This window comes from Ptiloglossa arizonensis, chromosome 5 (assembly GCF_051014685.1).
Source record: "Ptiloglossa arizonensis isolate GNS036 chromosome 5, iyPtiAriz1_principal, whole genome shotgun sequence".
Lineage (NCBI taxonomy): Eukaryota > Metazoa > Arthropoda > Insecta > Hymenoptera > Colletidae > Ptiloglossa > Ptiloglossa arizonensis.
The window spans coordinates 12,698,810-12,942,602 of record NC_135052.1 but is presented as its reverse complement, the minus strand read 5'-3'; the positions used below and the strand labels follow the sequence as shown (position 1 = coordinate 12,942,602).

General features: G+C 45.4%; 2 protein-coding genes across 3 annotated transcripts; both read right to left on the bottom strand.

Moving 5' to 3' along the window:
• Nucleotides 1–6,521: 6,521 nt before the first annotated feature.
• On the bottom strand, nucleotides 6,522–11,936 carry LOC143147590 (uncharacterized). The gene is made up of 3 exons (XM_076312952.1): nucleotides 11,895–11,936; nucleotides 6,980–7,270; nucleotides 6,522–6,798 (listed from the first exon to the last, which is right to left on the bottom strand). Exons 1-3 carry the CDS (start codon nucleotides 11,910–11,912, stop codon nucleotides 6,676–6,678), a joined length of 432 nt encoding a protein of 143 aa, XP_076169067.1. The 5' UTR covers nucleotides 11,913–11,936; the 3' UTR covers nucleotides 6,522–6,675.
• A 1,915-nt stretch (nucleotides 11,937–13,851) lies between these two features.
• E75 (ecdysone-induced protein 75) lies at nucleotides 13,852–159,395 on the bottom strand. 2 transcript variants are annotated; one of them, XM_076310846.1, is made up of 5 exons: nucleotides 159,206–159,395; nucleotides 34,202–34,290; nucleotides 23,436–23,580; nucleotides 19,426–19,667; nucleotides 13,852–18,952 (listed from the first exon to the last, which is right to left on the bottom strand). In XM_076310846.1, the coding sequence occupies exons 1-5, from the start codon at nucleotides 159,378–159,380 to the stop codon at nucleotides 16,913–16,915; spliced, it is 2,691 nt and encodes an 896-aa protein (XP_076166961.1). In that variant the 5' UTR covers nucleotides 159,381–159,395; the 3' UTR covers nucleotides 13,852–16,912. The 2 variants fall into 2 exon arrangements, with proteins under 2 accessions (XP_076166961.1, XP_076166960.1); XM_076310845.1 differs by lacking the exon at nucleotides 159,206–159,395 and adding an exon at nucleotides 34,743–35,004.
• Nucleotides 159,396–243,793: the final 84,398 nt, after the last annotated feature.

Sequence of the window (243,793 nt, the reverse complement as noted above, 5' to 3'; positions counted from 1 at the left end):
TGCAATTTTAATATTATAATGTATAGGTTGTACAAGAATCGTAGACACAAACTTTAGGGATCGATAGAACTCGTTGAACGAGTCGACAATTTTTAATAAACGTATGTTTGAGAATAGTCCATACTCTGCGTCGAGAATAAATTTTGTTTCCAGTACAGTGTGCTCCAAACAGAAGGAATCCAGACTTCCCCCACTCCAGGGATCACGACCTCCAGTACATTGCAGAGAATTACGACAGGGATCTGTTGCGGACCCGCTGGATCGAATTTTGGTTAACGAGCAACATCCGCAATGTTTACAGAGTAGGCAGAATTAAGGGACACATAGTCCTTTTCATCGACGAAGGTCGAGTTCAATGGCGAAAGCTGTCGAGGGTGTACACCTCCGATGCTGATGAACCTTATTGAAAATATAAAAGAAACCTTTGAAACAAAATGTTCAACGGCCTCGTGCGAAAATCTTTCTAATATAAAATGAAGAAGTGGATAGAAATAATAATAGTATAAAAGCGATACAAACGTCAAAATACACGAATAACTCTTCTGAAATTATTAAAATTTTAGCGAGGAAAAAGAACTGGTGTTCTTTCACTCTAAGTCGTGAAATAATGCAGAGTAATATATTCTTTGTTTAAAAAAAGAAGACAATCAGATTTTAACGAAAATTTGAAAAAAATATATCGAACGAATAATTAATAGAAAAGATTGGTCATAAATTGCGTCATATCGAGATACTTACTTTTTAATGGAGGAAAATTATTTAACGCAAGGTTCGAAGTGGCGAATATTAATAAATGATTCGAATCGTCGAAAAGATGGATGATCGGTCGTAAGAAACCAGTGAGAATTGTAGAATACTAACACGTTGCATGCAAGAGACCTTCTCCGAGAAAAACAACATTGAGAAAGTGCGAGCGCCTCGGCACGAACTGACGTATTAATCTCGTCACAGACCGTATCTCCCTTGTTTGTTGTTACAAATAGCATCAATGCCATACATAATCTTGATTTTCTATCAGGCTTCACGTACTACTATAAACATAGGCTGGGTTTGTGAATGAAGATAAGACACGTAGTCCGAACGATTCAAGAATTCTTCGAAAGATTGTCCGCGTTAATGCATGTAAATATATGATCCCTTGGGTTGTCCTTAAATCGTATTATTTTATAATTTATCGTTGCTTATTTGACAAAATTTACAAAAATTCTACAATGCGCAGAGAACATTGACATTGTACAATATTTAAATGATATCGATCTTCGTATTTGATAACACTCGTATCGATTAATTTTTCGAAATTATCATTTCTGAACGACTTTGCTTCAATTTTCCATCAAAAACCAGAAACATACTCGGAGTCGTCGCGATACGAGAAATCGTTCTCGTTTATAAAATTATCGGAACACAAATTTCGATCTGTATTGTCAAATATTTTTTCAAAAAAAAAAATTTGTTCCCAGTCGTTTTCGTTGAGTTGTAACCGCAAGGGGTTCGATATTTTTTTCGAGACTGCGAACAATTTCCAATCTTCGATTTCTTTTCGTGTGTGTTAATAAAATTATCGAAGTATTGCGCAATAATTTTGTCTCGATTGACGCGAAATGTCCACAACTCTTCCCATCGATCCTCTTGATCCAAGATCTAAGGCTCTCGGTGATATCTTACTCACGTGTACGTAATATAGTATTTTGGTGTCCTCGTCTATAGGTATGCAAATTAATGACCTTGGTCGAGACTTTTTCGTCGAATAAGGCGTCTGGTTTGATGTTTGTTCGCGAGCGTGGTCCCTTTAGTCACCCTTTTCCTTCTGTTCCCTTTTTCTCTGGGTATATTCCTTTTCGTTTCTTGTCAATAACGTTGGCAGGTTTCTAAATGGACTTTTAACAACTTCGTCCTAAACTCCTAACTCGCATTTTTAAATAGAATTTACTTTTTACTTTATAAAGTCCATACTCTTTATCTTTGACCGTATTCAAATTTATATCCGTGTGATTTCTTTCAAAGTGTCGCAGGCTCGAGACTGGACTGTGACACGATGAGAGGGGTGGTACAAAATTTAGACGCTTTTGTCAATTATTTTTCCGTTTCTTTAAGACCGAAAGATCGGTACTTAAATTGAATATAAATTGACCAATCGAGGTTACATTTAATATTTATCCGAGTAACAAGATTAAATAAAATACAATTGTAAATTGTTATTCGAATTATTTAACGTTTCTACGTTTATGATCGACATGAATTTATTTAACGATAGAAGGACCAAAGCTTTTATTTACCCGAAAAAAACCAATCGGATCGTTTCAACGTATACGCTCTGTCTTATTACTTTAAACATTTGTTTCGTCCATCGTGGTGAACTTTCTTCATCCGCGTACAGTCTACAATTTTCAAAGCTCGTTTATTATTGCGAAGTTACAAATGAACTGCCATTATTCGCGCGGTCTCTTTGGAATTACAGCTAAGGGAAACAAGAAGCGTAGGGAGAACCGGATCGTGGCAAAGTTATCTCATTTTAATCCCTGTCGTGGTAATTTGGCATTTGTTTTAAATCCATCGGAGTACAAGGGGACGCGTCATTATCTGGGAATTATTGCGGATTAACGGAGCATCGTGAGGTGTCGGGCTGTCACTGACGTCTGTTCACGCGAACAGATTATTGGATTTTCGAGAAACATCACGAGAGGATGACTTACCTCGACCACTTTTGAAATCGTAGACTTAACCGATTCTAAAGAATAGGGAATGATTTCTTCCGTTTCTCTTTCTAACGGTACAAATGTTACACTTTTATCTTTCTAAAAGTAAAGTGATTCTTAAACCGTTCGGAGATATTCCACGTCTCTCTGTCTCTATATTTTTCTGTGCCTCTACGTGGTATATCTTTGTCTCTATACTCTGTGTTTTTGTATCTTTGTTTCCTTACTCTGTTTCACTATGACTCCATACCGCGTATCTCTAAACCTTTATATTTTGTCTCCACGGCAAATACACGTATACAGAGCGTAACGTAATAAATGAACAATACTTCAAACACTGATTCATCGTCTAAAAACAATGAAAACAGTTCGTGCAAACGTACGTCCTATTTCACCTTGTTTGCGAAATATAACGAGATTTGCGTTGCAAGTAATAATAATCCGACGAGCGTACCTAGCGCTAAGTGTTCCGTGCAACTGTTTACAAACAATGTTTGATGTATTTCGAGTGATTCATATCGTCTCGTAGTATTCTATGATAGAGTTTAGTTTGTCTTTTTGATAAGAGCAATACGTGTCGGACTACTGTGGCGCAAGTTGTTCAAACGTTGCGTCGAGTGCAGAAATCGAGAGTTCTTGGTTTCGAATTGATCGAGATTCTTTTTACGTACGGGTAGAGTAATCGTGTCGACGACAAGACGTCGTTGGACGTGGATCGGAACGCAAAGTATTCATTTTGAGCGTCTACTGCGAAGGTAATCTGTCACGGAATGCAAAATACTTACTTTGAGCGTCTCCTGCGGAGATAATCACGCGTAAATTGGAATGCAAGGTACTTAGTTTGAGCATGCTCCTGTGAAAGTAATCAGTCATGGAATACAAGGTACTTAGTTTGAGCATCTCCTGTGAAAGTAATCAGTTATAGAATGCAAGGTACTTAGTTTGAGCGTCTACTGTGAAAGTAATCAGTCATAGAATACAAGGTACTCATTTTGAGCATCTCCCGAGAAGGTAATCAGTCATGGAATACAAGGTACTCGTTTTGAGCTTCTCCTGTGAAAGTAATCACTCATGGAATGCAAGGTACTCAAAGTTGAGTATCTCCTGCGAAGGTAATCAGTCATGGAATGCAAGGTACTCAAAGTTGAGTATCCCCTGCGAAGGTAATCAGTCATGGAATACAAGGTACTCGTTCTGAGCTTCTCCTGTGAAAGTAATCAGTCATGGAATGCAAGGTACTCGTTTTGAGCTTCTCCTGTGAAAGTTATCAGTCATGGAATGCAAGGTACTCAAAGTTGAGTATCTCCTGCGAAGATAATCAGTCATGGAATACAAGGTATTTAGTTTGAGCTTCTCCTGTGAAAGTAATCAGTCATGGACTGCAAGGTATTTAGTTTGAGCATCTCCTACCAAGGTAATCATGCGTGCATTGGAACGCAAGATACTCACTTTGAGCGTCTCCTTCGATACTAATCAGATATACATAGAAACACGAGATAGTTATTGTGAGCATCTCCTCTAAAGGTAATCAGACATGGAATGCAAGATACTCGTTTTGAACGTCTCTGCGGATAGTAACACGAGGTACTCGCTTTGAGCGTCTTCCGTGAACACAATCGAGACACGAAGGGCAAGGTACTCGTTTCGAGCACCTCTTACAAAACCAATGGAATACCAACGGTACGCAAAACCTTATATCTCGCATGTACTCAAGGTAAACTAGAACGTACGTTCGTACAAACTTTTCTCATTGTTCTTAGGTACTGTACGAGCCTCCGAAGCATTGCCCACTTATTACGTTACACCTTGTATATATCATTTGGGCTTTCTCCGACAAATGTTTGGCGAACCCCCGAAGATAAAAGAGCGTCGATCCCTCCACGTCGTACGGCACGCGAGAACCAACCGAGGGGTTAAACACATATGATAACGTTCCGCTGAAGAGGCAGCGCGAGCCGTCTACCAACGGATCGCGTTGCTTTTCTTTTCATTGGTTCGTCCAGGAACAGAGCGAAGTAGGGGAGTGGGAGCAAGGGGAGGGGGAAAAGGCACGAGGGGACAAAGTGCGAGGCTCCATATCCCGTAGGAGGCGCGGCGCGGCGCGGCGCGGCGCGGCGCTCGGAACGGAAAGAGCGGCCGATGAGAAGTCTCATTGAGGTTTACATCCGCCGCCTCGTTGTCTCGCGCATTGATAAGGGGGGAGGGTTTCTGTTACAAGGGGGGATGCTGCCCGCTCTCGAATGTGTCTGCGACCTCGCTCGGACCTTGAACGCGCTCCTTAGCCGAGGCGTTACGAGCGGCCCGGGAATTTTAAGGCCGATTCACACTTCTACGTGGTACCGATCGGGGAACGAGTCGAAACCGGGGGAAACGGTTTTTCTCCGGATTCGAAAGTTCCCGAGCAACGAATTAAACTCGAACTACATTTCGTCCGTTACTCGTTCCAGCGAATATTAACATTTTTACAAGTATATTGGGACGAACGAATCAAATTTTCTACAATTGAGTGCACGACGTGAATAAATTCCCATACGTGGGATTTATTTGTGATCACAAATAAATAGAGTAGAAAGAATAGAAAGAGTACGAATTAGGGCACGATTTTTATCCGAATTCGAATATTCGCGAGCAACGAATTAAACTCGAACTACATTTCGTTCGTTACTCGTTCGAGCGAATATTAACATTTTTAGAAGTATATTGGAACGAACGAATCAAATTTTCTACAATTGAGTACACGACGTGAATAAATTGTCATACGTGGGATTTATTTGTGATCACAAATAAATAGAGTAGAAAGAATAGAAAGAGTACGAATTAGGGGACGATTTTTATCCGAATTGGAATGTTTGCGAGCAACGAATCAAAGTCGAACAAGGTTTGGTTAGTTTGGTAGAATTAGAAATACTAGGATGAAAATAAAAATTTGTCCAATCGAGTAAACGTCGTGAATAAATTGCTATACGTAGGTTCTATTCGTCATATTTTATTCGGATGAAATTTCGCCCGTATCTGGACGAGGGAACGAGCAAAAATGGGGGACGATTTTTATCTAGATTGAAAGTTTTCAAGCAAGGAACAAAAAGTAAACAAGATTTTATCCGTTACTCGTCCGAGTATAAATTACAATTTGAATTGTAGAATAAAATATATATCACGATGAACGAATATAAATATTAATATTTCTTATTCGAATAACATTTTTCCTTTCTCTGGAAACGAACCATGTGCACCTTTCGGGGTATACCTTCGAGCGCGAAAAAGAAATGGAGCAAAATTTTGATCCGGATAAAAGTTTCGAACACGAATAAAAGATAAACAAGTTATCTATCCGCGACTCGTTGAACAAACATTCCAAGTACGGAATAAAATATTTCACAATGAGTAAATAAGAATTGAACCGCACGATCGAACGAATCTCGCGAATGTATCGTTACACGTTGCCTTTATTCGAATAAAAGTTTCTCCATTTCTGTACGAGTCGACGCGAAACATTATTTCTTTCTTTTTCGGAAAGGCGGTTCTGTTTGCCAAGTAGAAACGAAATTTATTTTTAGCGTTACACCCACTTTTTTATTTCTCGCGATTCTGAGAAATGACTTCGTCGAGGCGACAGAATTTATTCTACGTATTTCGGTATCTCTTTTTATTAATTACGATTCCAAGGGGCCATTTTTTCTTTCGTTTCTTACAATCTCGAGAAACGACTCTCGTAGGGCAACAAAATCAATCGCTCGCAAGTAATGTAGGATTGACAAATTAAACAATACAATTAAATTTCTCAAATTAACAATCATTTCATTCCATTACTCGTACTCTACACTCTCGAAATTTAAGAAACCATTCCCAAATTGAACAATACGCGACACACTCGATCAGTAACAACTCCGATTAAATTCGTCCAATCAACGACCGTGCACTCCCATCGCGTATACTTAGAAATCTCCAAATATGAAAAAAAAGAAAAAGAAAAACATTTTCAAATTAAATAATACCCAACACGGTCGAGCCTAATAAATATAATTAAATTTGTCGTAGCTCGATGGTAATCGAGCCCGGATCCTCCCAGCCTGAATCCTCTCGACGTCCCTTCCACGGTCTCCTTTCATTGAGAACAATCGCGCCAAATAGAGCCGGAGCGTGGTGAAAAAGAAAAATTCCAAAATTCACCGCCAAGTGTAAACGAACAAAGTGCTTTGTCTGGGATCGGGCCGGTTAAGTGTGAACCGAGCTTTACGCGCAGTCTGTGCTTCAAAAGGGGAGGAGAAGGCCTGGATACTCACGGTCGTGGTGTGCGCGTCCATGAGGGCGTCCTGGAGGCTAAATCCCAGTCTGGGAATGTAGTGCGTTTGCCCAGGGACAGCACACACGGCCGAGTGGCAGTCAAGGGTGGCCTCGAGTCGGGCGCGTCCGCTGGAACGATTCCTTTGAGAAGACAATGGCCGACATCGGGCCAGCCGATAATTGAATTCCGAGTATGAACGAGCCTTCGCGTGTCGTTTTATGCCGTCCGCGGCTGTCGATCTTCGCTCGAGACCCAGTTGTTTCGACGCCTCGATCGAACTTGCATCTGTCTAGAAATAAACGTAGAAAGAGGTCGTGGTTCGTTGGGGTGCAACACCGATAAACATCGACGGGGTAAAATTACGACGAATTCTGTTCAAGAGCAAACAAGACAATTCTACGAGGTTCGTGATACAACTTGACGACTGTAGATGTTACATACATCAACATCTGCTCACGATTGGAGATGTTAAACCGATGTATGGACACATCATCGTGCGTGGTTTCAGGGTCGGTGAAAGATGTCTGAATATAGTCTAATGATTCCTTAGATGGTTTAAATTTTATTTCAGGATACATTGTTTACAGTGATTGATTTGTAATATTCGAAGACACGTTTCGTATTTTTTAGAAATTCTATTTTATGGATTTAATGAACTTTCAGGCTTTGGATCGGGTGTCACATTGTAGGGACTTACGGACCGTGTGATTGACACTATCGTTGCGGATAATTAATCTTTTTCTCTGGTCGTTGTTTCGCGCTCGAACGTTTCGACTCGTTCACGATCCACCGACGGTTAGGGCAGTTTTGAGATCGCCGGACAGAGAATCGTATTGGGAGTTCTGAAACTGCGAAACCGTCGATATTAGTCGCGTAAGTTCGCCGATATGTGTCTTTTATAGAGTTGACGTTTGAAAATAACTCGTGTTTACCTTGGTATTATTGAAAAGATCTAGGACAGTAGAAGAATTTTATCGATGGAGAATAAATTGTGTTCGAGGGTTCATGGAAAATTATGATTATTTTTCACATCGATGTTATTGAAAAGAAATAGGAGAGCAGAGGAATTTTATCGATGGAAGGAAACTGGGTTTAAACGGTCAAGGAAAATTATGGTTATTTTTCGTATCGATATTGTTGAAAAGGAACTGAAAAGTGGAAGAATTTTACCGGTGAAAGGGAATCCTGTACAAGCGTTTGAAAACATTGATTGTTTCTCCTATTGGTGTGATTCAAAGAAGAAAGAAAAGTATTTAGATATCGATGGAGAGAAATGGCGTTCAAACGAAAAAGAAAAGTAGAAAAATTCTATCGATGAAAAGGAATCGTGTTTGAACAGCCGAGAAAAGTTTCTAAGAGTTTTTCCTCAATTCGTACTCACCTTAAATTACGTATTTTCCATCATTGGTTATTTCAGTTTCCCACGTGAACGTATGTAGTTCGTAATATATAGCTGCTCCGAAAAGATGGTATAATATTTATCGCCACGGGAATGGATAAAATTTTCGGCACGTTCGGGCTCTGTTCGTGTTCATAAGCGCGAGCTACGAACGCGTTAAACTTTTCGATGCCAAATCCGTTTTTTTTGGTGAATGTGTCGCGCGTGCGCGGAATGCTACGCTACCTGTAGCGCTCGACTCAGCACCAAATACTATTCGACGCGATAAACCCAGTTGTTCCCAAAACTCGAACGATCTCGCAGTTGGGTACACTATGGATTCACGTTCTTGTAATATTTTCGAAGATCGACGCATCTTTTGCGGACGGTTGACAATCATTTCTCTCGGTTGGAGAACATTTCACAGGCATTGTTCAAAAATCAAACGCAGTATGAGAAAACACAATCGTGACGTTTAAAGTACGCCTCCACTGGGCTATATCGTGGAGAGACACCATTGTGGAAGAGCGCTCGAGGCAAATTGTGCATAATTCTTATCGGTAGCTGTTTGGTACAATTATCACCTATAATGGTCTATTCATAAATTTTTATGGTTGCAATCCAATTATTATTTTTTCCAAATTTTAACAGTGCACCATTTTCACCCCTTTCACTGTTAAATAACCTCGACTTATATATTTAATTCGCTTAACAGAGTACACAATTTACTTTCCATTGCAATTGATCTTGAATGACCTTCAGTTATAGGTTATTTCGTACCGGTTTTAAAGCGCTCTGTCAATAAGAAAATAAAATAAAAATTTCATTGATATTTCCCCTACACCTTCGCTTACCAACATCGAATGTACCTCTCTCGAAATCTTTTGTCCATCGTCAAAAGCAAACTAACGATTCGGGTAACTTTCTTCAGATGTTCTAATGTCACGAGACACTAACAATCGACGCCTGGTGAACACGGTCGAGGTAACTAAAAATACAAATTTCAAAAATACACAGTGAAAGTGAAAATGAAGGTATTACATCGTCATGATAGATCCGTAAAAATTGACGAAACAATGATACTAAAAATACAACCGATCGAATTTAAGTACAATAGGTGGGCTGGTCCCCTTTTCGAAGGAAGGATTTCGGTTCCCCTCGTTCGCGAAGCTTACACTCCGTCCCTGTATTCCTAGGTCCCCGGTATAAACACGTTAACATCACCGAAGGGGTTAAACCGAAATGTAATTAGCCTGTCCGCTGCCAAGCTCGTATTCCATGACCGATCTTTCCATCTGTGCCACGTATGGTCGTAACCGGCACTGCTAAGTATAACCATCGTCGACACAAAATCAATTGGCCACTCAAGGCTGCCCCCTTCTCCATCCCCACCCCCTCCACCGTTGTGAATCACGCTCCAGGTAATTCGTACTTTTACGTTCGTGATCGATTCTGCCATCTGCGCCGCGTGGGCAGTCGATAATTGACACCGGGAAGTTTAAAGGAGCCAACGCGAAATCAATCGACCGTTCAAGGCCGCCCACCCACCGTGAATTACGTTGGGCATCGCTCATGCTCGCGATGTTTCCATTTGTACCGCTTTGGGCATCGATAACTGACACCGTGAACTTTAACTATAATCGACGCGAAACAAATTGATCGCTCGAGGCCGCCACCCCCACCATCGATCACTCAACACCGATTTTTAACGTAGCCGCGATTTGCTTCTCGGTTCGAGAAACACGGCTGCGTGGTTGCTCATAAATACGACGGGGATGGCCGTTCGATGACCTTGAGTGGCCAATTAATATCATTGCAACTGAAAAATGTCACCTGTAACGACCCGTCTTCGTACTTGGGGAATATAATCGTTGATTAGAGAGGAGGGGAAAAGGAACGAGATTGCACTAGTAAATAATAAGAACGAGAGGGATAAAAGTTTTTTTTTTCAAATGGAAATCACAGCATTGTGTAATTCTTCTTCCCAATCCATAATACGTAAATATAGTATTTAAATAGACAGATTTAAATAAACTACAATTTTCAAAAATACAATTCTCTAAGTTTCCACCGATAATTACATCGGTTGTCTCCCAAGAACCGTCTTCGCGAATAATAACAAAAACGATCTTACAAAATTGAAACGAGTATTTTACAACTTGGAATGAAAAGAATATACCAAGGATGAATACAAATCCTCGAAAGAATATTCTCGAAATTCCTAAAAGGGATTCACCTACACGTTAACGATCACTCGCTACGAAAATAGAAATAACATTCGTTTACCTTTTCTAAAAACGTCTCGGTCGACTCACGGACCAACGTGCTCCCCTAGGCGAGGTATTGTTGCTCGCAGGACACGGAATTCGTCTTTTTATTTCACCGTTGTCGTCATCGGGGACGATCCGCCGCTCTAGCGGAGTGACGCGAACCGACGAAAAAAAAATAGCGCGCGGAATAAAAAGTGAAAAGAAAGAAAGAAAGAAAAAAAACAAAGAAACGTACCCGCGTTGCGAAAAAAGAGATCACGGTTAACAAACAGAGAGACGGATCGAGATAATTCCGTTGTTCCATCGGGATAATTTTGACGCTCGCTCCGCCTACGGTTCGAACTTCCCACCCCATTTTACGGGGGTGTACGTGGCAGCTTTAATACCGGGTTGCATCGTATAATGCAACGGTAGCAGCGCCCCCGTATCGTGGGCGAGGGGGTTGGGCGCCGACAAAGGGGGAAAAGTTCACGATAGGAAAGGAGAAGGTGAGAGACAGGTTGCCACGCAACCGACGCCCACGAGATGCCACGCGCCACCATCTGCCATGGGAATTTGGTGCCGGTTGGTAGCACTGCTCGGTTGGATTCTTCGAACGCGAGGAAAGGCAACCCCCTCGAGCTCTACGGTCAACCCCACCCGGGGGCCAATTACGTAACGTGGCGCGCGCTCCTGCATCGAGAAATTCTCGTGATTCACCTGTTCTACGCGACGACATTACGAGCCCTTTGTTCCACGTCGCCGAGCGAGCGATTTTTAATCGAGATTCGAAAACTTCCATCTTCTTTTTCCCGGGCTCGGGATATTTTGAAAATGTTACACGGTACGAGATTGGAAAGATTCGAAATAAAAAGCTTCGAAAACTTTTCGAGTAAAAATACCAATTTTGGTACGTTAGAATATTTTTGAAAATATTTCACGGTACGAAATTACGAAAAGAAATTATTTCTGTAGGAGAAAACGATTAACTTGATACATCGAAGAGCGTGGAAATATTTCGAGGCTTTGGAGCGATGATATTCATTTATTTAGAAATTATTTGGAAATATTCCTCCGAATACTTTCGAATGATTGTTTCAACGTTCGGAGACGAATCTCGCGAGTGTAGGAATACAGAATGTCTCGAAGACTCGAAGTACACGGGAGCTTATTAGAGGTCGTGTTAATTAACAAAAAATATCAAGGTACTTAAGAACGGTGTTCATTCATTGTTTGACTTTAATTATACTTTTACAATCCAATTGATAATCGTCGTGTACGTTTACTTGATTTTGTCGTATCATCGTTCGGCCTCTGCTTTCTTCGGATGAAAAATTTTCTTTCTTCTCGTTAAGCGACGCTTAAAGACGCATCGACCGTCGAGCTCGTTAGCGACTATACAAACATCGGATGCAACAGCAGAACTCTTTATACGTCGTTTTTCGATTCTTGAAGGGGAGGGAACGAAAACTCGTTTTCGACAATTAGAAACCACTTCGTTAACGTATCGACTTTAAATCAATTTTAGAAATGCAATCGCATCGACGTGTTCAAGGAGCACGGAAGGACAACCCTGAAGAATTTCCCGACTGCCTACTCCGTTAATCATGAGCAATGGAACTTTACCCAGAACCGATTACTCGTTCTTTCTCACGATCTCCGTTCAATTGTCGCGCATTAATCGCGTAGTTTTTTCCTCGCTAACCTCCCATTTCTAACAAATCGCAAGACATTCGCGAAACTATGAAACAATTAACCGCGACGACTCTGTTTCCGTAAACAAAGGAAACCGTACGTCAATCGCGTCTCGAACAATTTCTTTTCGCTACTATGTTCCTCATTTTATACGAAACCAGTTTCGGTACACTTTCGATCGAACTTTCGATTTTTCTCGTTTTGTCGCTCGGTACCGTTTATTACCTCCTTTGTTTCAACGACAAGTTCCTAACGAAGACTAATTTAGACTCTGTATGGAAAAAGAAGGGAAAAAAAGTATGCGTGTTCTCCAGGAGCGATAAATTGTATCTTCGATTCTTTTTCATCGAAGCCTTGATTTTTTAAATTGTTACACTGCATCGAAATTAATAAACTTTTCATTTTGTCGTTCCTGCTTTCGATTGTACCGATGGAAATTTTCACCTACCGTTATTCGTCCTGTTTAGTGCAATTCGAAGTTCGTAGATCTGTATTTATAACAAACGAATGTAAAAAAAATGTCAATAGTTCGGCATATTTGTCCTCCTTCTCGACCAAAGAATTTGTTTATTTGTCGATACTTTAACCGCAAGTGTACCGTAAGAACTATTTGAAAGTCGAGAGATATTAGTATCCTTCGAGACTGCAAAGCGTTATCTCTAATTTCAATGTTTCGTTTCTTTTTCTCGTTTCGTTTGCATATTTAAATCAATCGTTCTTTTCAGCATCGATTTCACTCTTTTGTTGTCCTCCGAGAGACAATCGAGGGAAAATATCGGTCGGAGCAGGGATACTACTCATCCAAGGGGAGGTTCGGGTTACGCGTAAATAAGAGACAAGTGATTTTTTTTTTTTTCTGTATAATTCACCAGACAATGTTTATTCAGACGACCTCACAACTCCCAAGCGTACAAAATGACGTGCTCACTGGGCAATATGCGGGGCTGCGTGTTGTATTCTTGCAATGTAATAGAGTACACTTTCGATATTTTGTTTTTTTCCTTCAATATTATTACTTTTTTTGTCTGCTTGTTTCTCTTTATTCCACCAGAAACAACAGCTGCTTGTGTCCTCCTTCTTAATGGATAGAGAAATATATCATACTTTATGTATTGTTTACTATAATAATCATTATGTGTAGTTTATGCATAACAAGTATTACGAATATCAACGCTAGTTCGCTTGCGGGGGTCATCGGGGGGGCGGAGGGGGCTAGGAGAGGCTGGATCGAGGACAGGGAACCGGTATGGTGAGCGACTGGAGGAAACTGGATGGAAATACGGAGGGAATTGGACGAATACGGGGACAGGGTTGACAAAAACGACGTTTTCGGTATAGAGCTGATTGTGAAGATCGGGAACTCGGTACGCGCGACAACGTTTGGAAAGTTCGGCTAGTCTCTATCCGGGGTTATTGGTCAATGGCTGATGAGGAGAACAGGAGCGACTTTCGTGGTCCTGGGAGGGCGGGGAGGGGACAACAAGAAGGATTCTACGCGGAGTCGGGAGCGATCAAACGAGTCGAGGGAGAACGGTGATACACAGAGCGTTAAAGGGAATGACTTTTTTTCCTCGAGTACAATAAATACACAGAGTGTTCCACTACAAGCTTGTTCGGGATGTGTTTTTTTTTTTTTTTTCGATGGGGTTTTATGACAGAGCTGCGCTCAAAGTTTAGCGAGACAACGGTATTCTGCGTGCCCATTGAGCAATTCTGTTTTCATCGTTTCGTATCTGTGTGCGTGTGTGTTTGTGTAGGTATACGCGTGTACGTGTACGTTTGCGTTTGCGCGTGTTTTTCTTTCTCAGCTACCTTCGCCCCTACGATTTTTCGGCCTTCGAACGAATTCTCGGCCCGCTGGCTTTCTTTCTTCTCTTTTTCGCAACGCCACGCATGGTCTTTCCTCGTTCGTGTACGTTTGCGTACGTTTGCGTACGCGTGTATGTATGTATGTACGTGTGTCTGTTTTCTCGCGTTCAGGTTCGTTTCTTTAAACTTCACGGATTATTGTTTTTCTGCGTTTCTCTCTCCTGTACCGATATTCTTCTCGGTTGTACTACGGGGAGCGAAAAGGGGGGCGGGGCGGGCGTCTCAACAACACGTCGGCGGCGGCCCGCCGCGTATTACTTCGTTTCCATTTCTTTTTCTCTCTCTCTCTCTCTCTCTCTTTCTCTTTCACTCTCTCGGTTTCTTTCTTTCTTCTCGCGTTGCCTCTTTCTCTCGCCCGAGTGTTTTCGTATTCTTTTCTCGATCAGCAAAAAGAAGAAAAAAGGAAGAAACGAAAAAAAAACAACAACAACTCTCTCTCGTCCACTCTCTCGCGGCTTTTACGACCTAGCCTTACGAATTTACTATTTACATCTCTGCGCCGTACGCCGATTACTACACAACGAAGTTTCACGCGACTTCTTTTCTCCTCGTATCCTTTTTTTCTCCTCGTCGCCATCTCCTATGCTCTCTTGCACTCAGCACGCACACGCTCTCTCTCTCTCTCTCTCTCTCTCTCTTTCTTTCAAACTTTCTCACACACAAGCACACGCGTACAAACACGCGCAAACACGTTGACTACTCTCGTCTCGTACCTTTTTTCTTCGTTTTCTCTCTTATTACGCGCTGCATCGTATCTCCTTCACGTGCGTACGCGCCGACGCGCGACAAACACGCGCAAACGCGTCGCGGTTTGTCGCGCGCGCGTTGCGCTCTCGAAAGAAAAAAAAAAAAAAAAAACACTGAAAAATAAACACAAAGAAAACAACAAAAAAGACACGGGTCTTTCTGTGTGCGCGCGTGTGTACGCGTGTACGTGTACGTATGCGACTTGTCTATACATGCGAGTGTGTGTATGTATGTATGTATGTATGTGTAGGTGTGTTCTATGGTACCTAAGGTTCTCCGCTGCGCGAATCAGAAATCGGACAGACCGTTTTTCTTGATTTTTTTTCTTTTTTTTTCTGTTCTCGGCTCGTATCGCCCTTCGGAGACGAGAGACACGGACACGCGGATTCGCGATAAAATGGTACGGTTAGATTTGCAAACATCTCGGAGGGCCGCGGCGGGCCGGGTCAGTCTGATTCGTTTGAAACGAAAGGAAGAAAAAAAAAAGAAAAAAGGAAAAACATCGTTCCCGTGGAGAACGTTTCGTAAATATCGCGGCCGCGATCCGCTCGCTCGACTAACCGAGACTCGCATCGCTTTTCGGCCAGTGGAGTTGATCGAAAAGCCCGATTTTCTTTCTTCTTCTCTCTCTCTCTCTCTCTCTCTCTCTCTCTCTATCTCTTGTTCAACTCTCCGTCTTTCGTGAAATCTCTTTTTTCTTTTCTTTTTTTTCTTTTCCTTTATTATTTTGCTCGTTTGCTGCGATTTTTTTTTTTGCCCCGACTCACTTGCACAAGCACGCTCACGCGTTTTCCATTCGTTCCTTGTTCCTGGTCGATCGCACGCACACCCACTCGCACTCTCTCACTCGTGTTCGTTTTTTTTTTTTCTTAATCTTTCCCTACGCGCACATACACAAGATGATAACTTTTACGATTATTATACCTTACACATGTTACAATAATATTAATTACTTTTATAATATTCAATAATTATAGTAGAGTAAGATGATCGATGAATGAGGTGGAGACTGTACAGGATGCGCGATTTCCATGATTATCACATGTAGATAGATTATTAATTTCTGTAACATTCAATCTTTCTTGTCTTACTGTTTTCCCTCCTCGTTTACCCTTCGACGCGGGCCACCCACCGGGTCACGGTTGGGCCCTCGATAACCCTAACCCTCGGGGCCCGGATCGGTTTCCGGGACCACGAGGGATAGGCGTCCTTACGGTGCGTTATCGTCGATGGTAGATAGGCAAATAGGTAGGTAGCTTCCTTTGGGTGGACAGGTGAATCCCCTAAACACGGCGCACTCTGTTTTTTTTTTTTTATCATTTTTTGTCTTCCCACGGGAACAGCCACACTTTCTCGTGTCCAAAGCGTCCCGGTAGTTTCCGTCCGTGTCCATCGGTAAATCACCGCACCAGTATTTTTTTTCGTTTTGTTTGTTTTGGAGAACAGAAATATCCTTCGTAAATACGACACGGAGGGGGTTGGCGGTGGCGGTGGTGGCGACGGCGGCGGTGTCGTTGGTGGTGTTGGTTGTGGCGATGGTGCGTCCCCGCGTGGGAGGCCCGTGACGCGGTTTTCGTTTCGGTTTTCGGTCCACCGTCCTCCCACCGACCTCCGGATTCGTGTCTCGCGCAGATTATCGATTAATAGTTTAAATTAATAAATTATTTGGTTTATCACGCGCTCAGAGCGTCCTGGCACTTTCATACTTTTCGTTTATCAATATGTTTTCTCGCAACCGGGAGGGCCCCCAACCCCGACGGGTCGCGACACGGACACACAAAGATCGTCAACGACGACGCCGGACGTTTTCTTTCTTCTTCGTCTTCTTCTTTCTCCTCCTCTTCTTCGTCGTCTTCGTTGTCGTCGTCGTCTTCGTCCTCGTCCTCGTCTTCGCTGCGCCGCGGGTTTCTCACGGGCCCCACCGAGACGCCACGTTCCGTGTCAGAGAGTTTTACCAACGCTCGCGACGAACTCGCGACGAACCGCGAGACCACTACGCCTCGAGGGACAGAGCTTTGCACGGTCCCACTAGGGGCCTGGGCGACGGGGACGGCGACTTCTTCGAGAGATTCAACGGTTGCTGGCTGTCGGCGATGTCCACCTGGAGCTCCATCATGTTGCTCGGGCAACCGGATAGCATCAACGTCGCCGCCGTACTCGAGGTGGGCCTTGGACTCGTGCTCGTACTACTCGTCGCCGCCGCGGACAGGTACCTCGGCGACGAGGCCGGCGAGTTCCCGACCATGAGGTAGTCCGAGGAAGACTGTTGCTGCTGCTGTTGTTGCTGCTGCTGCTGTTGCTGCTGCTGTTGTTGCTGCTGCTGCTGCTGCTGCTGTTGTTGCTGTTGTTGTCTAGCACCGGTCGTCGTCGTGATGACGGACGTGGCCGGCCACCTGGTCGTGGAATAGCTGCTGGTGGCGCACTGTAGGAGACCCTGGGTACCCTGGGGCGAACGGGCGGTGATGGTGGTCGTCGAGGCGCATTGCTCGGCTGGCGATGGCGATACCGCCGGGGATCTGGGGCTGGTCTCGCCCCGCATTATGTAATTGTGGATGATGTCCGTGCGTTTCATCTGCTCGGCGGTCATCCTCGGTCCCTCCATCAGACTCCTGGCAAGCGTCGAGTGGGTGCTGCTCAGTAGGCTCGCGGTCTGGGGACACTGGGGCGGTATCTGATTCGAGGGACTTCGGGCCGGTGGCGAGGTAAGATGCAGATGGAGCTGGGACTGGGTGTGTTGCACGATCACGGCCGGCTCGGCCTCCGCGCTGTCCTTTTGTCGCAACGCGCGGAACTTCTTGTGGGGCTTGTACGCCTCGTCCATCAGGGAATTGGTGTCGTACAGCGGCGGCGCCTGGAGAACGCGTTTCAGTACCGGCATGTCCTCGACTTCCTTGTCCTCCGATCGGGGACTGGAGCAGACCGAGGTGGGAGCGCTGCTCGCGCTGCTGCTCGCCGGTTTGTCGGGTTTCTCGGTGCCCGACTCGATCCCGCTGTCGCTGGGCGAGTCCAGTTTACGGAAACGCGGACACTGGGGCGGCTGAGGTGTCTTGGAGAGCGAGGCCCGATGGAGCTCGTCGTCACCGGAGCTGGTGCTACCGGAGTTGGCTCGTCGACGATGCGGACAGAGACCACCGGCGAGGGTCGCGGCTAGCAACGGCGCGCTGGTCGCGTGGTGACCGCTAGGTGGTGCCACGTGGTGGTACTCGGTCAGGGAAGCTACCTCACCGCTGCAGGTGCTCTCGGTGCTGGACACGCTGCCCAGGGGACTCTTCACGGCTTCGTCCAATGTGACGTCCGACGCGGAGCCCCACGACGCCGGTGGTTCCTCCTCCATCGGCCAGTGTTGCTGTTGGGGTTGTTGCGCGCTTATCACGTGCTGCGTTTGCTGTTGCTGTTGCTGTTGTTGCTGCTGGTGCTGCTGTTGGGCCTGCATCTGCTGTTGTTGCTCGGTCATCTTGAAGGCCAACAGTTTCTCCGAGTGGAGGGTGTTCAGGGTCCTCAGATCGGGTATCTTCTTGAGCAACTCCCTGAGTATGTCCGGGTGTTGGGGATGGTTCTGCGCCAACACCGTTTGCAGAGCGTTTCGCAGCTTGTTGTGCATACGCTCGACCAGATCGGTGTTCCGAAGCCCGGGTCGATCGGCCGCGATCACCACCACGGAACAGAACAGTCCCAGCTCGGCGTCCGACAATCGCAGCGAGTTCACCCTCTCGGCGAAATCGAACATCGAGTCCATCAGGAACCGCGCGTTGCTGCTGTTGTGTATGGACTCCCGTTTCAACACCTGCCCGTTCAGACAGATCATGCTGTTCGTCTGGGCGTCGAACATGCAGGCGAGCCGCACCAGCAACACCTCGAACACGCCGGCCTTGAGCAGCGTGACCTGGTCGTCCTGAGCCAGCAGGCTGAAGCCAGGAATGCGTTTCGCGAACTCGACCACACCGCGGATCGCCGGCGAGAACCTCTTCGAGAAGTCTTGGAGCAGCTCTTGCTGGCCAGTCAACGGTTGAGGGTTAGGGTTCAGCGGGCATGCCTGGAACAGAACGAAGAGGACCGTCGCGATCAGCACCCACACGCACCACGCGGAACGAAACGATGGATATCTCTCTCGCGTTCCTCCCTACCCGTCGATCGAACGTCTATCCTCCGAGTCTCGCGGACGAAACGAACCTATCTCTCGCGAGACTTCCTCGTTTCACGGGCCCGTCGAGGACGACTGGTTTCGATTTCCGCGTTAAAACCGACGACTCTCGCCCAAGGACGAGTTCGCGCCGACGCGAGCCAAGCGTAAAAATGAACTTTCGAAAAAGATCACCGATTCATCGCGACTCGTGCAATCGTCGCGCGACGATATCCCGAAACCGCGCGGACGACGACGCGTGAACGACCGATCGACGGAAAAACACGCGAAAAAAGAAAAAAAAAAGAAGAACAACGAGAGAAGAGAAAAATATAGAACGAAAAGGTGAACCGTGTTAAAGAGAATGGATATCCGTGGATACTCACCAAGGTTGGCGGACACGCGGTGTAGTTTGGCGTCTCTCGAGCTCGCACGAGTATCGGGGCGACTTTGTCCCTGGTGAAGTCGCATGTGTCGAGATGCGCCTGCACAACGGTGGCGAGTAGACGTTGCTCGTCCTCCAGCTCGGCGGCTACCGCCTTCTCCTGGGAACGGCTGTGGGAGCTTTGCTGCATGGCAGCCAGAATCCTGGCCTTCTCGCGCTTGGGCACACGGCCGAATCGCACCGCTACAAGCAGAAACGGATGTCCACCGGTTAGACGGGAAGAGCACAAGTTCGAGTTCGGCGGTAAGCAGACCGAAGGACGCGTCGATGAATAGTTAATGCGATCAATGGATGAATCATGCAACGAACACGGCGGCGGTATCGCGCTCGTGGACGACCTTCGGGAGCATCGGTACTCGCGCGCGCGACGTCGTTTCGATACCGTGCGCGTGCACGCGGAAAAAGACGACGGGCCATCGTCCCGATCGCGTAAGGGGCCTGCAACGATCCAAGTCCGCGAGCTTCGACTGTTCGTGCACCTTGCCGCGGAACGCGACGCGTAGCACCGGATACGGTCGGTTGGTTCGTTGGTTCGTTGGTTGGTCGGTTGGTCGGTTGGTCGGTTGGTTGGTTGGTCGGGGCCGGGGAAAAAAATCGAGAGGGGAAAGCGCACGACTTTCTCGCGCGAGAAATGAAAGTGCGGATCCCGGTGGCCGGCCTCGTGCTACGAATCCACCGCTAGAAAGTCCCGCGGCTCCAGAAACGGTAGGGTGGTAAAGGGAACGCGCGGCAAAGTACGTCGACCCGATGCAACCGAACGCGAAACTCGTAGGGGTTGGTAAGAGCTTCGCGCTCGCGCGCGCACCCGTCACAGATACGCGGACACCTACGTGCATTGTGATAGTTGACAACTCCGTTGAGGATTCCCTTCAGTATAGGTAACTCGTCTCCCATGACGGTACGAGGAAAACCCGGGGTTCTTAACTGCGTCCCCCCTGGCGCGCGCGTAGCTTCGTATACGAACTGCACCGCGCACCGAAAACTATTCTCCCATAGGCACAATCACTACCGGTACGTCGTTGCCCGTAAACACCGTACGGCGCACCGTACGCGACCGTTTCGGTGTAACTCGGCGTGTCGCGGTGTATCACGGTCTGATCGTCCTCGAGGAAGCGTCTCCGCGCGGTGAGCGCGTGTCTCTTTCTCCGTATCACCGTCCGTCCGTCGGTGCGCGCTTTTTCTCTAATTTTCGCTCTCTTTGTCCGCGTAGAGTTTTCACCGGTGACGGATCGGCCGCGGTTCTCGACGGCTGACTTGTGCGCGTTGCGTCCGGCAAGTCACTCCAGATCGTAGTGCGGCGTGTGCACGGCGCGCCGCCAGACACACACGGGCTGGTTCGCGGTGTTCAAGAAAGGAGCGCGACAGTACGACGCGTGCAGACGCGAGACAGCATCACCGCCGACTGAGTGATGTTCCGCGGGTTGCGTTCAACAGCCCCTCCACTTATTCAGCCATCAACGACTCCCACCACCGGCCACGATTGTGGCCTTTGCCGAGCCTTTGGCCTTGAACTTGGTTTCAGCGACAGCCGCACGAGGCGTACCGCCGACCTATATATACTATATAGCGAGCGAATGTACGCGCCGAGCGTGGCGACCAGCGCGCACACGGAAAGAGAGGGTGTGCGTACCTGTGCGAGCCTCGCCGGTGCCCGCGTGTGTACGCCTGCGTGCGCCTCTCTACGTGTCCACGTACGCGTGTGAGTGAGCGAGCGCGCGCGCGCTCGCGCGTCTCGTCACTTTGTGTGTTCGTACTTGAATACGACAGAGAAAAAGGAAAGAGAGAAAGAGAGAAAGAGAGAAAGAGAGAAAGAGAGAGAGAGAGAGAGAGAGAGAGAGAGAGAGAGAGAGAGAGAAAACGAGAGGGACACACAGAGGTCTCGGTTGCCAGAGGTGACTCTTTTGTGCGCAGATGCGAACTTCCTTTGCCGGGGGTAAGTTACCCTCGACGACCTTGAGCAACCCCTCGCTCTGGCTATTTGCCCTGTCACCAGCTGCCGTCGAACGACTTATCTGTTCACGGACGATCGATCTCACTGTCGCCGGATATCGTATCCTCTCACCCGATGGGATTAACTCCCCGTCATCGACTTACTCGGCTTACGATTCTCCGGGACTACGGGAGGGGGGAGTCACCGTCGAGAAGAACGACCCTCGTCGTGACCGCGCCGGGTCATCGCGGTCACGACTCGTAACGCGAGCCGCCCGAGTCACGTACGAACATCGCCGTTAGACGGGGACGCGTCGTCGTGGCCGCGACGACGTATCGTCGAACGATTCCTTTCGCAAAGAGATCGTTCCTCGTCGGTCGTTCATTCGTCGATTCGAAACGATTCGACGGGATCTGGTCGACGTCGAGTTCGACGGTTCGTCGTGGAAGCGACGTAACGGAGAAACGTACGGAGAGAGCGGCGCGCCGCGACGCGTTCTTCGCGGCTGTCCGGCCGCAAATTGCGCGGCGGCTAAGTCAGGCACGTCGGTTTGGCGGGACCGTCGGAGAGGAGCATGCGCCCGAGAGCCAGGTGGCTCGACGCGGGAGTGGGGAGAAGCTCTCGCGCGGCGTAGTGGCTCGCGGGATACGCGGAGTGGGGGAAACGCGATCGCGAAGGGAACGAAGTTCGCGAGGTCTCCGCGCGGAGCGTAGCGCCACGCGACGGCGCGCTGTCGGTCCGCGAGTCGCGGGTGGGGGAAACGCTTCTCCGCGAGGAGATCGAGCACCGCGGAGTGGGGGCAAACGAGGGAGATGATCGCGACGGTGCGCGCGGGCTGGGGTACACGGTGGGGGACGCGTGGAAGGAGGTGGAAGGGTCACCGGGTACGTAGCGGCGAGTAGCGGTACTCTTTCTACGGACGTGGAGCCGCATGCAAGTCGAGCAATGCCCGACTATTGACCCCGGCGGAGTCCACGTTGCCATCGGTGGGACTTGCTTCGCAAACTTTGACTCTCCTCGTCCGAACCGAGGCGTTGCACGATCGAGCGCGCGCTTTCGGGATCACGTCCGCGAACGTTTCGCGAAACGTCGATCGACGGAGTCGCGCGAGGGTATCGACGATCGGCGATCGTCGACTCGCTGGTTTCGCGCCGATTCGAACTCGCGAGTGGACAAGGACGTTTATAGATCCGGAGCGCGGGGTGGTCGCGGTAGTCCACGGGAGCGAACACGGCCAACCGATGCGCCCGGGTCGTTGACCCAGCCGGGAGGTCCGCGCGTCGATCGAATCCACCTCGCGGGTTCCCGCGGCGCGAAAGAGGTCAACGGGAGGGATCGGGCGATGTTTCGAAAAGAAAGCAAGCTCATCGCGGACCCGATCGGGGGATAATCGCGGCTGCTTTCTCAAACGGCGAACTGGCCACTTTCGCCCATTGCGACACTCTTGCCGTGTCGCGGGAAGCGGCGTTACGCAAACGGTCGATGACCCGCCACTCTAGATTTTAGAAACTACTCTTTCGGAGAAATGTGTTACACGACCACCGTCGTCCAGCTCCTCCCCCCCGTCGAGGGGAGGGGAAAGCGCGGGCACCGCGGTGGTGCGGTAATCGGTTTTTCTCTCGTGGTTTTTCCACCGCGTTCGTTGCCTTCTTTACGGGCTTTCGACCACCGTGCGTTCGAAAGAAAAAAGAAAATGGAAAAAGAAACGCGACTCGGAACGACCGTCCGTGAAAGGGAACCGCGACGCGCAGGAATTTCCAACGCGGTGCTGGAAAATTGTGCTTCGCGGTCGGACAAAGTATAGTCCTCCGTACGTGTCCCGAGAAGGTAGCCCGTCGCGTCGGTGCGTTGGTCGCGGCGAGCGCTACTCGACCGCGTCCGACCTTCCAGCCAGGTTCGTTCTCCCGAGCTCTCCTAACTGTACCGCGCGGCGGTTAACGTGCGCGCGCGCGCGCGCTCGTGCTCGCGCTCGCGTTCGCGATACGATAGCGAGGCGTGAAATTGCCGAATCAAAGACTCACCATCACGACTCATGCCGACGGCGATGCACTTCTTGAGGCGGCAATACTGGCAGCGGTTCCTGTTGATTCGCAGAATGCTACACTGCTGGTTCTTGGTGCAGGGCCGATACTGTATCTTCTGCTGAATGCTCCGCCGGAAGAATCCCTGCGAATCACCAACGAAACCCTCGTCAGTCTGACCGTCACTGTCCGATGAGGACCCCGACGAGCAATTGGTCCCCGTGCGCGGGGTGGCCAGGTCACATTCGCACAAGCACCCCATTAATTCACCTGGGCCAAATTGTGCGCGGGCCGCGGTTTCCTTAAATCACGGACGTATCGCGAGAACGAGGATCTCGTGTATCGTATCTCTCGCGTGCGTTACGCACGCCGCACACTACTCGTGGCCCTCTCCTGCGGTCTCCTTCGAGCAAAACCGTCCGTGTCTCGGTCCGGTCCCACGGAGTCAGCGTACGTACGTACGGACGGACGGACGGACGGGCGGACGGACGGACGGGCGGACGGGCGGACGGACGGACGGGCGACGAACTCGAGCCGAACCGAACCGACCCGACGGACCCGTCGACGAACGTACGGTATCCTCGCGGTACGAACTCGCGGTGAATTCGCGAATGGACGAACCGCGCGCGGTCCACGACCAGTGTCAGGGAAAACTCTCGCGTCACAGTACCGGTCCTTCCGTAACGAGAAAAAAACAACTCCACTGATAACGAAAACGTTGTCGTTGTTCACCGGTGGTGGTTCGTTACCGGTGGTAGCGCTGTTTCCGTAGCTGGTGTCGGCGCGCTCTCTCTCTCTCGCCTCGTACCACTAAACTCACCAACGAACCGAGCGTAACTGTTCGGCTCGTACGATCGTGCGAGTCGAAACGCGAGTTTCGGGCAGCGGGGGGGAAGGGGCGTGAAAGAAGCGACCGTTTGTATCGAAGCTTGGCTGTGGACTGGCTCTTTCTAGCACAGAGAGCATAGAGCCTCGGCACATTGCCTCTGGCTCGCCGAGGTGGGGGACACTCTGACCCAATTCCCGGACGTTCACCCGCAGTTCACCGCGTGAAAGTGAGAGTCCCCCTTGCGCGCACCGGCGCTACCCGTCTCGCTCGCTCCCTCGGTCCGTCTCCGTTCCGCCGCCTGACCCGTTCGCGCGCGCTGGCAAACCCTCCGGTATCGCGGTCCTCGTCGAGCGAACGGACCCGCCGCCGCGCGCGACCATAGAGCCTCGCGCGCGCTTCGAGCGCTCTACTAACGGGTTCCTTCCCTCCTCTCCCTCGCCGAACGAGCTGCCTCGCGCTCCGTTCGGCAAGGAACCACCCTCCCGGAGTATACCGCCCCTACCCTCGCGCCTCCTATTCTCGATACCTCCGACCCCTCTGACAGCGCCACGAATAAACGCGGGAAGCGGGAAGGAACCCCCGTTTTTCGCCACTTTCCACCAGCAACGAACACACTTTTTTTTCGGGGAGGTGTTTGCTTTTCCGGAAGGATTACTATTTTTCTCTTTTCTTTTACCGTTTCTCTCTCTCTATATATACATATATGTATACATATATATATATGTGTGTATATATATATCTCTCTCTCGCTCTTTGTTTTATCTTTTTAGGTGAACGACCCTCCCGGTGTTATCGACGATCGTTGGGGGGTGGTTCTCGATTTTCCGCGCGAATAAAATCTCCCGGTTTCGAAGGCTCGAGAAACGAAGGAGGGGGTAGAAGGGAGGCAGAGATACGCGGTCGTTCCGGTGTCCGTTTCTCGCGGTGGCTTTTTCACGCGGGAGCGCCGCGTTAATTGAGAATGGTGAAGGAGGTAGGTCAGGGCGGAGGAACTTCCCGGCCGCGTATCGGTCAACGACCTCGCGGCTACGGTTACGTAACGAACGACGCGTGGAACGTTGTCGTTCGTGTCGTTCGTTCGTTCGTTCGTTCGTTGGTTCGTTCGTTCGTTCGTCGTCGTCGTCGTCGTCGTGGTGCTCGTCGTCGCGTATCTTCAGCCGGCCGATGTCAGCCGAGGCGCAGGCGCGCTCGTGTGTATGCATGCACGTATGCGTACGGAATTGGCGACACTCGTCGTCGTCAAGTGACTCTCTCGTGACGTCAGACACGCGACCTCGCCTACCTCAACTTCGTGCACAGCCCGAGACGAGAGAACGATGTACCGTTGCACCTCCGCGCCCGGCCTGTCAATCGGTGCACGCGTTCGATGCAAGTCAATGAACTGTCAGCGTTGCCAATGTTAAGCCGTCTCTTCTGCCGCGGTTCGAATCACGGGCCCGTTTCCGTTTCGAATTCGTTCGTTTCGAACCGATGGAGGTACGAGCGCAACGAATCCCTCGTTCGCGGTGTTTCTTTTCTCCGGTTCTATCGACCCGCGTGACGCTCGATTTAATAATTTCATCCCCCGGCGTTGTCCAACGATCGGGGATCGTAAATTCCCCGCGGCGGACGTACTCTTTCTCGTTTCGTTCGCGGCGATTATTTTCTTCCCTCCTCTTCTTCTTCTTCTTTTTTTTTTTTTTCTTTTTCCGGTTTCGCGCGAGCGACTATTACCGCGAGGATCACGCGAGCCGCTAAATCACGGGGCGACAAATTGTTATCGGCCGCGAGCTGGTGTCGCGGATGCCCGGACGAGGCCAGCAACCCCTGTTGAACCCCTTGGTTGGCGGGAATCCGGCAGAGGTGGGACTGGCTCGAGGGGGCCGGGGTGGAATTGTGGGAGAATGCGGTGCATCGATCTCTCAAACCGTGCATTCGCCCTGACGGGTCAGGGGGCGACCACCTTCGCGCGCTGCCGAGACTTACGTTCAGAGGCGCACGCGCCTCCATTGTGTCACATCCGCGGAAAGTGCGAACGGATCGCCCCCGTGAGGGCCCGGTGATCCCTTCGATTTTTCGGGAATACGCGATCGCGCGCGGAACAACTGAAACGAGAACTCGATCGGGAGCTAAATCGAAATCTCGCGTCCCGTCGAAGAGAATCGTTTCTTTTTCCCCACGAATCCGGACAATCCCCCCGATTCGAACTTCTCGAGCGTTCCATCGGTGAAGAAATTGAAAAAGTCGGGGGACGCGATTGATCGGAACTTCCCCCTTTCGCTACGTCTCGACGAACGATGGAATTTTTCAAATTTCTCAATTTTCTCGAATTTTTCAAATTTCTCGAATTGCTGAAATTCATCGAATTTCCCGAACTTTGGAAATTTTCAAAATCTGCTCCAAGCTACAAAGCACGAGTCGTAAACTTCTATCGCGATATCTGCTTCTAAAAGGAAACTAGACGAGACGAATTTTTCGATCGGTGATATTTTTACGAAACTTGGCAGGAAAATATTCCACGTGTATTTTATTTCGTTCGCGTTCGTGTTCGAGAAGCGAAAAGTACTTTTAAAATGATAAAGAGGTAACGATTTAGTCAAAGTTCTCGAAAACTAACGGATCGGTATCGACTACGGACAGAATCTGTGCCTTAGTGAAATTTTTAATCGCGTCGCGTTACGTATTCGACACCTTTTCCAATCTCCGTTGCTTTTCGAGAAACTTGACCAAACGGATACTTTATTCGTCGACTGGAGAATAGTTTTCACCTTCCGAACGCGAATATCGTATTGCAAAATTTTTGAAACGTTCGACGAAAAATTGTTCCGTGTTGATCCTACTCTAACGAAGAACGAAAGATCGATTTTAAACGGGATTAGCAACGTGGACGCTTCAATTAATTTTTCGTGAGCCAAAATTACTCGTTCACGAATGCTCGCGGTATTGTTGAGTGAGAGATCGGTCCTGGAAGGAATCGCAAACCGTATTGGGTCAGACGTCTCGATCGGTCCTCGTAAGCTCGGCAACTTATCCAAAATTGCTAGTTCGCGTCCACGTTCTACTTCCCCGATGATACCGTGTTCCCCTCTTTGGGTTCTTTCTCCCAACAATGACCCTATCATCGACGATTCATCCAAGAAACGTAACCTACCGTCTTCCAGAATCCCCTGTTACTTCGTTCGAACGACCGTTCCAAAATTACCAGTCTCCGTCCACATTCTACTTCCCTGATGACATCACATTCCCCTCCATCGTTCTTTCTTCCTACAATATCAACGATGATCTCAGAAAACGTAACCTGCCAGCTCCAAGAGTCTCCTGTTCGCTCCGTTCGCATTCTACTTCCCTGATTTGAAAAATCCCCGGTTCGCTTCGTTCGATCGAAAATTAACGGTCACCGTCCACATTCTACTTCCCTGATGACACACCGTCGTCGACCAGCTCGAAAAATCTAACCTATGCGGAATCTCCTGTTACCTCGTTTCAACGACCGATCGAAAATTATCCATTCTACTTCTCCGACGATACCTCTCCGTCGCTCTTTTCCCCCGTAATAGATATTTCGTCGCCGATTCGGTAAAAAAAAAAAAAAAATACCTAACCTGTAAATTTCCAAAATCCCCCCTGTCCGGTTCGTTCGAGCGTAACCCAGCTCCTGGCACGAAAACGGGTCTCCTCGTAATCGCGGAACACCGATCGGGTGTCATCCCTTCTGACGCGAATTCCGCGCGTACAACAACCCCGGGTCGCGATGCCTGCCGCGAGTCACGTTCACCGGTTCGCTTTTATTTTCCGCGAAAGGAGCGAGTTCGGCGACGACGGTGCGGGTTTCGCGTGCATGTGCATCGGTGCGTACCTACACGCCGGTGCAGCCACACACGGGGCACGTACACGAGCGCATACAGATGTAGGTAAGGAGAGTGTGGGATATACACACGACGTGGCCGCGGGGCCAACGACCGGAGCGCGCGATTGCATCGCTGGAGGGGAAGGGGGGGGGGGGAGTCGAGCGGTCCGTGGTGGAGGGGTAGTAGGGGAAGGTGAGTGTATCTGCTCCCACGGGCGTAGGGCGAGGAGGGGAACGAAGACGGAAAACGAGCGAGCGAGAAGGAGGGCTCGCGGAGCCAACAAAGAAGGACCAAAAGACGCCGAGCGAGAACGAGAGGGCCGCGGTGGGGGAGACCGAACGAGAGAGAGAGAGAGAGAGAGAGGGGGAGTGAGAGGTTGGGAGGGAGACGAGAGGACAGGACACGAAACGAAGTAACGGTGACGTACATAATGCGCGCGCCCGTGCCGGCGCATGCGCCCCCCGCTCGTAACGCCGCGGATACTCTCCGCTCCGCTCCGCTCGGGGGCATTAACCGCTCGCGCGTACTCGCTCGCTCCGACGCGCACCTACGACCCCAAGAATTCGCTGCTCGCTCTGCTCCCCGGACGCCGATGTATCGGTCAAGTCGATCGCCGAGGTCAGAGATGCTGATCGCCCGCGCTCGCGTAATCCGCCCGCCAACCCGCCGGGAAATCGCGCGGAAAATCCGCCCAGACTCTGAACCGAACCGAACAATTTTCTATGACGGTTTTTTCGAATCTCGTTCCTCTTGTTCGAAACGGAGACCCCTACGAGATTCGACCCGATTTTTGTTCATTTTAACGAGAAAGTCCGATTCGAAGTATTCTTTAGCGAGAGATTTCAAAGTGGAGGATTCGACAAATTTTCTCCGATCGATTTTTCGAATCTTCGACGTTCGTTTTTTTTTTAAGGTGAGAGATTGTACAAGATTCGAGCGACTTGTTAATCAGTGGGAAAATTGAATCGGAAGTTTCATTTGGCGAGAGAATTTTGTACACCTTTCGCGAAATAGTGATCGGGATCGATTTCGATCTCGATCTCACGACGTTAACTCCAAGTAACGATACCTCGTGTGTTTCGTTTTGTCGATCCGGTGGTTAAAAATAGAATTTAATATCCGCGGGAATTTAGAAGAGCGCTCGATGAAAATAACGATCGAAGATCGTCGAAACGTTGACGATCTCGAAAAGTGGACACCGATTCGATCCGTAACGAAACGATATTTCGAACGATTCTGGAAACGTCGTACGCGGAGAAATTGTCGGGACTCGGGAACGAATATAAGATTTCCAAGATGGTCGATCGAAGCGATCCGCAATCGGGTAAATTCAATAGAAACGACGAGAAGAAACGGTGCCGTTGGCCGAGCAGCTTTAATACTCTCGTTTGACCTCGAACAGTTCGCTGCTCTATTCCCCGGGCATCGATACCGGGGAAGTCGACCGCCGAGGTCACCACTCGAACTATTTTCTATTTCCACCCACGCTCGGTATCTCTTACGGATCTCTAATTAAATCTATTAACACCGTGAGCGATAAACGGGAGACAACGGTTGTTCGCGGAACGGTCGCGAATAGTCGAAAATCCTGACAACGTGTTTACCGTTTCTTCCGTCAATTACGCCCACGAGAATACACTCTCGAAACGTAATCCCCGATCCTCCTGACTCGCGGTGGCTCCACTTTTGGCGTTCTCGATCGAATATCCGTACGGTGTCCCGCGTATCCGCGATTCGTTTAACGACGTCACCCTCCCCCGTTATCTACGATAACTCGTAGAAATTGGGTTCCGGGATCGACTATCCGTGTCCCCGACGAGGATCGTTTCGCAGGAAGGATCGTGCGCGTCGGTCCCGTTTCCCCGAAGCGGGCAAACTCGTATGAAACCGAAGCGGGCCGAGGGAGCGCGGGGGGCGATCATCCACGGGCGCGGGGTGTCGTATTTCACGGGGTGGGTTTATCGGGGCGGCACAGAAGCGTGACGTTCGATTCCGCGCGGCGTGACGCGGCGGGGAAGCGTTATCTTGAAACGCTGGTGCTCCCGCTCCGGCCGGCCGGCCGGCCGGAGATACCGCGTCGAGCGAACACCTACCACGATAATAAGCGGCTGACCCGATTCTAAAGTAGATGCACCGGGGTCAGTAACCCCAACCGAGCACCGAAATACCCGCGCAATCAAATGAAAATGAGATCACGACTCGTTACGACATCAAAAATGACGGTTAGCCGAGAGGGAGGAAGCGGAGGAGGAGGAGGAGGAGGAGGAGGAGGAGGAGGTGGTGGAGGTGGAGGAGGAGGAGGAGTAGGAAAAGGAGGAGAGGAGGAGAATCCGCGCGCGCTGGCGATAGAGTAGGGGAGGTGAGACGAGGAGGATGCGACGGAGGTGGAGGAAGGAGCTCGAGGGAGCAGAGGGAAGCCGGGGAGGGGGGGCTGCTCTCACCCGCGGCGGAAGGGGGCAGCGAGCAGCCAGGAGGTGGTGGTGTAGAGGGAGGAGGGAACAGTCGTGTGACGTAACTGGCTCGGGGGTCGACGACCGGAGGGTTAATGCACCGGTCGCCTGGTTTCAACCCTCCGGAAAAAGAGTCGACGCGCACACCTCCACCGTTGATTGTCCCGCCGGGGAGGAGATTTACGAAGGAACGTCGACCGGCGAAAAATAAAAAGAAAGAAAATCCAACCATTTTTCGCTCTTTTCCTACGGTGCTCCCCCTCCGTTCCGCGCACGATCCTCGTCGTTGTCGTCGTCGTCGTCCCGTGATACTCCATAGGAATTCCAAGAGGACGGGGGAAAGGGAAGGGGGGGCAGGAGTGTTTCGCGCGCGAATTTCGACCGTATGGAAAGTGGATACACCGCGAACGTTGACCCTGCGCGCGCTCGCGAGAACGAACCGATTCGAGATTCGAGTGTTCCGATGGTACGCGCCACGAACGCTGAAAAATCCCCGGGAACGCGATTACTCGGAGCTCGGTTGGATGGGGGAGGGGAAGGGGGAGAGATCCGCGTACGGGGCGACGTGTACTAGGGTGGAGGAGTAAGATACACGGGGCACACGGATTCGGTGGAGCCCTTTCGTGAATCGAGCCGTTTATTCCGCAACGCGTCGCGGCGCGGGATATACCGTGGCTTTTATCGCGCGTTTATCGCACGGCCACGTGATCGCCGCCAACGAGAATCTCTCGTGCCCGTAAAACTGAGCCCAGGTCAGTGACGCGTGCACGAAAAGTGTCGTGCTCCGGGAGAGGGAGGAGGACGGAGGGACGGAGGAAGGGAGGGAGGGGGCAACGTCCCGACGAAATCTGGGCCAACGCGAGAACTACTCCCTGCGGAATCGCGGGCCCGATCGGTTCCCGCCATTTTCCGACTCTTCCGCGAACCGAATACCGACGATGTTTCATCGTTTTCGAACGTTCCGAAAAATTTCCACGTCCCTCGTGGACTTTCGACAGCTTCTTTGCTCGAGAGAATCGAAAAGTTCACCGTTTTTTATGGAGAGAGAAACTTTACGTATATAAGGAAAGAATATTTATATATATAAAGAGAAAAAATTTATATATATATATATATATATATATATATAGAGAGAGAGAGAGAGAGAGAGAGAGAGAGAGAGAGAGAGAGAGAGAGATTCCTTGAACCTGGACGCAGAGGAACGAAGCGGAGAAGCGACCGAGGAAAAGTAGCTTGCGGCCGCGCGCGAGTCGCTATGGCGAAATAGTGCAACAGCAGTGCGACCGAGCGACCCAGTCTTAAAGATACCCAACACTCTTCCGCGTTCTCTTCCCTTTCCACGGGTGCCTTCTTCCAGCACCATAAGACGGTCTCTACCGCTAGCGGCTAGGTCACTCGGCGACTACTCGTTCGGCGTAGCGCCTGTTACGGCGCTGCGGCCATAAGTTACTGACCCAGTCAACCGGCCCGAGGCTCCCCGATCGGGGGATCCCTCGCCGGGGTGGGGGAACCTAGACGGAAAAAAATCTCCGCGGACAGATATCATCGCGCGCCCGGTCCGTCCGGTTCTCTCTCTCTCTCTCTTTCTTTCTTTCTCGTTTCGGGGGATCGCGAGAGGACCAGTCGCGGTCGGTCGGTCGCTGACAGCGGGGGTTGCACCGCACCGTGGACCGGAAAGAGATCGAGACGCACTTTCCCTTTCCCGCGGTCGGCCGGCGATCATCTCTTTGGCTTTTCGGGATCTCGCCAGTCCACTCTCTCTTTCCTTTCGTCTGGACGGCGACCTCCCCGGGAGTGAAACGATCGCGCCGGGGTGCTTTCCGGTTCTACGGGTGTCTCGGAGCGAGGACGATTCAGGGAAAGTCGTCGTTGTCGTTGTCGTTGTCGTCGTCGTGGTCGTTGTCGCGGTGTCTCGCGACGAGGGCAATGGAAACCCTCGAACCGAAGTGTTCTCGAGGCAACGTTAAAGTTCGCGAACGTCGAACATCGGAGAGAACTGTCAGAGAGAGACGCGAGCGCTCGGTGAGAGGGCACGAAATCATCGGGTCGACGGACGAGGAAGATCTGCGAGCACCGGAGCGCCGATTCACAACACCTGGCAGCGCGCGCTCCCCACCACCGACTCCCACCCGGCCGGTGGAGGGGGTAACGGGGCGAGCGGTGGGGGTCGCCGTTCTGCCACTACCGCGCGCGAATTCGCGGCCTGTGCTCACCGTACCCCCACCCGTGCGCCTCCTTGAAGTCGCACAATGACGATCACGAGGACGTTGGCCTTCGCGGGACGTAATTATCGGTCTCGAGGGAAACGATTTACATTCGGTTTGAGGTTTCACGGGGAACGATTTTTATCGGCGGTCGGCACACCGTCACCGATCGCGAAAAGCGCGCCACGATTCGATCCAGCGACCGGTCGATTGTTTCTAGACGATAGGAATTTCGAACCCTATCGATCGATTCTATTTCCCTTCACCGGGAAGAAATCGACCCGCGGTCGTTTATTTTCGGCGACGGTCGAATACACCCCGAGCGTTCGCCGAGTCGAAGAATAGAAAAACTTCGGTGGGGAAGCTGGACAGGAAGTGGCGCGGACGGATGTGCAGTCTCCGTTACACATACCTGTGCGAACGATTTCCACCACCCCTAAACACGGCCGCACGAAAACCACCCGACACAAAGCGAACGGTCCGAGGCGTCTACCTGTCCTCGACCCTTCTCACGCGCGTTTTCCACCGATGTTCGAAGGTTATCGCTCGTCAAAGAATTTCGCCACATTTTACGCTTCCTTTGCGTAACCGCCCGCGTGGCTATTGTCCGAGATCGTAGCCTCTGTCCGTTTCGATTTTCCTCGAAAACGCGCGAGCTGACCGCGTATCCGGTGGAGATTTTCTTCACAAATTCGAGTCCTTCCCGATGCTTTCACGCGGAAAAATATCCGTTCCGAAAATCGACTCGTTCTCGTATTTGCGACCGATCGTACAAAATTTCTTTTTCGAAGAAAAAAAAAAATTATTCTCCGCGAACACCTTTGACTCACGAACCAGTGTATACTAATATTCGTTAATCGAACGTGTAAACCGCGTTCCCGATATTCTCGAGATCGCGTCAGCGCGGACACTCGATAAGGATCCCCTTGTCTCTGGCAGTCGACGGAAGAAAAGGGACCTTGGCGAGATTTTTCGTCTACCGGGAGAGGCTACCCGGTCGAGGAGGTAACGTCAAGGATCAGTTGAAACGTCTCGCGATTTCCGTGTAGACAAGGTCGAGCCACGGCTCGGTCGATAGCTTCTCCGTAGCCTTGGTCGCATCGTACATTCACATTCAAGCTCCGTTCACTTCCTGGCCACATGGCTGGTGTCGCGGTTCGGCGTTTACGATATTTTTCGTCGTCCCCTTTATTCCTCGAAAATTCCTCCGTCGAGGAACAATTTCATCGTACGGGGACACGAGGAAATATATCGTAAAACGTTCGCGTTGATTCGACTCCCGTTGCAACATTTTCGTCGTCCTCGCGTATCGAAATTCCTCGGCAAGAATGCGGAGACAAAAAGAGAAAAGAAAAAAAAAGAAAGAAAGAAAACGAAACACGGTTATCGAGAAAATGCTGAACGGAGTAGTCGCGCGAGGCAGGGGGGAGTATCGAGTTGCGAAATTTCGACTCACCTTGCAGCCCTCGCAGGAGTGTACCCCATAGTGAAAACCGGACGCCTTGTCCCCGCATACGCGGCACAACACGGTGGTCCCGTCGAATTCTGCAATAGAGGAGAGAAAAAAAAAACGATTACACTCGGGTCCACCAAAACGGAACGAGATACGCGAACCGGGTGTGGTGTGCACACCAAATACGTGCGTGCGTATATGTGTGTGTGTGTGTGTGTGTGTGTGTGCTTCTCTCCACGTGGCGGAGAGCGCGCGTCAGGGAGAAAGGTGGGAGAGAAAGAAGAACACTTTCTCCTCTCTCGCGGCGAGTTACAGCATCGCCGTGTTACAACTTTCTGCTTTCACTCGGCTGTCACGCAGTGCGCGATCGTTTCTCCGGGTTACCCGGCGATTCGACGAAACACGGATATCTCGTGAACACAACCGTCGATTCACCGTCGGAGAGACCCTAGACTCGGTTCCCCGACGATTCGATTCGATTCGAAAAAAAAAAGAAGAAAGAAAAATTCAAAAACGAGACGTCGAGTTCGCCCCGAAACCGTACCTATGTTCAATTCGGGCTCGGGTTTCGCCGAGGAAACGGTGGAGTCCATGGTGGGCATGTTCGGGCTGAGATGATGGGGCAACTGTGCCACGTGATAAGCGGCCGACATGCTCTGTGAGACGCAAGACATGCGCGACACGCCGAACGCGCGCGAACCATGCGACGCGATGCTCGAGATCGGCGATTCCGGTGCCGGTGACGTCGCCGCCGTCGTGGCCTGTGCGCTGCTATCCGGCGTAAGGATCATGTTCAACGTGGTTCAATGGGTCCGCCGGAATCCAGAATACTCTAGGATCTTCGATCTACCATACACTTGGCACGGCACTGCACTGAGCTGGGGACCGACATCGGTCCACTGTGTGTCCCTCGATCACTGACCGTAATCACAAACTCACTGGTCGTACATTGCGCGCGTAAACGTGAAATCCCTCTCCTCTGTTCTCGCTCCGGTATCTCTCTTTCTCGTGGTACGAGTCTCTACGGTACTATCCGTAGCCACGAAAGACCGATCCACCACGTGATAACCGGCAGGAATTCGGTTCGTGGGTATATCACTGAACGGGAAGACGAGATCCTACCGAAGGCAGGGGCAGGTGCGTTCTGTGGCAACCGATGGACACCTCCTCCGTGTTATACCGAGGAAGACAACCGGGTGCACACGAGGCGCGAGAGAGGCAGGAATCGAGACGAAAGAGCGCGGATGGAAGGCAGAAGAGAGAGTGAAAGTAAGTGTTCGCTCGAGGGAGGTTCGCGTTGGTCTGACTGGAGTTCGGCGCTGCCGAGTGTTGGTTACCTGGGGGCCGTGCAGCCCTTACTCGGAGCGACGGCCGGTGGAGGGGAGGGATTGATGTGGCTGCCTGCTTGCCAGGCTGCCTCGACCATCTACAATGTCTACGCCCTGGCTACCTAGTATGTAGTAGAGGACACACAGCGCACCGGTGTGCTCTTACAGAGCCCCCCGAGAGAGTTCATCGTATTTTCAATGCTGGAGGTCACTGACAACCGGCTGCGGGCCCGGGCACCGGCATCACGGGCCCGACCAATCGCGGCGGCGCTCGCTGGGCCGCGTGCCGCCGCGATTGGCCGTCCCGTATCCCCACCGCTGCCGCGGACCTCTACCGGCCGGCTCTCCTTCCTCCCATCGGAGGAAGTTCATCGGCCGAAACCTTGACTGAATTACCCCGCAGCAGCGGCCAAGGCCATGCGCCCTCTCGCTCGAGCCAACCGCGAGACCGTAGCTGTCGTTTCGCCTTCTGCCTTTCGTTCGTCTCCCTCTAACCTTGCCGGCTTCCTCTCGGCCTCTCTTCTGTCTCTCGTTCTTCTGTCTTTGTTCCTTGAGACCGATCCTCCGCGGCGTAACTCTGTCCCGTTCTCGCGGATTCCCCTTATGCTATATTTTCTTTTTTTTTCTTTCTCTCTCTCTCTCTCTCTCTCTTTTTCTCTCTTTTTCTTTCGTTTCGTTCAATTGTCGCCGCGCGTCGAACGCGTTCGATTTAGGGAGCCGAGAGAGCTGTTCGAGAAGCAATTCGCCCAAGTATCCAACTCCAAGTCCCTCGTCGATAGAGGGTGAAAGGTGTTCGGGTATTCCCGTAATCGATACGGTTCAACTCTTTGCTGGTACTTCCCGGTGGAGGTGTTTATTCCAGATTTCGAATCGATATCGTCGGCTCGCCTTTTGTCATCGCGGTGTCGAAAGGACGAAGGTACGGGTTCGATGATGGATTCCTCGTGTCCAACGCGTGTCTAAAAAATATTCCATCGATTGTTGAGCGGTATCTACCCGAGGAAAGGAACCGATTCGATTCTACGGTCGATCTATTCGCCGACGAAACATTTCTCTTACGTTGTCATCAGTTCGACGGTTCCTGATCGCGCGCGGGTTAGGGTCGCCTTAACGAGCACCAATGCTCCGAAACGAAGTGCCGATGATCGCCGAACCGAATGGTCTTCGATTGGAAATAATTACCCTCGCTTTGCTCGAGGGTTCCGACTCGGTTGTGTTTATTTTCTACCGTACAAGTTGCCGATAAATTTCCTATCCGTTCGGCGAAGTAATTAAAATTTTATCAATCTCGTTCCAGAAACCTTCGGGAGCGCGAGAGCTCGACAACGAATCGAGGAAAAGTGACGCAACGAAATCGAAGAAAAGTTTAGATGAAACGATTTCATGAAAGGGGGTCAACGAACAACCATACTCCGCGTCGTTGGATTTAATTCCTTCGGATCTCTTTGTACCAGGTTTTATCGAATTCCCGTGTCTATTGATCAAAGACCGATCCAGAGAAATCGTAAATAAAATAGAAATTTTCCTCGTAAATATACGGAATCCTACCATATTTCAATTATAATTGTCGAAGGTTTCATATTTCATTCGTCACCCATTAAGGGATATAGTATTCTAATATCCCTTAAAACATATTTCGTCGATCCACCGCGACTGTTCTCATCGTCGAAAAAGTTACCATTTCTCCTTTTAAGATGCAAGGACGTCTCGATCCTTCCGTTATCGAAAGATTTCCTCGACGTTTTACGATTTCAAATCACAATATATTCCCCCTACGCATGAAATCTCCCCCGTACCCCAAAAAATCATAAATGCACTCGTTGGTCAAAATGTATCCAATCCCTCCGTACCGCATGAAAATTAACAAATACTTTCCAACGTGACTCTAGAGAGTTTCGTATTTCGTTCGCGAGGCAACGTCTTAATACCGTGTTAAACGTATTCGCGTATTTTCGAGTCTCGTTTCTCGTGTTCGAAGTCAAGGATTTCTCGACAAAGGACTCCTTCGTCGTTAAAGCGTTTCTCGACGTTTCGCGGTTTCGGATCACAGTGTTCCCTCACCCCTTCTCCTCGTTCTTCTCCACGTACCCCCTCTACGCGCGAGAAATTCGCCAGTACCGAGATCGCATCCGCGGCGGGGCCCCAATTCCGATTCGAAGGACGATAGGCACGTGCGTGCTCGTGAGCAAAAAACGTGATGGCGGTTCGATGAACCTGCTTCGATTACACACGTTCGCGCGAAACTGCCTCAGGATTTCGGTATCGTGTTTGCCGTGCGCCTTAGCGTTCTCGCGACTGGGCCATCGAACGAATGGAATTTTACGGCTGCACGGGGATCGGTTTACCGCTGATTCGCTCCGTCACCGAAAACGGGGGCAGAACTACTGTCCGCTCGGGACCGAGATTCGCCTAACGACTCTGCGTCGTTCGTTCGTCACCGCTCGATCGAGTTCGGGTGATCGATATCGTTCTCGGACGAGTTTCGCGCGAAACCGCGTGTCGCGTGCGGGAGATCTTCTCGTACGCGGAGTACGCACGCGCGGCGAACGCCCGTGAGCGTTTACCGCACGCGATCGATCGATAGATTACAGAAGTGATCTCTGTCGAAGGATCGACTTCGAGCAGGCTCGCATTTCAATATATAATATAAAAATGTTCCAAACACTTGCGTCTTCAACTTTATAGTACGAGAGTATCGGGAAACCCAGCGATACCTGTTGCGATCGCTTCAATTGTGGAGAAGGAATGTACTGTAGAGTCACGATGGGTCGAAAATGACCCGAGGAACGCACTCATACCTAAGGTTTAACCTTAACTTTCGTTGTAACTTTAATTAAAAGAGAAACTTTGTATTGAAAGAAGGTGACGGGTCAACAAAGACCCAAGAAACGCACTTAGGTTCAGGTTAGATCCGAACTGTCATCGCAAACGAAACTCGTGTTCGTAACTTGACGATAAAACGAGAAGACTGAGAAAATACCGGAACATTCGGTGTTATCGTATCGGTTTCGATTACAAGAAATGGATGTGTCGCAAGGACGCTCGGTTCGAGAAGTGTACCGAGGAATTCGCTAGAGTAAATTTCTCGTCCGGTGCACCTTCCCGCGATTTATTTCGCTGGTTCGCGCAGGATTTTGTCGCGAGCGCCTCCTACGCGGTCGGTGTATCGCTGCCACCTGTCGGATGACGATCGCCCACGCATTTCGTTGCGCGCTTACCTTTGGAACTTTCCTTTCCCGGCGTTACGACCGGTGACGAGGACGTCGGAACAAAGCGTTACGAAACCTTAGAGCAAGCCGGAGAATATCGCGCGGCAATCGTTCGATTCGCTGACAAACGGACACCCGCGATCGGTCACAATTTCAAGCACGCCGGCGCGGTCTTCTGGCTACCTTCGGAAATGTCAATTGCATTCCTATCGCTCGTCGGATGAAAATAACTACGCGAGGATGCCCCGGTATAATCGTTGAATCACCTCCCGCTCGAAAGATGCGCGATTGCTACGACCAGGTGACATTCGGGCGCAGCTAGGTCCGCGTTACGTTCATTTTGGATTCCTCGAACCCCGATTCACCTTTCGCGAACTCGTTCGAAGAAACAACGAATGAAGAAACAAACGCAAAATGCGTACACACTATACCCCCGTAATCGAGCACGAAAAGACCTCCTCCGAATCACGTTCGTACGCATTCCTATGTGCACGTTTTTTTCTTTTTTTTTTTATAGACGCTTCCAGAAACAACAAGAGGGAGTACAAAATGTGGAATGGTAGTTCCAGGACACAGCTACCGAAGAGAACATTCTCGAAAAGGAGAACCCGCTCGGGAGATTCCTCTTTCTCGATAACCCTCCGAGATACGAGAACCAGAGGGTTAGAGTAGGGACGAGCACGAGTGTTTTCCGCGCTGGAACCGGAAGTATCTCTCATTGTCGAGTCGGATACACCCGTTTCGGCTGGAAAGAGCCGATCCAGGGGTGGAAACTCGATATTTTCCCTCGAAAAACCTCCGAGCGGAGAATTTCCAGGATACGGAGGATCCGTGGGGGCTACAATAAACTGGAAACCCAAACACGAGCCCCTTCAACCCTTGCCCGGTTCGCAACCCTTTGGCTCGGAGGCACTCGCGAGAGGCCTCGTAAACGTCGCCGTTTACGCCTCTCTTTCTCATTTTCTTTCATTGTTTCTCTCTCGGTTTCGCTCGGGGCGACGCTCGTTTATTGCCGGCTTCGTAAACGCATAAACGTAAACTTTCTCCGGTGTGTGTGCACAGGGCCCGGTGGGGTGCGGGGCGGCTTAACGGTCGTCGACGATGGCCGTGGTGTCACGAGACCAGCCTGGAAGTTAACGTCCCGCCATCATCTACGCAATAATTTATTTTCATGATTTTATGGCTGCGCTATTACGAGCACTGACCCTGTCCCTCGCTGTCCCAGCGTTGTCGACCTTCTTCGGCCCCGGTCGATTGCTTTTTTCGCTCTGTCCTCGGCTCGTTTATTCCTTTGTCCTCGTTCGGCGCGGCGTCGGGCCCGGCTTTCAATTAGAATACACGCGCGCGAACGCGCGCGCACATCGCTGCGAGGCTAGCCATCTCCTCGCGATTTTTCCTTTCTGGAGCAAAACGACGCGAAGCCGCCGGTACGCTTCGCGCTACTTTGCCAACGCGCGCGGACACTCGCGAACAAACGCGCGGGAATTTTTTTCAATTTACACTCAAGGTCCTCGTTTGAACGTACGGTTGACAGAAAGGTGCGGTACGTGCGTTATTTGTTACTTCGATGTTTTTCGCGTTGGTATTTCTTGGAAAAATTTGGAAAAGTTGAGAAAAATGTGCGAGTTCGGGATTTCGTTTTCGATAGGAGTTGAATGGGTCGTTTGCGCAAAGATGTGGTCTGTGTATTGTTTGCTGGTTTGATGTTTTTCTTTTAGTTATTTTTTGGACAAATTTGGAAGGTGTGGTCTGTGTATTATTTGCTGGTTCAATGAATTTCGTTTAGGTATTTTTTGGAGTAATTAGGAAAAGTTGAGAAAAAGGATGTAGGACCTCGTTTTTTATGAGAATTGAACAGATCGTTTGCACAAAGATGTGGTCTGTGTATTATTTGCTGGTTCGATGTTTTTCGTTTAGGTATTTTTTTGAGTAATTAGGAAAAGTTGAGAAAAAGGATCAAGGACCTCTTTTGATGTGAATTGAACAGATCGTTTGCACAAAGATGTAGTCTGTGTATTATTTGCTGGTTCGATGTTTTTCGTTTAGTTATATTTTGGAAACATTTGGAAAAGTTGAAAAAAAGGTACGAGTCTAGGTGAGTCTCGTTTTTGATGAGAATTGAATAGATCGTTTGCGCAAAGATGTGGTCCGTGTATTATTTGCCGATACCCGATTAACAACTTTTGTTTTAATAGGATTTCTTTACATAAATTAGGAAATGATGAAAAAAAGATACGAGTCAAGGTCTTCGGTGTGCTCGTGTGTTAATTGTTGGTGTGTGGTCGAGAGTTTCTTTTTTATATAGGATTTTTTTCAGAAGAATTAGAAAACGATGAAAAAAAGATGAGAACGAAGGTCTTCGTTTTCGATGGGAATTGAACGTACGTTGGTACAAAGGTCCATGTGTTAATTGCTGATGCTCGATTAGAAGTTTTTTTATATAGGATTTTTTTAAGAAACGAAAGAAAAAAGACACGAATCAAGGTCTTTGTTTTCGATTAACGCGCGTTAGCACAAATGTTCGCGTGTTAATTGTCGGTGACCAGTTGGAAGTTTTTTTTTTTGTACGTAGGATTCTTTTAGAAGAATTGAAGAACGATAGAAAAAAGACACGAGCCACGGCCCGGTAGAAATATCATCGTTGTTATTAATTTCACGAACGAGGCCACTTGTACCGAATATATATTTTTTTCCAGTAAGAAATATTATGGAGAAAAAAATTTGAAAAAAATACGTAGTAAAAGAATTGTTCTTCCATCGCGTTGGAAATTATAAATCGATAAATCTACAAGTGGTAAACAAAATCAAGAACGCGTAGACCGATTCTGATCCCCGCGAACGATAGTCGACCAATCAAAGAGGTTAAATGCAGTACACCTCGCCGAACAAATGCGGAGATCTGTTATATCGGATACGTGTCACATAACGAGACGTTTCTTGGCACACTGGACTTTGTAGAAAACACTGCGCGACGCTTGACAATAGTCCGTGTCACACTGGCAAAGGGATTTTGTCGTCACCGTAAAAAGAAATAGAAACTCCCAGAAAAAAAAAAAAAAAATAAATTCAACATTCGAAGAGTTTCCGTATTCGTTACCTAACACAAATTACAACACACGTCGAAAGAACGAAACAACAACAGAGAGAAGCTCGTAAACTTTTCGACAACGACCTGAAATCGACGTTCCATTGTACTCGATCATCGTTCTGACTTCGATACCGGAAAATGTCCTTTCTTTTTTCAAATATTTGCAAATTAATGTAGAAAGAAAAAAAAAATAGATTCAACGTTCGAAGAGTTACCGTATTCGTTACCTAACACAAATTACAACACGTCGAAAGAACGAAACAACAACAGAGAGAAGCTCGTAAACTTTTCGACAACGACCTAAAATCGACGTTCCATTGTACTCGATCATCGTTCTGACTTCGATACCCGAAAAATGTCCTTTCTTTTTTCAAATATTTGCAAATTAATGTAGAAAGAAAAAAAAAATAGATTCAACGTTCGAAGAGTTACCGTATTCGTTACCTAACACAAATTACAACACACGTCGAAAGAACGAAACAACAACAGAGAGAAGCTCGTAAACTTTTCGACAACGACCTGAAATCGACGTTCCATTGTACTCGATCATCGTTCTGACTTCGATACCCGAAAAATGTCCTTTCTTTCGTTCAAATATTTGCAAATTAATGTAAAAAGAAAAAAAAAAAATGAAGAACCGTGGCATAAATCGTCAGAGGTAAAAGAGCGACCCGTTGCGAATCCGCGAGCCGTCGTCCGCAAAAGTTGAACAGACCTCGAACATAATGGCCGACGACGACGGAGGTCAGACGGAGTCGTTTCCTTGAAATCGGCTAGCGACCTGCAGCGATACCCCATTTATATGCAACGAATACACCGTGGCCCTCGCGTGGCATCTAATTTTAATCGAGCGGTGTAAAGCGATCGCACGTGTCGGTATTATCGGACTCCGGCGACGAATCGGAGAAAACGTGCCGGAAGAAACGCGAAGGACCTCTGCGGCATCGAACGGCCAACATAACCGATAGACACCGTACGAAGACACCTAACCGTTCTCCGTTCGAATCTTCGACTCGCGAGAATCTTCTCAAATAATCGTCTACCTTCCCGTACAAACCGTGTCCTATCCAACGCGAAGCCCAATTAACCGAACTAATTACCGACAAGTATCGTCGGATTACAGCCGTCATTGTTCGAGCGCGGTGATTAAAGTTAATTGCATCGATCGGGATTTAAATCAGGCTCGAGTGTTTCGGGGAAGTTGGCGGTAGAGTTCGATGATCGAACCGTACATCATAAGTGTTCGTGGAACGGCAGCCGAGCGGACACCGACAACAAGAAGGACATCGCTACGAACGCGACTGCGTGCCGCATCGGCATAATCTATCGCGCCTCCTGAGAAATTTATACAAACGGCTATCCGCCTGATGGTCGACGACCCCTCGCGAGAAACAGTATTAGTGAATTCATCGTCATCGCCTGCGCGTGTCAGTTCTTCCACGAATTTCGAGGTTCGCTGCGTCATATTTTCCTGCACCGGTCGCTGGGTTTATGTTAATGGGGACGTTTGTTTGTTTCGACGAAGGTATGCGTGGCTACTTGTCGACGTTAACGGTATTAATTGAATTTGCAGCGAACACCTGATTCGCACGATAAACGGAGAAGAAAAAAAGAAAGAAAGAAAAACCACAGCGCGGGGAATTTTTTACGGAAATATCGACCGATACGAAGTAACAGCTTCGGTGGTGTACCTCCGATCGAAGTTCGATCGATTGGATCTTGAAGTTTGTATTTCGGGTTTTCAGTCCGTTTCAACGTTTTCAATTGAGACAGTTACGCGCGTTTCCACGTGGTGACGGACCACCGATCGCGTTAACGCATTCGATCGAAAGAAGATTGCAAGTTACCGCTAATGCGCGCGTACCCGACGATTTCCAGAATTCCGGAAAAAAGAAAGTACGCACCATCATTGTATCGTAGCCGAGAAACGCTACGGATCGGCGTCGGTTTATTTCAACTGCATAAAACATTTTCGATCGCGGTATTAAGCACGGTAACGCGGCAAGGAAAATAATTGCAAAAGGAAACTAATTATCCGGGCAGCAACTTGCACATAACTCGCTCAACGTTTTTTTCAAGGAAAATAACTTCATCCGTCAGGCGCGATAAAGAAACTCCGAGCCCGTGTATTCGCGCGAGCGCGAGCGCGAACGAACGTTTGAGAATCGTCGAGAAAGCTAGAACAATTACAATTCTACACCCGCCTAAACCTTTTTCCAACGCGAGGCATCGCAATAGCGGAGCCAGCGACGCGTGCAGAGGCAAAGATAAAAATGTAACGAGCCGGAGCATAATTAGAAGCTATTTTCACGCGGCAATGGAGGCTTCATTGTCTACCTTGCCGCGTCCTTGGCACTGAACGTCCGGTCGCCGACCGACGTTCTGCCTCCGTCAACAGTTCTCCTCGATCGTCGACGCTTGGTAACTGGAGTATCCACGTCGTATCGTTGACCTTGTGGAAAACTTATCGAACTGTTCGAGGGAACGCCGAGTCGCTAACCGCTCGAAACCTTCCTTTTAACTTGCAACAGGATTCGTTGTATTCGCGATCGAAAGCTAGAACAATTACAATTTTACACCCGCCTGAACCATTTTCCTTTTAATCGAACATTTAGGCTTACGAGACTTTACCGATTTTGTCACAAGGACAACGGTTCTCCTGGATCGTCGACCCTTGGTAACTGGAGTATCCACGTCGTATCGTTGACCTTGTGGAAAACTTATCGAACTGTTCGAGGGAACGCTGAGTCCCTAACTGCTTGAAACCTTTCTTTTTAACTTGCAACAGGATTCGTTGCATTCACGGTCGATTGTTACGAATTAATCGGATCTCTAGGCTTCCGAGACTTTACCGATTTTGTCACGTTCGAGGACAACGGTGATGGTTTTATATTCTCAATAATGATGTTTAAACCTCTGGAAATTTTTGGTCCGGGTATAAAGTACAACGAGAGAGTAAATATCTATCTAGGAGGTTCTATCGATCTTGAAACAGAATTCGTCGTACTCGTTAATTGTTACCGATCGATTCTATCTGTAAAAGTCAAAGTCAGTCTTTTTAATCTACGACGAGATTGCTTATATTCGTCGTTAGTCGAGACACAATTGGATCTCTCAGTTTCCGAGATTTTAATCGACCAATCCTATTCTCACAGTTTGTCACGTTTATAGGTGTCTTACCAACGTAATTGGTAAGAATGTTCAAACTTGTAGAGGTTTTCATCCGGAGCGGAGGACACAACCGAGATTAAATCTTGATCCAGTTGCAGGTTGTACCGAGCCCGTGTCGTTTGTAATTGTTCGGTTGGTGATACCCTTAACCGAGTATAACCACTTAAGAAGCCAAGACCCTAACGACCCCGTCGCGAGTCGAAACGAAAGCATCGCGACGTAAAATACTCGAGACATAATTTAATCCCATTGACGTCTCCCGTTCCAGGTTCTTATTACCCATAAAAGCAAGGTTCAACAGGGACACACAAATATACACGGCGCGAGACCGATATCTTTGCCCAGAAGGATGAAGCTGTAACTGGCGGGTACGATAAACTTCTCCCAGCCCTAAATCACTTAGGACGCTCCGGGAATCGACGAAGTGACATCCAGAAGCGGGAACGAGTACAAGTTGTTCACCTCGACGATCTTTCTTGCTCGTGGTAATTGATTCCGTGGACGTTACGTAGAATCGAAATCAAAATTTCAACAACTTCGACCAACCCTTGCAACACCTGGGGTCTATCTGGACCCAGATAGACCTTTGTTCCTTCGAACGTTAAGAAAGATACTCCGTGACGATCTCACGGTCGCCTAAATCGCTCGTATCGCGAGAGTTAAGTAACATCAGAGTCTAAAAAATTCTACGAAGAGAGCAACATCTCGAACGTTTACTTGAAAAAGTATTTTCCGTTAATTATCGATCGTACTTCATTTCTCGGGCTGTGTACAACCGAAACGATCCGTTTTCACAGCCGTGAGCAACCGTAACCAACCAGGAAGACTCGATCGATGTCTCCTCGAACGATTTCGACCCACGCCAAAGGGTGAATTTCCAAGAATTTTTCCAGCCGAACCCAAGGAAGGATTTTAAGGCGGCTCGAACGACGTAGATGCCGTTGCATGTTGCGAGCATTATTATGGATTATTATCGACGCAATTCCGAAGCCGAGCGGTTATTAGAGTTCGAGTCAAACGCGACGACCTGGCTAGGTTTGGTCGTTACGGAGCCCATCGCTGATAACTTCCTGGTGTTTTCTCGGCTATTAGGAGATCGGATTGACGATTATGGCAGCGAGTACGGTAGCTGGTGTAGAATTATTAGGCGCACACCTTCGCGGCGTGTGATTACGTAATATCATAATATTACATAGTAGATACAACGTGTATCGTTCTTAACAGGATAACTGAAACCGAGGATTTGCCGGAGTCTTTCAAGCCATAACCGCGCGGATAATTTTAACCGTGCTCGATCGGCAACGATTGTTTGCTTTTAATCTCGATATCACGAAAGAAACGATCCTCTGTTCAGAATTTTGCAACCTTTCACGATTTTCTGACGGAACATCGTTCCTACTTTTCTGTTTTTTTAAACGGTTTACGCTTCGCGCAATAATTTCATCGGTTTCTTTGCTTCTCTCAATGATTTCGATGCTCTGTTTTCCCCACGACCAGGAACCAGAGAATTCGAACGAAGAAATTTTATGATTTATTTTCTTCGTTTTTTCTCAGAACCTATTACCAATTTCATATCGTTCGTTTATTTTATCGTTTCGATCGCGATATTTTATCGAGATTCGTAAACTAACGGAGTCTCTGCTTCGTTTGAAATAATATCCCCGAATCTATACGGATGGTATCGCAAAATAATTATTTGTTCATAAAGCGCTTCCGCAAAAAGTATCAAAATTACGGATTACGTGTTTAACCATTGAGAGTTTATTTGAAATTTATTACACTCGATATCGTTCGTTGTATTTAATACTTTTTATCTCAAGCTGCACGAGACCGAAGAAAAATAAATAAAAACCTTCGACATTGTACAAAATGGCAAATTTCTCGAAACGTATGAAACACGCTTCGCATCGATATCCTTCGAACCTAATAAAATGAAGTAAAATTCACGAGAGTCGATGACCAAAATTCTTAGAAAACACTCGGTGTCAAAAACAAATTAAAAACCATCGAACTTCCCAATAGAAGAAAAATTCAACGTTCCACGAAACGTCTGAAAACGTAAAGAAACACGTTTCGTAGCGATATCTTTCGCGAATGCGATGCAACGAGGTGAGATTTGCAAGAATCGGTGAGCAAAATTCTTAGAAAACACTCGGTATAAAAAACGATTAAAAACCATCGAACTTCCCAATAGAACAAAAATTCAACGTTCTACAAAACGTCTGAAAACGTAAAGAAACACGTTTCGCATCGATATCCTTCGAACCTAATAAAATGAAGTAAAATTCGCGAGAGTCGGTGACCAAAATTCTTAGAAAACACTCGGTGTCAAAAACGATGAAAAACCATCGAACTTTTCGATAGAAGAAAAATTCAACGTTCCACGAAACGTTTGAAAACGCAAAGAAACACGTTTCGTAGCGATAGCTACCGCGAGCTCGATGTAACGAGGTGAGATTCGCCTCGAGTCAACGACCAGCGTCAAGAATCATCAGGAACCATCGAACTTCCTAATAGAAACGTCGTTCCGAGCGATCCGTTAATGCGACGTATCGTGCGGTGCTTTGGAACGCAATTACAGAGAGACGGGAGGTTGGAGGGTGCGGGGGTCGTGCGAGCCCCTAGCGGGGCCCCATTGTCCCGCGGTCCGTTCTTTCGTGAGAAAGAACGAAGAAAGATTACATATCGCGATAATAAGGTGGTAATCTCGGGAAGGTGCACGAGGCGTGCAGAAAAGAGAACGGTGCCGCGATGTTCTTGCGGTCTGCGAGCGCACCCGCTGCGTCGCTGCTACCACCGCTGCTGTTGCTGTTGCTGGTGCTGGTGCCGGTGGTGCTGCTGCTGCTCTTGCTGGTGCTGGTGCTGCTGCAGGTTCAGTGACATCAACGCACGCATGTGCGTGACGCGACGTGCGCACCGTTATGCCCATAGCCTGCCCTATAGCGCCCACTGCGGAAGTATAACCATATACTTGCTGGCACGCCGTGTGCGCGACGATCGACGACCGATCTACCTGGACGACCGCTCGTTAGGCTCCCAGTTTTCATCGTTTAGGATCGAATACCTGAACCCGCCTGAACCCTACTGACCCCGACGTTCAAATCGTGCGATTGTTTCCGAATCGAAGCCGGAATCGTTGAAATTGATACCGATGTCAATGCTAGACACTGTGATTGTACAATAGGTGACAGAGTGGGTTTCTCGTAATCTGTGTCCAATATCCAATTATTGTAAATTGTATCGTTTAGATTATCCATTGACAACGAAGTATTGTACAAACGATATTTTTTAGATTATACATCGACAACGAAGTATTGTACAAATGGTACGTTTTAGATTCATTGATAACCAGGCGAGGAATTTTCTTCTTTTCGAATATTAAAATTAACGATTTGGACAGAGTCGAGGCTTCTGATGTAAATCTATGGTTATTTCGATAATGTGGAAAAACGACGAAAGAAATTTTGTCTAAATTGACACGTAGCACGATTGACTGTTACTCTTTCGAAGATTCTAAAGACGACGAGGTTCTCTTTAATGGGACAGTATAGCGTTCTTTTTTTTGCGTTCGGCGTCCACGAACTCTACGAAGCGTAGCGACCTTCAAACGACTTTGGACACGAAAATTTGTATTGCTAGAACGTAACGTATCAAACGGATACCGGCGGTTTCCAAAGTGTCTGTTCGGAAAGTTACGTTCGGGCAATACAAATTTTCCTACTCGAGGTTATACAGACGATCGTGTTGGTGTAGGTCACAATGAATAATGTACGCAAAAAAATGTGGTCATTCGTTTGAAAAAAGTATCGATCGTATTTGCATTTCCAAATTCGAACAATTTCTTCTCGATATATTTTCTCGTCGATTTTTAAATATGGCGTTAATTCGTTTTACAAAAAACATTCTCTTGTATCAATTTTGTACTCTTCCACCAGCTCTTTCCTTCTTTTTTCAACAAATAGAAGACTATTCAGAGAATAGATTCAGCACAAGTATTAGAATTTTTTATTTTTATATTAATTTCATCGGATTTAACGGTGCATGGATTATTAATATCTTTGAATACTATTGGATATTTTTTTAATTTAAAACCAAATTCCACACTCGACAGAGCCTCCTTGGTAAGAATCCTCAAGGCACTTTTAGTTATGAATATGCTGTATAAATTCCCATCGCTCTAACAGTTCTTAAGCCGAGTAATAAATACGATAGCGCCATTGAAATACTGCATACTGATACGTATACGTAAAAGCTTGCATAAAATATTTTACATCAACGGATTAATACACGCAATGTCAAATAAATCATTCCAGCGATCTACTAAGAAAGAGCTAAAAGGATAAGAACCATTATCGTATTCTTCGATCACGAACAACTCCTTACGAACATTCGAAGTCCCTCTAGCTTCCAGTAATTGCAAGGAAGTTTACTCTTGTGTCATTTTCTCCGCTAGAGTTCAACGTAATTTCATCAGGGATAAGATTCCAGACTCTGTGTCTGCATTCGAATGGAAAAAAGTTAAAATTTCAAAGACTACAAGATTCACCAAATATTGGAATCATGGAGAACAGGCACAATGACTCTGAAACTCTACTCCACCTCTACTTTACCTCTAAAAGAGGTAAAAAGATCTATACTACAGATCGACTCTTCACTGTCAATTAATTCACAACTGTATAAATCGCTCGAAACTGAAAAATTCCGAAACGAAAGGAAGCGATGAAAGATCTACCAAACATTCGAATCGTAGAAAAACAGGTGTACAAACCATCCTAGAATTCTACTTTCAAGCAATTACAACGAAGTGTGTCTATAGTCTAATGAAAAAAACTAAAACGACTTATTAAACTATACTACAGATCGACTCTTCATTGTAAATTAATCCACAACTGTATAAATCGCTCGAAACTGAAAAATTCCAAAACGAAAGGAAGCGATGAAAGATCTACCAAACATTCGAATCATAGAAAAAGAGGTACAACCATCCTAGAATTCTACTTTCCAACAATTATAACGAAGTGTGCCTATAGTCTAATGAAAAAAACTAAAACGACTTATGAAACTACACCAGAGATCGCTCCTCATTGTAAATTAATCCACAAGTGTATAAATCGCTCGAAACTGAAAAATTCCAAAAGGAAAAGAATTGATGAAATATCTACCAAAGATTCGAGTCATAGAAAAAGAGGTACAAATCATCCCAGAATTCCTATAGTCTAATGAAAAAAACTAAAACTTATGAAACTACACTAGAGATCGCTCCTCGTTGTAAATTAATCGACGACTGCATTAATCGCTCGAAACTGGTGAGTTTCTCCGCGAAACTTGGAGCGTTCCCTCGAAACCAATGAAGCGCAGGGGGTATGGGGGTTAGGGGGGGGGCAAGGGGAGGGCAGCAGTTCGAAAGCGAGGCGAGAGCTCTCGATTTCGGAGCTCTCGATGATTTAATTCCGCGGGCCGAGCGAGCAGCGCGAGCTTACCGAACCCGTTCGGTGCCGTTGACACAGATCCCGGGCCAGTGTGGTTCTCGGGCGAGATATGATCGGGGACACGCGTCGCATGAAAAGAATTACGCCAGCGGAGTGCACCGTGCATCCTAATGCGCGTGCAGCGGGTGCAGCGGGTGCAGCGGGTGCAGCGAGCACGTTGCCCGGCAGCTGCTCCTCCACGCCCACCGAAACCTTCCGTCTTCCTTCCTTCGCTTGCATTTTTTTACACCTTTTTTTCCTCTCCCGCTCCCTCCTCGCTCATGTTGAATTTTTTGTTGTTTCCGCGCCAACCTGACCACCGACTCGTGTCTTCCTTCGTCCTGCAGGACCACAAATTCCGCGAATCGAAGGGATGAAATTTTTTTCCCGAAATTTTTTTACCTCGTACGACATCTTTTGTGTAAATTCACGCGTAGATTTTACCACACGGTGATCTCTGTTTTTGGATTCGACTGTTACGTGTTCACGGATAGAATCGATCGTATTCTATCGAAGATATCCTTATTTTTCGATTCGATCGATGTAGATTCACGAGTAGAATTCGTGGTATTTTCCCGGTGATCTTGATTTTTCGATTCAACCGGCGTAGATTTATGCGTAGAATTTACAACATTCTCGTCGGCGATCTTCGCATTTCGATTCAACCGGTGCGGATTTATGAGTAGCATCGATCGTCTTCTACCAAAGATATCCTTATTTTTGAATTCGACCGGTGTAGATTTATGTCTAACATGAGCTGCATTCCACCGTAGATATCTGCGTTTTTGTATTCGAGCAATGTTGATTTATACGTACGGGTGAATTAAATCGAATGGGTTAGGGTTGTTCGCGTAGACCGAGACGTTTGTCCTATCTTGGAATTAATTGTAGAACGTAGTTACAATTTCGATTACAGTTCTCGGTACGGTCGGTGTGCACTTTTCGAGATTACTCGTTGCAAGAATCGGTGAGTACTTTACCACGGGACTGGTTACTAATTACTCATAGAAATGAAGTTCATATTTCAGATAACAGGACCGACTCCGATGTTGTCATCCTTTACGTGTCTACGTTTTATATTCGACTGGTACAGGTTTCCGAGCAGAGGTAGATCAGGTTGAGCGACTTTGTCGGTCGATTAATTCGTGTAGATCAAGAGATAGATCCGTATGCCCTATCTTTACCTCGAATACAGAACATAGTTGCTATTCCGATCGCTCGTTCTTGTTGCTATGTTGCTCCTATGGATGCTCCAGGTGGTACGAGTTCTTGATCGTGTTCATTAATCGCTACACGAAACTCTCAACCTCCTACGAAACAGTCGTGTTTCGTAAACGTTAAGATTATTCCGCGGTTCGGGGGAATTTACGAGTAATTTTCCAGAAATTTATCGCTAATTTATTGGAAAAGCGGTGGGAGTTAATGTTTCAGGTAAAAGTATTCGCTCCGATGTTGTCGTTCTGTCTCTGTTTTGTACACGGTAAGTTAGCGTAAATTTAGATCTAGAGGCTGATCTATAAATAGGGATCAGGTTCAGCAGTTTCATAAGGCAATCAATTGAACTAGTTCAAGAAAAAATCGGGTACATCGGTCAATTAGCAATTAGCTAATGTAGATCCAGAGATAGATCGGACATCTCTGATCGCACTTCCCTCCGTTAAAAGTCACAGTTGAGCATAGGTGTTATTTCGGTTGTTGTTTCCACGGCTGGGTTGTTTCGTCATCGATCGATGCCTCGTCGTTTACCGAAACTTCCTAAACGTCAAAATTACTCGCTGTCGCGAACATCGACTTCGTCGCCAATTTAATAGTTAAAGCAGTCAGAGTTAATGGCGCGAATAACGGAAGACTAGTCGGACTTGGTCTCTCCTGTAGAAAATATTTCATTTACACGTAACGAGGCTAAATAATTCCGGTAAAATCTATTCGAACGCTCCGGAGAAAAATTAAACACGTCCCATCGTTCGAACAATCCGAGTTGTCCACTTTTCACTTCTCATTAATAATAGATTTCTTTGACTAATTTCTATCCTTAATTGAAAAACACTACAACCGCAAACGTTATCCGAAAAACCAATTTTAACATAGAAATTGTTACTTGTATATACACATTGAAGATATCTACAATGGACAAATAAAAGAAAATCGTCCATCCTTGATTATTGTAATTCAACGAAGATCGAGGAGAAATCAAAAATGAATAGCAAAGATTCGAAAATACAAATAGAGAACTCGTTGCAAGATCTCTGAAAAAATTTCTTTTTCGATCGTTAATTTAAGGTTTCAATGATTTCCAAGTCTTTCTTCGATCGAAAGAAAATATTCTACCTACGATCTACCTACGAAATTCTCAAAACCGTGAAACGTTGATAGACTTGGAACAGAATTCGCAAACGTCGGGACAAGGCGATCGTCGCGATTCGTCGTGAAAATCTTCTTTCGTTTCACGGGTTCGCCGGTGCAGCGATTCCGTCGATGGAAATCGCTGGAGCGACACCGGCCACGGCGAAAGAAAAATGGAAAAAGTAATTTCTCTGCTGGCGCCTCTGGTTGCGGGTCGGTCGATGGACGACTTGCGCCACGACCTGCAAACCGAGGCAAGGAGGCCGTTCGATCACCTTGTTGCACGCGTTGCACATGCATCTCCGACTAGTTTCTCCATTACAGTTTCATTTGGTAATACATAGTCATGCGAACGCCTGTACACCGTGAAACTGAACATAATTGAAATGGAACGGCTACGGTCGTCGCTCCAAAATTTCGCGCTACGGACGAACTCTCCGTAACGATTATTTCCGGGCGGTGGGAATAATTTCAGAACGCGGAAGTAATTTTCTCACGCGAAACTATCGCTTTGTCGTCGCTTCTCGGCCAAAAATTGAATCGTTAAAATATATATATACATACGATGGAAGTTTGAAAATATACATAAATAGTCAAAGGTCCAGGAAAATTCGAAACACTCGATGGTAAAAGAGGGGAATATTTCTTTTTAAATATTTAAAGAACAGTACTCTTTTTTTTAAAGAAATCGTGAGTCGTACGTTTTCGTACAAATTTAAGTATATTGATATCGTCGAAGGAAATTTCTGGGAGCATAAATCGTAAGGTTAACGATCGTGCGTTTCGTTGGATGCATCGAGAACTTGAACTCATGGGCGACGAGCATTCGAAAATAAAAGTTTTCGAACAGAATCACGGAATTAATTCGCCTAAGTAGGTTGTCGCGGTGTGACAAATCACGGTCATCCAGGACCATCGGAGAATCGTGTGCGCTTAATTGGATCGTTAGCGGGGTCCTTAGTTAAATCGCTACAGGTTTTTGAGCTCAGGTTGATACAATGTATCCGTCAATGAGTCGAGATATGGACGTATAATCGAGGAGTATCCACGAAACGTCGACATCGAAGAGCAGTTTTAGAAAGAGAATAATAAATTACGGAACAAATTTATCTAATCGAGGTCTCCGATGAAACCGTTTAGAGATTCGCGAAACTCGCGGACAAATTTAAACGAGATGAAATAATTGAACGATATCCGAAATATGTCGATACGCAGTTGCAGTTTTGCAATGAAAATGTAAATAATATACAGTACGCGATAAGTATCGGAAAAATGTATCTAGTCCGGTCACGAAATCCAGTTCGATCGCCTAGAATTCGTAGCTCTACAATCTTACCATCGAGACGTCATCCGTGCCACAATTACACGTCTTGGAGTCTCCGCTTGGACTATTAAAAGGTACACACCTACTCGACGAATCCCGATATGCAGAAGTGACCGAAATAAAAACGACAAGTGTACTCAAAAAAAAAAAACGTATCTACGTTAGTCACGAAATCCAATTCAATCACCTAGAATTCGTAGCTCTACAATCTTACCATCGAGACGTCATCCGTGCCGCAATTTCTAGGTCTCACAGTCCCCACTCGGACTATCGGAAGACGCGTACCCACTCGACGAATCCCGATACGCAGAAGTAACCGAGATAAAAATGACAAGCATTCGTAGAAACGTAGCTACGCGAGTCACGAGATCCTAATTCAATCAGCCAGGACAGGCCTACGATTGAACCCATCCAGGCAACCGTACCGTATTTACCGAGTCTCGAAATCTCTACTCGAGCCACCATGGGACACGGTCCACTCGTTCCATCGAGGAATCGCGACCCAAAGAAAAATTTGAAAAAAAAAAAAAGAAAAAACGCGGGTCTAGTCGGAGCAACGCGGTTCACGGATTCATCGAGCGGTACGGAAGAAGAGGGCCAATGTTCGTCCTCGATTTTCACTTTCCATCGAGCGTGGCGAACGAAATCTGCTCGGACGTACAGCATCCAGCGACGAAAGACAGAACATATCGGCCGAAAACCTGCTGGTCGGTTTCTCGTGATTCAACAAGTTGCAATACGCGAGCGAGAGAGCGAGCGAGCGAGTACGGCTCGTGGCCGGCCGCCTTCTCGTTTCTCCTTGTTTTTCGCGATTAATCGAGAGAGGAAAAAGCGGTTTACCGCGGACGTCCGTGAGAGGAGGTGGAATGAAGCGTACTCGGTGTAATCGACTCGAAGTGGCGATGCGAAGCAGGCCAGTTCGGGGCCGCGGCTAGTGGCACACGTTCCTTCTCCTTCCTCTTCCACGCCGCTCTTTCTCCTGGTCCCCTTTTCTGCTGGCCGCGCATCCAGCTCTAATCTCTTTTTGCCCCGGGTATCTCGCAGGTATTCCGACAATGACGCTTTCGTTGAAACGCTCGGGAAACGTTTGCCAGGGGATCGAGCACACGTTGTTTATCTTTCGCGATCCGTGCCTAGGGGATCCTGGGTTTTGACCTTGCGATCGAGAGTGTAATGGAGACGCGGGGAAACGATCGCCAGAGCTACCGAGAAACGCTCCCTTTTTCTTTTTTTTTTAACCAATAAAGATTACCGTCACGAACCGGTGTACATTATCGGGTGGGTTTCTTCTCTTTGAAAATTACCGAACGACTTTCCTCCCAATTTGGAAACAACGATGGACGCTTCCTTTTTTTTTAAACAGAGACGATCGGTATCTTCAACGAGCGTGTTTTGCTATATTTTGGTGTTTTACTTTTTTACAAAATTGTGGAATGTTTTTTTTTTTCTAACTTGGGAATCTCGGTGAATGTAACGTGTATTTCTTTTACGAATGATAGAGATCAGCAGTGTCTCGAAAGAGTGTATTTTGTTGCGCTTTGGTTCCCTCCTTTTCAAAAATTATGGAACAACTTTCTCTCGGATGTACACACGAAGGTGAATGCAACGCTTTCTTTTTTATATAATAAAAACTAACGCAGTCTTAGAGCGTATTTTATCACGATTCGGTCTTCTCTTTTTCAAAAGTTACGAAACTTTCTTCTTAGTTTCAGTTTCGACGCACTCGCGTAAGTCGCTTCGAAATATCTTTGAAAGTTGGTGGATTAAAAATATCATCGAATTGTCTCGAGAATTTTGTATTCAACGACAATACCAACGTCGTGAATACTCCAACGAGACGTATCCTATTTCACTAAAAAATAATACACACCGTGTAAATTCAACGTTTAATCGATCCAGTACAATGTCGCAAATGAGTATAACGATGTTCGTGAAAACACAATATCTGCCAGTTGCGTTAAGGTGTTGTTAGTATTTCGTTTTAAACGCAAACAATCGTAAACGTAAACGCAAGAATCACTCATTAAACATTTTCATTGGGTATTTAATTCTCGTAGCAGGACACCTTCGGTGCATCTCGTTGGGAGAGTCGCGAAAAATGCATCGTCCGGTAATTTAATATCCGGTAAAGTGTCTCGAAGGAAAGAAGATGCGCATACAGTGAACCGTGTTGCATCATCGTAATTCCGGGCCCGTGAAACGGGGCACAAGCATCGGGGGCCCTGTACCGTGTCTGCACGCGCTCGAGTACTCGATTTGCATTCGCGTATTTATGCCTGGAAGAGGCGATCGGCGCCGTAGATCCACCGAAAAAGAAACAAGAGGAATGCGTCGCGACGTCGCGATGCATAAGAGCTCTGAACGTTGGGTAGAGTTGCGAGGATCGGTGTCGGTGAACCCAGACGAACCACGTACATAGTTATCGAGATAATCGATCGACCGTGACTTTCCCAATGTTCTTGCTACGATTGTAATTGGTGTGTTGTAGTAACGAATGTTGAATTTACTAAAAATAGTAACGAATGTTGAATTTACTAAAAATAGTAACGAATGTTGAATTTATTAAAAATAGTAACGAATGTTGAATTTAGTATAAATAGTAACGAATGTTGAATTTAGTAAAAATAGTAACGAATGTTGAATTTACTAAAAATAGTAACGAATGTTGAATTTACTAAAAATAGTAACGAATGTTGAATTTACTAAAAATAGTAACGAATGTTGAATTTACTAAAAATAGTAACGAATGTTGAATTTTTAGATCGTGGAACAGTGAAACAACGAATCGTGTATTGTGTACACTCTTGAGGAACGAACGTGTGTAATTGTATCGATGGACGATACTTTTGAAAATATATAATACGAATATAAACGGTAATAGTTATATTTTACGTAAATTTGATCGGAGTATGAATCACTCTTTCGAAAAACGAAGCAAAACAGAGCGAATGAACGAAAGTTCATTAACGAAAGTCACACACACGAAACCGATCGAGATGTGCAAAAGTTGATAAAATTCGAGCAAGGTGTCATCGGTAAGGGAGTAGTTTTTATTCAGATTGAGAATAATATCGTAGACGTAATTTCCTTTTTTTTTCGAGCGGGTAAGTTGTTCGATTTATTTGAAAATTATCTCGAATCTGTGGGGGTGAATTTTCGGACAATGAACACTCTTGTCTCGATGGTAAGAAATCGTTGCTAATAATGTATACGAGATGAATGTAGGTCGGTGACGGTTAATTTACCAACGATGGATAAATATTACCAACGAAAAATCAACGAAGACACGTTCAATTTCTTTTGAAATTCTTTCTAAATTCTCGTACGATCGTTTACTCCGATTGGGAAGTCGTAAACGCGTTCAACAAAAGTAAAAACCAGACTGGATCGCGATTGTACGTTGAATTGGACTGTTTTTCGCAAAAGTGGTCGAAAAATGAACGCGTTGCAACGCTCGTGGCCATTATCGAGCGGATCGCCGAGAATTCCACCCCCGAACGTAGTAACAAAGCCAAACCCCATCTCGGCCGGGTTTGTCCCAGATAATATATTATCGGTCGTATATTAGCGTTAATCCCTGCGTGGTTTTCCACTCGAATTTCACGCCGTTCGTCGGTGAAGATCGATCGCTTAACGGTTTATGGCGAATCGCAAGCCGACCGCGAGCAACGTCCACGAAAGATGTCCCCGCCATTGTCACGGTCATCGGCGAAAGAATCGTGTCCCTGGTCGACACAGAGAGGACCATCTGCAGGTACCTGCACACCGACCGAGCAGTAATGCGATTAGATGTTGTTTGTCAGCGGTCGACGTGATTAGCCGACGTCTGTTTGCCTTCTACCGAAGGATTATCCAAAACAAACGCCTCGACGACAGCTTGGACCGTGACAGTGGTCATCGGCTAGCGAAAATCAGAGTCTCGATATTATCCACGACGAAATCCTCAAAATGCGACCACTATGAAATCCTTCGAACGTAAGTCTGAACGAGTTGCGAATTCGATTCGTACGTGAATTGTTCAAAATATTTAACACGAATGAATCACATAGACGTGGATCAAAGTATCCAATTATCAATGTACGAAATATATTCAATTTATATTTTGGTAATATCTTCTACAGTGTTTTCTCTATTACTCTCACGAGTGGAAATGTAATCTATACGAAAGATCATTTTCATTTGTTTGCTTCTCTTGGCGAATACTCAATCTCTCAGTCGTACGAAACGACACTCGAGGGATGTCAAGTAGCCAAAAGACAAATATTTCGAAAAGCAGACTCGAATGTTCAAAAGAAAAAAAGAAGCTTGGAGAACGATCTACCGAAAGGAGGTTACACGTGTTCCTCGCTACGTGGAACCTTATCGCGCGTGGTTCGCATCCCCCATCGCGCGGTATGAAAAATAACTCCTCTTTCGAGATAACGTGCCTCCTGGTGGAGTCAAAGGTATCTTTCGATCGTCTCGACGAAACGATCAACGAAGAAATAATCTTCAAAGGGGAGTTCAAATCACAAGTGGAGATGAAACTAATTACAACGGCCATTACCGGAGACGTATGCTCGTTTACCGGGGTATACTCGTTTCACGTTCCTTTATATGCGCGATGCGTTACTTTTCCGTGTAGTTAATTACGTTCGTGTCCGGAATAACGAGCAATTGTTTGTTTGTTTGAATTTTGACCAGGTTTCCGGGAATTTGTCCCACTGCGCGTCGAGGTTTGCGAGGGGTGGGGGTTGCGGAGGGGTGGTCAGTCGCGGTCTACGGAGATTTCAACGTAATTGGGAGACAATGGCGGGCTCGTTACATCGCGGGAATCCTCGTGGGCGTGGCGGTTTGCCGGGAAAGGGTTAAGAAGTCAATCGGTCACGGAAGACACGCTCGTAAATTCGTTGCTTACGGGCTGCTTGACATTTCACGCCAGTCCGCCTCGTTTCGCGAGTCCTTCTCGAAACTCGAAGGTCCAACCGGCTGGATCGAGACGGCTACGAACAATTGAGCGTGAATAATTACCAGACGAAACTTGGCTACTGTTTTTCACTCGCTTCGGGAAAAGGTCAGGGTAACGAACGGTCTTGGTATTTTTCCTCCTTCTTCCATGTTTGTATCCGAATTTCCTCCAAGACTCTTCTCACGCCAACGAGACGATTTTGACAACGTGTTTCGAGAAATACCATTGGGTTGTTCGTAAAGTTTCGTTTTCCAAAATGGAGAATATGTAATTCGATAAAATGTTTACAGGCTCTAAAAACATCGTGCTTCGCCAAAAAAAAAAAGAAACGAACGAAATGACTTTTCGAACAACCGAATAGTTCGATAAGTTTCTAGGTTTTTTTCATTGTAAAGAATATTGTGACGCTTCGACTTTGAACAATTGTAAATATACGAACGAGTCGACCGATCTGCACGAAACTTCACACGTGTTCAGAGAAACGTGTAAACGATCGAAAAGACACAATTTCGTAACGATAAGTTCGAAATAAAAAAGCGAAATTTAAATACGAAAGGAAGCAAGACAGAGATCTCTTCGTGATAAGCGATTCGAATGGAACTAGATCAAATTCGACGAAATAAAATTCAGAAACCGTTCATTTTTCTACGAAAACATTTTATTTTATAAAACGTAAAACTATCGAAACTTACCCGATCGAAATCAAAACGTAAGATTCGTTAAAATAAAGATTAATAAAGATTCGTTCTTCTCGATAGAAGAAATAGAATTATTTATGGGGTACCGATAGAAAATTATAACGAACGAATTCGTGTCCTTTCACGGTCATCGATCAAGGAGATTGACGCTAGGAAGTGACTAGAAACGGTTGAGCAATCCATCGAGAGACGATTACACACGGAAGTGGTGAACGACCTTGTATTTTGGCAACGAAGGTCCCTAAGGCCGTTTAGGCGATACGTGATGAATCGTTCGAAGCTACGGTCAATTTCACAGGTTCCTTGTCCTTGGTTTCTGGGATCGTTCGGTCGTTCTTTACATACCTGAGGAACAACGTTACGTTCAAATGGTATGCATCGAAATTACGTTAACGTCGTATCGTTCTAAACATTTAAAACGCAGTATCGCTTACATAAACAATTTTCCGAACAAACGATCCGATACTTTCTTCCAGAGAACGAAAGACGCACCGAATAGTACCGATTACGATTAAAAAGAAAAGTGCAATTGCACTTGGCAACCGCACGCACGCACGCACGCACGCATGCACGCACATAAGTGCATAATAGCAACACAGGGATACAGCGTTTACGACTATTTAATTACGTCTGGCGTTTGTACTTTTTGCATTCTTTTGCACTGATAAAAGTAATTGGGCGATAATCAATTCAAATCGCTTAATAAAGTGGCAACACACTGTTGCGTGCACCGCGTAGATATTCGTAGCCTTTTAATCCGGTCGTTGTATTGCAACAATTTGCTTCCGCTAATTGAATATAAAATTAATCGTAACATTATACGATGTTCACGAATAAAAAATATGCGACAAACCTCGTTAATTACGCTCCTATTGAGTTGCGTTACGCCGTTGTTGCTCATTTTCGTTTTTACGTACTTGCGTTTTTAATTCGCGAGAACTGTTACTGTTATTATCGAACGAGAATACACCTTACAAGTGTCCGTCCCGATGTTTCTTTCCACAAATTGATCTAGAAACTTTCCACGAAATCCCGAGTCAAAAATCGGTTCTCTTCGTTAAATTTCCATCTCGTTTTCGGAGAACGCGCGCAACCCAACGAGCGAGAATTTTCTCCCGTTTTAATTTCTCAATTTTTTTATTTTTTTATTTTTTTTTTTGCCACTCGTGTCACCCCCTCGGTTCCATCTTACGCGGGCGCCCGTGTATCCGCATAATCTGTCGTCCTCGTTAACATAAAAATGTCTAACCGAAGACGGTTCGAAGAGCACCGGGCGCGGAGGAGGCCGATTTCCGCGTTTGCTTTGATCCGATCCCGAGCAGCTCCTTCCGAGGCGGCGTAGAGGGGAAAAAAAGGGGAAGGAAGAAGAGAGGAAGAAGAGAGGCGATCTCCTCTGACGGTCATCGATCCCAGAACCGCGAGAAACCCTGAACGAGGCTCGGTCCTTGAGCCGAAGCCGGAGACAATGAACGCCGACCGAGTCACCGTCCTCGGAGCGTTGACCCAGAGAACGAGTCCGCGAACGATTAACGAGGCCTTTGCATAACCGGCCTCGCTCGATCGATCTTCGATCCGTGGAATCGTAATTCCCCCGTTCGGAAACGTGTCTGAAACGTCATAGGCGACGCTCTCGCGCCCTTCGATCGAACGGGACGCCGACAGAACGAAATTTTTCACCGAGGGAATTTTTCGAAAACTGAGTCATCCTAGAAAAAACGTTACAACTGGGTTAATTCTTACGTAAGAATTTTTGTAAAAGTGAATCGTCCTCTAAAGATCGTTAAGTCTGGGTTAACTTTTGTAGAAGAATTTTTATAATAGAATTTTTTACAAAAGTGACTCATCCTTCAAAGATCTTTAAGTCTGGGTAAATTTTTATAAAAGTGTCATTCTTCAAAGATCGTTAGAACTGGGTTACTTCTTACGTAAGAATTTTTCTAAAAGCGAATCGTTCTCCAAAGATCGTTAAGTGTAGGTTAACTTTTACAGAAGAATTTTTATAAAAGAATTTTTTATAAAAGTGTCATTCTTCAAAGATCGTTAGAACTGGGTTACTTCTTACGTAAGAATTTTCGTAAAAGCGAATCGTTTTCCAAAGATCGTTAGAACTGGGTTAATTCTTACGTAAGAATTTTTCTAAAAGCGAATCGTCCTCCAAAGATCGTTAAGTGTAGGTTAACTTTTGTAGAAGAATTTTTATAAAAGAATTTTTTATAAAAGTGACTCGTCCTTCAAAGATCGTTAGAACTGGGTTAATTCTTACGAAAGAATTTTTGTAAAACCGAATCGTCCTCCAAAGATCGTTAAGTGTAGGTTAACTTTTGTAGAAGAATTTTTATAAAAGAATTTTTTACAAAAGTGACTCCTCCTTCAAAGATCGTTAGAACTAGGTTAATTCTTACGTAAGATTATTTATAAAAGCGAATCGTCCTCCAAAGATCGTTAAGTGTAGGTTAACTTTTATAGAAGAATTTTTATAAAAGAATTTTTTACAAAAGCGAGTCATCCTCCAAAGATCGTTAAGTTTAGGTTAACTTTTATAGAAGAATTTTTATAAAAGAATTTTTTACAAAACCGACTCATCCTTCAAAGATCTTCAAGTCTGGGTAAATTTTTCTAATAGTGAGTAATTCTTCAAAGATCGGTACAAGTATTGATACACTCGATTGGAAATAAATCAATTGTGATTAAACAATTCTAAAAATCGTGTGAAGCGTATTTGTCAGTTTGTATCGCGTTCTGACTTAAAATGGTACGTGTTAATGAAACGAAGTTTGTCGTGGAGGGAATTTCTATGAAAGCGAATCGTCTTCGAAAAAGTTTGGGAATGTAGTAACTCGCGAGAATAGGATCGCTCGTAACTTTTAGAAGCTTCGTTGAAAAAAAAAATGATTTTTTGGATGTACGGTACGTGCAGTCCGCGCGAAGTAAATTCGTCCCTAATGTATTTGCGGGAGAACAGTTAGAAAGAAGGCGTCGTAACGCAAACATCGAGCTTCTTCGCGAACGATGTAATGGCATGGAAATTACTTTGCTCGATAATAAAGAGCGGAAGATTGAGCAACGAATTGCGCTGTTATTGCATCGATAATGACCGAGGCATTGGTTGCTGGTTGTATTTAAGGAGTTATAATTTCTGCAGCGATGGTAAACGTAAAATTTGCGTTCAATAGAGGAGAATACTGTTTCCACGCGCGTAATACACCGCCACGCGTTCAAACGCGGCTTCGAGGTGCATACGTTTTCGCGTCACGACGCACGAAGGCGTTTATTATTATTTCGTTTGCTTTACGGACACTACATCATTTTAACGTACCACTGTCGCGCGCACAGAAGACTAAATTTTAATCACGCAGCTAAGAACGGTGATTCGTAGCCGAGCTTTCCGTCTTGGAAATTTTCATTTCTGAGTTCGCGTCGATCGTATCGGGGCTCTCGTTGAAAATTCGATAAACGTGCGCACCAAACAACCATGAACCCCGATATCGAAGACCTCCGGGCAATGAAATTCATCGTCCAGAATTACGATCCTGTTTTCTGGCAGAGAAAAATTTCGAAAATTGTATCCTTCTCTCTTGGACTATTTTACTAAACTTCGAAACCTTGCTGTGCAAATATTTGCAACAGGAAACGTACTTTCCGATAGGTTAAAGATCTTGAAATTTCCTTAAAATTGAACTAAAATTACCTACTTAAATATTCTCAACGGTGGACATACTATTCGCGCATTTGAAACCTGGATATTTTTTCAAAGTTCAATTTTCCCGCCATATTGTCGACATCCGAGATATCCGCTAATTATTTCCATCGGAAAATTTCTACTATCGTCCATGTTGCGCCTAATTCCACAGTACCTTCCCAGCTAGTACACGGTCCCTCTCCCTCGAAAAGAAACTCTCGAAAAGAAACTCTGAAACGAAAACTCTCAAAACGAGGCTTCGGGAAGCAGCAAAGCCGTACGCGCGTCAAAAATTTCATCTCGCGGTTGGTCCACAGGTCGATGCAATCCCCCCGCGCAGTTCCCCCTGATTTGCGTTCACGAAGCGAGTTACTCGAGACACCGAATCGATAGTGTCGTCGATCGTCCCGAAAATCGTTTTCCCGCGTTGAAAAGCGGCGTCGCGATAAACGTGGCAGACGGTAAGGGAGCTCGAGGTTCTTCTCCCCGTGAGCGATGGAAAACGAGATCCAGGCGGGTCGTAGCGGGCAGACAGGCCTGCGAGAAGAGGGCAGCTGGAGGTATCCGAGCGTACGAGCGAGGAGGGTAAGGTCGGTCACGGGTGTATCGCGGCGGTGCGGTTGCCAAGTCAAAATCGGTCCATGCACAAAGCTGCTCTATGCCACGAAACGAGGGAACGAGTAGAACCTTCCAAGAGGTATACGCGTCCCCGTGGGAGGGGGTGGGCTGGTGGTGGTAGAAATAAAGCGCGCGAGAGAAAGAGAGTGTGCGCGCGCACGACCGAGAACGAGCGAGAAAGGCACACACGAACAGAGAAACAGAGAAAGAGAGAAAGAGAGAGAGAAAAGTAGAAGGGGGAGAGACGGCTTCCGCGAATGTTACGGGACTGCATAGCGACGTGGGAGTGTAGCGACTGCACCGGCGCGCGTCTTGCACCGACATGCACGCACGTGCACACGCGCCGATCTTGGGAGTGCGCCGACCCCTACCAGCATGGAAAACGGTCACTGACCTCCCTCCTGACGCCCCCTCCCCTCTCCCCACCCCGTACGTCCGCCCGACCGCCCGGCCGCCCGGCCGCCCGCAGGAGCTCGACTGCCCGACGGGCACCTGCGAGACGTACCCGCGAGGGGTTGCACCGAGGGGCGGTGGTCGTCGTCGTCGTTGTCGTCGTTGTCGTCCTCGCGAGGCACAGGGGTGACGGGGAGGGGGAACGGGGAGGGAAATCTGCGATTGTACGACCGAACAAGTGGTGGTTGTTACGACCTCGTGCCCACGGGGATCCCCGTGCCCGATTCGATTCTCTCGGTCGTACGGGGCATCGTTAACGTCGAGGGCGGACACTGCGATTCCTCGACGCGGTCGTTACGCGGAGAAAGTTACCATTTGGACATCGTCGTGCGACGATGGAAACGCTCGAACGTTACCGGTTGCATCGAGACGATACGCGACGAGTGGCCACCGCGAACGGAGATGCCCGAGAACGATCGAAGAAAGCGCGCGCAAGCGGGATCGTGGTATCCACGAGTACGCGGGATCTATAGGCGGTAGTTCGGCTCTATAGGCGAATTTAGAGCGCGCCGATACGAAACGGTCTACCTAGGAGTCACGGGAAAAATATGGGATAACTCGTCGCGAACGAAATGTACTGTTATTCGAACGCGTTCCAAGTCTCGAGCCGGTCTATGGGAGAAATCGACGAAATAGCTGGAATCCAGCGAAATGTTGCATTCCGGGCGTGAAATAATCGGGTACGCGAACTCGGTGACACCGAGTGGACCGGTGGATTTCGATTCTAGTGAATCGACTCGCGACGGTTCGATTATTTTTTTTCAGACTTACGCGGTACTCGAGATTGTCTCGTAGAGATTGCCTCAACGATCCGATGAAATTTTTCCCGCGTAATCCTGGTAAGTTTAAATGCGCAACGTTCGCAAAGTATTGCGAAATTAACGTCGTTGGTGCAGTTCTCGAGCGAGCGAAGGAGCCGTATTTTGTATAAATTTCTTTTATATGTTTCTGATTGATTGAAGGGCCTCTGGTCCGTTAACGAAGTGAAATAAAATAAAGTAGATTGAATTGAGCTAAACTGAACTAAACTGAACTAAACCGAACTGTAATAAAATAAAAATCTACTCGCGTTGGAATTCAACGTATCGACGTTGAAACGTTACCCATTTAACGATCCTTTCTTCGCGAAAACACGATCTTCTTCCACGGAAACAAAGAGAAGGAAGTCACGACGATGGATCCCCGTGGTTCGCTCGATCCCGACAACCAATACCACGCGTCGGGACGCGCGAAAGCGCCGTTTCCGCACCGCGCAGTTTATCTCCGTTTCCCTGTGACGCGAGCGAGCGAGCGAGCGAGCGCGCGAACGATTCAGCAAACGGCGATAAAATATTGCGCGGGGTTGTCAACCCGTGAAAGAGCTACGCGGTCCCGCGTTGAAAACGCGGTGGGACGAGCTTATCCAGGCGACGTGGCGAACGATCGACCGTTAGTTGTCAAATAACGCGTGAGAACCGTCCGGTTAATTTGTTATCGAGCGTGGCGAGCGTGCAGCGTCCGGTCACGTCGGTCCGGTGGCAATTTTTCTAAGTCCCAGCCGCGTTCCGGTCGCATCGGTTTGCGGAAAAAAACACGATTCGAACGCGGAGACCACGTTACCTTCGAATATAGGACGTTGCGACAATCCACGCATCGAAGAAGCGGTACTTTTTCGATCATTCAAGGAATTGGGTCCCCGGTCGCATCGGTTTGCAATTTAACCGATATTTAAAATTTTCATCGCGGATAAATCGAGGAAGTGGTATACTTTTGAGAATCGAGAGAAATGTGGATATTTAGCGGTTTAATTGTACGCGAATCGAGGAAACTATATTTTTTGAAAATCAAAGGAATTTGTCCGGTCGCATCGGTTTGCAATTTAACCGATATTTAAAATTTTCATCGCGGATAAATCGAGGAAGTGGTATACTTTTGAAAATCGAGAGAAATGCGGATATTTAGAGGTTTAATTGTACACGAATCGAGGAAACTGTATATCTTTGAAAATCAAAGGAATTCGTCCGGTCGCATCGGTTTGCAATCTAACCGATATTTAAAATTTTCGAGGAAGTAGTATACTTTTGAAAACCAAGAGAATCGGGATATCCAATGTTTCGACTATCCACGACTCGAAGAAGCAATATTTTTTCGGAAATGAAGGGTTATCGTCCGGTCGCGTCGGTCCGCGGACAAAATTGACCCTAATTGCAACGTCGCCGTTATTAGAGAACGCATTTGGCTACGAAGCGCGTTAACACCGTTCGCATCGTTAAGAGCATTGAAAAATGTGTCACCGAATTTTTCTCTTCTTTCGATCGAGATCGAACTATGCAATAAGAATGACACACAAATCGAAGAATCTTCGTCGCGTCGATTTTCGAAAAAATTACGAAAATCCGTCCGATCGTTGTATTCGGATACACGGTGCTCCAAGAATCGCGCACGAGCTCTGAGAAATGAAACAATGCTAAAAATTTCCTCGAAAATTGGAAAAATCGGCCAGTCGTGTCGGTCCGGGAACGGAACTCGCTCGACTCGAGCGAGTACAACGCCCCCCTCTTTACCGGAAAAATTCTAACACCGTCGTGTTCCAGTTTCGTTCGAAATCGAATCGATTCGATCGTCTCGACGCTAACCAAAACCGAAAACAAAGCCGGAGAAACTATCGCGACGTAGAATCGTACGATCCCGAAAGCCGTATCCCGATGGCTAAAAGGGGATCAAAGTAACGAAGGAACCCATTTCCTCCAGACCTAACCCAGAGACCATTGGCCGCGTATTCCGAGGTCAATCGCATTTCGCGCGTATCTTTATGCCGCGGGAATAGAAGACGAAGAAGAAGAAGAAGAAGAAGAAGAAGAAGAGAAGAAGGTGGCCCGTGTACACCCAAGGTTCGCCCTTCCCCCACTCCCCGGGGGCGTCCGCGTTAGCTGTACGCTCTTTTCGCTTCCCGGTGCATACGAACGTTCGAGACGCGTCGTGGAAACGGACGGAGTGGAGAGAATCGCCGCGCGTACTTACTTACGCGCGCGAAACCCGCGAGAGGATCGCGCCGGAGAAGAGAGAAACACGACCACGCGTACAACAAGGGGGGAGTAACTCGTGATCGGCGGAGGAGGAACAGGAGCGCTGAGAAAAGGGGGAGAAGAAAACGAGGAGAGAAGAAGAGGAAGAAGTAGAAGAGGAAGAAGTGGAAGAAGAAGACGACAACGATGACGACGACGACGACGACGACGACGACAACGACGACGACGACGACGACGACGACGATGACGACGGGGGAGAGAAGAAAGAAGGCGAAGGAGAAGAAAAAGAAGTGGAAGAAGACGAAGAAGAAGAAGTAAAAGAGGGGAACGCATCCTCGGGGCCGTCCTAACGGTAGGGCGGGTCACTGCACGCGGCTACGCGAATGCAACTCTTTGCAGTTGCACCGCGAGCGTCGGCCAAAGACTTCGGACTGCAGCGTCGCACCGGTGCAATGCCCTACCTAGGTGTAACGCTCTCGGCTACCCTTGCACATTCTCGCGTCCTGCCTCGTCTGGCTTCTTCCTCGGCCTCCTCTTCCTCTTTTTCGTTTCTCTCTCCCCCCACCTTAACCGGGCTCTCTCTGTAACCGAGTCCTTGAACTCGCTCGCAGGGAGGGTGACGTCTCAGAGGAGGAAGAGACCTCTCTTCCTTCGGGGTTACTCTTTGCACCTGGTTGTCGCCGCGCGGAGAATCCTCCGCAAAGGGCTTTGATCTCTCGCTGCCGTGAGCTGCTCTCCTCCCATTTTTTTTTTCTTTTTTCTTTCTTTTCGCCGTTTTCTTTCACCTTGTTCTTCTCTCGGGGCGCGCGCATCGACGATCGAACCGAATTTTAAATTACGAGTGCGAGGTCCTCCGGGTCGGAAAACACCAGGTTCCCTTTGCTCGCGATTCTCGAGACCTTCTGCCACGGATCCTTCGATCGTAACGATGTTCCACGATATCGCTCACGATTCTCGAAATTTGCACCAGTCGTTTCGACTACGTTCCCTTGGAATTCCTCGAACGATCCTCGAGAGTTTCTTTTCGGGTTGTTCTCTAATTGTAGCGACGTTCCTCGGAATTCCTCGAGATTCACAAGAGTTACACGCGAGTTGTAGCTCGCTCTCTTAATCGTGCATTCCCTTGGAATTATTCGCAATTCTCGAGAATTCTATCCGAATTGTTCCCTTAACCGTCGCATCCTTAAAATTACGATTCTCGAGAGTTCTATTCACGGTTCGTAGTTCGCTCTTACGATCGGGACGATGCTCACCGGAATTTCTAGCGATTTTCAAGAATATTTTTCGAGTTCCTCTAATCGAGAATCGCTCTCACAATTGTAACAATATTCCCTTGGAATTCCTCGCGATTCTCGAGAGTTCTGTACGGGTTGCTCTCGTAACTGTAACCATATTTCCTGGTATTCCGCGAGATTCTTCGAGAGTTCTCTTCGGATCGCCTCTCTTGATCGCGCTCGATTTAAAATCTCGTATCGTTCGCGCTTCTGCTACGATCCCTACGTATGGAAGAATATTTATCAATTTCCTCTGGATTCCGAATCCCATTCCCCTGGAAATCACGAGCGAGCGAACGAGCGAGCGAGCGATCGACCTACAATCCCCCAGGTACGAAATTCGTCGTATTCCGCGACGGTGCACGGTGCGTAACAGTACTCCTACGTCTCTGCGCTTAGAACGCATGCACACGTTCACACGCTTGCGTAGCGAGAGGTTACGTGCGTGCGTAAGAGCATGAATGACATAACGATCGTAGAGTCGTCGGGCGTCGACCCTGGGCCAGTGCACTACCAGCGCACCGCGTTCCCGCCACCAGAGCCTTTCTTACCAAACAGACGATAATGCCATCGTTTTCAACTTACAGCCTATCCTTGCGTTGAAAATATATTTCCAACTCCACGGACGATTAACTGGTTTACCATTTCTTTCATCGACTCTTTGGGATACTCATTTTTCACTATTTCGAGTTACTCGTTTCTATCAATGTCGATCATCGGCCAAAGGCTGTAGCTTTGGATAAGCGTTGAACGATCGAACTTTTCGATTCTAGTTACAATGTAGAATTTTTAATAAATTTAGGTTGGTGTTTCGAATCGTTTGGATCGATATCGACGAGTTTTGAACGATCGAACTTTTCACTTGGAAGTTTAACGTATAATGTAATCACACGTGTTACGAGGTTCGAGCGAATCAGATCTGTAAAAAAAATTGAAGCTAGATCCCGGTTAACGCTGGGAATAATTTCTTAGAATTTAGAGCGCTAAATGAAGCAGCGTTAAGTGGAATAACGTTAGTCGTGGTTCCACTCTATAGACAGATAGGAGATAATTAGGAACACTTAGCTGTCCACAGGCTCACGGCCTAAAAGTACTCGTAGCAACTATCCTCTTTGTGATTCTAATTTTACTTATTAATCGCGCGAGTCGTTAGAATTGACGTTCAGTGTAGCAGAGTGTCGGAGAACGTTCGTGGAGATTTTCCGTGATCGTTCTCAAGATCGATAGTATTTTTACACGATACGATACACCATGGAGATCGTTGGTAACTCATCGGTAAACGATACGGGACTCGGTGCTGCGATTAATCCTATTGATTTACGTTTCCTTGTGGAAAAATAGGCGTATCCGAAGCTAGCGAACTAAATAATTGGCAATGTTCGCGGAAGCTATTCCATCCCGTAATAAACAAAGAAACGAGGAAGGCAGAGATTGGTGAAGTGAAATTAAGGTAAGCCGACAATCTGGTTACGATCGTGATGTCCGCGAGCGGAAATGAGGTCTCCATACTACTGAACTGCTTCGAAAGATACCACTCCGCGAAGAGAACTATAAAATATACTTTCCGTCAGAAAATTGATAACAGTTATTTTCCTGTGTACATACTGCCGGCCCATTAAGATAAAATAAATTTACAAAATGCATAAAATAATTTTTCCATTAATTTTATTACACCGACGACAGCTCCGAAAGCGCCTAACCGATAACTATTCTCAACGCTGCCCTCCTTACGTGTACGTACGAATACTCGAAGGTGTGCGATCGGTTAGATCCCTCTTCAACAATATTTCTTGTTTGTTCGTTAGTAACGCTAATCTCGTCGGTGGATCAAAATTTCCAAGATGTCGTCGAAAGAAATATTTCAATGCGCGTAATCGGTTCGGTTTCTCACCTTCGAGTGTCTTCGCTCGAGACAATATTTTCTCATATTTTTCTCGCGCGACGACAAGTTAAAAACCATCTCATCGAGACCGCTAACATTAATTTAAAATCGCTCCCTTCCAGTGAATCGAATCGTCCAACGCGTCTCCGAAAGAAACATTTCAATGCGCGCAATCGGTTCGGTTTCCTCTCCTTGGAGTCTTTCCTCGAGATTGTATTTTTTAATATTTTTCTCGCCGGATGACAACTCGGAAACCGTCCCGTCTAGCCCGCTGATTTTAATTCTCGAGTAAAAAGAAAACATCTTCCCTCGATATTGTAACCTTTAATATTTTTCTCGCTCGATGACAACTCGAGTAAAAAGAAACTCTGCGCTCGAGATTGTATTTTTAAATATTTTCCCCGCGCGTGGACAACTCGAAAACCATTTGTCGCTACCGCTAACGAGAAAATCGCTCCTTGGATCGAATCGAAGGAAAAAAATATTCCATCGCGGATAAGTGATAAAATATTCGCGAGGATGTCGAAGTTGTGTTTCGCAGGTAGCAGAGAGCCGCTCTTATAAAATTCTGACAGTGAACCGGCATAACAGTACTCTCGCGTTTCTACGCTTACGCACGCTTGCGTAAGAGTATGAATGACAAAGTCGTCGACCCGGGCCACCGCGTCACCGATACGTTCTCCTCTGAAAACGGCTCGTTCGCGATCGTTGTTTTGACTCGGATCTCGGCGGTGGTGTTCCTTGCCTTCCAACCGAGCCGAGAACTTATCACGCGGCTCGTAGAACACTCTCGGCACGCTTCGTTAATTATCTTCTCTCCGAGGCGATTACCAGATACGTGTGTTCTCGATCGGAGGCGCTTTCGTTCGAATCGGCGCTCTTTTTAGTTTCTTTTTTCTCTTCTTCTCTCTCCTTCTCTCCCGCGTAAATGAATTTCACGTTCGGTCGGTAACCGATCCGAGTTCATTTTCAGCGCTCGGTTCCACGGCTAATTGTACGCCGATTCCACCGATGTTTACGATCGGCGACAACTCGTTAATTAATACTTCTGATCCCCCCTCTCGAGCCGGGAGAGAAAAAACTCGTTGGCTCGTTTTCGCTGGTTCGACGCGACACGCCGTTTCCGCAGCGGCCCCGCGAGTCAGCCCGGTGGCTTTTGTTTTTCTGACCCACATCGCCGAAAGTTCGTTGCCCAAGCCCGTGGCCCGTGAGTAGCTGCGCAGTTTCGCTAGGTGAACGATCTTCGGCGTCATTGACCATATCCTGTGTGCACACTGATGTAACCCTCTCGAGGACGCGTCGTCGACACGTGTAGATAACAGACGAGATGAGTTTTTTTTTCTCCTCTTGTTTTTTTTTTTTTTGTTTTCTCCTCGACGAAACTCGTCCCGCGAAACACCCGCGCGAACGATACCAATGAAATTCCGCGGATCGGAAATTAATTCGACGATTTAAAATTCGAGTTCGGTACGGTACCAGCCTCGGTCTATATACTTGCAAATTTGCGCTCCGTAATACGTTTAACGAAACTTTCACTGGGGGAATCGCTTCTCTTTGATGTGTTTCGTAATTTACGACCGTTACTCCGCAGCGTTGATTTTTTTCTTTTTTTTTTTTAGTAAAGAGCGCGAGAGACGATTCTTTATTCGGACAACCGTAATTCGAACGTTCCTTTCGACGAATATGTTCGATCGTTCAACTACGAAGGAATATTTTACTCGCGTCGTTCGTCTCGTTTGACAAATTATACCCTGCAAATTGACGGTTTGGATTTTCACGATTCTTTCTTTATCAATTATTAAACAATTAAATACGTACCGAGAATTTAATTAGGAATTTATTGAATCAAATATAAGAAAAACATTTCCTTGTAAGTTTCTGAAGAATTACATCTCTCGTTTTAGGGAGACTACTCTCGAAAAGTTTAGAAACCACTGTTCAACACCAAGTCGATAATTTTTCATTCTTCGTTTGTAATATTCACCGTTCCAAATACGACAACGCACCATCGAAATATTTCCATTTATACCGATGGAACATACGAAAGTCCGAGCAACGTTTCAAGGGAACCTTGGACTCCTATTCCTTGAACCTAAAGAGTACTTCCAAGGAATCTCGATTTGGAAGCGCCGATCGCAAACAAGTACTCGTGCTATTAATACCTCGAGTAGGTTTAATTCACTGCTACGCTCCGGTTATAAATAAAGGTAGCGACCAAAGCCGCAAGAGAGGCGGAGAAATTCTGCCAACTCTGGTTTCCGCGTCCGCTCTCTCGGCCGGTGGATCCGTTTAGGGAACGCTTTGTCTAAAAAAAAAAATAGGAAAAAAATACAAAAAGCGTCACGAGTAAACGGTCGAAAAAATCGCTGACGATTTTTCGTTATCGTCGTTCCCCCACCTCGCGGAAGAAATACACGGGGCGTCGCGTCGCGTCGCAGAAATAAACCGTGGTACAGAAATAGGCGTCAAAGCGGATCTATCGGCGACGTTGAACAGGTTACTGAACCGCGATCCCAGGAATCCACTTGTTTTCTATTCGATAAATCCGACGGGGAGGTTCACACCTACTCGAACCGAGCTGGCACGCACGTGCGTGCGGATTGCGTGCGCGTAAACGGCCAAGCAGGCAGTCCAGGCAGTCCAGGCAGTCCAGGCAGGCCAGGCAGGCCAGGCAGCCAGGCAACGGGCAGGTAGTGTATCGTCCTGTGCGTCACTCGGCCAATCGGACGAGCTAGATTAGTCAGGCTCTCGTTGCGCAGCTTCTGAGTCATCGGTCATCTTTCAGCGAGCCCCTGACACCGAGGACGAGTCCGGAACGTTTTCGACGAACTCTCGGGAATTCACCAGGGGCCAACGACCCCACGGAGCGACGCGCGACTCGCGTCTTTGGAATTGCTCGGTGCGGGTAGATTTGACGAATTTTGTAACGGAGAACGGGCAAATGGAGGAAGTGGAAGGTCGTGACGTAGGTTTGCTCTGGGTGTTGGATAGATAAGGGTAGAGAAGGATTGTTGAGATAGAGTACTATGGGAAGAAGAGGAATATTATAGAAGAAGTAGAAGGTTGTAACGTAGTTCTGGGTGTTGGATAGGTAAGGGTAGAGAAGGATTGTTGAGATAGAGTACTATGGGAACAAGAGGAATATTATAGAAGAAGTAGAAGGTTGTAACGTAGTTCTGGGTGTTGGATAGGTAAGGGTAGAGAAGGATTGTTGAGATAAAGAGTACTATGGGAAGAAGAGAAATGCTATAGAAGAAGTAGAAGATCGTAATGTAGTTCTGGGTCTTGGATAGGTAAGGGTAGAATAAGTTGATCGCAGAGATAAAGTACTATGGGAAGAAGAGAAATGCTATAGAAGAAGTAGAAGGTCGTAACGTAGTTCTGGGCCTTGGATAGGTAAGGGTAGAGAAGGATTGTTGAGATAAAGTACTATGGGAGGAAGAGAAATGGTATAGAAGAAGTAGAAGGTCGTAACGTAGTTCTGGGTCTTGGATAGGTAAGGGTAGAGAAGGTAGATTGTTGAGATAAAGTACTCTGAGAAGAAGAGAAACATTATAGAAGAAGTAGAAGGTCGTGACATAGTTGTGCTCTAGGTCTTGGATAGCTATTGCTACGAAAGGTAGACTGTCGAGAAAAGGTACTCTAAAAGAGAAGCGCCATTAAGGAAGTAGAAGACCGAGTGTAGTTCTGGTCCAGGTTTTAAATATGTAACTAAGAATTGGGCGGAAAAGGATTCGGTTGAATCTTAGACGAGGTGCGAAAAAAATATTCCAGGAAAGAAGAAAACAGAGTAGAGGAAGTAAAAGCAGGGTGTCGAAACGATCGAATCTGTCGAGATGGTATTCAAAGAAACGCGATCGTTGAGTAGCTCTATCGTTCCAGAATAGAGTGATAGTGGACACCTCGGTCGAGGAGTGGTTCGATTTTTGAATCGGTTATGGGTCTTCCCGGTCGACAATTTTAACAGGCTACCAGCAGATGCGAATCCTCGAAAAACAGAAGCCAATTAGCCGACCGAGTCCTCACCGGGGAAAAACGCACAGTAGCGCTCAAAGGGCCGGTAGTTTCGTAAATTTAAAGGCACCGTAGCTGCTCGAGAGTAATACCGGAACGAAACAACGGAATTAACAGACCCTTGGTCCAGCTGCCGCGCAACCGATAACCAGAGAACAACGCTCGTCCATTACAGAACTGTCTACAACCGTGACAAGTGAACGGTGCAACAATCTCTCCGGCGATACGCGAATCGGTCGAACAATAACACCCGTATTCATAGTCGTTCCGATTACTCCCGAATCTCGTGTAACCCAACCGAGGAGCAACGTCCATCGCCATCGAAAATCCGATCGTTCCAGCGGTGTCCCGTTTCGGACACCCACCGAAGGATGCCAATTAGTCAGAGGAGACGTTGGTTTCTACTCGCGTGTACGCGAGCGAGCGAGCGAACGCGCGCGCTAAGTTCTCATCGCTCGAACGCAACGCGGGAGCGTCGACAGCGGGGAAAACAAGACCAGTAGCGATTCCCTGTTCTCATGCTCGTTAATCTATTAATAAACGTGTCCTTAACTGTTCCACCGGGTGCTTGGCTGAAACGCCGGGGCGCGGAGAGTCACGAAGGGAATTTCTCATTAAAAAGAAGCAAAACGAGCGAGCAGGAAGAAGCGTGGAGGCGCAGGCGGGCGGGCGGGCGGGTGGCCGGGCGGAGGACGGGACGGGTTGCGGAGGAGGGAGGGAGCAGGCGTTCTCCGTTCGTCGCGAGATTAGCCAACCTGGAAGAGGGCCGATGCCAGTGAACTCGGTTGGCCGGTCACTAACCAGGTAACCCACACTAGCAACAACGTCAACGTGCTATGCAGCGCCGGCAGCAGGCACCGGCACCACCACCACCGCCAGCAACGGTTACTATAGGCGGCTATAGAGGCTTTTTCAGCGTTCTCGCGATGGTCCCCCGACCGGCGTGTAGCACCATGGAAGCTAGATGTACCCGCGGGTAATTGCGCGCGAGAGATTCCTACTTGTGCCCTCCTCGCTCCCGCCTTTTGCAAACAGACGTCGCCCTTTTCTTCCGGGAAAGATACCGCGCAACCTATTGCCTCCTAACCCGACGCGGTACTCGCTGAATCGTTGACAGGGCTCCAGCGGGGAATCCGCGGTTCGAGCAGACCCGAAGGGATGCTTCCTTCTTCGCTCGATGTACAAAGACGGTTCGCGTTGCGCCGCGGAACCCGCGATACTCGCTGCTTCGGGATTTTATTCGCGGTTCGAGATACAGCAACCGTGATCGACGATACGGCACTTCGAAGCTGGACGTTTCTACGGAGCTACTGGTACAGGACCCGAGGTCACGGATAAGGCGCTTCGGTGTCGGGATCTTCTTTCGGGTACGGGATCAGAGGTCACGGATTTCAAAGTTCGGATTTTCGACGGTGTTGAACTCTTTCTGGTATCTGTGCACTACTTCCAAGTTGGAAGTTTTTCGGGTTTGGGAATTTTTGTGGGTGCAAATTCAGGCGAAATTCTTTTTGGAATTGGGACACTGAACTTCGAAACTGAGTACGGATATCGGATTTCGGAGTTGGGATTTTTGGCAGTGTTGGATTCTTTTTGATATCTGTGCACTACTTCGAAGTTGGAAATTCAGGTGAAATTCTTTTTGGAATTGGGATATTGAACTTCGAAACTGAATACAAGATCACGGATTACGGATATCGGATTTCGGAGTTGGGATTTTTGACGGTGTTGCATCCTTTTTGGTATCTGAGTGTACACTAGTTCGAAGTTGGAAGTTTCTTCGGGTTTGGGATTTTTGTAGATGCAAATTTTTGTGAAATTCTTTCTGGAATTGGGATACCGAACTTCGAAGCTGCAGTTTCTTCGGTGTTCGGGTACGGGATCGAATGTTACGGAAGTTAAGGTCCGAAGTTAAGGACAAGGGACTTTGTCTTCCGAGTTGGGATTCTCATCGAAGGAAGAATTTTCTTCGAAATTGGGATATAAGATCCGGTAAGGTAATATATATATGGGATTTTGTTCACAGTTGAACAACGTTCTTCGGAACAGGGATTTTCTACGGTGCATCTTCGAAATTGGAATTTTCTTTCGATTTTCTTTCTTCCTCTCACAGGGGTTGTTGGTAAATTCGTGTGGAATACGTTTCTTCGGATGGTTCGCTCTCAGACTAATCGCTAATTGCAGTTTATCGTGGTAACGAACGAACTCTTATTTTGTTTAATAAACATCGCCTATCCGTAAAATAGAATCTTCTGGAAGATTCTAGAAAAACATTATAATACATACATATATATACACATAGATACATATGGTGACCAGAGATGATTTTTGTTACGTCAAATTTATCGTTCGTCTTTCTTCTTACCCGACTCGGTTGCACGAATACAAGGGTACAGGTATCTACACGATATAAAGACAAATACAACAGGAAGTACATAACTACGTGACACGGGCAAGGAATGGCTAAAATGCTGTTAGTATAACCTAACCTCGATCGCGAAGGTGACGACCCGAACGAAACTCGCGATACTACGTTTCTTTCTTTCTTTCTTCTTCGACTAATCGTATACACGACTTTCGAATCCTATTAACCGTCCATTTCATCTCTCGTCGATCAACCTCTTGTCAAAAACGGTACGAACAATTTCCGAACTTCTCCCGCGTTTTCCAATTACACTTCGACTCGCGAAACGAAAAAGAAAAAAAAAGAAAAGAAAAAGGAAAAAAAAACCCCAGTACCGATCTCTCGTCGTAACTATAATCAGCGTTCCTGTCCGATGAAAAACTAAACCTTTCGTAGTACTTATTTCTCATTGGCTCCGTTTGTTCCGCGAGTCCTCCTTTTTCTTTGGTTGAAAAGCCGGCCATTGAGAACGGTCTAGCCGTGCCAATCAAGTTCCCAATATCAATTCCGATGAAACCGGCGAGATAAACCGACGCAACTCGCGCAACGTCAAACGATTCCACGCTGAACGATCCTCGAGCAAAACGAAAACCTCGCCGCGGACACTCTTAACCCTGTTTCCCCCTACATACGCGGGATTCTAGCTCACGAGCGTGGAACGTAATATTAACGGCCTGTTGGTATACGCTGATAACGGTTGCCAGGAAAAACAAGACGACGTCGATCCCCTGCGTATCTTCCACTCGATTATCCGGAACTTTCGATCGTGATTGCGTACCGATGGCCAACCGGTGGCGTTCGTTGGCCCATATTTTCGTGCACCAAGCTTTGGCCTTTTCCCTCGTCGAACGACGCGATCCGAATCAGTGGAGTTTACGCAGGCGAATATGATGGATGGACGCGACAACGAGGAAGCTTCGAGACGTCGTTACAGAACGCAGGAGGAACCGCTATTCCGTACGGGCGTTCACGTACGATCCAACGCGTGACGAGGAAGGTTCGTGAGCCTAAGTAAGAGGAAGAGACCGATCCTATAGTGGGGGCAATGCTCCAACGAGAAGTCACGTTTCGTCACCGAATTACCTAATGCCGCTGCCCGAATCGTGTCGTTGGGTCACCGAAGTCGAACTCTGACGAACCACCACGTGAAACTGCTCCACGGATGAAAATCGTTTCGTCGAGTATTTGTTTCACCCACCACTGGGAACCGATCGTGGAAAATCACGATCGAGTGGAGAATTTTTTTAGAATTTTCGAGTTCGATGGACCGGAAGAAAATATTTCATTCACGGTTACGAAGAATCATCGCGTCGTGACGATTCAACCGGGTGATTGGTCGTTTTGGAGGTTTTTACGATTTTTTATTTTACGTAGAAGGTTCTGATGGGAAATTTGTAATGTTTCGTCGCGGAGAATTTGCGGATAGGAAGATTTAATTTTTAGTTTTGTATTTCGAGTTCGATGGACCGGTAGGAAAAATTTCATTCGTCGTGACGATTTAACCGGGTGATTGTTTTAGAGGTTTTTACGATTTTATATTTTACGTAGAAGGTTCTGATGGGAAATTTGTAATGTTTCGTCGCGGAGAATTTGCGGATAGGAAGATTTAATTTTTGGTTTTGTATTTGAAACTTTTATCGGAAAGAATTCGAGTCGATTGACGAAGTTCCCGTAGAATTATTAGTAATAGGAAATTGGCAATTTTTGCAGAATTATTGAACACGTGGAAGATTCAATTTTTAATTTTGTACTTTGGACTTTGGTCTCCGCCAGTCGAGTCGATTTTGAAAAGGGGAGCACAAAGGTTTACGCGGTGATACGATTACGGGATCCCCGAGATTGGAGATCTCTTTCTTTCGTTCGAAAATTGTGTTTCGTAAAAGTTCGCTAAACTTCGCGCGCTTCTCGCAATGGAGCTGATAAGAATTTCGCTACCGGAATTGCGCAACTTTAACGGCGGAGTTTCATCGGTTTAGCGTGTTCGTTCGAAGTTACAATTTCGAAAAGTTGATTACCAGAGGTCGATATGAACTTTACGGTTCTCCGAAGCGACGGAAATTCTGTAATCTTAAGGAGGACGAAAGTTCACGATTCCCGGGTAACAAAACAGAGCTAACCTAACGCGTTATTTAGCGTATCGATGTTCCATTGTTTCATCACCGTATCGATTTCGCGACGAAATTTTCCAAACCGTTTCGAAACTGCTGGAGAAGCTCGATTGATTTAAAAAAAAAAAAAAATAATAATCGTAGAATCCTCGCGATGAATTCCTCCCTTGTTCGATAAATAATTTTTCGTCGTCACTGAACGTGAAATTAATCCGTCGCGATACCCTCCGAGCAATACCTAATTATTTATTCCCTAACCTATTTCTTGGAGGAATTTCCGTTCGAGAGGGCGCAAAACAAACTTCCGAGGGCCACGGTATATAAAACGAGTTAACCTACATCTCCAACTGACCATGAATAATTAGAGAACTTAAGAACCCTAGCAAAGCGAGGATCAGCAGCTGATATGTTTTATGTAATGGTTTCTCGGTACGCGTTTAATCCTTTTGGAATTGATGAAATTTTAATCGGCGTACGTAGCGTTCGGAAAAATACACGCGTCTTTCGATTCGAGATCTGTATCAACATAGAGCTCTTACGATCCAATTAATCGCGATATCGCTACGGCTACTTGTCCAATTTCGTGGATTCCTTTTTCTAGCTCATTAACGTTCTACAAACCTAATCCACATTCAGCAATAAAGTTCAAACCGAATGATCGACCACTCCGCGTGTTCTCTATCGTCTTCTGTTCTTTATGATCCCGTAATTAAGTTTGAGACAATTTTCCCGTACGTTCTCTGTCACGATTTCATCGAAGATACCAGCTTCTCGAATCTACTCTGCATTCAAAAGCATCGAATATATTTTTCATTGTCAATTTCGACCAATTGCCTACTTTCGTTCCGTTTCGATTCGTAGAGTAACCTCGAGATTCGGTTTAAGAGCTGCTCAACGACCTTACTCTCTCTCTCTTACGATACCGTCGAGATAAAAAGAATCGATCGATACCGATCGACAATCCATTAGAAACGACGACGCCATCTGCCGCTGAAACGATTGAAAACAATTAGAGCATTCTTGCAAGCTAGTCGCAGTCAGAGCGTCGTTGCAATCGGTCGCACGATTCGGTGAGAGTTTATAAATTGAAGTGTGATAGTTTATTCGTAAAATTTTAACTATTTATTCGTGCAAGTTGAACCTTGCTCTATACCGCACCCACAAATTTTCTTTCAATTCTAATTTCGTAAAATTGTTCTTGCGCGCAAAATCGTTCTAAAATGTAACAACGAGGATGAACAGATTAAACGGAATTTATATCGTCCTATCTCGTGCTCGCAGATACATTTGCTTTTAATTTACCCAACAGAGCGACAATAACGATATATTATTTTCGTAAAATTGTTTTACGCGCAAAATGGTCCTAAACGGTACAACGAGAACTGAAAGAATAAACTGAACCTATGTTATTCTACTACCATGAATACACTTCCTTCTGATTCACCAAACAGAGACGCAACAATAACAACATACACCACATTTGTAAAATTGTTTTATACGCAAAATGGTCCCAAACGGTAACAACGAGAACTAAAAGAATAAACCTACGCTGTCCTAATTTACTTCCACGTATATACTCTTGGTTCTAATTCACCAAACAGAGACGCAACAATAACAACATACACCACATTTGTAAAATTGTTTTATACGCAAAATGGTCCCAAACGGTAACAACGAGAACTAAAAGAATAAACCTACGCTGTCCTAATCTACTCCCACGTGTACACTTGCTTCTAATTCACTAAACAGAAACACGACAATAACAATGCACCGCGTTTGTAAAATGGTCCTTACGCGCTTGAAATGGCCCTAAACGGTAACAACGAGAAACCGTCCCCCCCCCCCCCCCCCCCCCCCCGAGTAGCCACGCTGGCTCGAATTTTTCCATCGAGGAATTCGAGAACGTGTTCGGAAGTTCACGGTCACCTTGAAAAGCACCACGAAGGTGTATTACGAAACGGTGGCGTGGCTCGCGTGTGCACGGACCTTCTCCGCGTGCGCGCGCGCTCCAAAGAAGAAAGAAAGAGAAAGAACAAACGATCTCGATGAGAGAGAGAGAGAGAGAGAAAGACGGGTAGAGAGCGCGGTGCGAGTTGGTGGGGTCTGCAGTTTGTTGCCCGGTGACCGAGTTCATCGCCTCCTCGTTGCCGATGCCCCGAAATCGAGAATCTTCGAGAAACGACCGAGCCGCCGCGAACGAGACTCGCTTTTTCATCGAAAGCTGCCCGAGAAGGAAATTGAAAAAAAAAAGAAAAAAAGCAGGAAGAGCGGAAAAAAGAGAGAAAAAATATGAAAAGAAAAGAGAAAGAGAGAGAGAGAGAAAAAGAAACGAGGAATCCAGTCGTCGCGTGGCGGCCAGAACTGCCCCCACCCCTCTCCACCGTGTTGAAGCAAATGCACGATCCAGAGTCGAGCTTGAGCGTTACCATTTCGTAACGGTACACACTGTTGCGCCTCGCACTTGGCGCTTCGTGAACCCCGGAGTGCATTCGGAAAAATTCGAGATCCCCCGCGCGCACGCGCGCGCGTGTGCTCGTGTGCTCGTGTGTGCGTGTATACAATGTACGTGTATGTGTCATTGGCCACGCTAGAACGCTTTCCTGGAAGCATCGTATTTCAGCCAGGGAAGCGTGCGCGCGAACAGCGTGGGCGGCTTTATTTATTTATTCGGTTTAACTGGGTTACTCAAGTAACGTTGGCAATAGCCACCGGTGGTCGCAACACTGCCACTGGTAAGTTCGTTCGAACTAGTTCCGAAAGAGATACGGGGAAAAGGTACTTGGAATTTTTCCACCGGACGAGATTCTCGGAACGTGGAATTCGACAGCTCGGGACCAAACCATGGGAAATTGTTCCAACGTTCTTCCGGGAGGGATTTTGGGAATGTATTTTTAATTTGTGTTTCGTAACTATTGGAAATGTTCGAGTAACTTTGCACTTACACGAGTGTAAATACGAGCGGATAACCGAAGCAGCTGACTCGAGCGATTGTTTTCGTAACTGGTGAAGGAATTGAGTTTCGTCAGCGCGGATGATAAGGTTTCGAAGGAGGTAACGATTGATTTGTTACCTTCGAGGTAACAATCGAGCCTTTTTTATGTCTTCTTTTATCTAGGTATTCGAGGCCAACTTTAACTATTTTACTAACCCCTGTCGTTTATTTTGCTTAGCAACTGGGAGATATTTAAGAAGAAAGAATAGCGTAGGATTACGCGTGGGACTGTTGAAGGTGACTTTGGAAGCTTGTAGAGAATAATTTCGATTCCTCCACTAGTTACAAAAAGAATTGAAGTTGGTCGAGTTAGATGATCCACCCTGCACATTCCAAGAAATTATGCTTACCAAGATTTCAATTCCGCTTTCAAACCTCAGCAGACCAACAAAGATCATAGTATTGCTGTGAAATAAATATCCATTCTACGTGTTGAATGGCGGAAAATCGGTTTAATTATTCATCAGAGTAAGTATATTAATAAAAGTCAAATATATTTTATTTCTATTACCCCACTTATCGACAAATTATCAATATATAATTTTTCCTACAAAGATGTTTCTCCCTCTTCCATTCGAACAAGATAACTGACACCTAAAACGTTTGCTTCGAGTACTCGATTCGAAACAGTACCTCAAGGTACTCGAGCACTGATAATTCTCTGAAAATTTACCGTACAAAAAATCCATCAAGCTGTTCTTCCATCCGATCGTTTCGCGTCTCAGACATCCTCCAGTCTCGTCCCAGAGGAGTCGATCGCAAAATCGACGAATACGTCGTTTTAATCGAGCGCGAAACACTCGGTTTAACGATCCTCCCGCCAGTTCTGCGTCTCGTTCGCGTCGAAGATTAAACGACCAAAGGACAACGACCGTGAACTCTCTTCTTTCACTCGGTCTTTTCAATTTTCGTCTAGCAATTCCTGGACACGTTCGTCTCGTTAGTCAGCGATCGTCTAAGCGGAAGTCCAGCTCTGCCACGCCATTGGAGAAAAAATCGTGCGGCTAAGGACAATCGGACGACCGTGACTGTCCGATTCTACTGTGATCCTATTAGAGCTCAGCGTGTAGTTAATTACGTTCCAAGTTCGAATATCGGTCCTCGTTGCTTTTTCGAGTAGTTTGTAGAATCTTCGAGACCGTTTGTTACGAGTTCATTTTAACGCAACAATTTTTACACCGCCATTCGGTGTGCCGTACATTTTTATACGCGAATATTTACCATGTATATTTTCCGCCGGTTCGCGATTCCGATCCGTCGATCCTATCTTTGCGTTTATTCTGGCGCTATGTGTAAATTTATTCCGTTGATAAACCAGCACTTCCGTACTGGGATTTTTTTCTTTTATTATTCACCTTTCCGTCCTTCGTTGCAAAATTAATTATCTCGGAATGTACACGTCGGAACGACATCGGTACAAATTTGATTACCGATCGCTATCAACAATAACAGGAATCAAATTTACGGGCCGCGTTCCCTCTATCGCCTGTTGGAAAAAGTGGTAAAAAAATTTCTAAAGTCACCTCTAATATCCCCGTTTCCATGCGCGAATAAATTCCTTTTATCGCGTCGCTAGTTCGTAATCGTGAAAGTGTATTATTAACGGCAAAGGTGAGATTTCTATTTATGAAACGAGAAGCGTATAGATGGTAACTATCGGAACAGCTATTTACATTTTTCTACTTTTCCCGGTAGACGCTCCTTGAGAAATGGAAAAAGTTACACGAGCTTCTATACTGCACGTGCACGTTGGAATTTTTACATTTTATTGAGTATCCGATCTGAGATTGTAAATATAATTTACCAAATCTCGAAATGTTACAACGTATGATTTAATGTGAAATTTGTATTTGAATTTGTAACACTGGGAACAAAGTCGTCGTTTAAGAAGGAACGAGACCTGGTCGATGTTGGAAGTAATCGAAATAGAAAATTCTCTAATTGTTTCGCGAGGTGCACAATGGCGTAGATTTTTATACTTTTGCGGACTCTCTCGATAGAGCGAGACAAATCGAGTGTCAGTGTCCTCGATGTCGTCACCGAGTAGGTGGTGAACTTCTTCGTGTCCCACCTTACGTTGCACGTACGCAAGAACACGTCATCCTTTCCACAACCTGCGTGTCGTTTACCGACTCGCTGCACGCTGCACTCTTTGATTGCAACGAGCCACGATTGAATCACTGCTTAACAAAAACAGGCAAGTGCATCGACACCGCGTTCGCTGCGCCATTACGTTGACAGAGCCGACGCGATTGAACGCGCGTTACGTCGATTGTATTTTCTTCCATAAATGCAAGTGTAAACGATAACGATTCGCGAAGAACGAAAATATTGAACACGCTTGCGCTTCGTTTAAGTCGATAATCGGAATTGAAGCTCGACGAAGAAACTTACCTCGGGCTTAACAATTGCGTTCAATAGACCGTGATATCTTGGTTCTCTTCGATTCGTAAAACAGAGATGTGAATAAAATAAAAGTCGAGGAAAAATGTATAAATATCGATTCGCAAAATTGTTCGTTGGATCACGTTAACCGTGTACAATTTTTCCGGATAGAACCATGTTTGGTAGATTACTTTGTAAGTATTTGATTCTACAAAATAAATTGTATTTTTCTTTCAAATATTATTCCAAAATCAAATTTACCCAACCCAGACCCAACTTCGATGATATTAAATTATTCAACGTTGATACTTAAATTATTCCCTCGTCTGCCTTGAATCTCGACGCACCGTCACTTTGAAAAACATCGTTCTCCTTGCTCGATTTTAGATCGATTCCCTTACTCGGAAAGATTACTCTAAAAAAACTATTCGTACCGAAACACCCCCCGAACGATAACCAAAGTTCGAGATCCCCCTTGTCCGCACCGCATCGAAATCGGATTTTCGTCCGGTTCCCAGAGATTAAGTTCCCTTTCGTTAAAAATATTCACCGGTGGATATTCGGGCGTATCGCGGGTCGCCGATCGAACCGAATGCAATATTAACGGCGCGCTCGAAGCTGGACTCTCCGGTTTGGGGTCATTAAGCAAATGGTAATTACCGTCCAGGTGTAACTCGATGCAATTCCGATGAATAACGAGCCCGGCCACGCGCGCTCGCGATCAAATGGTCTTCGAACCGAGTCGCGAACGAAACTGCCTACCATTATCGTGATCGATCGGTGGGGAGAATAAATACTCGACGAGACCAACGACGCGTATTCCACGAGCGTAGAGAAGCTGCTGTACCAAGCTCGGTTAGAAGACGTTGCTCGTTGTCCCGCGAAAACTGTGGAAAACGCGGCACCGTGAGACACGAGAGGTTTACGCGTTATCTGGTTCCAGCGCTAGTTTCACGGGTTCACTGCACCCCGCAATGGGCGAGATAACTGAATCTGCATCCCACTTTTCCACGGGTTACGCACACCACGATACGTTCGAGCGAGTAACCGCATTTGGACGGTCGCTTCGAAGTCACGGCGAACTTTTCAAGCGATACCATTTTAATGCTCGACCAGTCTTACCGGTCAACGGAGAAATATGAACTGTAGTATCGGTGTGTAGTTCAGTGAACCGCGGCCGAACATTACTCCGCGGCGTAGCTGCAGTTTGCTGTAAATCGCGAATCGCGCGGACGATGCAACAACGATGCAACGTTCCTCCCGTTGCTCGCGTACCCCCTCCTCCCTCCCCACTCCCCGCGATTTATGGCGGTGCGTTAACCGAGTCGAATATAATAATCGAATAAGTTACGGCCGTGGCTGCACCCCGTAAACCAAACGCGAACCTAACGCGTTTTCCGCGCGAGTTGTGGCTTCGATCCGAGGTCGGGGAACCAATCGATTCGCGATCGATCGAACGGAATTGAAATACAGTCGCGAGGGTTTGATTTTTGCCCCTTCGGGTCTCCCGCGACCCATTTCTTCGCAAGTGTTCCCGCTTCTTTCGTTTCGTACACCGTGAGATCAGGAGCACGAGTTTTTCTGTAATTATAGTTTCCAGCTAATGACTTTCGACGTAACAGAGACTGTACTAGATCGTTCGACGAATCTTATCGAACGACCCAGTGTGGTCTAAAGAGAGAACACTTCGATGCAAAGTGAAAAACAGGGAACCCTTTATCGAGAATTCCGTACATTCGGGAGATTGTTTAACCGAGAACTTTGAGCGCAACGAACAACGAAAGTTTTATGGGTAAAAAATGTCCCGAATGTATGGAACTCTGTTTTTTTTACTTTATGATGCATTAACGTGCAATTGTTTGATATCGCTGTTACGAAGATACAGGGACGTGTAAGAATTTTGATGTATTTAAACTGCAGATTTTCGACAAGTGAAATTCAATGGATGTAAAGACAAAATAATATATTGTAAAGACGCGACGGATCGAAAAAGAGACTCGTGACGAGCTGTAAAACTCGTGGCACGTTAGAGAGAAATAACGCAAGAGTAGAAGGAAAATAAATAAAAAGTCGTACTCGTAGCTGACGCCTACGCGAGGAGTGGCATTGAGAATCATTTTATCCAACGGCACTCCGGCAGTCAATGTGTTAACGCGTTAAACGCCGAGCCTATTCCTTTTACCTTATTTACGTTGCACGATACCGTCAACTTAAACGACTCGAACGTTACGTCACTCGATCGCGAGGAAAAAGGAGAAGAGTGTCCAAAATGAAAAATGTTACGAAAACGTTGGAGAACAATTTCGAAGAAATAGGAAAGTCACATTTCGCGATGGAAAATCACGTTGTCGAAAATTGTTCTTCCTTCGTAATATTCGAACTTTTATTCTTAACATCGGATCATCGTTTCTTGTAATTGACCTTCACCGGTGACCCGCAACGTCGTTCGTGTCGATTCTAATGATTCCCGAGCTCTGGTAAAAGTTTCATTGTCTCGCGTCTGTACCGGTTCTAAACGTTGAACTTTACTCGACTTTTGCATTTGACAAACGTGAACGATATCCTCACCGATCGTAACAGAAACGAATCGAGAGAGATGGAAAACTCGCGAAGAGAAAAGTTTCGGTAAATAGAGACCGGCTAATCTTTTTCAACTCGACCTCTCATTTTCTAAACTAAGTCACGAGTACTATTACGCGTATCGTAGAGTGACGAGGCTGTTTTAAGTAGACTTTCAAACTAGCGACCATTCATTTCGATACGTGGTTCTCGGTAATACACGTCGAGGTCACCTATAATAAGTCGTTGGTACTATGAACCCTCGAGATATCGGTCGTACGGTATGCGTTATTGTACAAAGAACTTGGCTTCGAAAATACGTGGCTGAATATCAGGAAAACGATTAGTTTTCGATGTTTCGCGAAGCTTGACCTTCGATCGCGTAATTACTTCGTAAAATAATTAGTGTCTTCCACGATGTTACTCGAAATACTTTCCACATCTACCGACACTTCGTTTCGATACGTCCTCGATCTACCTCTTCGATCGTTCTTCTCTCGGATCTCGAAGTTCAGCGCGTAAATAAAGGCTACCTTTCGGATTAAAATAATTCGCGACTCACCAGCTGTACTCGATCGATCGACGTTAGGAATGCTTTCCGTCGAGCTATCGCCGATAACCTCCACATCTGGTGACCGTCAAGGTGACTCGGGACAGAACGATGCAGTTTCGGTCTATTTCGTATTTTTCCCGCCAAGTAATTTCATGCAACGACCGTTCCAACTTTCGTAAGTCTGGAAAATAATCGATTCACTTCTAACGATACTGAGAACTTTTCCACGCCAATGGTGTTTCCTCGAGTCATTTTGGAAAATCCACTCGCGATTTCACGCAAAGGAGTAACGCACCGTAGGAAAGTTTCTCGAAGACTGACTTTCGAACGCGATACTTGGGAATACGTAGGACTCGACAGGTATGTTGTCATTTTGTGACAATGAGTTGAAATCTCGACAGCCATTTTAATCCATTATTCTTACGTCGAAGATTCCAAGTGGACGAAAGTAGATTGCAATGGAAAAGGAACAATCCTCGCTCGAATGAATGCAGAGAGGATCATTGAAACGATTCTAGAGGTAAACGACACCATTGAAACGATTATGGGACCTCCCAATTTCGATCGTAAACCTCGTTTGAAAAATATAACACGAGAACGACACGGTCCGCTGACCGTAGCAGCTGGCCGCCCGAGTTAGTTGCCCGAAACTTCAACAGCTTGTTAAGATGTTAATTATGAAGTAACCACGCTAGAAATTACACATTTCACGGAGAAAGCGTCGAAGAATCGGGTCATATTTTTTTCAAGATTTTTAACGCGACACCCTCCAGCCGAAATTTACAAAACGAGCACTGGTCGCGAACTTGTCGAACATACTTTGGAGACCATTTTTCGATGACGGTAATTTCTTTTTAAATACCTCGCTTCTTCGAAGAGTCCAGTGTCTATATATTTTAAACGAACCTACATTTTTCATTTTTCGATGTATCGTTTCAATTTACCTCGAACTCTTCGTCGTTGAAAGACCAATTCTTCGAACGAACGATACGCGTAATAAAAAGTTCAAGTCGATCGTAAAATGTAATGGTTCGGGCGTGTTTGTACCTCGCATAAAGATCAGACTCGGTTACAAGAGCGTTCAATTCCGATGGTACATTAAAAACTGGAATTTCCCAGCAGCTCGATAATCATCGCCTCGCAATTTCCAACCTACCCCATAATCCACGATTCAGTTGTGTTTGACATGCTCGATACACAGAAAACGCGACGTACCGTGCATAAAAATCGTACTCGGTTACAAGGAATGCTTAATTCCGCAGGTACTTTAAAAACTGGAATTCCAGTTTTCCATTCAACGTGCAACAAAGAAAACACGACGTACCTCGCATAAGGATCGAACTCGGTTACAAGGGACGCTCGATAGCAAAGTTATTTCCGAAATATTTCCAACAACTTGAAAAATCATCGTCCCGCAATTTCCAACTTGCTACGTAGCGGTTCGAGAGTGTTGGACAGGTCTCGTACAAGAAAATCACCACTTACCTCGCGCAAAGACAACTCGGTTACAACGAACTCTTAATTCCGAAAGTACCTCGTCAATTGGAATTCCAATGTTCCATTCGACTCGCATCGAAGAGCACACCTCGCGTAAAGGTCGTGCCCGGTTACAAGATACACCTCGATTCCATGTGTACCCTCGAAACTGAAATTCCATTGGTTGAATTGAACTTTTCCAACGGCTCGATCTATCATAGGCTCGCAATTTCCAACCTACCCCATAGCCCACGGTTCGGGCGTGTTTGACATGCCTGATACAAAGAAAACGCGACGTACCTCGCATAAAGATCGTACCCGGTTACAAGGAACGCTCAATTCCGAACGCGAGGTACTTTCGAAACGGGAATTCCAGTTTTCCGATTCAAGGTGTTCCAGAAATTTTCCACGCGGAGCAACGTTCCCGTGGTCCCGCGATTCCCGATCAACCCCGTGTTCAGTCCCCGACGATCGCGGGAAGACGTTCCTCGACGACGTTCCGCGACCATAAGGCGTCGGTTCGGTATCGCCTGGCTGCGAGGACAATGCACGGGTTGAGTCGGTACAGCGTCGGTCAGTGGCCGTGTGCCTTGGACGGTTACGTATCACGTATTCACAACGCGAACTTCTCTTTGATCGGTCATCGGCACGACCCTCGGCCAACAACGTGCACACACGCTCGTGCACACCTCTAACGTGCACGCACGCACGCGGTATCGCGCTCGCGCGTCCCTGGGTAGTTAGAGGGACCAAGGGAGGGAGGTACAACGCCTGCACACGTTCGCGACGCCACGGTGTGTTCCTCGTGCATTAGACGAGCCTCGTTCCACCGAAGGAGCGAAAAGGTGACCAGGATCGTTGTCCCGAACGCCTAGACCCTCCGTGATCCTCGTTGGATCGATTCCTCGACCAACGATCCCGGACGATCCACTCGAACGAACTCTGGATCTCCCTCACGGGGATTAATTTCCGAAACTATCCGAAAAACGTCCGAGGATTAATTTCGGGTCCGTTGGTGATTACTCGCGACTGAAACTTCCCTCACGACCGAGGGACTCGGTATCCAACGATTCGACGACCCCGGTTCGCGATCCGTGGCCAACGTTAGCACAGTTTCGCTCAGAGGGGAGAGATCGACGTGGACGGTTAATCGGGGAGTGTAACGCGCGAGCTGGACAACCCACGCTTGGTGAAACTTCCCGAAACTTCGTCCCTGGGAGAGTTTCGCTGCCTCCACGATAAGAGCAACCGCGTCGAATAGAGCGCGCCAGAGCCATTCGTGTCGCGATTCGTTGGCGCGAAGCGACGATGACTACCGAAAGTAAGTTTCGGGCCCGAGTAAAAGTGAGATAAACGCAGAGGCCCGTGAACCGTCCGATCGGGCCCCCGCGAGGGCGAGGGGTAAACCGGGGAGCTGGATAACGCGTCGACGCTGTTCACGACGCGAAGAACGGAAACGGTAAACGGCTCCCCCGTTGGCATTCTTCCGCGAGCGTAATTGTTCGTCCCATTACGTTTAACTGTGAAACGCTAGACCCCAATTGGGCCAATCGTACGGACCACCGAACACTAGGAACAACGGAGCCGGCCCTGATAACATCGAACCGCTGACCACTCCCCGGCCACGGTTCCTCGTATCGCCGCTCGAAAGTGGTTCTACCGGGGACTACTTTCGTTCTTAGGAAAACAGATGAAAGAGATTTCGACGACGTAGAACCTCCTTGGCACCTGGCGCGCGCCAACCTGTCGAATCGTTCACGTTGCTCGGACACTGACGACAATTCGGTGCATTTTCCAGGAGAGTTTCGCGAAACGCTGTGAAAAAGGTTCTGCGCGGTTAGAAGCAGCCTGACACCTAGCAGGAGCGTCGAAATGGGTAATTTTTATCTCGAGATCTATAGAGACGAGGAATATGGATTACCCTACTGGTGGAATCGTGAACAAAGTACAACTATCGAAGGAGACGATACACCTCGACGTCGTTAACTCGTAGCTTATCGTGATCTATCGTGTCTAGGACTAGAAGGATTTACAGAGGATTCTATATGGTGGCGAGAAGGGTGACGTCTAGGATGAAGAGGATCTGCAGAGGATTCGATGGTGGTCACTAGGAGTGTGACACCTAGAAGAAGCGCAAAGATGGGAAATTTTTAATTTATTGGCAGAGATCTGTAGAGACAAGTCGAGAAACAAAGGTTACTCCAGAACCTACACGAACAAAGTGTAACGAAACTCTCAGGGACGTTAGAATAATCTACGAGGATTTAATAACGGTCACGAATGGTGCGATACCCAGAAGGAAAAATATCCATAGAAGATTGGACAGTGTTGATCGCGAGAAGCACGACACCTAGGACGAGCGTCAAAATAGTCAACTTTCACTTCGCTGACAGTGATCCGTAGAAACGCTCAAAGAACCATCGTTACCCTACTCGTTGTACCCGAGACAAGGTACAACTCCCTCGAGAACGATGTACACTCCGATCCTAAACGCGCGCCCACCGTGATCCGCCTCAGAAATCGGTCTCCGGGGAGCCGAGACGCGAAGTGTGGCAAAATAAGAAAAAAAAAAGAAGAAAAAAAAACTGATCCCTTTCCGAAAAATCGTGGGGGACCGAAGTAACGAATTACGCGGCTCACCCGTTACGGATCGGTCTCACGGGACGTTTATCGAGGCGTCGGTGCACCGGCGACGTGCTAAGCGCCAGAAGCAACACAAAGTCTAAGCGGCGGGAGAGCGGCTAGGTGAATCGCAACGCGGCGAACCTCGGTCGCTCCAGATCCGTCGCTCTAAATTCATAAGTACCGACAGTGCAATCGAGTCCAATCCGTGGATCGAATGGCCGCCGGTTCGCGTGCCTGGAGTTCTACAACGAGCGTGAAAGGGGAAGAAGGCGCGGCGCGGCGCGGCTGGTGGAACAGGGACGAGAAGTGTGCTTCGCCCCGAGGGGAATACGCGCGCGTGTGTACCGTAGGGGAGAGGGGTACGGGTAGGGGTAGAGGGGAGGGAGGGGGACCACGATGCGAGATACCCCGCCGTTGGAAGGGGAGGGAGGTTAGTGAACGCAACTGGACGTCGGTCACTCACCTCCAACCATATTGCTCCACATCCACGGAAGATAAAGGAGCGGAGGGGTGGGCCGGAGAGGGTTCTCGCACGGAGGGAGGACCGCAGAGTAGTTATGCATCGGTCGCGAGTGACCCGACTTATGTAATTGCTCGAAATTTCACTCGTCCTCTTGCTCCTCCCCTCCGAAACCACTCCCGATTCGCCGCGTTACCGGCAATTAGAAGCCTCGCGCACCCGGCCCGAGTTAATTAATCACGCGACGAGGATCGACGACGCGACGAGACCAGATATCAATCTTTCCCCGGTGTTGGTTTCGGGGTTGAGGCGTTGATACCCGAGTGACTCGTATTCGTACGATCGTCGAACGTAATCACCGCGAGCATCTACGACGGATACGTATCGATGCGAATCTGGGTGAGATTCCAGATAGACGGATTTATGGACGCGAGATTTTATCCTCGGAGAGAGGACGAATGAAAAAAAAAAAAGAAAAGAAAAGAACTTCCTACGCTCGCTATCGTTATCGTAATCTCTCCTTTCTCTTGAAATACGCGTTCGTTTCGCGTTCCGTGTTTTAACACGCGCCTATCGGATCCTTTTTATCCATCGACGATTCCTACGACTTTTCTCGCGGTTTCAAAGATAGCCTTCCGACACGGTACCTTCGTGCGATTCGCCGATTCGTCTCCCAAGGGGTTACTTAGCGCGATTTTCCCGCGATTTACGCCGCGGAAGGTGTCGCGACTGGTGAAAATAATAAAATAACATTGCCGCGTTAATATGATAATGATAATGGTGAAGTAATACCAACAATGATACCGATACCGATAATAACAATTTACGATAATATTTGTCGCGCAATTAAGATCGCTAGTTCGAGAAACCGTTAGTCGGTACGCGGACGTCGAACGATCGAGATCGAATCCTTCGAGGTACAACTGGAACGTTTGGCAAAAAAATGCTTCGCTCTGGACGATCCCGCTCGATAGGAATATTCGCGATTACGCGCGTATACGTACGTAATCCGGCGCTCCGAGATCGAGACGAAGATCTGGATCGGGATTGGTCCCGGTCGCGACACTTGCACCGCAATTTACCGCGTCTCTCTCTCTCTCTCTGGAAGTGGATCTAGGTCGGGACGATACTCGTCGAAATTTCGTCCGGCGATCGAGTTTCCGCGGATACGGTTGTTTACCCGGTTATTGTTGCATACCACGGGCCCAACAACGAAGCGACCGGTGAGAGTGTCGCGAAACAATACACAATGCCCTGGTGCCGGAGAAAGTATCCACGGGTGCGTGTATCTGGAAAAGTCACTCGTCGTTGCGTGACGAATACGCCTGTCATCGGGTACCCCGTGACTATTTTTTCATTCTTTTTTTTTTCGAGAAACCAACCACTGTGGCAACCTCGTAACGGATCCTTTGTTCACCGAGACGGTTTTATAGGACGCCGTTCTGAAAATACGTCGGTCGTTCGATCGCGATACGAGCCATAACCCACTTTCGTCGCGTACTCGGAGGACCACACGGCCCACCAATTTTCCTTCCCGGAACGACCAATCGATTTTTCTTACGGTCGAAATCGTCGAAGCCATCGTCTTACGTAAATTGCCCCCGAACTTTCTTCGTGCCACTTTTGGTATTCGCCGATTCGCGACGCAACGCATTTCGTAACCACCGTAACAGAAGTTCACGCGACTTTCCATCGCAACAACCTAGGAACGAAGAACGACAACGATGAGGACGAGGACAACACGGAGGAGAATAATGGCGCGCGGAGGCCCGTTCAAAGTGGGTCCCCGGGGCACACAGTCGGCACGAAACAACGTTTCGTTACATAACGACGAAAGTAGGCAAGCATGAATTTGGTTATTCGGTCAGCGGCGCAACCCGAGGACCGATCGGCGCTGCCTCGGGGCCACGATACGTCTACCCGGTGTGTATCGCGAAACTTGATAAAAAGGAACAAGAACGAAAAAGAAAGAGAGGGAAGTACGAGATAACGTCTCTGTGCGTGACGCGGATAATTTTTGTTCCCTTTTTTCTTTTCTTTTTACATCCGATAAAACTTCGTTAACGTTGAGAAAGGTGTCCCGACGACGTTTCTCTTTTACGACCCACTTTCCTCGATCGCCAGATGCAAATATCTCACAGGGGACGTGGAACCTCGACTCGTCTCCTCTTAGAGTTCTTAACAATTAAGAACGAGACGGCGATCAAAATCTTTGAAAGAGAGTTCAACGTTCATTTCTCCGAGTACTGATTTACGAATAAGTTCGAGGTACATTCTTACGGTGCGAACGAAGTTACTCACTATTCGCGAATAGTATCAGAAATCTCGCTTTTCGCGAACATTAGCGAACATCCAAATTGAATCCACTCGCGTAACAAATTCGAATCGAAAGTTAGAGACACTGGCACGAAACTAGCTATCGACGAATCAGGCCTTTTCAGGATCGGTATCTCGAGTCGCGTTTAATCGCCCTCTCGTTTCTCAGCGTCAGGATTAGACCTCGCCACCCACGATTTTCCAACATCGGACTCAAACCTACCGCAACAAATTCAAATCCCATACCAGAAGCACCGGTTAACTCTATTAATCGCAAACTCAACCGAAACAGGATTTCCTACGACTCGGCATCTCGAGTCTGGTCCAATCGTCTTCTCTCTCATCGCCCAGGCCTAAACTTCATCGAGATCCATACAAGAAACTCGAATCCCATATCGGAAACACCGTCTGAACTCTACCGATCCCAAAACTCGACTACCGAAACCTCCAAACTCCCAGAGTCCTACATCAGCATCTCGACTCGCATCTAATTATCCTCTCCCTCGTCACCGAGCCTGAACCTCGCCCAGACTTACCCTCCCGCAAACTCAAATTACCACAAACACCGGTTAACTCCACCAAACTCGACAAACTCAACCATACCAAGATCATCGCCCGGTTAACCAATTCCCTGGTGCCTCGCCATTCGCGATTTTCCACCATCCGATTCAAAGCTATCCAACCGTGACAAATTCGAATCCCTTACCAGAAACCACTGGCTCGTTTCACCGATCCCGATCCCACTCGAACCAACGCGACACCATCTTCCGCGAGATCTCGAAATACCTGTCTCGTTTCTTTGGTCGTGTATTTTCGTCTCGATGTTGGATCGTCTCGAGGTTAAAAATCGCGGGAAAATTGTGAAAGCTCGGTTCCGAACGAGTCGAAAGCCTCGGCGCTCCCAGAGGTCGGCCGGTATCGTCGTAAACGACTATCGAGGCGTTCTAACGCCCCGGCTGGAGCCACTTTTCATTCTTCGCTCGTTCCTCGCGATGCACCGGCGCACCGCGCGATGCATCGGGGTTCGTTGAACCCGACCTGACCCTCGCTATATCGATGCTAATGCGGGACCACGCCAACGCAGCACGGGGACCAACGGTGGACGGCCTATTGGCCGGCACGGTTGCTCGTTACCGCAACCGGGCCGCACGCGGTGCCACCATCGGCCACGGTGGTGTTCCAGGCCTAACTGCCCGGAAGGGACCCCGGTGAGACCCGACGCGTACACCGACTCTCTTTCCTCGAGAACGGGAACGAGCTACGTTGGAAATTCGCTTTACCGAGGCGACTGGAAACGAAGGACTCGTCTAGTCCGCTCGTGGATACCGCACCACTTCCGGACCCGGTTACGAATTTTAGACGACACCTCGAACGCCATCGTTTGACAGTTCGATTGCCGCTCGGACGCCTCGTGAGAAACTCGCCTCGGCTGACCCACGCGCGCGAGCTCTACGGATCGATTCCTCTTCGGGGCGTGTACGGGTGTTCCATCGAGCTAACGGAATCCAACGTCGGTGAAATATTTCGTTTCTGTGTGTTATTAAACCGGGGAGGTCGTTGGTCAACGTTGCAACGATCCCGGAGGAACACTGTCTCGAGGAGTAAATTGATTCCATTGTTAATTTCTTATCGCTCGTCAATGGGCGTAGAACGCACCGGTTGACCCAACACGTTGATCACGAGTACACGGTCGTTTGTTTATCGCGACAGAGAAAACTATTGCTCGATCGTTCATCGGGGAAAATTTCTATAACGCCTTTTCGATGAGAATGTTCTTCGGACAGTGGGAGACCGGGTTATCGGTACTGTCGCTAGGTACGCTGGTGTCTTCGATGGTTACTCGCGTAGGAGATTACGGATGGTTCGGAACCAGCTTAAAATAGCCACTAAGTGGACTTAGGAAAATGGTAATTCGAGGAATTTTTAATCGGATATTCGGTGCAGCCGGGCCCCGGATCCGTGCATTTGCATTTAGATTGGAGTGTGTTCCAGTGGTTCGGACGATGTCTCTGTTACAAGAGTAGATTAGGGAGAGCGTGTTGTTCAATTTTTAAGTGCCACGAGCCTCGGAGACACAACAGCTATTTATGTGGCTTCCGTGGGAGGGACGGAGATACGTCTATACGCGATTGGAAAGGTTCGAGGAGAACGGGGAACGAGTTATCGAACGTTTATCGGAATAATTGGCGTAGGTCCATTCTCTGTCGAAAATGTGGCCAGTACTTTGAGAAATACCTCGAATGTTTCGATGACTAGTTGTGATTTTATTTACGATCTTCGTCCCGCGATTCGAAAAGTTTCGAAATGTATATTTAAGGAAACTCGGTAAAGAATCGTTTTTCGAGCGGTCGAGTTTAATTTCAATTTCTGTCTCGAGGTTCGAGAACGTCCGAAACGAACATTTCAAGGAACATTTAAGGAAACTTTCGTTACACGGGAGTCGTTCGGATCGTAATTCTCATCGACGATTGCAATTCACGGTTCACGTGCTCACGATGGAATATGCAACGACGAAACACCGGAAAGCTCTAAAGACAACCTAGATCGCAACGCTTAAAAATAAATACCTCCCGAGTTATCCTCAGCGTCTTTATTTATTCAAACACCCTCGTATTTTACACATTTCGTATTCTTACGGCGGGATCAACGCCCCCGCGCCCGGTACACCGAACGTTTCGGGGCTAAATTCGGAATTATTAAATCGAGAATTTTAGAGCACGCAATACGCTCGTTTAGGATCGTGTACACATCGGGACGATAAATCTGTGACGGATCGCAGAAATATTTACCGAGAACGTTTCTACAAGGTAAGATACTACCGGACGATATCGCGTTACTCGTAAACCGATAACTCCGTGAAAAAAAAATTTCGATCGAAAATTACGCTTCCACGATTCTCTGAATAAAACAATTCACATTTTACCTCGAATTTCGAAACAATCCTCGAACACAAAAATTCTCGAGTATAAACAACATTACAATATTCTATCCAAAAGAAGAAATAATTACTAAACTATAATTTCGTACAATGTTTATCCACCATCGTGAAACTGTAGAAAGTATCGAGTTTATAATCGAGTAAAATTGATTATAAATGATAATCGTGACTGCAACGTAACGGAAACGTAATTATTGAGTAACAATTAACAATTTCGTTAATCGAGATACATACTTTTATCATTATTATCGTCGTCATCGCGATCGATTTCTATCCACCTTTACGATCGATCAAGTTTCCGATCGGCATTGAACGAACGAATGAAAAAAATTACCATAATTATATCCCCGGTGAGGATCGCGCTATCCGACGTATTTCTTCGCGGAACAATTACCAGCAGTGATTGAATGGGAGGTTAGGCGAGTCGGTTCGTGTATCGATATTTTCGAAAGAATAGAGGAATGTGTATCGCGAAGCGCAACGGTCCTGCAGTTCTCCCAGCAGCGTAGCGCTCGGCTCTAACGATGCATCGACCTCTCTCCGGTCGTGGCATGTGCATCGGCTAGTGCACCGACGGATCTACAGTTAGGCGAACCGAATTCGCGACAATGAACGAGGAAGTCAGCCGCGGCTCACCGTCCGACCTATTTTTAGGACCGCGAGCGTGCAGGCCCGCGTAAATTTAAATGGCCCACCTTCTCGTTCCTTCCGCGCTCCGAGCCGTGATTCATCGACTTTTTGGAGAACGGAAATCGATCCCCTATTTTCGCCCGCACCGGGTGAACGCCCTCCTTAAAATCACGCGCCAGCCACGTAGGCATTCCGACCGCGTGCACTTTACTCCTATTCGAATTCCAGCTACATTTTTAATAAGAGCGTCGCTAGACGGATGGATTTTTCAAAATCGCGTCTCTCGAACGACTCGAACGAGAAAAAGAACCTTGAGAAAAAGAACCGAGAAAAAGAACCTTGAGATAAAGAACCGAGAAAAAGAATGTTTTCGAGATACACGTGGAGTTAAGAGTTTTGATATATTGGATATTAATATCGAACGAAACGAAATGTCATTGCGTTCGCGGTTAAATTCGATGTAGTTATTTTTCTGCGATTTATATTTATACGATTTATATTTATGCGATTTTTGACAAATTGTTATTGCAGCACACCACTTTTCCTTCTCGCGTAAAATTTACAATCGTCACCATTTCGACACTTTCAAAGTATCTTTTCTTTTAGTTCTCTCTCGCTTTTCGGTGGTAAATTGTTTCGTGTATACCACGAATTTAAACGATCGTATAAATCATTGTTACGATTTTCCTTGGGAGGAATTCTCTTCGAAATGTTTCGCAAGGAAGATTTCAATTACCGAGAGAAATATTCCGAGTTTGTATTTACGCTCGATTGGTTAAATATATACTTGTGTCACAATATGACTTTGGTTTTAGAGCCAGAGATTACCAATACACACGATTTGTTCAATTCCTCGTCAATTATCGATTCTCGCGAAAAACATTATTCAAAATCTTTTAAGCTTAGTATTTTCTACCGAAATGTAACATAATACAAGCTAATTCAAAATTTTCCAAATTTCCAACTCGCTTTGTAAACTTCCACGATGGTAAGCCAAAAGCTGTACAAAATTGTAGTCACCTGTTTTCAAAAATTTCGCTGATCGATCACGACACAAAGATCAAATTCTCACGACGGAAGTACTTTCGACAGTCGTTCGCTAATTTCTCGTGGACAAAAAAATGACGAATAGAAACGCGTGGAATAAAAATTTGTTTGGAAACGGACGCGTAATGGTTTCCCCCGTGTTCTCACGTTTCTAATTCGGTTTCGCCTCGTTCTCGTCAATTCAGCCCAGGCCAAGTAGCCGCGAGGGTTTTCGATCGGCTTCGTTACGTGTCCGCTCCGCTCCGCCGCGGCGCGGCGTGCTCTCGATTCCGATTAACCCGCTTCAATCGATCCAGCACGACCGGCGTTCGATCTCGCCGATCCCGCCCACGCGATCTGCTCGACTTCTCCTTTAAAGGGCACCTGCCGCTGCGATGAAAGCGAGTTTACGTAGATAACGCGAACAATATCGAGCAACCGGAGATCATTGTATGCAAATCGCGAATTTTTTTCCTACCCGGACGGGAATTTCGCAATGCCATTTCCAGGTACACGAACGCGTCTTAATTGGACAGCGATACATCGATCACGTTTCGAGAATGTACTGTTTGTTTCGCGCTTACCAGAACTTCAATTTCGCGGTACAATTCGATCGCTAACCTCCACGGGGATACACGTAAATTTAATTTTTCGTTCAATTCGAGTGTCTCGCGCGTGGAAACGAAATTTTTTAATAAATATTCCGAATTTAATTTCCCGGTGACGCAACCACGGAAATATTGTACCAAGATCGATGGACGCTATCGGTTAATATCGAAGTTTTCGTCGAATTCGGTGATTATGATATAGAAATATTATCGTAAGCTCGATAGATGCGTTAGCTTTGAATTTTTCTTTACAGATATTTTTCTTTCTTTAAATTTCTCTTTCTTTAAGTTTCTTTCGATAAATTTCCTACTTGGTATAAATGTTTCTCTCGCGTCTGAATCCGAGTCTACGGAAAAATTTTTACAGTAATTTGATTTTTGTTATTCGGATCGATTGCATCATCGATTTAACCGCTGACTCGTCGAAGAACTTTGCACGAGGCTTTCTCGCCACGGCGGACAATGGCCGATTCAGTCGATCGTGCAAAATCAAAGGCGCTCGCTTTCGAGCATTCCAGACGCCGAAAGAAACCCGAACGTGGCTATTACGTTCGACGACGATTGCCGTAACGTCGTTAACTGAGGCCAACAACGATTCAAAGTACAGGGGCACCATATTCGTCGACCTTCTTCGGTCATCGGCACGATGGAACTTTCGGCGGCCCGTTCCCTCGAAATTTTATGGTGCCAGGCGGAAGCTGTTACAATGTTTCTCGGCCCATTTGGTGTGACACTCATGTACTGAATAATCTATGAGACGAAATGTTTGGAACGTGAAGTCCTAGAACAGTTCGATCGTACAACGTTTCTCACAATTATTCCAAATATTTCCCGTTAGACTGCACGTTCACTTTAATCCACCAAACGTATCAAATTGTGCAACTGTACAACAAAATTCGTGTAAACGTTTATTCGTACAAATGGACGAGAACAATTTTCTCGATAGTTTACGTGTTTTCGTTTAATAACGTTAACACGAAGTACTCGAGAAAACCAAGTATAGACTTTTATATCGAATCCTGAGTTACGAAAGCTTCCAAATGTGCTTCGCGGAATCTTTTTAAACATTTCTGAAAATGTTGCAAAAATTTGGGAAATTGACAGTAGAGAAATTAACTCGAGAGTTCGAAGATTTATTCCCGAGGAAGGACCGTGCACGTTGAACGAAGATTTCGCGCCAAAATCCAAATTAGTACACTCGTTTTACCCAAGAATTCGCTTTGGAATACTTCTGTAGTCCAATTCTTAAATGGACAAAATCTTCACCTCTTCTACAAAGACTTTGAACACCGGTACGCTTAGATAACGACCGTAAAATTAGAAAACTAGTTTCACCCAAGAATTCGCTTTAGAATACTTCTACAGTCCTATTCTTAAATGAACAAAATCTCTACCTTCTCTACAGAGACATTGAACACCGGTACCCCTAGATAACGACCGTAAAATTAGAAAACTAGTTTCAGCCAACAAGAATTCGCTTTAGAATACTTCTACAGTCCTATTCTTAAATGAACAAAATCTCTACCTTCTCTACAGAGACATTGAACACCGGTACCCTTAGATAACGAGCGTAAAATTAGAAAACTAGTTTCAGCCAACAAGAATTCGCTTTAGAATACTTCTACAGTCCTATTCTTAAATGGGCAAAATCTCCACCGTCTCCACAGAGACTGGATACCACTACACCCAGATAAATACCATAAAAATGCAAGATGGAATACACACGGTTCATCTAGTCCCAATTGCAGTCTCCTAGACGCGGAGCAGACGTTCCGATGTCCGCGTTTGAATATTCATTGCGTGGTCGATGAAGCGTCGCGCGGGCTGCAGTTTGGTGTCACGCCAGTTCTTATGACAATCGACGGTTCATAGACCGGTGAGTCGTTAAGCTGGTTTCCGGATGCCAGCTACGATCACGCTACACGGTGAACGCTCGTTTCCCATACGAATCGTAAAGAAACCATTCGACGGTCCTTCCTGTTCGCGGAGACCTTGACCAGCGTCGTTCACAGACGCCTGGCCCGGTATTTTCGACGCGATACTCCGTTCCCTGGTACGAAGAACAACAACCGGGGCCATTGAACCCAGCACGTCGAACCGCTCATGGCGTCGCGAAGTCGCGCAAAATAATTTGCGAGGGATTCTGCGAAGCGGACAGCGACTCCGACTCGGTGGCACCGTTTCGGGGAATTTCTGATACGACCGATGGAAAAGAGGTCGACGACCATCGCGTTCCGTTCAGGGACTCTTATCGAAGATCTTCCGTTGTGGGTCTCCGCTCTCGAAGGCTACCGACAATTTGGGCCTTCGCGAACAACCTTTCCAGCTGGCCAGTTATCAACCCTTTCAGGACGAACGCAAGGATCTACCAAGGTCGACGAACATTTATTTCCACTATTTACAAAGTAAAGTCTCCTAGTCGAATCATCAATGTTTCGAAAATGGATGCATCGAGATACCATGTAACATACCTTTACCAGTGTTTAAACGATCGTTATTGCTACGAGTCGACAAAATTCGATCTCGACGATTTACAGAAACTCGACAGACACTCGGATAAGACTCCTTGATCATTGACCGGTGATCCTTATTGCAGCGAGTCTATAAAAATTTATTTCGATAGTTTACGAAGCGTTGATAAACTCTTGGTAGGTGTATTAATGCTTCGAAGATGAATGCTTGAGATACCGTGCAACATACTTCACTACCGTCTAATTGATCGTCATTGCTAGTCGATAAAAATTCATTTCGATAGTTCACGAAATCACGATAACTTCCCGATAGAGCTATTAATACTTCGAGGATGGATACATCGAGATACCAAGCAACATACTTACACCATCGACTAATCGATCGTCATTGCTACGAACGAACGCAAATTGATTTCGATAGTTTACAAAATCTTGATAAACTCCCGATAGAATTATTAATGCCTCGAGGATGGATACATCGAGATATCGAGCAACGTGCTCTTACCGATACTTAATTAATCGCCACAGGAGTAAATAAATGAAAATTGATTTCGATCGTGTACATTTTTTTTTACCGCGTACAAGTTTCGTTTATTCAACCTTTCGACCTACATCGTGTGCCCTTTCTGTATTTAATTTCAAAAATTCATATTCCTCGATCCTTTACGCAGACACAACGAATAATCCGAAACAATTGCCGGTGTATTTCCTGGATATCTCGAAAACGAAATTAATTTCGTAGAACTTGGAGAAACTCAATCCAACAGAATTTTACATCGACAAGCGAAACGATAAGCCTCCTTACGGTTTCCAAAAACATTTTAAAAAAATTTCAAAATGTTCACATCTGTACAGGGTTGACCCCGCGTCGATCCTCGGTGAAGAAATCGTAAACGATAGCAAGGGTGGGTTATTTCTACGCTGCGTTGGATCGATCGTAACGAGTATCGACGTCCCCGCGTTGACTCGAACTATTTGGAAGGTAATTTTAACTTTCGATCGAATCGCGGTCAGGTAACATCGACGAAGGGTATTCCACCAGCTCGGCTTTGAATCGAGCGGATTACCTTCGCCTCTCGAACTCGAACGTAAATTATTCCACCTCATCTGTATCGTCGCGTTTTCACGATCGCTGTAAATTAATTCGGAGGGGACGATCGACGATCGTAAATTACCCACGCGGTTCACGCGTCGCTTGGAGTCGCTCCAATCGCGAGACTCTTCTTCGTTTCTTTCTTTCTTTTTTTTTTTTCGATCCGCGAACTCGATTTCCGATTCACGTGTCTGTAAATTTTCCAAACCGTCCCGACGCGGACTCGTAGGAACCATCGGCCGAGTCACGTGGCGCGAACTCCGCGGCCAATGTCGCTTCTAATCTCGGTGCAATTTCCGGTTATAAGGTAGACATACCTGCGTGTTCAGTTTGTACGATTAGAGCTGTCAGGAATCAGCATTCTAATCAGGGATAAGTGTGGGAAGTGTCTTCTATACAAATCGTGCGTTCGCGTGTCAGATGCGTATACTGGAAAGACTAATCGAATATCAAGAAGATTCTCTCGCTTGTCGGAAGGGTTACGTTTACCTCGTACTCGTAATAGTCCCCGATGCGTCAACTCCGTACCATCTAACGAGAGAAGAAACCATCTCCCGACGATATAATTGACCCTCGATGAAACATCTGCCGTGTAACGAGATTACTCGGGAATGAACTTTCCAACCGTGGCGGTTCGAACGATCGCGGTGTGAAACCGTACCCTGGGTCAAAACCGACCCGTAACTTGACCCCGTGCAGAGATTTCGAACGTTCGTTTCGTCGTTTACGATCGTTTCCAAGAAACGTTGCAACAGGTTGTTCGATGACTCTTGTCGTTCGATAAAACTTATCGAACAGTATTGTTCAATTTAGTACCGTACAATAAGTACGACTGACAAAACTATCGAACAACCTAGTAAAGTGTAATTGAACGAGTCTCCAAGTTCGAGAAGACTTGGTATAGTTAGAGTATTTGGTGAAATTGAAACACGATTTTTTTCGAGTGTATGAACATTTTATTGAATTATATATTTTCCATTTTGGAAAACTGTACTACCGACAAAACTTATAATATATAACAACTTAGTAAAGTGTAATTGAACGAGTCTCCAAGTCCGAGAAGACTTGGTACAGCTAGGATTCTTGGTGAAATTGAAACACGATTTTTTTCGAGTGTATGAACATTTTATTGAATTATACATTTTCCATTTTGCCAAACGAAACGATTTTCGGAACAACCGAATAATAATAACAATAATTCCCCTGAAAGCACGAAAGTCAAGAATTCAGCTAAAACTTAACCCAGACCTGACCCAAACCTGACTCTAGAAAACATTGATAACAGTGATTCCCCTGAGAGTAGCGTATCCAAGAATTGGAAGGATATTGAATCGACCGACTTGGAGAAGCACTGGTAAAATCGATCAAACCAGAAGTGAACGCGAGTTTTACACAGCGGGCGATAACCACGATGTTTAGCTTGGTTCGCGGAATACACGGAACCTAGGATGACGCAGGGTTCAGAGGACACGAATGACACAGAGTGTACGGGAACGGATGACGCGTTTCCCTCGTTGCCGGTCCGGCGTGGATCGGAACGATTACATCGCGACTTCCTTCCCCCGAAAAAGAAACACTGACCTTGCGGTGTTCCGCCTCCGCGTGACATAAAAACTAGCGTTGAGGCCACGATAGACGAACTCCGGGTGTCAATGTCAACGTCTCGTATACTGTTGAACCGTTCCGGGTTCGGTTCCGACATTGGCGAGGTTTCGGCTCTAACGACGACAAGAGGAAAGAAGGTATCGATGGAAGGGAGAGAGAGAGAGAAAAAAAAAAGCGTCCTCGCCCGAAGGTGTCACTGACTCCCGTACGTAGGTGATCGACCTCCATAGTCCCCACCTTGCCACGCTCCGCTGAGAACCTCCGTCCCTTACCTTCTTCTCGTTCTTCCTCTTTCTCTGGTTGGCACTGTTGCCCCTCTTTCCTCCAGGCGTCTGCGAACGCGTGCGGCGGCAGTGACGTAACGCCGGTTATTCAACCTGGTTGGCTGGCCAGTGACGAAATGCCAATGCCCACGCTCCGCTCCGCGAAAGTTCCTTTTTTGCACGGATCGCGCCCGCCATTGTCCGCGCCGCCTGGCGGTGTCTTTCGTCTCCACGAAACACGGGCCCACACGATCGCGATAACGTTTCCTCATCGATGCCGGACACCTGGCCGCGCGAGAAACATCCGACGGAATCTCGACGCGGTCCAAGACCCGGAGTAGATGTTCCAGGCCCGGATAGAAGGGTCCAGTTACAGTGGTCGCATCGAGGAACACCGAAACGCGTCGCTTCGATCCGACTTCCATCTTTCGACCCTCGTCAAACAGTGGCCAGGTTAGGACAAACGTGTCCGATCTTCTTGGAACGTTCGAAATCGCGTTCGGAGCGATGATTTTCCGTATGCAAATTCGTAGAGAGTCTCCTCCGGGTGTGACGCAACGAGAGGACAGCTGGGTTTCAGCAACGGTGGAGAGAAAGTCGCGTCGAGCGGCCGGACGCCCGTCTAATCCGAATCTAACGCGACAGAGGGGGTCAGGAGGTAAGGGGGTCAGCCTAAATCCAACGGTGGGACTTAGTCCGAGCAACCAACGAAAGTGTTTACTGTTTACAGACGTTACTTTCGGGCTTTGCCACCGCGTCACCGCGGCCTCGTTAGCAGCCGTTAGAAACGAACGCTTTCGGTTCGCCGAGTTCGAGCTCGACTTTTACGCGTTTACCGATTAGATTATTTTTTGTTTCTTTTTTTTTCAGTCACCAGCTTCCACTTCGTCGAGATCCACGAACGAGCGATCAACGGATAGACGTTGATCGTCCCTTGGAGAGTTCACTTATGGATCGCGCCAAGTTCAAACGATCGAAACTACGACCTCGGTTGCGGTGAAAACTATGTGAAAATATCCGTTCAATGCATCGATTTCAAAGCTTCGCCTTTCTCGATCTTATTTTTCTCCGTTCTTCCACTTACCAAGATTGATTCTTAATTAATATTCATCTATCTCAAATCGTATCGTAAAAGAGTCTTCCCGATCTGTCTTTCCAAAGGTCGATTTATCGTCTAGGTGAGAAATTCGATGAACCAAATTGTTCGAGTTTCTCCGAATTTGAGAGAAGATTTTTTCAAAGACTCGATTTTTGATTCGAATCAAGTCGAGGACCAGTTATCGTTGAACGCGTCGAGTTTCATTAGTCGGTTTCCAAGGGGTCCCTAGAGATCGCTAGGCACTGGTAATTAATTATCGGAGTTCATAAACGTTCAATATCCGCTCTCTCCGTTTTCAATGACTCGGGGAACGGGTTCGAGAGCATCGGGCGCATTATCGCCAAGCGCGTTAATAACATCGCGAATCTAGTACCGGCAATCATTTTCCAAGGCTTGACGGTAGCCTTCCGCGATCTCGCTTAAGGATTCACCGTTACGCTAATCAACGGCAAAAAGTACCATCGCGAGAGGTCTAGCAGGGGAACACCACTCACACGGTCTCCCCTCCCCGCGCGTTTACTTCCACCTCCCCTCGCGCCCCTCCCCTCGTTTCTCGTTTCACCGTGGGGGCCCGCGAGATCGTAAACAATTTTCGTCCATCCGCGTGGAGCCGTGGAATCCAAGACGTTTACGTCACGAGTTTACCACGCGTCGAGACGCGAGCGGAATACGACCATCGGCCAGCCACATCCGCCAAGTGTTCCCGCTTCGATTTTCGAGAAACGTTACGGGTACTTCGAAAACGAGGACATTTTTTCTTTTTTTTTTTCCTCTTTCTTGTTTCTTCTTTTTCGCACCGGTAACTCAAGTTCGAGGGTCCGATGTTTCACCCTTGAACAGCGTCTCGAGTACCATGAGAAATCCCGTGTCGGTGATCGATTTTTGAAATTTCTGAAAAAGTGGTATCGCAAAGAGCGTCTCGAAACGATCTTTCTATTTTTGCGTTGATTGGTCTTTTACACGCTGGTAATGAAAACGGTGAAAATTTAAATCGAAGGTTTTTTTTCTTCTAATTTGTGTGTACGATAGAATTGTTTCGAGGACGGTATCGAAAGATTGAAATTTTTCAGGGTGGGTTCACCCCTTACGGACTGTATTATTTATCTTTAATTTGAGAAACAAGAAAAATACATAGTTACAAATACGAGTTCCTTTCCTCTAAACTCGAGTTACCATAGACGCACTATTTACCGGCCATGTTATTGGGTCGTTCGGAAAGTCAATATTTATTCAGTGAATATTTATCTCTAATATGAAAAAAAGAAACAGAGTTACGAATACAAACTTCCATTCTACAAATTGGAGTTGTCACAACTAGACAGATTACTTACCAGCCATTCTATTTATCATTAATTAAAAAGAAACAAAACAAAGAAAAAAATACGAGCTCTCTTCCTACAAACTCGAATCACCATAGATACATTATTATTTACCTCTAATTAAAACAAAAAAAAACACAGAGTTACAAATACGAGGTCCCCTCCTACAGACTCGAATCACCATTGATACACTATTATTTACCTCTAATTAAAAAAAAAAAAAAAACAGAGTTACAAATACGAGGTCCCCTCCTACAATAGAACACTATTTACGATCCACGCTATTTGTCTCTAATGTAAAAAAAAAGGAAACAAAGTTACAAAAAACGAACTCCCCTTCTACGAGCAGGAACTACCGTATCCAGAGGGAAAGAAAAAAAAAAACCCCCGTACCTTTCTCTTATTTTCGACGGTTCTACGACCCTCGGTAGTCTCGTCGAAAATCCTCGGGGGAGATGGGGTTTCCGTGGGAGCTCGATTCTCGCATTGAACCCGTTTTCGAGGATTTTCGAAGAGGGCGCGAGGGGCGCGTACCGGCGCTCGAAAACCGGTCCCATTTTCGCGAGGACGTTGCTCGTGCACGTGCGCGAGCACGAGGACACCGCCGCTCGGCAAACCCAAGTGCGTTGACACGGAATGTCCTCCGCAGGGAGGGCAGGGATGAGAGGAGCCATAGGTCACTCACCGCGGCGTGTGCAGCGTGTCGCGTTCTTCTGCCCTCTCGTCTGCTCGTGCTCGAACGCGCGAGCACGAGCGAGCGAGCGAACGAGCGAACGATACGCGCACGCATACACAGTGTTCGCGGCGCGAATGGTCTCTCCTCATCCTTGACGCGTACACCGCGCCAGGATCCTCTACTGGCTAACGGAATCGTGGGTTCGGGACACACGTGGCCAGGACCTTCGAGCGGGACCGATCGAAACTTTACGCGGCACGGTTGCGTCACCGACCGAATCTTGATGAGCTCGAGCGCCGTTTATTCGCCAAGGATCGTTCCGAACACGCGTCACCTTGGTTCACCGGTTAGCTTCCGGGTGGTTCGCGATCGAGGATCATCCGCGCCGGTTCCGAGCGGACCGAAGCGCGCCAAGCTTCGAGAAACGAAGACGACGAGAGTGGATTCGGACGAAACAGCGTCCGATGATTAAATTGCGTAAAGTGCTCTGGATCGCGTCGATGTAACGAGAGATCGAACTTGGGAGGAACCTGGGGCCTTATTGGGCCCGTTAGTTTCGCGTGTAGGGTAAATGGATACCGGAGAGTTCACTCGTAACTGCGTCGAGCGGAGATTGGGAAGTGTTGGAACTAAGAAAATTATCGCAACGTTTATTTTTTCTGTTTTATGCGATGGAAATAGATATCTTGGTTTTTCTCGTTGTTCGTAAATAACCCGTTCTTTTTTCTGTTACTGTACCTACTTCTGTTCGATAATTCGACACCTTGTCCTGCGAGTTGTCCCAGTATCGCATCATAGTGGTAGATCACTACCAGGGGGGTTAATCGGGTGCATTATATTGGAATCGTTCAGGGTGGTTATGAATGTTTGATTTTGGATTATTTTTGCTAATGAAGTTTAAAAAATAAGTATACCACGAGAGGTAGAAAGTATCTACATCTTAGTGGTAGATCGCTACGAGGGAGGTTAATCGGGTCCAGTATATTTGAATCGTCGAGGGTAGTTGTGGAGGATCCTTAACTACAAAAATGTTTGATTTTTGATTATTTTTGCTAACGAAGTTTAAGAAATGATTCCACAAAGGTAGAAAGTATCTACATCTTAGTGGTAGATCGCTACCAGCTGGTCAATTGGATTCATTGAATCGGAATCATCGAGGTTGGTTCTGGAGGATTCTAGACTACAAAAGTGTTAGATCTTGGATTATTTTTCGACTTGTCGAAGTCGACGTACCGATGAAACAAAATTCCATTGAAAAATCATTGACAAATTACGAGCGATCTATTTACGATTACCGCTCAAAATTTCTTTCCAATTAAAATTCACCTTGACCTCCTAAAAGACCTACCCAACCTCGTGTACATTGATCGGTACGGTAAAACTTGGAATCTAAATTACAAAACGGAACTAAATTTCACGCAAGGACCGACGAAAAACCGATCCGTGTAATCTCGGTTACTCGCTGTTACCCGAAAAAATCACCGAATTATTCTTCTCGAAAAAAAAGAAAAGAAGATCAAAGTGATTTAGATTACAACAGTCGAAACCGTACACGCATTCCTTCCTTCGATCGATCAGCAACAACCACGGAATACCGTATCGTGGCAATCTCGCCTCTCGAAAGACTCTCGCGTCGAAAAAAAAAAGAAAAAAAAGAAGAAGAAGAAGAAGAGTGGGGAAAAAAAGAACTCGAATCAAAAGCAGCCAACGAAACCGTACGGATCGAGGGTAATCGCAGATTAAACGACTAATTCGCTCCGTCGAGGAGCGTGTGTATCGTCGTGTTTGTGGGTCAGCCGCGTCGATCGGAGGAGTCCGAACGCGCGCGCGTTCTCGCCAAAACAACCGCGCCGAAAGCGAGCCGGCGTAACGAAACCAGGAAACAGAGGCCGCAAAGTGGAACGTAAACGAGTCGGGGGCAACGACCGGCTCCTCGTCACTCGGCGACCTGAAATTTCATTAAGGGCGTCGAGCCATTGCGCAAGCGATTAGGATCGTCACGGTGTTTACCGACGTGCTGCGCGCCGGTGAACGGGACAGGAGTCTCTACGGCGATCGGTATGTCGGGCCAACGAGCGCGTGGAAAATTCCCAAGCTCGTTGTCGGAACCGTGAGCTCCAAACGGAACAAACTTCCTATTCGTCGCGATTTCAGCTTACGGTGGTCTACGTCCCGGTAAACCGAAAAGGGTACTCGGAGAATCGACGAGCTGCTACTACTGCTGCTGAGGCTGGTGCTCTCTCGACCCGGAGAAATCGAAGAAAGGAAACGATCAATCGTCGTCCAGTTGCGGCAATCCTCGTAAGAGGGATCGTGGGACGATACCATTCGTAGAGAGTGCTCGACCGTGTTTGCTCGCGAGCCTATGAAACAAAGCAGATTCGACGCGAGCGAATAGGTGGACGATCGAAAATAATCCGTGTTTCGCAAAGCGTTCCGGTCCGTTGCGGACAGCAAGGCCATCCGGGGGTCGTAGGCATCGAACGAGCGACGCCTATTCCTCGACGAAGAAGGAACTCGCGGTGCACGAGTTGTGGACTCGCCCCGACGATGCTACGGGTAGTATTCTTTGCGGAGAGATCTCGTTTTCTTTTTTTTTTTAGCGTTTAAGATGGATTATTAATGAACACAATGAAAGTTCTCGTGACGTGTACCGTCGTCGTTGTAACTCGATCTGTGGAGGATCTTTCGAATCGAACTTCGACTTGCCACGACTTTGGAGTACATTGATCGTGGATATGGTAACGATGGTACGGGTAGTAACGTTTATGGAGAAATTTCATCTTTTTTTTTATTTTAGCGTTTAAGGTCGCTAGGTTATTAATTACCACAATGGAAGTTCTCGTGACGTGTATCGTCGTCGTTGTAACTCGATCTGTGGAGGATCTTTCGAATCGAACTTCGACTTGCCACGACTTTGGAGTACATTGATCGTGGATATGGTAACGATGGTACGGGTAGTAACGTTTATGGAGAAATTTCATCTTTTTTTTTATTTTAGCGTTTAAGGTCGCTAGGTTATTAATTACCACAATGGAAGTTCTCGTGACGTGTATCGTCGTCGTTGCAACTTCGACTTGCCGCAACTGGCACATTACTTGTGAATATGGTGATGATGGTACGGGTAGTAATTTTTGTCGAGAGATTTCTTTTTTTTTTTTTATTTCAAGGTTGTGACACGTATCGTCATCGTTGTTCGATTTTGAACTTCGACTTTCCGCGACCGGTACATCAGTTGCGGATAGTGTTGTCCATTGAACAGTCGTGTTTCATAGAATGCTTCTTCGTGCATGGAATTTATATTATACTATTTTTATGTACGTCTTGGACGAAGCGAACGTCCGAAGAATACTTTCGTCGATTGTAGGGTTTCGAGGTACTGTTTGTAGGTTAATCTCGAGCTGGATAGGAATTACTCTATTGTGGTACCGAACTCTTGTTTCGTAGAGTAGTCACTCAATGGAGCGAGATATTGCCCGGATGATTTTTTCTTCTATATTTTTCTTCTTTCTGGATAAATTGGACGAGTATATTTCGTTGTTTCTATTAATTGAAATATTTGCAAATACTGCTCGGTTCGAGGTGGTTTCTAGGTCAATCTCGGTTCCAGTAGAAATTATTCTACTTTGCTGGCCATCGAATAGTATAATATATGTCTCTTCTTTTTTTTCCGTTACGTGCCAAACGAACGAATGAAGTTCTCGTTGTTGTTTCCGTGAATCGGAGGGTTTTGAAATACCTAGGTTCAAGGCGAATTCAACGATTTTGAGAGACCGTCAGATTTCGGCTACGAAACAATTTATAGCCGATTTCCTCGACTGGTATGACGTTTAAACTGTGTCACTGTTCGAATATTACAGTGTTGCGAAAACTACGAGCACGGGGAAAGTAACTTTCGTCGCGATTGTGGTATTTGCGTTCGACCGAACGTTCGAAAGTTGCCTTTGTCAATGAAACAATTGAGAAATTCTTTGTCCGGCTTGTCACGGATCTGTTGTCGAGTGTTCCGTTCAAAATTGAGCACAGGACGAATTTTCGAAGAACACTATACGTCGTAAATACCCGATACTCTACGAATCGAAAACCTCGGATAATTAATTAAAGATAATTAAATTTTCAACAGAGCTCACTGGCAAACCCAACGAACCGTACAACACGAAACACTTAACGTGTATATTCAACGTACAAAGTGACCAAAATTAAATTTAATCGACAAGTTGTCCGATCCAACCTGACTAAACAAATCCAAGAAATTGCTGTATTCGCGCAGAGTGCAGAAAAAGAAGTTCCTGGACAAGAAGACAGGTCAAGAATCGAATCCTGTGAATCGATACAGTTGACCCCTATCAAGCTCTACCCAGCTGACTACAGTTCATCGTGAAAATAACGTTTCAATATTTCCCCAAACTACCCTGTAGATCGATACAATTAACCCCTATCGAGCTCTAATCTACTAGGATGATTAACCAAACGATCGATTAACGTCTCGATATTTTCTAAAATTACCCTGTACGTCTGCGTCAACTCTACGCTATACCTACTGCTATTGGCCATTGAAATAAAGTTTCATATAGTTTTCTCAAACTATTGAACTCCCTGTCGATCGGTAAGAGGTGAATTGAACGTACCGGCAATTCGTTTTCCACGTTCAAACAGTCGAGCGATCAACTCAATAGCTGGTGTAGCTGCTCGTGGTAGATCTCGAGGATCTTTCGAGCATTGAATGTGTTTGCACGATGGGTGCCGACTATAGATGACTCGAAGGACCACCTTCCCGTTGGAAGGACTAACTGTTGTTGATCGTTGTCCACTAGGCTGGACCGATGGAGGTTGTAATGCCGCCTTCGAGGTCTCCGCCGCTTGCTGCTCTCACGTCCAGGGGGGTGTTGAGCGTTGTCCTCACACACGGCGCCTCACTGGATGCACAAGTCGGCTGCCGAACTTCCTCGAAGGTCCAAGATTCCGTGGAGGCTCGAGGGATTGCTGGTAATTCCCTCGAGGAGTGCAAGTTCTTTGTGGGAACTAACGCCGGAAGCTTCACACGTCAATCCGTGCGTTCAGGCCAAAACTCTAACCGTGATCTCTTAGCTGTACTCTGTACGCCTTGGTTGTAAGCCCTTGGCGATACTCTGTACACTCTAGTCGTCGACCCTTGGTTCTATTGTCTTGGTGGTATTCTGTGCAACTAATCTAAGATTTCTTGGGTCAGTGCAAACGTCGCCTCGGTTCGCCCTACTCCCTTGAATTAAGGGTGGGTGGCGACGAATGCCTGACCAATTACGACGGGTCCTAGTCCCGCCGAATCTAGGACATGCCCATCGCTATGGGGCTTAGGTGGGGGCGTCGCGACGTAGACAGGGTGTCCAAACCCCCGCAGGCCTGGGCTGGAATTTTCCAGCATCTTGAATGATGCAACAAACGGCGCTAGGGCCTCGCGTGCCAGGCGATGCAGAGGGTCCCTGTCCAAGTGCCTGCAGTGTTTTATGACGGGAAATAGCCATCACTTGCTCCGTGCCTCGAGTCGAACAACAAATAAACTGACCCTCGGTGACAGGCCCGTGCCGTAGCCATGTGGACAATTTCTCTAACAAACTCGAAGCACGGTCCCGCCATAAACCGCAGCTGCAAGCCTCTACATACCGCCCACCTTGAACTACTCGAGTTCAACTAAATCAAAGTAACCTAATGCGACTTATGCTATATCGCCTATTGGTTATTGTTGCTAAACGACTAAAATACAGTTTTTAAACACACGCATCGCGATCAATTGACTGCGCATGCTCTTCTTCGCTTGACTGCGACTGAAGTCTCTTCTTCACTTGACTGCGACAGAAGTCTCTTCTTCACTTGACTGCGACAGAAGTCTCTTCTTCACTTGACTGCGACAGAAGTCTCTTCTTCACTTGACTGCGACAGAAGTCTCTTCTTCCTGCGCCCTAGGCAGCACGCAAATCCTCGTGAGTGGTCTCGTCAATGATCCACTGGCCGTCCGAGGAGCGACCACTCGCGTAACGCCATCCTGACCGGGTTGCAGCTCCGAGCTGCGCCTCAGAGCACACTTCCTTGGAGGCAGGTTGTCTTCCTTGATCGGGGACCCTCGTCCCGACCCTCGGGTGACTGCGTGTTCCAAGCCGCCAGTTCTGCCGCTGCTGTAGTCCATTTAAATATTCCTGCTGCCATCGCTTCCAAAGATGGCGGAGCCTTGCTGCAACAGCTGAAATCTATTTAACCGATTAAGCCGAACACGCGTCAGATCAACCTCGGCCAACGCCGTCAGTGCCTCTCCACTCAAGAAGTGCCCGGGAGTCAAAAGGATGCAAGTCCGACGGCTCGGGTGATAAAGGATGGGGTTAAGGCATGCTTCAACCTGCGTGAGAATCGTGTATAATTCCTCAACGGTCAGTCTGTGATTGCCCAGTCCTTATGCGCGCGAGACGTCAACAATAAACCCAGGTGCGTCGCCTTGGCAGCAAATCATATAAATAGGCACAGGTAGGCCTTTATCGAAGTGCGGAAACGTCCGCGGTCAATGACCAGAAAGGGTCCGGCATCGCCTACACCGCAGGTAGCGAAACACGAACCGGAGTCACCCGTGCGGCAGGCCGAATCCCCATTTGAGCCTGTTCGCTGCTGGGATTTGCCTTTGAAGCACGTGACACAATCGCGCAACACCTAGTTGCGCGTCTAACGTATGTAAGCCAGTGTTTTTCTGTGGGGGACGCGAGGGTCTGTTGCCATCCGGGCAACAGTCGCACAGGCTCGCGTCGAATCAAAAAACTAATTGTTTTTAGAAGAGTTATCCGCGACCTCGCGCATACCATTCGAGAGGCCCACGTCTTTGTTGCGTTCCCGAACGCGGGCAGATGGCCGCTCCGTATGCCTGTTCCGAAACGTCGGAGGACCCGCGCAACTCGGCGCCCAGGCTGGGAGACGGCACACGCCGCAGGACACGCAACGCAGAGATTTCCCGTATCTCATCTCGGAAACGGTTCGCCTTTGCAGATTCACAAATCGTCGTTCTGACTGAGCGCGAGACCCACCGAGTTCCTCGACTCGTTCATTGCGTGGTATCGCGGCCACGAACCGGCCGTTTCTATTGCGCGTCGCGTTCCCCTTAAAACGTTTCTCGGTGCGACCACTGTCGCTCACGCGCCCGCCGTTGTCGAACTTCTTTACCTTCCCGGAACGCGAAACCGCTGCCTCTAATTTCGCAGTGGTGCTTGCGTGCAATCCGGAAGCAAGCTTGACTTTACCTTTCGAAACGGGCCACTGTAGGCTCCCACCTAGTACCCACCCGAGTCGTGTCTTTTGCCACAGAAGGTGGCTGGTTCCCACCCTTATCTGTCCGACACACAGGAGCTCCCAGAATAGGCCGGCGCCTATAAGTAGATCTACGTTCCCCGGGACTCCGAACTCTGGGTCAGCGGGCTTTATTCCGTCGGGTGTGGGAATGTTTGCCTTTTCCAACGGCATGTTGGGTAGCCTATCCGTGATTGATTTTATTACTAGGCACTCCAGGTTTGCCTTGAAGTTTCTACTACTGGATTCCATCTTTACCTGGGTAGTAGACCGGACGGTGCCTTTGACGCGCCCCAACGCGCCTACCATATATTCGAATGCCTGACACGGCAGGCCGGCCCGCTCGCAAAATTCCCTACTCACGAAATTTGCTTGCGAACCTGAATCTAACAAAGCGCGACATTTGTACCTGTTCCCTCCCTTCCCTATGACGACGACGACCGCCGTGGAAAGGACGGTGTAACGGGTACAGGGTTGTGCCGCGCTTAAATTATGGAACGCCACGGTGGGGGGTTCCGATTTCACCTCACGTTCCTCGAGATCTGATTCCTCCCTATGTAACAAGGTATGGTGCTTGCCATTGCACCTTGAGCACGTTCTTCGTGTGCACGTTTTGACTCCATGACCGGGAGCCAAACAGTTGTAACACACCCGTGCCTGTTTTACTACTGCATGTCGTTCAGAAACGGACATGGCTTTCCACTTTGAGCAATTATTCAAGAAGTGATCACCAGTGCACACTACGCATTTTCTGGCCTTGCCAGCGACGTGCGACACTGGGGAGAACGTTCTACCCACTGCTTCACGAGATTTTCTAATTACTGTCTTCGCGCTTGGTAGGGAACTTGGAACGTTGCTCGCATCCCTACGAAGAAGGTATTGAGATCGTTGCTCAATGAATCCGACGAACTCGTGAAACGTGGGCAGCGTCTTCGAACCCATGGCTCGCCTCTCCCATTCATCACGGGAATCTACATCTAACCTTTTCGCGAGTGCCGCATTAACAACAGCATCAAGGTGGCTCGCGGGCTCCAACAGTGACCCGAGAGCACGCATGTTGTTAACTGCCCTATCCGCGAACTCACTGAGTGATTTACCATCCTGTCGCCTAGTCGGTTCGATCTCTAGGAGGGACTGAATATGATGGTTCACTAATAGCCTAGGGTCGTCGTATTTTTCCCTAAGCCGCGCCCAAGCTAATTCATAATTGGCTGCTGACACGCTAAATGATTCAATTGTTCGTGCCGCAGCACCCGATAACGAAGTCGTCAGGTAGTTGAAACGGTCAATAGCAGACAACTTGTCCGAACTGTGGACTAAGGAGAGAAAGGTGTCCCGAAACCGAATCCATTGCCCACAATCTCCGGTAAAGATTGGCAATTGTACGACAGGTAACTGCGCCGCCGGATGAGGATCGGACGGTACCTGTCTGTCGGAGGTGGCCGACGCCGTGCTAGGCGCCGCTTGACCGCGAACCTCTATTATTCGTTTTTCGGCGGCGACCATAATACTGTAGTATTTCTCCTCAAACTGCTCGCGCTCGTCTATCTGTGCTTCCGCTTGCGGGGTGTCCATTAAGGACGTGTCTATCTGCGATTGTATAGACTCAAATTTCTCGAGAAGGCACTGATTCGACTGAACGCGTTTTTCGAAAACGGCTAAATTTTCGCGAACATCTGCTGACTCGACAAACTTTCCGAAACTGGTCAACCTAGACTTCACATGCCTTCGTTCGAGAACAAGTGATTTTACGGACTCCATTTTTACACGATCAACACACAGATTGAAACAATAAATGACTCACGGACAAGAGGAGTGGATTGGCGGCTTCAGGCGGCTTCCGTAGACCGTCCTGCAGAATACTCGTTGTTCGTGCTGTCCGGATCCTAGGGCTGATGCCGTCCTGGATGCTGCCCCCTTCGGTTGTCTCCTCGTCGCTGTGGTCCAAGTTTTGGGTGTAGCAACCCTCGATGATGCCCGTCGCTTGCTGCCTTCACGTCCAGGGGGGTGGTGAGCGTTGTCCTCACGCACAGCGCCTTACTGGATGTACAAGCCGACGTGCACGTTGCACGGAGCCCAAAATGCTTCGTGACTGTAGATTCCAGCCGACTGTCCGACTCGTACGGACACAATGGCTGCTTTCTGGCTGGTCCTCTCTGAAGGACCGATGTTGCTGGATGATCCTCTCTGAAGGACCGATGTTGCTGGATGATCCGGCTCGAAGGACCAGAATGTAGCTGGATTATCCAGCTCGTGGGACCATAGGTCGCTGGTTCAGATCCGGCTCGTACGGACCAAAATGTAGCTGCTCGTGGTAGATCTCGAGGATCTTTCGAGCATTGAATGTGTTTGCACGATGGGTGCCGACTATAGATGACTCGAAGGACCACCTTCCCGTTGGAAGGACTAACTGTTGTTGATCGTTGTCCACTAGGCTGGACCGATGGAGGTTGTAATGCCGCCTTCGAGGTCTCCGCCGCTTGCTGCTCTCACGTCCAGGGGGGTGTTGAGCGTTGTCCTCACACACGGCGCCTCACTGGATGCACAAGTCGGCTGCCGAACTTCCTCGAAGGTCCAAGATTCCGTGGAGGCTCGAGGGATTGCTGGTAATTCCCTCGAGGAGTGCAAGTTCTTTGTGGGAACTAACGCCGGAAGCTTCACACGTCAATCCGTGCGTTCAGGCCAAAACTCTAACCGTGATCTCTTAGCTGTACTCTGTACGCCTTGGTTGTAAGCCCTTGGCGATACTCTGTACACTCTAGTCGTCGACCCTTGGTTCTATTGTCTTGGTGGTATTCTGTGCAACTAATCTAAGATTTCTTGGGTCAGTGCAAACGTCGCCTCGGTTCGCCCTACTCCCTTGAATTAAGGGTGGGTGGCGACGAATGCCTGACCAATTACGACGGGTCCTAGTCCCGCCGAATCTAGGACATGCCCATCGCTATGGGGCTTAGGTGGGGGCGTCGCGACGTAGACAGGGTGTCCAAACCCCCGCAGGCCTGGGCTGGAATTTTCCAGCATCTTGAATGATGCAACAAACGGCGCTAGGGCCTCGCGTGCCAGGCGATGCAGAGGGTCCCTGTCCAAGTGCCTGCAGTGTTTTATGACGGGAAATAGCCATCACTTGCTCCGTGCCTCGAGTCGAACAACAAATAAACTGACCCTCGGTGACAGGCCCGTGCCGTAGCCATGTGGACAATTTCTCTAACAAACTCGAAGCACGGTCCCGCCATAAACCGCAGCTGCAAGCCTCTACAGCTGGTATCTGTTAAAACTGTTGCAAAGTTCAGATTATAATATCTAGTTTATTATAATATGCAGGGATCTCGCGTATCTAGTGGTATAGTAATTGTATATATCAGAATATAAAGTTCGAAGAAATGCGTTATACAGTGATATGTCTTGATGTGAACGACACTTGATGTGTCGTATAGTCTTTCTGACTCTTGAATTGGAACTCGACTAAAAGAAGAATCCAAAAGGAAAAATGTCCAAACCCTTGACCGCGTGGCGGACGACCCTTCCGCGTCAATACGAAGACAGTTCTCAAAACTGACATCGACATCTGGCACCCTTAAGATCGTTGTTGCATTCAGAGACTCCTACTTTTAACTAGTGTCGCAAGTACCTCGTTGTATCTACTACGCAAAGTGAACCATTCACCCTGTCAACAAACCATAGGGATCCAGAGACCAACGAAGACATCCGAAACAGTTCGTACCCTAAGTCTGTTCGCTTCTCGAAACAAAGTTATATAATATAAACTCCCACTTTTAACCGGTGTCGCAAGTACCTCGCTGTTTCTACTACGCAAAGTGAACCATTCACCCTGTCAACAAACCATAGGGATCCAGAGACCAACGAAGACATCCGAAACTGTTGGCACCCTAGGCCAGTTCGCTTCTCGAAACAAAGTTATATAATATAAACTCCCACTTTTAACCGGTGTCGCAAGTACCTCGCTGTTTCTACTACGCAAAGTGAACCACTTACCCTGTCAACAAACCATAGGGATCCAGAGACCAACGAAGACATCCGAAACTGTTCGTACCTTAAGTCAGTTCGCTTCTCGAAACAAAGTTATATAATATAAACTTCCACTTTTAACCGGTGTCGCAAGTACCTCGCTGTTTCTACTACGCAAAGTGAACCACTCACCCTGTCGATAAAACCATAGGGATCCAGAGACCAACGAAGACATCCGAAACTGTTGGCACCCTAGGCCAGTTCGCTTCTCGAAACAAAGTTATATAACGGAGACTCCCACTTTGAACCGGTGTCGCGGTTAAATCGCGTTTTCCAAGAAAAACTATAGTCGCGGATCGGATCGAGACGGGCGAGAAAGCAGTATCGAGAGGATCGTGGTTCGCGTGGGCAGGGAAGAGGTCCCCAGTCATAGAGGTCCCCGAATGGTGGTCCACGTAACATTCTGTCGCTGATATAAGCGGGCACAAGCGCCGTCTCTAACGCGTGAAAGTAAGAGCCGTCAGTGTGCGCCGGCCTTGATTCGGCTGGGGTTACCGGCCGACATCCAGGACGGCCGAGGCCCGTTTGATGTTGCTCAACAACACGCTGGATATCGTAAAAGCGGCCGCCTCGCGAGCCGCCGTGACGAAATTCCTGTTACCGACTCTTTAGCGCCAGCCTTCGAACCTTTAGAAGGGGACTGGTCGATATTTCAGCCGCTCCTAGGCTTTCGTTTACTTCTAGCTCCGTTGGTGACGGTTTTCGACGTCTTTGTCGATCCGTGAATCCTATGGTTCCCGTTAACGGAGTGTACGGTTCACTTTGCGTAGTAGAAACAGCGAGGTACTTGCGACAATGGTTAAAAGTGGGAGTCTCTGTTATGTAACTTTGTTTCGAGAAGCGAACTGGCCTAGGGTGCGAACAGTTTCGGATGTCTTCGTTGGTCTCTGGATCCCTATGGTTTGTTGACAGAGTGAATGGTTCACTTTGCGTAGTAGAAATATTAAGATACTTGCGACAATGGTTAAAAGTGGGAGTCTCTGTTATGTAACTTTGTTTCGAGAAACGAACTGACTTAGGATGCGAACAGTTTTGGATGTCTTCGTTGGTCTCTGGATCCTATGGTTTTATCGAGAGGGTGGATGGTGGATAGGGTTCACTTTGTGTCATAACTTGTGACAATAGAATACTTGCAACACCGAGTAAAAGTGGGAGACGCTACTATGCGTGCTGTTATGTAACTGGTCTAGGGTGTGAACAGTTTTGGATGTCTTGGTCCGTGGATGGTTCTGTAGTGTTGTCGACAGTGTCGTTTTCCTGGTAAGTGAACACTCGTACTCGAAGCTGTAGATAAAAGTACGCGTTACGATTCGATCGACACGGAAGGTAAATAGTTTTCGATGTCTTTGTCAGTGTACAGATGATACCATCGTTGCATCGGCAAGAATGTTCCGTTTTGCGATCGAGGAATCAGTGGCACTCCGCGCGAAGCTTTGCGAGATAGTCCAAAGTGCCGATGCTCGACTTCATCCCCAAGGATCGAACAGCTCAGGGTGTGAACACTTTTGAACCCAGCTCGTCGATTTCTAACGTCTCCGCGGTGCAGTGCACGGTGTCGTTTCAGGTTAGAAGGACCGTTGCTACTTTGTTGCTCGAAACTCCGCGTTGAAGCGCGAATCACGATTAAACGAGAAACGTCGACCCACTTAGGTCGCGATCGAAGATCTCGATCGATCTCCAGGCGATCGTGCACCACCGTTGATAGTACAGTTCCGTTTTGCAATCAAGGGATAAGTGGTACTCGGAGTTCCGGGTGAACGTACCGCGTTTGTTCGCTCGAGGACTCGACTAACACGGAATGTTAAGATTTCGGTAAACTCGGTAGATACGCTCGAGAATACGTTAAAGGATGTTGTAATTATTCAGGAATGTATTCCACCTGCGACCGCAAGTAGCCAGACCGCAATCTCTGGTGAAATATCGATATGTACAACGATTAAGAAAGTGTGCACGAGTTATTCAATCGTTACGGCGGGTGATTCATTGCCGCGATACGTGGATACGCAACAAAGAAGTTAATCACCGACGATATCTGAAAAAATGAGGCAATCAAGGACCTACTTTGCAACTCGAGCTAGGTTTCTTTCCATATACGTGTCTCTGTATCGAGTCCACTCCTACGAGGAGTCTACGAAGCTTCCTGTCCGTGGAAGGCAGTTTCGATGTCCCGGGTCTACTTGAACGGAACAGAAGACTCCAAAGTGCCATCTCGATTTCACCGAGAGAATGCTCCGCAACCGATCGTTAGGGATCATACTTGCTTGTACTCGGTCGCGAATACCTGCTTCGAAAGAACGCAAGGCGCGTCTATTCCTACGAAGATCGCACTCTGTACTCGATCGCGCGTCGCATCGAACCTTCTGTCTCTAGTCTACTCGAACAAAACGGAAGACTCTAAAATACCGTCTCGATTTCACCGAGAGAACGCTCTACACCCTATCGAATTCTTGCTTCAAAGATTCACCGAACGTATCTACTTCTGCGAAGAATACACTCGGTCCTCGACTGCACATTGGACTAAACCTCCTGCCCGTGAAAGATACTTTCGTTGCTCCGTATCTACTCAAACGTGAAAAAAAAAACTCCAAAGTACCATCTCGATTTCACCAAGAGAAATTCAAATTCTTGCTTCGAAGATTCTCCAGACGCATCCGTTGGGTTGTTCCTCGAGTAATTTCGTTTTCCAAAATGGAGAATGTACAATTCGATAAAATGTTTGTACACTCTAAAAAAATCGTGTTTCATTTTCACTAAAAAAAAAAATACTAATACTTCTACAAAGAATACACTTGGTCCTCGACTGCGCATTGGACTGCAAACTTCTTGCTTATGAAAGATAATTTCAATACTCCTCGTCTATTCGAACGGAAAGAAGACTATCACCTCGATTTCACCAATAGAATACAGTTATAGTATCTATAACAGATGAAATTCTCGAAGATTCACTGGACGCGTCTACATCTACAAATGGTACACTCGGTCCTCGAGTGCACATTGGACCGAACCTTCTGCCCGTGAAAGGTACTTTCGATGCCCCGTGTCCACTTAAACGTAAAGAAGACTCTAAAGTACAATCTCGATTTCACCGAGAGAATGTTCTACATCCGATGGAATCTTCGGTTCGCGGAGAAGCTACCCGTGGAAAAAGCACTCACCGTCCAGGATTCGCGGACAGAACCGAAGCTCCCCGGAGACACCGAGAGGGAAACGGTCAGCGACGTTGGAAGTATCCGTAGACCGATATCCGTAATCAGCCGCTATGCTTCGCGCGAGCTCGTGAGTTCGTCGTTAGCCTCGCATCCCGAAGCACCGGATCGACCCACTGAACGTGCTGCCGGCCCGTTACGAGAAACTACGATACGACATAACTCACCGGCACGGGATGAGTCACCGGTGTGGCGGACGCCAAGGGAATTTCGTGGAGGGAGTGAAAGAAGAGTGAGTCGCCGTGAAAGAAATGTCGCCGTGGATACGACGAGGTCGGTGATGGTGGTGCTGCTGTTGCTGCTGGTGCTGGTGCTGCTGCTTTCTCCGTGGAGTAGCAGCGTAGCGGCAGCAGGTAGCGGCGATCGAGAGTAAAAGCGAGCCAACGAGCGAGAGAGGAGAGACATCGTGCGCACGAGCGAGAGGACCGCGACACGGAGAAAGGTGAAAGCACTCTCACCTCGGCTCGTAGCCACCGACCATCTTTTCGGTTTTTACGTCGTATTCCACCGAGAATACGATTCGCCCGGCGCCTCGGGGACCGCGTCCCAGTTACCGCCGTCCCGGCGCGATTCATCCTACCGATCCGTGGCTACGATGAGGACCACCGAGCACGCCGATAAGACAGGCACGAAGCCTAAACACTAGGATCATCGATAAACGAAATTCGTGTATACACGCTGCTGCCCTCTGAATAAAAATTCATCGATCGTTCCAACCTAGTCAAGTGTCAATCTCTGTCCGTCACCCGCTGCGTACCTTTGATTATTACGTCGGTTCGCCGATATACTCTCTACGGAAGTATTTCGTTAAAACAGCAACTTTCGCTGAATCGACATATTCTCTAGGGAGATATTCGCCCGAGCAGTGAATCTCGGTACTTATTCGATTATTCTACGGAGTGAAGAACAAACTGAACCATTCTCACTTGAGTATTTCTGTTACGATACCGTACGTTATAGTGCGCGAGTGAAAGGAACTTTTCTGTTTATATTTTTGTTCGTTGCTCCGATACGGTCCCGTGACACTACCGTGGTGCGACGAAACGACGTCGACGACGACAACCGGCGTCCACAGCGTCGCGTAGTACACAGCACTCGTCGCCTGGTGTACGAGCGCGTACGAGTACGTCGTCCCCTGAATTCCACGCTCGAAATTTCGCAATCGAGCGTGTCCGAGGCTGCTCGATTCGCGTTTGTTCGCTCGTCGTCTTTCGACGCTTCTCGCGCGGACAATAACGGCGATAGTTCAGCCAGTAAATAGGACGCAGAACAGCACACGGGATTTCAAGCGTTCGAGCCGCGACACGTGTCGCGCGTGTTCACGGTCACGAGAGAAACTCGTTAATTAGCGAGATGGAGTGTCCGTTACGCAACCGACTCCACGAAGTCGGTTTAACCTTTGGGAATGCAATCGTGGTAAGCTTTGTTCGACTTGTTGCGTTACCCTATGGAAAATTTAACGTACGAAATTTAGAAACGATGGAAAATATCTTTTGGAAAAAATTTTTAATTTTTTCGTTCAATATTCAACGGTGAGACGTTTCGTTACATTCGATGGGTCACAGAGTGGAGTGTGGAGGCAATTTCGAAGTATCAAGTACCGTCGTGTATTGCTCGGGGTTGATTATCGTATCTAATGTTAGGTTGTTCGTAGTTCTAGGTAACCCGCCGAAATTTCGGGAGTACGTACCCATGGGAGTATATATCACCGTGAAAGTTTTAATGGCTAGGCTCCGGGAAATTCGACACTGCCCTCGACTACACCCCATGGAAGAAAACGCTCGGCTGTCCTCCGGTTGAACGCTAAGAACGCGTTTAGGGTATCGTTAACCGAGGTGTACACTTTGACCGACTTGTTACGTTACAGACTGAAAGTGGAATACACGAAATTTAAAAGTATCAAATATTGCAATTCATTGCTCATCATCATCTAGTCAAGTACTAGACCTGTCGAGAGTTTCCTTAACCGAGGTGAGGTATAGATTGTGTTCAACTTACGTTACAGACTGAAACTAAAATAAAGGACATTTAAAAGTATCAAATATTGCAATTAATTGCTAATCATCCTCCGGTCAAATACTAAAACCTGTCGAGAGTTTCCTTAACCGAGGTAAGGTATACATTGTGTTCAACTTACGTTACAGACTGAAAATGGAACACACGAAATTTAAAAGTATCAAATATTGCAATTCATTGCTCATAGTCGATCGTCCCCCCAGTCAAATACTAAAACCAGTCGAGCGTTTCCTTAACCGAGGTGAGGTATACATTGTGTTCAACTTACGTTACAGACTGAAAATGGAACACACGAAATTTAAAAGTATCAAATATTGCAATTCATTGCTCATAGTCGATCGTCCCCCCAGTCAAATACTAAAACCAGTCGAGAGTTTCCTTAACCGAGGTGAGGTATACATTGTGTTTAACTTACGTTACAAACTGAAACTAAAATACACGAAATTTAAAAGTATCAAATATTGCAATTAATCGTTAATCATCCTCCAGTAAAATACTAAAACCTGTCGAGAGTTTCCTTAACCGAGGTGAGGTATACATTGTGTTCAACTTACGTTACAAACTAAAACTAAAATAAAGTACATTTAAAAGTATCAAATATTGTAATTAATCGCTAATCATCCTCCAGTCAAATACTGAAACCTGTCGAGAGTTTCCTTAACCGAGGTGAGGTATACATTGTGTTCAACTTACGTTACAGACTGAAACTAAAATAAAGGACATTTAAAAGTATCAAATATTGCAATTAATCGCTAATCATCCTCCAGTTAAATACTCAAACCAGTCAAGAGTTTCCTTAACCGAGGTAAGGTATACATTCTGTACGATTAGCCGTGCACAAAGTAGAGTGTGCGAAATTCGAAAGTACCGAATATAGCCGCAAGAAATCAGTAATGGTTGCAAAGCCTCGTCAAGAATCGTAGCGACTCCACCTTACCCTAGGAATTTCTTTCAAACGACTACTGAAATCCAGTTCGTGTGTTTCGTTATCCCAGAGTCACGTGCACGGTTCGTTCCACGAGTTTGCATTGCACACCGAAAGTAGACTGGGCGCGTGTGAGTTTCAAATCTCTCGAACCTAACCGCGATCTCTCATGGTCGAGAAATCGCAACATCAATAGCCCTTCTTCGATCCACCCCGTTCAGGGTTAATTGTCCCCGCTCGAACGGTGAGAACCTGCTCTCGACGACCTTCCGTCGTCCTTCGACCTTCTAGAGTCAGGATCCAGGCTCACCGTACGAACACGAATCCAGATTGGATCCTTGCAACCGGTAGATCGAGGAACACGATGACCGTAGCTAGTCACCTACGATAGAGTCCCGGAAGTCGTGCGATTTCGGGGCGCGTTATGTGGGACGCGGAGCACCGAGTCTTGAATAGCGGCGAAGGGATAAAGAGACCTCGATAGCGGGCGTAGACCCCGCGAGAGCGGTTGTTGTAGTCGCAGAACAACGGCCCTGAGCCTTTGCGAAGCGTTGCGAAACACAACAGGCACACTCCGCCGCTGGTGCACGCTCCTATCTATTATTACGTGATTTTTCTTCTTTCTTTTTTTCTTTCTCTCTCTCTCTCTCTCTTTCCTTCTCTCTTTTTCCTTTTTTTTTCAGGGCCGCGGCGAGTGTAGCCTTCCATCGGGATCAGGTGTCCGGTTCGCGTCCACGCACCTGAGCGGCTCGATTAAAATGGGATTAAACGACGAGTAGGCGCTGTTATTGGCCCCGCGTAACGACAAACCCACCCACGGACACCACCGGGTACCTCTGGGTACCTTCGAGCATCTCCTGGCGAGAGAAAGGGGTAGCAAAAAAAAAAAGAGGACCGTGGATCGATGTCGACGACCGACGTTTACTCGCGAGAGAACGTTTACGAAACGTCTCTTCCACGCATCGATTCCACGCTATGGTTCAGGCCGAAAGTTTCGTTACGCGTTGCGGAATAATTATCAAAGAGGCGTTCTCGAGGCGGAGCAACGAACGAGCTGGCCGACAGGACACGACACGGCTTGGCTCCTGACGGATAAAACGCCTTTATGTAACGCTGCCAGGGCTCTAGTCTGGATAAAGAGAAGCGAAACCGTTACGCAATGACCTCGTTGCGCGGTTTCGGCCGGGCCGTGTTGGGAAATCCATCGGCGTCGTTAAAAATGTGGGCCATCGGCACATTCCTGTGCCACGAAAACAAGCCGCGAACGATGCAACAACGAATACTCCGACGACCCATTTGCCGGACGATTCAGGACCTCGACGATCGTGCGTCCTTGCTCTTCTTGTTACACTCTGACGCAACCGCCCAACCGTAACTGAATTCTAACCTATCCTCGTTGACGAAGAGACAAAGAAATTCTCCAAGAATCTCGAAACGGAACCGTTGTACCGAAGAACGAGAAAAGAACGATCGATGTACAAACTTTATAGAAAATATAAGAACTAAGGCTAAAGGTAAGTATCGGGTTCGAAAAGTGATTTCGTTTTCCAAAATGGAGAATGTACAATTCAACGGAATGTTTAAAAAGATTGTCTTTCGTTTTCACCGAAAAAAAGAAACACGAAATGACTTTATGAACAACCCAAATTGATCGATTTACGGACGAGGACGGTTGACAAACTCTGTGCAAAATGGCCGCGCCTCGGAAGGTTAACTATACCCGGATCTAACCTATCCGACGGATGGAATAGAATTTTAATAATCGAAGTAGGATACACCGAGGCGTAACTCGCGAATCGTTGCTTCGAAGTGAAACCTGGCCGAAAAAGTTTCCGAATCTCGACGCGTCGAAGCGAGCGACCGTGAAAATCTTCGATGGACGACTAAATATCGATGAATTTACCGAGTTTCACGGAAAAGTTCGTTTCGCGTAACGTAGCCGAGGGCGATCCGCGGCGTTACGTAGTTCGCGTGGGTCGCGTCGGTTTGCAGGTCATTTTCCTGCGTTAAAGGCGCTGAACTTGGGAAAGACCGAGAGACAGACACGTTGTACGGTGAATCGCGAACGCTCGCAACGCCATCGGGCGGCACCGCTTGGAACTCGATCGGCAGGTACGCATCGGTTCGCGGACGCTAGGTGGCAGGTAGGCTGACCGTGGTAGCGGGCAATGTCAATGTCAATGAGCACGTGAGCCCCGCTCGAGGAAAAATCGATACGCCTCAGTGTCAAAGCTTTTCCCGGCGAAAAGGGGGGTAGGTAGCTGCATCCGCGAAACGATCCCGGGAATATCCAAGGGATCGCCGACGATGCGATAAAATGTTTATTTACATCATCCTCGACTTCCTCCTGCTGCCCTTAACCGGTGCTTGGCCAGCGCGGTTGTCCAGACCGCCCCGGGAAATTTATTTTTCCGATGTTTGCGCTCGGGAGCCGTCTACCGTGTTCTAGGTAAATACCGTGGAATTATTTACACGGTGATAACGTCCCGTGGTTGGAAACATTCATTTGGAAATGGAAATTTGTCCGCGAGAAAAGTTTCTCGGATAGGATTTCTAGAAACTGTCACGGTTGTCGCGAGGTGTTATTGCGTCGTTTCTCCGCGGAGAACGAACTTCACCGAGGAGTTTCTCCGTTCGTCGAGATCCTCCGATTGCGCGGTAGGTTGTCGCACCCTGTCCAGGCTTACCTGCCGGTTCCTCGTGCCTTTCGAGACAGATTCGACCGATTAACGAATCTCTGCGCGGACGGAGCAACCAGTACCCGACCAGTCAGTTTGCGAAGGACTCGCGGAGGGATGAGCCACGACTCGATCGTATTGTCGACGTGGTGTCGCGTTCGCGTCGTAAACTTTGCTCGAGAACCGGTACCGCGATCGCGTCGACGGTCCAGCTTCGAATCGCGAACGAGAAACCGATCGATAGGATAAGACAAACGAACCTTTGGCGCGTTGGTGACGGCTCTCGGGGTATTGCGACTCGGTGGCCTCGATGGTCGCCTCGCACACGTCTATGGGGTTCAGGGTGGCCACGGGGTTCATGCTGGGACCGATGATCTCGCTCTCGGCCGGCTCATCGCACGCCACGTTCGCTGACATACCCGCACTAATGACAACGTGCCCGAACACTGTTGGTGCTAATGGTAGGCAACGCGTACTCGAGGGTTGATGTCCATGAATGGGGTGGAGAGGTGGGCTCGGTGGGCTCGGTGGGTGAGCCAACGACTGTTTGCGCAAGCGTCGGTATACCCACGCGATTCGGTCCGCTCTAAGTGACCCTTCTCGGCTGGATACGTGTGCTCTTTTGTGCCCGCTTCCTGCGTAGGACCGATGACGCACGGGGCTCTGTTTACCCGAGCATTTTTACGACCGGTCTCCAAAGGGGCGAACCAACGACGGAATTATTCCGATCCTCCTTCGAGGGACGACGATGTTTCCGTGCGGATCACCCGTTCGTGAATATACACTCGACCCTCCTATAACACGGTTAACTCGCACCGTGTCCCGACGACACCGTCACGAGCGAAACCTAGACAGTGCCGCGCGAAACGTTTCGCCTTGCAACGGGACGCTCCGTAACTGTATTATAAGAGGATTTTGGTAAATTTTACAACCCGATGCATCGTAACCGTGTTCTCCGAGCATCGCGTTACCAGAGGGGCGAGATTTTTGCCAATCTTACAACGAATCCGATTCTCGATACACTTCGAAGAGTATTCTGGACCAATTTCGAAACTTGGAATTCTTTTCAAAATATCGCGTTACGAGAGGGTTGTTGACAAGTTTTCGTGAACGTTACGAGAATTCAGTTTCTAGAGTTTAGAGTACGGATCGATTTCTGCACCGTGTTAGAAGAGGGTCGAGATTTTTGCCAATCTTCCAACGAATCCAATTCTCGATAAACTTCGAAGAGTATTCTGGACCAATTTCGAAACTTGGACCAATTTGGGCCTTGTCCGAACCATTGACCATTGTTTATCAAAATATCGCGTTACGAGAGGGTTGTTGACAAGTTTTCGTGAACGTTACGAGAATTCGGTTTCTAGAGTTTAGAGTACGGACCGATTTCTTCACCCTGTTAGAAGAGGAGTACGTTACGAACGATTTAAATAGAAAGAAGTCGAAGTTAGATTTTAGGCTCGGGACCAATTTTTCCACCGTGTTGCGTCGCAGTAGTGTTTTCAAATAATTGTGGGTGTACATTCGCGATCGTCCCGAGAAACCAAAGTCTCTAGGTTCCAGAGCCCAGACCGATAACAGTGTTTCCAGATGCGGACGTTGGGTCGAGAAGCTTTAACCTGGAACTTGACTTTGACACAAAGCCACCTATTTATACGTAGCCACGACCACGGAGCTGATTTTGCGTGAGATTCGCGTTAATCGTTTAATCTGCGATTAACTTTCAAATTACTTACGGTTCGTGGAATCACGACAGGGAGACGGGGTAGGGAGAATCACGTTCGACTTACCTGTAACAGAAGAGAAAGACAAAAATAAGATTAAAAAAAAAAAGGAAAGAAAAATATAAGAAACGATACCTCGACGAGCAGAAACAATTACAGTGCTGTTAATGAGCGTTCGTTTGTTAGAATTTTACGCGACAAGTTTCATCACCCACGTAACTGCGTCACCTTTGTTTTGGTATTTCCGTTCGATCGTCGCGCAATCGAGAATCGTGTTTTTATACCCGCGCGTGCAAGTGGGACGCGTGACGCCGATCGGCCGAGAATAAATTCCACATAGAACGAAATTTAACGGTAAAGGTGTCCGTAACTTCTAACGAAAACGATTAATACAATTTGATTGTTTCTTCTTCGTATTTTTCGTTCGAAATATAATTTCGCCATGCGACCATTACTTTTCGTGATTAGCAGAAATTCTCAAAAATCGCCAAACAATCGAGCACGAACGAAACGGAGTTCGAGTTGCACGTTGTACTCGTTAAACGTTACTCGTGTCGTTTGTCGCGAGACCATAAATATTCTATCCTCTGGAACACGTGTACCATTTCCCCCGGCAAATTTGAATCTCGTGCACCCTCCTCCGTTACGAAATTAAGTCCACAACCTCGAGCAACGATCACTCGTCGTTCGCAGAGCTTAAATGATCCGTTCACCCTTATTTACGTCCCTCGTACCTGACCCTTCCGCTCGTCGGTTAGCCGACGAACGCTTCTTGAACGTTGGTTCCGCTTGCCGCGTGCGCGTACGCCGTTCGAAGATCGCGCGGAAATCCAACCGCTCGAAATTGGTCCTTCTGGTATCTATTGGACGATAACGTTATCGGGAGGAATTCGCGCGTCCCGATACCGACCCACGAGTCGCGAATTTCCTGTTGTACCGACTCGCGAGCCGGGATTCGCGAAAGGACAGTGGCGCCTCGCCGCGGACCGCGCTCCAACCATTTCGCGATTGTCGTTCGCGTGCAAACCCGCCCGTACGTTTACGGGACCGCATCCTCGCTGGTTCCCCACGCGTGCGGCCATTACGGTGTCCCTTAGCCCTCTTTGGGGTTAGGTCGCGTTGCGCGTAATTGGTTCGAGCATCGATTTCAGAACGAAGCGAATTTTTACGTCGTCGAGAGAGACACGTTGCGAACATTTTTGGAACTTTATAAATTGGAGAGTTTCTTTTGAATTTCAATTTTGCGCTTGTTTTGAAAAATCTTCCAGTCTCGTAGAAACAGCCTTAACGATGGACCGTGACCTGTATTTTTGAATATACGCGATAAAAAGTATGTACATTTTTGAAATTATACGAGACCTCGATTTAAGTTTCACGAAGTTCGCGAGTAATTTTGTTTTTGTTATTTGTATTTTTGTCTGTCTTGTTTATTCGTTCATCGAAGAGAGGTAATAAATCGAAGAAAGTCTCGGTGCTCCGCGCTTCAAGATCAGGGATCCCAATTACCACACGTGAACGAACCTCGAACGAAAACATTGTTTCTAACGAAACTCCGACACTTTCCTTTAGCAACGACCTCAGCGCGAAAGGAAGTTAGCTCAGATCACGTCCCCATCAAGTTCCACAGGATCTTGAGAAAGGAAATCGGTTGCAGAACTCTAGATCGTAGGATTTCAAGGAACCCCTGTTGCGAAACCCATCCGAACCATAGTCACCGACCGAGCTGCGTAATTTTCCACCAATATCGATCTCACGAGACGGTTCGTGCCACGAGCCCAATGGTTAGTACTCGTATCGGAATCGAATTGATCACTCGATGCGAAACAAAGTGCAAACAAACAAAATCCTTATCCTTTCTCTTCCATGTACGAAATAACGAACAATTCTTGGAAGGAATTGACTATGTTTTACACGTAACCCCTTGACGCACGGACTACTTGTGGCGAATACGAATGAACAAACATAACCCCCTTTTTCGAGACACGAACGAGCAATATTTTCAAGCGACAGATACGCCCAACGAACACGTATAAACGTATTTGTAAAAATCTAACCGAGCGATACGTTGTTCATCGATACGGATATTTTCAAAACTTCAAAAAGTCCCAAAATTGTCCCGCTCGTTTGATCGGCGATTCTCGTACGGTACGAAGAGCGACGTAAAACACCAAAAACGGTGCAAGCCAATGAAAGAGCAAAAAATTAGGCGGACAGAATCGCGTTTCGACGACCCAAGTACCGCGGAACGGGACCTAGAACGAGCCACGAGTTTCGAAATAGAATTAAAACATTCGACTAATTGGAATTGGCACGGAAAACGCGGCCCAGGTACTCCAGATTCCAAGGAACTCCGCGCGCTCGCTCGACCGACCCGAACCGAAACGAAAAAAAGAAAAACCGTAGAAGGAAAAAGAAACAGCTTCCGACCGATCCCCGGCACTCGATGGCGATCCGTTTGTCACGAGAATAGCCGTGGAAACTCTCCCAACGGGACGGTGCATCCCCGCCGCCGTGAAACGCGAAAGAGCGGTGCTTGAGAGACACTGCGGCAACGTATTCTCGAATGGAATAGAATCGCGGCGGGTACGTGTTGGTGCACCTTGGAAACTCATCTACCTACCGGGTCGTTGACCGGGCGCTAAGGAAAGTGGGACGAAGCAAACAGCACTCAGCGTTAATGCGCGAAGGCCTTGAGGGATCACTGACGCATGCGTCCGCGCGGAAAGATCGAGAAGGACCGAAAACCGAAGGCGAGACGAGGACGACCGCGGACCGCAGAAACCGAGAGAGAGGGAACGATATCGAACGAACGAACGAACGAACGAACGTACGAACGCAAGCGCGCGTCCTTTCTCTACCGATCGCGGGAGCCGCGCGCGAGGAACGAGGAAAAATCGCGGCTCGAACGACGTCCCGCGACGAGCTCTTCGCTCTCGTTATCCTTCGGAGAATTTCTCTTGCAATCTTCGAACGTCGTCGTCCCTTTAATCGCGGTACGGGACACGGTGCCGCGCTAATTTTTAATATCGACGCCTGGAAGGAAAGTGGAGCGGCGAACGACCTCGATTTATGATTGCAATTTTTTTTCTTTCTCTCTCTCTCTCTTTTTCTCTCCTCTCTTCTTTTTCTCTCGCCACGCCTCCGCCGCGTGTCCCTGTGTTTCGTTCGCCCCGACCTCCCGTCGGTGAACTCTTCTGCGTCGCGCGGCAGGCTTTCGGGCGTGCGGGGGAGGGGTGGGGGAAGCAACGAGGAGAGTGGGGAGAGACAAGGGAAAGAGCGAAAAGAAATCGAGAAGGGATCGAACGGAGGAAGGATATCCTTTCGGTACACGCCGCCGCGTGTCGTTTCGTCACGAGCGAATTTATGTAAGTTCGCCGCTTTACATAAGGCCTCGCGGCGCGCGTTAGTTTCCGCAACGCGCTCGACCGATTTAACCGCGTTGACGTAACAACGTCAACGCACTTTTAATCTCCGCGGGCTGAAATTTATCGCGCGCGACCTTAAAATCGAATCGGCGCAGCGTTCGCGAGCACCGTGCGTCACGTTTCGCGATTGGAAGCGTCTCCCCGTCCCGTGGCGTCGTTGTCGCGTCGCGTCGTCGTCGTCGTTGTCGAAGCGGCTGAGAACTCGCACTAAGGGGAATTCGAAAGTGTCGCTGCGCCGTGGCGGCTGCGGGACAGCCCGAGAGGGAGGTGTACGAAATTTGATCGTTCTTATTTCGACTCGAGGTAACGCGACGAGCTTATTGTATACTTTGGGAACGCGAGTAGGAGGAGAGGGGGCGGGAAGAGCGACCGAGAAAGAGTGAAAGCGAGTCGGATACTGTTGATACTCGATCATAATAGCGACGAACTACGCCGGTGTGTTCTTCGAATAGAAACGAGACGTAAAAATGTTACATAAACATGGCTCGTAAATTCTCCATTAAACGGTCAACGCTTATTTTCCTTTTTTTATCGACATTAAAATGTCTAACATTTTCAAGAATATTCTTCGATGTCTCGACCGATTTACTTCGCTCCTCGAAAACGATGCGAAATATTCGTCCAAGATACAACGAAATTTTATATTTTTCGTACAATCTTTCTCAACCTTTTCGCTGGCACGATCGTTCAACATTGTAGACAAGAACGCAATCGTTAATAGTGTTCGATACATTTTGGTATATTTCTTTTAAACCTACAAGTATTCTATATAAAATAATTTGTGCAATTTTGATCATTCGTATTACCTTACACTCTTTACGTAACTCCTTTTACATTCCTCCACTGTAATAATACGCGATAAAATTTGTTTTTCGATCACTCCGTCCAAAACGTCGTCCGACTCGAAATCGTTCCAATAGATTCACATTTAGTGTCGTTTTCTTCGTAAGAACTTTGAGAATTCGAATTAAACACTCTCTGAAGAAGTATAATATAAAAATTTTACGTTTCCGGTTCGATAATTAGTAATACAAGTGACCATTGGTCGCGCATCGGAGATAACGCCGAGTCTCCGATCCAATGGGCCCAGGAAGTGGTTCGAGCACTGTGCGACACCACGAGGGAGAAAAATCGCGACACTTTGAAGGGATTCGCTCCAATTCCGTGATATCGTTCGGTTCGCGCAAACGATTCGATCGAGTCCCGCTCGATTCGATCTGGAACGAGTCCGCGCCGCTGGTACACGCGGAGAGGACCGCTCGACGAACGAGAGCCGGTTAATTGAACCGTTTAAGGCGATTTGATTCGACGGCTGAATCGCGTCGAGTGCGCCGGACGACGAAATAAACTCGCTTGCGAAACCGGCCGGTTTGCCGGAAGTCGGGCAAATCCGCGCCGGCAATCCGGGACGACACCGATAACGTCGCGACGTGCTGACCGATCGATGTCAATTCGAGTCACCTAGTACGCAAAGAGTACTATATCCGATCGAGTCTTGCATTTTTTAAATTTTGCGAGAAAATTACGGATCAACTTTGGGAACTCGTACAACGACATGGTATTTAGTATATCTCGAAATACAGATTGATTTATTTTCAAGCTCGAGTAATTTTTTAAGTATATTGTCCGAAATGGAATTTAGATTAATTAGAGAATATGTAAATATAAATAATTGAGTTAGATTTGTGTAACGATATTCGGTTAGTCGATATCTTAATTGCGAGATAAATATAATTATAAATATTGAAAATATTGGTCGATTTGAATAGTATCGTGTTAAAATTGTTGCGAATTATTTGATTCGTTTCGATGTGTTTGGAATTGCTCGTAAAATTCAGCAGGTAAAAGGAAATATTATCGAATTTTTGCAGACTGTAGATGCACCCTAGATGTTAAACGGACATGTATCCTGTAGTAGAACCGAGTAAAAGAATTGCCATAGCAATAAATTATACCCCGAGTGTATCTTTCTGTAAAAGCAGTTCTGTGTAAGGATCGAAGCCGCACCGTGTTCGGTAAGGATCGAAAAATCAGGCACGAGTTAGCGTCTGGATTGAACGTTATAGGTTAGGTGGAAATGATTTGCCTCCTGGAGTAACTACCAGCGTGGCGAGATATTTGCATTAATGGGAAAAGCAAATTCTTACTACAACCCAGTTCCGAATGCAGATGCACTTTTCCCGAGAATAATTTCATAGAAATGGGACAAACGTTGGAGAAATCCTACGTTAAGCTGTCATACTCAATTTGCTGCAAAAAGAAGACGATGATATAATTTCCGTGGACGATACCAACGAATCCAGGTACGATTAAAATTAATCACTCGCTCACCGTTAACAACCTGGTTTATATTTTCTGCCGACGAGGCGAAAGACGAAGCAGCAGTTGTCGATGAAGCTTTTAAATTTTTTACATCACGCACCGTCGTTAACCAAACAAGTGCACCAACCGACAATAACACAAGAGACTTTGTTCTTTTTGTTATTTCGGTCAATTTAAATTACCTATTTTTTACGTCGATTGATATTCATTCTTTAAAATTATTTGTATTTGAACGCACCGTGCGCATCGTTTCCTAAAATATTACGTTGTACGTTCAACGGTCAAATATTCCTCCCTTCGACGTTCGAATTACGCGCACTCGGCTACAAAATGGCGTCCAGATGACGATACTTTGTACATCTAGTGACTTTAATGTCAATCGGTGCGCGCCTCTTGGAAAGTGAAAGCACGAGACGGCGTCGTGTTGTAAACTTCATGGTTACACGACGCCTCGGGCTACGTTCCGAAACGCTCTTTCTCGCTCTTCTCCCTTCGGTGACGCTGAAAAAAGCGAGTCGAACCAGCCGACTGGTGTCGCCAGACGTACCCCTTTCTGGAGTACAATGCCCCGTTTATCGATCACTTCGTTAACGTACCCCGACGTCCGTAAATCACCCTGCATTTGCTCGTCTAAGATTATTTTTCGATAAAAATAATAAACCGCGATACACCTACTACGATCGATCTCCGTGTAAGCGTTTGCAAACATTTCGACACCGGTGCACCGTGAATCTTGGAAAATCATATTTATTCTTAGCGAAACGTCGATTCGCCATACGAAATGTATCAGTTTGTTATAATGGAAATATATATGGTTACGGTTAGTAAAATTCACGCGTAAGATTGTAATTCTTAAATTCCGTGCACAAGAGATTAAAATACCAAGCCACTATTGCGAGAAGTTTCAGTTTATATTTATTCGGTATTTTCCATAATAAAATAATTTCGTTGAAAAAAATCGGAGGCGTGCCCCGAACCCAATTTTTGTATCCGAAACCCAGATTCGCGTTTCGTAACCAGATCGGATCGAACTCGCGTTCCGATCGAACTTGATTCGAAGTCGTTTGAAAATGGCGCGCGAACCGAGCGCTTATTCGGCGCCTATTTTAACGCGCGTGTCACAATTCGAAGAGTTTCACGGATTTCTGAATCACGGTTGCTCGCGACCGCGATGATGCACGATCGAACGTCCGACCAATGACGCACGACCGGTACGGTCGATCCAACGAATGACGACACGGTGCGCGCGCATCGATCGTAAATATACCTCGACGATGCGACCGAACCTCAATGGTTCGAAACTTTCGGATGCTAGAAACGTAATACGCATCTACAACTTGGAAAATATTTCTGTCGTCGAGAGTTTCACCGACTTCTGAATGGTTCGCCTTGACGAAGTTCTGGGGACGATGATGTCTAGGTTAGGTCTTTCTTCGGGCGAAACGTAAACTCTCACGCGTGCCGAAATTTCACCTCGATTTCGCGCTACAAACCTGCTCGAAATTCCGTTGAAAAGTTGCCCGAACTCGAACGAGATTAAATTCCTTCGACGGTGCCATTTAACGGGTGGTCGTTACGTACGGTGTGGGAAGAACATTTTTTTCTCATCGCTTTCGCAGATGGCGTGCTCGGATCGACGAGAAGTTGTACGAAAGAAAAAACAAGAATTTGTAGCAAAACGTTTGCATTTTTAATAATTCTACACACGGTAACAGACGAGAAAAGTTCAACGGGAACTGTATCCTCCAATCTCGTAAAAGATCGTCACAGTTTAAACCACGGTGGATACACCTTTTGGAAATGAAACGATTCTCTCGTTTTACTGTACTCTCGCGTACTACGCGTCCGATATCGCTAAGAGCGGAGCCTCTATTGACTTTGCACCTCTCTACTTACCGTATTGTGTTCGTAAGAGGTACGCGTAACGGATGCGTCAGCGTCTAACATAGTAATAGATACAAACTGCAGGAATCGCGTCGCGTCTGGAAGCATCTACCTGCAACCTAATTGGCATAAACGTTTACGATCTTCCGTGAGAAAACGCGGTGTACGCTACGCACGATTCCTCGCTCTTTTATTGCGTTAAAAAAACTTGCGAAACAAGAATTTGCTGAACCTCGCTCTTTTCACCTTGTTTTCTCTGCTGAAGAAAAAAAAAAAAACGTTTTACACACGTACCGTGTGTGTCACCGAAACGGGAGAAATTGTATGAAACTAACAGACGACGTTCCACGTGAAATAAAGTAGAACCTTACCCATATCTCTAGCCTATTTCAATTTCAAAATATTTTCCTCGCTCTACTAAATAAAATCCCCAATGTAAAACGAAATTTATTTATTCACTCACGGGTGAAACGTTTCGACAACCGAGAAACAAAAAAAATTCTATACACAACCGTATAATTTTAGATAAATGGACACTGGGATACGTACGTAGAAATAAATGCATTTCGTTCAAATTTCTTCCATCTTCTTTAGAATATTTGAAAAATAATGCAAAATTTTAACAGAGATTCCTTCCGGTCGGAGATTTCTTAAAGTTTCGCGTGTAAAAGTGAAATAAAGATTCATCGCTCGTTCGGTGCGCGCACTTCTCTCGCACCCTGTATATCGTGCGTGGCTAATGCACACGGCGATGCAGCACGCAATCGCGCGGCGTTACGCAAGGGACGGAAGGCGAAACGGGTGCACGGAATCGAGGGTGCGCGAGCGAGTTAACACTCGAGCGAAATGGCAGATCGATCGACGGATAACGGAGGGGCGCGGTAGGAGGGTGGTCGCGGTAGGAGTGACGGGGACCGGGGCAAGGGGCAAGGGGTCTGGGGCCGCGAATAGAGAAAGCTCCCGCAATTTCGACGCTATTCTTTCCCCCTTTTATACCGGTCGCTCTATTCCTGGCCCCCGGGTCGAAGACCCTGTGCGCGCGTTAATGAAATAGTTGCATAATGCGCCGCCTGATGAAACTCGCCGCGTCTGAACTGATTCTGCTGACCGAGTGCACGCGTGCCCCGATTGTGCAAAGTGAAAACTGCACCCGAGCGGGTTCTGCATATTAATCGTTGCCCGCGGAACGTTTCCATTTTGTAGCTTTTAATTCGCGCGGGCCAACGACGGACGTAAGACCGTGGGACTTTTACTTTCTTCGAACGTTCGTCCGAGTTTTCTTCCGGACGATTGTTTCGCGAAACCGTTTCAATGGGAAATCGCTAGTTTCACTCGGCGTTTGTCGACGCGTTCAGATACACAGCGATAGCCACGCGCACCGTGTGCCCGGATATTCAATTAACGAGGTTGCTCTTAATAATCGGCGCCTCGTAACGTTTCTTACCGAGAACGATAACGCGTGGAAAATTCCAGGTTTCGCGGTGCCAACGCGGAGAACGAACGAAACGTATCCCGGTGAATAGGAAACCGGTGAAAATTAATTGCCGCGGCTGAACCTGTCCTGAAATTACACATCTGCTCACCCTCGACCATCGTTACCGACTTTCACCTCGTTACATCCGTTGACGCGGTAAACCACATTTTTCTATTGTTTCTTTTTTTTTTTACCCACCGATCGCTCGATTCGAGGCGCGTTTCCCTCGAGCTCTACTTTTGCGACGATTCAGACGTCGAAGATTATCGCGGTGAGTGTTTTACGTACGAAAGGTTCATTCTTGCACGACAATTGGTACAAACGCGTCGATCAGAAATATTCTTTTCTAAATTGATCATCTTTTCGGATAGCTAGCTGCCCTAACGGGTAAGGGTCGAATCAAATATTTCATCCCGGAGATCGAACATTCGACACTATTGAGGAAAAATAAGGAGCAATGATCAGAATTGATAGATAAAAAGAAACCACGTTCCTAATATGTTACAACCACACCTGTACACCCGTACGAAAAATATCAAAAAATATGTACTAGACAAATATTAACAGTTCCTATAAAATAACCCCCAATCCCAACAATAATCCAAAGGGATCATATTTTCGAATTTTCTGGCTGTGAAAAATCTTGGAAAATTACGAAAATTACGAAAATTACGAAAATTCCAAATCCAATTATAAAGTATCGTGAATATTTCACCGATAAATCCTATCTTAAACGAGGATCAAAGGGATCCTCGCGTCGAAAAAAGAATGAACGAAATTCGCAACGAATGCGAAACTTTCGGGGAGGTAATCGTTGCGCGAAAATCTACCGGGTGGATTTTAAAATGATCAGACGGTCGTGAAAAAAAACTCGAAACGCGTTGAGCGTCGAGGCGGTGCGGTCAACCCGGCAGTTGGACGATTTCCGAAACGTTGGCGTTAATTCGGCGAAATCGATGGTACGGGAACGCATAAACAGGAACAGGTGGGAGGGTGTCGGAGACGGGGGGTTGCTACGTGGGATCTGTGTCGCGGTTGACTGGGTTAGGGATCGCTGGGAGTTCGTTGGCCCCGCGACCCGATACCACCGACCCCGGGGATTTCTAGGGTCGAACGAGCGAAAGCGGGGAGCTGGAGAAGACCGGCTGGGAGAGGGCTGGCGCTGCTATCTTTATTACGCTCCAAGATATCTGTCTTGTAAAGCCGGGACATTTAATACGAGCCGATTTCCTCGTTACTTTTATCGCTGCGATTCGAACCGAAGCTCTCGCCCCGTGATTTCGCGATCATCGATATCAATGGCTCGTACGCGACACGGAACGATACCGTGGAAATATACCGTGCGGAATAATCGCGCGGATAACTCGACGAATAATCGACCCGGACGTGATTCACGAGAATTTTAGGTTTTCTACTCTTTCACTCTGGAGTCGCTTCGAAGCAAGAGTGTCGCGACTATATCGGAAAATAAAATTTTGCTTTCACGCGATTATCGTTATCGTCGCTTGTTCACATTTGCAATAACGTGCAGGCTGATTGGATTATTTTTGGTTTTATGGAATTTTAGATTCTTCGAACAATCGCATCCCTCGATAACTGTCGCGGGTAGATCTTGAATTTACGATGGTCATCGAGACGTGGATCAATAGAAGCAATTTTTAATGTTAAATATTCCGATCTCGGTCTCCGGGAGCCTACGTTTCGTTCATTCTTCGAAACGAACATTTCGAATATTTCGATCCTTGAGATATTTTACAACGTGTGTCTTTTTGCTCGAAAAGCGCTATTAAACGTGGTAAATTTAGCGTGTTGTTTTTAATGATCGAAACAGAGAACCTTTAGTAATATAATTCTCCGTATTCGCACCGGTACGAGGTATTAACGTTTCAATTACTTAGATATTTTCGCGTTAAGGTTAGAAACGGATCAATTTTCCATTTGAAAATAATAGTAACGATTCAATTCTCAAACATATCGACTAAACTGTACAAAAATTTACTAATATTCTTCTCTTTTCGATACTATTCTATTATCGAAGAATAATTTTCCATTCTAACGCGTAATTAGTTTTCGTGTTAAAGTTCAACGTTACGTACCGTTTTTAAAAACTCTGCACCTCGTTACTTCAATTTTGAAACCAGTTACCCTTTCACAGATTCTCGATACCATTTTTGGGGGTAGAAATAAACTCGCGGTGGAGAGAGGGGAGGGTTGATTTCTCGCAGGTCAGTCACGTGTACCAAGAAAAGCAAACTCTTGAGAGTGAAACGACACCCCCGAGACGCCGAAGACGACCCTTCGTCCTTCGCGAGGGGAAAAAGGAGGGCAACATCGTAGTCTATTTCGAGAGCGAAGAAAGCGTGATTCCTCGCACGAATCGATTTCAAGTGAGTCAGGTTCTTTCTTCGAATTCTCGCACCGCGCGCTCGACTTGGGAAACGAACGCGACGAAAAGAAATAGTAAAAAATGTAGCTAAATTAGTCGAAACAATTCATTCACGGTCTAGAATACTGCTTAAACCGATACCAATTACACGAGACGTACATCGAAGATTTCCACTCGTTTGTAATCGCGTGCAATAAACACGCGATCGATCCAGCCACGAAATTCGCAAAATCCCACCGACGTTCGTCCAGAAGAAATCATCCGCAATTGCACTTTCTCCGCGAGAGAAAAAAATCTCGTCGAACGCTACAACGTTGTCTACAAAAACGAGAAAGAAGAAACAAGCGATCGACGAATCCCAGGTTGGTGTAATAAAAATGTTCACGGTGCACGGCAGCTACCCGTGCATCCTTCCAACGACAATACGCCTATCGTTCGATCGAACAATGCGTGGAAAAGAAATAAAATTAAGAAAAAAAGAAATAAACAAACATAGAAAACCAACCGCAGCGGTGAAGGGGATCGATCTATCCGGTCTCTGATTAAAGAAGACCGCTGGCTATCGTTGCGTGCAATTACACGCGAATGCACGCCGACGAGGAAAAACGGATACAAAATGAAAAAGAAAAAAAGGCGAGAAAAAAAAGTCGAAACGTCGATCGCGTCGTCGGTGCGTGTCTCGTTGTCGCCGACGACGACGACGACTTAGTCACCCGGTGATTAACCGTTAGCGGGGTATTTGCATATTGCACAAACCGCTGCCGGACGAGTACTAACGAGATGCAATGGGAGCCGTGTAAAAAAAATCGCGAAACGGTTGCGGCGATTTCTCGGCCGATCGCGAGGAGTTCGTCGCGGATCGGCGCCCGCGTCCTTCGAAACCGGAATCCAAGCAACAAGTGGTTCGTCGACATCGAACGAGGATAATCGTTCCGCGATCGCGCGTCACTTATTTTTTTTTCCCGCTTTTTTTCCACCACACCTCCCCCTCCGCCTACCCCCTCGTTGCTCAGTCGGTGCACCACCGCGCGGGAGTTTCGCTTGTCTCCGATTAACACCTTCGATTAACGTCGATTACGATAATCGTCGGCTACCGTACGTTCACCGGTGAAAGGTCCGTACCTTGCACGGTTTCGCTAGGGATGTGTAAACGTGAAGGGACAATTCCGCGATCGAGAAACGCGTTACCGCGACTTTGGTCATTTTGTTCGCGCACGGCTCCGAGCGAAGGAAAGTAAACCTTTGCGTTTCGAACGGGTCAAGTTTTTCTATTCTTATTTGAATAGAGTAAATGTAGATAATTGTTGTTATTGTTTTTATGTACGCAGGAGTGCGTGTGGGTTAGTAATCGCGCGGTAAATCTTGTGCTTGGGTCAGAGCAAAGGAAAGTAAGCGTTTTGTAGTGGTCATGTACTCTCCATGGGGAATATTGATTCTTATGTGAATAGAGTAAATGTAGATAATTGTTGTTATTGGTTTTATGTACGCAGGAGTGCGTGTGGGTTAGTAATCGCGCGGTAAATCTTGTGCTTGGGTCAGAGCAAAGGAAAGTAAACGTTTGCGTTTTGAATAAGTCACGTTTTGAATAGCCACGATCTCTCCGCGGGGAATGTTTACTCTTATTTGAATTTTGAATACACCGATAGAAATATAAATGTAAATAGTTGTTGTATAGTTTTTACATGCGCAGGAGTGCGTGTGGGTTAGTAATTGCACGGTAAATCTTGTGCTTGGGTCAGAGCAAAGGAAAGTAAACGTTTCGCAGTGGTCACGATCTCTCCACGGGGAATATTTATTCTTATTTGAATTTTGAATATAGCGATAAATATATAAACGCAAATGGTCGTTGGACAGTTTTTACGTATACTGAAGCGTTACGAAGGAACGATTAATGTTTCGTATAGTGGTCACAATCCCTCTCGAAAAGTATTCTTTTTTTATTTAATTCGAAACGCACTGGTAAAAATGTAAATATAAATTTCTCTGGTCACGATTAGGGCCAAGGGTTGATACACATTTTTTTTACGTATACTTATAAGAATGTATCGACGACGTAAAATTGAGTTTCCAATTTGGTGAATTATTTACGTAGAAATGTTTCTTGTTCGGTAGGAAGGTTACGTCCTCGTAGTTGAATGGATGTTAAATAAAGAGAAAAAAAATTGTCAAAGTAAAAGAACTTACGTAATCGTGCACGGTTGCGAGATATGGAATATTTTGCTAAAATTCGTGACTTCTTGCGTTCCAGCATGTGCCGGTACATATTCAACGGTAACCACTGGGTACATCGTGGAAATTAGTGACTAAATTACTCCTCTACTGGCTACGAAACCGACGTAAACGAATAATGAAACGGAACTGTTATTCGTTATTACCTCAAACGTAACATTTCGAAGTTGATTCTGGCCTATTTTCATTCCATTTTGCCTTTTTCTTTCTATACTATTACAGGTTAGACTTAATGGCAGCGCGAGTGAGCCCCGCCTTTTGCACCACTCTGTACTTGTATCTTTTTTATAGCGTAATAAAAACGTTATTATTATTACTATTATTTGAGGTTCGCTCTGTTGCAATAATTTCATACATCGCGCGAAGAGACACTTTGCGATCGAGTCTACCTAGTTCAAAGACCTAAAAATTGAGTAAAAGTGTGTCGAGTCGAAGATGTTCTTCCTTTCTTTTGTTTCTTCTTGTTTTCGGTATAATACTCCGTTACGGTGCCAGAGTCTTCGAGAAAATAGAAATTTAAAAACTAACATAAACCACTTTAAACACCGGAGTAAGAAGAGAGTGCAAAGTGGACGTTACCGTTGTTGGCGGGAACACTGTTTCGAAGTATTTTTACGTCTTAAAAATAGAACACGAGACGTTGAAAATTTTTAGCGAAAATTTCAAGAAACTTGTTAGAGGAAAATACCAGGTACTTATGCTTACTTACGCTTCACGCATAAAGTAAGGAAACCATGTGCACGTAGTACACAGAAAGGTTGTAAAATTCCACCACGTATCGGTGAGAGCGCCCTAAGTACCGTACTGAAAAAAATATCAAACTCTTTATCTAACTTGACGATCGGATGCAACCGTTATTTCGTAGGTTTTCATTCGAATATTACAAAATTAAAATAAAATGTGTCCCATACCGGTAGAATTTTTTTTTCTTCTAACCCAAAATAGACTTTAGCGAATCGAATTAAATAAAATGCGCTACAAATGTTCTATAAAACAAAAATCTTCAAAAATCAAAGTAGACTTTACTAGGTTAAATAAGACGAAACGCGGTCGTTGTTTCGTAAGTTCGTGCTTAAATATTACAAGAATAAAATAAAAAGCGTTTTACCCAGAAAGAAATATTTTCTTCGAGAATCGACAACAAATCTACATTAAATGCCAAAAGTAAACACGGTTCGGTCCGTTGTGTCGAAACGTGCAAAGGTACTCGGCCACTCTGTTGTTGCGCACACACGTCCCTTTTTCTTTTTTTTGTTTTTGTGTCCTCGAATCGATGCAGAAAACAAACGGAGTCGGGGCACAGCTTCGCAAAGTGGCGAAAGCGGGACGAGAATTCGCGATCTTTTTCGTTCCGCGGCGAAGAAAGGAACAGGCTGCACAGACTCGGGCCCCGATTGCATTGACGTAGAAAGTAAATTAACGGCCTCGGTGAATGTGAAAGTCGCGCCATTTCGCACACTTTCCACGCCGAGTGCGTTAAACCCGGCTGGCGCTTTTGTAACGGGCCGCGCGAACTGTCGCAAATGCGTTGCGCAACCCGCACGTTTCGCAGCTGCACCGATCGCACCGCGAGATTGTTATTAATTATAGTTGAGTCGCGGCCTCAAGGACGTCCCCTTAGTCTCCCGTGGTTCGTTCACCCCGATATCCCGTTATCAGACGAGGATCACGAGGCGCTTAGCTCGTTGTTATCGTTTTGACCGGTTTTGATACCGTTTCAACAAGTGCGTGAGCGGGAAACGAGGACAGTTCGTGTTGCGCGAAATTTTACGCGCGAACTTCTATCTTCCATCGACAGATTTAACTAACCGTTTCTCAACGTGAAATTGCATATTTTGCCATTTTATCCATAGACATCGATATTATCGATTTTTTAATTTAATTTTTATCTGGGAAAAAGTCACTTCCTCCCCGTTAGAAAAATCTAAACGTTTCTCGACGAGAAATTGCACGTTTTGCGATTTTATCCATAGACATCGATATCATCGATTTTTTAATTTAATTTTTATCTGGGAAAAAGTCACTTCCTCCCCGTTAGAAAAATCTAAACGTTTCTCGACGAGAAATTGCACATTTTGCGATTTTATCCATAGACATCGATATTATCGATTTTTGAATTTAATTTTTATCTGGAAAAAGTCACTTCCCGTTAGAAAAATCTAACCGTCTCGATACGTGAAATTGCACGTTTTGCGATTTTATCCATAGACATCGATATTATCGATTTTTGAATTTAATTTTTATCTGGAAAAAATAACTTCCTCCCTGTTAAAAAAATATAATATAACAGTTTCTCCTACGAACCTTCCTTTTCTTATAGAATTAAGTTCGAATGTGTTTTGGAGCAAGCACATTTTCCTAATACACGCTTCATCGAGTCGTAGATATCGACGAAGTTTGAGATCAGTTTCTTAGATACAATTTGTAATCGTAGAATAACACACGATTTCGGTATTTTTGAAATATTTTAAATGAAATCAATGTCGTCTATTTTGGTTGCGAGAGCAATACAACGAGCTAGAAAATTTTTTTATTGCCTTTGTATTCGAAATAGAAGTCTAATTTCATCGTGAACTCTTCAAATGATCGTCAGACACTTACGAACACGCATCTTTGAATTTCCTCGGAATACTCTCCCGGAAAGATTCAACGCAACCTATTTTATTCATATTTTCGTGCAGAATAACCTCTCCCTCGTGATTCTCACGTACCACGAATCGCTATACGATTCCCAATATCGAATTCTCGGTGATTCGCCAGCGGATAGAACACTCGCAGCACACCCCTTATAAATATTCTCCATTGTTCCCCGCATCTTGGATTTTCCTTCCGCTCGAGGTACCAGCGATAAAAATGCTCGGTGCAGTAAAAAAGGAAAGAAACCTCTTCCACGTTTCCCGTCGGAAAATATCGATAATTTACGGGTTGGCGGCGGAAGGGTTCGTCGAATCCTCGGTAACGGTAAGAAAAAGAAAGAAAGAAAAAAAAAAAGAGGAAAAGAAAAAACGGAAGACGATTCCATCGGGACCCTAACTGTACCCAAAAAAGGGAAGGGTTCGTCGTGCGTGGCAATATCGGTCAGTAAAATGAAAAAGAAAGAGAAGAGGGGGAGGTTTCGAGACTGTTAACGGGTTTAAAAAGCAAAGAGCCGATGGCTCCGACTCGCAAAGTCAATTTCTTTGGCCGGGTAATCCTTTCGCAAACAACGCGGTCCTAGGAGGTGCCCTCTCGTAAACCCGTAAAGAGCAAAAGGATTAGAGGAAGTCGCGTCTGTACCCTTTTTTTATGCCCCCCCTCCCCACTTTCCTTCCCTTATTTTTAACTCGGCGTACCCTCGACGCGAAAGAGGATTAACGAAAAGTCGACGCGCATAAAAAGCCGTAAAATGTTTCACTTTTTTAGCAAGGGGCCGCCGCGCGCCATTTTCGAACCTCCCAATTTGGAAGTCACTGGAACGTGTCCTTTTTCTCCTACTTTTTTTTCTTTTCTTTTCTTTTCTTTTTTTTTTTTTTTGTACCCTCCTTGGCTTTTTGCCTGCATTCGTTCTCGGCGGCGCGACTACGACTACGACGACGAACGACGACGCGTTATTTTTTTCTCCTTCCTTTTTTTTATTGGCCGACTCGCCTCGGATACCGAAAGGAATAACAACGGGCGAAAAAGAAGTCGAGCATCGACTCGTGGCTCGTGAAATATTGCTCAACGATGCTTCGAGCGAGAGTGAAAGAGTTAATTGCTTTCTCTTTCCTTGGCTGCGATTCGTTCGGACGCTCGAACGCGTCGGGATTACCTGGCGCGTATACGGTGTTTCTTCGAACTACCTTTCGTAACGCGCTTCTTCTCTTTCTTTTTTTCTTTTTCTTTTTTTTTTTTAACGCTTTTCTACGGGACCCGGGCGAATTTCAGCGGAGTTTACGGACGTACTTTCTAACGTCGAGTAGGTGTGTCGCGTTGTCGAATAACGTCGCGCTGCCTGTCCGCTGGGTCACCGCGTACGAAATAGGGGCATTATTTTTCCTCGTTGTTACAGCACGCCGCGTTAAAATTCATCGTTAATTTGGTAAGCAAATACGACGGTATCGTTCCGATCCAATCGTTCGAAAACTAGGAACCGAGGCGTACGTAACCGCGAATGAATTGGAAATTTCACGTGCAACCGAGAAAATTTCGCATTTCATTCGTCCACGATCCGAATGATTTTTTACCGTTAAGACACGTATTGCGTTTCGAAAATATCGAGAACCCAGTCCGCGCGATTTATCATCCGGAGCGTGATGAATCGAACCGGTGGGAAATATTGCTACCGTAAAATTGGAAAAGGACATAATCACTTCCATGGTTGTTTCTAATGTATCCTTCCCCCTCTGAGTTTTACGACATATTCGAGTCGTTTCGATATCGAATCTTTTTCACGCGTCGTGTTTCAACTCGCAACGCTGTTTTAACTCCTTCGAGGATATTGGCACACGCGTTTACTTTTGGATTTTTTAAGTAATCGCTAAAATTATCGGTGAATATTTATAATTGTGTTTCCCAACGATGCAACGCGGCAATATGGGCGCGAAGTGAATGGACCGTACGGGTCGATGTCGATTTAAATTTTTATTTATTTTATACGAAATGCTACGTCTTCGAAGAACTCGAAACCCTCACTGTGTATCAAGTTTAATACTCGTAAGTTTACAGATAACGTTGACATCGTTAGAACGAAAGTGGTATACCGAAAGTGTATGTACAAACAAAATATCGGGTTGTTCGGAAAGTCGTTTCGTTTATTTTTGGTGAAAATCGAACAAAATTTTTAACAAACGAGCCTTACTCTATCAGCTGTCAAAGTATATAACGATTATGGGGCTCGAGTGTGAAGTTGGCTGTGAAAAAATACAAATAGATCCTCTGTTGGGAAGAAACGAAATTACTTTCCAAACAACTCGATATTTATCGACTTACTAATATCGACAATATACAAGTAAAAAACAAAGGGTAGCGTTTCGACCCTTTACGGATATCCTCGTCGGACGATTCTGTGAGAAACTTAAAGATATCCGATACAAACAAAAGCATTGAAGTTAATTTACACACTACACTGTAAAATTACAAGTGAACAACCAAAGTACAAAATCTTTCAACCGAAGTACAAAAGAACGCATTAAAAATCAACGTGTACCCGCAATCGAAATCGTGACATGCTCAAAAAAAAGAAAAAACCTCCCCTCCACCCGCAAAAATAAAGGACCGCGACCATCGCGAGATTCCCAGCCTCGCGATACGCTGCTGTGACGTTCGAAGGAAAAAAAAGAGAGAAGAGCGAGAAGAATCCACGCGAATTCCCACGGAAACTTTACCCGTGTCCATCCTCCTACTTTGGCGCCTCTATTTGCATCGGGCGCGGGCGCGGGCGCCGAGGACTTCAGAAAAGGTTGAATTATCGAGGTAGAAAACGCGCTGCTCCCAGTGGTCTAATCAGGCCGAGGAAAATGCGCGCGAAAAGTGACGCTCGTCGGTTCGGTAGGGTGGAGGGGGGTTCGGTGTCGGTGGCGGTGACGATGGCGGGAGAGCGGGGGAGGAGGAGGGTGGTCGAAGAGTCGCTCGGATTGCGAGCGCCGAGGTCGCGGGGTCGTTGACCGGCGAGGGTAGCACTCACCCTAACTAGGCCAGCGGATCTCTCTTTCTCTTGCCTCCGCGCGCTGTACCCCTCCGGTCCCCCCACCCCTCGGTTCGCGTTCCCCCACCACCGCGACGGACCGCCGATTCTCCTACTCCCCACCCCACCGCACCGCACCGTGCCGCGCCGCGCCGCGCCGCGCCGCACGTCCTCGTCGCCTCCTCTCTCGGACGGTCCATGGTTCTGCTATTTTCGCGGGGGCCACTCGACACGGATATATACGGTCCGCCTACGTTTGGCGGGATAATTTACGTTATTGAGGCCGTTCCACCCTGCCCCCACCACGTGGCGCGCGTTCGAGCTGCCGGGTGGAAAGCTCGACGCTTTTTCCTACCGATCTCCCACCCCTCCCACTTCTCTTCCATCGCTACGAGCGCTCACCGTTCTCTACGGTCGTCGTTGTCGTTGTTGTCCCAGCGACGAGCTCTTTGCTCCACGCACATCGCGGAGAATGAATTACGATAATTACTATCGCGAGGAAGCTTTTATCGGTACGGGAATATTTCCGTGAAACGCGGCTACGCGTGTCGCGCGTTCTTCTGGGCGTTCGCTTTGTGCCTCGGCGCACGTGCTCCCGTGATTTGTCGAGCGCATCGATCGCCCGCGGAGAAGGAGGGAGAAGGAGAAAGAAAGAGAGAGAAAGAGAGAGAGAGAGAGAAGACTACTCACTCGGGGCACCGGGTAAACGCGAACCCTTCCCGCGGGCTCGTTATTCCGGACACGTTCAACGGACGCGTGTCGTCGGTGACTGAGGGGGGTAAACTTTTTTTTTCTGGCCACGCCATCGCCGCGCGCGTTGGCTATCCGTGAAATTGGCGATTTCGAGAGCAACGCCGTTTGTCACGCGCCACGGCTGCGACGTTAGGGGCTATGAGTAATGACAGGGTTCGGTATTAACGAACGTAACTTGGTTCGATTTTTTTTTTTTTTTTTTTTCGTACCACAGTTGCGTAACCTACATCGTTGGGGATCATTACGGAGAAATTGTCGAGAAAGCTCGTTGTAGCAATTTTGGTAAGTTTGATCGCGGACGTGACCAGCGAGAAGTCGTAAGAAAGCTTTTGTTACGGAACAGGGTGAAACGTTTTGTAATCGAGAATAATTCTCGTTTGAAATTTGATCAATTGGTTCAGCTATGTAAATTTATATACGTTCGATAGTTTCTCGTTTCGTAACTTGTGTACTCTCACTTCTGTGATTTCGATTATCCTGATCGTTATTGATAATTATTACTCGCGAGACTCGAGCAAGATCGGAACGATGAAAAACGATAGCGTTTAATCCGATCATTTTGCTCCATCTTTGTGAACTAATTTGTATCGAATATTCATGGGCCAATACATAGATAGAAGCTTTGAAGCTAGCGGGTGTCGGAGCATCCGATGAAATCTAATTATTTACTTTGAACAGGAACCTTGCTGTACGAATATCGGTTCGAACAATGACCAACGAGAAAATCGAACTCGAGTGTCGTTGTATTTACTATATTCGTCTCGATTGTTGTAAAACGATAGTATTTATAAAACTGTACCTCCTTTCCGACATATTTACTGCACAAATGCAGCGACGAATCTGCGAAATGAAATTGCAGCGTGTCTCTAAACAGACTCGTACAATTTTGTAGAAAAACCGAGTCGCCTCGTTATCACGCGTAGATTAAAGTAAGCGCGTTGCAAAGGCGGATACTTCGCGAGATAGTTGAAAGTAAAACATATTCAAAAAGTCGCAAAATTTTTCCCGCGTTTGACAAACGCCACCTCTTGGTTCATCGCTCGCGTTATTCCCCGTCGCGAATTCAAACTAGAATTTCTCGTATCGGTGATCTTTTCGTTCTCCGTGTAATGGAAACTAAAAAACAATTAAGAAAAAATAAAAATATCAATACCCGAAAATTGCAAATCTTCTCACGCGACCCGAAAATTAAAAAATTACCGATTAAACTCCATTATTATCGATCTCGGCTCGAGTTCCGCGACTCTTTCCCTCCGAACCAACGAGATAAATTACGATCCTCGGTTGCGCCCTCGTATTCCCGATTTAAATCGAAACCCTCGCTTTACTCCACATTTACGGAATCAAGGACGGTCCGAATAAAGGGACAATGCGCTTCCACGCGACGGTTACGAAGAAACTCAATAGCGATCGGTCTACTTTTCGTCAATTATGCTCGCGCGAACGGTTATCCGGTCGTCGGTGTACTCGTATCCGGGGCAAAAGTGGTCCGCGATGGTGGTGCGTTCGCTGGCACGTGTTTCGATCGCGCGAAATTCGAGGTTTTCGTTCGGCGATCGTATCGACGAGGGGTGGTATAAAACGGTAGAAGAGAGGGGTCGAGGGGGAATATACCGAGGTTTCGAGAGTAGGAAGAAGTCGTGGTGAAAACCGGAAAGGCGAGAGGAACGGAGTGGGAGGGGGTTGGCTACGGTGTAGATATAATATCTGTAGCAAGGGGCGACAGGTTGGTGGAAATGCTATACTTAGCAGCGTCGAGGGGAGGGGGTAGCAATACCGGGGCTGGCTGGTGGGTCAGAGGTCGTTGCCCTAGGGGCTGCCACCCTCTTGCCCCGCTCTACCTCCCTTCGTCCGTAACCTGCTCCTCAACCGAGTTTCCGGGGGTTGACTGTGCGAGTAGTCGTGAAGCTTGTTCGAATTTCCGCAAAATACGCGCTATCGTCCCGCCGATCGTTCGCTTTATTCCCGCGTTAGCTCGATTTGGTTCGTTTAATTTCGGCGAATTCACCGAGCCGAGCGAACCGACCGTTTTGTCGCGATTACGTAACCGCGTGAAATTCACTCCATCGTGATGCAAGACCGAGCGAAGAATTTTAAGAGTGCCAATTTGTCGAAATAATCGATCCGGACGGTACCACGGTTTTCAACCGCAACTTCGAGCGCGGTTTCGATGGCTCGTTACCGGGAGCACCCGATCTCTGACAATTTCATAGGAAATTGATAAACACATCAAGATAGACGCGACGAGTTATTTCTCCTCTTGCGATTTTTCAACTCCGGAAACTGAAGCAACGTGGGAGATAAATGTATCGGGTTGTTCGGAAAGTAATTTCGTTTTCCAAAACGGAGAATGTATAATCGAATAAAACATCGTTTACGCGCTCTGCAAAAATCGTGTTTCATTTTTACCAATGAAAAAACGAAATTACTTTCCGAACAACTTAACCGAAGTTAACAGTAGAATAGATACGAGAGTATTATAATACGTAAAGTATTATAATGTAGGAGACGAATATAGTAAAATGGATACGATAGGTTACTTTTGTCTTACGTTTGCGCACGTTGGTCACCATTTCTACCAAAACGAAGAAATCCACGAAGAACGTACCAGGAGCGAAGATGTCGCGATCGAGTACCGCTCGAGTAATTTTTCCCAATTATTCCGAACGTGCGGGAAGAAATCGGGGAATCGTGTTGCGTATCTACGAAACTCGACCTATATGCGATAGAATCGTGGAGAGTCGTCGTTATTCCATTACTTCGGTCGGTTTTCAACGTTTCCTCGTAACAATCGAACGTTGCACGGTTCCCAGCACGCGATTCTCCAATTCGTTCACGAAATCCGTGCACCGTTCGAGCCGCGTGTCTGTTCGCGGGAACGTAACGTTTCGGTGTTCAATTCGCCGAGCGAGACCACCGAGAGAGACCGGTTCCCCGTGAGACTCGACGATGCGCGATCCAATTTAACGAGACGGTCGTTAAGAGAGAAAGTCCCGTCTCACCCTCCGTGGCAGAGAGAAACAGAGAGAAAGTCCCGGGCACGTGTGAGACGGTTGGAAAACGAACGAACAACGCGGCAGAAAGAGAGAAGCGGATCCCAGCGCGGGCCACTTCCCTTTCATCGGCATCCGGACGGACCGCCTTCCTCGGTGCTTTAACTTCCTGGTCAGATCACTCTTACTTTCGTCCCGATGAACCGTGACTCGATCGCCGCGCACCGTTCCTGGATAGCAAAACGATGGACAATCGAGCGTGTTCCGAAACATCGTGGACCGTGCTTCGAGGTTACCCGCGACAAGTAGAGGTTACTCGCTTTCGTAACCTCTTCGGTTCGAGGTGGTATAAAAACGTACTCTCCGTAGAGTAGAATAGAATTCCACCGGGGTGAAACAGAGGAGGATACCGTGGTAGCGTTCGAGAGTTTCCAAGTTTGCCTCCGCGACCTCGATACGAGGATCGGAAACTATAAAATGGAATCTTCTCGGGGATACATCACTGGGGAGCGTTTCAGCCGAAACGAGTAGCTCGTTGTCGGAATCACGGAGTAACGAATGTGGAAGTTGGAAACTTTCGTGTAGGAGTTACGATGTCTACGACAGTGGGATGGATATTTTTCTTTTGGTTTATTTTTTCTCCTGAGAGTGTAATAGCACTTCATTAGAGATACGATAAAACGGAAGACACGGAGTTTTAGGACCGTCCTTTGTATCCGAATCGCAGAACGAGTCCGAAGATTGTATACATCGACTGTTGCAAGAATGTTTCCTTTTGAATCGTCATTGTTTTATAGGTAATACAGGAGACACAGATGACACGTCCGTAACGCTCAAGAGAGCCCTACAATCTCTTCGATCCGAAAATAACCAACCGTAAACGAAGTCTACTCTCCAACACGGCGCTACCTAGGGGGTAAACGACTCGGAATGAAACTAGCTCGCTCGGTATCCGAGAGGCAGAGTATGACCACACGATCCAGAGTACGACGCGTGCAAGAATGTTCCCTCTTGGGTCGTCGTTGCTGTTCGAGTCTAATGCAATTCTATCGGGGCAACGTAAAAGGCACAGATGCGACTTCCATAGCTCTCGCGACGACCTTATAATCTCTTCGATCCAAAGATCACGAACTATAAACGAAAACGCTAGAAACGGTCTATAAATGGTCTGCAAATGAAATCTCCTCTGTGGACACGGATTTTTCCTTCGCTCGGAACAAAACTGACCCTCTCGTCGTATTTCGAGTCGTAAAACCGAGTCTCAGGACACTGCTCGTCGACAGCTGCGAGGATCATTTCTCGTGGGTCGTCCTTATTGCTGCGGGCTAATGCTATTCCATATCCGTGCGTGTTACCCGGACACCTAGTCGCCTATTCGCATTCCTCGGCGAGGTAACAGCCAATACCGCGGTGAAAGCGAACGTCGAAACGTGAATCACTTCGAAGACGCACGATCGCAACCGTGATACGAGATCGTGGCGTTTCGGTTGTCCTTATCTCGGCTGCGCGTTCGAAAGTTTTGTTTTTTCTTTTTCTTTTTCTTTCGCTCGCGCGAGGGCGTGGACGTTGAAGGACGGGCCGTTGCAAATCTGGACACCAGAATTTTCGAAACGCGTGAACTAGAACGGAATTGCGCGTACTCGTTGCGAAAACAGCGATGGATACTTTTTACCTTCACTTCGAAAAAACCGCCGCCGTGGAAAAACCGATTTCGATAAACACCAGGAGAGAGATTACCAACTGGACGCCATCTGGACCGCCTCTCTCGTTTCTTTCATCGATCGACTGACCGATTATTGACAATGCGTGATTTCCGTACCGGCCTCTTTGACTATTTCGTATTTTTCGGTGGATCTTTCGTATAAAAAAATCTCTTTCGGGGTTGGAACAATATTTTCATACACCAGTGGAGACTGTCGTTCATGTGATGTTCAAATAGACATCTTCCAGGTCGAGAAAATCATAGAACTCTCGATGACCGATTTAACTCTTTAAACTGTACTCGCGTTTTCAGATATTCTCGGGTATTTGAAATTTTTCGCGACCGTTATTATCCTAAAATGGTTGCGTACGATTGTACTATTAATGCACAGTGCTGTAATCAATCGTATTACTATACGTAGGTACGTCGAAGGGTACCCGTCGATAAAAGTAGAAAAAGAAGAAGAGTAAGATTTACCAAATGTTCGCTGGAGAAATAGTAAATAAATTTAACAAAAATAAGAAACTTCTCCGAATCGTCTGGTCGTTCCCGCGAGGCTCGAGACTCGATCGCGAGCGTTTTCGAAAGCGCAATAGTCGCCGAGGGGAGAGGTGATCGCGCGTTCGCGCGTCGTTCGACAACGAAAGGGTTAAATATATCCGTGTAGATTCCTCGCGGAGCACGCGAACGAAAGCTCGACACTACGGTCGTGCGAAACCCTCTCGAACCGTTGGAGGATCGCCGCCTTAAACGGGAGGAGAGTCGATTTTTCGCGAGCCGGTTCAGCGAACTCCGTGGAAGAAGCGCGAACGTGCGCTCGCTCGATAAGGGTCCAAGCTCGCGAGCGATAAGAGCTCCCGACACGGTTCGAGGTTGTTCACCTTGGCGCTGGTGGTGGAAGCGAGAGAAGAGGAGCAAGCCGGAGCGACGAGAAACCGAGGATGGCGCGCGCTCTACGCAGCGCGAATCAGCCGAAAGAAATAAAGGCGAGGAGAAACGAAGGCGAGAAAAAGAGACGAGAGATTAGATGGCGCGGAGTAGCGGGGGTAGGGAGGGACGGGGGAGGGGAGAGCGCGCAGGAGGGACGGTAGGGAGGGAGGGGGGGATCTCGTACTCTTATCGGGCTTCTCGTCGGTTTGGCTTGTGGCGTAGGGACGTTGCGAGATTAGAACGACCCCAAGAGCAGCTCAGAGAGTCGACGAACCGGTCCCTGATTGGGCGATGTCGAGTCAACGCTCCTCTCAGGTGGGGGAGGGGAGGGGGCAGTTGGAGAACGACGGGGCGGTGGGGAGGGTAATCGTGGACTGGGAGAGGACACAGCGCATCAATCGAGGTCACTGGGGACCGGGAGGAGGCCAGGCCATTGCCCGTGTGTCTTGCTTTTGAGGTTAGCCAGTCGTCGGCACAAGCGCAATTAGAAAATGCCCAACGGAGTTCGCGCGGTGTCGAAACGAGCTTTTTTTCCTTCCAACCCCTTCCCCCCACCCCTACCACCGTCCTCGCGTGTTATCCTTTGCCGCGTTTTCACGCTCTCCTGACCGACCACCCCACCGTCGGCCTTCCCCGACCGTTACCAAATTGGCAACCCTTGAAACACTGCTGCGATTCCATCGGACAGCGATGCGTTTAGACCGTGATGTTCCCTCGACGGGATTACCAAGGGGGAAATATTGCGCACCGAACGTATCAATTATTTTTTTTTTAAATCACCCTACTCGGTCAACCCTCTCGGAGTATAACCTAAAAACGTGGATACTAAAACGATGAAATTCCCCGACGTTAATATCGATTCGTCGTCCACGAAGACGATAAACGAGAAAAATCTATCACAATTGTATCGATAAGAACAACGGAACGCGTTCGAGAAAATGAGAAAAATCCAAGTGTCCCGGACACGTCTCGACTCGCGCGCCCTTCCCGCGCCTTTTAAAATCGCGGACGACGAGAAACGCGCGTAACCCTTGGACCGCGCGCACCAAGGTACGCACGGAAGGTTCGAGGGAAGCGTTGCGTCAATGATTCGCGCGTTGCTAAAATTACGCGAGTCTCCGATGGCGGTGCGTTCGGATCCTCCACGGTGAAAAAACGCTCGGACGCGTGCGTTCCTTGCATCGGGAGCCTCCGATACACCCCTTCCCAGTTGGCTCGTAACGGTCACGGTGAACGATCGGCGGAGGCCGATCGGTGGCGCGATCGTCGAACGTCGAAAATCGTCCTTCCGTAAATTCGGAGCGTTCGATCGAAATCGGTAGGCGGAGACCGGGACGGGAGCCGTGCTCGATCCACCTCGTAGTTACGCTCGGTGAGGCAGGTCAGTGCTCCGACAGCGGATGCAACGTGGCCGAGGAACACGGCGCACGGGGAAACGGTGAAAGCATTCCACGGCTCCTAGCGAGAGTAATCACGGTCCAGCGGCGCGGCTGATGTACTTTCTCCGGGGACAGAAGGAGAGACCGACCGAGGGAAGTAGTGGGGGAAAGAAATCGGAGAGAGAGAGAGAGAGAGAGGCTCGCCCGAGAGTAGGTAGTCTGCACGTAATTCACTATCGTGAGGTTACGTAACGGGGCCTACGAGAATTCTCAGCCGGTTGAACGGACTTGTGTGTGCGTACGGTGACGTGCGTGCGTGTGACGCGTGTGTATACGCGCGCTTGTCGCTGTCGCTCGCTCTCTCTTTCTCTCTCTCTCTCTTTCTCTCTCTCTGTCTTTCTCTTTCTCTTTCTCGTTCTCGTGCGCGCCAACGGTGCACTCGCGCAACTCGAAACGAATCGCGCTAACCGTGCGTCCCTCCTATCGAGTACGCGTACACGACTGGTCGTGAAATTGCACGTTTTACGCGATAATGCGCGGCGGACCGGTATCGGCAACGGGTCCGTGGTAACGCGAGAAGAGAGAAATAAGTGCGAATCGTTTTACCAAGGGACGGTAAAACAATACCGTTTTTCTACGATTCGTCTATCGGTGCGATAGATCGAGCGGGATCGTCGTATACTCGACGCGAACAAACGGTTCGTATGTACCGAAACGCGAAGGGGTCCTCCGCGTTCCTGCTCTACCACCCCCCCTCCACCCACCTCTCCCTCGTGTTCGAAAATAGAAAACGAGGGAGGCCGCTTCGGAACAAAAAGGTGGGCGAAACGCTTATGAACGGCTCATTGTAACTGTACAAAGAGCGGCGCATCGGTCTCTCTTTTACGCGAAGAGAACAGGAGGGCGAACGGGCAGGCAGGCCGAGTGTGTTGGTGACCTTCGATGATAGCCGTAGGTGGGGAGGTTGGTCGAGTAGCTAAACTGCTCGATGCGGTGGGGAGGGGCGAGGGACGAGCGGGTCGGTAGGGAGACCCAGTTCGAGTTTGTTGAACCGGCCCGGCGGCGATTGGCCACACGAGTCGCGGAGTTCACTCTACTTGCCGAACGGAGGTAGGAGAAGGCGAGAGGAGGCGGTGGGGCGAGGTGGCGGGCCGCTCGGTTAATTTCATCTTGCCCCAGTTACGGGCCAGGCAGGGTGAACGAACTAGCCTCGCGCCAAGGCCCCACCGACCTATTTTCCTGTTCTACGGACCGCCGCGAGGGAAAGAGACCGACCGCCTGCCTCTCTATACACCGAGTTCACGAGGAGTTCAGGACAGAGCGAGACGCGCGGCGCGAGAAGGAGAGGATACGTGGAAGCGACCGAACGAGACAGAGAGGGAGAAACCGAACGCGTAGGGGGGGACACGCGACTCTAGGGTGGGAGCCCCGCTAGAGAGGCTCGCTATCTAGGCTAGAACCACGAGCAGAAAGAAGAGAGGGAAGGCGAGAGCGTTGGTGGGACGGAAAACGAGAGAGAGAGTGAGCGAGAGAGAGAGGGGAGACGGTGACGGAGGGAGACCGAACGAGAGAGAGAAAGAGAGAGGGAGAAAAATTGCCGGAGCGCCGAGTGGAAGGCCGCCGACCGAGGGCAACGAACTAGCCTCGTCCCGGGCCCCGCGACCTACATTCCAACCCCGCTGGAAAGTGAAACCGCCTCTTTCTCTATTCCTTCCTACCTGAATCGTGATCTACGCTAGGTTAGGAATGTTTTTACCAGCCCGTTAGTCTACCACGCACGACCCTACGATTCGAAATCGAACACCGTCCGAACAACCGTGGAAAAATAGTACTCTCCCTTTCGTTCCACGCAGAGAGCTCGGCGAACGATGCGGATCGCTTTACGCGGAATCGTACGCGTTGGTGCTTACCGGCCAACACTCGTCCAAGGAGATTCTCGCTATCCTGGGGTGCACCGCGGTAACAGACCTGGCCCGATTGTTGTTCCTTCTCGTTGTCCAGCGGCTCGCTAGTGGGCGATAGAATGTCGCCCGATTGTTGTTCCTCCGCAGCACTGCCGCGAGGCTTGAACTTTTGCACGGTCATTTCTCGTACACGCAAGTCTTCCGTATTATTGCACTGATTATTCTCCTCCCTTGCCCCGCGTTCCTCGTATACGTTTCTCTTCCCCGTTTGTTACGCTGCTAACGACCTATCGTCCCGATAGTCCTACCGATAGTCTCACGTGTAAACAAGATTAGATTTGGCATAACACGAACGTTTATCTTCGCGTCTGCCTACGAATCGAGACGACGAGCCAAACGTGTTTTCCTCCACTTTCCTTTTTCTTTTCTCGTTGATCTTGTCGTTGTTGTCCTCGTTCTCGTCGTTGTCGTCGTCGTCGTCGTCGTCGTCGTTGTTGTCGTCGTCGTCGTCGTCGTCGTCGTCGTCGTCGTCGTGGTCGTTGTTGTTATTTGACAACTCACTCTCCCGACCCAGCCACGAGACACCGGCGCGAAACTCGCGAGTTTGTTTTGGTTGTTGACTGTTCCGTCGACGGCGGACGAATCGTTCGAAAACAGTCCCCCCTTTTCGACGAGCGACGTTCGGTACACTCTCTCGCGCACGCGACAACACGACTACCCGCGGCAAAACGAGCTGTTGCTTTTCCTATGGCGACCGCGTGGTCCTCGCGGTAACTGCAAATCGAAGCTTGCACGTTATTAGTTGGTGTGTTGTGTGTGGCGTGCGATGCGGTGCGCGAGTGAGTTCGCCGCGGCGTGGTGTGCCGCGGCTTCGCGGCGCCTGCGCGTTGCACCGTTGATGGACACCGGTGTATCGCGCCATTCCCGCACCCCCCACCATTTTTGAACCGCGACTTTTCGAGATTTTCCTTTCGTACCCCGCGCGTCAACGTTCGGAGTTTCCTTTCGGAACCGTCGAACGCGGGATTTCTTTTCGAAAACGATCGCCATCGTTCGTTTCCAAACTCGTTCGAGATTTCTTTCACGAGTCGCTTCGTACGGTTTTCGTTTCTTTTTTTTCTTCGTATCGAATTGAAAACAAAAATACGACCAATTTGTAAACGCAGACTCGCGATACGTTCGATACGTAAAATTGTTCGGCGTTTAATTTCTTTTCCGATCGATCCGTCGAAGATACGATCTTCGTTCGAGGAAACGATTCCAAAGTCCCTCGCTCGATCGATCCCGTATCACGGAAAATTTGTTTCCGTGAAGGAAAAAAGCGTTTTTCGAGCGCACGGACCAGGGTGATAACGGGCTCGCGCTTATCGGGACGAGATTAAGCGACGATAGCGTCCTCAAGGCACAGTCGTTTCATTTCTATGGCCAATTGGCACGGTTGACCCGTCATTAGGATCAAGGATTTTTATCGGCTGTACGAAGAGGCTTGGCCTAGCCTTTATTATGCGTGCACGCGTGCACGGCGACGGGGTCTCGCTAAACGCTGGGTATTGTCGTGGCTGCGGACCCAACGCGCCGCGAACAAAGTAAATTTGTAGTCAAGGATCGCGGAGGTCACCGTGAAACCGGTGGTCCTATTTTACGCGGTTCAACCTCGCGCCAGATATACGCTCGAAATTCCGCTAAAGCGCTAAAACGACGAACGAACGTCCATGAGATTAAAAGAAAAAAAGAAAAGAAACGAGTCAAGATCGAAGGTGAACGAACCGTTTTTCCATCGGTTGAATATCCCTGGTCGTGTTCGTCCCTTTCGGAGGTAACACGCGAGATCGATCGAAACGCGTCGGAGCGAATAAAATGTCTCCTTCGGTGGAGCAGCTTGGCACGTGGCGGCAACCGATACGCCCCTGATCGGCGTGATACACAATCAGAGAATATAGTGCGTTCCCCTGCCACGCTGTTGACTCACTAACACTCGGAGAGTGAAAGCCGCTTAACCCCTGACGGACACTTACACGTTCGCGCGTGTACGTGCCTTCGCACCTCCGCTTGAACACGTGGGTTACGTCTACGGAAAGGAGAAGTTAGATCACAGGTGAGCGAGAACTCGGACGCGCGCCGCCTAAACGGAGCCCTCCCTGATCCGAGTCGAGACTCGGTTAGGACTAACCTGCCGCAACTTTTCGCCCAACCGTTAGACCTCTGACGTTTCTATTATCCAACGTCATCGCTGGAGATTCGAGCGCCAGCCTCGATAAAGCGTCAACGCGTTACCCACTACCGTAATAGTTTTCTATTTTCGAGGATGTCCTCGACATTTCTAAGTTAATCGTGAAGTAAAAACATTCGATCATTTCTGTACCCGTTATCTTACCAACGATGGTAATGTCGTTTCAAAGTTTGCAAGTATTAAGGTTCGCAGCTTGTGAACGTTTCGAACGTTGTAAAACAACTTTCGGCTCGATCGTTTGACCTTCGTTTCTATTATCCAACGTCATCGACAGAGATTCGAGCGTCAGCCTCGATAAAGCGTCAACGCGTTACCTACGCCGTAACAGTTTTCTATTTTCGAGGGTATCCTCGATATTCGTCCGAACTGTAACGTAGAAATATTTGACAGTTTGTATACTTGTTACTTTATAGACGAACGACGGTAATGTTATTTCGATGTACACGAGTATTGGACTTTACTTTACTTTATTTGTAAACGATAGTTGAACGCTACGGTGTCCAACGCGTTAAATCGGTTTCTTTCTCGGTCCATTCGCGACCGATGTCGCGATCGACGAAACATGGTTTCTTCTCTGGATAATTAGATGCAACGAACCCGATAAAAAACCGCTGGTGGATAACGAGAACGATGGCGATAGTTGCTTATCGACGAGGTTCGATCGTCGATAAATGTTTCAATATCGGGCCGTGTGATTTTTGCGAGTTCGAGTTCGTGTTTTTCGCTGGTCGAGATTAACGCGGTGCTCGTAAATTAAAGTACACGCGACAGGATAACGAGTCCTGGTACGCTTGATTTGTTTCTTCGTTCGGGGATTACGAGTTTCTTCGAACGAGAGTTATCCCAATGAAGTAACCCTAGCAATCGACGACGGAAGGTTAAGCTTAAATTGATGCAAACTGAGCGCTGTCCAAGCCTAACCTGCCCTAACTACGGGCCTTGAATGTACTGTTAGCATGGCGCAGTCAGTGTGACGGACCGGTGCCAGGCTAACGGGAATACTTCTAGCGCCACTTGAATTCCTTTCTGAATAGAAGCGTCTCCAGTTTCACTTTCGCTGTCTTCACGTTTTTTACGTCATCGTTCGATCGCCGTTCTTTCAATCTCGATCGAGATCGCTGAATACTAAATATTAGATCCGGGGTTCGCTCGAAACTATGAACGAACTCTCGTTGCACTCTCTTTGCTTACTTCGATACAATCTTGCGACAATCTTGCGACTTTTTCACAATCTTGCGACAATATTGTGCATCGTTGTGAAATTTTTTTGCGAATACTTAATTACGATTATTTACTTTTGTCTTGCGATATTTAAAAAGAAATGAAATAAAAACTAAAGATTTACGTACGTGTACCCTATAACCTTTCTGTATTTTTATTTATCGATGGGTTTCACCTGTAAGTAAGTGTGTCGAAGAAATTTGAGCCTTTGGGTTCTTTGGAATTTTATCGGTAATAAGTTGTTTATTTTATAATTTATCTAATTTCGTTATTCCTACTTTTCCATCGTTTACGTTTTGTACTTGGGAATTGTGCAATAAAGACGTGAAATAAAGAAGAACGTTCTCTTTTTCTAGTCTGTTGTTCACTGAAGAGATCCCAAAGCACAGTGACCTATGGAAGTCTAAAAATGATCGATAAATTGCTCGAGATAATCGAAGAAAAAATTACCAGTAAATCGAAACGAAACGGTAATTCACGTTTACGGTATTTTATACTTTGAATGTTTATCGATTGGTAACTAAGTGTAGTATAATATAGGGCAATGGTTTCAAGTTCGCGGAGGGTTAATCGTTTCGCTTGCTGTCTCAAGAATCAATGATTCGCGCGCGTTATTGGGTGACTTCGTTTTGTCTAGATCATGGTCATCGTGCAAATCGGTTAAACGGTTCGAATTGAATATATTACTATAGGTTGTCAGACCCAACGTGACTATTCTAAATATAATCGAAGCTTGACCTACCCTAACTACGGCTTGCGACTATAGAGACACGCCATGATTGAGCTCAAACGTTCAAGGAGATACTTATCCAATGTGATTCCAGAGCTCCCTCTATCACGGTTTTCTTCTAAAATTCTCTTACCGATTCTTCCAACCGAATTCTTTTCGCGAACCGATAATTCCTCCGTAGAGTCTCCGTTGTACGTTAAAAAAAGAAAAAAAGAAAAAAAAATTTCTACTCAAAGACTCTAACCACCGTAACGAAACAAAAGATAAAAATAATACGAAGATACGCCATACGGTAGCAGAGAGAGTTAACTCTAAATTTATGGTCTCTAACTGAAAAATACGAGATGGACGATAACGTACTGTTAGGTACAAGAGAACGATAATTAAGCGTTACGTAAAGAACGGAACGACTACGCGTTTGAAAGAAATTACGAAAACAAAATATTCAAATACAAAAGAAGACTCGGAGATCTCGATGAAAATCTTACTTATCTTTCAAAATAATCTTCACGATTGAATTTATTCTAAAATACAACGAATAACCATTGAAACGAATTATCGAGCAATTATTCGAATACCAAAAAATTGACTCGAAGCTTTCGGGAAAAAATATCGCTTTCGCTGGAAAATAATTTTCGCGATTAAGTTTATTATGAAACACAACGAACGACAATTGGAACGAATTATCGAACAATTATTCAAATACCAAAAAATTGACTCGAAGCTTTCGGGAAAAAATATTGCTTTCGCTCGAAAATAATTTTCGCGATTAAGTTTATTATGAAACGCAACGAACGACAATTGGAACGAATTATCGAACAATTATTCAAATATCAAAAAATTGACTCGAAGCTTTCGCTCGAAAATAATTTTCGCGATTAAGTTTATCGTAAAACACAACGAATAACCATTGAAACGGATTATCAATTATTATTCAAATATCAAAAAATTGACTCGAAGCTTTCGCTCGAAAATATCGCTTTCGCTCGAAAATAATTTTCACGATTAAGTTTATCGTAAAACACAACGAATAACCATTGAAACGGATTATCAATTATTATTCAAATATTAAAAAATTGACTCGAAACTTTCGGAGAAAAATATCGCTTTCGCTCGAAAATAATTTTCGCGATTAAGTTTATCGTAAAACACAACGAACGACAATTGGACCGAATTAACGATCAATTGTATCGAAGGCGATACCGTTTCGGTAGTTTTGCTTAAAATTAGCGGGAATCGAAGAGAAGAAGCGGTAAAAGGAAAAGCGAAACTATTGTCGTCGCTCGATAAAAGCTCGGGGACGTTCAAGTTCGTCGGTTTTTCTTTTGCGATTCGTGGTTAAAAGTCCGTAGTTGAACCGGTGGTTCCACGGGTCCCCTTTGTGAGGCCGGTGGAAGATTTATCGCTGGAGGATTCTAGGTTCTACGGTGAGCGTGTAATCGACCCTGCCAGTTTTACCTGGAACACCTGTTAGCTGATCTCTCTGTTCTCCGTCCGATTGCCGTGAAAAAGGAAAGCGGGAGGAGATTCAGCTCGCGAATGAAGCGTAGAAGGAAACTTTTCCCTTCGTGAAAGCAATCCTCGAGCAACGGAGTTAACAGGCAGCAGTCGTTCGTGAACTTCGTTAAAGATTTCCGTTCTTTCACCGCCGTAACGAGAAAAGTCGACGCTTTAACCAACTGTATCGAATAAACGATACTTTCTTCCGGTAAATAAGAAATAAACGTTTCAATCTTCCGACGACCGTTGTATAATACAACGTTTCCTCGTCTCGCGGTAGATACGATCGATAATTATTTAGATTTCGATGCGCGCTTTTCTTCTATTTTTTTTTTTTTTCTTCTTCTTTTGTTCTTTTGGAAAGTTACCGAAAGAATTGGGACGCAACGAGCTTCGTAGATAAACGTTCGAAAGAACGGCGAAGAGGGAGGAGAACCGAGAAACGCTGGAAGGGATAATTGAGAGGTAGTAACGCTCGAATCTAGCGTAGTGATAAGATAGTAACGAATCGCACGATAACGAATAGTGAATCACAGTTTCTGGGTCTTTGACTTCGTCTTTATGCAACGAAATCGACTACAGCTGAGTAATGTGCACGATGATCGTAACAAAGATGCTGCGTAATTAATCTAGAGAAGATTTTGCATTTCGTTAGCGTATTCTACTCATCGGTGTACGATTGGTATCGATCTATTGCGAGCGAATCTATCCGAACCGGTTTCCTATAAAATTTAATATATTTACGTGCATTTACGAAAAGTTTTTTCTTTCTATATTTTTTTTTTCATATAGAAATTTGACAAAGATTCTGCGGAGTATCGCTACGAATGTTGCAAAGTGTGTCGAATATGCTATTGTTCGTGAAAAATTGTTCCAAAAGAGAAACGTCTCTTTTAGTTGTAAAAATGAGATAACGTTCGATAAAAACCGTTCCGAGAGCACCGTTCAAAAATAGTGCTTCCAAGTATCGAGGAGATTATCGCTTTGGCAAAATTTTCTGGCTTCCAACAGTCAACAACTTCGACCAATATAATTATCGTGTAAATAAGATAAAGTGTTCGATCTCGATAAACCTCCCACATTTCGTGTGCTACGAGTCCGTGCAAGGTCTTTCGAACTTTCCCACGGAACGAACAGGGCCTGCAAGAAATGGCCGAAACGTTGATATCGGGTACTTGATCGCGAAAGTTTCAAGGATATCGTCTACAGAATTCATTTTTGCACTTCGGACCGACCGATAAGTTTTCGCGTACACTTGTTTACCCACTTTTCATTTAATAAACCGAACACGAAAAAAAGCGAGTCTCCCGACTTCTAATCTCTCGAAAGGTAACTTCTATTTTACCCACTTCTATAATCTACAATTTTATCATCCTCTTCTTTTCATTGATCTTCAAACAAGTTTCTTATCCGTTCTTCGTGCGCGCACATTTGCATATCTCGTACCTTTTCCTTATCACGGATTAAACTTATAAATTATACGCGCGTTTAACTCGTGCCTCTTTCGAACTAAATTACTCTTCTATTTAGACGCACGTACTTCTCTTTCCCTCGTACAGTTTCGATCTTTCCTACATTCTACCGAAAAGGAGCCGAACAACGTGCATCTTTAATTCACTTTAATTCATCTTTAATTCACGAACGTTCTCAAATTACAATTATTCTTTCATTTAAACGCGTATACTTCGTAAGCTCTTGTCACGGAATTTGAAATCGATTAGAATTATTCAAGTTACGTTCTTTCCGTAGGATGTGAATAAGTTTTCGGTCTTAGGTGGGCCGTTCTTTTCGCAGGGGCCAGAAATTTGCAAATTTTCAGCAGCCATCGGGGAGGTCCCGATACTCGGAGTCGTCAGGTAGAGGATTTACGGGTTGCGACTGAGGTCAAGTGGTTACAGAGCTGCGGCCAAACTTTATGGCTGCGGTTTTCGCACACTCTTCGTGCGATCTCCATAAATTTTGAAGAACGGTGCCCGCGTTACGCACTCGTAAATCAACCGGGATACAACGAAAAGATTTTCGCCGCCAACCGAGGTAGATTCTTCGAGGATACCTGCCGAATCGGCTCGTCCGCAGTACTCCTCGTTCTTTGTTGCTAAAATATGTCCATCCGTTCGCAAGAATTTTTCTTTCGAAACATTTCTCTTCTCACGAGACAAACATCGGGGAGGTCCGAATGTTTCAATTAGGATTTTTTCACGAATTGTCGGGCCACGAATTGTTATGGCCATGTGTCACCAGTTGAACATAAAAACACTGTTACCTTGTTAAACGTCACTTTGTTCCCTTTTTAACGGTACTGTAACTAAAGTGTTTATTTTATGCAATTAATCTCTTCAGGGATGCACTAAATTTCATTTCGAGTAAATAAACATTCCAAACTGAATCTGTCGCCTTCCACGAAATCTATCTATCTTGCAACAATGTTGTCGTTTTATATAATTGGCCACGGGCAATGTGTCAGCAGTTGAACATAAAAACACTGTTACCTTGTTAAACGTCACTTTGTTCCCTTTTTAACGGTACCGTGAATAAACTGTTTATTTTTTGCAATTAATCTCTTCGGGGATGAACTAAATTTCATTTCGAGTAAATAAAAATTTCAAACTAAATCTGTCCCCTTCCACGAAATCTATTTATCTTGCGACAATGTTGTCGTCTCGCGTAATTGTGAAATTTATCTTCACAATTCTAGCGATCACTTTTATATTGATAAAAACAATGATAGTGAAAATTTCGTGTTAACGCAATACTAAAAATAGAAAACTTAAAAAGAAACTATTTCATTTGGAGTAACTAAAAATCCCATATTAAAACTCTCTCCATCCACAAAATCTATCTATCTTCCAACAATGTTGTCGTCTCGCGTAATTGTGAAATTTATCTTCAAAATTCTAGCGATCACTTTTGTATTAATAAAAACAATGATAGTGAAAATTTCGTGTTAACGCAATACTAAAAATAGAAACCTTAAAAACAAACTATTTCATTTGGAGTAACTAAAATTCCCATATTAAAACTCTCTCCATCCAAAAAATCCTTCTATCTTCCAACAATGTTGTCGTCTCACGTAATTGTGAATTTAATCTTCAAAATTCTAGCGATCACTTTTATATTGATAAAAACAATGATAGCGAAAATTTCGTGTTAACGCAATACTAAAAATAGAAATCTTAAAAAGAAACTATTTCATTTGGAGTAACTAAAATTCCCATATTAAAACTCTCTCCATCCAAAAAATCCTTCTATCTTCCAACAATGTTGTCGTCTCACGTAATTGTGAATTTAATCTTCAAAATTCTAGCGATCACTTTTATATTGATAAAAACAATGCTAGTGAAAATTTCGTGTTAACGCAATACTAAAAATAGAAACCTTAAAAACAAACTATTTCATTTGGAGTAACTAAAATTCCCATATTAAAACTCTCTCCATTCAAAAAATCCTTCTATCTTCCAACAATGTTGTCGTCTCACATAATTGTGAAATTTATCTTCAAAATTCTAGCGATCATTTTTGTATTAATAAAAACAATGATAGTGAAAATTTCGTGTTAACGCAATACTAAAAATAGAAAACTTAAAAAGAAACTATTTCATTTCGAGTAACTAAAATTCCCATATTAAAACTCTCTCCATTCACAAAATCTATCTATCTTTCAACAATGTTGTCATCTCACATAATTGTGAAATTTATCTTCAAAATTCTAGCGATCATTTTTGTATTAATAAAAACAATGATAGTGAAAATTTCGTGTTAACGCAATACTAAAAATAGAAAACTTAAAAAGAAACTATTTCATTTGGAGTAACTAAAATTCCCATATTAAAACTCTTGCCATTCACAAAATCTACCTATCTTGCAACAATGTTGTCGTCTCACATAATTGTGAAATTTATTTTCAAAATTCTAACGATCACTTTTATATTGATAAAAACTATGTTAGTAATAATTTCGTGTGAATACAGTAGGAAAGAAAGAAAATGTAAAATTTGTATCTATACCAATCGATCCGAGAAAACTTTTATTTGGTGTTTGGGCTGTTTGGACTTGAATTGTGTCGAAAATGGAAAGAAACAAAGAAATGGCGAGGCGAGCCGATCAGAAACGCGGAAATCGGCCGCAACTGGTACACGTGATCCGCCAAAAGGCGTCACGCTACGGATAATCGGCTCGCGGATAAAGTTCTTTCAGCCAGTTCCCCTTGCGAACGCGTTTTCGCCCTACTCGCAGCCGGGCCACGTTTATCGATCGATCGATCCACGGATTTATGCGGACTGTCGGTAATTTTATGGTACCCGGGGTCCCGTTTCGACGCAACAGGGCCGATATTGCTCGCGTTGTTCTCGCGAAACAAAAAGCTGGCCTCCCCGCTACAGCTGACTGGGACGCGGAATCGCGATACAGTGATACACTCGATGATATACCTTGCACCCGAACCGGCGATATAAACGTACCCGGGCTGGTGCAACCGGGATAAATAACGCGACTGGTTTCAATGGAAACGGTTTTTAGCCGCTGTCTTAATTCCGCTCTTGACGCAATCGGCGTTGCGAGGTCTGGTTCGATTTCTAAATTGCTTGTTTGTTCTACCCGTTGTTTCGCGCACGGTGCCTAGAATCGTGGAATTTTTGCGCAGCCGAGAGTCGTTCTGTATTCGGGGGCGGTGTCGGTTGCAAACATTGTGCCTGTTATTTACACTTGGGAAAACAACCGTAGTTAAAAATAAATCCAAGCGTGAAACGTTATTGTACGAAACATCGTTGATATTGTTTGTTCTCGGTACTTGGCGGAGAATTTGTTCTCTTTAAAATGTAGCGTTATTAACTCAGGATGTAGATATTTCGTTGGAATAAAAAAGAAATTAAAAAGAAATTGCTCGTGTTAAAGGTAACGTTAGGTTCGATATAAAGAAGGTAAATTACCGATGGATGGAAGAATCCTTTTTAGGAGAGAAAAGAAGAAAAATATAAAATCCAAAGAATTTTCCACGACCATTGATAAATTTCATGGAAGGAAATTCTCACAGACAAGAATCTACATGGATGTTTTCGTTCAATTAACTCACCTTCCAAATCTACTTTCCACGTTAAACCCTACCTCGATTATATAATCATAATCGTCGACAATATTTACGTAACTCCGTTTAGAGCGAAACACCAGTCACTTTCGATTTAATAAAATTAATGGTTCGCGCGATCGGTGTACACGATTCTTACCAAAAAGGAATTTAGTCTCGGATAAACTGTCACGTCGCGGGCCTATTACACTTTGCGCAAGGGTGTCTTTGAAGTAACGCCGCTGCTCGTGCAAGAGACACGTTCGTTTCTTCCTAGTTGGCGCCAAATTGTAACAAATACGATCGATAAATATCGGTGAATTTGTTTCGCGAATCGGCTCGGTCTGTATCCCACGCGAGCAAGAGAAACACTTTTTTCGAGGACGCATAGAATTCACCGTGTATCGCAATCGCGACGCGATTTTTCCCGGCTCGGTGGGACTCGCGGGAATCGAAAGCGCAACCTGCTCGTCAAAAATTTCCCCGACCGGTGGGTATCTGTTGCAACGCAAGAGAAGACGAAGTCCCACGCAAGTCTCTCCGGCAGCCGAGTACGTTGCACCGACGTATCTGTCCTGGCCGGTTGCATATCTCGCCGGAGCCATTGTCTCGATGCAAGTAGGCCTGCATCAGAATGCAATAAAATTCTCCCCACCGGCGGCCGTCGATGCGTGGGCAGCGCGGCCGTGTGCATGTGCACGTGCTCGACGAGTGTGTGCTTTTCTTCCGTAGCTACGCGCATTTCTTCGACGAATCTCACGTTGGACACCGAAATTGCAAACTTTCAAATTTCATTAAACCTGGATAGCTGAACCTGATATTATCCACGACGGAAAAATTATTTTAGCAATTTCTGGTACAGTATTTTTTCTTTTTTCTTTTGTTTTAGGAGAACTTATTGGACATGGAAATTGCAAAATTTCAAATTTCATTAAATCTGGATAGGTGAATCTAATATTATCCATGACAAAAATTATTTTAGCAATTTCTGGTATAGTATTTTTTCTTTTTTCTTTTGTTTCAGGAGAACTTCTCATTGGACATGGAAATTGCAAAATTTCAAATTTCGTTAAATCTGGATAGCTGAACCTGATATTATCCATGACGGAAAAACTATTTTAGCCATTTCTGGTATAGTATTTTTTTTTGTTTTAGAACTTCTCGTTGGATACGAAATTGGAAATATTCAAATTTCATTAAATCTGGATAGCTGAACCTGATATTATCCACGACGGAAAAATTATTTTAGCAATTTCTGGTATAGTATTTTTTTCTTTTTTGTTTGTTTTAGAACTTCTCATTGAATACAAAATTGGAAATATTCAAATTTCATTAAATCTGGACAGCTAAACCTAGCATTATCTATGACAGAAAAATTATTTTAGCAATTTCTGGTATAGTATTTTTTATTTGTTTTAGGAGAACTCGTTGGATACGAAATTGGAAATATTAAAATTTCATTGAATCTGAATAGTTAAAATTATCCAGGATAGAAAAATTATTTCAGCAATTTCTAATGCACAATTTTTTTCAGTTTAGAAATAAACGAAACAAACGAAGTCTTCAACAAGTCTGGGTTGTATTTCGATTCCATGGTCATTTTTTTTTTATGAAACGGGAATAAACTCGGCCGCTACTCGCACTCGTGGAGTATTGAAAGCAAAAGTCGATATTACTTATTAATAGCGAGCGAATTACCGTATATTTTATGGTCGGCGCCACGACTCCCGGGAGCGAAAAGATTTTTCTGACGTAGCTCGAATTTGAAGCCGGACCAGTCTCTAGATACGCTCCAAGTCTCATCGCAATTGGTCACAGACACTAGATGGCTGCTATTAAGATATTTCTCTCGACGCTAAGTTTGATCTGAATTCTCCTAATCTTGGAGACCGTTCAAACGATTAATCGCGTCTGAGGCAGGACTTGCTAGACGAGTGTCACCGAACAGCCCGACCAACAGATCCGGTACAAAGCGCAGTAATGTTGCTCTCGGTACCGAAATATACTCCGTGATTAATTAATCGTTACGATTATCTCTCCAAGAAGATAATCATTTACCAAAAAGAAAATAGGTAAAATACAAAGCATCCTTTTCACTTACAAAGTAACGAGTGATTCACCGTGAGAAGAAATTTTAATCTTCGAACACGTAAAAACGATATCACGTATTTATAAATTATCCAAAAAATAAATTTTCGATAGAAAATCCATATAAATCGTAGCGATGAAATATTTCCCTCTGTATCGTTCGACAATCGAATACGATTATCTACGTTACGATTATCTCTCCAAGGAAAGAAGATAATCATTTACCAAAAAGAAAAACTATTCAAAAATATATATCGAAAATAGATAAAATACAAAGCACCTTTTCACTAACAAAGTAACGAGTGATTCACCGTGAGAAGAAATTTGAATCTTCGAACACGTAAGAACGATATCACGTATTCATAAATTATCCAAAAAATAAATTTTCAATAGAAAATCTATATAAATCGAAGCGATGAAATATTTCCCTCTGTATCGTTCGACAATCGAATACCTTTCCCCGAACACCGATTCACTCGTAGAATTCCGCATTCATCGGTGCACGAACGAAAATATTAATTACCCCATTAATAATACGTTCTAGAATGGTAGATCGTTGTTCGTTAGCGGAACGAAATTATCTCCGACGTGTAAATAATCATTTTTCACCGTGCTCGATTTCGTTCGGACGCAAACTTTTTGCCGGTAGATCGCACGGAACGCATTACGTGTTTGTATCGTTTGTGATATAATTTTCACATTTATTGCCGCGAAACCGGCGATCTTAGCCACGGTGTATTTAAACATCGCTAGAGTAACTCCTTTGCCAATCGTATAAATCTCTGTCACCGGCCAATTATTAATCGTACGTGGTGTCTTGCGTTACTCCTTTAACGAGCATCGATCCGTTTACGCCTCTAATTTAATATATTCCCACGAGAGGATCGGTCGCAGAAAAGAGAACGAAGCCAGCCCCGCGAAGTTGCGGTGGTGTTTCGAAAACGTTGCGTCGCGTAATCGTTGCTCGTACGGCCCGAGCGAGATGCAGCCTCGCCACATGCACTCGCCGTTGCAGAGATGCAATTGCTCAATGAGCCGCGTTGGTATGCGCCGCCGGTCACCGACTCCCAACATCTGATTCGATTCGGTAAACTGACCGTCTTGTCGAGCAAATACTTAACGTCGAGTAAAATCACGAATTCGCGAAACTCGTGAACACCGATACGGAACGACCGTTGAACAACGATCGAACGTTGAACAATTCGCGCTCGTTCTACGTGACCGAGTAACTTTTAACGGGGCACTGGTGTCTTACAGTTAATCGGGTATATTTCACCGGACGTGGTAACCCTATCGGTGAAACAATTTTTAATTGTGATTAGAAATATTCTAATATTAACGAGAAACGTTCGTTTCTCCAAGTATTCCAACCGAAATGAAAATTCATTCGTGTGGAATAAATTGTGAATTTTGTAAGATACGTAGACTTCTTAGGGTTGGATTCAGGCTCGAATTGGACCAATGTTTCGCATCGGTTGTAAAACGATTGTTTCGTTGTTAAATATATAGGAAAGTTGTTGCTTAATTCAGAGTTAAACGCGAAAGGTGTGCTTTGTAAACGGTCGTGTCTAGTTTCGTAATTGAATCGAAATTACGATTGATAAATTGAAAATAACTCTCACGGAGTGTAGGATCAACATCTGCGGTCGTGTATCGTTGTGGATTTCCGATGCACGGGCAATTATGTAAAGCGATGTACGTGTAGCGATATACTTGACAGTTTTCGCAACACCGCAGGTGTAGATACGATTGTACGGTTTGAATCGTCGAGGGTAAATTGTTGATGAACGATCGAGAGATTAATATTAGTCACGGCTGGTGTACGAATAAAAATTAAAGTATTGTCTTTTAACGGTTCGATCGTAACCTATTTCTAATCTAGAAAGCATACCAGTCACGTTGCTACGAGCTGTACGATTGTGCAAGAATGATCCAGAGAAAAAATAACAAGCACGATAACTCTTGATAAATACTTTTTTTTTCGAGAACGATACTCGATCGACGATTATTCATCCTAGCAAATATCTCTTCGATCCTTGATATTTTATTCGTCTGTTCGAAATCCTTCGAGTTCTCGATTTATTAAGACGAGCGTCAAACATTGTCGCAAAAGAATTCCAAACTGTTACTGTCTACCATTTTTCGGCTCAGAATTTTACTCGGTGATCATTATTATGCACTCGACGATTACGATACGGATCACCGATGCAACGAAACTGGATTAAAACTGATTCTTCCGCGCTATCTCTTTTCCCTAATTGAAAGCGTCTATTTCCCGCTCGCTCGTTGCCACGCCGGGAACGCGGACGAGGCAGATTTCCGTATTGTTGCTCGGTGTTGGAACTGGCCGGGAGAATACAGTTATATAGAACGTCGCGTTATGTTAATTCCTCGCATCGTTAATTATCTGCCCCAGATATACGCGAATCGGAGACACGATGTGGCGCGCGAATTTAGCACGACCGAATCGAGTCCCGATTAAAAAAAAAAAAACGACACGCGCTAGGTAACGTTGGATCGTAGACACACTCTCGGCACACATTTCTCGACGCGAACACGGTCCTCTTGCAAGGAGCATCCGCGAGAAAATCGAACGAAATCTAGAAACCGTACGACGAGTTCTCACCGTAAAAACAACGCAATCGTAGGAAAGTTGCAATTGTCTTCGAGCTTCGAACGAACTTTCGCTCGCGGTTCTGGATTGTACAAGGTGTCCTTAACCCTAAAGGATTCTTTCGTCCGGCTATGTTCTTCACTTTTCTTTTTTTTTTTAATTTTGACACAACGCGACGATCCTTTCTCCGATTTCGGGTGAACCGATTATTAATTGATCGAATATTGACATTGACGACATTTTTTGTCAAGTTTCGCAACAGTACTCGAAAGTCTTTTTTTGAAAAATGTTGGGAATCTTCCTTTTTTAAAAATTTGGACGAAACGATGATAATTTTTCCAATTTTTCGTGGACCGATAATCAATTGATCGAATATTGAAATTGACGACATTTTTTGTCAAGTTTCACAAGAGTACTTGAAAGTCTTTTTTTGAAAAATCTTGGGAATCTTCCTTTTTTAAAAATTTAGATAAACGGACGATAATTTTTCCAATTTTTCGTGGACCAATAATCAATTGATCGAATATTGAAATTGACGACATTTTTTGTCAAGTTTCGCAACAGTACTCGAAAGTCTTTTTTTTTTGAAAAATTTTGGGAATCTTCCTTTTTTAAAATTTGGACGAAACGATGATAATTTTTACAATTTTTCGTGGACCGATAATCAATTGATCGAATATTGAAATTGACGACATTTTTTGTCAAGTTTCACAAGAGTACTTGAAAGTCTTTTTTTGAAAAATCTTGGGAATCTTCCTTTTTTAAAAATTTAGATAAACGGACGATAATTTTTCCAATTTTTCGTGGACCAATAATCAATTGATCGAATATTGAAATTGACGACATTTTTTGTCAAGTTTCGCAACAGTACTCGAAAGTCTTTTTTTTTTGAAAAATCTTGGGAATCTTCCTTTTTTAAAATTTGGACGAAACGATGATAATTTTTACAATTTTTCGTGGACCAATAATCAATTGATCGAATATTGAAATTAAGGACAGCTATTTTTTTTTTGCCAAGTTTCTTAAAAACACTCGGAGATTTGGTTTTTTTAATGTTCGAAATGTATTTTTAAGTTTGTTAATTACAATAAGAAGACGCAAGGAAATACAGAAGTATCCAGTCGCATCTATTCTAATTAAACCTAGGAAAAGTTTCTTTTGTATTAATTTCGCAAATTCATTTTTTAATAATTGTACTTATGAATATATGTAAACGTTAAATTAAAAAGTGAATAAAAATCTTGGAGAATTTCCCGTGAAAGTTAAAAGTGTACCAGAAGTTTTCTTTAATAAAAGCACCTGAAATAAAAACTAAATGGAACTTGATAAAAATTACTCGAATCGAAGGAAATGTTGCAAGTTGCAATAATCGCGCGGTAGATGATGCTTAGAAATTATACGTGTATTATTTTATTATTAATTTTCGAATTGATCGAATATTTCGAGTGTAGCGCACAGAATAATCGACAATCAAAGGTTATAGTTGAATGAAAATTTAAACGAACATTATTGGGCAGATATGCGAACAATTATTCGCATATTATTTAGGTCGCATGCAATTCAAATGCGTTTGTATGCATATGCAAAAGAATACGGCGAAATAGAAGAGAAAATGATGATTTTCATAAGTTGCAGCTCTGTCGACGCGTTTCTCTTTCTTTTAATAGACATTTCTGAAACACGTTTTACAGGATTAGCGCTAACTGGAGTTAGGACAAAATCGACTGGCCGCTGAAGGCTACTATCCCCACCAGAGAGACTACCCATACCGGTTAGTCTTTAAAAAGTAAACAATTTTTATATTTTTCATTCTACACTTGCAAAATCTATGAATTAGCGAGTTTTTTTTTTGCTGCTAAACGAGTTCAGACGCAAGTCCTGTTTATTTTTAATTGCGCACAATTCGAATCGCTTCAAAAAAACATTCAAGTACGTGTAATTAAAACTATTCCAAACAAGGTCGTGTTTGGACTTATTTTCATCGAAAGAACCTGGTCGATCCACCGATAATACTTCCGTAAATATACAATGCCAAATACACAAATTTCAATTCTCAATCGAGGACGAAACTCGCGATCCCAATGGTGTAAGAATTCCAACTCGAAAGCAAGAATCACCGTACAGAAGAAGCTGAAATTTTGCTTCGTCAAGTTGAAGATAGAATCACATAGCACCGAGTAAAATTAGAGAGGGAAGCCAGTAACCACGCATACTAAAGATATATTCTGTAAGTCATATTCTCACAGGGTTACCTAGATCACTGCACGTATTTTCAGCTCTATTTCCTCACAATAATCCAGGTTTCCACCACGTACGCTTCCACTAGCCTAGAAACACGATTACAAAATTTTTCAATCGTTATCGCACTCGAGTGTCGTCTCCAAAAAAAAAAAAAAAAAAAACAAAACAATTTCCAAGGGTGAACGGAGAAAAGGTTGGGAACCTCTGCGTTCAGGTGAAATCGAGATTGGTGAACGCTCGACGCAATGAAGACATCTCGAAGAGGCGCGACGTGCACATCATCGGGAGATCGATCACTTTTAACGTTATCCCGTAAGCGTAATCGGACATCCGGTCCGATCCATCCACCCATCCATCAGCCTCGCGAGTCTCGCCTCGTTTCCAACTTTGGATGTAGGCTAGGACTCGATCGTTCCAGTCAACCTACCTCGACCAGGCCTACGCTTCCACCGCGTCGCTGTTGCGAAACAGGGACGAGACCTAGTTACCCACATTCTGCGCCAGATATTGCCCGGTAATTAAATAGCCGCCGATTTTCCGCCAACCTTTTGCCTTACGGCCTAGCCTCGAACCGACGTCGAGCTCCGATCGCCACGGCAAATGCCATTTTATTATTATGCATTCCCCTTTCGGCCATTTTATTCCGTTTTTAACAGTACGCGTTACAGGTGAACCGCGCGAGAAATCAAACGTTGCGCGATCGACAGGTGCTAATGGAAGTTTCGTCAAGATTAGAGAATCTTCAAGTTTCTTCGAGCTTCTACGCGAAATCTTTCTTTGGTAAAAATTCTTTACGTCTTGTACTCTTAGTATCGCCATGGTGTTCAGGTTCGAGTTTTTTTTTTTTTATTTTTAATTCTGTAATTGGTCATTTCTCGATATTGTTAACTTGGGGAATAATGTTTCAAGTATCGATGAAAAGATATACCGAATTTTAGGTTATATGAATTTCGTTGATTTATTGGAGAATTTAATTTATTTAGGTTTCTTTGAATTTTTACTTGGAATTTTCTAATCGGTCACTTCTCGATATTGTTAACTTGAGGAATAAATGTTCGAAGCACTGACGGAAAAATACTAAATTTAAGGTTATATACACTTCGTTGACTAATTGGAGAATTCTATTCGTTTAAGTTTCTTTGAATTTTTACTTCGAATTTTCTAATTGGTCATTTTTCGATATTGTTAACTTGAGGAATCACTGACGGAAAAAATACTGAATTTAAGGTTATATAAGCTTCGTTGACTAATTGGAGAATTCTATTCGTTTAAGTTTCTTTGCATTTTTACTTCGAATTTTCTAATCGGTCACTTCTCGATATTGTAAACTTAAGGAATAAATGTTCGAAGCATCGACGAATACGCCAAAGATAAAAAGAAGACGAATTTCAAGTAAACTTACGTAACTTCTTACGCGAACTTATGTAAACTTCTTTCGATCACTCGGTACGCGATGGATCTTTATCGTTTCGCGTACGGTAAAAATTCTCTATTAATGACCAATAAAGACACAATGTTCCTCTCGTATACACCGAGGATACGAACCGTGGAAAAGTGACACGAAAATCAACCATGAAAGTTCTCGAGTCCGATGACGCGATTATAATTTCTTTCACCTGGTCGAAAGAAAGTAACTCTTGTACTCTCGATACAAGAGTACCATAGTAAACTGTCGTTCACTTTCGTTGAACAGAATCCTATACTTCCCAGAGACGAAAGAAAGCCGAATTTGATGTCTCTAAAAACGGTCGACTAATTAGTCGCCGAGACTCGTGCGGTGATTACGCAAGAACGAATGCACGAAACAGCTGAATCGAAAAAGAAAATCTCCAAGAGCTGCACGCACCCAGCCGCGTGGTATACCGATCATGTAACTGGCATCCACTTTCTAATGCTTCGCCAAATTGCGTAATACCGTATACTTGAAATTAAGAATCGTCGGACTCAATTAACTCCGTTGCCCGCTTTTCTCGCTTTCCTTTCCCCGTTTCGACGAGAAAGAAAAAAAAGAAAATGTTTTTCATCGGCTTTCTTTCCTCTATCTCGTCCCGCGCCGGTACGAAAGATCCACGTTGTTCGTTCAACGATGAAAATGAAAATGGTAACGCGTTGTCGTTGCTCGTTGGTCGTACGCGCGGATACAATTAATTAACGACGTTCGAATCGTATCTATCGTTCTCGTAGACCACCATCGTCGTGGGAAACCTGGCGAGTATCGAGGATCTATTGGACGTTCGTACCAATTGATTCTTCGTGCGAGTGCCTCTTAATAATGGTCGAACGTCGAGCATATTTGTTCGACTCGCGGCACGTCGGGTAATTATAATCGGCATCGATTCATTAGAGCGACCGATAAATTCCCGGACGGAGATCATAGTTCGATCGTTGTTAGGCTACTTGCTTGGGTCGCGGCGAATTGGCATTATCTATGTTCAAGACGACGTGGGAGCGAGGTAAACCATTTATTAAATGTTAATTGGCCCTGTAATTGCGAAAGAGGTCTCCATCGATATCTTAATATCGTTTGTACGTATTATTGTAATGTGGATCGATGCAACGGGACTTACGTACCGATTGTTCGTCCGTTTAGAAGTTTTGCATAGCGACACCGTGTTTCAATATATATTTAGATCCAGCTTGTATCGACCGTTACGTTTTATTAGATTTTTCTCCCGAAAAAAAAATACTATTATACTAATTTACAAAACTTTCCAAGGTTACAAATTGTCTTTCGTATCCTTTCGGATGCAGAACGATCGTAAACCCTTAAACTTTGCAAATCTTCGAACAAATGTTTCCGAAAATAATTCTACGAAAATTATCCTCTAAGAAAAAAAGAAACACTATTATACAGACGAAAGTTACGAACACTTCCAAGTCTCGTCTAATGTACAACACTCTCCAAGGTTACAAATTTTCTTTCGCATCCCCTCGGATGCAGAACGATCGTACACCCCTCAACTTTCCAAATCTTCGTAGGAAAGTTTCCGAAAATAATTCCACGAAAATCGTCTCGTCCACGAAAAAACAAAAGGCGATTATCCGTAGGAAAGTTTCGGAACAATGGTGTCGTATCCGCGCGATAAAACGTCGCGACGGTTTCGTGCGCCGCGATTCGCTCCTTTCGACGAAATTTATGCCCGGTTCGAATTGACATTTCGCAGCCGATACTCCCTTTATGACAACGACACCGCTGGAAAAGTATAATTGAATTCGCTGGAAAGTGAACCTCCCCACGTCCCCCGGGCTCGTAAACATTCCAATATGCGAGGACGTTTATGCATCGGTTCGTGCTGCAAATGGGAAACACTCGCACGCTTGGCCGTGCCTCTTACGGTTACTCGCTCGCTCGCTTCGATATCGCGTACGCGATGTTCAACGCTAGCAACGGAATCGCGTTCGCTCTTTTACGATCGATTAACCGCGCGAATCCACCGACGATAAAATTACGCGTCCTGGCGATAGTACCATACGATCCACGATCACTGTGGCTCAATTTTTCCTTTCGTTGATTTTTCCTCAAATCGAAGCGTCCGATTTCTACGCTTTGCGGGCTCCTTTCTTAATCCATGAAGAATATAAAAACTGATTTTAGTGTAAAAATTGATCCGAATGGAAATCGAACGGTTCGAGGGGAACTCGTTTGATGCAATCAATGCACATGGACGCGGGAAAATTGTACGAAGATGATATACAGTGTTTTTTTAAACGGAATTCTATCATTTGTGATTTAATGAATCGATGAATTCTCTATGAAAAAGGTGTTGGTTACTTAGGTCGAGAAATTATTAATTTGGAGGATATTTTCATTTCGGTATTGTAAAGTAAAAGACAGCTGCGTTGTTTTATCGAATAATTTGTGTAATAGAAGGATAGAAGTAATGAATTTTATTAAATGTTTATTCGTACGAAGACTTTGCTTTGATTGTAGATACGATAATTTTTTGACATAAATGAATTAATGCAGTCTGGTAAGTACAGTTAGTTAATTTAAGAAAATGTATGTCATTTAGATACAACTTCTAATTACAGAAAATTGCGTCTCCCTTAAAGTCGATTTTTGGTCGAATCATTTTTTCGACACAGCAGGTTGTTTGCGAGTAATTTGCATTTATAGTTTCAAATCCTACAAACCTGTATAAACCGAGTGTCACGGAATTTAGAAATGTACGTTTCGCGAAATTTTCGGTTCCACTGGAACGCAAACCAACGATTCAAAGATCGTAAATTTTTATCAATACCTAGTTTTGGAAACCTGTTGCACGTAATCGAGGTGATAAAGGCTGCGCACCGGTTGCAGAATTACGACGAAAAGGTTAACGGAATAAGTGATCTACACCATTTTTCGTAAATCTTTAAATTTCGACTAAATTTTGGAACACGATTCTTTCATTTTTAAAATCATTACTCTCGACGTTTTCGGCCGATCGATTCGACGAAATAAAAAGTACCATAGATTCACGTTTGTAACACGCGTGTACTTTTCGTAACACCGTGTCAACTCGACTCGTAAGAAGTTTCATTTCCAAGGAAGATTTACCGAGAAAAGAATTTACGGTTGATCTTTTGTTATTCGAATCCTTGTTATCCGAATGCTCTACTATTCGAAAATCTTTGCTATTTGAACATTCTATTATCCACGCGAAGCGAGTCCTGTGGAATATCCCTTCTCCTGTTCGAACATTCTTTTCCGTAAAGGTCAACGCTGATTCCTGGCATACAAATTTCGTACGAAATTGACAACACGCGTATTTCTAACGTGTAAATCGTTAATAATTGTGTAGGAGTGAATAAACTTCTCAGGTATTAGGTAGAAAGCGTTGATGTTACGTCCGAGGAATATATCATCGACACTTTGTATTTCGTAGAAACGGTGATAGCAAGATGTATTCGTAAACAAGGAATTTTAATAACGATATTATAAATTTTGATAGAAAACAGATGTAATTCGAATCGTCGAATATCTGACAAGGAATTTTAATAACGATATTATAAATTTTGATAGAAAAAAAATGCAATTCGAATTACGCCCGAGAATTATTACATTAAAAAATCACGGGTAAAATTCGTACATGGATAAAATTTCGAATAAAAAATGCGTCAATTTCTCGAAACAATTATTCTTTCAGTACTCGATGGATCGCTCGATCTCAACACGGCAAACTTAATTGCCATTTTTCTTCGATCGTCCTAATTACACACAATCTCGTCGTCGAATCCGCAGTTTTTTCCCGCCAAAAGCGGCCGATTTGCCACAATTGTTTCTCAACACGGGTAGCTCCCTTTAACCGCCAAATTTCACGAATCGCACGTGCCAAGGTCGCGACAACGGAGACACGGTCGCGCGTTTTCGTGATAAACAAAAAAAAAGAAAAGAAAAAAAAAAAACTAAATACGGGGCCAGATTGTTGTCGAATTTTTCACGAAGCGAGGTTCTCGCCGACCGATTGTCAGCTTACGTAAAGCGGTAAACGATTGCACAACCGTTCGGTTAGTCCGTGTTGGGCAATGTGTGTTACAAACAAACAAAAAAAACAAAAAATTCGGTCACAAGGTCGCGCATTGTGAGCGCGAAAAAAAATCTCAAGACGGTTGAATTACCCGTGAAACTCTCACCGAAGTCCGCCGCGGCAATTCCGCTCCGTGGAAAAAAAGGAAAACGTTTCCAATACGAACTCGCGTTACATCGACCGTAGAATCGAGTATCGTTCGTTTCTACGTGAAATCTTCTATTCGTTTCGCATCGATTTCAGATTGTAGACTGCCAAGTGGAAAATCCAAACGATCTCGGTCCTGGTTTCACACCGGACCTCTTCGAACGCGAATTTAACGCCAGAGTCCTAATTTACGTACATTGGTAGCCGACGAGGTTAATTCCAAGATCGATAAAACGCAGGATTCGTAGCTAGTAGCGAATATTTCTTTTCATTTTTTTTACGCGAAAGAAACTTCGATTATCTAGGGATCTTTTTCGTTGGAAATTTTCACCGACTTGTACAGTTACAAATGTCACGAAGCGGTTACGATTTCACGTGGCGATTCTTTCATTGAGTGTTCGTTTTTATTCCCAACGATGTGCTCACAATTACCGCGTCTATAAGTAGAAATTATTACCCAAGTATTATATATGAAAAATACATTGAATTCGAGCTCATCTCGAGTAATCCCTGGTAAAAGCAAGGATTAACTACCACCGTACGCAGAAAAAGTGAGATGATGAAACTTCCATTATATAATGGTCCACACTTTCATACTGATCCCCTCAAAAGGAAAAAAGAAACTAATGTCCTCAAAAGGAATCACCGTAGTAGTAAACGATCAACGTCGTTATAACGTATGTTGATAGCCAAACTTTCGATCTCTGGTCTGGTCTCTGATACCTCTGTCTGTGTAAAATAAAATAATCCTCGATCGAAGCAAAAAGTCTAATTGTCGTTAGACGTGGATAAAAGTTCTCGAGTCTGTTTCGTGGTATCGTGTCGATAAGTTCGCTGTGTGAAACTCCTCTGAAAAAGAAAGAAGAAATGAAACGTTCCCGAAAAAGAGTAACCACGATGATCGTCCACCAACGTCACTATGACGTATGCGATACGCGAGCCCCCAGTCGCTTATTATCCCTCCGATAGCCTCTAATCAACACCACGTCGAATAGGTTCAAAGCAAGGATTATCATCGTATACGAAATCAGGATCCCTAATTCCATTGCAAATAATAACTATTCACCGAGCTAGTAGTCAACATTTTCGAACACCTACTCTCGAAAGGAAAAAGAAACTAAATACATCCGAAAAGAGGATCACCGTGCTGACCAAAATCCACCAACGTCACTATGACGCGTTAACCAAACCCCCGATAGCTATTATTCACCGATTGCCTCTAATCAATGCTATATAATTTACGCTCGAAGCAAGCGTTACCGTTAGATGCAAAATAGAGGCAGCCAATTATATCGTATCGCTGATTCTAACAATACGTTCTCAAGCTGCTCTCCTTAAAAGGTAAAAGGAAACTAAATCCCTCAAAAGAAAGTCACCTTGCCGATCGTATCTATCAACGTCACAGCGACATACACGATACCTAAACCTACCATTGCTACTATTCCCCTTTGATAGGTTCTAATCAATGCCATACGATGTACGCTCGAAGCAAAGAGGATTACCGTTAGCTACGAAATGGAGGTTCCCAATTTGACTGCATAGCAACCATCGATGATTTTGATATTCTACATTTTCGAACTCGTTTCCTTAAGAAGAAGAAAAAAGGAACTGTCTCCGAAAGAGAGTCACCGTGACGACCATAATCACCAACGTCACCGTGACGCGCAACTTTACCCGAACCCCAGATCGCTATCCCTCTCCGATGAACTCTGATCAACGCCTCGTGCACAAGTGCGAAAAATCGACTTGTGGCTCGTCTAAAATAAGCAGGATCAATCCATACCTAACCATCGGTCATCCTATTTACATTTCCAAACTTCTCTTCTTAAAAGCAAAGAAACCGAATTCTCCCCCAGAAATCATCACAACGATAGAAACAATCTCCACTCAAAGTAAGCAAATTTAATCTAGACCTAACCATCCTATTTACATTTCCAAACTTCTCTCCTTAAAAGCAAAGAAACCAAATGCCCCCAGAAGAAAATCACCACGGTAACCATACGTGACGTAAATACAACGATAGAAACAATCTCCACCTAAAATAAGCAAATTTAATCCAGATGTGATCATCGATCATCCTACTTACATTTTTAAATTCCTCTCTTTGAAAGCAACAGGAAACCAAACGCCCCCAGAAGAAAATCATCACAATAACCATACGTAACGTACAACGATAGAAACAATCTCCACTCGAAGTAAGCAAATTTAATCTAACCATCGATCATCCTATATACATTTCCAAACTTCTCTCCTTAAAAACAAAGAAACCAAACGCCCCCGAAAGAAACTCACCACGGTAACCATAACCACGAACGTGACAGTGACGCGCAACGTTACCCGAATCCCAGATCGCTACCGTCCCTCCCTGATGAGCCCTGATCGACACCCCGTATCCAAGTGCGAAAAATCGACTCGTGGTTCGTCTAAAATAATTCCCACTCAAAATAAGCAGGATCAATCCATACCTAACCATCGGTCATCCTATTTCATTTCCAAACTTCTCTCCTTAAAAGGAAAGAAACCAAACACCCCCAGAAGAAAATCATCACGGTAACCATACGTAACGTACAACGATAAAAACAATCTCCACTCGAAGTAAGCAAATTTAATCTAGACCTAACCATCCTATTTACATTTCCAAACTTCTCTCCTTAAAAGCAAAGAAACCAAACGCCCCCAAAAGAAACTCACCACGGTAACCATAACCACGAACGTGACAGTGACGCGCAACGTTACCCGAATCCCAGATCGCTACCGTCCCTCCCTGATGAGTCCTGATCGACACCCCGTATCCAAGTGCGAAAAATCGACTCGTGGTACGTCTAAAATAATTCCCACTCAAAATAAGCAGGATCAATTCATACCTAACCATCGGTCATCCTATTTCATTTCCAAACTTCTCTCCTTAAAAGGAAAGAAACCAAACACCCCCAGAAGAAAATCATCACGGTAACCATACGTAACGTACAACGATAAAAACAATCTCCACTCGAAGTAAGCAAATTTAATCTAGACCTAACCATCCTATTTACATTTCCAAACTTCTCTCCTTAAAAGCAAAGAAACCAAACGCCCCCAAAAGAAACTCACCACGGTAACCATAACCACGAACGTGACAGTGACGCGCAACGTTACCCGAATCCCAGATCGCTACCATCCCTCACTGATGAGCCCTGATCGACACCCCGTATCCAAGTGCGAAAAATCGACTCGTGGTACGTCTAAAATAATCCCTGCTCGAAACAAGCGGGATTAATCACCGGTGAATGGTGGCGAGGGGGTGCGTGTAGCTGAAACAAGAAGGGGGTCGATGGATCGGAGGGGGGCTAAAAATCAATCGGCCGGATCGCGTTCACCTGCACACGGCCACGGTACGTGACGAATGCATCGTATATGCGATTCCGATGCAACGGCCTGGCTGTCCCAGTGAGCGGTCGTTCACCCGCGCTCTCGGTCCGAGCTCGAGCGAAGCGGACCGACGACGCTACCGAACGAAAGATGGGGGAGCGGTGGAGCGGAGGAGCGTGTCGGCCCGCGACGGATCGGGGATTCTTTTCGCCGAATTTAGACACCGTTTTGCATCTTACTTCGAGGTTCGAGGTTCACGCGATGCGGCTAGGCTACGATACAAATAACCGATTCGGTGGACAACCGCGGACTCGAAATATCTCCGGCCGAGGACGTTGCACTTTGACCGCGTCTAATATAAGACACAAGCTGATACGGGAGCGGAGGACGCGCGGGTATCGCCGCTCCGATTACCATCTCCGTCACGCGGCTCCTCTCGATTTTCAGAACCGATGCCACGACCAACGCGACCCCCGTGAACGTCTATCGAGCGTTTAAAGGGGGGTCGACTGGATCCTCGCGACGGAATTCTACGATCGATTCGACCAATTAACCTTTAAACGCGCGCGCGATTACGGAGTATACTTGTGTTTTTCTTTTTTTTTTTTTTTTTCATTGTTCAGATACTGTCTCGCACTTCTACGATCAATTTTTGTCAATTTTCGTTCATTTTCCAACCGGTTTACTTATCGTGGTAACTGGAATAATTTGTTTCGTTTTTTATAGATTTTATCAGGTACCGGCAACGCGTCTCTTCTTCCGTTGCAGTTTTATATTAGGTTGTTCGGAAAGTCGTTTCGTTTTTTTTTTGGTGATAATGAAACACGATTTTTTTTAGAGTGTACAAACATTTTATTGAATTATACATTCTTCATTATGGAAAACGAAATGACTACGAACAAGCCAATGGTATATTTTTGTCAACTTTGTTTCATATCCTAGAGAGTATCTTGTATACTTAACGAACTATTGTAACGAGTGAAACGATTTGTTCAATTTTATTCGCAACTTTCGAAACAAACATTCAAGGATCGGTATGGACAAATATTCCTGTACGCTCCGTACGAGATATAATTTTTTCCATTATCGAAGAAGCTGCGGGAACAAAAATTATTGAACTTTTTCGCGTTGAATTGAACTCGCCGTGAAATTCATTCGGAATGTATCTAAAAGAGTGTACGTTGATAAGAACGTACGAGATGTAATTATTATCCATCGATTTTGATCGAAAGGAGAATAATTGTTCGTTGTAAAATTGTCTACGTGCAACTATCGACGATATTACTTTTTCTTTCTTTATACGAGTAATATTATTCTCAGTTCTGAACTTTCAATTTTCGACAGACGTTTGCTGAAAGTTTCGACCGCTGAATTCTTTCGTTTGCAAACACTCGGTATATTTCGCTACGCGAGAACCATCGCGACGTCGAAATCGAGAGAGAGAGAGAGAGAGGCGGTATCGTTTCGAGCAAACATTTTTTCCTACGATATGAAACGGACAAATCGCTCTCGAAGTACAGGGAATGAAAAAAGGGATCGTGCAAAAATGAAGCAACCTGAAAAAATAAACACGATCGTCGAAAGGAGTTTTCTATGGCAGCTGTATCGGCCAGTTGCGTCAACACGCGGTGTAATTCGTAGTTGGCAGCGGTTCTGTTTGCGTACGGATAAAATCGAGATTCGAAATTCCCCTGTCGTTGCAAATGGTTGCCCATGCGACAGACAGACAAAGATAAAGTAGTTGCACTCGATAGCGGCGCGTACGTTCGCGACAACGATCATCGTGGGCGCAACTAGAAAGTCATTGAAAAATAATAACTTTCTATCGCGATCCCGCCTGCTTGCGTCACGTTAAAATCCTTCCGTGTAAGCCCGCCTTGTAATTACCCAATGTTCCCCGTTTCTGATCAATTTTACTCTCTCGAAACGCGAAACTAGAATTTCACCCCTTCTCGACTCGGTTAGAAATTGTACTTCACGGGTTATTATCGCGTTATTACGCGTTAATTAAAAACAGCTTCATTTCAAAAGTCTACCGTAACAACGAAGACAATTTATCGACAAGAATCGAATAAAACGCAACTTTATGTATCTTCACTTGCGTAATGTTCAAACGTCGTAAAAATTCAACTCTTTCCATCGTGAACGGTCCAATTCGTCGCAAAAAAAAAAGAAAAAACAAAAAGGATATATTTACGTTTGTACACACGATCGAAGGTATCGATTGGAATATTCATCGCGTGAGGAGAATAAAATCCTCGTTCACAACGGTACGATATTGAATCAAAGTTTCCAATCGTGGACGTTCCCTTTCGGTTCTGAGGAAGATGAAGTTTCGTCGGTCACGATTTATTAAACGTGGAAGAAAAAATACCAAACAATCGTGAACAGTTCGACGATCGAGGGGATCTCAAAATTACGCGAAACGTTTGAAGATCGTTGAATAATTAATCGACCGCATCCATCTCGCGAAGCAACGTTCGATCGATGTGTCATATTCAGTAATTAACCAAACGCTTGGCCCTGATACGTCGTCTTGGTTTAATTATCGGGTATACGCGTTCTCCGTTCAACCGTCTTCTCCCCGCAGATATTTCACAGCGCAATTTTACCGTCAGCTACTAGCTGTATCTCGAAGGAGCAATGTTCGACTTTTTTCCCGAGCGGGTGTTATCGTGTGGTGCACGCGCGTGTATGTCTGTCCCCGCGTGTGGGTGCATCTGCGTAGGAGTAAGCCACTGACCTGCATCACTTCTTCGCCGAGGATATCGACTCGGTGGTACCTTCGAGAACGCGCGTCGTTGTTTCTCCTCTGGCCACCAGTTTTCGGTCTAGATCTTTTTACCAAGCCTTTGAACTCGATCCGGGACAACAGGAATTAATACGCGCGTGCAGGATGCTTCGGAGCTCCTGGTACGATCGATAGAGCGTGGAAAAAACATCGCGGATCTACGATCGGTGAAATTTTTCTTCTATTTTTATTTTTTTTTAAGTACCCTCTGAAGCATCTTTTATATATACACAGTTAGTCGGATAGAAGAATTTAGACGCAATTTATAAATTGTAATATTATAGAAAGTTTGAGAATTTCGATAATTTCGAAAAAAAGATCGCGGATTTACGATCGTTGAAATTTTTCTTTTTTTTAAGTACCCTCAGAAGCATCTTTTATATATACACAGTTAGTCGAATAGAAGAATTTAGACGCAATTTGTAAATTGTAATATTATAGAAAGTTTGAGAATTTCGATAATTTCGAAAAAAAGATCGCGGATCTACGATCGGTGAAATTTTTCTTCTATTTTTCTTTTTTTTAAGTACCCTCTGAAGCATCTTTTATATATACACAGTTAGCCGAATAGAAGATTTTAGACGCAATTTGTAAATTGTAATATTATAGAAAGTTTGAGAATTTCGATAATTTCGAAAAAAAGATCGCGGATCTACGATCGATGAAATTTTTCTTCTATTTTTATTTTTTTTTAAGTACCCTCTGAAGCATCTTTTATATATACACAGTTAGTCGGATAGAAGAATTTAGACACAATTTGTATAAATTGTAATATTATAGAAAGTTTGAGAATTTCGATAATTTCGAAAAAAAGATCGCGGATTTACGATCGATGAAATTTTTCTTCTATTTTTCTTTTTTTTTAAGTACCCTCTGAAGCATCTTTTATATATACACAGTTAGTCAGGTAGAAGAATTTAAATGCAATTTATAAATTGTAATATTATAGAAAGTTTGAGAATTTCGATAATTTTACGTACAATACATTTTTCTCGATCAATGTTAAATGTATTTTGAAAAAGTAACGCACGTTACGTTCGCAAGGAAATTTTGATAGTCGTGTTGGAAGATACGTTTGGATATTATTTATTGGAACGAAAATAAATATAGCGCGAAATCGTAGCAATTAACGTCTTTATTATTACCGCGACTGCATTAGGTGCACGTACGAAGATACAAGTGAAACGACAATATCCACAATCTCGTAAAACGTGAGCCGCAGCCAAATGGCTATTGAGAAACCTAACCTCAATTTCGCAGGTTCGGTATCGCAGATACACCAAAGTTTCCAGAAATCCTTCCTATCATTGTGTCAATACACCGCCGATCTTACGTCGTGGATATAAACAGTTTTACAAGCGCATATATACGTAGTTTGCTTTGGCTTTTCGTATCGTATTAGATGGGTGTGTATACTAAACACCAGTTCGCGCTACGAGACGCGAGTCGTTTCGTCGAATTTGGTCTTCAACTATGGAGCAAATTTCAACAAAATGGACGGACGTTTTTCAATGTAAGAAACGATCTAGAAAATATTCGCGTCGAGCGCACTCCGTTTCTCGAACATCACGGGGAGGAAAATTTACGGTGGAAATTTTTTTCTCTCAAGGTTGAGACCTAATTTTTTAAAAACCAAAAACAACGTTTTCTTCGCCAATATATCATATCTTCGCGCGTTTGAATTTCGTATCTTTCTTCCGCTGTTTCCAAGCTCGCTCTTTCGTCTCGTTTTCTCTACAAAGATACCTCTATACTTCCGTGCACTTCGATTTTATATTTATCCCCTCGGTATTTCAAACCTCGTCCTTTCCTCTCGTTTTCTTCACCAAGGTACGCGTATTTCCGTGTACTTCGTATTCTATAATTTTTTCTCTTCCATATTCCTCGCTTCGCCCTTTCGTCTCGTTCTCTCTGCCAAGGTACGCCGTGTTTCCGTGCACTTCGATTCCATATTATATTTTTTCTTCGATATTCCCAACCTCGCCCTTTCGGTTCGTTTTCTCTCCCGACGTACGTCACGTTCCCGTGCACTTAAATCGTATTATTTCTTTTGTTTTTTTTGCCCCTCGTTACGGCGAATAAAGTCGTAAAATAAAAATAAAAGAAACGAAACGAGCCAATATACAAAGCACTCGAGCGTGTTCGTGCAAGTTTAAGCGGTTGTAGACTACAGTAGCCTCCGCGTAGGGTACGTTAAGGTATGTCGGGGGGCACATAAACGTAACCCATTCGCTTGTCGGCGATACGAGCCAAGAAACGGCTGCCGCCTAACCCACCGATTTCACCATAAACCGGGCCCGATATTTCTGCCCGACGACAGCCTTAGCTACCGTAATTTGTCGCTGCCTTAGTCGCTTAACGTTTCGCTCGCTTATTATCGTCGATTGCGCGGTTTACCCGGCTGATATGCTGCAACCGCTGCTGCAGGTGTTCGTCCAAGATGCAACATTGTTCTTGCGAGTGAACTTTCGACGGTTGAATAATTGCTCGAGGGTGGAAAAAAACTGGCCAAACTTCGAGGGGGATTTATCGCCTTTTGTTCGAGTTTTGGGTATACGTGCACAAATTTTCTTTCAAAGCTTTCCAATAGCAATGTCATTTTATTCGCGAAACGGAATCGGCATTCCAACATGTCTTCGCGAAGTTGAAACGAAGTACAGTTCGTAGGCGTAGAAATCGATTGGTAGATACCACGTGGCAAGGTTACAGGCATTTTAATCGCGACCAACGCATTCTGCAAAATTGTACGCCCTTCTGTGCGGAATGTTCAATGTTCGCTAGTGATCTCGTTAGATTTACGCGCGTGGAAAATTATTGTCAACTGTCCACAAGGGAAACTTAACGGTCGTTGAGAAGTGTAACCGTTTAGAAGGAAAGAAACGAGTGGTTCGAACGTCGATGGGACGTTGAAAATGAATTTGAAGAAAAGAAAAAAAAAAAAGAAAACAGTTGTACGGTGTACGAGCAAAAGAACTGTGTCGTTACGCGAATTTAAAAATTATACGGTAGTCGTACATTAATCCTGTTCCGATACTTCGTTCGTTCGATTTTTCAATGCCCGGGTGCCACGAGGAACGCGAAAAATACAAAATAACATCACCTGCGGCCCTGACGTCACTGAAACGTGTAGAACGATACATTAAACTGCCCGAAGGAAATCTAGTATAAAGTAGAATCGTTCACAAAGAAAGAAAACAACGCCAAGTTATCGTTAATGATCCGAAGATTGATGCAAGCAGGTGTAATTATTTCGATATTTGCAAACATCCCCTCCAGAAAAAAAACTGATATGAAACTCTTTAATTTACTCCAAAACAAAACTCGAATAACTTGAATTTTTCACAATAAAAAATTTCGCCAAGGTGTCTGTAAGAATCCCGTGCAATCGTTCAAATATTTGTAGACATTTCGAAGATGGAAAATCTGACGCGAAACTTGTTTCAATTTTTCCAAAAAGCGAGTAAATTGAATTTTGGGCGATAAAATTCACCGGAGTCTGTCAGAACCCGTTTGCTCGGTTACGGATTAAATGTGAATTAAAAGAACGAGTTGCACCGAGTATAATGAAGCGATTACGTCGTTGCGCGAATCATAAAATTCTCCTATAGTCTCTGGGTGTATTAATCGCGTTCGAGTACCCGGTTCGATCGATTCGTCGGGGCGCGTGGAACGCGAAGTAAAAGAGATTTCTCAAGACGGGTTTCGCTCGGCCGGAGTAACCAATCTGAACGTTTATCTGCGTCGTATGTAGAGCGTAATAAGGGAAAGGGACGAGCGGCTTATTAGGAACGAGCCGATCGCGCATCGATCGTGACGCATGCGAACAATGAGCATTATTTGCCACTTAAGCGGATGCGAGGCTCGGATTACGCGAGCCCTGGCCAACACTCGGCTGGTGGCCGCATCTGCAGCAACGCGAACCGACTGCATCTGCAATCCGTGATCGAGGCGAGGCGAGGCGAGTTTATCCTTTGAGCGTTTCGGTGCATCGATACGTGTCGATCGACCTTCGGGATGCCGGCGTAAAAAGTGGCGAATTGACCGAGAAATCGTGCCGCGATCTCGGTTTTAATTGTTCGGCTCCGATGCACTCGGAATATCGAGGGATTTCATTAGTCATTTTTTTCCTTCTTTTTTCCTTCGACTATGAATTATTATCGACCGACGTATTCGTCTTTCGTAGCGACGGGAAAGATCCGAGGCCAGGAAACTAATAACGAAAAATTCAAAGGACTCGTATACTGATAATTATTATTATTAATTCTTCGATAGAATTGTTTTTGCGATACTATCGAATCGGTGTAGAAATATTGAAAAGTTAATATGAACGCGGGACGATACAGAGGAGAGAATCGAGAGATTCCTACCGATTAATTTAATTAACGATCCGACGAAGAGTTCGATTTGTCCGGGGGATAAAAGTAAAAGTCACGGGACCGATAGTAATTGGAACGAGAGGTTAAGCGTTGATGCCATTTGAACCGGTGAAAGGTGTCGAAGGGTGTTCTTCGTCGACGTATTACAATTGGAGTGAATTTATTTCTGATCGCTTTTATCGTTATTATTATTTTCAAAAAGGAATAGAAATTGTAAGAAACTATTCAGAATCGGACTAGTTCCTGTCGTTGAAAATCGACGACGAAACGTTCGAAATTCATTCGGTATCGATCGAATTAGAAGTTACACGTCCCAATTGGCGGGTACTCGAGTTCGCTGAAATTAACTTCGGCAACTCGATAAAATATTGAAGACGTTAGGACGGTACTGCGTCGTTTAATTCCGGTGTAACATTTATCGCGAGTTAAATGCCGCCGCACCGATCCACCGGTGCACCGATGCACCGATGCACCGATGCACCGATGCACCGATGCGCGCCAACGAGTGCGGACACACAGTCCTTCCACCGGGACGTGGGACAGCGGGATGAATATTTCTCATTCGTGTCATATGGTAGTGTACTTGAGAGCATAATTCTTTTTCGTCGATACCGATCAAAAGCGTTTACGCGCGTTCTCTTCGCGGGAACCTTGAGGCGCTCGGTGAACGTTGCACTTGGAACGAATGTACCTCGTGTGTCGAGCGTCGTTGGAATTTTTAATCGTATTTCGATAACGCTCGTCGTCGTATCGAACAAACAATCGCCCCCCCGTCGGCGTTGTTTTCCATCCAGCGAATCGCGAGCGGCTCGATGCCCGCGATTAATTCGCGACGACCGTCCGAGTTATCGTTTCGCGACCCGCGTTGATCTTTAATCTTCGCGATCCGAAGCTCGCGATCAATTTCAACGACAAAAATAACCCTTTCGCGTCTCGAAAGCTACGCACGTCGCATCGAACGTAATCGTATTTTCGAACGAATACTCGCGATCGTTTGCACCGTATCGTTGTAACATCGAAACACGATGTACCGTAATTGTGGAACCGTTCTCGCGATCGAAACGAATACACGGCTATCGAAAGAAACGATAAAATATCGAAAGTTACATTCGATCGTGGATACAAACGTTTCGCGTCGATGACAATGACCACGGTGTTACAACAGTCGAACGTCTCGGGCGTTCCCTAATTATGCAACGTTCAATTACGCGGGAACGTGGAACACGAGTATTTGATAATTTAACGAGCGAACGAAATGTTTATCTTGTTAATGGGATCCGGTTGCGTCGTCTCGAGCACCCGGTATATACACAAGGCGTGCACGCGCGTATGCACGTAGACGCGAGAGTGTCCGTAGGCATGCATCTGCAGTGAATGCATCGTTGCACTTGACGCGCGTGATACGCGATTCCGCGGTGCACGGAGTCGTCGTGGGTTCACGGCGGTACGTTGTTCCACTGACAGAAGACTCCCCCCCTCGCCCTTCGTCGACCCGATCGACGAGCAACCGCTTTTCTCGTTCTCTTCCCTTAATCCCGTGTCGTTCTATCGCCGCGAGACGAATTTAGAATCGACGTCGAATTAGCGGTAACGATCATTTCGGACAACCAGAAATAACACGGATATTAGAATTGTCTTCGAACGGGAACTCGAATCGATCATCGCCAATTGGAAATGTGCTGAATATCTTTCATCGACGCCGAAAAACGTTTTTCTACGAAACGTAACGTAATCTTCTTGATAATTCGAAACTTTTCGATTCGATTCGAATTAGTTTTCGAAGTTTACTTACTCACGTTTCGTTTGAAAATTGATACAATGTCGAGAATTTTCGACGCGAAAGGTCACACGGTCGTCGACGAGTTGACGAATCCAACGAAACACCTCCTCGATTTTATTTATTTTAGGTCGTTTAAGAAATTTTCAAACACGAAACGGTGGAAATTAATCCGTGCGCACGTTTCTTTTTTCTTCGCGCGGAGTGTCACGTTTTCGTTCAAATTTTGGTCGATCTAGAAATATTTGAATATTCGAAGAAAATTTAATACCAGAATAGAAACACGGTGCTGCAAAATGGGTCAAGGGATACGTTGAACGTCAATTGTACGTATTGTATTCAAATTTGTACGTTTCCGAAAATAATTAGACACTTCGTCCCGGTAGAATTGGGTAACGAATCGTCTTAAAAGTTATACGTACTGTACGAGGTAACGATAACCTTTAAATACACGGTGCTGGTTAGGTTACCGGTATTTCGTGCATTGTCCAGAATTCGACGTTCGATTTATTTTCGTGACTCGAGCAATTAGATACAACGACGTATAATTCGAGACAGTTTCAACTAACGATAATGCGGTGAACGATCGTCTGGTTCGCGTGCACGAGCATTTTTCTACCTCGAAAACGAACAGGAATCATAATTTCTTTCTATTCGCATTTGACGAAGATTCGTTCGAATTGATCCGTAACCCTCTTTGCGTAAAAGTAATTGCGAAATGGAAGTCCATGTGGAAATAAAAATGACGAAACGTATCCGAAGGTCCGAGACGTACAATAACTGCTTGTACGTCAATTCTAAATTTAAGACGCACGCGTTTCGGTCGAATATAACAATGTCGCGAGACGAGTATCGATCCTTTCGTCCAAGTTAAAAGTGAATCGAATAATCGATTTCGGTAGAGAATCGCCGCTTATTCGTAAAACCGTGTCTCCGGTGTTTGATTTTCAACTTTTCACCGCTACTTGAAATCGTGGAGAGTCAAATATTCGAATCGAAGAACAAATTCTACGAGTTCGGAGATCCTGTCGCTTCGAACGAACCATCTTCCTCGAAACACTGCGGTTAGAATCGTCACAGCAAACGTTCGCGTCAAATAGAACCTGGGTAAAAGCTACGAGAAATGTTCAGATAGGAGAAAACGTATCAACGTTCTCTACAAATTTCCAAAATAATAATAATAACATCGTTTACGAGTAAAAAATCTAAGAAAATACGTTCAAACTCCACAAATTGCCAGGTATCCACGTATCGAGGATATTTAACGCAACACCGATACCGTGCAATGGTAAAATTTTTAATACGATTCAATTTTGATAAAAGAATAAAAGAACAACGTCTCCGGTACATTCGCGTTCTGAACCCCGATCCCGTTAACAATAACGACACGTCTTTGTTACACCGTGCATGGAAAAGGATCGAGCGACGAAGAAAGAGAATAACGCGCAGACGTAAAAATAACCGTAAGTTACGGCACAAAGGCGAGACACACCTATAGATATTGTTATTAACCTAGCCTCGATCTCGGCTCATCCTCCGGAATATCAGGGACGAAAGAAACGGGTTCTCGAGATAATTCGTGTTCGCTCGATCCCCAAGCTGTGCAACGCGACCTTCCCGCGCAATAAAATCATCGGGAACAAGTGCTCGGGCTCCTCGAATACGAGGTCTGTGAAACGATACCGTCCCTCGGCATCGAATCGTATCGACTACGCGACCGAAACATCGATCCGCGATCTCTCGGTCGCTAATGTCAACGATCGAACCTGACATCACGACACTCCGCAATTTGCCCGATGTGTGCCAGGCGGTATAACAGTGGTCGGAGTGGGGCGAGAGGGGTTGCCAGGGATGTGGGTGGGTGCCACGGAAGTCCACCGGCCGATATCCTACATTGTCCTCGATATAGGTGAGGGACACCGTCGCAAATGGATCGTCTCCGAGACGGTGTCATTGTTCACCCGGCTACGGGAGCGCACGCTCGCGAATACCAGATAGCAGACATATCTGCGAATCGGTGTGCCGTGTCCCGCTATTTCGAGCCTTGGCACGTGTTACCCGTGTCTACGTGCTTTTTACGTTACGGTTATACGCGACGAGGGCCGCGCAGACACCCTCAACCGAGATTACAGATACCGAGGATAGTTCCTTGAATGTGATTTATACGCTATGATTTATCTGCCTCCCGGCTTCTTGGATCGAATACCGACCGTTACGATCCAACCGGGTGGTACCGGTTACGTCGAGCGCGATATACAGAAATAAAGGGCGAATTTTCAATCTTACGCCGAATATGGATCGGAGATCGATCTTTCGAAGAGGAGAATTTCAGTCGAACGAAACTCAAGCGTAGATATTTATTTCCAGTACGGTAAGACGATCGTTCGTCCGTCGAGAAATTAGGTAGATCCCTGAATGCGATTTATCCGATACCAAACTTTTTGGATCGAATACCAACTGTTTCGATTGGAAATAAAGGGCGAATTTTCAATCTTACGCCGAATATGGATCGGAGATCGATCTTTTAAAGAGGAAAATTTTAGTCGAGCGAAACTCAAGCGTAGATATTTATTTTCGGTACAGTAGAATGATCGTTTGTCCGTCGAGAAATTAGAATTTTTATTCGAGACGAAAAATACCAAGGGTAGATCCTTGAATGCGATTTATCCGATACCAAACTTTCTGGATCGAATACCAACCGTTTCGATTGAAAATAAAGAGTGAATTTTCAATCTTACGCCGAATATGGATCGGAGATCGATCTTTCGCAGAGGGTGAGAATTTTATTCGGATAATATCAATGCTAAGTAATTTATTCTCGATACAACGGAACGGTAAAATTGTTCTCCGATGAAAGATTTTAATTAATTTTTTTTTTAACGAGTAACTCAACCGAGATTAAAAATACCGAGGATGGTTCCTCGAATGTGATTTATACGCTATGATTTATCTCCCTCGGCAGCTTCTCGAATCGAATATCGACTGTTCCAACCCAACACAGCGATACCAGTTACACGGGACGCAACATCGAGAAGCAAGAGATAAATTTTCGATCGTTCGCTAACTCTGGATCCGAGATCGATCTTTCGCGATGAGAGGGAGAATTTTATTTGAACGAAAAATAAAATTCTTTCGCGATGAGAGGGAGAATTTTATTTCAATGAAAAATAAAATTCTTTCGCGATGAATTATTCGGAATAAAATAGTATAATTAAATTTCTGTTTACCAAAAGAATTTAATTTCCGTTCGACGATCAACGGAGGAAACGCCAACCTGTTATCAATGGTCCAACAATGGAATATCCCCCGGAAGATCGCGTTACAGCGATCCTAGGGTTCGATCGAAGCGTACCATGGAACAATTCGGTTCATCGAATCTCGCATTAGCGTAAATCAGCTTTTCGAGCGAATGCATCGGGTCGAAGCTATCGCTGGTTTCACCTCGATCCGTTAATTCTCGAGAGCCGCAGGAACTTTCGAATCTCTGTACCGAGTACCGATTCCACGTGGGGGTGCAACATCGGGAAACAAAGAGAAATAAACACTGTCCAGCCCGATTCATTTTTCGATCGTTCCTTGGCTCGTGGAATCGAATCGACAACTGTTACATCGGCGATCGATCTTTCTCATCGATTCAAACATAATCGAACATCCTTCCCTGGATCCTGATCCTCGAGACGTCAATACCACGTCGAAGAATTCGATTCGCTCTGTAAACTCGGCTTACGAGAACTCATCGTTCGAGTCTCGGCGATCGCTAACGCGTCCTCGCACGATCAACGCTGTTCAACCGCGTGATTTTCGAAGGTCGCCGACGACCGTTTGCCCTAATCGTCCGAGGCTTCTGTCGATCTCCCTAAAAGAAAAAAAAAAAAAAAAAAAAAAAAAAGAAAAAAGGAACCCAAGGTTCGTCCGCGTATCGCGAACTCCATCGATTCCGTTCCCAGCTAGCGCGTTTCCCACAGAAAAGTTTGAGAATCCATAGGCGTAAACTCAAGGATATTCGGCGTTCCAAGCAATAACCCACATAGGCTGTATTTGCATACGCGTTCTATCCGCGCGCAGGCTACTCACTGGACTGTGAATCGAATGAGTTACAGCGCAATCGTGCGAGCAGGCGCCATAATCCATCGATTAAAACCCAGACCGGTGTATTCTTTTTCGATAGATTCTTTTACCAACCCCTTGTCAATTTTCGTTCGTCCACCGACTCGAAACGTTTCGTTCCCCAACTCGTTCCAATTCGCCTCGTAACCAGCCGAGAATTCGAAGAAGCTCGCGTTGAAATCCTCGTAAAGATGCTTGCTCGTCTTCGTGACGCACGAGACTGGTCTCGACCGGGACCGGGTCCTTTTTACCCCGTTCGCTCGGCCTCGTCCTTTGGTCTTTCACCAGCGGTTGTACCACCACCACCACCATCACCGACGTCAACCTCTCCGTTGGCCCGTCAATCCCCGAAATCCAGGGTGGCAAGTGGAGCACGGTGGCTGTGTAAATCGGCGGTCGAGTGGCCGAGGAGAGGCCCCTCGGATACCTGGATGACCTAGAGGCCGGCACAGTAGACAACGTATCGGATTTCCGAGGCTGCACACGGCGGCCTCCCACGTTCTGGAGACGTAACCCAACCTAACCTAGAAACGACTAGACGAAAAGCGTACTCGGCGCGGAGAGACCGAGGGTACGACCTCGCCGGGCCGTCGGCCTGGCACACGGTGACCTCCCTCGATCTAGGGCGCTGCAACTGTGCTCTGACGTCATGCTCGCTCGCTCGCTCGCTCGCTCGCTCGCTCACTTACTCAACCAGTCGAGTCAACCTGTGCATTCAGCCGCACGCTTGCATGCTTTCTCGGGTGTCACCGTGCAGCCCTGGAGCCGATTAAAGATGCAGAGGGCTGGAACGGGCTAAATGAATATCCTCCGTGCGCGATTAATGGACGGCTGGTCCGTTCGTGATGACGACTTTTTTTTTCAGATATCCACGCGAAGAGTATCCTTCACGAGTTAATTCCTCTTTGGATACCAAGGGGTGACGAGAGATTCCGTTAGGAGACGATTCTTTACGAATGTTCGGAGGAAGGGAGCGAGATTTTGTTTCGAGACGATTCTTTTCGAATGTTCGTTAACGGAGGAAGGGACCGAGAGAACGACGAATGGATATTTTCGAAGTGGTTCGTGGTTCTATTAGGTGTTTGGAAAGTCGTATATAATTTAGTAAAATGTTTATACACTCTGAGAAAATCGTGTTTCATTTTCACCAAAAAATAAAGGAAACGAAACGACTTTCCGAACAACCTAGTAATTCTTGGTACGTCTTCCTCGGTATTTGAATGTTCCTTTTTTTTATTTGAAAAGCGACGTCGATGCAGAATTGTCTCGCGCGAGATGGAAAAAAAAAAAAGAAACGACAAACGAGTATTTTCCAGGCCTGGTACACAATTTGTGGGTAGCTACGTTTAATGAGGGAATATGGAAGATGGCGCTCTAATTTCTCTTTCGATTTTAGGAGTGACGTAGGATTTTCTTCTCGAGCGAAACCGTTCTATTCGGAAGTCTAATAATAGAAATCGAGGTTACCCCTAATAATGCTAATGACAAACAGATATTTTTCAGGCGTATTACCCGGTTCGTAGTTAGCTTTGCTCAACGAAGCAATCTGGAAAATGAGGATTTAGGGGTTGCGTCGACACGGACTTTTCGATGATTTCTCTCGGAGATTCGATAATAGAAAAATCAGACGTTTATCACAACTAAACCGAAGAAAGACAACGATACGTGCAACAAATGGGCGTCGAGTAAACGATCCGAAGATAGCCCAGTTCGAGTGATCTAAAAAATGGATTCCAAGGCTCGAAAGTTATCCCTTTTCTGTTGGTAGCAACGTTAACGCGAGCTTCTCGTATTTCCTCCTCTTGTTGATGGTTTCGCTCGGAACTCGCGGGAACACTTTCATGCGCGAAAAATACGATAATGGGAAGACGAGATTATATTTTAGCGTTCTGACCTAATACCGTTCCACGCATAATAAATGGTTAGATGCTCGCAGACTGGTAAACGAATAATGCTAATTCTGGAAGACGGTGCATCTAATAGAGGCGTTTAAAAATTTTTATCGTTCGTGGAGAATCTCAAGGCTTCGATGGCAGCTGGTGGCGATGCTCTTGGTCCAGAGAGAAAAGTAACAGGGACGCGCGTAATTGCGGTTTATAATCTCGGAGGAGTGAATATTTTCGCGGCCTGATGAATGCTTAATGGATCGCTTAATAAAACGATTTGAAAATTGACTCGAAGGTTGCTCAGGCATTCCTTGACATTAGGGATAATAACAGTGGGAGTCTTTACGCGTTTCTTCGATGACACTGTTGTTCGAGATTAGCTACCGAGAACTATAATAAGCGAGAGTATCTTTGACGTACGATGAACAATGGTCGATTCTTGACGAATCTTTTCGTTGCTTCGTGGGTAAACACTGATCGAATTGTGACCACTTTTCTCTCTCGCGAGATATTCTCAAAGTTGTCCGAAGGAATCTCGTAACGAAGACACGAGATCCTTTTGCAATATCCAGAGAATTTTAAGCGACGTTTATTCGAGAACTTCGCATGCCAAAGAGTATGAGACCATCTCGGGTCCATCCTGCACCTTGCATTCCGTAAACTGATTTTCCCATATCGTCTTCCATCCATAGCAAACTTGCGCGAACAACCAGAATTCTGCCTCTGAATTCACTTTTTCAATACTTCAACCCCTATTCAATCGTTATGGTTAATATCCATTCGTTACCAGCTTTAATCTACGAATAAACGTACATTGATCTTAAAACACGAATTTCGTATGCGACGAATGCTCTAATATTCTGAATAGAATCTTCTGTAAAAAATAGAGGGATACTTGTTCACTCTATTGTACATTGATATAGTAATGAAGCGCTTCGACGTTTCTCTATTGAAAAATTATTGAGTTAAGTTACGTACGCAAACAACGAACAAGAATTCTTCGGGTAACATTAGGAACACGTTTTCAAAGTCTTTATCTACTTTTTCCGATGTTTCGATCCTCGGTTGCCGTCGTTAATGGTTATTAATTGTCGAGTGTACAGGAATGAAACGTCTAAGTACATTTTAATCTACAAACACGAGGTTCGTGTATATCGGACGGTCTAATATACCGAATTACCTTTTGGACGGTTCAATCCTTGGCTGTCATCGATAATAGTTATTTATCACCGATTGTTGACCAACGAAACGTCCAAGTACATTTTAATTTATAAACGCGAGGCTCGCGCGTAACGAACGCTCCGATACACCGAGGGGAATTCTTCGTGGAAAATAAAGGAACGTTTGTTTACTCCGTTGGATACCAATCGATAAAGTTATAAACGCTTTCGTGTCGGTCTCAGCCGGCTCCCGCGCAACCGGAAGTGGAGAACGCTCGGCAGCTAGGTGTGTACCGACCGTCGAAGAAGAATTAACGCTGCCAGCGAACGATCGGGGCCTCACCTACGGTATGGTTGCGAAAGCGTTCGGCTGCAGTTTACTTTCATTTAAATTATGCGGCTCCACGCTCGCTCCGTACGCAAGCAGCGATTCTGCGACACGTTAACAATGCACCGACTCGGCCAGTATGAATTATGATAAAGAGGCTGATATACGTGTGGATAGGAGCGGCCCAGATACGAAGGACAGGCCGATGAACCGACCAGAACGAAATTCACGGAGAGCTTGTCGGTCGTTGGTACTCTTCTGATACTGTTCGCCTAACGTGTCCCGATAAGCGCGCCATTTTCTTTCCTCTGTGAAATTCGATAAGGTTTCGCGATAACGATTCCGTCCGCGATCGATCACGCTCCTGATTCTTATTTCAGGAAATTCCTCTCGATGTTCGAATGTTAATTCGACTACTTTGTCGAAAATCGGAGCAATTAAGGAAAAAATGATTAAGGTATTAAGGTATTTTTCCGTTTCGTTATGCTTTTGCTAGAGAAGCACACTCGGTTGCTGTTCGAATATAATGCATCGAAGAGAATAGAAAATGTGTCGATTTACTTGACGAGATATTTTCTAAGTAACTATTATTTTCATCGAGATAGAATCCATACTTATTTTAAGACAATCGAACCGCTTTTGTTACGAAATCGGGCTACCTTTCCCAAAGTATTTTTACCGAACAGTACTTCAAATCATTTCTGCCTAGATCTGTCCAGAGTAGCGAATTTCGTGGGTAGATTACGATTGGGGAAAAATAGCGAAGAGAATCTACAAATTACACCTATGAATCTGGGTTGGATTTGCATAGAAGAAGGATATTTGAAAAACAAAAAAAATTACGTTTGGTGTAATTTTAGGGCATGTTTTCTTACCGGTATGTTCCAAAGGGAGAAAATAATTATTTATAATAATTACTCGTGATTATCGTTTCTGTTTAACGAAGAATTCGACAAAGTACCAAGAAATATTCTCAAATTGTATAACACTAATTGAAACTTCCTCGTTGAGGTAAAATTGCTTGCTACGACAAAAAAAATCAATCAAAAGTAACTCTGTGGGGAAAATGAAATCAAAATCTTAGTATTTAAGAAACAAGGATTCAAAAATATCCAAATATCGTTTCTCATATTTCTCAAAGACACAGGTTTCCAAGTTCCTTTCGCACTACTTCCTAAATCCCCCACTCGAGTACCTCTAAAAGCAGCTTTACCTATACATTTCGCTATTTAGAAGAAAATATTCGATATTCGACGATTAATTCTCCAATTTCTTAAAGACACAAGTTCCCCAAGCTCCCTTCCATACAACTTCTCAAGTCTTCCACTCGAGTGCCTCCGAATACTCCCCGATAGCAACAATATCGTACCGATTTTATCGCGAAGAAATTGTCCGATAATCAGTGAAACAGGTTTACCTGGAAACACCGGATAAAAAGTAAAAAAAAACGGAAACTTGGTTACCCGTCCTCGCGGTGAAGAGATTCGATTTCAGAACCACGAAGAGGGTTCAGTCTCGGGAGTAGTGGCGCGCGAAACGAATCGAGCGTAGGCGCGCAACAATCGGGGGAACGATCGAGCGGAGACGCGCAACAATCGGGGGTGGGGGGAGAGACAATCGAGGGACGATTAATCGGCGAAGATCGGGTTCGCTCGCGCGTCGAGCCAACGCTACGTATGACTGTGACCTAAAAGTCGGATATATCTCCGGGAAAAAGCAGTTCGCCCCGTCCTCGATGGTTCAACGCCCGGCGGACCTTCGCGATCGGGGACATATGATTTTACGCGGAGAGAGAGATAGGGTTGGAGAGCAACCGCGTGCGAAATAACCGTGAGCCGTGCTACGCTTAACCGAGGGCGAGCAACGAAATTTGTAACTGGACGTTATCTACATGTGGTCGCGCCGCGTAACCGAGAGGGCGCTGCGTGCGTGTTTCTCGCGCGAGACGCTTTCACGGCACGCGCGAGACCGCTCAACGATTCCGAATCGCTTTTTATCGCACGCACGGTGAAAGTTCAAAGCCGCGCGGACAAGTTCCACGCCGCTTTCTCGATCGTTCGACTTCGCTTTCAGTCGCGCGAATTTGGATACCGTGGCACGAAAGAGAGAGAGAGAGAGAGAGAGAGAGAGAGAGAGAGTGAGAGGGAGTCGTGAAAGTGAAAAATCTAGCAAGCGGGGACTTTTATCCTTTCGCGTGCGTCCTTTTCCTTTTCGCGGTTCGTAAACTGCGTACAGGACGATTTCGACGAAAAATCGAGGGAGAAAATGGCGCGAGAATGAAAAATCTAGCCAACGGGAATTTTCAACGCTTCGCGCGCGTTCTTTTTTCTTTTTTCGGTTTTTATTAAGCGTACAGAGCGATTTCGACGAAATATGGAGGGGGAAATTGGTAGAAAGTGAAAAATATAACTAATGGAGATTTCTATTGTTTTGCGTGCGTATATTTTCTTTTTTTAGTTTGTATCTTGTGTACAGGGTGGTTTAGAAAGAAAGCAGATGTTTCGTTTTTGTTTACTCGACAAAATGGGAAGGGTTGTGAATTGTGCAATATCTATGAAGAAACTTTAGTTAGCAGAGGACGTAAAAACGTAGATGAAATTAGGTAGAGATGTGAGAGAGAGTTTTGCAAGCTTTTAACGAGCATTGCCTCGTTAAAGGTTCGAGTACGTTTTCTTTATCGAGGGAAGGTAGCGAGCGTCTTCTAGAAATCTAGCGTTCGTGAAAGACGATAAAAACGACCGAAATGGAGCAACGATAGTCGGAAGAATAAGTCGGTTCAATTATCGAGGGAAGAATTCTATCGGATAACGGGGTAACCCTGTGGATCGAACGTTACACGATAGAAAATGTAGCGAACATTGATTAAACTTGTGTACAAACGTGTAATGGCAGTTTGTACGATGTTAGGCGTTAACACTTTAGGACTGCTCGGTTAATGGTATTGTAGTCACACGCCGGAGCTTATAAATGGCTCGTGAATTATACATTCGTGACACCGTCACGTGATTATACGGTAGCGGAATCTTATAGGAAAGCAATTGCAACGACGGAAATAGAAAAGATAATAAGAGGACTAGACGTAACCAGCGATAATCTTTCTCGTGTCGGTAGAACGTTCGACGAGTACCGACAAGCACGTTGCACGCAATACGGAACAGAAAGTTGCGTATCACTCCGTCAGGGTTGATTTGCTAAGCTATGTTAACCGGATATTCTTTCTGGATCGCTTTCTTTTCCAGATCACCCCGTAATCCAGTTCTCGAACACCCGTGAACGAAAACACGCTCCGCATCTGGGAGATCATTTTTACGGACGCGCGTCAAACGACGCAATAAACTTTAAAATGTAGCGAGAAATCGCGGTAAATATCTAGAAATTTTCCCGATACGTCGCACACGTTCTAGCAACTTTGCCTCCATTTATTCGGTAACAGCTGGAACGCGATACCGATTAACGAAAAGAATTAAAAAATCGATTCTTACCGAATAAAACGAAACGGGGAAATTAAACGGAACGTTACCGTAAAATGGACGATAATTTTTGTTTCTTTCTTTTTTTTCTTTTATTTTTGCAAGGATTCGGATATTTCGTACAAATTCTCAAAATTGATACCCAACATCTCTCGGAAATCCACGATCGTCCAGACTCTAGGAGAATTTCGAAACGTTGTAACGATCTATCCTCTTTGGACTGTATATTTTACGATTTATGGTATATCGAAACGCCTCGGGGAGATTCATGAAAATCCTTGGAGAACATCGAACCGAATCCTGGCCCTTGGAAACGGCTTCGATCGATTTCCGCGTGGCGGGCCTCGTTTTAATAATCGCGATCGAAGCCACAAAGACTGTCTAACGCGTGTTCGTGTTCAACGAGACGAACGAGGTCGAAAACACGGATGAATTAGCGACGGTGTTACGATACGCACACAGGGTGTGCCCTGAATTTCTTGCCGGACGATTTCGTGACTCTCTGACGCGTAAAAATCATCGGGAAGAAACGACACGATTTTTCAATTCGCCTGGTAGAACTTAATGGACCGTTAAACACGACGATCCATGGCGACGAATACCATAGCGCGTGTCGTGCGGAATTTTCAGTTTCCCTTCAAAGAAATGAAATTCTCAATTTTCCCTCGAACCGTGCGAAAAATTCAATTCGTCTCGGACCGAGTACAATTTTCACCTTTCCACGAAACGATAACAATTTTCCGTTATCTATCGGTGAAATTTTCAATTTATCTCCAAACACGAGGCAACTTTCAGTTTCCATCGACCTTGTCGAAATTAATAGTCGATACTGGATTTACGTTGTACGACAATTATATTTAATTCTTTGTTCTTCGTATTTTTCTTCGCTATTAACAATTCTACCAAATGTTTCGGTGTTATTTCGTAGAGGAGGAAATACTGATCCTAGAACTCGAAACGTTGGTGTTATTGAACTATATTTATGTAGACTACTGTTGTATGTTGCCGATAATGAATTGAAAAGAAGAGGGATGGAGAGTAGCTTGTAAAAATAAAGTGAAAGTAGAAATTTCCATGTACGAGTGGAAATATTCTAAATAAATACGGTGAAACGATTCCAAAAATCGTATCGATACGTACACTGCGAAGACGTGTACATTCGAACACTACGCGTATCGAATTGAAAAGTATAAAGTATAAAAATAGTGCAAATAATTGTTCGTTAAAATAAAATAGTGCAAACCACTGCTGGTGAAGATAGAACAGTGCGCACCGCTGCTTGTGAAAATGAAATGAAAATCGAAATTTTCCACGTAGAGGTGGAAATATTCTAAATAAATATGGAGAAACGATTCCAAAAATCCTATCGATACGTACACTGCGGAGACGATTCGAAACACTACGTGTATCGAATTGAAAAGTATAAAGTATAAAAATAGTGCAAATAATTGTTCGTTAAAATAAAATAGTGCAAACCACTGCTGGTAAAAATAAAATAGTGCACACCACTGCTCGTGAAGATAGAACAGTGCGCACCACTGCTTGTGAAAATGAAACGAAAATCGAAATTTTCCACGTAGAAGTGGAAATATTCTAAATAAATACGGTGAAACGATTCCAAAAATCGTATCGATACGTACACTGCGAAGACGTGTACATTCGAACACTACGCGTATCGAATTAAATTGTATAAAGTATAAAAATAGTGCACACCATTGCTTGTGAAAATGAAACGAAAATCGAAATTTTCCACGTAGAAGTGGAAATATGTATTCTAAATAAATACGGTGAAACGATTCCAAAAATCGTATCGATACGTACACTGCGAAGACGATTCGAAACACTACGCGTATCGAATTAAATTGTATAAAGTATAAAAATAGTGCGCACCGTTGCTTGTGTAAATGAAACGAAAATCGAAATTTTCCACGTAGAAGTGGAAATATGTATTCTAAATAAATACGGTGAAACGATTGTAAAAATCGTATCGATACACAGACCGCGAATGCGAGCTGAAATTCAACGCTCGTCGAATTGAAAAGAAGATCGAAGGATGTTCGCAGGGACCTCCTTTCCTTTGAGGATCCGCAGTGTATCGTGCAGTAGTAATATAGCGCTCGCGAGCGTGCAGGATCCTCAGCTTTAAATTGATCCTTGCGGGGAGAGAAGGTTATAGCCGGCAGTGGTTGAAGATGCGCGCGTGGTGGCCTGCACGTCGGACGGATCACCCCATTTCCCGATGGCTGGCTGCTTGGTTCGTCGTCTGATCGACCTTCGGAATCGAGGACACGTATTACATTGCGACTAAGGGGCGGAAAAGGACATCACTGACGTACGAAGACGAACGCTGGTCTCGAATAAAAAAAGACACGCGGATGCACATTGTTTCGCGCGCAACCAGCTTCCCGAACGAAACGATTCTCTCCAACGGATTTCAAACACAAAATCGAGCAAAGTTCGACGAACTCTTCGAATTCGTCACTCGATGCTAGATTTTGGATTTCTGGTATACATTCATTGATTTCTTTTTATCGAGATTAATAATTTTCAATGAAAATTTTTCTTCCAAACGATGAATGTGAAAGACTTTTTTTTTCTTCTTTTCTTTCGGACGAAAGGGATCAACACTCCGAAAAAGTGGAATTTTTGTTTGTAAAATACAAGCTTGAGTTGTTTGATCGTAATTGTATCTATTCTTCAAAAGTTCTCAAGATCGAATAAATTGCATCTTTTTTATTCTCCAAATGATCGAGTATCTCTGATACAGCGAATAAAGGATTTTTTTGCTTCCGTTTTGTAAATTTTGATTACGTTCGATCGGAGATTCGTTTAACTGGATCGTTCTTTGTTTCGTATCGTCGTGTGAAAAGTTTCTTCTATTTTGAAAAATAGTGTCATTCTTCGAACGAAGATATCCAAAATTTTCGAAGAATCGTCGGTTAAACGATATTTTCAGAACGATGTAACTCGGTGGAGGAAGTTTTTCAACGATCCGGGCGAATGTTTGTAACGATCTCGCGATCTCTCAGATGTTCGTCGCTCTTTTCGGAAACGTTTACGGGGAATTCGAAGCTCGCGCGACCTCCGGATGGAAGCTACAGAGGCCCCGGCTAATCATCCGTGCTCTCGACCCCGTTTGTCTCGGTGAGCACGGACAATCGTTTGAAAAATCTTCTCCGCAGTCATTGAAATGATCCCTAATTTTCGAATACGTTTTTTGGATCGCTCGTCGCGGAATTTCGCAATTTTTAATATCAAGCTCCAACGAAACCTCCGCGTTGTCCATCGAACGATGGAGTCTCGATCGAAATGGAAAATTTCTCGATAAAATTGTACGAAAAATCGTGAAAATCGAACTGGAGCATTCATTCGCTCGTTTTTTCCGTCAACGTTCTCGATTCGTTTACAATGTTCGTATTTTGGCCCGTTAGAGAGCGTTCGTTAAAATAACCTCGTTTCGCGGTTTCAACGATTGTGAACACAGCCTAAGAGCAATTTTCACATCAGGGTGCTTCATCGAACTCGTATTCAGTAATACAATAACAATTTGAAACGCACGAGCTAGCCCCGAGACGATTACATAACTCCTCGGTTAAGTCGCTTCGATTGTGAACGCGGCTTAAGGACTGCGCATCCCACTGGACGCGCAATCACAATTTTCGTACCACGGTGTTTCCACGTATTCTATTGTAAATTATTACGCTACGAATACGATTCAAATTTCTGGATAAACAAGCGACGAGAAATTGAACAACCCCTTCGTTATGTTTCCACTCGTGCGAACTCGGCTTAAGAGTATCCACACGCGTCGAACCCTTTACGTTATCGAAAACTGCACCGATATCGTTGCAAAAATTTCTATCGAGAAAATTATCCCCTCAACTCTCTCGAAAGTTTCCACCGTTATGAAATCGACCTAAGAATGGACAATATTTACTCCAGAATTTTTCCGACGCGTTCAATTTTCGCGACACAATATTTTCATTGGGGAGGGAGAATAAGCGGCGAGAAATAATCGAGCAATATTTCAACTTTGCAAAACTCCCAAGTTCGCGAACTCGACTCAAAAATGTATATCCAACCTGAAAAATCTCAACCATCGTCCCAGAAACTCTACCAATGTCTCCACTCGCTTCGCACGCTAATAATAATCTTTGTACATAAATAATTTTCGTACAAGGCTGTACAATATTCGCGTTAGAACATTCCCGACGCGTTCGATTTGCACACAGTAATATTTTAATCCGGAGGAAATAATCGATAATAAAAAAAAAAAGAAAGAAAAAGTAATATCCCGAGTTTGTGAAACTCCGAAGCTCATGACCTCGACCTAAGAGTATACGTCACGAACCCCCGAAAATCTCGACCATCTACTTAAAAATCTCCGCCGTGTCTAAACTCGCTTTTGCGATAATTTCTCCCGAGAAAATTGTCCGCAGAGAGCTTAACCCCCCTCCCGAGTAGTCACACGAGGGTCGACCTTCACCGGAATACGTACGTCGTACAGATTGGCCATTTTATTTAAACGCGTTATTTACAAGCGAGAGTCGAAGGAGGGACGGGTAATTAAAATATACGAAAAGAAAAGAAAAGAAAAATAAATAAATAAATACTTTGTACGTTGGTAGTTCACGCTCGAGGGTTGAGCGGCTCTCTCCGCGTTGGAAAATTGAATCACGTATACCCCGAGGTGGGGCGCGTGGATACTCGCGCGATCGTTTCCACGCGTTTCGTCTCGAATCGGCGATAATTTGTATCGAGAGAACAAGCGCGCGGGATTGAGTAACCCCTCCGCTAAGTTCATACGATTACGAACGCGGCCTAAGGCTAGCAATTCCGACCCGAGAGAAGCAGCTCACCCCGTCCTCGGTGTCGGTGGTTCGTCGTCCGCTGACGGCCTTCGGAAATGGGGGCGTTCGTTCGCAGCCTCGCGAAGCTCCCGAGCTCGAGCCCGAGAGAGACCGAGGGTATCCGAGCGCCGCGACCGGGACCGAGACGGGACTAGCGCGAGCGAGAGAAACGAGAAAAACGAAGGTAACTGCCGGTTCGGAGTATCTCTGGGACAAGTTTTCGCTAAGTCCTCCGGCTTTCTCGCGAAAGGCGGCCGCTGCCTCGTATTCCCAGAGGAGATTGAAAAACGGAGATGAAAGTCCACGACGACGACAGAGGGACTCGGATTTAACCGAATCGACTACGGTCCTCGAAATCGATCCAGTACCGATCCACTCGAACGAGATCCAACCGAGCCAGTTTAAACAATTACGTACCACCACCGAATATCGCCAACCCTTCGGTGTGTTAATCTTACCGGGGAGGTTCGATCGAGTCTACGTGAAAACCTCACGGATGAATAATCGTGTACCGTAGTTTTGCGAGAATCATCGATTGGGTGATTTATAAAGTTGTCCGGATCGTTCGGAGGGTTGTAATTAGAAACCGAGGATGGCGAGAACGTGAAATCGGGGAGGAAAATTCGTGACTTGGAATCGGTTGGAGGACGCGAGAGCGTTGTATCCGAAAACTTTCAAGAGCGTTGTCTTGAAAATCTGGTATCGAATGCGAGCCACTGGGGTGAATTGAATAAAAATGAGAAGCGAGTGGAAGCGAGCTCGATATTTGGAAGAGAAATCGGGGTAAAGTTCGTCGAAAAGGGAATATCGAAGCGACGGAGACGATCGAGGAGGCTTTGATTCTTTTCGAAAATTATGGGAAGAATCGACGAAACGCGAGAACATTTTAGGTAGAAACGAATTTGATGTTAAGGAGAAAGAAAAATCGGTAAAGTTCATCGAGGAAATTTCGAAGGGACGTTCGAGGAAGCTTGAACATTTTCCAAAATTAATTTTCGGGTAACCGGGATAGTTTTAATTAGTTTTTGTGGTAGACGTCGATGTCGTTCCCGATCATCGATCCCAAACGGTTCTAATTTCAGCGAAGACGCTTAGATGTGGACTAGATCCCGACGGAAGGAAACCTGGATGAAATGTCAAAGGGGGAGGGACGGTGGGGGAAGCTAGTTGACACATTTGCGCCACGTTTACTCCCCCTTCTGCGGTGCGTTGGAGTGCAGCTCTCTCGCCCTGTGCACCGGGGCGCAATGCACTCTCGAGGCCTTGCACCGTACAGTGATCCTCAACTAATCTTATATCCCCTTCGATTAGAATTTCATTGATCAAAGTATTTTTACACGCGTGACCTTCAGGGCCGTGTTTATTGGCTAGGTAGGCCTAGGGCAGTAGGGGAAGGTTCTTTTTTTTTTAACCCGCCATTCTTGTCGCAGTACCGCCTCGCGTATTGTCGCAATTTCTGTCCCTCGGGTCGCCACCAGCGTCTCCCCACCACCTGTCACCGGTTTTTCATTCGCGCTCGTCGTTTCTTACTCGTTGCCGCGGTTTTTTGTTCTCGTTCGTGCGACGACTTCGTCCACCGCCCTGTCAAGATGGCGCGACTCGGTCTCGAAAGTGTGACAATACGCGAGGCAATACCCGTACATTGTATCTCCGGGATTGCTATTGAATTTTTCACGGATATAAGCGTGTAGGTTTATAACAAGTTGTTTCAAATGTAATTTGCAAGTAGCCGATAAAATTACGAAATATTTATCATTTAATTTCTCCAATCATATGTAACACTGTAAAATATATATAAAATAAATTAATATATTGATAAATGTACGTAACGATATTGCTACGTATAGATATAAGATTATTTTTAATTTATATCGTCATCCATTTATTTGTCAACATCGAAGATTTGCATTGAATTAAAAACTTTGAATGGAATTCTAACTGAACGAAAATTAAACTCGTGATCGTATTTTCCGACTCGACGTTCAAGAACAAATCGATGACAATAAAGACACTTCGGATCAAAAGTATAAATTGTGGAAAAATGTAGAAAGTCGACCGGATAAACTTTTATGAAATCAGCTCGACAGTGAACGTGTTAAGGGAGTAATCGGTGGAAGCCTGGGTCACGACAGGTTAATTCCACCATCGTCGCGTAACAGCCGGGCTATCGCAATCATCGCTGCCATCGTTTGCACATTAACGCGTTTAACTTGTTTAATGAGGTGCTCCATCCCCGTTTGTGTCTTTTTCGAAACGGATCGATCCTGTTTGCAAAGGCAGCAGTCGTTGAACCGTACCGATGCAACGAATGAAAAGCGAATCGATTGGAAAATTAATCGATCGAAAGAAGTGCATTAACTGGCGCAAAGACGAGTCTCCTCGTCGTTGAAATGAATTCGTTCCGAGTGCAACAACGATCCTGCTACATCGAGCAATCGCGCGAGTACGGAGACTCTTTTGCAATTCCTGACGTGAATCCGCGATGCGTTAGATGTTATCGAACGACTGTGTTGCAAAGTGCAATTTTGAGCAGCGTTGTATTGCTCGTACCAACAATGACAGAACCGAGAATGGAAGAGCGAAGTTTTAAAATGGTTTACAAATTTTCGAGATGGTATCGAAAATTTTTAGATAGTATTTTTCGATTTCTCGAAACTATCGACATCTTATTAACTTATAAGTTAATAAGTACTACAGGCTCTTATTATTTATCGTTGTCATCTTTGATGAGAAAAACGGTGAACAAATATCCCCTACCTTCTCCTCGAGTTGTCACAAATTGTTACATCGACGAAATATTGACACCAGCTTGTAGATCTCGATAAAAGGAGCAAAAAAATCTTACACCACTTTCCTCCAAAACGAACATTTACACCTAAAAATGTGATTCTTGCCATGTGTGCGCGCTACTAATGCGACGTTCGGTGTTCAAAAGAAAATCCATAGTTTCGACCATAAATATTCGCTTTGAAGAACTAACGTAACACGTTCCTGCTCGTTTCGTCAAGATTTATAAGCCGGTGTCGACATTTCGTCGAATCGACTTCAGAATCTCTACTTTTCCCACTTGTTTAAAAAATATGTGTTCAATTACGTTGAGACCTACACTCTCGTAAGTTCTTCGAGAATTTGACTTCGTGCCAAGCTGTACAACGAATTACATCGGATTCTACACTCTCGAATGATTTGAAAGATTAAATTTCTCCTTTTCCCCCGTGTATAGAAAAAAAAAATTCGAAAACTTTTAAAAATTCGTAACCGAATGGTACAACAAAATATCGCTAGATCGAACGAGTGAAATTTATCGAACGATAAACTCGGTTCTGGACGAACAACGTGATATCGTTTGCAAAAGAGCGAAAAGTTTCCCAACCGCGCGACTTTTCTTTAGGTTTACGACAACAAAACAGTCCAAGAGCCGTTAGGCGAACCGTTCTGTCGCTACTGTCGGCGCGCGAATGATATAGTTCGTTCGATTCCCGTTATCGGCGATCTGTTTTATTTTACGATGGCGCGTAAATGTTCCTTAATAACGGGTTTCGAACGTACTTACCGGAGTATTATTCGCGATCGCGTAAATCTTGGTTCCAATAGTTTTACGATCGCGAACGCGAGTTACAACGCGCCCCGAAAAATCGAAGATTTTGAGGTTAGGTGGACATACTTCGAAAGAACGTTCGGTCGCGTGTCCGCCATTGAGGGAACAGTTTCAGAAACGTTGTAAATAAAAAGAAACATCGTGTTGGATCGATGAACCGTATCCTTGACTGTTTGGTACAATTTGCAGTTTCTGCTATAAAAGGGAAAGCTCTAAACCATCCTGCCAAGTGTTCTGGCAAGAGACAGAAATACCTTTTTTAATGTCTGGCGGGTGTCCAAGGAAAAATTGTCAGCAAATTGGTATCGATCGTGGTTTCAAGGTCGCGCTCGGTTACTTTCTTGGACGTTCACAATTTCTCGTCGCATCCTAGCTGTGGTTTATATAACGCGTTTTATTGACGACGACCCTCACCGAATGCGACGAATTTCTCGTTCGTAGGTGACCGATAATCGAGCGAAAAATGTAAAATAATTAAACGAATCGATAGAAAAATTCAAAGTTTCCTCTAAATCGAGAAAAGTTGACTCTTCGTTGATAAAATTGAATTTCTTTTTCCTTTATTCTCCAATAATTCTTGCGATATCATAAGGCGCGAAACTTTTTCAAAAATAAAATTTCTCGTATTTTATCAGCTCTGAAAATATTCAAAATTTCCTCTAAATCGAGAAAAGTTGACTCTTTCTTGATAAATTTGAATTTATTTTTCCTTCTCTTTCTTGATAAATTTGAATTTCTTTTTCCTTCTCCAATAATTCTTGCGACATCGTCGAGCCGCGAAACTTTGAAAAGGTAAACTGAAAAATAAAATTTCCCCTATTTTCGACCGCGGTGAAAATTTCCAAAGTTTCCTCGGGATCGAGATTTACTTCGGTTGTTTGCGGTTCGCGTGGAAACGTATCGATGGAAACGATTCGATTTTATCCTCGATCTCGTCCCCGATTGGTGTACTCGCGATCGTTGGCGAAGTTCCTCGGTAAATTCAACGGAATCGACGACCGGGTGGCTCGGGTAATGGAGTCAACGAACCCGTGGAAGTCGGGAGCGTAAAAGTTCCCTCTCGTAGATAAGTTTCAACGGCGCAACGAGAAGTTTCACAACCCGACGCGCTCTTTCGCCTGGCGTGCCGCGGCATGCAAATCCGCTCCGCATAGTCGCCGCTAACTGCACCGCCTATCTCCGCGTTCAACTTACGAGCATTGCCTCCGGCTGGCCATAAATTGATTCGTGCACTTGCGAAAAGCGCGCGGCGGGTCGCTTCGTGACGCGGGCGGACGCGGGAAACCGCGAGAGGAAACGCGACAATTCGCGCGGGAAATATCGTAAACGGTGTAAAAGGTTCGATAACGGAGAACAGAGCCAGGTGACAACGAACAGTACCTGAAACTCTTCACCGAACTTTACCGACTCGACCCCTGTAAATGTGGTTCAGAGTTCCAGTAACATTGACAGTCGTGTAAATCCAATATTCCTATCGGCGTCGAGCTTATGGCGATCTAGATAAGGAACAACAAATAAGGTTCTATTCACGATCGAGTAAACAGATAGCCAAGAATAGTTCAACTTTATTCCGTGCCGCGCGTTTCGATCTTCGGTTCGGATAATCTTCCATGGGTGACATGGAAATATTGACCCGAATGACTCTATCTTTTTTCTTTTTTTTTTAAATCTACTGGATTGTACGCATACAAAGCAGGAAGATCTTCTGTTTCTCTTTTAGACACAGGACACCGTACGACCCTGCTCCTAGAATTATAACACGCTACGACACCTGCTCTTTGAAATTACAACACACCGTGCCCCCTTTTTCGAAAATAATTGCACCACCGTAGATACACTTTCTTTTTTGAAATTATTAGACACCGTTATCAGTGTCTTCTTTGCAATTATTACGAACTACGAACCCTTTCTTTGGAACAATTACGCATCGTTGTTCCTTTTTTTAAAATTACAATATACTATATTCCCTCCGTATTAATACACCGTGTTCCCTTTCTCTAAAATGATTAGATACCGCGATCTCTCTCTCTTTTTTTCCCCCGTAGTAGCTCTTTTTTTTTTTTTTTTTAAATTACCGCACACACCGTAATACCCTTTCACCGCAACGATCGCTGGTCTATCTAGCAACGAAGGGGGATAAATAAAACATGAGCACCGATCGATGCTTCGATTCGCGAACTCGACGATTCCAAGAGATCCGCGAAAACGATTCCGCGCTCGGACACGTACGAGAGGGCATCCAAGTCGTCGGCGAACGCGTTCCGAAACGCTTTCGAAGGAGTCGACGATTTCACGCCGATTCCGAGCGTACGTAGAAATTCATCCTGGGCCAGCGAACGTGTACGTCAACTCGAAAGTTCCTGATTTCGTAACGCCGCGAGCGGAGCGGAGTTCGACGTCCGAGCCACGCTCCGGCTTCGATTCGCCGTTTCATAATAGTCGATCGAACGCACGCCACGCGAGCCTATCCTCCTTCATCTGGAAAACCGGGAGTGAACACCATCGTTGCATCTAACCGCCACGGAAACGAGCATTCGTTCTCAGCTACAATATTCCTTTGTTCCCTTGGAACGAACCACCGTTCCCGATTTTCCTTTCTCGTGTCACCGTTTTGCCAACGGAGTCGTTTCGATCCGCTTTGCGGATACAAAAAATATTCAGGACGTTTCTCGTACCGATGGTCCCTCGGGTCTTTTTCGACCCATCGCGTCTTCGCAATACATTCGATTTCTACGAGGAAAATTCTTCTAAAATGATTTATGTACTTTAGTGTGTCTTTCGAGACTCGTTGGGTGTTACAATATTTTAGTTACAGGGTATACTCGGGCTATAATTTCGTTCTGGATTTCGACGAATCCTGCAAATCTGCGCAACACAAGCTCCAGAAATACAATAAAATTCGTAAATCGATTATTAAAAATCTGTGCATACGATCGTCAGTGTCAATGTTCCCAGAATTATACACAATCGTACAAATCGTTCGGATAATACTAACACGAGTTTTCATCGTGGAACATTGAAAAATTGAATACATTGAATTCTTACCAAATTACCTATCAACTCACAATCGTGAATCATAATTCTGTAAAAATACGAGAAAGTACACGTCGGATCTACCGGTCCGAACAACTGTCTTAACAAGAATCGTAATTACGATATTCGAAATATATCGTAAAGAAATAAAAATAAAAAACACTGTCGATCCTATTATCGAAAACCTTGGACTTCGAATCGAATCGATCGATAGGCACCGATCGAGTATACTCGTAAGAATTACGATCTCGAGGCGCAACGATCACTGTGTCGTTCATCCCCCCATGGACGAGCCCGGTGGTGTCAAGAACCCCGCGAGACCTCAGAAAGTGCATACGACCAGATGCACTCACCGGCGAGCACACCGTGCCTCGTTAGAAAGCACCAAGGATAAGACCGCCCACTCGCGGCCGATGCAGTTCATAGTAGCGATACTCTTACGAAATTCATTAGCGGCCTAAATGCAGCCGGCGGCAGGCATGCGGACTCGATCGCGGGTAGTTCGGTCTCGTTATTAAAGGTGCCAGTCACAGCGAGGTGCATGCAAAAGGAAACACAGGGGGAACGAGGAGGGGAGGGCTTGAACCGAAGGGGGGAGCTTGCGAACGAACCGAGACCCGGCGCCTTCGCGACTGGATACGCGAATCGGTTATCTCTGCCTGTTTATTGCCGATCGCGGCTTGCGCAATCGTCCCTATCTCTTTCTCTCTCTATCTTTCTCTCGCTCGCTCGCTCCCTCGTTAAATCGCTCGTTCGACTTAGAATCCGTCCGGTGTCGATGAACTGTCGCCTCATTTTTCTCCCGTTTTTCCCCCGCAGCGAACCGTCTCTCGTAAACACCATGTTTTTCCATCGATTCGAATTTCTCGATAAATTTGCACGCTGCTTCTTTTTTTTTATATCTCTTTTTCGTCCTCTTTTCAACCCTTTCGACTCGAGAGAAGACTCTCGATCGACGAACCTAATCCGGTGTACCTAATTGGTGTTTTCCAATGGGGAAAAATTTCACGGCTTGGAATTCGAATTTTAATTTAAACAGTACGCTGCAGTAAGATGTAAACGTACATGCGTGATGCATCGAAATGAAAATATAGCGTTTCAGATTCGTTTTATTGTTAAAAAGATTTTATCGAGACGTTTATTCGAGCGCAAAGGGTCGAATCGATCCGATTCGAAAAATCTTATCGAGCACGCTAGAGGGTCGTAAAAATCGCATCACTTTGAAAATGTCAATAGTTTTAGTTCAAGTTGTCTATTCTACGCGAGCGGTGATCGTCTGTGTTATTGGATATCGGAGCTTTAATTTACATAAACAGGAAACGCGATTTATCGCAACGATTTATCCACACGTTCGACGAAATGTATTTTTAAGGGCCGGTGCAATCTCCATGGTCACTGTTCCACGATTCGAAAATATCGGAGCCTTGGAAATATCGAGCCGAGAACGAAACGTAACAAGGGGGTGTGTAGCGAGAGGTTTGAAAAGAAATTTCATTCGAGAGGACATTTGTAAGGGAATTGTGGAACGAAAGTCGGTAAAAATATGAGATCGTCGAGGTAACAACGGTTGGAAAAATGTCCCTTTTTAATTGAACTTTCTTCTTCGATTCAATTTTTCGCTGCGCGCGCTTCTAACTTCTGTACATTACGAAAGGAGAACGAGTCTGCGTTTGTTCGATATTGGCGCGAGATCTTCTCGGGGAAAAAATATCGTTCAGCTACGAATGAAACGTGAGAAGGTGGAGTGTACCGAGAGTTCGTATAGAAATTCGATTACAGTGGCATTTAACGAAAGAATCGTGCAAACAACACGTTGGGTAAAGTGTGAAGTTATTGAACGAACAATAGACAGACAAGTTCGTTTAACGATTCTATGTTTCGAGCGATGTTTCTTCTCGGGATCTTCTCGATAAGTGTCACCTTGATAAGTGTCGCGTTACAGTATAGAAAATAACAATAAATAATCCGTTTTTCTCCAATATTGGTACGAAACCTTTCCAAACAAACGATCGTTCAAATACGCCAAAATGAAACGTAAGAGGTGTAATTTAAGAAGAAATTTACTCCAATAGAGAGAACCACGAAAAGAAGCCACTCGAAATGTAAAATTACGAAACAAATTTTTCCATCGATTCGTTCAATTATTTTACATTTTGAACATTCTGTTACCTTTCGAGATTCTCCCGGTAAGTGTCAATTTACTCGAATTATATTTCACCCTGTTTGTACTCCACCTACGAAACAGATACATTTCTCGTAAAATACGGAATAAGAATAGGTTCGATCGCTTTGGTTCGATACATTAGTGACAATTTACGCGCAGTTGCTGTTCCGATTTATTCACCGTATCCGGAACTTGTCGTTGCGTTTACACCTACTCCAATGTTCTTAAAAACGCGAACAGTTTCCGCGGAAAGTTCGAACACCTACACGTGTGAAACTACAACCAGATCGATACTAACTCGACGTTCGACCGTTGTATCGTTTTCGATCGCGTATCGATACCAATTCCTGTTCTAAATTCTTGCCGATCGACACGATTCTGTGCATCACGAGTGTTCCAAAAGCGTTTTTTTGAAACAACGATCAGGAGAGATCATTCTTCGAACGAATTTCATTCGTTGTTCGAACGATCCCGATTCGTGCTTCGAAAAGTTGGTAAAATGGTTACAGAACGGGACACGTTAGTTGCATATCGTTCGCATAAACGCAATACGAGTTCCGCTAAGAGAACCGAACTTGTTACTCAATCTATCCAGTCATTTCATAAGGCTTTTCTAATTTTATTCAAGGAAAACCTGTACACGGGCATAAACAGCATTAATCACCTCCAGAGTGACCATCTTCTTGTACGATTTCTGTCCGTTTCTGGATCGATTTTCCCTCGATTGGTATCGTTTCGTTTATTTGGAAAAATTGCCCCGTCAATTTCGTTACTGAACCAAGATCTCTTAGAATTTCCTCGCGACGAATAATAACAACGTTGTTACACGTTTCGGTGATATACGTGTTACCGTGTACAGAGTATATTTTAATCAAAGTTATTGTACTCGTTCCAAAAGTACAGAGTGTCTTTTTCAGATTAATTTCGATGTACAAAACTGAATTTATGTAACTACGATTTATGTACATTCACATTGTATTCCGTAGAAACTTTTGAAAGATTCGATATCGATAATCGTACGAGTGGATAGTCAAGATTATCGAGAAAAGATTTCGCGTGTCTTACCAAGTGACGTCAACGAGTCACAATGGACAACGTACGTAATGGAACTACATTTATATATATACTTCTCTCGCGTATTTCTAAAAGGATATTAGTAGTTGCTCGAAACGGTCGTCGATTATCGAAAAAAGATTTCGCGTCCCGTGTAAATTGACAACGAGTCGGATCGTTCCATCGATTCTTTCCCGAGCAGAGATTAGTTCCTGTTCGGGGAGAACCGATGTACATACATATATATTTCACGCGATGACAGTCTCGCTGTAATCCTTGGTCCGCTATCAATGAAGGTTATTTGGCAGGGGATCAAATGGCGTTAGTGCCAGAATTTAAGTGGATTTATTTGAAAGTGACGGAAATATTCGTTGGCTGGCACCGGCCCGCGAAATTTTACGTCCTTTGGTTTCCCAACGAGTAACACACGAACCGTGAGTTACGTTGGATCGTGATCCACGGTAACGCTGACGCGATCCACGCGGAAACCGAATCTTTCGAGAAAATCAAATTAAAAAACGAACAATCGTTCAATACCGATCTCGAGCAAAATGGATGAATGGTATCGTTACGTGCGAACGATTAAAAAATTATGCTCGATTGAATAGTCGTTTCGAACGAATCTGGGAAGATTCGATGACTGCTGGAGTTATTCGAACAAAGACTCGAACTGGATCTTGCGTTCGACATTGAGCAACATTGTGTCCTTAATCTCTGCGATTACAAAATTACTTTGCTAATCGGTAAAATTTTATTCTCGGCGATTGAGTCATTCTGGCTGGTTTTCTTTTTTTTTTCAAAGAAGACAAACGAGATTGACCTTCATCCGGTGATGAAAATAAAAATTTTGATATTTCACGTTATATTTTCCGGAGAGTTTGAAAAACAGATCGACGAGATTTTCCCAAGGAATATGAGCCCAAACACGACACCATTTGGACTATTTTTAATCGTACGTGTTTGGCGCACGTCGTCCGCGATTCTGTCGCTCGAAGTGTGCGAGTTAGGCCGAACGAGGTCGTGTTTGGACTCATTTTCATCGGGAAACGCTCACCAATTCAATTACATCGTTCTTACGAAGAGATAAATAACTTAATTAGGCGAAAAACGATCATGGAGATGGTTTCGGTTACTCGGGGTGAAACTTTATCGTTTATCCGGTTACTCGACCAATTTGAACTTACAAACAGCCTGAAAATATCGTTACGAGGATATATAAAGTGGCTCGATGAAATTTCCTGAACCAAAAATTACATATTATTTCTAATACAATTTTTTCACTTCCGTGTTTCGTATATTTTTACGTTTCTAATTTTCACAATCGAGAATTGCCTTTCGTGTACAAACAATTAACACGAAATCACGCGTAGATACAAACGCGTCGAAGTTTTTCAAAAATGTAAAACAAATCACCCGAACGAGTCACGCGAGAATAAATATATAAACGCGTCGAACCGAACGATATCGACACCAAAAACGAAAAACGACACGAAGAAACCGAACGAGAAAGCGAGATCACGCGTACGCGACACCGGCCGACGACTGCCGGCCTGCCGATGTCACGCGTACGTGACAGCGGCCGTCGGAACGTTAGCAACGTCCCGCACGGAATACCGCTCGAGTTTGTCCCGAAGGATTCGTTGTACAGCTTGGAACGACTACACGGTCGGTAAATCGTGCGACAGGAACGCCTATTATATAATTCGCAAACTTAGTAATTGGAATCGATTAATCGAGGAGAATTCGAGCAGGAAGGAGAGGGAGAGGAGACCGGCTCTCGCATGGTTGTTGTTCGTGTGCGCCTGTGCGTGATCCGTGCCAGTAACGCCGAAAGTGTCCCACTAATGCGAGAGAACAACGACCTGGCGTGTCTCTCCCCTCTCCCCTCCACGGCCTCACTCTCTTTGCGTCATCAAACGCCTCTAATAACGCGCTGTCGTTGTCACTCGGCTCGATACGAGCCCGACCTGTTTCGCGCGAGGACAGACAACAAGTTTCGCTATGCGATCGCATTCGTAACAGGCATTCCTCTGTAAACGCATTCCGACCCTACGGTTCCGAGGGCGCTTTTACGAGACTCTTCGAATCGCCAACCTATCGCCGGATATCTACACCGTTTCATTACCGCTCTGTTTTACCCTCTGAATTTCCTGCGTTTCGTGGAAATTTAATTTTTTACAATTTCACGCTGCGAGCGCTCTCCGTGGCGTACACGGCCGGGAATGTTTCAAAAGGGCAAGACACTTGCAATTTACGAACGATTGGATTTACAATGGTAATTCCTTTTTGGGGAAATTTTGAGATTGCGTAGTTTGATTTTTGTACGTAGGTAATTTCTTTGGTAAATTTTGAGACGGTGTATTTTGATTTTTGTTCGTAGGTAATTTCTTTGGTAAATTTTCAGACGGTGTATTTTGATTTTTGTTCGTAGGTAATTTCTTTGGTAAATTTTCAGACGGTGTATTTTGATTTTTGTACGTAGGTAATTTCTTTGGTAAATTTTTAGACGGTGTATTTTGATTTTTGTTCGTAGGTAATTTCTTTGGTAAATTTTCAGACGGTGTATTTTGATTTTTGTTCGAAGGTGATTTCTTTAAAAAAAATTTAAGACAGTGTTTCGATGTTTGTTCGTATTACGCGTCGAGTTAGATTTTATTATCGGTGCATTGAAAGATGGAATATTTTAGGTAATTTTGCAATTTTGTATTTTATGATAATTATCAAATGGTGTGTTCTTTTTTGCAATTCTTTAGTAATTCTAATCTTTTCGGAGATATAGTGAAAAGTTCAAATTTAATACGGGATGTTTCTAATCGATCGTGGTCCACCGAATTATCTCGATCTTGTTTATAACGGTTCCGTTTCCTTTTTTAAACACGCGACCGATATTTCTTCAAATATTTCAAGCGGCGAGTAAGCAAGCTAGTTTTCCATGTGTCAGCGAAATTTGAAAATCGGTCGACATCGTCGAATACCGTAAAGAATCATGTTGCAGCGTGACGTGCAAACGAATTCCTAAAAACTTGACCGACAAAGGAGAGAAAAAAATAGAACTGAAATAGAAGGAAAATAATTGGAAAAGTGAACTATAATTACAAATAAGCTTAACAAATCCATTTGTAAACGCGAACAGGTGTTCGTGGATCATTATCTACCTTGCACCGAGAAAATGATAAATACCAAATAATTTAGCACTTCACCCGTGAGTCGTTACAACACTCCATAATTCACCGAGCTGTACAGAGCATCGAAGTACCGAAAAGGAGTAAATTCGTTCCACAGATTGAAAATATGTAACCGACCGTATTAACAACGATTAATCTCTGACTGTATCGATCTCTGGTACGTAACGATTTCAATCGATCGTGTATCTCGAAAATAGTCACGTAATCAAAAATCAGACACGGTGTTCCTTTTCGTACGAGTAATAATACGATAAATACAAATTTATTTTCAGTACCACAATTTACGCGAAACGATTCGATTAAAAATCGGTATCCAACCGCGAACACCATGAGTCGCGATTAGTTCGACACCGCCTATCTCGAACGAACAATTTCGCGTAAATCGATAACGCGAATAAAAGAACGTTAAAATCGTTCTTAGAAAATTTGTTTATTCGAACGAAAAATACGTTTCTACCCCGCGAATAAATCTCGCGCGTGCGCACCTCGTCCTGCATGCCACCGTATCGTTGCACGCGCGTATGCATATTTACATTCTCTTTCTCTGTTAAAATTGTAACCTTCTGCCGCGAAACATTAGCAAATCGTTCTGATTATCGATCATTAAATCTTGCTTGTACATGGCTGCCCGTTAGGTAGACACTTTCATAGACCGCGCCAAGGTTCTCGATTTCGTATTCGATCTCGAGTTTCTTTTATCCTTCTTCGTGCAGCGCCGCGCTTTGCTTCGAATACTTTCTATATTTCGCGCGATGCGTTATCAATTTTGCAAAATCGTTTCTCAATTCACCGATGGGCGTTCAGGAACCGTGCGCCGCGAAAATTTATTATTTATACGAAAACAAGAAACGACTTGTGATCTTGAAACACGGAGAACGATATACGCGACCGTTTCATCCGTGGCTATTGGCGAAGGTATCGAGTGGAATCATCGTTTCGATATCTATCGATACATCGTCCCAGAATTCAACGAGATTAAGGTACCAGGAAAATTGTTTCGATCCATTACGAGGAAAGACACTCGAATAAGGCGTGTCGTCGATAATCGTGCGATTCTGCGTGCAAGAGTGAATCGAAAGTGTGAAATACGATCGTTTCGTAGCGGGCTTCGTTTCCAGGGAAATCGATTTTGAAAATTCATGGGCTGCGCGGGCGCTCTCGACTCGACAACTTTCAACTTTACTCGATCCCTCTCCGCATCCCTCGAGCGTTTATAGACAAAATTTGCAAAGTTAATTACGCGAAAGTGGTGTTCATTATTCACGATACGAGGATAAGTTGAACAATCGTTTCCAGGAAAAGGACTCGTGGTTGCGTAAGAGAAAAATTTCAGTCGTCGAATTTCAGATCTCGATTGACAATAAGATATTTTCCATTTCGTTCAAAAATCGCGATAAGTCTTTGAAAATTACGCTAACCGCGACACGAAGCCGCGAAAGTATTTCTCGACGTTCGATCTCCATATTCGTGGAAAATTTTTTTCGTCCGCTTCTTTTTGTCGAATTTTGTCTAGATTCCCCATGGGAAACGTTCCCCCGTGCTCCTCCTACGTGTCCATGTCCCATTTCGTTTCACCATAACTCTTGGGAAATTGTAATAACTACGATTGGGAATAACGAAAGTGTCTTTCTTCGGCTTCGATTTACATACCCCCGTTACGAAAACAGAAATCCTCGTTGGGCAAAAATTTCCCTAGTTTCCTATTCGTTTTCGCATTTTCATTACTACAATTCCATGCAAACTGTAACGACTGCCATTCGAAGTAACGAAAGTATTTCCCTCGTTTTCGATCTCCGTATCCCTATTACGGAAAACAAAATCGTAATGGAGAAATTTCCCTAGATTCCTGCTAATCGCGCCTCTTATCTTTCTTTCCCCCGTTGCAATAATTTCTTGCAAATTACAATAATAATACTTGGCAATAACAAAAGTATCTCAATTACGAAAAACGAGTACCGTCTTAACGGAAAAATTTCCCTAAATTCTCATTAATCACCCCCTCCCCAATCTTTCTTTCTTTCGTGTAATTTTTCCTTCCCTCCTTAATATCGTTCAAATTAACCGTATAAACTACGATTCCAAATAACAAAATTATACATCGAAATATTTTCCTCGTCCTGGATCGCGCTGTACTTCTATTTCGAGAACAATAAAAGCTCGTTGCGCGTAAAATGTCCCTATACCTCCCACCATCAACCGACGTCTTCCTTTTTTCCCCTCCACCATTTCTTCGTTCTCGCGCGACGCTAACGAGAAACATTCCGAAAATGCGTGACAAAAAATTTCGCTTTTCATACGTCACGGAGTACGTATGTGCTCTCTCTCTCTCTGTCTCTCTCTCGGTTGGTTGGTCGGTCGGTCGGTCGTTCGTTGGTTGGTTCGCTCGCGCGCCTTTCGTATACGCGGTGTGTCAGTGCGCCGGCCTAGATTCCCGCGGGTTCAACACTCGCTATCGAGGTGACTGCTGCTCGCTCTCGGCTTGCTCAACGCAACCCAACGACCGACTAAGCTCCCACCGTGGAGCGCAGCCACCGTTCGCGGAACGGCGTGTCCCTAGGACCTCTTCGACTGCGCGAACTCGGCCGGGCACACGGCTGCTGCTTGGCACGTACGCGCTAGGGACCATTTCAGACCTTCCATCGCGAGAAGGTCCGAGCTGATATTTAACAAAGATCGCGAACCGCCTCACCGTCCTCCCAATCTACCCCATTGACGATTCGCTTTCGATCGTATCGTAGAAAAGAAAAATTCCTCTTCGAGGAAAACATCCAATCGAACGTTCAAATACGAACTGTTCAAGATCGAAGAAAATTCATCGACGTTCCTTTGCGTTTATACGGAACGATCTTTCGATGCATCGTGAGAGAGAAAAATTGTACACAGTGCTCGAAATGCCCGGGCCTAGAATTTACACGGTGAATTTCGGCCTGTGCATTTGGAGCGTATTCGGTGGCTATGTACGCAGAGGTCTGTGAACGTAGAATGCGTGAATTTGGTAACGATGAATCCGGAACCTATGAATTGCCTGTGTGACAGAATCGACTGGATCTGGAATGGAAGAATTTGGACTCTACGAATGTGGATCTACGAATCGGGATCTACGGATTCGGGTGGTCGACTAATTTCTAAGAGGCTCGGTTACGGTGTCCTGGAGTCGACGGTCTCGAAGAAGGTGAGCGCGCCGAGTTGCGACGAGACAAATTCAAAGTTCATCGCTTCGGCTCGGGAGACACCGAGACGAGACTACTCCAACGATGACGAGCTACTTAAGGAATAGTCGGTAGTTTCGAAATACGCGGATCGGGACTGGTCTGGCAAAGCCGAGAACACGCGCGTGGTATTCGCAAGGAAAGCGGGCGTAACGCGTTCGCGAATCCTTGATCCACGAAAATGTCGCGCAACCGGTGATCAGAGAAAGTGGTCGCGCAACTCTTTGTCCTTTTGTTCGCGGCGAGCACAGTCGAAACACGCGACGGCTTACTTAACCCGCCCGTAGCGAACTCCTACGCGCGTCTCTAAAATCTTTATCGAGAGAGGAACGTGGATTGCTCGACAACGATCGAAGTCCGAATTCCCGATCGACTCCGAGCCAAAGTGTTCCCAAACTCGTTGATCGAAGTTTGGTCGAAAAATTCCGAAGGCGATCGAACGAGTCTCGGATACGATGGTTCCGTCGTTCGACGCGAGAGTTTCGCGAATCCAGCGGGATCGCCGAGCGAAGTATCCGAGAAACTTCTGGAAGGCAGAGCGAAACTAAACTACAGTTACCGGACCGGTTGCACAACACGGAGGCCGGGTAACTCCTCGCGCGGTGCAGCGACCGTTCGAGGACGCGTTTCGAGCAGTTCAGCGCGTGCTGCCCGCCTACTTTTACTTTCGTGCGCGTGCAACGCGTTCTGACCGATATTACGGGACCGCAGGAACACCACTTGATCCTGGACCGAACCGATTCTAGCGGAGCAATGTGCCCATTTGGGACGCGGGCATATCGTAGCAACTTCACTCTAACATCGAATTGCGGACATCTCGAGTTGGTACGAAACCTGCACAGAGTCCACGAGACGAACAATGTTTGTGTAATCTTCTTTGGTACCTATGAAAGTTATATCCGACCACCGCAGAAACGCCACTTGATTCTAGTAGAGCAATGCGTCTATTTGGAACGTGGGCATATCGTAGCAGCCATATCCTAACATCGAATTGCGGACATCTCGAGTTGGTACGAAACCTGCACAGAGTCCACGAGACGAACAATGTTTGTGTAATCTTCTTTGGTACCTATGAAAGTTATATCCGACCACCGCAGAAACGCCACTTGATTCTAGTAGAGCAATGTGCCCGTTTGGGACGCGGGCATATCGTAGCAGCGGTACCCTAACATCGAATTGCGGACATCTCGAGCTGGTACGAAAGCTGCACAGAGTCCAGAATGAACAATGTTTGTTTAATCTTTCTTCAAACCTATGAAAGTTATATCCAACCACCGCAGAAACGCCACTTGATTCTAGCGAAGCAATGCGTCTATTTGGAACGTGGGCATATCGTAGCAGCGGTACCCTAACATCGAATTGCGGACATCTCGAGCTGGTACGAAACCTGAACAGAGTCCAGAGGACCGACAGTGTTCGCGTGATCCTCTTTGGCACCCATGAAAGTTACATCCGACCACCGTAGATTCTGGATCGAACCCATTCTAACGGAGCAATGGTTCCATTTCCAATGTGGGCATATCGAAGCAACGAAATTATAGATATCTCCCGCTGATATGGAACTTCGATAGATTCTACGAGTTTAACGTTGCCCATCGAATCCTCTAGAATCCGTGAAATTTATACCCAACCGCCACAGGAACACCACTTGATCCCGTACCGAACCGATTCTAGCGGAGCAATGGTCCCATTTCTGATCTGGATACATCGAAGCAGTGGTGATCTATCCAACATCGAATTAAAGAGATTCCACGTTGGTACGGGACTCGAATGGACCTAACCATGTCTATCGAACCTTTTTGATACTCGTGAAATTTATATCCAAATGGATTCTTAGCTACGCATGGTTATAAGTCTGGGTTAAATTTGAGATAGGTAACCCGTCCAACACAGAATTACAGAGATTCCACCTTGAACCCAAATAAACTTCTCAGAAACGACAATGTTCGTCGAATCCTCTCGTAGATTCGAAACAACGAGCGACGATCGAGGACCAACGAGATGTTCCCGTTCGTTTTTCGAATTCGTCGCTAATTAAACGCGAGACGAAGAATCGTAATCGAAATCGTTCGAGCACGTTCGAGGAGGAACCGCGGGAAGAAACGAGAACGAAAGTAAAAATCCAGCTGGTTGAGAGTCACTGGCTAGTGTGTAATAGTTTCGATCGAAAGGAGGTTACGAAGTGACTGAACTTTGGCTTCGGTGTGTGCGGGACACCACGTACGCGCGCACACGCGGCTACGCGTTTAGCAGATACCAACACCGTGCCAGCGAACGTTACACGTACACAGGGACGACAAACTGACATCATCCTAAAGAGCACCGTTCGCGCTTGCCGGTGCATTGAAATCACCATAGTTTCGCGGAGGGCCGCCTGGAGTCGCCACGCGTCGCGTACCCAAGCCTCTTCGCGCGACTCTCGGATTTTCAGTTTCGTTCGCGAATAGAAACCACGTTTCGTTTCGCTCTGTCGTTCGATCACGTTCCATTTCGCGTTTAAGAATTTACGCTCGCGAACACGTTTCTTCAAATATGTACATATATATATATGTATATATATATACACAATTCGCGCGTCCTTGGATTCACGTCCGGTCGCGAAGAGGATATTTTCGTTTCGAAACGTGAAATCGAGTCGCGTGATTTTCAAAGAATTTTTTTTTCTTTTTTTTTTCTTTTCATTTACGTAAATACAGGAAGAAAACGAAAGCGCGAGTCACGACCGAGAAGCGTCGCCGATTTGGTCGCACTTTGAACCAAAACTTCGTTTCGTTGCCAATTTTGACACATTTTTACGAAATATCGAATCAACGTTCATCATCGTCGTTGCTTTCGCGTTTCGGAAGCTTGCGTAATTTTTAACGTTCATTCGGTTCAATTACTGTCTCGTTGTACACTGACGTGAAATCAAAATTTTTGTTCGAAGAACACATATTTTCGCGATGACAAAACCGACGCGTATCGTTTGTTTACGAAATTCGATCGTTTGTTTACCCTTTACGATTCTCGCTTTCGATTTGTCGATCGACGGTGCGCGACAGAACAAATACTAAGAGAAATGAGCGTGATTTCGGTGTCGAAATTTGTTTGTTTTCCAATTTTGGAAAATATTTTACCAACGAGAACGACACTGGTTATTCGAAACAGCGGTAGAAATTTTCGTCGAGTGGCTTCGATCGTTAAAATTAATATATATTCGTTAACTTGTCCCAACGTTTCGCAACTTATTTGTAGATCCGACCGATACAAACAAATTTACATATAATTCCCATTAACGGAACATGTGATTATTCAAATTCCCAATACGAGTTCATTAACTTCTTTCAAGTATCGACTCGCTCCTTATATGTCTAGTTCTGCTTACATTCGTATTTACAACCCACTTCGCTATATTTTCATCTCCAACATTCTCAACAATCGTCGATTCTTGTAAAAATTCACGGGTAAAACATTAAAACTCATTATTCCCTCTACATTTTTCATCCCTCGTATATTTTCAACAAGATAGAAACCACCCTCACAATTATATACAAAATATCTACCCAATTAAACATTCTAAAAACCAAATAAAGACAGACGAAAATATGGAATGCGAACGAAATTAAATTTTCGACAATCAAAAAAACAAAAAGATTCACAAACTCATAGGTGACGTCACCTAACCCAATTCGATATTTAAGAATCGTAATTGGTCGTCAAGAAACGAAACTTTTTCAATATTCGAGCTCTCGTCGATTTTTGTCAGCTGCACGATTCGAACAGTGTAATACGAGAAAAAGAACCAATTACGATCGTAAGAGAAATTAGGTTCTCGCGAGCAGGCGAACCGGAGGATCGGTGACACGATTCACGATCGAGTTGGGGGCTTGTTGTTTCGAGTCTGTCGAAACGCGAGCGAATCGATCGCCAGAAAATCGTCGTACGTTTCTCGGGCAAACGGACAGCTGCGAGCGTAGAAGTGAAAACTGCATCGCGACGACTTTCACGTCGTCGGCTCGCCGCTATCGGGAGAGGCACGGTAGACAAGAATGTTAGCGTCGGACATTGAAGAAAGCGAAACCGCCCGTTCGCCGGTGCTCGCCTCTATAAAGCTGCTGCCGGAGTTGCCACACGATTCGTAGCAATGCAGTTGCGCAACCCACTTTTGCGGTAAGGATACTTAATCCAACCGCCTACCCTCTCACTTCGTCAACAATACGGAAAGCGGCCGGCACGAAGAACGTGCATTGAACCCAGCCCTCGCGAGAAACTTGCTTATCAACCTCGAAAAACATCCCCCTTGATTTCTTATCGACCACTGGGGTATCTATGAGTGTCTCTGAACGGTGGTCTCACAAAGTGGGAATAGATAATTATTTTACGATAAGGATTTGTATTTGAGAAAGAAATTTTGAAGAAGAATATCGAGTGTGTATTTGGGGTAACCCTCGTGAATTGGAGGAGAAATATTGTTATTTAAAGAGGGAGCGAAGAATGTACATGGAGTAGTGAAATATTGTCGAGGAAGAATTTTTTTGGAAGAAACTTTCGAAGGTTTAATTTTGTTTAATAGGGAGAACCCAGCCATCACCAGAAACTTGGTTATAACGTCGAAAAACATCCCCCTAGATTTCTTATCAACCCCTGGGGTATCTATGCGTGTCTCTGAACCGTGGTCTTCCAAAGTGAGAATAGATAATTATTTAACGATAAGGATTTGTATCCGAAAAATAAATTTTGAAGAAGAATATCGAGTGTGTATTTGGGGTAATGAATGGAGGAGAAATATTGTTATTTAAAGAGGGAGTGAAGAATGTACATGGAGTAGTGAAATATTGTCGAGGAAGAATTTTTTTGGAAGAAATTTTCAAAAGTTTAACTTTTTCAAGAGGGAGAACCCAGCTCTCGCGAGAAACTTGGTTATCAATCTCGAAAAACATCCCCCTCGTATTCTTCTCAACCCCTGAGGTATCTAGGTGTGTCTTTGAACCGTGGTCTCCCAAAGGGGAATAGATAATTATTTAACGATACGGATTTGTATCCGAGAAATAAATTTTGAAGAAGAATATGGAGTGTGTATTTGGGGTAACCCTCGTGAATTGGAGGAGAAGTATTGTTATTTAAAGAGGGAGTGAAGAATGTATTGGGTTGTTCGGAAAGTCATTTCATTTTCCAAAACGGAGAATATATAATTTAACAAAATGTTTATACGCTCTAAAAAAATCGTGTTTCATTTTTACAAAAAAAAAACGAAATGACCTTTCGAACAACCCAATACATGGAGTAGCGAAATATTGTCGAGGAAAAAAAAGAGGAAGAATTTTTTTTGGAAGAAATTTTCCAAGGTTTCATTTTGTTTAAGAGGGAGTCGTTTGAAACGAACGAAGAATCTAACGAATGTTGATTGTTGTTTATTTATTTTGGAACGATGTTGTATCATTGGAATACGTAACGATCGTGGTAGTTATCCGAGGGTCAGAATATTCGGAATAATCTAAAACGTAATCGTATGTATAAACAAAAGGTCGTTAGAATTCCGTGTAAACTTTTAGGAATGTAAAAGGCGACAGAGGTTAAAAAGTTTGAGGACAGATGCTATAAAATGTCAAAGATGCCTAGACGTAATAGTCAGAGCTGAGGAAAATAGGTATTCGAAGTAGACAGTAGTGAGTAATTATTTGAATTCCATCAACGTACTCGAGGTAATCGTAGATGAAATTATTTAAAACCGTCAAATGTTAAATTGAAATAGATAGCGTTTCAAGTATGCGTTTAATTCAAGTTTAAGCAAATAGCATTTTAAATATGTAAATATTTTACGGAGAAATTAAACACGTAGATATTAAGTATCGATATAATTTCAACTATTTAAAAGTGTAACTATTTGAATTGGAAAATGAACATTGGAACACACTCGGTTCTTATCGATTATCTTCTATTTCGTAAGTAAGATTTTCCATTTCGTGTGCCCAACGAACAGAAAATAAACTACATTTTATTTATCCGCAATATTAATCCAAGCGTAAAATAAATAATTATTTCAAATATAAATTTCAGTATAAAGATTCGAACGCTATTTTATATAAAGTTAAAATCGAATCTCTATCGAATCCAAAACACTATCCAAATTTCCCAAAAACTGGCAATAACGAACAGAGAAGATTTTCGCTACCGAAAAATTCACGAATATAATTATCCAAAAGTTCACGATTCACCTCTGATTTTATTTCGTGTTTGTTAAACACCTACGCATTTAAAAGAATAATTTCCTCGATATTGTTGAAAATGTTCACATTCCGGTGAAATTCGTTCAAAAATTTTCCCTGCCGAAAGTATTACGCGAATTAGTTAAATACGTTTTCTTTTCCGAAGAAGAAACGGTATTTAAAAAAAGATCGATCGGAGTTCTCGTATCTCGGTAATCAATCGATCGATTCGCTAAGCACGTGCAGCTTTCCGGAAACCAACGATAAACGTGACACCGGAGTGCCTGAACAAGTAGGTAGCTTTCGTATCGGGCAAGCCGCGACCGCTTGTTCGCCGCAAGTAGTAGGTGGCAGTACAAGTCAGACCGCAAACGAACGAACGAATCGACTTGATGGTAGTTTACGACTTTGCCGACAGAAAGTGCTGGCGTCGCGTCGCTGTCTGACATCTGCTGACCGTACGACGAATTGCAACGCGACTTCGCGCCGCAACAGGTCGAGCACGTGCGACGACACCGTCGCACGTGCTCGACCTTCACCGTTGCATCGGCTCCCGTAAATTCGATTCAACGTTCATTCGTTTACCGAGGCTTCGTGAACCTCGATTCAAACGCGATTAAAGCCTCGCTTTCATCGTCTATTGCCACGTATTGCTCGATAGAACGAACCAGAGTATCATTTTCAATATAAGAAAAAAAAAAAGAAGAAATTCTCGTTTGGAATTTAGACACGTGGACCATAATTTATTTGTGTATTTTGTGTATAAAAAGTACACAATTTAGATTCCGTATTTATATATTTCTCTTTCGAGAATAAAGTACTTACTAGAAGAAATCACCCAGCATGGAACTTGTCATTGGTATAGTAATTGGCCTCTACTTACCTGAAACACAAAAGAACACAATTGTTGATAATCAAAAACGAATCAAACGTATCTCGTAAATATATTAATTCGAGCTTTACGCGTTCAGGAAAAGTAAGGTTAGAGTTAAGGTTCTCCGGGTGCGAGATCGCGTCGTAGTGAATCACAAAATGGCGTTAGTTTCGAATCGAATCTCCGAGCAGCAATAACGCGAAGATTTTGTACATTGGTAGACCGAGTGTTCGCATAGAAAGCACGTACAATTCGGAAACAGGAGAGCAGATGACGCGAAATGAAAAAGAAGAATGGAGGGGTCGAACCTCGAGTATGGCAATATGACGGTATCATCTCGTGACGTGAGTTGGATGCGGGTATTAGGTGGTAGGAAAGTCGTGCAATGAGCGATGGACTAGGTGGGGGAAGAAAGAGAGAGAAAAAAAGAGAGAGAGAAAGAGAGAGAGTGCTCGGTCCGTGTAACTGACACTGTATCGTCACTTACTCTAGGTTAGGGACGCGGTCATAAATATGACGAACTCGACGCGCGACAATCGCCGAAATTGAGAGAATGAAATCAAGGACGCCTGATTCGTTGAATTATGGTTCGCGCGAGCCTCTGACGCCTCCCGGGATTCTTTTCTCGTTCACACTTGCTCCCGAAGCTACAAATGCTCTCGAGGATGGTTGTTCGCAATTTACAGCTTATTCTTTCAATTGAGTTCGAAACTTATTCAAAACTTTTGTATCATTGGAATATGATGAATATTACGGTCCGAATGATACTGAGACAGTTTCGATTGATATTATTTAAGACTTCCACGTGTAAAATGGCGTCCTCTTCGAAGAGATGGAGTAGCCATACGTTGAAGCTACTCGTGCTCAAGTCAGGGATTATTAGTTACCAAAAAGTTCCAATTTGTTAATAGATAAATCGAAAACTTCCCAAGGAGGATCTAGAGTTATTCTAGCAAAGATTCTGTTTGCTACATTGTCCATATACGTACATTGACAAAACTAAAAAGAGTTGGGTCTAGGTTAAATTTAGGAATCAGAGAACAGAGGATTGTATCTGTCGATTGTAGATCGAACAAAGAGACATTCTCTCAAGAACTACAGGTACACACGACGAGGACATCATTTGAACGTCATCTGGAACATCTTCGTCGATTAATCTTACGAATTCGAAATCCAACATTCGCTAACCATCGTTAATTATCGATCGTCCATGACGTAAGCAGGTTCGTGAAATTCTTGACGAAGCTGGCGCAACTAATGAATTTTAATTCGAAATTCAACAATCGCCTATTCGAAACGCGTCAACGTTCCACGAACAATGTGTACCTTGTTTACACGAAACGCAGCCTTAACAAATACTAGGTGGTTCAACGGACACTAAGCAGAATTGATTAAATTTCTCGCGTATCTTCAAGGACAACCTCTCATAAATTGTGAATGAACGTCTTCCAAGGGCTCAAGTAAGACGATTATAACCCAGTAATTCCACAAAAGCCGATCCTAATAAATGTTTGATTAAAGTGGGAGCTCACCCAAACACACAGCCACCGATAAATAATATTCTATCCAAATTAATTGCCCGAAATGAATTCTCCGAGTATTAATACGCTCGCTAACTGAACTTAGACTAATTAATTAAAACGGAAGCTACGACCTTTTCCAATCCCGTCGTGATTACCGTCAAATTTCATTCCTAAGCTACAGTCATCGGAGTAAAATATTCGAGACGTTTCTTTAGTCAAGATACATCGTTCGAAAAATAAATAAAGTCCATTCGGATACCTCGAAGATATAACATTTGAACATTTTGTGTAAACGTGTCTTGCTACTTGCAGGATTTACAATACAACGCTTTCGTACTCCGAGCGCGAAGTAATTTTGAAAATTGTATAAATTTGTAATATTTCTAGTAATAAATTTTATTTCGATCACGACTTTTATATTAAACACGTTCAACGTAGCAAACAGTTATTTAACCTTTCTTCTTCGAATCGTTAACGAACGAATCACGTGTTTAACTTTATCAAGCATCGTCAACTTTCACACGTCATCTAGTCACTTTGAGAGAAATTTAATTTTTCATTGTACAACGATAAATATTGTTTTCTCTATCGATAATTACGCGAATAATTTGAATTTCCTCTTCGGTTACGCGCGATCCTTCGAGAGTACATTATAGAGGGTACTGCACTCCGATATTAAAATTACTGGACTGTATACATAATCTCGTATATCCTTCGTTCACTGTATCCTAGGTATTAAATTTGTTCGCGTTACCATTCGTTACCACGAATATTGTTCTAAACCGGAGCGAGACGCTTACGATTTATTCGAAAGCAAACGCGCCTGTTCGGACCGTTTCAATTCGTGTTGCATTCATTTTGGAAAATATGTAAACCCTTGTATGTACGTAAACCCTTGTAAATATGTAAAATATTTGAACGTACAAATTAATTCTCAACCCTCGAATTATCATAACCGCAGTATTCCTTCAAAGTGGACACTTTTCGTCCGTCGTGTGTTCATTTAATTAATTAATTAAACCGAGATTCGTACACTCAAGAAAATAATATCAATTCGGTATCGAGAAAGAATTATATCGAAGAATCTCCTATCTCGAGGAATAATTAATCGAATAATTAATCTGAGTCGATCGCTTGCAGTTACTCTACACTGGAGAATCTTCCTCGAAGCACAATTAATCAAGATGAACGATTAAAATTAATTCGTACCACCATTATCGTCAAACAAGCTCCTAAGTTCATACTCTTGACAATGTCTCGCTATTGCTACAATTTTCTTCGTTCGTTACTAATTTACTTCCATTATTTTGTACGCTTATGTTCCCAAACCGTGTACCAAACAATTTCAAACATCGTGTTGTACGTGCAAACGAAAGTCGAACGTAATACGTGGAATTCGTTACCACTCGTGGTATCATCGATTGACCAAAGAAACAAAGAGATTCGCTCGTCGGTTCTCACATTTTAAGTTTCGATGGAAAGAAAAGAAAAAGAAAGAAAAAAAAAAAAGAAGCGTTAGCTCGGCTCGCGCATTCCCCTCGTAAAGCCCGATCCCGATGAATGCGTGGCTAAAAACCACTCGAATAACAACGAGCTCGCGACGGTACGAGAAAGCTGGAGAATCGACGGATACCAGTCACCAAGAAAGAGACGGAATCCAACGCGTATCCCTCTCCTCTGACCGGCCAACCTTCCAGCAGCAAGTTCGATCCTCCTCTCGAAGCATCCCTACAACCCCGCCAGGACTTCCAACCCCGGAGACCTTCACCCCATTTAGCCTTCACCGAGCTCGCTCGGTGTTCCGGGCTGCTGGCCGACTATATATCACCGGCCACCACGGGGTTCTTTGCCCATGAAACGACTCTCGTACCTGGAACATCGCGAAACTCGCCACGCTGCCGACTGACAACGCGCCATGGGCGTGGATCGCTCCGTGTTTTCGTTGGGAAATTCTTTTCGGTTACAGCCCCGATCAATCCCGAAGAATCGAACGGAACAACGATGGAGAATGGACAAACACGAGAACGCCACGAGAATGGAACAAAATTCGACGCGTTTCTTTTCGAAGTCGAACCTCGCGATAACGATTCGAACGACCGTGGAAGAAACCGCGCGTTTGGGTCCAAATTGACCCGTACTTGATCTCGCCTGCGCGAACGTTTAGAGTAAAAATTACGTTCGATGTATACTCTGTGTCGTTTTATCGTTCATTTCTACGATCTTTCGAATATATTCTAGGGTAGCTTTTTTTTTTATACTCTGTATTCCATTCATTGTTTTGTGTACTTTATATTCTATTCTTTATTCTGTGTTCTGTATTCTTCTTTCGATATTCTATGGCACATTTTTTAATTTCTAAGGGAAGTCGTCTCGATGGAATTATTGAGAGATGTAAATGTCTCTCCGGGTCCGAAAAGACCCAGGCGTGACGAGACGAGGGTTGAAGAACAGCGAACGGTAGAACCATCGAGGATAGTTTTCTTTATTAGGGTTTCTCGATGCGGAGAATTTGTTGTTAGAAGAAATATCTACCTAGACAGTGTTCAATGTTCCGAGTGTACGAACTTGTCCCTTGATGAACACTCGCGCGGCACGTTCCGTTCAGTAAAGGACACCAGCGATAACATTTGCATCGGTGAGGTAACGATAACAGTGTGCAGATGACACGAGCTTTAATCGATCACTTCGGCGCACCAATCGTCGAAACGAGAATCCGCGTTGCGTACAACGGTCATCGTTGAAGTTAATTACAATCGTCGAGAAGGAAAATTGGTACGGATCGATTTTAAACGATCACCTTTCTGTGGCGCCGATCGAGGAAACGGGAGTCCGCGTTCAGTGGTTAATAATTACACTTCGCGAAAGAAAATTCTCCGACACGGTGTAACTTCGATCGATCATCTCGGTGTGTCACTGTTCTTAATAATTATTCTTCGAGGGGAAAAAAAAAGAAAGAATTCTACCGTGTGAAGTGACTTTAATCGATCACCTCGCGGCATAGTTCTAAATAATTATTTCTCAAAAAAAGAAGAAAAAAAAAATAATAATACTACCGTATGGAGTGACGTTAATCGATCACCTGGCCTGGCACTAATTAATTATTCTACGAGATAGGAAACTCCTCGATACGGAAGGAAAATGTCCACGGTACGCAAATCCGTGAAATAAAGTTTCGAGTCTCGTTTCGTGTACCGAGGCGCGAGGTAGCTAAGATCGACTCGTTATCCGACGTATCTAAATCCAGGAACGCGGTAAACAGACCCGAATCCAACGAGAAACAATAAGTCGAGCGATAAAAAGGTAGAAACGAAGTCCGTCTTTTGGAGGAAACGCGCGCGAACTCGCATTATCACCATATGGTCTTACGAGATTGGCAAAGATACCAGAACAGAGGGCACTCGGGATTCCGGGGTTGATTGCGCGGGACAAGGTCATCGTTGCCCTGACAACGAACACCGGCACGTGCTGCCTACGTTCCTCCGCATCTACTGACCCCAAAATGTGCGCGCGACGATCACTTTGCTGATCCTCCTGGGATTTGGGTTATTGTCATTGAGTCCAACCGAGAGGCTGTATGACACATTGTCGCGAGAGGATTTCGACGGGGATTTTATCAATACACCGCCAACCGAGTCCCGTGTAACGTTCATATAATGGTCACGCTTTAAACAATTTTACATCGAACGATCGAGCAATCCTCCAGCATTCGCGTATTTTACATTCGCGCAATAAGTTTCTCTCTTTCGTGATTTTTTAAATTAGACGAACCCTTCGTATCAAATTTAGCCAATATTCTACGTTAATGGCTTCTGTCTCGTACAAATCGTCCAGATTCGAAGACACAGTTCTGTACGTAGCACACCAATTATCAATACAAGAGACACGATGGAGAATCCTTCGAGAGGTTAGCTCGGAAACTTAATCCAAACCTTTAAGTTTTGTCTTCCTAGTTATTCTTGGTAGTGACTTTTGGAGATAATTTCTGATCTCTAGAGGAATGGATCTCGTAGATGATCTCTAAAGGAAGTGAATTTCGGTAAATAAAACGTATTGGTATTCAGAGTTCGTCTATGCACTGTTCGAATTCGTGCGAAATGCACTATCGAGCGATGAATCGCTATTTGAGTTATCTACTTGGAAAAATTATGCCCAAGAAAATTTTCGATACATCGATTACTCCACTATTTCTATAGCAGTACGTTAAGTACCCATGAAATATTTGTAACTAGACGTTCGACCAGAAACAAAACTAAAATATTTAAAGGAAAGGGTGGTCGTACGACGAGATCACAATCAAATGAAAAGGATAATTCATTGGCATCGAGGTGGCCTTCGATTACGCGGAATACCGGAAACGAAGTCTCCATAGTGAAATGGAATCGTTATTTGAGATATCTGCTTGAAAAAATTATGCCCAAGAAAATTTTCGATACATCCAGACCGTTACGAAAATCAGTACATTTAAACTGAACTACTCCACCATTTCTATAGCAGTGCGTTAAGTACCGATGAAATATTTGTAACTAGACGTTCGATCGGGAACAAAGCTGAAATATTTAAGGGTGGTCGCGCGACGAGATCACAATCAAATGAAAAGGATAATTCATTGGCATCGAGGTGGCCTTCGATTAAGCGGAATACCGGAAGCGAAGCTTTCCACGAGATTCCGGATTCCGGGAATGATTGCGCGGGACAAGGACGCCGTTACCCTGACAACGGTCACGGCACGTGGAGCAAAACGAAGCCGTCGTTCCTCTCGCACGTGCTACCGCGCAAAAAGATACGAGAAACGATTTCCCAGAAACGATACATCGGCTACGCTCCTCAATTTACGATGATCCTTTAATCGAGCGACCAACACGCTTTTCAATTTTTCACTGAAACTTTAACGCGTCCATTGCAATTTATCGCTCGTCGTATCGATCACCCCGACATCAACTTTAATCGAATAATTACACCGTTCCTGTTAAGATCGTGTACCTCGCGATTCGGTCTCTCGACTATCCGAGCTACATAATAACGAAGAGGCTCGAGAGTGTATTAATATTTTAACCGTCGTTCTTCTCTTTTCAGTTTTGTAGAATTAATTGACAACAAAAATTGTCATTCTCCCGTATCCTCGATCTTGTCCTTTCAACTTTGGGAATTCTATTCAGCGATTCAAATACGCTGGAAACTTGCAGAGGATTGAACACGTAGTACAAAATTAATCCACGTTTTCTTATTGTTACCATTCTTGCGCAAAATTGAGACAAATTCATCGTCACGCAAAATTAGCTAAAAACGAGTCGTTTTGTATATTTATATTCTCTCCAAGAACCCTAAATTTGTATTGGATGAAGATCATTCATGGTTTCGTGATAATGCTCGTTTGTACAACACACGCGTGTTAATACAGATATTACACATCACCGTACAATGGATATCGTGCACGTATGACGCACGACGCATGTTAACGCGAAATACGTGTAATATTACAACACCACTTTGCATAAGTGCATACACGCTGCATACGTTTAGCATACATTTTTTTCCCCCCATTCGCGTACCTTGTGAACGCAATAAAGCAATGAAATACACCATCGCCCGTGAGTCGCGAAATTACTGTCTCTCGAGTAGCGTGTACAAGCAGCACACGTGCGCGTGCGTGCGTGCATTAAAGGATTGGTCGATTCAATAATTTCGAACGAATTGCCGCGTACTCGAAGTCACCGGTAACCCGAGAGACAGGTGAAGTTCGAAAGCTGTGAAAACGACGCGCCTCGTTCGCGATCGTTCGCTCGTGAAAACGGTGACGATGTCTCGTAGACGGCTCGTTTCGATAAGTTTCGAATCGAACGCGTAAGTCGCGAGAACTGCACACTTCTCTATCGAAATTAATCTATAAGCTCGGGACAAGGAAGAGGGAAAACGACGCGCCCCAATTTCCAAAGTTCTTGCACCCTCGGTGTTCGAAATCGTTGGTTAGCGGTGGTGGGGGAACCGAGACGCGAGATATATTCCAACCCCGCTCGTCCCCCCTCGTCGTCACCCGCCATCCCTCCAGACGAACCGACGCAACCCCTCGAGCCCGGAACCCGGTCCTCCCTCGACCCTGAGGAAACCAAGGGTCGGTATACTCTCGCCGCGCGACACCCTCGACGCCTCGCGTCTCTCGGAACAAAGACGCTTCCTAATTCGATCGCGACGCTTTGTTCGCTCGGCCCAGAGACACGTGTGCCGTTATTCGTCTTTAATTTTCAGCACCCTAGGCTGCGGCCAGGTCTGCTAGACTTTGGGGCGCGTTGCACCCTTGCCCCCCCCTGCCCCTTTCTCCCTCCACCGACCATTACTATGGTAATGTAAGCATGCTCGCCAGTTTTAGAGGTATTTCTTTTTAATATTCAAAGCGTAACGAATCTCGGTGAAGTTCGAACGTTTAGATTGTAATTATACTTTTACAATTCTTTCTACGTTTGTTTGTCTCTCGTCTTATCGAGATTTTAGACCGCATTCTAATTCCAATGGTAGATTATAATTATACTTTTACAATTCTTTCTATGTTTCTTTGTTTCTCGTCTTATCGAGATTTTAGACCGCATTCCAATTCCAATGGTAGATTATAATTATACTTTTACAATTATTTCTACATTTTTGTCTTGTCTCATTGATATCTTAGATCGCATTTTAATTCCAATGGTAGATTATAGTTATACTTTTACAATTATTTCTACGTTTGTAAAACTCGTCTTATCGAAATTTTAGACCGCATTATAATTCGAATGGTAGATTATAATTATACTTTTACAATTATTTCTACGTTTCTGTCTTGCCTCATCGATATTTTAGACCACATTCTTTTTCCTCTTTCGTTCGATGGTAATGTGCCTTTGTTCCGTAGTTTTTGTTTAAATATTTCGCTCGATATTCGAAACTCTTGGAAAGGTTTAATTTATGGTTATCGTTTCGATAAGTCTTGCTGTATTTGAATAATATGACCGAATACAAGAAAAAGAATTCGAAGTCCCCTGTTTCGATCAAATTCGTACAATAGAAACTTTCGCCAAGTTAACTTCAACAAATAGACTTTGAACTTCGAATAGATGTACCGACTGAGGTTTCCCATAATTTTTCATCACCTTGAAACAATACGATTCCACGAACAATTATCGACTATCGAAACACACCGATACTCCACTCGGTAAGAAGAAAACGAGTCTCGTCGAAGATATTAAAACTTTCGGAGAGAAATCCAAAAGATAAAATATTCCATTGTTTACGAAAAAAAAAAAAAAAAACGAAACCACCAATCTCAAGATCCAAGCTACGAGCCCACCGTGTGCGATATCTGTTAGAAGTTACCCGCGAAGTAACCGAGAAAAAGATTTTCAATTCCCCCGCGAGGTTCCTCGACGAAGCTCTGGGTAAATTAGCAAATCGACCGCCTGTAGGCAAAATGTTTACGATACAGGCTCCCCCTCTATACGAAATCCTACCAAATCCCCGGTTACAAGGCTGCGATCGTCGCGAGATGCTTGAAAACCGCCTCCCACCCTCTCTAAAACCTCCCCACCGGCATCGACCGGAGGCCGCGAGACAGCTTCGATTTCTCTTTCGCGCAACGCGTGGCACACGAGGAGAAACGAAGGGAGGGAGTACGTATCGGTGGTTGTAGAGACGAGAGAAACCCCATGGAACGATATATTCCCTTCGAGGCCGTACCTTCGACCCCCATCCCCTGGAAACGGGTGAAAAGCCACGCATCCGCCGCTTCCTGAAAATTACTGTACCGACTTTAATACGCTGATTGCGTTTTAATCGCGTTTCGCGCGCAAGGACGGGTGGAAGTTGCGGGCAGGGGTTGGGCGGCGGCAGGGGGTGCATCTGGATCGCAGCGAGGGTGCATCCACTTCGAATACGCGTCGAGCTTTGTGCCACCACCCCCCGGGAAAGAGTTTCGCGAAGCGAGCGGGAAACGCGAGCGAAAACCTTTGTTCAAGATCAAGATCCTCCATCCGGCGCGTAGCCTTGAAGGGCCGATTGGGGGATGCATCGTAAACCTTCCCTATAAAAGCTGCATACCGTGAAAGGGCGAGCGAGCGAGCACACCGAGGGCCGAAGGTGGTTTCAGGGGTGTATAGGTGTAGCCATAGCAACGCACCGTCGTCTACCGTGCAATCGATAAAGTGCAACATTCAAACCGCTCTATGACATCGTCCGTCTCTTCGACGCGCTTCCGGTATTGTTCACCGGTTCACCCTTACACTCACCCGGGTTCACCAAGGCGAAGGCTAAGGTCAGGAACCGATCGAGATTCTGCTCGTTGCACGATCATCGTCGCGCGGTGACCTACGCGTG

Excerpts from the sequence above, each read along its gene's own strand:
- LOC143147590 (XM_076312952.1), bottom strand. Across the intron at positions 6,799-6,979 it reads TGGACGCGCACACCACGACC|GAGACCGTGGAAGGGACGTC; the intron begins GTGAGTATCCAG and ends TCTCAATGAAAG.
- E75 (XM_076310845.1), bottom strand. The coding sequence starts at position 34,989 with ATGATCCTTACGCCGGATAGCAGCGCACAGGCCACGACGGCGGCGACG. Across the intron at positions 34,291-34,742 it reads CGAGCCCGAATTGAACATAG|AATTCGACGGGACCACCGTG; the intron begins GTACGGTTTCGG and ends CCTCTATTGCAG. Across the intron at positions 18,953-19,425 it reads CCGCGTGTCCGCCAACCTTG|GCATGCCCGCTGAACCCTAA; the intron begins GTGAGTATCCAC and ends GTTCTGTTCCAG.